Raw genomic sequence first — 288,358 nt, forward strand, 5'->3', positions numbered from 1 at the left:
CTGAACAGTTCATAAATATTTCGGCAAAGTGATTCAAAAGAAACAAAAAATGTTCCAACCTCATGAGCCAGCAAAGACTGTGGATTATCTTGATCAACATCAACTTCATGGATGAATTCGTAAAACATATGATCAGGGAGGATGGTGTACTCAGTCTTTGTCTGGTCTATAATGTTCATGTTGGCGCCATACAACCCCTCGGACGCCACGTGTTTACCGGAAGTTATAGGGATGTACATAAAATAGTTGGCGTGAAATCTGCAAGCAAAGATAAAGTGATATAGGGCCCGTAAGTAGGAGACGACACTTGGCGAGACCTTAGTACTTGTAGTACAAACAACGTACACTTGGCCAGGTGTAGTAAAGTCCTATTTGGAGACCCGTGAAGATCCGGGGTAGAATAGGTCTTCAGCAACCCATGTTTGCCACAAAAGGCGACTATGCTTGTAAGAGGCGACAAACGGGATTGGGTGGTCAGGCTCGCTGACTTGGTTGACACATGTCATTGCGCAGATCGATGCTCATGCTGTTGATTACTGGATTGTCTGGTCCAGACTCGATTATTTACAGACCGCCGCCATATAGCTGGAATATTGCTGAGTGCGGCGTAAAACTGAACTCACTCACTCACTCACTCCTATTTGGAGCCAGAACTGGTTCTTGAATATACACTTGTCACCGGAAATCTGGTACCGGAAATAAGCTGGACCTCGTCTCGCAAATCGCAAGTTGGCGCGCGCAAAGGAAGCCGGGAACCAGCTTAGTATGGGAAGAAGCGCCTCGCGAGACGTATAGGCCCTATAAGAAAAACATTAACGAAACTTACAAATCGCTACAAAGGAGTGATTGAATGAGTGAGTTTAGTTTTAGGCCGCTTTTAGCAATATTCTAGCAATATCACGGCGGGCGAAAGCAGAAATGGGCTTCAAACATTGTACCCATTAAGGGATCGAACCCGGGTCTTCAGCATGACGAGCGAACGCTCCACAGGGCTACCACACATGAGTGGCATTACCAAACAGAGATACTCTACAAATACAGTGGAAACATAACATAGAAGCAGTGATTATATAATTTGTAAGACAGTAAGTATGATTTTCACATTAAAGGTTATGTGCATGCAAAGCTGTTTTAAGCTCTAGTGAAATTTGACCTTGACATTTAAACATTTTGTAATTTCACAACTGGTTGCAATAAAGGTGTTATACCTTGGCCATATCCGGTACACGTAAACAACAAACAAACAAACATATACATACAGGCCAGATATCTCACAGTGTGCGAAGAACGAAGATTGAAGACCCACTCGTGTTATTCCGGGACAAGCCGAATACCGAGTGTACGGAAAGGGGCGAGTGGAGACGAATGATGAGACATACTGCTATCTCACGATTTAAAAAACGTTGCATAACTAATATTCCTCAGAGTTTTAAAAGATAAAAGAAGGCCCTTACATGCAGCCATTTTCTATTTTTCATACGTCAAATGTTGAATTTATTACTTATGGCTCATCCGACCACGGATCATAAAATGCACATATATTAATGTTAAAAGTGGTCTGCATATAATGGTAGTTGTGTTTTACCTGTATCCAGAGAATTAATTGGTTGAGTGAATGTTATTTATAGCCGCAGTTTTATCAGCATTTTATCAGTCAAAATTTGAATTCATAACAAATAATTCATCCGCCCACGGATCGTAAAAAATCTAATATCAAATATGCATACATGAATATTAAAAGTTGTCTGCATATAAAGGTTGTTGTGTTTTCTCTATCCAGAGAATTAACTGGTTGAGTGAATATTGTTTACCGCCGCAGTCAGCAATATTCCAGTTTCAAGTTCATCATTCAGGGTAAGGTGTGTCAAGTGTTCCCAATAGCTAGTCGCAAGAGGTAACACAATCTGGAATCTTAGTGGGATATGGGTTAGCAATTGCTGAAAACAACTTATGCTGGACGTAAGAGAACATTTTGTGAGGTGAGGTGAGGTGAAATTGGGTTTAACGTCGTGCTGGAGAATATTTCGCTCATATGACGACGTGCATGCGTGTGTATGTGCGGCTGCTTGTACTAGCCCAGACGTAAGCTGGTTTTATAGTGCTAGCCCACTGAGATACCATGCCGCAGTGAAGCATGAATACCCCACTCAGACACATTATACTGACTCCGAGCCGACCAGTCCTTGTTGTACCCATGAATGCCGAGTGCCAGGTAGGGACCAACAAGTACCATATTTTAACGTATTTTGGTATGACGCGGACGGGGATCGAACCCGCGACCTTCCGCTCTCCGGGCGGACGCTCTAACCACTACACCACGGAGGCGGTCCAGAACATTTTGTGGATCGGCACGCAAGCATGCATGCATGCACAGAAAATTATCTGTATCACGGCTGGGCTTCGAGCCACAAGCCACAATTGTACTGTGAAACATTTCGAGTCGGGGGTCGTCCCAAAGGTGGTTAGTGTCAGAAAGGAAACACAACTTTATAGATTGCAAGTTTATTGCATAGAGCGACGTTTCGATGTGGATTCTTACACCGTTATCAAGCTAAAAGTGACTACAACCAAATGGTGAGAATCAGCTGTTTGTCAAAACATACCATATATATATTTCTCACCATTTGGTTTGTACCTGTTCACAAGCAGCACCTCTGTCAAACGATGTGGCAGACTTAAAATCTACCAGGGTGGTCGGGAGATAAGGGGAGGTAAGCGGGTAGGAAACTTTTCTCTTCCGGGAAAATTGCTCTTCGTTTCCGCATTGCCACCCTTCCTCGTCTTCCAGCAGGTAAATCATATTTCATTGTCTGTTCATATTAGTCATTCAAATACATGATTATCTGGACAAGCAAAACCGTTTCGGGTGCAGCTTCTTGCTTCAGCATATAACCCGTTATGTCTGTATGACTTTTAAAGGTCAAACATTGTTATCTCAACAAGACCCATACACGTCCGTCAGTTATGCCTCTCATGGATTTCCCTGGTATCTTCCAGAGCCAGTTTGTCTTCTGTTTATACTGAATGTGTTCATGGAGGAGACGAAACGACTTTTGTTATAAAGAGCCGCTTGACCCTTATTTTCGTGTAAACATTGACAAGAGCAGTTGTAAAATCACATGTTTCAGGTAAGGGAGGATTCAATGTTATCATTTTTCATTCGACACCAGTCGCCCCTTTCCGTAACCTTGTTATTCGGCTTGTCCCGGAATAACACGAGTTGGTCACGAATGGGTCATGAATGATCATTACTTGTCCTCGTCACCATTCGCCCCTTTCCGCGTTCTTCGGCTTTTCCCTGAATAACAGGAGTGAGTCACGAATGAGGAAAAAGATCTCAGGTCGAATAAGGTCATCATGACTTAGCCCGCTAATTAGATGTCCTCCCATCTATCTTTTGCAGTAACGAAAACTAGGATGTAATTTTAATGAGAGTGTTAGCTACCAAGAAGTGATGTTAACATGTAACACACATGAAATATGTAAAATCTGTTATTGCCACACACGTTCAAGCCGGCAGATTATCCTGTCGTTTCTGAGCGCCACTCAAACGAGTGTATTGAGAGTATATATGTATTTGTGTTTCTGTATCATCACCTGATGAAGGGGCAGGAAGTAGCCCGGAAACGTCGTGTTGTAAATAAAAAAGAATAAGAAGTTGTAAATCCATACCATACGATGTTGTATAACCTTATTTTAGATTTGGCGGTCAAAATTCTTTCTGGGTATTCCCGAGTGCTGAGTATAATTTAAGGGCTATAACTCCAGATGCTGTTCATGTTGCATTCACTATTATCATATCAACACTAATTGATTCCGATATATCTCCCAATTGTTTCAATCGTAAATTAAAAATGAATTTCTCATACTTTTTTAAAAGAGTTTATCTTGACATTTGTTACATGTTATGGTCTGTCGTAATTCAGCCATACAGCTGATGAAAAAGGAGTATTATATGATCTTATCGGTCAATAGTACTAGGGTCGGCTAAAATGATCAATAATCTGAAATATCCTCAATAGGAAAAACTATTAGGATTATCGATATGAAAATTGTGTTATCGACGCTATTTTGTTAGTAATCCATGCAAAAACATGTCACAAGTCACCAGTGAGACTATTTATTCTTTCGACATTTCTTGCAGTTTTGCTCAAAGTTACGCCAATTTATGGACAATTGATCGATATTTTGTAAAAGATTATCGATCTCCAAGATCTATGTCGATAGCACGCCCTAAATAGTGCAATGGAGTAGTGAAAGGAAAATAATCAGATTCATTTTTTTCTGTGAATAAACATAATTATTTTTAAAACGATGTAGATATCTAAATGAGTTGAAATGTATCATTTGTTTATGAAGCGAATTCCCCGAATAGTGTATTAAGATCAACTCACTCTTTCTCTGATGTAATGCTGACAAAGAATTTACTAAAAACATTTGTTTCACAGATTTGCAACAAGAAGTAGGAAGACAGAAGATGGAGATTCTACAATGCACAGGTAGTAGACGCGACGATAGTCTGATACACAACACACTTACAGGGAGGGTTATATGACGCCATACTTACAGAGAGTATTATATGACGTCATACGTACAGATAGTGTTACGTCACACATACAATGAGTATTATTTGACATCATACTTACACAGAGCCAGATTTGACGGCATACTAGCTTACAGATACTATTATACAACGCCATACACACAAGGAGTATTATTTAACGTCATACTTACAGAGAGCATTATTCCACACCGATAGTATATATAACGCCATACATACAAGGAGTATTATAAGAGTCATACTTACAGAGAGCATTATTCCACACCGATAGTATATATAACGCAATACATACAAGGAGTATTATTAGAGTCATACTTACAGAGAACATACTGTGATATCACACATACAGATAATATTACGTGATGTCATTCTTACTGTGAGTATAACGTTATGTCATCAACATGGCTGTAATTGATTTATTATCATCACTTTGTTATTAATGGTAGAGAATGGATGTTGTTGTCTAATCTGTGAAAATGTGTGAAAGAAAACAAATCGATATTTCACTTGGAGTGGAATAACATTTCGGTACCAATGCGATATAATTTTTTACCATGATGACACAATACTGTACGAGAGACATATCAATGCACCTTCTACCTGCAAATGTTAATGAGATTCTCCTGGATTCTGGAAGAGCGATACTTAGTAAGATCGAAGTGATGACCCTTTGACATGGACTTTGACATTTGACATGCCACTGAAAATACCCGATCTACACTCACTGTATATATTGAAAGCCATTATTAATTCCTTTTCATAAGAAAGGTGACACTTCTGTCCCCAACAACTACAGAGCAATAAGCCTCCTGAGTATCCTAAGCAAAGTCTTCACGTACATCCTGAATCAGCGATTAGTGTGCTTGGCTGATGTGTTGAGTAAAATTTCTGAGTGTCAATCAGGTTTTCGAAAAGGTTATTCAGTGGTTTTGTTCTGAATTCTATTATCGAGCGTTATCTTTCCCGCAAAGGTGGTAAAATCTATGTAGCTTTTGTTGATTTCTCGAAAGCTTTCGATTCTGTTCAAAGACATTTTCTTTGGAAGTTATTATATAAACACGGTCTGAGTCGTAAAATGGGTAAAATGTTAGTGTCTATTTATAATAGTGTAAAATCTTGTGTTCGCACAAATAGTAGTTTATCTCGTGTATTTGATTGCCCAATGGGAGTCAGACAAGGGTGTATTCTCAGCCCCTTTTGTTTCAGTTTTATATAAATGAATTAGGTAATGTAATTGAAAGTGAATGTTGGTTTGGTGTCCAGCTGCATCCAGATGTTACTCATATTTTTCTTCTTTATTTGCGGATGACCTTATTTTGTTTGGGGAACAGCGTGAGAAGTTTAAACTAAATATTCTTAATAGGTACTGTTCAGAATGGAAATTGTCAGTCAACATGCATAAAACTAAAATTGTAGTTTTTAAGAAAGGGGGTGGTTTATCTCGGTTTGAAAAATGGTTTTTATAATGGTAGTGTTGTTGAAGTTGTTTCAGGATATTGTTATCTCGGATTGTATTTTAATAATAGGTTACAGTGGTCGAAAGCGTTTGACAATATTTCTATTCAATCCAGAAAAATGCTGTCATTACTTCTTAGTAGTATACATTGTTTGAAACCACACTCGCCTCATCTGTACTTCAAATTATTCGATACAAAGATAACACCAATTCTCCTCTATGGGGCTGAAATTTGGGGGCTTAATTATATGGAAGAACTGGAAAAAGTTCCTTTATATGCCTGCAAACGTTTTCTAAACGTTAAGTTATCAACGTCCAATAATGGAGTATTAGCCGAGTGTGGTAGATATCCTGTCCAACTATCTGCTGTTTTAAAATGTATCAAATATTGGTTAAATCTTATTAACATGCCTGGATGCCGTTTGCCTCGAAAATGTTACAATATGATGCGTATGTATGATGAGTAAGGCTATGAGAACTGGGTTACCAAGGTTAGAAATATCATATTTAAATTAGGTTTTGGTGATGTTTGGGTATCACACACTTACGGAGATAAAAAAACGTTTTGGTTAAAATGTTTTTTCAACGACTGAAAGATAATTTTCGGCAAGTTTGTCATAGTGATTTATCTGAGAGCCCCAAAATGTTTACGTATTGTAATTTTAAATTAACGATTTCTTGTGAAACATACTTAACTCATATTACTGTATCCAAATATAGATCTTGTTTATCGCGATTTAGGTTAAGTTCCCATAGTTTAGAAATTGAAAGAGGCCGTTACTATAACATTCCCCGGGAACAAAGAACATGCAAAATTTGTAACTTAAACGCAATTGAAAATGAATATCACTTCTTACTTATCTGTCCAGCCTACATTGAATTAAGACGTAAATATCTTTTGTCGCAATTCTATGTTTTCCCCAATATACTAAAATTCAATTCGTTGTTATCATCCAAAAATGAAGACATTTCCTTGAATACTGCTAAATATCTGTTTTATGCATTCGAAAAAAGGAAATCAATTTTGTCATATTAAGATTGTATATATTATACATGCTTTCATTGTTATCATTTTATTTCATGTCTGCACCGATGAGGTGTTTTTTGTACTCATAGGCCCGTGGCCTCATAGTATCAGAAATAAAGATTTGATTTGAAAGCCATTTAAAATGCAATTTGACATTCATACTTTTTTTACTCACACTAATTTCAACATATATAAACCTAACTGGCAGATATGTTTTAAGTGAACATCTGTGAATAATTTTGTCTGAAAATGTCCAGTCAACAACAACATCAGTGACGCAACAAGGACATCACACAAAGGAGGGGTCACTTGCAGTCAATATCGTGTATGTCCACCGTGCGCTGCAAGACATGCTCGCAGTCTTTGGGGCACTGAAAGACACACATTTCTCAGGAACAGCTGTTGGATGGTCTGCAGCCTCTGATGGTGTGTGGTCTGATCATGACACCACCCCCCTCCAAAATGATCATGTTAAAGGACACAGTTTGGCGCAAGTCTTTCTCCTTTACGTCGATAAATCTGTTGACGTCCATCTGCAAAGGAAAAGTTAAACCTGGATTCATCTGAAAAAATGACATCTGGCTATGTCCTGTTGCCAAGATTGGCCCCATTTGCTGCCCATCGCTGTCTGGCAAGTCTGTGGCGATGCAATAAGGTGGGACCACGGTACGGGTGACGACACCGGATGTTGATGGCAGCAAGGCGTCCTTGCACCTTTTGGGCGCTGAAATGACATTGACTTGTCTCAATTGTGCTCCTTGCCTAATCATCAGCTGTTTGGAACCGATTTCGCAAGTCTGAAACTCGGATATTGGGGTTTTGTCGAGCTGTTATCACAGGTGGTGCACCAGGTCGCGAACGATTAGCAACACTTCCGGTAGGTCCGAAAACTTTGTCTGAGTCGACTTACAGTGGATTGATGCACATTAAAGTGCCTGGCAATCATCACATCTGAAGCACCTTGGCTGACCATACCGATAACCTGATTCCTCTCGTCTTGTGTCAAGTGTGGCATTTTCTCAAAGTGATTGAGTTCCACAATCCCTTGTGCTTTTACAGGGCCTGGGTGCAGGTAATGCATGTGCACAACGTGTTTCATGAATGTGGTTGTGTTTACGAGAAATGTCAAAGGTTCAGTTTTAAGTATCCAAGTTCATGTGAGAGGAATGCTCCGGGACTCGAACTCGAAATGGGCCAGAATAACAGTCTTTTATCCCTACATCCTCTGTATCGCAGGAAAAAAATCTTCAATAGAACTTCTGTAAGTTTCAGGACAACAAATACCAATTGCGTTTTTAATGGCTTTCAGCATATATATATGACAGATGGGGTTTGCAAAACTAATGAGTCAGTCCTACCCAACAAGCCACGGGCTTAGCTTAAATAGAAAAATCCCATCGCTCATATACAAACTGTCCAATTGAAAAAAAGTCTCAGATGCTGCATTGTATTTCACGTGGCTAAGGTTTCTATTCTGTTTCATTTCAGATCGACGTTTCCAAAATATGTGTGGTATGTACTGTGTTACTCAAAATATTCAGATCCCAAACTGGCATTCACAAGATATGATCGACCGCCTCCGTGGTGTAGTGGTTAGAGCGTCCGCCCGGAGAATGGAAGGTCGCGGGTTCGATCCCCCGCGTCAGACCAAAAGACTTTAAATTAGGGAATTTGTTGGTTCCTGCCTGGTACTCGGCTGATCGGCTCGGAGTCAGTATAAGTGTCTGAGTGGGGTATTCATGCTAAACTGCGGCATGGTAACTCAGTGAGCTAGCACCATTAAACCAGCTTAAGTCTGGGCTAGTACAAGCAGCCACACATACACACACATGCACGTCGTCATATAAGTGAAATAACCTTAAATACGTACGACGTTAAACCCCATTTCACCTCACCTCACAAGATATGATCAAGTGATGTTTTGCCTGAAAAAATGACATCAGCATATAAACGTTTCTACGCACACTCAAGGAAAGTTCGTTTGCAAACCTTTGAACATTCAATTGAATTGTGTTTGAAAATGTGTTCTTAACTCCAAACACCAAATTAACCGTCATTTCTTTCATGAATGGCCCCACATGTGTACAACGAGTGAAGCCCATTTCTGGTGTCCCCCGCCGTGATATTGCTGGAATATTGCTAAAAGCAGCGTAAAACCAAACTCACTCAGTCAGTCAGTCTTTCAAGAATGGTAAAAACGAATCTACTTTCTTTTTCAGATTCAACGAATGAACTTATGAGTTATGATGACACAGCATTCGTGTCCACCTATTACGAGAGGTCATCTTTAAGACTGTTGACAGACCACGGAAGAATATTCATCAAAGGGAGATCTGGTTCTGGCAAGTCAAGGCTTGGTCTTAGACTTCTGTCGAAACTATCTGAAGACAACAGCAGAGTACCTGTTTTACTGACATCAGCTGAGGAATGGAAACTGATACCCAAAAGAACTGGCCGTGATCGACGCAGGTACATTGTGATGTTAGATAACATATTTGGGTCCAGTAACTTAGTCCCTTCAAGAGTAGGTGAATGGGAAAAAACATTTAATATTATGTGGCCATCAATTGAATCACACCATATCCTTCTTGTCATCACATCGAGACCAGAAATAAGTGTCAAGTGTGAAGATGAACTGAAGAAATATAATTTGATGAAGGACATACCGTTTGTCACGTTGGATGAGGGAGAATATGCACTTCAGCACAGTGAGAAAGGGAAAATGCTGCAGACTATCTGTCCAATCAAGAGTGGCTTCACAACGGAGGATATAGAAGTTATTACTGCATCAAGAGCAGCCCTGGGTTTTCCTCAGTGTTGCAAGTTCTTTGCAAACAGCAAACAAGCACAGGGTAAGGGAGTGAGTTTCTTCCTTCGACCACATGAGTATGTCTTAGAGGAGATAAACAGACTACAAGAAAGTGATGGTTTGGGGTACCTAGTTCTTCTCCTGATCCTAATGCAAAACGGGTGCATAAAACACACACTTCTTAAGAAGAGGACGCCAGAGTTCAGCAACATAGTTGAAACTTTAAAAGATGTGTGTGCAGACATACCTGAGAATCCAAGTCTTGTTGGAATCCGAGAAAAGGCTGATTCACTCTGTGGTGTATACTTAGAGCGCACTCAAGATGGATATGAGTTTCAGCATCAGTCGATATCAGAGTGTGTGTTCGTCACATTGTCAAAGATCGATACCAACCTCTGCATCAAGACATGCCCTGTACAGTTGCTTTTGGAACTTGTTCAAATGAAAGGAAATTATCCTGATGTGACTGAGATGGTCATATTGCTGACTGAAGATTACTATCCCACATTTGCTGATCGAATTACAACATTATTGTTGGACCCAACTCTTTCAAAAGAAATCTTGAACCATGCTGCTTTTCATGATGACGACTTCATTCAGTATTTGATATCCAAATGGAGATCCGAAGATAAAATACAAGTTATCTGGCGGCTTGTATTTGAACCTGGAACACGTTTGTGTTTCATCAGTCAAGGTAACAATGTGCCACTGTTTGGATTTCAGAAGATAGTCCCATGTCTGATTTTTAAGAACATCAAAAGACTTGTGGATAATTTGATTGCTATGAATAGAGACACAGGTACAGACGTCCTTCAGGAGTGTTTGCCTTGTGCTGTTTATGTCGGTAGAAATGAGCTCGTCAAGAACCTACTTGATTATGGAGCGACACCAGATGAACATTGCTTCAGAGCTCTTTGTCCGGCAAGACAAATAGACGCCGATGTCACCGAGACTATTTTCAACGTTGTTGTGGCAGAGCACAGAAGCTTCACATGGGATTCCATATCCAATCTAAGAGATCTGTTCTGGCTATCTGTAATGAATGGAAACGTACACATTGTACACCTACTGGTCAAAAGGTTAAAGGGTTACACAGACAGCTTGAGGATCTTCAGTTATGCCTTAGCAAGTCTTGTCAGGGAGCTTAGTACAGGCCATAGGTGTCCACTGTTTAAACCCTATGACATGAGGCATCTAAGTGAAATAGTCAGAATTCTCTTTGGCACAGGATGCAAGGCAGATTTTGACTATCTCACTTTGCAAGCAGCAACTCATGCTGATGCGACTATTTTGCGACTTGTTCTTGAGCAAGGTGTGAATGTGAAGGATATATATTCAAATAGTGAAGACATGTTCAGCACAGAGGAATATTATCCAACGCCTCTACAACAGGCAGCGGCTTATGGGGGAGGGGATTGTCTGGAAGAAATCCTCAGTTGCACACAAGCTGGACAGGTGAAGCCGGATATTAAACCGGAACGAAGAGTAATTAACAACGATGCGTTCTTACTGCACACTGCAGTTCAGCATGGTAACATTGAGTGTGCGTCACTGCTGCTAAAGAAAGGCATTGAAGTCAATACACAAGATAGAAATGGAAATACACCGCTTCATATTGCTGTCAAACACAACCAGGTGAAAAGTGTTGACCTGCTACTTTCAAAGCATGCACCGGTTGACATGAAAAACAGCAATTGGTGTATACCGTTATTGTGTATGAAACTTACATCCCTTCCAGATCTGAACATTGTTACTAGACTCATAAAAGCAGGAAGCGACATTAATGAGGTTGATGCACAAAACAGGACACTTCTTTATAAAGCAACAGAGTATGGACAATTTGCTCTTGTAAAGTATCTGTGTAACAAGGGAGCCAACGTGAACATTGATACACAGGAGAACATTTCCCATATGGCCATCACAGAGGAACGAAAGTTGTGTAAGAGAGTTATTCTTGCTGCATGTAGAAATGCTGATATTGATGTTGTTAAGTTGCTCTGTGAACATGGGGCTGATGTTGACGTAGCTGACGACAATGCGGAAACAGTAATACACAAGTCTGCAGCATCCCCCATTGATGCTGTTGAGAAACTTCAATATCTTCTGGACACTAAGCAGGTGCCTCTGAGTATAAAAGACCATTTTGAAAGGACTATCTTATTTCCAGCTGTCACGTCAGCTTTACAAACTGGGTATTTGGAGGTTCTGCACTTTCTGTCGTCCAGAAAAATGGACTTCAAACAAATAGATACATTTGGGAACAGTTTACTGTTATATCCCTTTGGCCCAAACCGATTTGACAATGCAATATCTCCATCAGATGACTTTATTAAGCTAATGCTAGACCATGGTATTGATCCAAACATAAAGAACCTGCAGGGCAGTACAGTGCTTCACTACGCTGCAATCAAGGGGGACAAGAACAAACTGACAATACTTCTAGAAGGAGGCGCTGATCCACGTGTTCCAGATGAAAAAGGTCGGACTGTGCTCCACCAAGCTGTAAAGAAACAACAGTTTCACAATGTGAGGCTGTTCTTAGAAAAAGGTGCCAATCCAGATGTTCAGGACAAAAACGGTAAAACAGCCCTCCACTTTGCAGGAAAACTTAAAGATTCTGAGACTGTTAAGCTTCTACTTGAAAAAGGAGCAGATCCTACTGTTGCAGATAAATATGGCAGAGATGCCCTTCATTATGCTGTGAAAAGTCAGGACTGTGTCATTATGAACTTACTCCTGCAAAATAGAGCCAGTCCTTGTGTACAGGATACGTTTGGTGCCACTGTACTTCACATTGCTGCAAAATGTCTTGACAGAGAGAATGTCATGTTGCTGTTGGAACATGGAGCAAATCCACACACTCGGAATCGACGCTGCCAGACTACACTTCACTTTGCTGCCCGTAATGCAAATAATGAAGTTCTCAGATTGTTCCTGGAGAGAGGTGTTGATTCCTCTGTACAGGATGACAGAGGCATGACAGCTCTTCATTGGGCAGTATTGTATTGCAACACTGAGAATGTTGAGCTACTTCTGGAAAGATGTCAAGAATGGGACGTACAAGACGAAGATGGAAAGACCCCTCTTCACCATGCAGCAGAAACAGAATACTCAAATATTGTTAAGCTTCTCTTAGATAAGAACTTCGACCCGTGTGTACAAAACCACAATGGGGAAACAGCCCTTCACTATGCAGCAAGGTATGGATACAATGAGAATGTTCGGTTACTTGTGAACAAAGGTGCTGATGTGTCTCTCAGGGACAAAGAAGGCGTGACGGTTCTTCACTTTGTAGCATATATCAATAAAGACAGCGTGAAGCAACTGCTGGTGCATGGTGCTGATTCCAATGCAAAGAATCATTCAGGGAGAACTCCTCTTCACCTTGCAACAAAGGGAAAGTGCGATAATAGTGTGAAACTGTTTTTGGACAATGGTGCTGATCCTTGTGCGAAGGATGATGGGGGCCAAACGCCACTTCACTTGGCAGCAATTCACAAACTAGAGAGTATTGATTTATTGTTGAAGAAGGGTGCAGATCCGGGTATACAGGACAAAGAAGGCAAAACGGCCCTTCACTATGCAGCAGAGCATGATAATTGGGAGTGTGCTAATCTGCTGTTGGAAAGCGGAGGTGATCCCTGTATACAGGACCAACAAGGCAAAACAGCCCTGCATGCTGCAGTTGAAGCCGAGTATCTCTTTAACGTCTTCAGGTACATTGCCGGATCTTATAAGTATGTATCCGAAAGAACCAAGAAGAAGACGAAGAGTGTTGCTAAGCTCCTCGTTGAGAAAGGATGCAGTCATTCTGTGACGGACAATCAAGGTAAAACTGCACTTCATTATGCAGCTGAGAGCAATAGCGGTGATAGCCTGCAACTCCTCTTGGACGATAATGCTACCCCATTCATTAAAGACAAGCAAGACAAAACACCACTCCACTATGCAGCAGCAAAAGGAACAAGTGACAATGTTAAACGGCTCTTGGAGAAAGGTGCAGACCCATATGTCAAAGATCAACAAGGGAAAACTCCACTTCACTATGCAGCAGAAACAAAACACGGAGACAATATTCAGGTATTACTAGACAGTGGCGTGGATGCAAGTCAGCAGGACAATGAAGGAAGAACTCCGCTGCACTTTGCAGCAACGGGCGACTCCAGCTTGTATGTACGTCTGCTTCTGAACAAAGGCTCTGTGACAACCCTGCGCGACCAACTTGGGAAAACAGCTCTTCACTATGCAGCTGAGGGTTGTTGCAGTGATAATGTCAGACTTCTACTACATAATGGTGCTGATCCCTTTGTAACGGACCAGCAAGGGAAGACAGCCCTTGACTATGCAACTCGTGGTGGGAACACAACTAGCGTTACACTTTTGCAGGGACGTGTTGCTCAGAAGCAGTCAGTGTGATTGTGTACAGAAGATAGTGTTGTTCTTGGTCATTGATTTATCAACACGATAGATATGAAGAACTTTGAGGATTTAAGGAGAAAGAGAATAGTTATGGGGCTTATTAACATTGCCTCTAGTTTGTTTTAACAGTTATTGTCGATTTCAGATAGTCATGAAGCTGGCTCTCCCTGTGTAATGTTTCTACACTGTATATAATCACGACATGAGATTATAAGTTATGGGCTTATGGAATTGGTACCATGTGCAGCTAACTAGTAATATTGATTTGCCATATATTTGGTTCACTATGCATTGTGGCTCAAGTATACATGACTAGTTACTAACAGTTTGTCATGAACTCTTGTGGTTGGTTCACTTTGAGAGTGTGTGTATATTTCAGGGACCACTGGCTCTTTATAAAGATACATCATAGATTACAGATATACATCTACTATGGTTGTTATGAACTGTTCTGATTTGTTTACTATCTATAGTGGCCCCAGTATATATGACTAAATATTGTCAGGTTCTTATAAACTGTTCTGATTTGTTTACTATCTATAGTGGCCCAAGTATATATGACTAAATATTGTCAGGTTGTTATGGACTGTTCTGATTTGTTTACTATCTATAGTGGCCCCAGTATATATGACTAAATATTGTCAGGTTGTTATGGACTGTTCTGATTTGTTTACTATCTATAGTGGCCCAAGTATATATGACTTATTATTGTCAGGTTGTTATAAACTGTTCTGATTTGTTGACTATGAATAGTGGCCCAAGTATATATAACTAAATATTGTCAGGTTGTTATGAATCTGATTTGTTTACAATCTATAGTGGCCCAAGTATATATGACTACATATTGTCAGGTTGTTATGAACTGTTCTGATTTGTTTACTATCTATAGTGGCCCAAGTATATATGACTAAATATTGTCAGGTTGTTATGAACTGTTCTGATTTGTTTACTGTGTGTAGTGGCCCAAGTATATATGACTACATATTGTCAGGTTGTTATGAACTGTTCTGATTTGTTTACTATCTATAGTGGCCCAAGTATATATGACTAATTATTGACCAACTAAAAGCTGTTCGGTCCCTATAATTGTCCAAGGTACCTCACAGATTCACGTTATCCCATTGCAACTCATTGGCAGAAGGGTGAGCATCGAGTGATGGTACTGTTTGAGATAACAATATATGTAGACAACCATATATGTAGATCGTCAATGCAAAATAATACTTAGCCTTGACTACCCCCAGAAATACATTTCATTTTGTGTAAAGAGAAGTGATATTTGTGAAAATTATGTGACAAAATCACTGAAAACATTGATGACACCAGGTGTTCAAAAAATGGTAAGCAAGTCCTACCCAACCGGTAGCACCAACCATTCACGCGAAAGGCTGAAAATTGTCAAATAGATATATTTGGGGATAGTTTACTGTTGTATGCCTTTGGCCAAGACCGATTTGGGAACACAATATCTCCATCAGATGGCTTTATTAAGCTAATGCTAGACCATGATATTGATCCAAACATAAAGAACTAACAGGGCAGTACAGTGCTTCACTATGCTGCAATCAAGGGGACAAGAACAAACTGACAATACTTCTAGAAGGAGGCGCTGATCCATGTGTTCCAGATGAAAAAGGTCGGACTGTGCTCCACCAAGCTGTAAAGAAACAACACTTTCACAATGTGGGGCTGTTCTTAGGAAAAGGTGCCAATCCAGATGATCAGGACAAGAATGGTATGTGAAATTATGTGAAAAGGTCACTGAAAACAGTGATGACACCAGGTGTTCCAAAACATGGTAAGCAAGTTCTAACCTACCGGTAGCACCAACCATTCACAAGAAAGGCTGAAAATTGCAAACGCCTGCATAGGTGGATCCAGAGGATTCACTTTGTCCTGAAAGTTTGTTCAATGACCATTGAAACTCGGGTGAAAATGAAGTGCTGCATCCGCCCCTGCCCTGCTATGCGTCGGTGAAACAAACCAGACAGTGAAGTGGTGGATAAACCGGATAGAATCTTACATAACTTTGAATTCCAACTGCCAGGTAGAGGTACAGAGATTCCGTTTAAAAACAAGTGGGAAATAGACAAATGTGAATCACTGGACTTAATGGGAAAATGTAGGGTTTTGCGGAAGGGATATTGAGAGATAGGATGGGTGTTGGGCGCATTTTATTCCGGTACCAGTAGTATATAACATATACAGTCGTCACATATTTAGTGTGATGCTTGTGTATAAAACTCTTTTCACCACATAATATATTCAGACCTTTGATAATCTCGAAGAACATTGTAGGTTGTTTTGCATATTGTTGTGTATCCCTTGCTTGATGACGGTGTTACCATCTACACTGATACGTCACATCTATTGCAATAAAGATGTTTTTATCCATAAAAATTGTTTCTCTTGAACATTATTGCGTTGTTGTGTGAGGCTTCACAGTGAAGCCTCTGTGAGAGATTAACGAGATTGAGATTAACGAGATTGAGATTAACGAGATTAGGACTCAGGACTGCACGTTAGTTAGTTCAGCTGGAACTTCCTCTTCTCTAAATCAACCACACTGAGGATCAATGAAAATGTCTGCTAGCAAGTAAACAAAGGGGGATAACTCTTCACAAACTAATGAAAAAGGATTAACGGAGTTGTCTCTCTTGAATAAAACCAAGCACTTGATAACTGGTCACGGTTGCTTATACTAGAAATCCAATTAAACATATTCCTAAAATTCTCAATAATTTCTGGTCATACTATAATTTCAGCTGGTAGACTTCACTCTGCGGGACAACAGACAAGCTACAACGTCTTTGTGTTTTATAAACTTTGGGTACTTGAACTGTTCTGTGTAAAGATCGGGGTTTAGCTTCATGTAGATCTTCTTCACTTCCTCTAACGTCCCAGGCCTCACTTGAACGACAACAGCAGGGGCATAGCTTCCACTTGAACGGCAACGTTTGTACCTATCCTGGGTTTCTTGAAGACTCTCGTCGATCTGGAAACAAGAACAATGTCACTGGCTAGGAAATAAAGGTCTTAAAGCTACAGTAACTGACGTTAGAGTTGACAAATAGATCAACAGCGACATATGCGTCAGTGTGGTAGATAACTTAAACCTACAGCGACATAAGTGTCAGTGTGGTAGAAAATTTAAACCTACAGCGACATACGTGTCAGTGTGGTAAAAAATGTAGATCAGCAGTGAAAATAATTGTCGTTTTAGACGAATAAACAAACAGTGTGACAGGTATATAGACGCTTCATGCAAATGTACAGATAGGGGTCGCAGGTGTAAAGACACAACTTGCATATTACAGGCACATGTTTCAGGTGTACAGGCACAGTTTCCAGGTATGTACATACAGCTTCCAGATGTGTCAGCGCAAGTTGCAAGCATATAGACATGGGTATCTAGACGTAGGTAGCATGTGTATAGACACGGGTTGTAGGTGTCTAGACACAAGTTGCAGGTGTATAAACATGGGCTGTATGCGTATATACGCAGGTTCCAGGCGTAAAGACAGGAGATAGGTGTCTAGGCAAACACCTTGGCTCACTCCTAAACACCTTACCTCACCACAGAGCAGCTAGCTGGTAAGAACTCACAACATTGCTGGTTCAGTGAGTGAGTGAGTGAGTGAGTGAGTTGAGTTTTACGCCGCACTCAGCAATATTCCAGCTATATGGTGGCGGTCTGTAAATAATCGGATCTGGACCAGACAATTCAGACATCAACAGCATGAACATCGATCTACGCAACTGGGATACGATGACATGTGTCAACCCAGTTAGCGAGCCTGACCATCCGATCCCGTTAGTCGCCTCTTACGACAACATTGCTGATTGAGGACATGTTACCTTCAAATACAATATTCATGCATAACCATGAGAACATTACGAAACATCCTGTAGATACGTGCATCCCACAAGAATGCAACCTTTACGACGTTTTCCGAACGCTTGGTCATCAGTTGTTCAGACACTAAAAATAGTCGTATGTACAGGAGATATTATTCATCTTTTAGATCTTCTGATGGCCATGTTTTGTCATTGCTCAGAGTTTGCGTATAAATGATTAGTTGAAGACATGTATTATCTTGGATATGTTAAAAACTATATCCTGTATATCCTTAAAATCCTGTAATTGTTTAGAAACAAAGTTAATGTACTCTCTGTAACTTTGTTCACATACCACACGTTTTTCTCGATCAGTCAAAGCTCCATCACCGAGCAGTTCTATGAAGACATACACGTGCGCTGTCGTCGATATTTCACCTGCAAGGGGTATGGATATCAATTACCTGCGACATTGAATCCGTTATGAACACTCTTGCGTCAGTTGCACTCCCTGTCTTAGAAGCAGTCCCTCTTCCTGCCTTCCTCCTCCTGTCTAAACACTCCTGTCACTCCCAAACACATTGTCTCACTACTAAACACGCTTCGCTAGCAAATACAGTGCCTCACCACTAAACACCTTGCCTGACCACCTAACACGCTTCACTCCCAAACACACTGTCTCACTACTAAACACACTTCACTCCCAACACGCGTTGTCTCACTACTAAACACGTTTTACTGGCAAACACATTGTCTCACTACTAAACACACTTCACTCCCAAGCACATTGTCTCACTACTAAACACGCTTCACTCCCAAGCACATTGTCTCACTACTAAACACGCTTCACTAGCAAACGCAGTGTCTCACTACTAAACACCTTGCCTGACCACCTAACACACTTCACTCCCAAACACATTGCCTAACCACTAAACACACTTCACTACCAAACACAGCTTTGAATTTCTATCAAAGAAATGCCTTAATGTTAAAATTTGCCATTTCCAAAAGGGTCCTTAACTCCAGCGAGGTTTAGTAACAATTCATTACCACAATTTGCTTCCCGTTTTACCCTGTGTTTCAACTTACCAGTCAGTTCCTCAACGATGAAGTTGCCGACAGCCATGTAGTTAAACATCGTTCCTGACGTCCACGTTCTGGAAGCTTTCAAAACAGCTTCAGTGAACAGGAACTCTGGGTATTTGTCGTACCCGTCTCCTGTCCTGTAGGATGCAACAGTGAGGTCATTACGGGTTAAACCAAACACCTCGTAATGCACACACACGCGCGCGCGCACGCACACACACGCACACATGCAGAGAGAGAGAGAGACACACACACACACATGCAGAGAAAGAGAGAGACACACACACACACACACACACACACACATCGACAAAAGATTGTCAGAGCTTTGAATTTCTATCAACTCGTACTGATAGATTTGCTGTCAAATAAAATACAATCTGGAGCATCATCAGCCGCAAACAAAGTAATTCGTGATTCATTAATCTGCAATATCTGCACAATTCCACTGAGAAAGCACCTGTTCTGATTGACGAGGTTTAGCTGTTCACAGCAGCATCTGTTCAATGACAAGCATGTGAAGACATAACCACAACATCCACAACATCATCGCCCGTTGTACTCACCGTTGTTGTAGAGCATAGCTTGGCGCCTGACCAGTGAAGCTGGTAACACGGATGATATCTCCTGTCCGATATCTGTACAGACCTGACCAGTTGGTGATGACCATCTCATAACTCTGCCCAATGTCCACCTGGAGGACACAGTTGCGAAGGAATAGTCAGTCTCATAACCATACTATAGTCTGTTTGGCTCAAAATCGGACCGATGAATTGCAGTCTACAACTACAAAACATATAATACTCAATGAAACACTGATCATAATCAAAACATCAGACCAACTCTGTGATTTTTTTGCAGAATTTATGTCTTAAAAATAAAAAACTTATTCAACAAACTATCATTAACATTTGTTACGAGGGAGGACTGAAAAGAGAGGAACAGCCAGGTGTACGCGGAGCACGTGCACAAGTGCCGACAAAGTTATTGAATCATTTACCTGTGCTGTGCTGTCTCCATCCTTTCTCGCGCATCCGGCTGTTCCTCTCTTTGCACCCCTCCCTCGTAAGAAATAGTGAACTGGGGGGAAAATTTAATGATACTTTGTTAAACAGCGCTTTTATTTTTAGGATATAAATTCTACAGAATTTGTCTGATGTTTTGATTATGATTAGTGTTTCATTGAGTATTATATGTTTATTAGTTTTCGAGTTAGATTGCAATTCATCGGTCTGATTTTGAGCCAAACGGACTATAGCCGCTCTAAGATACTTTTTACAGTACCTCATATACAGAAAAACAGAACAGAAACACTGAGCCACGTGTCGAGGAACTCCTCTGCCGTATCGCAAATCCACAAAACTTGCAGATTCGAAACCAGTGACATAGTATACTATATGTGTGCCAAGTCTTTCAAAAGAAACAAAGAAAAATGTATCTACCTCATGAGCCAGCAACGTCTGTGGATTATCTTGATCAACATCTGCTTCATGGATGAATTCGTAAAAGACCTGATCAGGGGAGGATGGTGTACTCCGTCTTCGTCTGGTCTATAATGTTCATGTTGATGCCATACACCCCCCTCGGAAGCCACGTGTGTGCTGGAGGTTATTGGGATGTCCACTATGTACTTCCGTCTCAGAATATTCACCTGAAAGTCAAGATGCTATCAATGTAAAAGACTGAATGATGTTTAAATGCCTGTTCTACTGAGAGAGTAACCTCTTCAGTATATGAGGCCAGGTAATATGCATCGTGTCTTGGTGTAATACTGGTGCTCTATTCCATGTGTCATCAATCATATAGAGGTAATGAAATGTCTTCCTGTTTAATGCCGTCTATATTGTCATAAAAGCTGATTCAGGACAGCCATTGTTCAAATATTTCCAAAGGCCAAAACGTATGTAGCTAAGACATGTGAGACTTGACTGGAACTATTTATAGGACACAAATTTTTATTCTCTATGCTGATCACCCCCATTGACTTGCCAGCGAACCCTTACCACTCTGTCATTTTCATTAATTACTGTGCATGACATTTATAGCCTTAATAAGTAATCGCCTCATGTCTGCCATCACATCAATTAGTCCACGGCAATGTTATTGTTTCTCTACATGTCCATTGTTAACCCTTCGTCTGTCCATTGTTATCTATAACTATATATATGTTCATATCTGTACTGTCACCAGTCCAGTTCTCCTGAGAGGGTACGTATGTCCTCTTTAATTGAAACGTTTTAGCTTTGCTCGCTAGTTTTATTCATATCTGTGATTCTCTAGTATTTTTACTGTCCATCGTCGACAGGTTTTAATCTTCAAAACGTTTTCTCTTTATATTGTAAAAAATTGTTTTCGTCGCGATATGGCTGAGATATTGCCGATGTGACGTTAAATATTAACTCACTCACTCACTGTCACCAGTCCGGTATTCCGACTGTCTGTGTAGGGGCGACCGCGAGCAGGATAATGCCGCCTGTAGGAAACGCCCTAAGGTTGAGCTGGAACTCCGCAGACCTCATTAATGTCTGAGCCGGCAACCCAGTTTATTGATGTCTTGTAAATTTGTTTGTCATGTACTGTATAACCAGCTAAAGAATTGGATCTCAACGTATTCAATGGTCTTCGTCCACGTATTATTCGTCTTAATTCTGAGTTTGTTCCCATGTCGAGAACATGTATGCGTTGACGTTATCGTTCTCTAGTTATATACGTTTTGAAATACAATCTGGACGAGTTATTAAATGTATAGAGATTGAGAAATCTACACATGTGCTTCCGTTAGATAATGTTTCTATTTCTTACAAATTTCCCTTGAAATACAATCTGAACGAGTGAAGTCATAAATATTATAACACGGTTAAACGTGGCACATTATTGAAATTAAACGGTGGTATGCAAATACGTAGTTTGGCTGAAGGTAACGCATGAATACAACCTCCGTAGCTGATTCCAGAGACTGTTTTCTCATCAGCCTGGCAATAGATATTGTGTTCACACGTGACACTTTTGGTAAATTTATATAGTTACAACATTTAAAGCTTGTGAGTTTCTCACCACTGGAATGTAGGCTCCCGATGACGCTGTGTGTAACACTGATAAACATGGCCAGGTTCGTGGTCCAATATTGTGGAAGCCTTCCTTGAAGATACTTCTCAGTTCACCAGCTCTCTCTGCATCAGCAGTCAGATGCTTCTGAAGCTTGAGCCTCACATCGTCCTGCAGACCAGGACACTTGCAGATGTTTCCACGTTCTATATCACAACACATGGCTTCCCACCGTGTCTCGATGACCCTGAAGAAGTTCAAGGCTGTAGGTGCTGTGAGGCAGCTTAGCAAGGTGACGTCTTTACACGTCAGACCGAACAATGCATGGACATACAGGGATGCCTGCTCCTGTCTGATTTCATATGCAACATCAGGTGATGGTCTAAAGGGACAGACGAAGGCCCCAGCTCCACTCGCAGGACCTTGTCTGACCCCAGACGGAGATAGCGTGAGTGTTGGCGCTGTCCTCACATCTAGCCAGAACTTGAGCTTGCCTATGTTGGGTATTTTGAACAATTGTCTCTTTTTGTGGACGCTATGAATGATCATCCTCTGAAAATCGAACGCCAGTTGTTTGGGGAAGAGCTTACTTTTCCCGGAAGAAGTCCCGGAAGTCAAAGTGAAATAGTCACATCAGACTCTCCTTGTATGATACGCTGGATGTACTTATCATAGTTCTCATGTGAGGTGAGACGCTGTTGAGACCGAAATTCTTCGAGACATGTAACAGAATCAAAGGCGTTATCGAGTCCAGAAGCAGTTTCTGAACCCAACTTGAGAATGTTTCGAAGAACGGTTCTTTGTTGATTTATTGCATCTCTGAGGACAGGAAGGTAGCTGGTGTCAAGTATGATCTGATATAAAATTTCTTTATCCATATATATTGCTTCAAAAGCGATGTCCATGTATGATGACGACTTGGGTCCAATCTTATGACGTCCATCAAGACAACACTTAATAGAAGAAGTAAAACTCCAAGTCCGGGACCTGTAACAAATTACCGCTCAAGTGAATATACTCAAAGTGTTGTAAGCATACACTTTTGCTGCCCATATCATACGCATCAATATGAGAATGCTACCTATACAACTGTGCTATCTGGATAGTGTTAATGCTTGGGGTTGACATAAACAAATGCACAACTTCCCTGATAATCTCTTGGCGAAAGAGCAATCAATCGGGGGAAAACGCCAGTGAATACAAGCTGCCTGAAGATATTCACAGTTATCTTGCCTCGCACATAAATGTCGTTTTCTGATTGGCTGAGCGTTCTTCTATTACTTTCAATGTATTACGCTTGCAAGCAAGTAACATTTTCTATGTACCCCACTGGGAATACCGAATTCATTAGGTAGTTTGTAGTAATAATTCTTTATCTCGAATAACATTGAATCACATATGATCAGATACCATATAATAGATCTCTGGTATGATGTACGGAAATTACCGATGTTTTGCGAATGCAAATCGATGGAAGGGAGATAACTCTAATTTTGGTTTTGGTTTTTTGTCTTGTCGTCTGGTACTCCATACTATGATCCGATACCCGTGTTTCAAACAGTTCAAAATTACCATTGAGCTGTTCGGTTGTTCAGGGAACATAAACATCAGTTCAACTCAACTTCAGAAACTTCAAAAATTATAGAACTCAGCAGCTCGCATCGTCTGCCTCAAGTCCAAGAAAGATCATATCACACCTTCACTGATGTCTCTACACTGGTTGCCTGTCAAATTCCAGATTTACTTCAAAATTCTCTGTATCACTTTCAAAACCCTACATGGACAAACACCTGAATACTTCTCCAGTCGTCTGTGTCAGTACATCCCAACCCGACCATTACGATCCCAGAATCACCAGCTACTTGTCATTCCTAAAGTTCGACTCTCATCCTATGGGAAAAGATCATTCCAAAAGGCATAACTAGGTTGCACTTTGTAATATTGTGTTGCACCAGTGCAAGTAACAAAGCACTAAATCGAGCTCTGTCTCTCCCCCAGAGAACGGGGATGCGTTGATCGACGTCTACAACTGGATAGAACGTTAGCTCAGTTCGAAGAATAAATGATTTACATTTGAACGACATCCCAAGGGCTGTGTTCGATTCTCTGGGGTATTCAGTGTCACCACTTCTTCCTCGACTACATCAACGCAGGTGACTAAAACCAAACTCACTCACTCACTCACAACATGGACATGGACATCTTGCACATGAAATATTTTCTTCTTTATTGGACATGTCATATAATCATTGATTAAGCATACACCATGCTTGTTACAAGGTAACCGTGATCTGCTGACGTCAGGAAGGATATAAGATCAACAAGCAGAAAACATAAAGCACACACTTGTAAGACGTTTTAAGACCAATAAATAGACTAGATTCAGCATATACCAGACGTTTTAAGACCAATAAATAGACTAGATTCAGCATATACCAGACGTTTTAGGACCAATAAATAGACTAGATGTAGCATATACCAGACGTTTTAAGACAAATAAATAGACTAGGTTTAGCATATACCAGACGTTTTAAGACAAATAAATAGACTAGATTTAGCATATACCAGATGTTTTAAGACCAATATATAGACTAGATTTAACATATACCAGACGTATTAAGACCAATACATAGACTAGATTCAGCATATACCAGACGTTTTAAGACCAATAAATAGACTAGATTAAGCATATACCTAACGTTTTAAGATCAGCAGGTAGACTAGATTTAGCATCCGTTAGAATTTAGGAGACCAACAGGTACACTACACTCAGCATACACAAGACTCGATATGACATATACTGGTATACTTGATTTGGCATAGAGAAAGTATGTTATGAGATCCGCAGAAAGAGTTGATTTATGATACACAAGGTACCGTATGTCCTCTAATAAGAGCCCGGACGCCAGCCCCGGTGTTTTTTGGAGGTCTTGCGCTTATTGCGTTTACTGGGTGTACCGTAATTAATTGTGAGTGACCTTAGGGACCATTCCTTAATAAATCTATTTTTGGATCAAGGGAGAATACATTTATAAAAAAACATACCCGACGCTTATAAGACACATGGCGCTAATTAGAGGCCTGGCGCTTGTTAGAGGCCTGGCGCTTATTTCTTAAACCGCTGCTTTACCCCCAGCGCTTATTAGGGTCCCAGCGCTTATTAGAGGAAATATTGTATGTTATTGTTCAGCTGATAGACGTCATCAGCTCGTAGACTTCACTCTGCGGGAGAGCAGACAAGCTACAACATCTTTGTGCTTGATAAACTTTGGGTACCTGAACTGTTGGGCGTGAAGGTCGGGGTTTAGCTTCATGTAGATCTTCTTCACTTCCTCGAACGTCCCAGGTCTCACTTGAACGACAACAGCAGGGGCATAGTTTCCATGGCAACGTAACCATTTGTACCCATCCTGGGTTTCTTGAAGACTGACATCGATCTGGAAACAATAACAATGTCACTGTTCATCAAATTGAAGTCTAAAACACACAGTGACTGAAGTAACAGGGTGACAGACAATGTAGATCAGACAGTCACATACAATGTGTGTCTCAGGGTGACAGACAAGGTAGATAAGACAGTCACATACAATGTGTGTCTCAGGGTGACAGACAATGTAGATCAGACTGGCACATACCCCGTATGTCTCAGGGTAATAGACAATGTAGATCAGACAGTCACATACAATGTACGTCTCAGGGTGACAGACAATGTAGATCAGACAGTCACATACTATGTGTGTCTCAGGGTGACGTCACAGAAAATGTAGATCAGACAGTCACATACAATGTGTGTCTCAGGGTGACAGACAGTGTAGATCAGACAGTCACATACAATGTATGTCTCAGGGTGACAGACAATGTAGATCAGACTGTCACATACAATGTATGTCTCAGGGTGACAGACAATGTAGATGAGACAGTCACATACAATGTATGTCTCAGGGTGAAAGACAATGTAGATCAGACTGTCACATACAATGTGTGTCTCAGGGTGAAAGACAATGTAGATCAGACAGTCACATACAATGTGTGTCTCAGGGTGATAGACAATGAAACACACAGAGGCAGTGTGACAGTGTGATCCAACAGTGACGTCAGTGTGACAATGTGACCAACCGTGACGTCAGCGTGACAGTGTGACCAACAGTGACTTCAGTGTGACCCGAAAGTGACGTCAGCGTGACAGTGTGACCCAACAGTGACGTCAGCGTGACAATGTGACCCAACAGTGACGTCAGCGTGACAGTATGACTAACAGTGACGTCAAACGTGTGACCAAACAGTGACGTCAGTGTAACAGTGTGACCAACAGTGACGTCAGCGTGACATTGTGACCAAGAGTGACCTCAGCGTGACAGTGTGACCAACAGTGACGTCAGCGTGACACTGTGACCAACAGTGACCTCAGCGAGACAGTGTGACCAACAGTGATCTCAGCGTGACAGTGTGACCCAACAGTGACGTCAGTGTAACAGTGTGACCCAACAGTGACGTCAGCGTGACAATCTGACCCAACAGTGACAATGGTGTCACTATGATAATGCAGTGACGCGAGTGTCAATGTGAGAAAGTATCCCATCAGTAGCACAAGTGTCAATGGGACAGAGTATCCCATCAGTAGCACAAGTGTCAATGGGACAAACTAACCCATCAGTAGCACAAGTGTCAATGGAACAAAGTAACCCAACAGTAGCACAAGTGTCAATGGGACAGAGTATCCCATCAGTAGCACAAGTGTCAATGGGACAAAGTATCCCATCAGTAGCACAAGTGTCAATGGGACAGAGTATCCTATCAGTAGCACAAGTGTCAATGGGACAAAGTAACCCAACAGTAGCACAAGTGTCAATGGGACAAAGTATCCCATCAGTAGCACAAGTGCCAATGGGACGCAGTAACCAAACAGTAGCACAAGTGTCAATGGGACAATGTAACCCATCAGTAGCACAAGTGTCAATGGGACAAAGTAACCCAACAGTAGCACAAGTGTCAATGGGACAAAGTAACCAAACAGTAGCACAAGTGTCAATGGGACAAAGTAACCCAACAGTAGCACAAGTGTCAATGGGACACAGTAACCCATCAGTAGCACAAGTGCCAATGGGACACAGTAACCCATCAGTAGCACAAGTGTCAATGGGACAAAGTAACCCAACAGTAGCACAAGTGTCAATGGGACAAAGTATCCCAACAGTAGCACAAGTGTCAATGGGACAATGTAACCCAACAGTAGCACAAGTGTCAATGGGACAAAGTAACCCATCAGTAGCACAAGTGTCAATGGGACAAAGTATCCCATCAGAAGCACAAGTGCCAATGGGACACAGTAACCCATCAGTAGCACAAGTGTCAATGGGACAATGTAACCCAACAGTAGCACAAGTGTCAATGGGACACAGTATCCCAACAGTAGCACAAGTGCCAATGGGACACAGTATCCCAACAGTAGCATTAAGTGCCAATGGGACACAGTAACCCATCAGTAGCACAAGCTTGCCAATGGGACACAGTAACCCATCAGTAGCACAAGTGTCAATGGGACAATGTAACCCAACAGTAGCACAAGTGTCAATGGGACACAGTATCCCAACAGTAGCACAAGTGCCAATGGGACACAGTATCCCAACAGTAGCACAAGTGCCAATGGGACACAGTATCCCAACAGTAGCACAAGTGCCAATGGGACACAGTAACCCATCAGTAGCACAAGTGTCAATGGGACAATGTAACCCAACAGTAGCACAAGTGTCAATGGGACACAGTATCCCAACAGTAGCACAAGTGCCAATGGGACACAGTAACCCAACAGTAGCACAAGTGTCAATGGGACAAAGTATCCCATCAGTAGCACAAGTGTCAATGTGACAAAGTATCCCAACAGTGACGCAATTCTGCAGGAACAGGTTGTTGGAGAATAAACACAGGCTATACGTGGGCGGACAATTCGACAGAACAGCCTGCAGTCGTGACTATCTACAAAAATACCATGTATTATTGGTTGAGTCTTTGGAACTGTCACCTCAGTTATACATGGCTAACCATGAGACTGTTAAGATACACCAGATAGATAAACATTCTCAACATTCCTGTTCTTGAATTTGAGTACTTGGTCATTTTATAGCGGACACTGGAAATGTTTTCGAAATGTTCTTCACATTTTGGATAACATCTACATCTTGATAGATTTTGTGCATCACCATTCCGTTGATGGATTAAAATATTTAATCTTTAAAAAAGAAAAAAAATTTTTACAAAAAGTTAATTTAATCTCTGAAACCGAGTCTACATACCCATATGTTTTTCCCGATCGGTCAAAGCTCCATCACCAAGCATTTCCATGAAGACATATAGACGCAGCGCTTGTCGTAGATATTTCGCCTGTAAGTGGTATATAAATTATCAGTTATATGTACGCATTTGAACCCGTTATGGAATTTTGCAGTTGTTGGTTCAGAAGTGTTCCTTCATCTCTCTACCGTCTTGCTACTGATCACTGCCTTACTACTCACCACCAAATATCTGCCTCACTATTAAACACTCCAACTTACCACCAATCTTACTACCTCATACTAAACACCCATCTACCTCTACTAAAGAGCCAGTTCATGGGGCCTCCTTCACTACCCGAAACCAGCTCAATTAAAACACCCGACTCACCACCAAACATCTGCGTCACTATAAAACACCTCCTCAACTACCTAAACACAGAATTCAATACCAAATGTCGGTCTCTCACTCACCAAACGCCCACCTAATTAACAAATACCTGACTCACTACAAACACCTGACCCACTGCAAACACCTGACCCACTATAAACACCTGACCCACTATAAACACCTGACCCACTAAAAACACCTGACCAACTATAAACACCTGACCCACTATAAACACCTGACCCACTAAAAACACCTGACCAACTATAAACACCTGACCCACTATAAACACCTACCTCACTGTAAAGGCACCTGACCCACTATAAACACCTGCCTCCACTATAAACACCTGACCACACTAAACACCTGCCTCCACTATAAACACCTGGGCCCACTAAAACACCTGACCAACTATAAACACCCTGACCCACTATAAACACCTGAGCGCCTGACCACTATAAACACCTGACCCACTATAAACACCACCTCACTATAAACATCTGACCCACTACCAAACAAATTCATCACAACCATATACCTGTCTTGTTTTCCAGCTGCTTTGATCGAAGCTCACGATTTCAATTACCGATTGTTTCCAGAAGTAGAACATTTCTAGATAACCATGCCACCTTGTACCACGTTCTGCTATAACAAATGTACTTGTTCACGTGTGAGAGGGCAATGTCACGATGAGGTCCTCGTTAACCAATTGTTAACCAATTGTTAAAAGAGTCATATAAGCGTTAACATATGCATGTATTGGACTAAAACTGAAATATATAGTATTACCCAAGTCTGAAAAAGCAGATTTTGTAGGTGTTCACAGAGTAATATGTGAAGATTGAATATGTACATGGCAAATATTTGACCAAAGCTCATTTTATTAGGAAAATATTAAAGCCGTCCAAACATATAGGGAATAAATTGACTCATTTTGTTTGTGATATATATATCAAAACCGGATATATATGTATGTATGTTTCCAACATCACAAACAAAATGAATCAATTTATTCCAAACTTGTGCGACACATGTGAAGACATAACAGAGTTCCACAACATCATCGTCCATTATACTCACCTTTGCTGTAGGACATAATTTGGGGCCTGACCAGTGAAGCTGGTAACACGGATGATATCTCCTGTCCGATATCTGTACAGACCTGACCAGTTGGTGATGACCATCTCATAACTCTGCCCAATGACCACCTGGAGGACACAGTTGCGAAGGAATAGTCAGTCTCGATTGCCTGCCGAAACACTTTGTAAAACAGTGATGAAAGTTATAGGAAATGGAGTTCTGAAAATCTTAGTGGACATCACGTTTTCGCTATAAGGATAAGCTTGACGAGAAGCACCCGTCACTCACGAAATGTGCATGAAAATGTCTTTCATTAGATATGGTACCACACTGATACAAACCAAACTCAACAGACAAAAACAAAACACTGTTGACCCCTCTCTTGAAGGTGTGGACTTGCTAATTGTGAAAGATCTGGCAGAGGGAAAATGTTATGGCTGATCCTGTTGTTTGTTAATGAGCTTCAGAAAGTACTGAAAATCTTGAAAAGGAACTTCCAGGTATGTTTCCTTCCAGTGTTGTTACTCGTGCTTAGGCGAGGCTAATTTCCTCTCAGAATGACACCAGTTACTTTCATAGACCATTCTTTCGACCTGTCTAATTTTCAGGCGAGGGTAATAAACATCCTGACAGTTTGTCTGTTGAGAACGGAAAAGGTGTGTAAGTTACAAGGACCCAGAACTCAAAGCTCTTGTCCAGACGGGTACACTCTTTGGAAGAAGCTGGCAACGTTCGAATTTGGTGTCATTTCAAGGATGGCATTTAGATGATACTTTTATTCGGACTTTGAATTTCTACTTCCATCATATTTTGTAGTGCCATTGCAATTCCTTTATAGTGATTTGCAAACTTAGTTTATTTTATTATTATATTTGGATTATCATACTAACGTTTGTATAGCGCGAACATTCAGCCCAGCTGCTCAAAGGCGCTTTGATTTTAGAATACAATTTGTTAATTATATAACATTTCTTTGTTGTTTGTTGGTTCATACTCATTAAAGTTTCTACTGTGAACCACCACGTAACTGCTCTTACAGAACAGTAACGCCTCTAGCATATTTACAATACCTGCAGCACAAAGACTAATGCAACTGCTATACCATAACAAGCACTTACAATACAAACTGCAGCAGATAAGGTAACTTAGTATACAGTGAATCGCTAAAATCGTATTGTGCAACCGAAACCTGGACATGGTAACGTGTTATCACACAAGGTGAATAGATCATGAATATTTAGGCAAAGTGATTCAAAAGAAACAAAAAATGTTCCAACCTCATGAGCCAGCAAAGACTGTGGATTATCTTGATCAACATCAACTTCATGGATGAATTCGTAAAACACCTGATCAGGGAGGATGGTGTACTCTGTCTTTGTCTGATCTATAATGTTCATGTTGATGCCATACAGCCCCTCGGACGCCATGTGTTTGCTGGAGGTTATTGGGATGTCCACTAGGTACTTCCGTCTCAGAATGTTCACCTGAAAGTCAGGATGCTGTGAAATGATAGACACTAACTGATGTTTAGGTCCTGTTGAAACAATTCGCTCGTTAGAAACTGTTAGATTGATCTGGAACGTATATTGTTATATATTATTACTGCACTTCGATAACATTCAACGCCAACAAAAAGACCGGGTAGTTCACTACTACTACTAGTTGGTCTGTGTGCTGTCGCCTCAGAATAGAAACTTGAAATTCACGATGCTCTCACATGTAATTAAATGATGTTTTAATGTCCTTTTGAAAATGAAGATGCTATTTTATCTAGAACATGTATTGTGATATATCGAGAATCTCACCCATGTGTCTACTAATATCAATTATATGAACACGAGTTGATAAAGTTACAATTTTTACTTTTATCAACGAGTGTTAATATAATTGATATCAGTAGACACACGGGTGAGATTCCAATATCATTACTTTCAAATGTACATATCTGAACATGGTACTACCATTCGACTTACAGTGCAGCGATGTCATAGCATTGTGACGTCATCAAGTTCATCCCGTCATAGCATTGTCAGGGCATTGTACAAAATCTGCTGTCAATACGATATCTCCTAGGAAATATCGTATGATCTCGCACAAGCGATATCTCCTGTGGAACACAGTTTGGGATGATAAACTTAGCACTCACCTAAACGTTGCACTTTAATACCACTCAAGCTAACATAAAATGGGCCTGAGGGTTGCACATGAATACAACATGAACGCGGGTGATTCGACCATAGACAGAATGGCAATAGAGACTGTGTTTATACGCGCAACATACGTCAATTCTTTTTAGAAAATATATGTGGCTGCAGCTTTGAATACTTCCAAACTGTGTCCTAGTTTCTCACCGCTGGAATGTAGGCTCCCGATGCCGCTGTGTGTAACACTGACAAACATGGCCAGATTCGTGGTCCAATATTGTGGAAGCCTTCCTTGAAGATACTTCTCAGTTCACCAGCTCTCTCTGCATCAGCAGTCAGATGCTTCTGAAGCTTGAGCCTCACATCGTCCTGCAGACCAGGACACTTGCAGATGTTTCCACGTTCTATATCATCACAAATGGCTTCCCACCGTGTCTCGATGACCCTGAAGAAGTTCAAGGCTGTAGGTGCTGTGAGGCAGCTTAGCAAGGTGACGTCTTTACACGTCAGACCGAACAATGCATGGACATTCAAGGATGCCTGCTCGTGTCTTATTTCATATGCAGCATCAGGTGATGGTCTAAAGGGACAGATGAAGGCCCCAGCTCCACTCGCAGGACCTTGTCTGACCCCAGCCGGAGATAGCGTGAGAGTTGGCGCTGTCCTCACATCTAGCCAGAATTTGAGCTTGCCTATGTTGGGTATTTTAAACAACTGTCTCTTTTTGTGGACGCTATGAATGATCATCCTCTGGAAATCGAACGCCATTTGTCTGGGGTAGAGCTTACTTTTCCCTGAAGAAGTCCCGGAAGTTAGAGTGAAATAGTCAGGTAGTCCTGGAAACATCACATCAGACTCTCCTTGTATGATACGCTGGATGTACTTGTCATAGTTCTCATATGATGTGAGACGCTGTTGAGACCGAAATTCTTCGAGACATGTAACAGAATCAAAGGCGTTATCGAGTCCATAAGCGGTTTCTGAACCCAACTTGAGAATGTTTCGAAGAACGGTTCTTTGTTGATTTATTGCTTCTCTAAGGACAGGAAGGTAGCTGGGTGTCAAGTATGATCTGATATAAAATTTCTTTATCCATATATATATTGATTCAAAAGCGATGTCCATGTATGATGACGACTTGAGTGTAACCTTATGACGTCCATCAAGACAACACTGAATAGAAGAAGTAAAACTCCAAGTCCGGGACCTGTAACAAATTACCGCTCAAGTGAATATACTCAAAGTGTTGTAAGCATACACTTTTGCTGCCCATATCATACGCATCAATATGACAATGCTACCTATTCAACTGTGCTATTTGGATAATAGTGCTAATGCTTGGGGTTGACATAAACAGATGCACAACTTCCCTGATAATCTCTTTGCGAAAAAGCAATCAATCGGGGGAAAACGCCAGTGAATACAAGCTGCCTGAAGATATTCACAGTTATCTTGCCTCGCACATAAATGTCGTTTTCTGATTGGCTGAGTGCTCTTCTATTATTTTCAATGTACCCCGCTTGCAAGCGAGTAACATTTTCTATGTGTACCCACTGGGAATACCAAATTCATTGGGTACTTTGTAGTAGTAATTCTTTATCTCGAATAACATTGAATCACATATGATCAGATAATATGTTATAATAGATCTCTGGTATGAAGTACGGAAATTACCGATGTTTTGCGAATGCAAATCGATGGAAGGAGATAACTCTATTTGTTTATTTCTTTGTCTTGTCGTTTGGTGCTCCATACTATGATCCGATACCCGTGTTTCAAACAGTTCAAAATTACCATGGAGTTGTTCGGTTGTTCAGGGAACATAAACATCAGTTCAACTCAACTTCATAAACTTCAAAAATTACAGAACTCAGCAGCTCCGCATCGTCTGCCTCAAGTCCAAGAAAGATCATATCACACCTTCACTGATGTCTCTACACTGGTTCCTGTCAAATTCCAGATTTACTTCAAAATTCTCTGTATCACTTTCAAAGCTCTACATGGACAAACACCTGAATACTTCTCAGTCGTCTGTGTCAGTACATCCCAACCCGACCATTACGATCCCAGAATCACCAGCTACTTGTCATTCCTAAAGTTCGACTCTCATCCTATGGGAAAAGATCATTCCAAAAAAGGCATAACTAGGTTGCACTTTGTAATATTGTGCTGCACCAGTGCAAGAAACAAAGCACTAGCTCGAGCTCTGCCTCCCCAGAGAACAGGGATGCGATGATCGACGATCTACAACTGGATAGAACGTTAGCTCAGTTCGAACAATAAATGATTTACATTTGAACGACATCCAAAAGGGTGTTCGGTTCTAATGGGTTATTCAGTGTCACCACTTCTTCCTCGACTACATCAACGCAGGTGACTAAAACCAAACTCCTCACTCACTCACTCACAAATTGTGTAAGGTCAAGTGACATGGACATCTTGCACATTAAATATTTTCTTCTTTATTGGACATGTCATATAAGCATTGATTAAGCATACACCATGCTTGTTACAAGGTAACCGTGATCTGCTGACGTCAGGAAGGATATACGATCAACAAGCAGAAAACATAAAGCACACACTTGTAAGACGTTTTAAGACCAATAAATAGACTAGATTCAGCATATACCAGACGTTTTAGGACCAATAAATAGACTAGATTCAGCATAAACCAGACGTTTTAGGACCAATAAATAGACTAAATTTAGCATATACCAGACGTTTTAAGACCAATAAATAGACTAGATTTAGCATATACCAGATGTTTTAGGACCAATAAATAGACTAAATTTAGCATATACCAGACGTTTTAAGACCAATAAATAGACTAAATTTAGCATATATCAGATGCTTTAAGACCAATAAGTAGACTAGGTTTACCATATACCAGATGTTTTAAGACAAATGAATAGACTAGATTCAGCATATACCAGATGTTTTAAGACCAATAAATAGACTAGATTTTTAGCATATACCAGATGTTTTAAGACCAATAAATAGACTAGATGTAGCATATACCAGACGTTTTAAGACCAATAAATAGACTAAATTTAGCATATACCAGATGTTTTAAGACCAATAAATAGACTAGATTTAACATATACCAGACGTCTTAAGACCAATACATAGACTAGATTCAGCATATACCAGACGTTTTAAGACCAATAAATAGACTAGGTTTAGCATATACCTAACGTTTTAAGATCAACAGGTAGACTAGATTTAGCATCCGTCAGAATTTAGGAGATCAACAGGTAGACTACACTCAGCATACACAAGACATGATATGACATATACTGGTATACTTGATTTGGCATACAGAAAGCATGTTATGAGATCCGCAGAAAGAGTTGATTTATGATACACAAGGTACCGTATTTCTTCTAATAAGCGCCCGGACGCCAGCCCCGGTGTTTTTTTTTGAGGTCTTGCGCTTATTGCGTTTACTGGGTGTACCGTAATTAATTGTGAGTGAACTTAGGGACCATTCCTTAATAAATCAATTTTTGGATCAAGGGAGAATACATTTATAAAAAAACGTACCCGACGCTTATAAGAGACCAGGCGCTAATTAGAGGCCTGGCGCTTGTTAGAGGCCTAACGCTTATTTCTGCTTTACCGCTGCTTTACCCCTGGCGCTTATTAGGGTCCCAGCGCTTATTAGAGGAAATGCTGTATGTCATTTATCAGCTGATAGACGTCATCAGCTCGTAGACTTCACTCTGTGGGAGAGCAGACAAGCTACAACGTCCTTGTGCTTGATAAACTTTGGGTACTTGAACTGTTGGGCGTGAAGATCGGGGTTTAGCTTCATGTAAATCTTCTTCACTTCCTCGAACGTCCCAGGTCTCACTTGAACGACAACAGCAGGGGCATAGTTCCCATGGCAACGCAACCATTTGTACCCATCCTGGGTTTCTTGAAGACTCTCATCGATCTGGAAACAAGAACAATGTCACTGGTAATCAAATCGAGGTCTTAAACATACAGTGACTGAAGTAACAGGGTGGTAGACAATGTAGATCAGACAGTCACATACAATGTATGTCTCAGGGTGACAGACAAGGAGACAAACAGCGGTAATGTGACAGTGTGACCCAACAGAGACGTCAGTGTGACAATGTGACCCGACAGTGACGTCAGCGTGACAGTGTGACCCAACAGTGACGTCAGTGTAACAGTGTGACCAACAGTGACGTCAGTGTGACAATGTTACCCAACAGAGACGTCAGTGTGACAATGTGACCCGACAGTGACGTCAGCGTGACAGTGTGACCCAACAGTGACGTCAGTGTAACAGTGTGACCAACTGTGACGTCAGTGTGACAATGTGACCCAACAGAGACGTCAGTGTGACAATGTGACCCGACAGTGACGTCAGCGTGACAGTGTGACCCAACAGTGACGTCAGTGTAACAGTGTGACCAACAGTGACGTCATTGTGACAATGTGACCCAACAGTGACGTCAGTGTGACAGCATGACCAACAGTGACTTCAAACGCGTGACCAAACAGTGACGTCAGTGTAACAGTGTGACCCAACAGTGACGTCAGTGTGACAGTGTGACCAACAGTGACGTCAGTGTAACAGTGTGACCAACAGTGACGTCAGCGTGACAGTGTGACCCAACAGTGACGTCAAAAGGGGACCAAACAGTGACGTCAGTGCAACAGTGTGACCAACAGTGACGTCAGTGTGACAGTGTGACCAACAGTGACGTCAGCGTGACAATGTGACCCAACAGTGACAATGATGTCACTATGACAATGCAGTGACGTGAGTGTCAATGGGACAAAGTATCCCATCAGTAGCACAAGTGTCAATGTGACAAAGTAACCCAACAGTAGCACATACTTAGGATTGTGGACCATGAGTGGCTACATTGATAAAAGTAAACTCCAGTTCTTTGGCTCTTTATGCAACACTAGTTGTCACAATCTCATAAAACACATATTCTGTGCTTCCATGGCTAATACACGCCGAAAATCAACTATTTGTGGAGATCTCCAGTCTGTTTTGTGCAAATACAACCTTAGAAACTACTTACATACTTACTTATACAGTGGTTCATTTCCCCCAAAACAAGTGGAGACGAATTATAAACAAACACGTACAAGAATATGAAGAACACATGTGGCGTAAAAAAGTATCACTTAATGCAGGACTGTCTCGTTACATGCGAGCTCATACATCACTGACATATCACATACTTTTGAAGTTAGCATTTTTATACCCTGAACACAGAGCAGCCTTGCAATTATGTTTGAAACTTTCATCACGAAATAAAATCTCAAAAGAATGTTTGTTTTGTAACAAGCACGCTTATGACTATGCCAACCATGTGATACTACACTGTGAAAAATTAATAGGTCTCCGAAATAACTTTTTCTCATCTCTGATTGATCTACTTGATGTTGAAACCTATGTAAATTTTGAAATGTTGGAAGACGACGAAATGCTGTCAACTCTCCAAGGTGCAGGTACACAGTTCACACGATCCCTAGTGCGGGACACATACCATGCTGTCATTATAAACTTTGCAAACTATGACTATCATTTAAAACAATATCTTGAGTTTGTATTTTAATGGAGGCACAAGTGACGCCATCCCTTTGTGAATGTTTCTGTACATATCAATTGTCAACTATGAATGACATTGTCCTGTATGTAAATACTAATGTGTTGTATGTTTGATTGAATTCATGTATCAATAATCTTCGGATTGATTTCTGGAGGAAATAAAGAATCTCTCTCTCTCTCTCTCTCTCTCTCTCTCTCTCTCTCTCTCTCTCTCTCTCTCTCTCTCTCTCTCTCTCTCTCTCTCTCTCTCTCTCTCTCTCTCTCTCTCTCTCATGTCTAACCATGACACCGTTAAGATACATCAGATAGATCAAAGCAATCGCCAACGACGACATGCCATCTCTATGACGTTCTCAACATTCCTGTTCTTGAATTGGAGTACTTGGTCATTTTATAGCGGACACTGGAAATGTTTTCGAAATGTTCTTCACATTTTTGGATAACATCTACATCATGTTAGATTTTGTGCATCAACATTTCGTTGAAGCCATGGATTAAAATATTTAATCTTTAAAAAAGGAAAAAAAAAGTTTAAAAGAAGTTAATTTAATCTCTGAAACCGAGTCTACATACCATATGTTTTTCCCGATCGGTCAAAGCTCCATCACCAAGCAGTTCTATGAAGACATACACAGGCGCTGTCGTAGATATTTCGCCTGTAAGTGGTATAAATTATCAGTTATACGTACGCATTTGAACCCGTTATGGAAACATTTGAAGTTGTTGGTTCAGAAGTGTTCCCTCATCTCTCCTACCGTCTTACTACTGACCACCGCCTTACTACTCACCACCAAATATCTGCCTCACTATTAAACACTCAACTTACCGCCAATCTACTTCACTACTAAACACCCATCTACCTCTACTAAAGACCCAAATCAAGTGCCTCCTTCACTACCCGAAACCCACCTAATTAAAAACACCCGACTCACCACCGAGCATCTGCGTCACTATCAAACACCCACCTCACTGCTAAACACTACAAGATGTCTGTCTCACTACCAAACGCCCACCTTATTAACAAATACCTGACTCACTACACACACCTGACCCACAACAAACACCTGACTCAATACAAACACACGACCCACTACAAAAAACCTGACTCACTATAAACACCTGCCTCACTATAAACACCTGGCCAACAATAAACACCTGCCTCGCTATAAACACTTGACCCACTATAAACACCCGCCTCACTATAAACACCTGACCCACTTTAACACCCGCCACACTATAAACACCTGACCCACTATAAACACCTGACCCAATATAGACACCCGACCAACTATAAACACCTGACCCACTGTAAACACTTGCCTCACTATAACACCTGACACACTATAAACACCTGCCTCACTATAACACCTGACCCATTATAAACACCTGACCCACTATAAACACCTGCCTCACTGTAAACACCTGACCCATTATAAACACCTGACCCACTATAACACCTGACCCACTATAACACCTGACCCACTATAAACACCTGCCTCACTATAAACACCTGCCTCACTATAAACACCCGCCTCACTATAAACACCTGACCCACTATAAACACTTAACCCACTATAACCACCTGACCCACTATAAACACCTGACCCACTATAAACACCTGCCTCACTACAAACACCTGACCCACTTCCAAACACCTTCATCACAACCATATACCTGTCTTGTTTTCCAACTGCATTGATCGATGCTCACGATTTCAATCATTGATTGTTTCCAGAAGTAGAACGTATCTAGATAACCATGTCATCTTGTGCCACATTCTGCTATAACAAATTTACTTGTTCTCATGTGAGAGGGCAATGTCACGATGAGGTCCTTGTTAACAAATTGTTAACCAATTGTTAACAAATTGTTAAGCAGATTTATATAAGCGTTAACATATGCATGTATTGGACTAAAACCGAAATATATAGTATTACCCAAGTCTGAAAAAGCAGATTTTGTAGGTGTTCACAGAGTAATATGTGAAGATTGAATATGCATATGGCAAATATTTGAGCAACGCTGATTTTATTAGGAAAAACGCAGAATGAAAGCTGTCCAAAGATATGGGGAATAAATTATTTCAGTTTGTTTGTGATGTTGGAAACATCGTCGTTTTGCCCCTTTTAGTCATCTGTGTGGACGTAAATAGGATAGATTAAACAGACCCGAAAGAACAAAAGATATATATATATAAATAAATATATATCAAAACCCGTGCAACCTGCTACTCTATTGTAATCAGAATTTGACTTGGGTTCCCTGTTTATCCTATGTTTCCACTCACCTGTCAGTTCCTCAACGATGAAGTTGCCGACAGCCATGTAGTTGAACATCGTCCCAGACGTCCACGTTCCGGAAGCTTTCGAAACAGCCTCAGTGAACAGGAACTCTGGATACATGCCGTACCCATCTCCTTTCCTGCAGGATGCAACAGTGAGGTCACAGGTGAAATGTAACATCTGACAAGGACAGAAGCAGCATTGCACCCCTTCTTCCCACCACCACACCCATACCAAAACACACACCGACATGAACAAAAAACACCGATGAGGAATTTGATATCACAATTAAATCTGCCAGGACAACGTTATTCGTGATTCGTGAACTAGAAAATGTGGTAATCTGAGCAGTTCCGCTGAGAAAGCAACTGTCCGGTATAACAAGGTTTCACTGTCTACAATCGTCAACAGTTCACAACAACCTCTGATGATTCACATGTGAAGACATAACAGAGTTCCACAACATCATTGTCCATTATACTCACCGTTGTTGTAGAACACAGCTTGGCGCCTGACCAGTGAAGCTGGTAACACGGATGATATCTCCTGTCCGATACCTGTACAGACCTGACCAGTTGGTGATGACCATCTCATAACTCTGCCCAATGTCCACCTGGAGGACACAGTTGCGAAGAAATAGTCAGTCTCGATTGCCTGATGAAACACTTTGTAAAACAGTGATGAAAGTTATAGGAATTGAGTTCTGAAAATCTTAGTGGACATCACGTTTTCGCTATAAGGATAAGCTTGACGAGAAGCACCTGACGCGCCACTCACACAATGTGCATGTCTTTCTTTAGATATGGTACCGCACTTATACACAAACCCAACTCAACAGACAGAAACAAAAGGAATTCATCCTCGATTATGAAATAGCAATATCCCCAGAGCACAACCCTTAAATCATGAGCCTCCAACACGAGGCCCCCACAGACAGTTAGGTCCCCAGGCGAGGCCAACAGCTCTGATGGTCTATACGAACAATAGTGAAGGTTGAAAATTTGTTCCTCAAGTTGGAGCTGTTGACCCCTCTCTTGAAGGTGTAGACTTGCTAATTGTGAAAGATCTGGCAGAGGGAAAATGTTTCATTGATCCTGTTGTTTGTTAATGAGCTTCCAGAAAGTACTGAAAATCTTGAAAAGGAACTTCCAGGTATGTTTCCTTCCAGTGTTGTACTCTCGTGCTTAGGCGAGGCTAATTTCCTCTCAGAATGATACCAGTTACTTTCGACCTGTCTAAATTTTCAAGGGAGGGTAATAAACATTCTCACTCTTTGTCTGTTGAGAAAGGAAAAGGTGTGTAAGTTACAAGGACCCAGAACTCAAAGCTCTTGCCCAGACGGCCGCGGGTACACTCTTTGGAAGAAGCTGACAACGTTCGAATTTGGTGTCATTTCAAGGGTGGCATTTTGATGATACTTTCATTCTGACTTTGAATTTATACTCCCATCATATTTTGTAGTGCCATTGCAATTCCTTTATAGTGATTTGTAAACGTAGTTCATTTCATTATTATATTTGGATTATTAAATTATACTAACATTTGTATAGCGCCAACATCCAGCCCAGCTGCTCAAAGGCGCTTTGATTTTAGAATACAATTTGTTAATTATATAACATTTCTTTGTTGTTTGTTGGTTCATACTCAGTTCTAGGACTGACTGAAACTTAAATTTTCTACTGTGAACCACCACGTAACTGCTCTTACAGAACAGTAACGCCTCAGCGTATTTACAATACTTGCAGCACAAAGACTATTACAACTGCTATTCCATAACAAGCACTTACAATACAACTGCAGCAGATAGGGCAACTTACAGTGAATCGCTAAAATCGCGCTGTGCAACCGAAACCTGGACATGGTAACGTGTTCTCACACAAGCTGAACAGTTCATAAATATTTCGGCAAAGTGATTCAAAAGAAACAAAAAATGTTCCAACCTCATGAGCCAGCAAAGACTGTGGATTATCTTGATCAACATCAACTTCATGGATGAATTCGTAAAACATATGATCAGGGAGGATGGTGTACTCAGTCTTTGTCTGGTCTATAATGTTTATGTTGGCGCCATACAACCCCTCGGACGCCACGTGTTCACCGGAAGTTATAGGGATGTACATAAAAAATGTTGGCGTGAAATCTGCAAACAAAGATAAAGTGATATAGGGCCCGTAAGTAGGAGACGACACTTGGCGAGACCTTAGTACTTGTAGTACAAACAACGTACACTTGGCCAGGTGTAGTAAAGTCCTATTTGGAGACCCGTGAAGATTCGGGGTAGAATAGGTCTTCAGCAACCCATGTTTGCCACAAAAAGCGACTATGCTTGTAAGAGGCGACAAACGGGGATTGGGTGGTCAGGCTCGCTGACTTGGTTGACACATGTCATTGCGCAGATCGATGCTCATGCTGTTGATTACTGGATTGTCTGGTCCAGACTCGATTATTTACAGACCGCCGCCATATAGCTGGAATATTGCTGAGTGCGGCGTAAAACTGAACTCACTCACTCACTCACTCCTATTTGGAGCCAGAACTGGTTCTTGAATATACACTTGTCACCGGAAATCTGGTACCGGAAATAAGCTGGACCTCGTCTCGCAAATCGCAAGTTGGCGCGCGCAAAGGAAGCCGGAACCAGCTTAGTATGGGAAGAAGAAGCTCGCGAGACTTATAGGCCCTATAAGAAAAACATTAACGAAACTTACAAATCGCTACAAAGGAGTGATTGAATGAGTGAGTTTAGTTTTAGGCCGCTTTTAGCAATATTCTAGCAATATCACGGCGGGCGAAAGCAGAAATGGGCTTCAAACATTGTACCCATTAAGGGATCGAACCCTGGTCTTCAGCATGACGAGCGAACGCTCCACAGGGCTACCACACATGAGTGGCATTACCAAACAGAGATACTCTACAAATACAGTGGAAACATAACATAGAAGCAGTGATTATATAATTTGTAAGACAGTAAGTATGATTTTCACATTAAAGGTTATGTGCATGCAAAGCTGTTTTAAGCTCTAGTGAAATTTGACCTTGACATTTAAACATTTTGTAATTTCACAACTGGGTTGCAATAAAGGTGTTATACCTTTGGCCATATCCGGTACACGTAAACAACAAACAAAACAAACATATACATACAGGCCAGATATCTCTACAGTGTGCGAAGAACGAAGATTGAAGACCCACTCGTGTTATTCCGGGACAAGCCGAATACCGAGTGTACGGAAAGGGCGAGTGGAGACGAATGATGAGACATACTGCTATCTCACGATTTAAAAACGTTGCATAACTAATATTCCTTCAGAGTTTTAAAGATAAAAGAAGGCCCTTACATGCAGCCATTTTCTATTTTTCATACGTCAAATGTTGAATTTATTACTTATGGCTCATCCGACCACGGATCATAAAATGCACATATATTAATGTTAAAAGTGGTCTACATATAATGGTAGTTGTGTTTTACCTGTATCCAGAGAATTAATTGGTTGAGTGAATGTTATTTATAGCCGCAGTTTTATCAGCATTTTATCAGTCAAAATTTGAATTCATAATAAATAATTCATCCGCCCACGGATCGTAAAAATCTAAAATCAAATATGCATACATGAATATTAAAAGTTGTCTGCATATAAAGGTTGTTGTGTTTTCTCATCCAGAGAATTAACTGGTTGAGTGAATATTGTTTACCGCCGCAGTCAGCAATATTCCAGTTTCAAGTTCATCATTCAGGGTATAGGTGTCAAGTGTTCTAATAGCTAGTCGCAAGAGGTAACACAATCTGGAATCTTAGTGGGATATTGGTTAGCAATTGCTGAAAACAACTTATGCTGGACGTAAGAGAACATTTTGTGAGGTGAGGTGAGGTGAAATTGGGTTTAACGTCGTGCTGGAGAATATTTCGCTCATATGACGACGTGCATGCGTGTGTATGTGCGGCTGCTTGTACCAGCCCAGACGTAAGCTGGTTTTATAGTGCTAGCCCACTGAGATACCCATGCCGCAGTGAAGCATGAATACCCCACTCAGACACATTATACTGACTCGAGCCGACTCAGTCCTTGTTGTACCCATGAATGCCGAGTGCCAGGTAGGGACCAACAAGTACCATATTTTAACGTATTTTGGTATGACGCGGACGGGGATCGAACTCCGCGACCTTCCGCCTCCGGGCGGACGCTCTAACCACTACACCACGGAGGCGGTCCAGAACATTTTGTGGATCGGCACGCAAGCATGCATGCATGCACAGAAAATTATCTGTATCACGGCTGGGCTTCGAGCCACAAGCCACAATTGTACTGTGAAACATTTCGAGTCGGGGGTCGTCCCAAAGGTGGTTAGTGTCAGAAAGGAAACACAACTTTATAGATTGCAAGTTTATTGCATAGAGCGACGTTTCGATGTGATTCTTACACCGTTATCAAGCTGTGTGACTACTAAACCGTAAAAATGGTGAGAATCAGCTGTTTGTCAAAACATACCATATATATATTTCTCACCATTTGGTTTGTACCTGTTCACAAGCAGCACCTCTGTCAAACGATGTGGCAGACTTAAAAATCTACCAGGGTGGTCGGGAGATAAGGGAGGTAAGCGGGTAGGAAACTTTTCTCTTCCGGGAAAATTGCTCTCGTTTCCGCATTGCCACCCTTCCTCGTCTTCCAGCAGGTAAATCATATTTCATTGTCTGTTCATATTAGTCATTCAAATACATGATTATCTGGACAAGCAAAACCGTTTCTGGGTGCAGCTTCTGTGCGCTTCAGCATATAACCCGTTATGTCTGTATGACTTTTAAAGGTCAAACATTGTTATCTCAACAAGACCCATACACGTCCGTCAGTTATGCCTCTCATGGATTTCCTGGTATCTTCCAGAGCCAGTTTGTCTTCTGTTTATACTGAATGTGTTCATGGAGGAGACGAAACGACTTTTTGTTATAAAGAGCCGCTTTGACCTTTTATTTTCGTGTAAACATTGACAAGAGCAGTTGTAAAATCACATGTTTCAGGTAAGGGAGGATTCAATGTTATCATTTTTCATTCGACACCACCAGTCGCCCCTTTCCGTAACCTTGTTATTCGGCTTGTCCCGGAATAACACGAGTTGGTCACGAATGGGTCATGAATGATCATTACTTGTCCTCGTCACCATTCGCCCCTTTCCGCGTTCTTCGGCTTTTCCTGAATAACAGGAGTGAGTCACGAATGAGGAAAAGATCTCAGGTCGAATAAGGTCATCATGACTTAGCCCGCTAATTAGATGTCCTCCCATCTATCTTTGCAGTAACGAAAAACTAGGATGTAATTTTAATGAGAGTGTTAGCTACCAAGAAGTGATGTTAACATGTAACAACACATGAAATATGTAAAATCTGTTATTGCCACACACGTTCAAGCCGGCAGATTATCCTGTCGTTTCTGAGCGCCACTCAAACTAGTGTATTGAGAGTATATATGTATTTGTGTTTCTGTATCATCACCTGATGAAGGGGCAAGAAGTAGCCCGGAAACGTCGTGTTGTAAATAAAAAAGAATAAGAAGTTGTAAATCCATACCATACGATGTTGTATAACCTTATTTTAGATTTGGCGGTCAAAATTCTTTCTGGGTATTCCCGAGTGCTGAGTATAATTTAAGGGCTATAACTCCAGATGCTGTTCATGTTGCATTCACTATTATCATATCAACACTAATTGATTCCGATATATCTCCCAATTGTTTCAATCGTAAATTAAAAAATGAATTTCTATACTTTTTAAAAGAGAGTTTATCTTTGACATTTGTTACATGTTATGGTTCGTCGTAATTCAGCCATACAGCTGATGAAAAGGAGTATTATATGATCTTATCGGTCAATAGTACTAGGGTCGGCTAAAATGATCAATAATCTGAAATATCCTCAATAGGAAAACTATTAGGATTATCGATATGAAAATTGTGTTATCGACGCTATTTTGTTAGTAATCCATGCAAAAACATGTCACAAGTCACCAGTGAGACTATTTATTCTTTCTGACATTTTTGCAGTTTTGCTCAAAGTTACGCCAATTTATGGACAATTGATCGATATTTTGTAAAAGATTATCGATCTCCAAGATCTATGTCGATAGCACACCCTAAATAGTGCAATGGAGTAGTGAAAGGAAAAATAATCAGATTCATTTTTTTCTGTGAATAAACATAATTATTTTAAAACGATGTAGATATCTAAATGAGTTGAAATGTATCATTTGTTTATGAAGCGAATTTCCGAATAGTGTATTAAGATCAACTCACTCTTTCTCTGATGTAATGCTGACAAAGAATTTACTAAAAACATTTGTTTCACAGATTTGCAACAAGAAGTAGGAAGACAGAAGATGGAGATTCTACAATGCACAGGTAGTAGACGCGACGATAGTCTGATACACAACACACTTACAGGGAGGGTTATATGACGCCATACTTACAGAGAGTATTATTATATGACGTCATACGTACAGATAGTGTTACGTCACACATACAATGAGTATTATTTGACATCATACTTTACACAGAGCCAGATTTGACGGCATACTAGCTTACAGATACTATTATACAACGCCATACACACAAGGAGTATTATTTAACGTCATACTTACAGAGAGCATTATTCCACACCGATAGTATATATAACGCCATACATACAAGGAGTATTATAAGAGTCATACTTACAGAGAGCATTATTCCACACCGATAGTATATATAACGCAATACATACAAGGAGTATTATTAGAGTCATACTTACAGAGAACATACTGTGATATCACACATACAGATAATATTACGTGATGTCATTCTTACTGTGAGTATAACGTTATGTCATCAACATGGCTGTAATTGATTTATTATCATCACTTTGTTATTAATGGTAGAGAATAAATGGAGTTGTCTAATCTGTGAAAATGTGTGAAAGAAAACAAATCGATATTTCACTTGAGTGGAATAACATTTCGGTACCAATGCGATATAAATTTTTTTACCATGATGACACAATACTGTACGAGAGACATATCAATGCACCTTCTACCTGCAAATGTTAATGAGATTCTCCTGGATTCTGGAAGAGCGATACTTAGTAAGATCGAAGTGATGACCCTTTGACATGGACTTTGACATTTGACATGCCACTGAAAATACCCGATCTACACTCACTGTATATATTGAAAGCCATTATTAATTCCTTTTCATAAGAAAGGTGACACTTCTGTCCCCAACAACTACAGAGCAATAAGCCTCCTGAGTATCCTAAGCAAAGTCTTCACGTACATCCTGAATCAGCGATTAGTGTGCTTGGCTGATGTGTTGAGTAAAATTTCTGAGTGTCAATCAGGTTTCGAAAAAGGTTATTCAGTGGTTTTGTTCTGAATTCTATTATCGAGCGTTATCTTTCCCGCAAAGGTGGTAAAAATCTATGTAGCTTTTGTTGATTTCTCGAAAGCTTTCGATTCTGTTCAAAAGACATTTTCTTTGGAAGTTATTATATAAACACGGTCTGAGTCGTAAAATGGGTAAAATGTTAGTGTCTATTTATAATAGTGTAAAATCTTGTGTTCGCACAAATAGTAGTTTATCTCGTGTATTTGATTGCCCAATGGGAGTCAGACAAGGTGTATTCTCAGCCCCTTTTGTTTCAGTTTTATATAAATGAATTAGGTAATGTAATTGAAAGTGAATGTTGGTTTGGTGTCCAGCTGCATCCAGATGTTACTCATATTTTTCTTTCTTTATTTGCGGATGACCTTATTTTGTTTGGGAACAGCGTGAGAAGTTTAAACTAAATATTCTTAATAGGTACATACTGTTCAGAATGGAAATTGTCAGTCAACATGCATAAAACTAAAATTGTAGTTTCTTTAAGAAAGGAGGTGGTTTATCTCGGTTTGAAAAATGGTTTTTATAATGGTAGTGTTGTTGAAGTTGTTTCAGGATATTGTTATCTCGGATTGTATTTTAATAATAGGTTACAGTGGTCGAAAGCGTTTGACAATATTTCTATTCAATCCAGAAAAATGCTGTCATTACTTCTTAGTAGTATACATTGTTTGAAACCACACTCGCCTCATCTGTACTTCAAATTATTCGATACAAAGATACCACCAATTCTCCTCTATGGGGCTGAAATTTGGGGGCTTAATTATATGGAAGAACTGGAAAAAGTTCCTTTATATGCCTGCAAACGTTTTCTAAACGTTAAGTTATCAACGTCCAATAATGGAGTATTAGCCGAGTGTGGTAGATATCCTGTCCAACTATCTGCTGTTTTAAAATGTATCAAATATTGGTTAAATCTTATTAACATGCCTGGATGCCGTTTGCCTCGAAAATGTTACAATATGATGCGTATGTATGATGAGTAAGGCTATGAGAACTGGGTTACCAAGGTTAGAAATATCATATTTAAATTAGGTTTTGGTGATGTTTGGGTATCACACACTTACGGAGATAAAAACGTTTTGGTTAAAATGTTTTTTCAACGACTGAAAGATAATTTTCGGCAAGTTTGTCATAGTGATTTATCTGAGAGCCCCAAAATGTTTACGTATTGTAATTTTAAATTAACGATTTCTTGTGAAACATACTTAACTCATATTACTGTATCCAAATATAGATCTTGTTTATCGCGATTTAGGTTAAGTTCCCATAGTTTAGAAATTGAAAGAGGCCGTTACTATAACATTCCCCGGGAACAAAGAACATGCAAAATTTGTAACTTAAACACAATTGAAAATGAATATCACTTCTTACTTATCTGTCCAGCCTACATTGAATTAAGACGTAAATATCTTTTGTCGCAATTCTATGTTTTCCCCAATATACTAAAATTCAATTCGTTGTTATCATCCAAAAATGAAGACATTTCCTTGAATACTGCTAAATATCTGTTTTATGCATTCGAAAAAAGGAAATCAATTTTGTCATATTAAGATTGTATATATTATACATGCTTTCATTGTTATCATTTTATTTCATGTCTGCACCGATGAGGTGTTTTTGTACTCATAGGCCCGTGGCCTCATAGTATCAGAAATAAAGATTTGATTTGAAAGCCATTTAAAATGCAATTTGACATTCATACTTTTTTTTACTCACACTAATTTCAACATATATAAACCTAACTGGCAGATATGTTTTAAGTGAACATCTGTGAATAATTTTGTCTGAAAATGTCCAGTCAACAACAACATCAGTGACGCAACAAGGACATCACACAAAGGAGGGGTCACTTGCAGTCAATATCGTGTATGTCCACCGTGCGCTGCAAGACATGCTCGCAGTCTTTGGGGCACTGAAAGACACACATTTCTCAGGAACAGCTGTTGGATGGTCTGCAGCCTCTGATGGTGTGTGGTCTGATCATGACACCACCCCCCTCCAAAATGATCATGTTCAAGGACACAGTTTGGCGCAAGTCTTTCTCCTTTACGTCGATAAATCTGTTGACGTCCATCTGCAAAGGAAAAGTTAAACCTGATTCATCTGAAAAATGACATCTGGCTATGTCCTGTTGCCAAGATTGGCCCCATTTGCTGCCCATCGCTGTCTGGCAAGTCTGTGGCGATGCAATAAGGTGGGACCACGGTACGGGTGACGACACCGGATGTTGAAGGCAGCAAGGCGTCCTTGCACCTTTTGGGCGCTGAAATGACATTGACTTGTCTCAATTGTGCTCCTTGCCTAATCATCAGCTGTTTGGAACCGATTTCGCAAGTCTGAAATTCGGATATTGGGGTTTTGTCGAGCTGTTATCACAGGTGGTGCACCAGGTCGCGAACGATTAGCAACACTTCCGGTAGGTCCGAAAACTTTGTCTGAGTCGACTTACAGTGGATTGATGCACATTAAAGTGCCTGGCAATCATCACATCTGAAGCACCTTTGGCTGACCATACCGATAACCTGATTCCTCCTCGTCTTGTGTCAAGTGTGGTATTTTCTCAAAGTGATTGAGTTCCACAATCCCTTGTGCTTTTACAGGCCTGGGTGCAGGTAATGCATGTGCACAACGTGTTTCATGAATGTGGTTGTGCGTTTACAAAGAAATGTCAAAGGTTCAGTTTTAAGTATCCAAGTTCATGTGAGAGGAATGCTCCAGGACTCGAACTCGAAATGGGCCAGAATAACAGTCTTTATCCCTACATCCTCTGTATCGCAGGAGTTGTAAGAAAAAATCTTCAATAGAACTTCTTTTAAAGTTTCAGGACAACAAATACCAATTGCGTTTTTAATGGCTTTCAGCATATATATATGACAGATGGGGTTTGCAAAACTAATGAGTCAGTCCCACCCAACAAGCCACGGGCTTAGCTTTAAATAGAAAAAATCCCATCGCTCATATACAAACTGTCCAATTGAAAAAGTCTCAGATGCTGCATTGTATTTCACGTGGCTAAGGTTCTCTATTCTGTTTCATTTCAGATCGACGTTTCCAAAATATGTGTGGTATGTACTGTGTTACTCAAAATATTCAGATCCCAAACTGGCATTCACAAGATATGATCGACCGCCTCCGTGGTGTAGTAGTGGTTAGAGCGTCCGCCCGAGAATGGAAGGTCGCGGGTTCGATCCCCCGCGTCAGACCAAAAGACGTTAAATTAGGGAATTTGTTGGTTCCTGCCTGGTACTCGGCTGATCGGCTCGGAGTCAGTATAAGTGTCTGAGTGGGGTATTCATGCTAAACTGCGGCATGGTAACTCAGTGAGCTAGCACCATTAAACCAGCTTAAGTCTGGGCTAGTACAAGCAGCCACACATACACACACATGCACGTCGTCATATAAGTGAAATAACCTTAAATACGTACGACGTTAAACCCCATTTCACCTCACCTCACAAGATATGATCAAGTGATGTCATGCCTGAAAAAATGACATCAGCATATAAACGTTTCTACGCACACTCAAGGAAAGTTCGTTTGCAAACCTTTGAACATTCAATTGAATTGTGTTTGAAAATGTGTTCTTAACTCCAAACACCAAATTAACCGTCATTTCTTTCATGAATGGCCCCACATGTGTACAACGAGTGAAGCCCATTTCTGGTGTCCCCCGCCGTGATATTGCTGGAATATTGCTAAAAGCAGCGTAAAACCAAACTCACTCAGTCAGTCAGTCTTTCAAGAATGGTAAAAAACGAATCTACTTTTTTCAGATTCAACGAATGAACTTATGAGTTATGATGACACAGCATTCGTGTCCACCTATTACGAGAGGTCATCTTTAAGACTGCTGACAGACCACGGAAGAATATTCATCAAAGGGAGATCTGGTTCTGGCAAGTCAAGGCTTGGTCTTAGACTTCTGTCGAAACTATCTGAAGACAACAGCAGAGTACCTGTTTTACTTGACATCAGCTGAGGAATGAAACTGATACTCCAAAAGAACTGGCCGTGATCGACGCAGGTACATTGTGATGTTAGATAACATATTTGGGTCCAGTAACTTAGTCCCTTCCAAGAGTAGGTGAATGGGAAAACATTTAATATTATGTGGCTATCAATTGAATCACACCATATCCTTCTTGTCATCACATCGAGACCAGAAATAAGTGTCAAGTGTGAAGCTGAACTGAAGAAAATATAATTTGATGAAGGACATACCGTTTAGTCACGTTGGATGAGGGAGAATATGCACTTCAGCACAGTGAGAAAGGGAAAATGCTGCAGACTATCTGTCCAATCAAGAGTGGCTTCACAACGGAGGATATAGAAGTTATTACTGCATCAAGAGCAGCCCTGGGTTTTCCTCAGTGTTGCAAGTTCTTTGCAAACAGCAAACAAGCACAGGGTAAGGGAGTGAGTTTCTTCCTTCGACCACATGAGTATGTCTTAGAGGAGATAAACAGACTACAAGAAAGTGACGGTTTGGGGTACCTAGTTCTTCTCCTGATCCTAATGCAAAACGGGTGCATAAAACACACACTTCTTAAGAAGAGGACGCCAGAGTTCAGCAGCATAGTTGAAACTTTAAAAGATGTGTGCAGACATACCGAGAATCCAAGTCTTGTTGGAATCCGAGAAAAGGCTGATTCACTCTGTGGTGTATACTTAGAGCCGCACTCAAGATGGATATGAGTTTCAGCATCAGTCGATATCAGAGTGTGTGTTCGTCACATTGTCAAAGATCGATACCAACCTCTGCATCAAGACATGCCCTGTACAGTTGCTTTTTGAACTTGTTCAAAATGAAAGGAAATTATCCTGATGTGACTGAGATGGTCATATTGCTGACTGAAGATTACTATCCCACATTTGCTGATCGAATTACAACATTATTGTTGGACCCAACTCTTCAAAAGAAATCTTGAACCATGCTGCTTTTCATGATGACGACTTCATTCAGTATTTGATATCCAAATGGAGATCCGAAGATAAAATACAAGTTATCTGGCGGCTTGTATTTCAACCTTGAACACGTTTGTGTTTCATCAGTCAAGGTAACAATGTGCCACTGTTTGGATTTCAGAAGATAGTCCCATGTCTGATTTTTAAGAACATCAAAAGACTTGTGGATAATTTGATTGCTATGAATAGAGACACAGGTACAGACGTCCTTCAGAGGTTTGCCTTGTGCTGTTTATGTCGGTAGAAATGAGCTCGTCAAGAACCTACTTGATTATGGAGCGACACCAGATGAACATTGCTTCAGAGCTCTTTTGTCCGGCAAGACAAATAGACGCCGATGTCACCGAGACTATTTTCAACGTTGTTGTGGCAGAGCACAGAAGCTTCACATGGGATTCCATATCCAATCTAAGAGATCTGTTCTTGGCTATCTGTAATGAATGGAAACGTACACATTGTACAACCTACTGGTCAAAAGGTTAAAGGGTTACACAGACAGCTTGAGGATCTTCAGTTATGCCTTTTAGCAAGTCTTGTCAGGGAGCTTTAGTACAGGCCATAGGTGTCCACTGTTTAAACCCTATGACATGAGGCATCTAAGGAAATAGTCAGAATTCTCTTTGGCACAGGATGCAAGGCAGATTTTGACTATCTCACTTTGCAAGCAGCAACTCATGCTGATGCGACTATTTTGCGACTTGTTCTTGAGCAAGGTGTGAATGTGAAGGATATATATTCAAATAGTGAAGACATGTTCAGCACCGAGGAATATTATCCAACGCCTCTACAACAGGCAGCGGCTTATGGGGAGGGATTGTCTGGAAGAAATCCTCAGTTGCACACAAGCTGGACAGGTGAAGCCGATATTAAACCGGAACGAAGAGTAATTAACAACGATGCGTTCTTACTGCACACCGCAGTTCAGCATGGTAACATTGAGTGTGCGTCACTGCTGCTAAAGAAAGGCATTGAAGTCAATACTACACAAGATAGAAATGGAAATACACCGCTTCATATTGCTGTCAAACACAACCAGGTGAAAAGTGTTGACCTGCTACTTTCAAAGCATGCACCGGTTGACATGAAAAACAGCAATTGGTGTATACCGTTATTGTGTATGAAACTTACATCCCTTCCAGATCTGAACATTGTTACTAGACTCATAAAAGCAGGAAGCGACATTAATGAGGTTGATGCACAAAACAGGACACTTCTTTATAAAGCAACAGAGTATGGACAATTTGCTCTTTGTAAAGTATCTGTGTAACAAGGAGCCAACGTGAACATTGATACACAGGAGAACATTTCCCATATGGCCATCACAGAGGAACGAAAGTTGCGTAAGAGAGTTATTCTTGCTGCATGTAGAAATGCTGATATTGATGTTGCCAAGTTGCTCTGTGAACATGGTGCTGATGTTGACGTAGCTGACGACAATGGGGAAACAGTAATATTACAAGTCTGCAGCATCCCCCATTGATGCTGTTGAGAAACTTCAATATCTTCTGGACACTAAGCAGGTGCCTCTGAGCGATAAAAAGACCATTTTGAAAGGACTATCTTATTTCCAGCTGTCACGTCAGCTTTACAAACTGGGTATTTGGAGGTTCTTGCACTTTCTGTCGTCCAGAAAATGGACTTCAAACAAATAGATACATTTGGGGAACAGTTTACTGTTATATCCCTTTGGCCCAAACCGATTTGACAATACAATATCTCCATCAGATGACTTTATTAAGCTTAATGCTAGACCATGGTATTGATCCAAACATAAAGAACCTGCAGGGCAGTACAGTGCTTCACTACGCTGCAATCAAGGGGACAAGAACAAACTGACAATACTTCTAGAAGGAGGCGCTGATCCACGTGTTCCAGATGAAAAAGGTCGGACTGTGCTCCACCAAGCTGTAAAGAAACAACAGTTTCACAATGTGAGGCTGTTCTTAGAAAAAGGTGCCAATCCAGATGTTCAGGGACAAAAAACGGTAAAACAGCCCTCCACTTTGCAGGAAAACTTAAAGATTCTGAGACTGTTAAGCTTCTACTTTGAAAAGGAGCAGATCCTACTGTTGCAGATAAATATGGCAGAGATGCCCTTCATTATGCTGTGAAAAGTCAGGACTGTGTCATTATGAACTTACTCCTGCAAAATAGAGCCAGTCCTTGTGTACAGGATACGTTTGCGCCACTGTAACTCCACATTGCTGCAAAATGTCTTGACAGAGAGAATGTCATGTTGCTGTTGAACATGGAGCAAATCCACACACTCGGAATCGACGCTGCCAGACTACACTTCACTTTGCTGCCCGTAATGCAAATAATGAAGTTCTCAGATTGTTCCTGGAGAGAGGGTGTTGATTCCTCTGTACAGGATGACAGAGGCATGACAGCTCTTCATTGGGCAGTATTGTATTGCAACACTGGAGAATGTTGAGCTACTTCTGGAAAGATGTCAAGAATGGGACGTACAAGACGAAGATGGAAAGACCCCTCTTCACCATGCAGCAGAAACAGAATACTCAAATATTGTTAAGCTTCTTTAGATAAGAACTTCGACCCGTGTGTACAAACCACAATGGGGAAACAGCCCTTCACTATGCAGCAAGGTATGGATACAATGAGAATGTTCGGTTACTTGTGAACAAAGGTGCTGATGTGTCTCAGGGACAAAGAAGGCGTGACGGTTCTTCACTTTGTAGCATATATCAATAAAGACAGCTGCGTGAAGCAACTGCTGGTGCATGGTGCTGATTCCAATGCAAAGAATCATTCAGGGAGAACTCCTCTTCACCTTGCAACAAAGGGAAAGTGCGATAATAGTGTGAAACTGTTTTGACAATGGTGCTGATCCTTGTGCGAAGGATGATGGGGCCAAACGCCACTTCACTTCTGGCAGCAATTCACAAACTAGAGAGTATTGATTTATTGTTGAAGAAGGGTGCAGATCCGGGTATACAGGACAAAGAAGGCAAAACGGCCCTTCACTATGCAGCAGAGCATGATAATTGGGAGTGTGCTAATCTGTTGTTGGAAAGCCGGAGGTGATCCCCTGTATACAGGACCAACAAGGCAAAACAGCCCTGCATGCTGCAGTTGAAGCCGAGTATTCTTTAACGTCTTCAGGTACATTGCCGGATCTTATAAGTATGTATCCGAAAGAACCAAGAAGAAGACGAAGAGTGTTGCTAAGCTCCTCGTTGAGAAAGGATGCAGTCATTCTGTGACGGACAATCAAGGTAAAACTGTACTTCATTATGCAGCTGAGAGCAATAGCGTGATAGCCTGCAACTCCTCTTGGACGATAATGCTACCCCATTCATTAAAGACAAGCAAGACAAAAACACCACTCCACCATGCAGCAGCAAAGGAACAAGTGACAATGTTAAACGGCTTTTGAGAAAGGTGCAGACCCATATGTCAAAGATCAACAAGGGAAAACTCCACTTCACTATGCAGCAGAAACAAAACACGGAGACAATATTCAGGTATTACTAGACAGTGGCGTGGATGCAAGTCAGCAGGACAATGAAGGAAGAACTCCGCTGCACTTTGCAGCAACGGGCGACTCCAGCTTGTATGTACGTCTGCTTCTGAACAAAGGCTCTGTGACAACCCTGCGCGACCAACTTGGGAAAACTGCTCTTCACTATGCAGCTGAGGGTTGTTGCAGTGATAATGTCAGACTTCTACTACATAATGGTGCTGATCCCTTTGTAACGGACCAGCAAGGGAAGACAGCCCTTGACTATGCAACTCGTGGTGGGAACACAACTAGCGTTAGACTTTTGCAGGGACGTGTTGCTCAGAAGCAGTCACTGTGATTGTGTACAGAAGATAGTGTTGTTCTTGGTCATTGATTTATCAACACGATAGATATGAAGAACTTTGAGGGTTTAAGGAGAAAGAGAGATAGTTGTGGGGCTGATTAACATTGCCTCTAGTTTGTTTTATCAGTTATTGTCAATTTCAGATAGTCATGAAGCTGGCTCTCCCTGTGTAATGTTTCTACATTCTATATAATCACGACATGAGATTATGTGTTATGGGCTTATGGAACCATGTGAAGCTAACTAGTACAATTGATCAAATATTGATTTGCCATATATTTGGTTCACTATGCATTGTGGCTCAAGTATACATGACTAGTTACTAACAGTTTGTCATGAACTCTTGTGGTTGGTTCACTTTGAGAGTGTGTGTATATTTCAGGGACCACTGGCTCTTTATAAAGATACATCATAGATTACAGATATACATCTACTATGGTTGTTATGAACTGTTCTGATTTGTTTACTATCTATAGTGGCCCAAGGATATATGACTAAATATTGTCAGGTTGTTATGAACTGTTCTGATTTGTTTACTGTGTATAGTGGCCCAAGGATATATGACTAAATATTGTCAGGTTGTTATGAACTGTTCTGATTTGTTTACTATATATAGTGGCACAAGTATATATGACTAAATATTGTCAGGTTGTTATGAACTGTTCTGATTTGTTTACTGTGTATAGTGGCCCAAGTATATAAGACTAGATATTGTCAGGTTGTTATGAACTGTTCTGATTTGTTTACTATCTATAGTGGCCCAAGTATATATGACTAAATATTGTCAGGTTGTTATGAACTGTTCTGATTTGTTTACTATCTATAGTGGCCCAAGTATATATGACTACATATTGTCAGGTTGTTATGAACTGTTCTGATTTGTTTACTATCTATAGTGGCCCAAGTATATATGACTAAATATTGTCAGGTTGTTATGAACTGTTCTGATTTGTTTACTGTGTATAGTGGCCCAAGTATATATGACTACATATTGTCAGGTTGTTATGAACTGCTCCTGATTTGTTTACTGTGTATAGTGGCCCAAGTATATATGACTTCATATTGTCAGGTTGTTATGAACTGTTCTGATTTGTTTACTATCTATAGTGGCCCAAGTATATATGACTAAATATTGTCAGGTTGTTATGAACTGTTCTGATTTGTTTACTATCTATAGTGGCCCAGGTATATATGACTACATATTGTCAGGTTGTTATGAACTGTTCTGATTTTGTTTTACTATCTATAGTGGCCCTAGTATATATGACTAAATATTGTCAGGTTGTTATGAACTGTTCTGATTTGTTTACTGTGTATAGTGGCCCAAGTATATATGACTACATATTGTCAGGTTGTTATGAACTGTTCTGATTTGTTTACTGTGTATAGTGGCCGAAGTATATATGACTACATATTGTCAGGTTGTTATGAACTGTTCTGATTTGTTTACTGTGTATAGTGGCCCAAGTATATATGACTACATATTGTCAGGTTGTTATGAACTGTTCTGATTAGTTTACTATCTATAGTGGCCCAAGTATATATGACTACATATTGTCAGGTTGTTATGAACTGTTCTGATTTGTTTACTGTGTATAGTGGCCCAAGTATATATGACTACATATTGTCAGGTTGTTATGAACTGTTCTGATTTGTTTACTGTGTATAGTGGCCCAAGTATATATGACTACATATTGTCAGGTTGTTATGAACTGTTCTGATTTGTTTACTGTGTATAGTGGCCCAAGTATATATGACTACATATTGTCAGGTTGTTATGAACTGTTCTGATTTGTTTACTGTGTATAGTGGCCCAAGTATATATGACTACATATTGTCAGGTTGTTATGAACAGTTCTGATTTGTTTACTATCTATAGTGGCCCAAGTATATATGACTACATATTGTCAGGTTGTTATGAACTGTTCTGATTAGTTTACTATCTATAGTGGCCCAAGTATATATGACTAAATATTGTCAGGTTGTTATGAACTGTTCTGATTTGTTTACTATCTATAGTGGCCCAAGGATATATGACTAAATATTGTCAGGTTGTTATGAACTGTTCTGATTTGTTTACTATCTATAGTGGCCCAAGTATATATGACTTATTATTGTCAGGTTGTTATGAACTGTTCTTGATTTGTTTTATCATCTATAGTGGCCCAAGTATATATGACTAAATATTGTCAGGTTGTTATGAACTGTTCTGATTTGTTTACTGTGTATAGTGGCCCAAGTATATATGACTACATATTGTCAGGTTGTTATGAACTGTTCTGATTTGTTTACTGTGTATAGTGGCCCAAGTATATATGACTACATATTGTCAGGTTGTTATGAACTGTTCTGATTTGTTTACTATCTATAGTGGCCCAAGTATATATGACTACATATTGTCAGGTTGTTATGAACTGTTCTGATTTGTTTACTGTGTATAGTGGCCCAAGTATATATGACTACATATTGTCAGGTTGTTATGAACTGTTCTGATTTGTTTACTGTGCATAGTGGCCCAAGTATATATGACTACTATATTGTCAGGTTGTTATGAACCTGTTCTGATTTGTTTACTGTGTATAGTGGCCCAAGTATATATGACTACATATTGTCAGGTTGTAATGAACTGTTCTGATTTGTTTACTGTCTATAGTGGCCCAAGCATATATGACTACATATTGTCAGGTTGTTATGAACAGTTCTGATTTGTTTACTATCTATAGTGGCCCAAGTATATACTGACTACATATTGTCAGGTTGTTATGAACTGTTCTGGATTAGTTTAACTATCTATAGTGGCCCAAGTATATATGACTAAATATTGTCAGGTTGTTATGAACTGTTCTGATTTGTTTACTATCTATAGTGGCCCAAGTATATATGATTCTATTATTGTCAGGTTGTTAATGAACTGTTCTTGATTTGTTTACTATCTATAGTGGCCCAAGTATATATGACTACATATTGTCAGGGTTGTTATGAACTGTTCTGATTTGTTTACCATCTATAGTGGCCCAAGTATATATGACCAAATATTGTCAGGTTGTTATGAACTGTTCTGATTTGTTTACTATGTGTATAGTGGCCCAAGTATATATGACTACATATTGTCAGGTTGTTATGAACTGTTCTGATTTGTTTACTGTGTATAGTGGCCCAAGCATATATGACTTCATATTGTCAGGTTGTTATGAACTGTCAATTTGATTTGTTTACTATCTATAGTGGCCCAAGTATATATGACTTCAAATATTGTCAGGTTGTTATGAACTGTTCTGATTTGTTTACTATCTATAGTGGCCCAAGTATATATGACTAAATATTGTCAGGTTGTTATGAACTGTTCTGATTTGTTTACTATCTATAGTGGCTCAGGTATATATATAGACTACATATTGTCAGGTTGTTGGCGAACTGTTCTGGATTTGTTTACTCATCTATAGTGGCCCCAGTATATATGACTCAAATATTGTCAGGTTTGTTATGAACTGTTCTTGATTTTGTTTACTGTGTATAGTGGCTTCGAAGTATATATGACTACATATTGTCAGGTTGTTATGAACTGTTCTGATTTGTTTACTGTGCATAGTGTGGCCCAAGTATATATGAATACATATTGTCAGGTTGTTATGAACTGTTCTGATTTGTTTACTGTGTATAGTGGCCCAAGCATATATGACTACATATTGTCAGGTTGTTATGAACTGTTTGGATTAGTTTACTATCTATAGTGGCCCAAGTATATATGACTTATTATTGTCAGGTTGTTATGAACTGTTCTGATTTGTTTACTATCTATAGTGGCCGCATATATATGAATAAATATTGTCAGGTTGTTATGAACTGTTCTGATTTGTTTACTGTGTATAGTGGCCCAAGTATATGACTGACTACATATTGTCAGGTTGTTATGAACTGTTCTGATTTGTTTACTGTGTATAGTGGCCCAAGGATATATGACTAAATATTGTCAGGGTTGTTATGAACTGTTCTGATTTGTTTACTATATATAGTGGCACAAGTATATATGACTAAATATTGTCAGGTTGTTATGAACTGTTCTGATTTGTTTACTGTGTATAGTGGGCCAAGCATATAAGACTAGATATTGTCAGGTTGTTATGAACTGTTCTGATTTGTTTACTATCTATAGTGGCCCTGCGCATATATGACTAAATATTGTCAGGTTGTTATGAACTGTTCTGATTTGTTTACTATCTATAGTGGCCCAAGCATATATGATGACTACATATTGTCAGGTTGTTATGAACTGTTCTGATTTGTTTACTATCTATAGTGGCCCAAGTATATATGACTAAATATTGTCAGGTTGTTATGAACTGTTTTGATTTGTTTACTGTGTATAGTGGCCCAAGTATATATGACTACATATTGTCAGGTTGTTATGAACTGTTCTGATTTGTTTACTGTGTATAGTGGCCCAAGTATATATGACTTCATATTGTCAGGTTGTTATGAACTGTTCTGATTTGTTTACTATCTATAGTGGCCCAAGTATATATGACTAAATATTGTCAGGTTGTTATGAACTGTTCTGATTTGTTTACTATCTATAGTGGCCCAAGTATATATGACTAAATATTGTCAGGTTGTTATGAACTGTTCTGATTTGTTTACTATCTATAGTGGCCCAGGTATATATGACTACATGTTGTCAGGTTGTTATGAACTGTTCTGATTTGTTTACTATCTATAGTGGCCCAAGTATATATGACTACATATTGTCAGGTTGTTATGAACTGTTCTGATTTGTTTACTGTGTATAGTGGCCCCAGTATATATGACTACATATTGTCAGGTTGTTATGAACTGTTCTGATTTGTTTACTGTGTATAGTGGCCCAAGTATATATGACTACATATTGTCAGGTTGTTATGAACTGTTCTGATTTGTTTACTGTGTATAGTGGCCCAAGTATATATGACTACATATTGTCAGGTTGTAATGAACTGTTCTGATTTGTTTACTGTCTATAGTGGCCCAAGTATATATGACTACATATTGTCAGGTTGTTATGAACTGTTCTGATTTGTTTACTATCTATAGTGGCCCAAGTATATATGACTACATATTGTCAGGTTGTTATGAACTGTTCTGATTAGTTTACTATCTATAGTGGCCCAAGTATATATGACTAAATATTGTCAGGTTGTTATGAACTGTTCTGATTTGTTTACTATCTATAGTGGCCCAAGTATATATGACTTATTATTGTCAGGTTGTTATGAACTGTTCTGATTTGTTTACTATCTATAGTGGCCCAAGTATATATGAATAAATATTGTCAGGTTGTTATGAACTGTTCTGATTTGTTTACTGTGTATAGTGGCCCAAGTATATATGACTACATATTGTCAGGTTGTTATGAACTGTTCTGATTTGTTTACTGTGTATAGTGGCCCAAGTATATATGACTACATATTGTCAGGTTGTTATGAACTGTTCTGATTTGTTTACTATCTATAGTGGCCCAAGTATATATGACTACATATTGTCAGGTTGTTAAGTGAACTGTTCTTGATTTGTTTACTGTGTATAGTGGCCCAAGTATATATGACTACATATTGTCAGGTTGTTATGAACTGTTCTGATTTGTTTACTGTGTATAGTGGCCCAAGTATATATGACTACATATTGTCAGGTTGTTATGAACTGTTCTGATTTGTTTACTGTGTATAGTGGCCCAAGTATATATGACTACATATTGTCAGGTTGTTATGAACTGTTCTGATTTGTTTACTGTGTATAGTGGCCCAAGTATATATGACTACATATTGTCAGGTTGTTATGAACAGTTCTGAATTGTTTACTATCTATAGTGGCCCAAGTATATATGACTACATATTGTCAGGTTGTTATGAACAGTTCTGATTAGTTTACTATCTATAGTGGCCCCAGTATATATGACTAAATATTGTCAGGTTGTTATGAACTGTTCTGATTTGTTTACTGTGTATAATGGCCCAAGTATATATGACTAAATATTGTCAGGTTGTTATGAACTGTTCTGATTTGTTTACTATCTATAGTGGCCCAGGTATATATGACTACATATTGTCAGGTTGTTATGAACTGTTCTGATTTGTTTACTATCTATAGTGGCCCCAGTATATATGACTAAATATTGTCAGGGTGTTATGAACTGTTCTGATTTGTTTACTGTGTATAGTGGCCCAAGTATATATGACTACATATTGTCAGGTTGTTATGAACTGTTCTGATTTGTTTACTGTGTATAGTGGCCCAAGTATATATGACTACATATTGTCAGGTTGTTATGAACTGTTCTGATTTGTTTACTGTGTATAGTGGCACAAGTATATATGACTACATATTGTCAGGTTGTTATGAACAGTTCTGATTTGTTTACTGTCTATAGTGGCCCAAGTATATATGACTACATATTGTCAGGTTGTTATGAACTGTTCTGATTAGTTTACTATATATAGTGGCCCAAGTATATATGACTAAATATTGTCAGGTTGTTATGAACTGTTCTGATTTGTTTACTATCTATAGTGGCCCAAGTATATATGACTAGATATTGTCAGGTTGTTATGAACTGTTCTGATTTGTTTACTATCTATAGTGGCCCAAGTATATATGACTAATTATTGTCAGGTTGTTATGAACTGTTCTGATTTGTTTACTATCTATAGTGGCCCAAGGATATATGATAAAATATTGTCAGGTTGTTATGAACTGTTCTGATTTGTTTACTATCTATAGTGGCCCCAGTATATATGACTAAATATTGTCAGGTTGTTATGAACTGTTCTGATTAGTTTAGTATCTATAGTGGCCCAAGTATATATGGTTAAATATTGTCAGGTTGTTATGAACTGTTCTGATTTGTTTACTATATATAGTGGCCCAAGTATATATGACTACATATTGTCAGGTTGTTATGAACTGTTCTGATTAGTTTACTATCTATAGTAGCCCAAGTATATATGACTTATTATTGACCAACTAAAAGCTGTTCGGTCCCTGTAATTGTCCACGGTACCTCACAGACTCACGTTATCCCATTGCAACTCATTGGCAGAAGGGTGAGCATCGAGTGATGGTACTGTTTGAGATAACAATATATGTAGACAACAATATATGTAGACAACAATATATGTAGACAACCATATATGTAGATCGTCAATGCAAAGTAATACTTAATCTTGACTAACCTCAGAAATACATTTCGTTTGGTGTAAAGGGAAATGATATTTGTGAAAATTATGTGACAAAGTCACTGAAAACATTGATGACACCAGGTGTTCCAAAAAATGGTTAGCAAGTCTTACCCAACCGAAAGGCTGAACATTGTCAAATAGATATATTTGGGGATAGTTTACTGTTAAATGCCTTTGGCCAAGACCGATTTGGGAACATAATATCTCCATCGGATGGCTTTATTAAGCTAATGCTAGACCATGATATTGATCCAAACATAAAGAACTAACAGGGCAGTACAGTGCTTCACTATGCTGCAATCAAGCGGGACAAGAACAAACTGACAATACTTCTAGAAGGAGGCGCTGATCCACGTGTTCCAGATGAAAAAGGTCGGACTGTGCTCCACCAAGCTGTAAAGAAACAACACTTTGACAATGTGAGGCTGTTCTTAGGAAAAGGTGCCAATCCAGATGATCAGGACAAGATTGATATGTGAAATTATGTGAAAAGGTAACTGAAAACAGTGATGACACCAGGTGTTCCAAAACATGGTAAGCAAGTTCTAACCTACCGGTAGCACCAACCATTCACAAGAATTGCTGAAATTTGCAAACTCCTGCATAGGTGGATCCAGAGGATTCACTTTGTCCTGAAAGTTTGTTCAATGACCATTGAAACTCGGGTGAAAATGAAGTGCTGCATCCGCCCCTGCCATGCCCTGCGTCGGTGAAACAAACCAGACAGTGAAGTTGGATAAACCGGATAGAATCTTACATAACTTTGAATTCCGACTGTCGGGTAGTGGTACAGAGATTCCGTTTAAATAACAAGTGGGAAATAGACAAATGTGAATCACTGGACTTAATGGGAAAATGTAGGGTTTTGCGGAATGGATATTGAGAGAAAGGATGGGTCATGGGCGCATTTTATTCCGGTACCAGTAGTATATAACATGTCCAATGGTCATATATTTAGTGTGATGCTTTTGTATAAAACTCTTTTCACCACATAATATATTCAGACATTTGATAATCTCGAAGAACATTATTGCTTGTTTTGCACAATGTTGTGCATCACTTGCTTGATAACGGTGTTACCATCTACACTGATACGTCACATCTATTGCAATAAAGATGTTTTTATCCATAAAAATTGTTTTTCTTGAACATTATTGCGTTGTTGTGTGAGGCTTCGCGGTGCAGCCTCTGTGAGAGATTAACGAGATTGAGATTAACGAGATTGAGATTAACGAGATTAGGACTCAGGACTGCACGTTAGTTAGTTCAGCTGGAAGACTTCACTCTGCGGGACAACAGACAAGCTACAACGTCTTTGTGTTTTATAAACTTTGGGAACTTGAACTGTTCTGTGTAAAGATCGGGGTTTAGCTTCATGTGTAACAGAGTTGCACGGGCAGAACAAGAACACAAGCACAGCAAAGGAAGGTGATCAGGTTTTATTCAGAGCTGCAGGAAGGCGTGGCAGACAGCAGGGCTCGAGGGGGGTCAGGAACATCAGCAGAGCGTAGAGCACAGGGCGGATGGCTGGCTAGATGCTGCTCCTAGAGGGAGATGTACTCCTTGAGGCGGTCGAGGCGAGTCTCTCCTGACCACTGCACAGTGGGTCCTTATAAGCAGATTTCTGTCCGTCCATCATGCCACCAGTGGACAGGGGGATGTGCCATTGTCCCTTGTTAAGTCTGAGTTACTGCTGTTTTCGAACCGTCTATGCTACCTCCAGTGGACAGGCGAGTCATTACTATGAGATATTACCCTGTTTGTGGCAGGGCGGCATTGTACAGTTGGTCAGCCTGGGGTCACAGTTGTCTGGAGCTCAGCTCGTTAATCCGTGATACCGTCCAGCGTGACCATATGCCAGTTTCATACAGAGCGCGACAGCCAGCAGTGCTGAGAGAGTAAGTTAATTATTTATTTGTTCTTGGGCCGAAAATTCCAGGTTGTTTTATAGCGTTGTTTGTTTGTTATAGTTTTCGGTCCACTGAGAGAATAATATGGTGATATTATTCTATGCACACCCAATAGTGTAACACTCCTCGCCCCACACTTTTAAAATCATTGGGGAACCAATTATTTAGGCGTGAAATGTTCGTCTAGAGGATGTCCCATGCGTTGTGATTTCAGTTCCTGGTTTAATAGTCCAATTTCTGTTCACCCAAAATATACGATATATAGTTCCCATTACCAACATAGTATCATGTATAGTCAGAGCCGTGACCTGGGTTATCGGGCGCTCGTCGTGGAGGCAACACCAGGCGTTAATGCTCATGGAAGTTACTAGTAAAAACACACCAACATAACACACACATACACTGGTATTGTTGTTTTGTTATACAAGGAGCAGGTCGACATATTACCTCCTCTTCCAGGATCCGTTGACAGGGGGAAGGGTCCCGGTTATGATGATGACACAGTTACACACATGCTGAATATTTACACACAAAACTGAGTCCGAGGATTCCAAGACGTGTGAACCGCGCATCACTTGGCTCAGTTGTGATTGGCCTACCACAGCTCGTAGGGCACTGTTACCGATAACAACAGTAACACACAGTGGAGGAATTTACATTTCAAAAGATAGGTCCATTAGACTTTAGGGCGTTATAGGCTACCGCGTCGCCAGGCCTACCTTCACCAGGGCTGCAAAGCACCCAGAGTTTTATAACGTTAGATACATCTTCATACACACATTAGGATGCTAGTAATATGTACACACCAAGAATAAGTCCGAAGGTTTTGGAAAGCATGAGAGTCAAGCAACACTTGGCTTATTTCGGTCGGGCCCCTTCTAGCACGCAGGGTCCTTTTAACATCAGTATCATGTTCATCTCGTAACCTGTGGCTGTCATCTGTTCGTCCCTGGATGGATGTCCTTATTGCTCCCGTGGAGAGGAGTCGAGTCCAGGATAGAGATGACGGATAACCGGCGCCGTTGTAGACCGCCGGGGGTCCCTCTGCTTCTCTCCATCCGGTAGGAGTGGCGCAGACGCTACTCGCCGTCTGAAAGTGTTACTCGCACCTTCCGTGTTGACCGGTACCATCTCCATATCGGATGTAACGTCAGGTTGTGTTCTACCACCTACTAGTTTGGCAAGCCAGGTTCGGAGAAATTTTCATACATTACTATTCCCCCTAGTATTGCTACGATAATCACTATTACTGCCAGAAAATATTCCCAATGTGTTACAGGCCCTGTATCCATCTCGACCATAGTGGTATCTATATCCCGTAACTGTTGTACCAGGTGGTTCATAGGAATGTATTTAACGTCCTTAAGCGGCGCAGGCACTTTAGCGAAAGTCAAATTATTAAAATGTATACGCAAAGGTTCCAGCATTAGTATTTCGGAGATATTAGCGTTATTGATTAAATTCTGAAAATTATCATTTACTGCATGGTACGTTTCACGGTGATAATAGGGTAATAACGTTAGATGATTATTGGAGGCAGAACATGTTTTCATTTAATCTTATTAGGCCTAATGGGGCTTTACAGTGAGGGTTCTAGTTTGTCTTACATCTTCCTTACACACAACTGTAAATACTGAAACATCTGTACTGGCAATAGCCCATTGACCCTTGGCTATATAGGTTGCCTGTGGCAACAAGGCCCGAGGTCGGACGTCTGTATCACTAAATAGTTTTACTTTGGCCGCATTTTGGGCAAACAAGGCAACAACGCACAATTGACTCAAATTGATGGGGTATACCGGACTTTCGATAAAACAATATTTAGACATAGGGTGTGTGCAAGTATTGCTTTCTGATTCTTTAGCAGTAAGTACTGGGTACGTTTAGCGTTTACGGCGATCAATGTTGTTTCTAATCTATACTGGGATAACATATTGTGAACTGAATTTGTTGCCTGCTTATTGATCTCGTTAATAGTGATTGGGACGGGTAGATTGTGAACTCTGTAAATTTCGAAATGTCCATTAATATCCAAAAGGGGTACATTAACAAGGACCAATATTTTGTCGTCGTAAAGAATAGTGCTACATTTTAAATGTTTATAGTAATCCCAAAGGGCTTCGTTAGGCTCGTCTGGAAGTTTGAATCGCGGGGGTAGATGTACTTTAACGTCGTTCAGAATGGTCAATAATGATGTTGGGGTAATAGTACTTGGGGACATGTGTCCTAACGATAACATATTTAGTTGTAATTGGATATGCTCTAGATAACCTGTTAGAAGATGAACAGTGTCCCTTATTTCTTGGATTGCTAATTCAATTTGGGAGATACGTGGCTGTGGCCCATTCTAAATTTATGATACGTATATTTAACATATGCGTTACATTGCTTATCTGTCTGTCCACAGAGCGTAATTTTCCGAGAATTTCATTTATCTTATTCCTGTTTCCAGCTATTTCTACCCGGGAGGTATTTAGAATAGTGAGACTTTCGTCTACTACATGAGATAAGCGTTCTTGGTTATTTGCTAAGTTTTGAACATTTCGTTTTATGCCAGACAAATCGGCTTCTGAAACCGTACCAAATAAAAAACTTAAAGCTCTTCCCACAAAAGGTAACACTGATCGTTTGGGTCTGGTCAGTCGCTGATATTCGTTAAAATTGTTACCTAATGCTGTCAGGGTATTGTTGAGACTAACTGCATCTGCGTCTAATTTAGTAAACAAGTGAATTATTTTTGGTGCCTTGACACCCAAATGTTTCTGAATCAAATCACGTAGAACAAAGGTCACAGTTCCAATGTCATTACGACATTTTTTCATGAAGGCATAGTATGGTTCTAAGTCAATTACCAAAGTAAGTGTCCACTTTGATCGTGTAGTCGTGATATCATTAAGCTTTTGGAAAATCACGTTCTCATACATCATAGTACTGCTGGCTATGCCAAACAATAATAGTAGGAGAACACTCATGTTGTGTTCTGCAATGAAGCATAACAACCATATACTACTTTTATTCACATTTTCTATACAAAAAAAAAATATATATAGATATATTGTCATAATTACATAATTCCCAGTCGTCGCCCTATTCTGATCTAATCCAAGTCCGTAATGTCGCCAGGTCAGTTGAGAGAGATTTAATAGTCCGTGTCCGTGATTACTTCGTCACATAGCCAGTCCCTACTTAATCCTAGCCTAAGGTCAAAACGGGCCCTAAGATTTTGTTCCTGTGTTGCCGACGTTACAGCGGCTGCCAAATTGTTTGGATTTTCTCTCATAATCTTTTTCTTGAGGTAATCATACGCTAACCCGTCAGTAAAAAATCCTACCAGTTGCCTTTCTACTGCCGCCCCATTCCCAGCCTGGCCTAATCCTGCATAAGCTTCCTCAGCTAAATTGAGTAGGCGTTCTGCAAACATTTGCACACTTTCTCCTGACATCTGTCTGATAGATCTAAGTAACATGAAAGCATGCTGAGCATCCGTAATTTCAGCGAATCTTTGAGCTAATTCTGTTTTTAATGCTGCCCAAGTGGCTTGATCATGATCATTCATATACCTTTGTATGAAATCGCTAACGGTCCCTGAACTACTTTGGAAAGCAATTAGTTTGCGTTGGTTATCATTAGCATTAGTCAGAATAGCCCATTTTTCTATTGACCTAACCCATTGACGGAAGGAGGATGGTTCTCCTTGGAAATTTGGTACAGCACTAGCAATGCCCTGAGCTCCTAACGCTGCTGACAAATTTGAAAGTTGCCCCGTGATTTGCCCTGCAATTTCCTGTAAAAATTCTCCTAATTCCGGAGCTGCCATTTCGTAGTGAAGATACAAACAACCTTAGTTACTCACCGATGCTGCACGAACTCCTGGCCTTCAGATCCGGGTCACGGCACCAAATCAAGTGTCTCGTCCCTTCGTGTAACAGAGTTGCACGGGCAGAACAAGAACACAAGCACAGCAAAGGAAGGTGATCAGGTTTTATTCAGAGCTGCAGGAAGGCGTGGCAGACAGCAGGGCTCGAGGGGGGGTCAGGAACATCAGCAGAGCGTAGAGCACAGGGCGGCTGGCTGGCTAGATGCTGCTCCTAGAGGGAGATGTACTCCTTGAGGCGGTCGAGGCGAGTCTCTCCTGACCACTGCACAGTGGGTCCTTATAAGCAGATTTCTGTCCGTCCATCATGCCACCAGTGGACAGGGGGGATGTGCCATTGTCCCTTGTTAAGTCTGAGTTACTGCTGTTTTCGAACCGTCTATGCTACCTCCAGTGGACAGGCGAGTCATTACTATGAGATATTACCCTGTTTGTGGCAGGGCGGCATTGTACAGTTGGTCAGCCTGGGGTCACAGTTGTCTGGAGCTCAGCTCGTTAATCCGTGATACTGTCCAGCGTGACCATATGCCAGTTTCATACACAGAGCGCGACAGCTAGCAGTGCTGAGAGAGGTAAGTTAATTATTTATTTGTTCTTGGCCGAAAATTCCAGGTTGTTTTATAGCGTTGTTTGTTTGTTATAGTTTCTCGGTCCACTGAGAATAATATGGTGATATTATTCTATGCACACCCAATAGTGTAACACATGTAGATCTTCTTCACTTCCTCTAAGGTCCCAGGTCTCACTTGAACGACAACAGCAGGGGCATAGCTTCCACTGGAACGGAACCGTTTGTACCTATTCTGGGTTTCTTGAAGACTCTCGTCGATCTGGAAACAAGAACAATGTCACTGGCTATGAAATAAAGGTCTTAAAGCTACAGTAACTGACGTGAGAGTTGACACTTAGATCAACAGCGACATATGCGTCAGTCTGGTAGATAATTTAAACTTACAGCGACATAACTGTCAGTGTAAAGGTCAAAATAATCATTTTCATTTATTTCACTTATAATGACTCAATTGGTTTAGGAAGTAAACATTTTAGTTATTAATATTTCCACTATGTTACCATTTCATATTGCACTAGTATTTTGCAACATTAATTAGTAGTAATGGATAAAAGGTTTATTTCTATTTCATAGTTTTTTGGAATGCCACATTTCATTTTTTAAGAAGTGCTCATTTTATGTCAACCTTAAGATGAGGGATGATTATTTATTGGGGGCACAATGACCATGTGGTTTGCGCTGCAAGCACATGTGACACAGGCAGGACTCATGAGGGTCTAAAGTAATGGTAAGCCATATGTTATTCACTTATTTTACAATTCATTTGGAAGAATTTAATGCATTTTCTTAACTTGTACCAAACATAATAGATACTTTTTCATAATTTAGGCTTTATAGCTATTTTGGACTTGACTTGTGGAAATCGGCTTTGACTTCAAAATTTATTCACAAGTATTCTTTTGGCCTAAAGTTGGTATAAAAAATGTTTGAAATATTAAGCTTGCTGTTTATTCAATGTAATTAAGATACTGGTTTTGCACATGGTATTGTGAAATATTTCAAGTTTGTTTGTACTACAATTTACATTGTCCAAAATGTTTGTCACTATATCGTAGATGTGTAACTTTAGGGAACATGTTGGCCGTATACTTAATTATATTTTTTCCATTCTGTTACAGTCAATCTAATGTTTTAAACTTAGACTCAAGAATAAGAATAAATGAAGAAACAAGAATTCTAGTTTGTTATCAACATAGCATTGACATTACTAGACATAGGAATTGGATCAAGAAAATATGACAGATTATAAGGACAAAATAGGAAAAAAGACAAGACAAAGAAAGTTAACTAATAAGGGCATGTCATATGCAACTGAAACAAAGGGTAAGCGGATACAAGGTATTTTCCGCCAGCTTGAAAGAGATTTCGACCACATCAACCTACTAATTGCTACTGGAGTTGTGACTAAAAGCCCAATTTAGGATGTTCGTCGGGAATATGCATCTTGGCTTTTCCTCTATAACACCCTGTATGATGTTAGAGAAGAGTATAGACAATTATTGAAAGAGCCTGAATTATCCCAGTTTGAAGAGGAGAGTAGATCTCAAGATAAAATCCTTTCATCCATTAAGACAGCCATTGAGCAGTTTTTCATGAAGCATGGATCAATCCAAAGTCAAAGTGAATAACAGTCAATCTAATGTTTTAAACTTAGACTCAAGAATAAGAATAAAAGAAGAAACAAGAATTCTAGTTTGTTATCAACAGTCAGTGTGGTAAGAAACGTAGATCAGCAGTGAAATTAATTGTCGTTTAAGACGAATAAACACACAGTGTGACAGGTGTATAGACGCATGATGCAAATGTACAGATAGGGGTCGCAGGTGTAAAGACACAACTTGCATATTACAGGCACATGTTTCAGGTGTACAGACACAGCTTCCAGGTGTGTACATACAGCTTCCAGATGTGTCAGCGCATGTTGCAAGCATATAGACACGGGTTGTAGGTGTCTAGACACAAGTTGCAGGTGTATAAACATGGGCTGTATGCGTATATACGCAGGTTCCAGGCGTATAGACAGGAGATAGGTGTCTAGGAAAACACCCTGCCTCACTACTAAACACCTTACCTCACCACAGAGCAGCTAGCTGGTAAGAACTCACAACATTGCTGGTTCAGTCAGTGAGTGACTGAGTGAGTTGAGTTTTACGCCGCACTCAGCAATATTCCATATATATGGTGGCGGTATGTAAATAATCGGATCTGGACCAGACAATTCAGACATCAACAGCATGAACATCTATCTACGCAACTGGGATACGATGACATGTGTCAACCTAGTCAGCGAGACTGACCATCCGTTAGTCGCCTCTTACGACAACATTGCTGGTTGAGGACATGTTACCTTCAAATACAATATTCATGCATAACCACGAGAACATTACGAAACATCGTGTAGATACATGCATCCCACAAGAATGCAACCTTTACGACGTTTTCTGAACGCTTGGTCATCAGACACTAAAAATAGAATGTGCAGGAGATATTATTCATCTTTTAGATCTTCTGATGGCCAAGTTGACCCATAGTATATCCATGTTTTGGCATTACTCAGAGTTTGTGTATAAATGTTTAGTTGAAGACATGTATTATCTTGGATATGTTAAAAACTTTCAAATCCTGTAATTGTTTAGAAACAAAGTTAATGTACTCTCTGGAACTTTGTTCACATACCACACGTTTTTATCGATCAGTCAAAGCTCCATCACCGAGCAGTTCTATGAAGACATACACGTGCGCTGTCGTCGATATTTCACCTGCAAGTGGTATGGATATCAATTACCTGCGACATTGAATCCATTATGAACACTCTTGCGTCAGTTGCACTCCCTGCCTTCCTCCTCCTGTCTAAACACTCCTGTCACCCCCAAACACTTTGTCTCACTACTAAACACGCTTCACTAGCAAACACAGTGCTTCACCACTAAACAACTTGCCTGACCACCTAACACGCTTCACTCCCAAACACATTGTCTCATAACTAAACACACTTCACTCCCAAACACATTGTCTCACTACTAAACACAATTCACTCCCAAACACATTGTCCTACTACTAAACACGTTTCAATGGCAAATACATTGTCTCACTACTAAACACACGTCACTCCCAAACACATTGTCTCACTACTAAACACACTTCACTCCCAAACACATTGTCTCACTACTAAACACACTTCACTCCCAAACACATTGTCTCACTACTAAACACACTTCACTCCCAAACACATTGTCTCACTACTAAACACGCTTCACTCCCAAACACATTGTCTCACTACTAAAACACGTTTCACTGGCAAACACATTGTCTCACTACTAAACACACTTCATTCCCAAATACATTGTCTCACTACTAAACACACTTCACTCCCAAACACACTGTCTCACTACTAAACACGCTTCACTCCCAAACACATTGTCTCACTACTAAACACGTTTCACTGGCAAACACATTGTCTCACTACTAAACACACTTCACTCCCAAACACATTGTCTCACTACTAAACACAATTCACTCCCAAACACATTGTCTCACTACTAAACACACTTCACTCCCAAACTCATTGTCTCACTCTTAAACACGCTTCACTAGCAAACGCAGTGCCTCACTACTAAACACCTTGCCTGACCACCTAACACACTTCACTCCCAAACACATTGTCTCACTACTAAACACGCTTCACTCCCAAACACATTGTCTCACTACTAAACACACTTCACTCCCAAACACATTGTCTCACTACTAAACACACTTCACTCCCAGACTCATTGTCTCACTCTTAAACACGCTTCACTAGCAAACGCACTGCCTCACTACTAAACACACTTCACTCCCAAACACATTGTCTCACTACTAAACACACTTCACTCCCAAACACATTGTCTCACTACTAAACACACTTCACTCCCCAAACTCATTGTCTCACTCTTAAACACGCTTCGCTAGCAAACACAGTGCCTCACCACTAAACACCTTGCCTGACCACCTAACACGCTTCACTCCCAAACACATTGTCTCACTACTAAACACACTTCACTCCCAAACACATTGTCTCACTACTAAACACGCTTCACTCCCAAACACATTGTCTCACTACTAAACACACTTCACTCCCAAACACATTGTCTCACTACTAAACACACTTCACTCCCAAACTCATTGTCTCACTCTTAAACACGCTTCACTAGCAAACGCACTGCCTCACTACTAAACACACTTCACTCCCAAACACATTGTCTCACTACTAAACACACTTCACTCCCAAACACATTGTCTCACTACTAAACACACTTCACTCCCAAACTCATTGTCTCACTCTTAAACACGCTTCGCTAGCAAACACAGTGCCTCACCACTAAACACCTTGCCTGACCACCTAACACGCTTCACTCCCAAACACATTGTCTCACTACTAAACACACTTCACTCCCAAACACATTGTCTCACTACTAAACACGCTTCACTCCCAAACACATTGTCTCACTACTAAACACACTTCACTCCCAAACACATTGTCTCACTACTAAACACACTTCACTCCCAAACTCATTGTCTCACTCTTAAACACGCTTCACTAGCAAACGCAGTGCCTCACTACTAAACACACTTCACTCCCAAACACATTGTCTCACTACTAAACACAATTCACTCCCAAACTCATTGTCTCACTCTTAAACACGCTTCACTAGCAAACGCAGTGCCTCACTACTAAACACCTTGCCTGACCACCTAACACACTTCACTCCCAAACACATTGCCTCAATACTAAATAATCTTCACGACCAAACACAGCTTTGAATTTCTATCAAAGAAATGCCTTAATGTTAAAATTTGCCATTTCCAAAAGGGTGCTTAACTCCAGCAAGGTTTAGTAACAATTCATTACCACAATTTGCTTCCTGTTTTACCCTATGTTTCCACTCACCTGTCAGTTCCTCAACGATGAAGTTGCCGACAGCCATGTAGTTAAACATCGTCCCTGACGTCCACGTTCTGGAAGCTTTCAAAACAGCTTCAGTGAACAGGAACTCTCGGTATTTGTCGTACCCGTCTCCAGTCCTGTAGGATGCAACAGTGAGGCCATTACGGGTTAAACCAAACACCTCGTAATGCACACACACACACACACACACACACGCGCGCGCACGCACACACATGCAGAAAGAGACACACACACACAGACACAGACACACACACACACACACACACATATCGACAAAAGCTTGTCAGAGCTTTGAATTTCTATCAATTCGTACTGATAGAATTGCTGTCAAATATCCGGAACATCATCGGCCGCAAACAAAGTAATTCGTGATTCATTAATCTGCAATATCTGCACAATTCCACTGAGAAAGCACCTGTTCTGATTGACGAGGTTTCGCTGTTCACAGCAGCATCTGTTCAATGACAAGCATGTGAAGACATAACCACAACATCCACAACATTATCGCCCGTTGTACTCACCGTTGCAGTAGGACGTAGCTTGGCGCCTGACCAGTGAATTTGGTAACACGGATGATATCTCCTGTACGATACCTGTACAGACCTGACCAGTTGGTGATGACCATCTCATAACGCTGCCCAATGTCCACCTGGAGGACACAGTTGCGAAGGACTAGTCAGTCTCATAACCATACTAGCCGCTCTAGGATACTTCTTACAGTACCTCATATGCAGAAGAACAGAACAGAAAACTGAGCCATGTGTCGCAGGAACTCCTCTGCCGTATCGTTAATCCACAAAACTTGCAGATTCGAAACCAGTGACATAATATACTCTATGTGTGCCAAGTCTTTCAAAAGAAACAAAGAAAAAAATGTATCTACCTCTTGATCAACGTCATGGATGAATTCGTAAAACACCTGATCAGGGAGGATGGTGTACTCCGTCTTCGTCTGATCTATAATGTTCATGTTGATGCCATACAACCCCTCGGATGCCACGTGTGTGCTGGAGGTTATTGGGATGTCGACTATGTACTTCCGTCTCAGAATATTCACCTGAAAGTCAAGATGCTATCAATGTAAAAGACTGAATGATGTTTAAATGCCTGTTCTACTGAGAGAGTAACCTCTTCAGTATATGAGGCCAGGTAATATGCATCGTGTCTTGGTGTAATACTGGTGCTCTATTCCATGTGTCATTAATCATATAGAGGTTAGGAAATGTATTCCTGTTTGATACCGTCTTTATTGTCATAAAAGCTGATTCAGGACAGTCATTGTTCAAATATTTCCAAAGGCCAAAACGTATGTAGCTAAGACATGTGAGACTTGATTAGAATTATTTATAGGACACTAATCTTTATTCTTAATTCTTATTCACCCCAGCATTGTACATTGACTTGCCAGCGAACCCTTACCACTCTGTCATTTTCATTAATTACTGTGCATGACTTTAATAGCCTTAATTAGTAATCTCCTTATGTCTGCCATCACATCTCCACGGCAATGCTATTGTTTCTCTACATGTCCATTGTTAACACTTCGTCTGTCCATTGTTGTCTATAACTATATATATGTTCATATCTGTACTGTCACCAGTCCAGTCCTCCTCAGAGGGTACGTAAATCCCAAAACGTTCAAAGTAAAATGTAAATTTACCATATTTTAAACGTAGTATCTTTGTTCTTTTACCTGCCGGCTACATTTTCCTACAATCGCCAGCGGCTGAAGGGATGGTGTAAATCCAGCTAGGGTCCATGCAGGTAGCAAAGGTATTGTAAGTCCTCATGGTTCCTAGTATGGTGATCTACCTTCAGTTGTTGGCGATCTATAGCCCGTGTTTTATATTGTATTGTCTTCTTTAATTGCTCTTTAATTGCTTTGCTCGCTAGTTTTATTCATATCTGTGATTCTCTAGTATTTTTACTGTCCATCGTCGACAGGTTTTAATCTTCAAAACGTTTTCTCTTTATATTGTATAAATTGTTTTCGTCACGATATGGCTGAGATATTGCCGATGTGACGTTAAATATTAACTCACTCACTCACTGTCACCAGTCCGGTATTCGGACTGTCTGCGTAGGGACGACCGCGAGCAGGGTCATGCCGCCCGTAGGAAATGCCCTAAGGTTGAGCTGGAACTCCGCAGACCTCATTAATGTCTGAGCCGGCAACCCAGCTCATTGATGTCTTGTAAATTTGTTTGTCATGTTCTGTATTATAACCAGCTAAAGAAGTTGGATCTCAACGTATTCATTGGTCTTCGTCCACGTATTATTCGTCTTAATTCTGAATTTGTTACCATGTCGACAACATGTATGCGTTGACGTTATCGTTCTCTAGTTATATACGTTTTGAAATACAATCTGGACGGGTTATTAAATGTATAGAGATTGCGAAATCTACACATATGCTTCTGTTAGATAATATTTCTATTTCTTACAAATTTCCCTTGAAATACAATCTGAACGAGTGTAGTCATAAATAAACTGAACGCAAAAGAAATGTTACACCTCTGAACATTAGAATATCCTAAAATGTTATATGGATAGAAGACTTTGGTTTGGTATGTTTTAACAACAAATCATGTAACTCTATTGAGTCAAAAGGTCAGATTGAGGAAGTCATTGATAATTAGGATATCGACAGGTTTGTTTAGGTTGGGTCCATTGTCCTATTTTCAATCATGTAAAAATTCAAATCAAAAGTGTAAAAAACAGTTAATAATGGGTCCAAATGATATTGTTTTTATGATGATAATGCATGCACATTCACAAAGAGTGATAAAGTTGGGTTTTGGATATGAAAGAATGGTTGTTTACCGTAAAAAGGGACCCAATGCTGAAATTGGATTTTTGTCTCTTTAAAACTCATTCCAACCACTTGAGGTTTAATTTTTGGATCATCATGACTTTCGACTGTTTTAGGAAGAGTCGGCAAACGAGAAAAGACTAATGTTTCCCTTAGATACTGTAAAATTTTGCCTATTTCTGTCCTTGTATAAGGAAGCATAACGCCAAAACGTACCCATTGTAAATTCACCTTGCATGAAATGAACGTGAAAACTGTTGGAAACGGTTATATAAGGCCCCTAGATTTATCATTTCACACCATACATTCACTACAATGCCGAGATTAACAGCAGAAGAGCGGGAGAGGGCCATTGGAATGCTGCAGACTGGGTCGACTGATCGGGAAGTGGTTGTAACTTGTGGCCTCCCGACTTCTGAGTCTGTCTCTAGTTGTGGCAGTATTCTGGAATCGCTGACGCAGCCTTAGAATGGTGAGGCGTTGACACCCGAATGAAGCCGAATGCATACGGTGGTATGCAAATACGTAGTTTGGCTGAAGGTGACGCATGGATACAACCTCCGTAGCTGATTCCAGAGACTGTTTTCTCAACAGCCTGGCAATAGATATTGTGTTCACACGTGACACTTTTGGTAAATTTATGTAGTTACAATATTTAATGCATGTGAGTTTCTCACCGCTGGAATGTAGGCTCCCGATGCCGCTGTGTGTAACACTGACAAACATGGCCAGATTCTTGGTCCAATATTGTGGAAGCCTTCCTTGAAGATACATCTCAGTTCACCAGCTCTCTCTGCATCAGTAGTCAGATGCTTCTGAAGCTTGAGCCTCACATCGTCCTGCAGACCAGGACACTTGCAGATGTTTCCATGTTCTATATCATCACACATGCCTTCCCACCGTGTCTCGATGACCCTGAAGAAGTTCAAGGCTGTTGGTGCTGTGAGGCAGCTTAGCAAGGTGACGTCTTTACACGTCAGACCAAACAATGCATGGACATACAAGGATGCCTGCTCCTGTCTGATTTCATATGCAGCATCAGGTGATGGTCTAAAGGGACAGATGAAGGCCCCAGCTCCACTCGCAGGACCTTGTCTGACCCCAGCAGGAGATAGCGTGAGAGTTGGCGCTGTCCTCACATCTAGCCAGAATTTGAGCTTGCCTATGTTGGGTATTTTAAACAACTGTCTCTTATTGTGGACGCTATGAATGATCATCCTCTGAAAATCGAACGCCATTTGTCTGGGGTAGAGCTTACTTTTCCCTGAAGACGTACCGGAAGTCAAGGTGAAATAGTCTGGTTGTCCTGGAAACATCACATCAGACTCTCCTTGTATGATACGCTGGATGTACTTATCATAGATCTCATGTGAGGTGAGACGCTGTTGAGACCGAAATTCTTCGAGACATGTAACAGAATCAAAGGCGTTATCGAGTCCATAAGCGGTTCCTGAACCCCACTTGAGAATGTTTCGAAGAACGGTTCTTTGTTGATTTATTGCATCTCTGAGGACAGGAAGGTAGCTGGGTGTCAAGTATGATCTGATATAAAATGTCTTTATCCATATATATTGCTTCAAAAGCAATGTCCATGTGTGATGACGACTTGGGTCCAATCTTATGACGTCCATGAAGACAATACTTAATAGAAGAAGTAAAACTCCAAGCCCGGGACCTGTAACAAATTACCGCTCAAGTGAATATACACAGTTATCTTGCCTCACACATAAATGTCGTTTTCTGATTGGCTGAGCGTTCTTCTATTATTTTCAATGTACCCCGCTTGCAAGCGAGTAACATTTTCTATGTACCCCGCTGGGAATGCCGAATGCATTGGATACTTCGTAGTAGTAATTCATTTATCTCGAATTACATTGAATCACGTATGATGAGATACCATATAATAGATCTCTGGTATGATGTACGGAAATTACCGATGTTTTGCGAATGCAAATCGATGGAAGGGAGATAACTCTAATTTTGGTTTTGGTGTTTTGTCTTGTCGTCTGGTACTCCATACTATAATCCGATACCAGTGCTTCAAACAGTTCAAAATTACCATTAATTGGCTCGGTTGTTCAGGGAACATAAACATCAGTTCAACTCAACTTCAGAAACTTCAAAAATTACAGAACTCAGCAGCTCGCATCGTCTGCCTCAAGTCCAAGAAAGATCATATCACACCTTCACTGATGTCTCTACACTGGTTGCCTGTCAAATTCCAGATTTACTTCAAAATTCTCTGTATCACTTTCAAAGCTCTACATGGACAAACACCTGAATACTTCTCCAGTCGTCTGTGTCAGTACATCCCAACCCGACCATTACGATCCCAGAATCACCAGCTACTTGTCATTCCTAAAGTTCGACTCTCATCCTATGGGAAAAGATCATTCCAACAGGCATAACTAGGTTGCACTTTGTAATATTGTGTTGCACCAGTGCAAGTAACAAAGCACTAAATCGAGCTCTGCCTCTCCCCCAGAGAACGGGGATGCGATGATCGACGTCTACAACTGGATAGAACGTTAGCTCAGTTCGAACAATAAATGATTTACATTTGAACGACATCCCAAGGGGTGTTCGGTTCTGTGGGGTATTCAGTGTCACCACTTCTTCCTCGACTACATCAACGCAGGTGACTAAAACCAAACTCACTCACTCACTCACAAATTGTGTAAGGTCAAGTGACATGGACATCTTGCACATGAAATATTTTCTTCTTTATTGGACATGTCATATAAGCATTGATTAAGCATACACCATGCTTGTTACAAGGTAACCGTGATCTGCTGACGTCAGGAAGGATATAAGATCAACAAGCAGAAAACAAAAAGCACACACTTGTAAGACGTTTTAAGACCAATAAATAGACTAGATTCAGCATATACCAGACGTTTTAGGACCAATAAATAGACTAGATTCAGCATATACCAGACGTTTTAGGACCAATAAATACACTAGATTCAGCATATACCAGACGTTTTAAGACCAATAAATAGACTAGATTTAGCATATACCAGATGTTTGAGGACCAATAAATAGACTAAATTTAGCATATACCAGACGTTTTAAGACCAATAAATAGACTAGGTTTAGCATATACAAGATGTTTTAAGACAAATAAATAGACTAGATTCAGCATATACCAGATGTTTTAAGACCAATAAATAGACTAGATTTTTAGCCTATACCAGATGTTTTAAGACCAATAAATAGACTAGATGTAGCATATACCAGACGTTTTAAGACCAATAAATAGACTAAATTTAGCATATACCAGATGTTTTAAGACCAATAAATAGACTAGATTTAACATATACCAGACGTTTTAAGACCAATACATAGACTAGATTCAGCATATACCAGATGTTTTAAGACCGATAAATAGACTAGGTTTAGCATATACCTAACGTTTTAAGATCAGAAGGTAGACTAGATTTAGCATCCGTCAGAATTTAGGGAACCAACAGGTACACAACACTCAGCATACACAAGACTCGATATGACATATACTGGTATACTTGATTTGGCATAGAGAAAGTATGTTATGAGATCCGCAGAAAGAGTTGATTTATGATACACAAGGTACCGTATTTCCTCTAATAAGCGCCCGGACGCCAGCCCCGGTGTTTTTTGGAGGTCTTGCGCTTATTGCGTTTACTGGGTGTACCGTAATTAATTGTGAGTGAACTAAGGGACCATGCCTTAATAAATCTATTTTTGGATCAAGGGAGGACACATTTATAAAAAAACGTACCTGGCGCTTATAAGAGACATGGGGCTAATTAGAGGCCTAACGCTTATTTCTGCTTTACCGCTGCTTTACCCCCGGCGCTTATTAGGGTCCCGGCGCTTATTAGAGGAAATGCTGTATGTTATTAATCAGCTGATAGACGTCATCAGCTAGTAGACTTCACTCTGCGGGAGAGCAGACAAGCTACAACGTCCTTGTGCTTGATAAACTTTGGGTACTTGAATTGTTGGGCGTGAAGGTCGGGGTCTAGCTTCATGTAGATCTTCTTCACTTCCTCGAACGTCCCAGGTCTCACTTGAACGACAACAGCAGGTGCATAGTTCCCATGGCAACGTAACCATTTGTACCCATCCTTGGTTTCTTGAACACTGGCATCGATCTGGAAACAATAACAATGTCACTGGTAATCAAATTGAGGTCTTAAACATACAGTGACTGAAGTAACAGGGTGGTAGACAATTAGATCAGACAGTCACATACAATGTGTGTCTCAGGGTGACAGACAAGGAGACAAACAGCGGCAGTGTGACAGTGTGACCCAACAGAGACGTCAGTGTGACAATGTGACCCGACAGTGACGTCAGCGTGACAGAGTGACCCAACAGTGACGTCAGTGTAACAGTGTGACCAACAGTGACGTCAGTGTGACAATGTGAACCAACAGTGACGTCAGTGTGACAGCATGACCAACAGTGACGTCAAACGCGTGACCAAACAGTGACGTCAGTGTAACAGTGTGACCAACAGTGACTTCAGCGTGACAGTGTGACCCAACAGTGACGTCAAAAGGGGGACCAAACAGTGACGTCAGTGTAACAGTGTGACCAACAGTGACGTCAGTGTGACAGTGTGACCAACATTGACGTCAGCGTGACAATGTGACCCAACAGTGACAATGATGTCACTATGACAATGCAGTGACGCGAGTGTCAATGGGACAAAGTATCCCATCAGTAGCACAAGTGTCAATGGGACAAAGTATCCCATCAGTAGCACAAGTGTCAATGGGACAAAGTAACCCAACAGTAGCACAAACTTAGGATTGTGGACCATGATTGGCTACATTGATAAAAGTAAACTCCAGTTCTTTGGCTCTTTATGCAACACTAGTAGTGACAATCTCATAAAACACATATTCTGTGCTTCCATGGCTAATACACGCCGAAAATCAACTATTTGTGGAGATCTTCAGTCTGTTTTGTGCAAATACAACCTTAGAAACTACTTACATACTTACTTCTACAGTGGTTCATTTCCCCCCAAACACCAGTGGAGACGAATTATAAACAAACACGTACAAGAATATGAAGAACACATGTGGCGTAACAAAGTATCACTTAATGCAGGACTGTCTCGTTACATGAGAGCTCATACATCACTGACATATCACATTCTTTAGATGTTAGCATTTTTATACCCTAAACACAGAGCAGCCTTGCAATTATGTTTGAAACTTTCATCACGAAATAAAATCTCAAAAGAATGTTTGCTTTGTAACAAGCACGCTTATGACTATGACAACCATGTGATACTACACTGTGAAAAATTAATAGGTCTCCGAAATAACTTTTTCTCATCTCTGATTGATCTACTTGATGTTGAAACCTATGTAAATTTTGAAAGGTTGGAAGACGACGAAATGCTGTCAACTGATACAGTTCACACGATCTCTAGTGCGGGACACATACCATGCTGTCATTATAAACTTTGCAAACTATGTCTATCATTTAAAACAATATCTTGAGTTTGTATTTTAATGGAGGCACAAGTGACGCCATCCCTTTGTGAATGTTTCTGTACATATCAATTGTCAACTATGAATGACATTGTCCTGTATGTAAATACTAATGTGTTGTGTTTGATTGAATTCATGTATCAATAATCTTCGGATTGATTTCTAGAGGAAATAAAGAATCTCTCTCTCTCTCTCTCTCTCATGTCTAACCATGACACCGTTAAGATGCATCAGATAGATAAAAGCAATCGCCAACGACGACATACAATCTCTATGACGTTCTCAACATTCCTGTTCTTGAATTGGAGTACTTGGTCATTTTATAGCGGACACTGGAAATGTTTTCGAAATGTTCTTCACATTTTGGATAACATCTACATCATGTTAGATTTTGTGCATCAACATTTCGTTGAAGCCATGGATTAAAATATTTAATCTTCAAAAAAGAAAAGAAAAAGTTTAAAAGAAGTTAATTTAATCTCTGAAACCGAGTCTACATACCATATGTTTTTCCCGATCGGTCAAAGCTCCATCACCAAGCAGTTCTATGAAGACATACACATGCGCTGTCGTAGATATTTCGCCTGTAAGTGGTATAAATTATCAGTTATACGTACGCATTTCAAGCCGTTATGGAAACATTTGAAGTTGTTGGTTCAGAAGTGTTCCCTCATCTCTCCTACCGTCTTACTACTGATCACCGCCTTACTACTCACCACCAAATATCTGCCTCACTATTAAACACTCAACTTACCACCAATCTACCTCAGTACTAAACACCCATCTACCTCTACTAAAGACCCAAATCAAGTGCCTCCTTCACTACCCGAAACCCACCTAATTAAAAACACCCGACTCACCACCGAGCATCTGCGTCACTATCAAACACCCACCTCACTACTAAACACTACAAGATGTCTGTCTCACTACCAAACGCCCACCTCATTAACAAATACCTGACTCACTACACACACCTGACCCACTACAAACACCTAACTCACTACAAACACCTGACCCACTATAAACACCTGCCTCGCTATAAACACCTGCCTCACTATAAACACCTGCCTCACTATAAACACCTGGCCAACAATAAACACCCGCCTCACTATAAACACCTGCCCCACTATAAACACCTCACCCAATATAGACACCCAACCAACTATAAACACCTGACCCACTGTAAACACTTGCCTCACTATAAACACCTGACCCACTATAAACACCTGCCTCACTATAACACCTGACCCATTATAAACACCTGACCCACTATAACACCTGACCTACTATAACACCTGACCCACTATAACACCTGACCCACCATAAACACCTGACCCACTATAAACACCCGCCTCACTATAAACACCTGACCCACTATAAACACTTGACCCACTATAACCACCTGACCCACTATAAACACCCGCCTCACTATAAACACCTGACCCACTATAAACACCTGACCCACTATAAACACCTGACCCACTATAAACACCTGCCTCACTATAAACACCTGACCCACTATAAACACCCGCCTCACTATAAACACCTGACCCACTATAAACACCTGACCCATTATAAACACCTGACCCACTATAACACCTGACCTACTATAACACCTGACCCACTATAACACCTGACCCACCATAAACACCTGGCCCACTATAACACCTGACTCACTATAAACACCTGACTCACTATAAACACCTGACCCACTATAAACACCTGACTCACTATAACCACCTGACCCACTATAAACACCTGCCTCACTACAAACACCTGACCCACTTCCAAACACCTTCATCACAACCATATACCTGTCTTGTTTTCCACCTGCATTGATCGATGCTCACGATTTCAATCATTGATTGTTTCCAGAAGTAGAACGTATCTAGATAACCATGTCATCTTGTGCCACGTTCTGCTATAACAAATTTACTTGTTCTCATGTGAGAGGGCAATGTCACGATGATGTCCTTGATAACAAATTGTTAACCAATTGTTAACAAATTGTTAACAAATTGTTAAGCAGATTTATATAAGCGTTAACATATGCATGTATTGGACTAAAACCGAAATATATAGTATTACCCAAGTCTGAAAAAGCAGATTTTGTAGGTGTTCACAGAGTAATATGTGAAGATTGAATATGCATATGGCAAATATTTGAGCAACGCTGATTTTATTAGGAAAAACGCAGAATGAAAGCTGTCCAAAGATATGGGGAATAAATTATTTCAGTTTGTTTGTGATGTTGGAAACATCGTCGTTTTGACGATCATCTGTGTGGACGTAAATAGGATAGATTAAACAGACCCGAAAGAACAAAAGATATATATATATATATATATAAATAAATATATATCAAAACCCGTGCAACCTGCTACTCTATTGTAATCAGAATTTGACTTGGGTTCCCTGTTTATCCTATGTTTCCACTCACCTGTCAGTTCCTCAATGATGAAGTTGCCGACAGCCATGTAGTTGAACATCGTCCCAGACGTCCACGTTCCGGAAGCTTTCAAAACAGCCTCAGTGAACAGGAACTCTGGGTACATGCCGTACCCGTCTCCTTTCCTGCAGGATGCAACAGTGAGGTCACAGGTGAAACGTAACATCTGACAAGGACAGAAGCAGCATTGCACCCCTTCTTCCCACCACCCCACCCATACCAAAACACACACTGACATGAACAAAAAACACCGATGAGGAATTTGATATCACAATTAAATCTGCCAGGATAACGTTATTCGTGATTCGTGAACTAGAAAAATGTGGTAATCTGAGCAGTTCCGCTGAGAAAGCAACTGTCCGGTATAACAAGGTTTCACTGTCTACAGTCGTTTAACAGTTCACAACAACCTCTGATGATTCACATGTGAAGACATAAAAGAGTTCCACAACAGCATCGTTCATTATACTCACCGTTGTTGTAAAACATAGTTTGGCGCCTGACCAGTGAAGCTGGTAACACGGATGATATCTCCTGTCCGATACCTGTACAGACCTGACCAGTTGGTGATGACCATCTCATAACTCTGCCCAATGTCCACCTGGAGGACACAGTTGTGAAGGAATAGTCAGTCGCGATTGCCTGCAGAAACACTTTGTGAAATAGTGATGAAAGTTATAGGAATGGAGTTCTGAAAATCTGTATGGACACCACGTTTTCGCTATAAGGATAAGCTTGACGAGAAGCACCCGTCACTCACACAATGTGCATGTGTTTGTTTAGATATGGTACCGCACTTATACAAACCCAACTCAACGGACAAAAACAAAAAGGAATTCATCCTCGATTATGAAATTGCAATGTCCCCAAAGCACAACCCTTAAATCATGAGCCTCCAACACGAGTCCCCACAGACAGTTGTGGCCCCAGACGAGGCCAACAGCTCTGATGGTCTATACTTGACGCCAATAACAGTAGTGAAGGTTGAAAATTTGTTCCTCAAGTTGGAGCTGTTGACCCTCTCGTGAAGGTGTGGACTTGCTAATTGTGACAGATCTGGCAGAGGGAAAATGTTTGGCTGATCCTGTTGTTTGTCAATGAGCTTCAGAAAGTACTGAAAATCTTGAAAAGGAACTTCCAGGTATGTTTCCTTCCAGTGTTGTTACTCGTGCTTAGGCGAGGCTAATTTCCTCTCAGAATAATACCAGTTACTTTCATAGACCATTCTTTCGACCTGTCTAAATTTTCAAGGGAGGGTAATAAACATTCTCACTGTTTGTCTGTTGAGAAAGGAAAAGGTGTGTAAGTTACAAGGACCCAGAACTCAAAGCTCTTGCCCAGACGGCCGCGGGTACACTCTTTGGAAGAAGCTGACAACGTTCGAATTTGGTGTCATTTCAAGGATGGCATTTTGATGATACTTTCATTCTGACTTTGAATTTATACTTCCACCATATTTTGTAGTGCCATTGCAATTTCTTTATAGTGATTTGTAAACTTAGTTCATTTTATTATTATATTTGGATTATTATACTAACATTTGTATAGCGCCAACATCCAGCCCAGCTGCTCAAAGGCGCTTTGATTTTAGAATACAATTTGTTAATTATATAACATTTCTTTGTTGTTTGTGGTAACGTGTTCTCACACAAGGTGAATAGATCATGAATATTTCGGCAAAGTGAATCAAAAGAAAGAAAAAATGTTCCAACCTCATGAGCCAGCAACGACTGTGGATTATAATAATAATAATAAATGTGAACTTATAATGCGCCTTTTCCATGCACAAGGCCCATGCTCAAAGCGCTAACAAAGTGAGTGGATAATAATACATATATACAATAAGGGACTAGTTGCTAGTCATAATGCAGTGAAAACAGGTGAGTCTTGAGAAGTCGTTTGAAGGAATAAAAGTCAACTGCTGATTTAATGGTGATAGGGAGAGAGTTCCAGAGTAGAGGGGCAGAGCAGACAAAGGATTTCCTTCCAAAAGTTTGCAGTTTGAACCGAGGCACAGAGAGTAGGTTCAGATTCTGAGAACGGAGCTGTCTTTCTGGAGTGTACGGGGTAAGGAGTTCCTTCAGGTATTCTGGGCCTATGCCATTGAGGCATTTGTAGACAAAACACAATATTTTAAAGTCAATTTCTTGATTTAACAGGCAGCCAGTGGAGGTTTTTCATGACAGGTGTTATGTGTGAGCGCTTTGAAGTTCTGCTTATGATTCGGGAGGCTGTATTTTGGACATTTTGCAATTTTGATAGCAGCTTCTGAGAAATACCAAATCCTGATCAACATCAACTTCATGGATGAATTCGTAAAACATATGATCAGGGGAGGATGGTGTACTCCGTCTTCATCTGGTCTATAATGTTCATGTTGGCGCCATACAACCCCTCGGACGCCATGTGTTTGCTGGAGGTTATTGGGATGTCCACTAGGTACTTCTGTCTCAGAATGTTCACCTGAAAGTCAAGATGCTGTGAAATGATAGACACTAACTGATGTTTATATCCTGTTGAAACAACTCGCTCGTTAGAAACATTTTGATTGATCTGGAACGTATATTGTTATATATTTATTACTGCACTTTGATAACATTCAACGCCAACAAAAAAATGGGTAGTTGGTCTGAGTATTTCCGCCTCAGAATAGCCACTTGAAAATCAGGATGCCGTCACATATAAGTAAATGATGTTTTAATGTCCTTTTTGAAAAATGCAGATGCTATTTTATCTGGAACATGTCTTGTTATATGTAGTGAATCTCACCTAAGTGTCTACGAATATCAATTATATCAACACAGGTTGATAAAATTACAAATATTTTTAGTTTGTACCAAATGTTACGTTTATACAGCCAGAATTAGCTGTATCGTATGCATCTCAATAACAGATCTACAATTCCAGATGTTTTATAACTTTAATACACTGGGCTGACATGAATCGATGGATAAAGAGGTTTGGCTGCAGTGCCTCTTAGAGAATCAGTCAGTCGGGAAAATCCTGTCGGTATGTTCGATTAGGATAATATTTTAAGCTGACGGGGTTTAACCTTAACTCCAAATATATGAATGTGTGAGTAGTTTTACGCCGACCTCAATAATATTATAGCTAGATGGCGTCTGTGTGTAAATAATCGAGTCTTCTCGGGTATCCAAATAAATAGCTAATACAGGAAACAGGAAGTTCCTGTAAAGTAATGAAATGGTATAGGGTACTGAGACTCGTTGCATTGTTATAATTACAGGATCCTAATTATTCTTGTCAAGACCTTCTCACTGGACGCATAAAACCATGCATCGAATAAAACCATGAGGTGTAGTACTCAGTTGTGGGTAGTTCCGTCCAGCAAGGCAATATATGACAATATTTGTTTGTTGTTGTAAGCTTCGCTCTAAGATATATTCGTGCTGCAGGATGGTGGTGTGCATTTGAACCAGAATTCAGTGATCATCTCACGAGTATTCATCTACTTGTCATATAACGACATAGATTAAGAGATCAACAGATCAACCAAGTCCGCGACATGACAAGCATGGAATGATTCTGGAGAAGTCAAATTTGAACTCACGAATCTATATGCAACGGTATATATGACATAGGTCATACCGCTTCAGATTCAGAACCCATAAGCCAGAGTGCATCAGGTATATAAGTTCACCTTCATTCAGTGGTATAGTGACAATAAGGATGTTCTGGACAAGTGATGTTGTAAAAAGAGCATACATTCTGAGTACATTTGCAATTCCATATTCTGGCATAGGAATTATGACTTATTTCATTTTTCATTGTCATATTTCAGGTCCATACACGGAAACAAACTCTTTCTTTTAGTAGACAGTGATGCTAGATGCTTCATACTATGTTGTCAGCAGTTTTCATACTCAGTACATAGGTAGTGGACTTGGCCTCCAAAAGCCGCCATTTATGTGTTAGAGCGAACACTATAAAATGCGTCTGGTTGCTCAACAGTTAAAATACATAAGGAGAGCCAAAATGAAAGGCAAAATGTTGATATTCAGATGGGCTTACAATACTTGCAACAAACAATCTATTTTTCATAATTGCCGTCACAAAATATCCGTGGTCTAGACAACCAGTTGTCGCGGTGGCTGAGCGGGAAAGGCGTCTGACTTTGAGTGGTGGCGATTAGGTGCCTGGCTCTGAGAGTGTTGGTTCGAATCCCGGATGGGACTCAACCCAACAAAAGTACTAAAATCTGTACTTTACTGAGAAAGTGTAATCCCAAGTTAAACATATGCTACATTTGACCACTTTCAAGATGGCATTGTGTATTCATAAATATCTTAATTTAGAATGGACGTTACTATTTAGTAAAAAAGAATGTTGCAAACACATTTTAAAAATGTAGGATCAATATAGCTAATGGTTCTGACAAATAATTTGCGCGAGCCTTGTCGTTTACATTTGTATTCAATGTTAATTTCTTGAGTCAAACCACAGACAAAATATGTTAAGTAATGTCGGTTTGAAGATGAAAGTGATATCAGCAGATTTTGAGGTGAGGTGAGGTGAGGTGAGGTGAGGTGAGGTGAGGTGAGGTGAGGTGAAATTGGACTTAACGTCGTGCTTGAGAATATTTAGCTCATATGACGACGTGCATGCGTGTGTATGTGTATGTGCGGCTGCTTGTACTAGCCCAGTTGAAGCTGGTTTTATAGTGCTAGCCCACTGAGATACCATGCTGTAGTGAAGCATGAATACCCCACTCAGACACATTATACTGACCCTAGTCGACCAGTTCTTGTTGTACATATTAATGCCCAGCGCCAGGCAGGGACCAACAAGTACCATTTTTTAACCTCTTTGGTATGACGCGGTCGGGGAAACAGATTTTGAGATAAAGATATTTCAATTCAGCCCTATTGGACAGACGGACGAACTCACAAAATACCGACATGAGCTCACCTTGACGTCAGTGTGATCTAATGAACTTATTCAGATTAGGAACATTATGTAAACGTACCTGCAACATAATGGATCCTGGATGAGCACGAATTTACAACCAATATATCCAATAGTTTCTGAAAGCGACGAGCGCAAATGCTGTAGCTTCCATTAATTAACTCCTAGAGGAAAACCCCAGACAGTACATGTTAAATATATGTGATATTGATACGTCCAGCAGATCCGAACAGATTTCAGGTCATCTTCTGGGCACATGAGAGACTCACAAAAACATGGCAACTTTAACTTGACGTGAAGGTGAGCTAATGAACCTGTAATGGTAAGGATGATGATGAAAGTTTACCTGCAACATACTGGATCCTGGACACGGGTGGGACCGTACCCAGCATCAAACTCAGTCCACCCAGGAACAAAGCTACAGTACCAGCACACAAAACCCTTGGTGAAAATGATGGGAACATTTTCAAATGCTCTTGTTGTGGGCCAGCCACAATATGCTGCTTTTTGTTTGAACGAGGACACAGACTGACTCGTCTCTGTTGGTGTTCTATTTTTCGAGTGATATTTGATGCTTTTATGGCGAGTTATATGATGCGTAATTTATGTAAATCTGACAAGCTTGAATAGCTGTCTGAAACTTGGACCGGATTTTATGTCGATTGAACAAAACAGGAAACGCAGTCTGTACATAAAAAATTTGGCGTGAAATCTGGAAACAAAGATAAAGTGATATAAGTAGGAGTCGACACTTGGCGAGACCTTAGCACTTAGTACAAACAACGTACACTTGGCCAGGTGTAGTAAAGTCCTATTTGGAGACCCGTGAAGATCCGGGGTAGAATAGGTCTTCAACAACCCATGCTTGTCACAAATGGCGACTATGCTTGTACGAGGCGACTAACGGGATCGGGTGGTCAGGCTGGCTGACTTGGTTGACACATGTCATCGGTTCCCAATTGCGCAGATCGATGCTCATGCTGTTGATCACTGGATTGTCTGGTCCAGACTCGATTGTTTACAGACCGCTGCCATATAGCTGGTATATTGCTGAGTGCGGCGTCAACCTAAACTCACTCACTCACTCACTCCTATTTGGAGCCAGAACTGGTTCTTGAATATACGCTTGTCACCGGAAATCTGGTACTGGAAATAAGCTGGACCTCGTCTCGCAAATCGCAAGTTGGCGCGCGCAAAGGGAGCCGGGAACCAGCTTAGTATGGGAAGAAGCGCCTCGCGATACTTATAGGCCCTATAAGAAAAACAGCGTGAGGAGCGAACGCTCCACAGGGCTACCACACAGGAGTGGCATTACCAAACAGAGATACTCTACAAATACAGTGGAAACATAACTTAGAAGCAGTGATTATATAATTTGTAAGACAGTAGGTATGATTTTCACATTAAAGGTCATGTGCATGCAAAGCTGTTTTAAGCTCTAGTGATATTTGACCTTGACATTTAAACATTTTGTAATTTCACAACTGGTCGAAATAAAGGGCTGAAGGTGTTCTACCTTGGCAATATCCATGACACGTAAACAACAAACAAACAAACATATACATACAGGCCAGATATCTCACAGTGTACGAAGAACGAAGATTAAAGAACGTCCACAGATGGGAGATACATTCGTGTTATTCCCGGACAAGCGTTTTAAAAAACGTAGACGGATGCATAACTAATATTCCTCACAATTTTAAAAGATAAAAGAAGGCCCTTACATGCAGCCATTTTCTATATTTTATACGTCAAATGTTGAATTTATTACATACAGGTCATCCGACCACGGATCGTTAAAAATCTAATATCAAATATGCATATATGAATATTAAAAGTTGTCTGCATATTTGGTTGTTGTGTTTTCTCTATCCAGAGAATTAAGTGGTTGAGTGGATATTGTTTACCGCCGTAGTCAGTTATATTCCAGTTTCAAGTTCATCATTCAGGGTAGGATGTGTCAAGTGTTCCCAATAGCTAGTCGTAAGGGGTAACACAGTGGGATATCTTAGTGGGATATGGGTTAGCAATTGCTGAAAACAAATTATGCTGGACGTAAGAGAACATTTTGTGGATCGGCACGCAAGCATGCACGCTTGCACAGAAATTTATCTCTATCACAGCTGGGCTTCGAACCACAAGCCACAAATGTACTGTGAAACATTTCTAGTCGGGGATCGTCCCAATTCAAAGTGTTACATTATTTTTAAAAAATCTTTAATCCTCGCAAAGACACGAGGGCCTGTACCTCGAACCGGTTCCTCGCAGACTCAGGTGCGGCCACAGACGCCGAGCCTGACACCAACCTATTGGGTTGGATGGTTTGTTTTGGACCAGGGCCTAGATTTTCGAAGCTTCCTTAGCGCTAATTTAGTCGTAGGTTAATGTTAATGAATGGCACTTACGACTATCTTAGCGCTAAGAGAGCTTCGAAAATCTAGGCCCTGGTCTATATATATATACCGTTCTCCTTGGCTTTTAGATTCCTCTTGTTTAAAACTTCCTGCCATCGTTTGTCTGTAGAAGTAGGTAGGTGGCACAAAATTCCACCCGAAGAAAGAATGTGTAACCTCTGCGACACGTGTGAGGTTTCACGCAAACCATCCCAACATCCTAAGTATCTTAATTGTATATTTGCATCTCTTGTGCCGTGTATCCCGGCCTGAGCGTATGAAACGTTCTGTTCTGTAATGGATCTTCTTTCTATGACGGGACGGTGGGGTAGCCTAATGGTTAAAGCATAGGCTCGTCACGCCGAAGACCCGGGTTCTAATCCCCACATAGGTACAATGTGTGAAGCCCATTTCTGGTGTCCCCCGCCGTGATGTTGCTGGAATATTGCTAAAAGCGGCGTAAAACCAAACTCAGTCAGTTAGTCTTTCTATGACAATGCTTGCCACGCCTGCCTTTAAGACTGTTATAACCGCGAATCTGTATTTCGCTTATATCATAAAAACGGCCGACCGTCAATGACGTCACGGTGATACCTTCGTTAAGTCGTCTGTTTTTTTCAGAGGTGGTTAGTGTCAAAAAGGAAACACAACTTTATAGATTGCAAATTCTTGTTTATTGCATAGAGCGACGATTCTTACACCATTATCAAGGTAAAAGTGACTACAACCAAATGGTGAGAATCTACTGTTTGTCACAACTTACTATGTTTATATATATAAATATATATATATATATATATACTGAGTCAAAAAAGAAACTTCACAAAATGTAATTTGAAAAATAATGATGATACATCTATGTATCCGAAATGGGATCCCTATCTTTCCAGTCTAGAAAAACGTTAGCAAAACCCACTCAAACCCATCCATTCGTCGTGCAATTGATGTTAGTGCCAAATCAGGTTTTGCACGTGCAGTCGATCACGTGATTTTCGCATCGAAGTTTTCTTCATATGCACGTGTTCACATTGGCCTCAGGAATTGAAAAAACACTTTTAAACCACAGTTCTAACGGTACTTGAAATGCAACGATTGTCAAATGTGCAACGTGAACGTGCCGTTGGCATGTTGCCAATATCACGCCGTTTCATCAACGTCAACGTCTGCTGTGGGCCCAACGTCACCTCCGATCGACCCAGAGAGACTGGAATCGAGTCGTCTTTAGCGATGAATCCAGGTTTACCCTCAGAATCGCGGACGGCAGGCATAGAGTCTGGAGACGACGTCGTGAACGGTATGCCCAATGTTGTGTACAGGAAGTCGACACATTCGGGGGCGGAAGTTGCATGTTGTGGGGTACTTTCTGTGGGAACAACCGTTCCCGACTTCTGGTCATCCGTGGAAACCTCACAGCTGCTGCTTACCGCGACCAAGTGCTCACCCCTGAACTCGTTTCTATCATGGTGGCTCATGGCTCAGGTCTACAGTTCCAGCATGATAATGCTCGGCCGCATACCGCGATGTTGACACGAAATTTCCTTCAAAACGCTGGAATCAACGTCATGGACTGGCCATCGAGGTCCCCTGACCTTAATCCAATACAGCACATTTGGGATGCACTTGGGAGAAGGCTTCGTGGTCTTAGGAACCAGCCTCAGAATTTGCAGGAACTAAGCGCTGCCATGCAAGAGCAATGGCGTCGAATCCCCAACCACGTGTTCACAAGCATCAGGCAGTCGATGAGGAGACGGTGTTTGGCAGTGGTGAATGCACGGGGCGGCCATACACGATATTGAACTGAGAAATTTCGCATTTTATTCTTGTGACTTGACATTCTGTATACCCATGTTTTGGAACGGCGGTGTAGCCTAATGGAACTGATTATTGCACTGTCAGTGTATCGAGTACATCACACAGATCTCAGCAATGAAATAATAACAATTTAACCATCTCTTGTTCTTTTATAGTGCCCTGGGAGAGAATGTGAAGTTTCTTTTTTGACTCAGTATATATATATATATATATATACTACTCATCATATGGTTCGTACCTGTTCACACCTGTACCTGTTCTGTCAAAAGATGTGGCGGACTTAAAATCTTTTATACCAGTGTGGTCGGGGGATAAGGGGAGGTAAGCGGGGAGGAAACTTTTCTCTTCCGGGAAAATTTCTCTTCGTTTCCGCATTGTCACCCTTCCTCGTCTTCCAGCAGGTAAATCATATTTCATTGTCTGTTCATATTAGTAATTCATATACATTATTATCTGGTCAAGCAAAACCGTTTCGTGTGCAACTTCTAACTTCAGCTTATAGCCCGTTATATCTGTATGACTTTTAAAGGTCAAACACTGTTATCTCAACAAGACCCTTACACGTCCGTCAGTTATGCCTCTCATGGATTCCCCTGGTATCTTCCAGAGCCAGTTTGTCTTCTGTTTATACTGAATGTGTTCATGGAGGAGACGAAGCGACTTTTGTTATAAAGAGCCGCTTGACCCTTATTTTCGTGTAAACATTGACAACATCGGTTCTAAAATCACAGGTTTCAGGTGGCAATCTGTGTTATCATTACTCATTTGTTACCAGTCGCCCCTTTCCGTAACCTCGTTATTCGGCTTGTCCCGGAATAACACGAGCTGGTCACGAATGGGTCACGAATTATCATTACTTGTTCTCGTCACCAATCGCCCCTTTCCGTATTTTCGGCATTTCCCTGAATGACACGAATTGGTCACGAAAGAGTGATATGAGATCTCAGGCCAAATAAGGTTGTTATGACATAGCCCGCAATGACATATCCCCCGATCTTTGTTTTGCCTTAACAAAAACTAAGATGTAATTTTAATGTGTGTGTTAGCTGTCAAGAAGTGTGATGTTAACATGTAACATACATGAAATATGTAAAATCTGTCATTACCACACCCACAGAACAAAGCATACTTAGCAGATGGGATAGGTAATGATACAATAACAATAGGAGGAAGCTAATGTTGAGGAGGCAGAACAAGGTATACTTAGCAGATGGGGTAGGTAATGATACAATAAAAATGGGAGGAAGCCAATGTTGAGGAGGAAGAACAAGGTATGCATAGCAGAATGGATAGGTAATGATACAATAACATTAGGAGGAAAGTATGTTGAGGAGGCAGAAAAAAGTATACTTAGCAGATGGGGTAGGTAATGATACAATAACAATGGGAGGAAGCCAATGTTGAGGAGGCAGAACAAGGTATGCATAGCAGATGGGGTAGGTAATGATACAATAACAATTGGAGGAAGCCAATGTTGAGGAGGAAGAACAAGGTATGCATAGCAGATGGGGTAGGTAATGATACAATAACAATGTGGAGGAAGCCAATGTTGAGGAGGAAGAACAAGGTATACATAGCAGATGGGGTAGGTAATGATACAATAACAATGGGAGGAAGCCAATGTTGAGGAGGCAGAACAAGGTATACATAGCAGATGGGGTAGGTAATGATACAATAACAATAGGAGGAAGCCAATGTTGAGGAGGCAGAAGAAGGTATACATAGCAGATGGGGTAGGTAATGATACAATAACAATAGGAGGAAGCCAATGTTGAGGAGGCAGAACAAGGTATGAATAGCAGATGGGGTAGGTAATGATACAATAACAATGGGAGGAAGCCAATTTTGAGGAGGAAGAACAAGGTATACATAGCAGATGGGATAGGTAATGATACAATATCAATGTGAGGGAAGCCAATGTTGAGGAGGCAGAACAAGGTATACGTAGCAGATGGGGTAGGTAATGATATAATAAAAATGGGAGGAAGCCAATGTTGAGGAGGCAGAACAAGGTTTACATAACAGATAGGGCAGGTAATGATACAATAACAATGGGAGGAAGCCAATGTTGAGGAAGACAGAACAAAGTATACATAGCAGATGGGGTAGGTAATGATACAATAACAATGGGAGGAAGCCAATATTGAGGAGACAGAACAAGGTATACAAAGCAGATGGGGTAGGTAATGATACAATAACAATGGGATGAAGCCAATGTTGAGGAGTCAGAACAAGGTATACATAGCAAATGGGGTAGGTAATGATACAATACAAATGTGAGGAAGCCAATGTTGAGGAGGCAGAACAAGGTATATACTACAGATGAGGTAGATAATGATACAATAACATTGGGAGGAAACCAATATTGAGGAGGCAGAACAAGTTATACATATCAGATGGGGTAGGTAATGATACAATAACAGTAGGGGGAAGCGAATGTTGAGGAGACGGAAGAAGGTATACATAGCAGATGGGATAGGTATTGATACAATAACAAAGGGAGAAAGTCAATGTTGAGGAGACAGAACAAGTTATACATAGCAGATGGGGTAGGTAATAATACAATAACAATGGGAGGAAGCCAGTGTTAAGGAGGCAGAAAAAGGTATACATTACAGATGAGGTAGGTAATGATACAATAAGAATGGGAGGAAGCCAATATTGAGGAGGCAGAAATGTATACAAAACAGATGGGGTAGTAATGCAAAAAGAATCGGAGGAAGGCAATGTTGAGGAGGCAGAAGAAGGTATACATAGCAGATGGGATAGGTAATGATACAATAACAAAGGGAGAAAGCCAATGTTGAGGAGGCAGACCAAGTTATACATATCAGATGGGGTAGGTAATGATACAATAACAGTAGGGAGAAGCGAATGTTGAGGAAGGAGAACAAGGTATACATAGCAGATGGGGTAGGTAATGATACAATAACAATGGGAGGAAGCTAATTTTGAGGAGGCAGAACAAGGTATACTTAGCAGATGGGGTAGGTAATGATACAATAACAATGTGATGAAGCCAGTGTTGAGGGGTATGAACAAGGTTTACATAGCAGATGGGGTAGGTAATGATGCAATAACAATGAGAGGAAGCCAATGTTGAGGAGGCTGAACAAGGTATACGTAGCAGATGGGGTGGGTAATGATACAATAACAATGGGAGGAGGCCAATGTTGAGGTTTCTGAACAAGGTATGCATATCAAATGGGATAGGCAATGATACAATACAAATGTGAGGAAGCCAATGTTGAGGAGGTAGAAGAAGGTGTACATAGCAGATGGGGTAGGTAATGATACAATAACAATGGGAGGAAGCCAATGTTGAGGAGACAGAACAAGTTATACATAACAGTTGGATTAAGTAATGATATACAATTGGAGGAAGCAATGTTGAGGTTGAGAGACAAGGTATACATAGCAGATGGGGTAGAGTAATGATACAATACAAATGTGAGGAAGCCAATGTTGAGGAGGTAGAAGAAGGTGTACATAGCAGATGGAGTAGGTAATGATACAAAAACAATGAGAGGAAGCAAATGTTGAGGAGGCAGAACAAGGTGCACATAGCAGATGGGGTAGGTAATGATACAATAACAATGAGAGGAAGCCAATGTTGAGGAGGCAGAACAAGGTATACATAGCAGATGGGGTAGGTAATGATACAATAACAATGGGAGGAAGCCAATATTGAGGAGGCAGAACAAGGTATACATAGCAGATGGGGTAGGTAATGATACAATAACAATGGGAGGAAGCCAATGTTGAGGAGACGGAAGAAGGTATACATAGCAGATGGGATAGGTATTGATACAATAACAAAGGGAGAAAGTCAATGTTGAGGAGACAGAACAAGTTATACATAGCAGATGGGGTAGGTAATAATACAATAACAATGGGAGGAAGCCAGTGTTAAGGAGGCAGAACAAGGTTCACATTAGCAGATGGGGTAGGTAATGATACAATAAGAATGGGGAGGAAGCCAATGTTGAGGAGGAGGAAGAAAGAAGGTACAAATAGCAGATGGGGTAGGTAAGATACAATAACAATGGGAGGAAGTCAATGTTGAGGAGGCAGAACAAGGTATACATAGCAGATGGGGTAGGTAATGATACAATAACAATGGGAGGAAGCCAATATTGAGGAGGCAGACCAAGTAATATACATATCAGATGGGGTAGGTAATGATACAATAACAGTGGGGGGAAGCAATAACAATGTTGAGGAAGGAGGAAGAACAAGGTATACATAGCAGATGGGGTAGGTAATGATACAATAACAATGGGAGGAAGCTAATTTTGAGGAGGCAGAACAAGGTATACTTAGCAGATGGGGTAGGTAATGATACAATAACAATGTGATGAAGCCAGTGTTGAGGGGTATGAACAAGGTTTACATAGCAGATGGGGTAGGTAATGATGCAATAACAATGAGAGGAAGCCAATGTTGAGGAGGCTGAACAAGGTATACATAGCAGATGGGGTAGGTAATGATACAATAACAATGGGAGGAGGCCAATGTTGAGGTTTCTGAACAAGGTATGCATATCAAATGGGATAGGCAATGATACAATACAAATGTGAGGAAGCCAATGTTGAGGAGGTAGAAAAAGGTATACATAGCAGATGGGGTAGGTAATGATACAATAACAATGGGAGGAAGCCAATGTTGAGGAGGCAGAACAAGGTATACATAGCAGATGGGGTAGGTAATGATACAATAACAATGGGATGAAGCTAGTGTTGAGGAGTCTGACCATGGTATACATAGCAGATGGGTAGGTAATGATGCAATAACAATAAGAGGAAGGCAATGTTGAGGAGGCGGAACAAGGTATACATAGCAGATGGGGTAGGTAATGATACAATAACAATGAGAGGAAGCCAATGTTGAGGTTTCGGAACAAGGTATACATATCAAATGGGGTAGGTAATGATACAATACAAATGGGAGGAAGCCAATGTTGAGGAGGTAGAAGAAGGTGTACATAGTAGATGGGGTAAGTAATGATACAATAACAATGGGAGGAAGCAAATATTGAGGAGGCAGAACAAGGTGCACATAGCAGATGGGGTAGGTAATGATACAATAACAATGAGAGGAAGCAAATGTTGAGGAGGCAGAACAAGGTGTACATAGCAGATGGGGTAGGTAATGATACAATAACAAGGAGAGGAAGCCCATGTTGAGGTTTCGGAACAAGGTATACATATCAAATGGGGTAGGTAATGATACAATACAAATGGGAGGAAGCCAATGTTGAGGAGGCAGAACAAGGTATACATATCAGATGGGGTAGGTAATGATACAATAACAATGGGATGAAGCTAGTGTTGAGGAGTCTGACCATGGTATACATAGCAGATGGGTAGGTAATGATGCAATAACAATAAGAGGAAGCCAATGTTGAGGAGGCGGAACAAAGTACACATAGCAGATGGGGTAGGTAATGATGCAATAACAAGGAGAGAAAGCCAATGTTGAGGTTTCGGAACAAGGTATACATATCAAATGGGGTAGATAATGATACAATACAAATGGGAGGAAGCCAATGTTGAGGAGGGAAAAGAAGGTATACATGGCAGATGGGGTAGGTAATGATACAATAACAATGGGATGAAGCCAGTGGTGAGGTGTCTGAGCAAGGTATGCATAGCAGATTGGGTAGGTAATGATGCAATAACAATGAGAGGAAGCCAATATTGTGGAGGCGGAGCAAGGTATACATAGGAGATGGGGTAGGTAATGATACAAAAACAATGAAAGGAAGCCAATGTTGGAGTTTCGGAACAAGGTATACATAGCAGATGGGGTAGGTAATGATGCAATAACAATGAGAGGAAGCCAATGTTGAGGAGTCTGAACAAGGTATACATAGAAGATGGGGTAGGTAATGATACAATAACAAGGAGAGGAAGCCAATGTTGAGGTTTCGGAACAAGGTATACATATCAAATGGGGTAGGTAATGATACAATACAAATGGGAGGAAGCCAATGTTGAGGAGGCAGAAGAAGGTGTACATAGCAGATGGGATTAATTGGCAATGATTGCTGGAGTGCTCTGTTCTGAGAATACATAATCAACTGCACTAATTACAACATTGAATGGGACAACGTGGAAACATTATCTAAAACCTCCTGGACTTCACCAGAAGCAGTTGAAATCAAAAGAGACCAAGGAACCCTCATTCCATCCGCCTACATTGAACTGATAAAAACTACAGAACTCCTTCCATTGTCATGTCATTGTCATTTCATTTCGACATTTTTGGCATTTTTGCCCAAAGTTACGTGGTATTTTTCGATGGAGGCGTCTCAGTGCTACACCACGCTAGGGTCTGTAGGCTCGGATACCATGCTGACGAAGTCTCCTGGACACCGTCCTTCGGCTGATACGATGACACAGCGCAGTCGATGCTGATGACGTCACAGTGAGGAATCGGTTGCACAAATGTCTTCAGCTGGGGTCGTGACCCGAAGTCTGCCAACTCCTCGGCCTGTCCTGTGTCCTGCCTCTCTGTCTGTAAAGGGTCATCAGCCTGGTTATTGTAAATCGGCTACAACCGAAGATCCTGGGACGTGATTGTGGGTAGCGTCAAGCTGGCTCATGCCGATTGCCCTTTATCTCTCTTCTTTCGATAATCTCGTCATGGTCGCAAATGTAATCGTAAAATGTAGATGTCCATAAACATTTTCCCGTGCTTTCATACCGAATATTTGTCACGTGTGTCAAGTGTGCACGTGCACGAAACCTTCGTGAATAAGTTCACTTTTCTGGGTTCTTGCTTTGCGGGTGCATCGCTGTTTCATTGAGTCAGTTTTGTTGCGTTCGGCTGAATGTTTCTGACCATAAATACTCAAAATATCAAAGTCCAAACACAAATTATAATTTCAAAAAGTTGGTATCGTTTCTTATGCCCCTGAGTGTATATATCCATACAGATGAAACATTTCCAAAGGGATGGAATAAATTGTCACATTTTAATTTCCCTTAATTTCTCTTCATCATCTGTTTCCTCCTTGGCTTCATCATTTGCATTTTAGCAATCTTCTAAATCCAACATGCATTACTTTTTTGAATGGTATCTAGTCATTTCGACATTTTTGGCATTTTTGGCACGTTGCGTCGTATTTTTCGATAATCGATCTTTTTTTTGTGAACGATTACCGATCTCCATGATTTATAACGATAGCAATACCATAATAGTACAATCGAGTTGTGAAAAGAAAAATTATCAGATTCATTTTTTCAGCGAATAAATATCATTAAACGAGTTGAAATGTATCAATTGTTTATGATGCGAATTCCCTTGAATAGTGTATTAAGATCAACTCAATCTTTCTCTAATGTAAAGCTGCAAAAGAATTTACTAAAATCATTTGTTTCACAGATTTACAACAAGAAGTAGGAAGACAGAAGATGGAGATTCTACAATGCACAGGTAGTAGACGCGGCGACAGTCTGAAACACAGTACATTTGCAGGGAGTGTTACGTGATATCATACTTACAGATAGTATTATATGACGTCATACTTACAAATAGTGTTACGTGACGTAATGCATACAATGGATATTATTTAACGCCATACTTGCTTACGGATATAGAGATTATCACACAAGAAAGTGTGTCATACGACTTGTGAAATTTTGTATTGCTCGAGCTAGAGCGAGAGCACTACATAAATTTGCCCGGGTATATATGGCTAATAAACTATTATATGACGTCATACATGCAAGGATAAATATTTGACGTCATTCTTACAGAGAGTTTTACGTTATGTCATACTTACAGAGAACATAATTTATCTTATTATACACCCATGTAAACTTAGGATAGTAATATAAAGGTGCTATACGTATGACGTAGTCAAACTCCGTATTGCACCCCAGATTCCGTATGGAACCCCTGCCGGTTCTACTCTCTCCAAAGCTCGGCAGTTTCCGGGATTTTCCGTACTTGAACTTTATGAAATGTTTATTGCTTTGCTTGACAGATTCGATTTATACGTCGAAAAGCTTGTTCGTTCCTTCATGCAAGTTTGTATGTATTAAAATATGAATGAATTTCATTAGAATGGTGTCATTATTTTGCCTATGGTAAATTGTGAAAGTGGGACCTGATTTATGACGTCATGCGGAGGAATGTATGATCTAGGTCAGTTGCGTGATCCGCTCACGCGCGGAGTGATAATTGATGTCAAACTAACTTCAATGCGGAAGTATCGAGAGGCGTGAACATATGTATCGCTACGCTATGATTTGTTTTGCAACAGATTAATGCAAGATAAGAGGGTATACAATAAATATAGAACACGTTGTTTCTCTGCTCCCATGACATCTCGTTCAATACAAACATCCAAATGCACTAGTATGACGTTCTATATATTTATTATCCATATGGTGAAACAAAACCCATGTCATATATATCATGTGTGCGCATGTGCACATATCACGTTTGCCTAGCAACCATTGTTTATGTTCGTAGTCTGTGACGTCATTAAACAATTGAACGTGACATCAATGAACAGGGCCGCCACACTTGCTTACTGTGTTTTGCTACACAAATGTACATGAATAAAATGGATAATAAAGAAATTATTGCACTCGAGCTAGTGTGTGATACTTCTTCTACGAAACGAGTGTGAAATTTTGTACTGCCCAAGCGAGAGCTTACGGGTTTAAAATGGCTTAAATAGATATAGAATAAATTCTTATCGCTCATATACAAACTGTCCATTTGAAACAAAGTGTCACACGCAGCACTGTTTTTCACATGGTAACCGTTTCTATTCTGTTTTATTTCAGGTCGACGTTTCCAAAATATGTGTGGTATGTACTGTGTTTCTAAAACTATTCAGATCCCAAAATGGCATTCACAAGATATGATCAAGTAATGTCATGTCTGAAAAAAATGACATAAGCATATAAATATGCCTACGCACACTCAAGTTCTTTTGCAAAACTTTGAACATTGAATTAAATTTTCTATGAACACTTGTTCTGAACACCAAACACAAAATGAAACTTTAACCGTCATTTATTTAAGAATAGTAGAGACGAATCTACTTCTTTTTCAGATTCAACGAATGAACTTATGAGTTATGATGACACAGCATACGTGTCCACCTATTACGAGAGGTCATCTTTAAGACTGTTGACAGACCACGGAAGGATATTCATCAAAGGGAGATCTGGTTCTGGCAAGTCAAGGCTTGGTCTTAGACTTCTGTCGAAACTATCTGAAGACAACAGCAGAGTACCTGTTTTACTGACATCAGCTGAGGAATGGAAACTGATACCCAAAAGAACAGGCCGTGATCGACGCAGGTACATTGTGATGTTAGATAACATATTTGGGTCCAGTAACTTAGTCCCTTCAAGAGTAGGTGAATGGGAAAAAACATTTAATATTATGTGGCCATCAATTGAATCACAGCATATCCTTCTTGTCATCACATCGAGACCAGAAATAAGTGTCAAGTGTGAAGATGAACTGAAGAAATATAATTTGATGAAGGACATGCCGTGTGTCACGTTGGATGAGGGAGAATATGCACTTCAGCACAGTGAGAAAAGGAAAATGCTGCAGACTATCTGTCCAATCAAGAGTGGCTTCACAACGGAGGATATAGAAGTTATTACTGCATCAAGAGCAGCCCTGGGTTTTCCTCAGTGTTGCAAGTTCTTTGCAGACAGCAAACAAGCACAGGGTAAGGGAGTGAGTTTCTTCCTTCGGCCACATGAGTATGTCTTAGAGGAGATAAACAGACTACAAGAAAGTGACGGTTTGGGGTACCTAGTTCTCCTCCTGATCCTAATGTATAACGGGTGTATAAAACACACTCTTCTTAAGAAGAGGACACCACAGTTCAGCAGCATAGTTGAAACTTTAAAAGATGTGTGTGCATACATACCTGAGAATCCAGGTCTTGTTGGAATCCGAGAAAAGGCTGATTCACTCTGTGGTGTATACTTAGAGCGCACTCAAGATGGATATGAGTTTCAGCATCAGTCGATATCAGAGTGTGTGTTCGTCACATTGTCAAAGATCAATACCAACCTCTGCATCAAGACATGCCCTGTACAGTTGCTTTTGGAACTTGTTCAAACGAAAGGAAATTATCCAAATGTGAATGAGATGGTCATATTGCTGACTGAAGATCACTATCCCACATTTGCTGATCGAATTACAACATTATTGTTGGACCCAACTCTTTCAAAAGAAATCTTGTACCATGCTGCTTTTCATGATGACGACTTCATTCAGTGTTTGATATCCAAGTGGAGATCCGAAGATAGAATACAAGTTATCTGGCGGCTTGTATTTGAACCTAGAACACTATCGTGTTTCACCAGGGAAGGTAACAATGTGCCACTGTTTGGACTTCGGAAGATAGTTCCACGTCTGATTTTTAAGAACATCAAAAGACTTGTGGATATTTTGATTGCTATGAATAGATATACAGATACAGGCATCCTCCAGGAGTGTTTACCTTGTGCTGTGTATGTAGGTAGAAATGAGCTTGTCAAGAAATTACTTGATTATGGAGCGACACCAGATGAACAATGCTTCAGAGCTCTTTGTCCAGCAAGACAAATAGACGCCGATGTCACCGAGACTATTTTCAACGTTGTTGTGGCAGAGCACAGAAGCTTCACATGGGATTCCATATCCAATCTAAGAGATCTGTTCTGGCTAGCTGTAATGAATGGAAACGTACACATTGTACACCTACTGGTCAAAAGGTTAAAGGGTGACACAGACAGCTTGAGGATCTTCAGTTATGCCTTAGCAAGTCTTGTCAGGGAACTTAGTACAGGCCATAGGTGTCCCAGGTTTAAACCCTATGATATAAGGCATCTAAGTGAAATAGTCAGAATTCTCTTTGGCACAGGATGCAAGGTAGATTTTGACTATCTCACTTTGCAAGCAGCAACTCATGCTGATGCAACTGTTTTGCGACTTGTTCTTGAGCAAGGTGTGAATGTGAAGGATATATATTCAAATAGTGAAGACATGTTCAGCAAAGAGGAATATTATCCAACGCCTCTACAACAGGCAGCAGCTTATGGGGGAGGGAGTTGTCTGGAAGAAATCCTCAGTTGCACACAAGCTGGACAGGTGAAGCCGGATATTAAACCGGAACGAAGAGTAATTAACAACGATGCGTTCTTATTGCACACTGCAGTTCAACATGGTAACATTGAGTGTGCGTCACTGCTGCTAAAGAAAGGCATTGAAGTCAATACACAGGATAGAAATGGAAATACACCACTTCATATTGCTGTCAAACACAACCAGGTGAAAAGTGTTGACCTGCTACTTTCAAAGCATGCACTGGTTGACATGAAAAACAGCAATGGGTGTATACCGTTATTGTGTATGAAACTTACATCCCTTCCAGAGCTGAACATTGTTACTAGACTCATAAAAGCAGGAAGCGACATTAATGAGGTTGATGCACAAAACAGGACACTTCTTTATAAAGCGACAGAGTATGGACATCTTGCTCTTGTAAAGTATCTGTGTAACAAGGGAGCCAACGTGAACATGGATACACAGCAGAACATTCCCAATATCGCCATCACAGAGGAACGGAAGCTGTGTAAGAGAGTTATTCTTGCTGCATGTAGAAATGCTGATATTGACGTTGTTAAGTTGCTCTGTGAACATGGTGCTGATGTTGACGTAGCTGACGACAATGGGGAAACAGTAATACACAAGTCTGCAGCATCCCCAATTGATGCTGTGGAGAAACTCCAATATCTTCTGGACACTAAGCAGGTGCCTCTGAGCATAAAAGACCATTTTGAAAGGACTGTCGTATTTCCAGCTGTCACGTCAGCTTTACAAACTGGGTATTTGGAGGTTCTGCACTTTCTGTCGTCCAGAAAACTGGACTTCAAACAAATAGATAAATTTGGGGACAGTTTACTGTTATATGCCTTTGGCCAAAACCAATTTGGCAATGCAATATCTCCGTCAGATGGCTTTATTAAGCTAATGCTAGACCATGATATTGATCCAAACATGAAGAACCAACGGGGCCGTACAGTGCTTCACTATGCTGCAATCAAGGGGGACAAGAACAAACTGACAATACTTCTAGAAGGAGGCGCTGATCCATGTGTTCCAGATGAAAAAGGTCGGACTGTGCTCCACCGAGCTGTAAAGAAACAACACTTTCACAATGTAGGGCTATTCTTAGGAAAAGGTGCCAATCCAGATGTTCAGGACAAAAATGGTAAAACAGCCCTTCACTTTGCAGGAAAACTTAAAGATTCTGAGACTGTTAAGCTTCTACTTGAAAAAGGAGCAGACCCTACTGTTCCAGATAACTGTGGCAGAGATGCCCTTCATTATGCTGTGAAAAGTCAGAACTGTGTCATTATGAACTTACTCCTGCAAAATGGAGCCAGTCCTTGTGTAAAGGATACGCATGGTGCCACTGTACTTCACATTGCTGCAAAATGTCTTGACAGAGAGAATGTCATGCAGCTGTTGAAACACAGAGCAAATCCACAGACTCGGGATCGACACTGCCAGACTACACTTCACTTTGCTGCCTGTAATGCAAATAGTGAAGTTCTCGGATTGTTCCTGGAGAGCGGTGTTGATCCCTCTGTACAGGATGACAAAGGCATGACAGCTCTTCATTGGGCATTATTGTATTGCAACACTGAGAATGTTGAGCTACTTCTGGAAAAATGTCAAGAATGGGACGTACAAGACAAAGAAGGAAAGACCCCTCTTCACTATGCAGCAGAAACAAAATACTCAAATATTGTTAAGCTTCTCTTAGATAAGAACTTCGACCCGTGTGTACAAAACCACAATGGTGAAACACCCCTTCACTATGCAGCCAAATATGGACACAATGAGAATGTTCGGTTACTTGTGAACAAAGGTGCTGATGTGTCTCTCAGGGACAAAGAAGGCATGACGGTTCTTCACTATGTAGCATATATCAATAAAGATAGCGTGGAGCAACTGTTGGCTCATGGTGCTGATTCCAATACAAAGAATCATTCAGGGAGAACTCCTCTTCACCTTGCAACAAAGAAAAACCGCGATGATAGTGTGAAACTGTTTTTGGACAACGGTGCTGATCCTTGTGCGAAGGATGATGGGGGCCAAACGCCTCTTCACTTGGCAGCAATTCACGAACTAGAAAGTATTGATTTATTGTTGCAGAAGGGTGCATATCCGGGTATGCGGGACAAAGAAGGCAAAACGGCCCTTCACTATGCAGTAGAGCATAAAAATTGGGAGTGTGCTAATCTGCTGTTGGAAAGCGGAGGTGATCCCTGTATACAGGACCAACAAGGCAAAACAGCCCTGCATGCTGCAGTTGAAGCCGAGTATCTCTTTAACGTCTTCAGGTACAATGCCGGATCTTATCGGTATGTATCCGAAAGAACCAAGAAGAAGACGAAGAGTATTGCTAAGCTCCTCGTTGAGAAAGGATGCAGTCATTCTGTGACGGACAATCAAGGTAAAACTGCACTTCATTATGCAGCTGAGAGCAATAGCGGTGATAGCCTGCAACTTCTCTTGGACGATAATGCTACCCCATTCATTAAAGACAAGCAAGACAAAACACCACTGCACTATGCAGCAGCAAATGGAACAAGTGAGAATGTTAAACGGCTCTTGGAGAAAGGTGCAGACCCATATGCCAAAGATCAACAGGGGAAAACTCCACTTCACTATGCAACAGAAACAAAACACGGAGACAATATTCAGGTATTACTAGACAGTGACGTGGATGCAAGTCAGCAGGACAATGAAGGAAGAACTCCGCTGCACTTTGCAGCAGCGGGTGACTCCAGCTTGTATGTACGTCTACTTCTGAACAAAGGCTCTGTGACAACACTGAGCGACCAACTTGGGAAAACTGCTCTTCACTATGCAGCTGAAGGTTATTGCAGTGAGAATGTCAGACTTCTACTAGATAATAATGCTGATCCCTTTGTAACGGACCAGCAAGGGATGACAGCCCTTGACTATGCAACTCATGGTAGGAACAAAACTAGCGTTACACTTTTGCAGGGACGTGTTGCTCAGAAGCAGTCACTGTGATTGTGTACAGAAGATGGTGTTGTTCTTGGTCATTGATTTATCAACACGATAGATATGAAGAACTCTGAGGATTTAAGGAGAAAGAGAGATAGTTATGGGGCTTATTAACATTGCCTCTAGTTTGTTTTAACAGTTATTGTCGATATCAGATAGTCATGAAGCTGACTCTCTGTGTGTAATGTTTCTACACTGTATATAATCACGACATGAGATTATGTGTTATGGGTTTATGGAATTGGTACCATGTGAAGCTAACTAGTACAATTGATCAAATATTGATTTGTTATGAACAGTGGAAGCTTTGTAAACCGGCACACATCCGGACTGAAGAAATAATCCGCTTTAGACAGAGTACCGGATTGTAGAGATGACACGGTTACCTACGACTAGAACTAAACCAGTTTTATCACTCTCATATACATTGTTGTATAAGGTGTTTTTCTCAATTTCTCTCTCAACTCACTAATTACATGTACAAGTATACCCATATTGAACTAAGATGAAATTATCTTTGTCTACAAACATGTAGTTTTAACGCAGGATTAATTGGTGACAATACATATCCAACCAACTCCTCGACACACGCGGGATTAGACAGCGCTGTATAAACACATATTTGGGCGGCTCATTTCAAGCCGAGATCCGGAATTGACAGCTGCCGAATTGTAGAGCTTTTAAATGATGATAAATGTACTAGCCACGGACGGGACTGAGATGTTGTGCCGGTGTTGACAACTTGCCGGGTTGGACAGCTGCCGGTTTTGACAGCTTCCACTGTATTTGGTTCACTATGTATTGTGTCTTAAGTATACATGACTAGTTTTTGACAGGTTGTCATGAACTCTTGTGGTTGGTTCACTTTGATAGATTGTGTATATTTCAGTTATTGGGACCACTGCCCTTTATACATATGCATCATAGATTACAGATAATCATCTGCGATGGTTGTTATGGACTGTTCTGATTTGTTTACTATCTATAGTGGCCCAAGTATATATGACTAATTGTTGTCAGGTTGTTATGGACTGTTCTGATTTGTTTATTATGTATAGTGCCCCAAGTATATATGACTAAATATTGTCAGGTTGTTATGAACTGTTCTGATTTGTTTACTATCTATAGTGCCCCAAGTATATATGACTAAATATTGTCAGGTTGTTATGAACTGTTCTGATTTGTTTACTATCTATAGTGGCCCAAGTATATATGACTAATTGTTGTCAGGTTGTTATGAACTGTTCTGATTTGTTTACTATCTATAGTGGCCCAAGTATATATGACTAATTGTTGTCAGGTTGTTATGGACTGTTCTGATTTGTTTACTATGTATAGTGCCCCAAGTATATATGACTTATTATTGTCAGGTTGTGTGTGAAGGTAGTAGCTTGACCAACCCAAGGATGGACGGTCCCTGTGATTGTCCACGCTACCTCACAGACTCACGTTATCCCATTGCAACTCATTGGCAGAAGGGTGAGCACCGAGTGATGGTACTGTTTGAGATAACAATATATGTAGCCAACAATATATGTAGTCTTGACTATCCTCAGAAATACATTTCGTTTGATGTAAAGGGAAATGATATTTGTGAAAATTATGTGAAAAGGTCACTGAAAACAGTGATGACACCAGGTGTTCCAAAAAATGGTAATCAAGTCCTACCCAACCGGTAGCACCAACCATTCACACGAAAGGCTTAAAATTATCCAGAACCTCCAGCATACGTTTGTGGATCCAGAGGCGGAGTGCTGCATCCGCCCTGCCATGCTATGCGTCGGTGAAACTAACCAGACAGTGAAGTGGTGGATAAACCGGATAGAATCTTACATAACTTTGAATTCCGACTGCCCGGTAGAGGTACAGAGATTCCGTTTTAAAAATGTGAATCACAGGACTTAATGGGAAAATGTAGGGTTTTCCGGAAGGGATATTGAGAGAAAGGATGGGTCATGGGCGCATTTTATTCCGGTACCAGTAGTATATAACATGTCCAATCATCATATATTTAGTGTGATGCTGTTGTATAAAACTCTTTTCACCACATAATATATTCAGACATTTGTTAATCTCGAAGAACATTGTAGCTTGTTTTGCATAATGTTGTGTATCACTTGCCTGATAACGGTGTTACCATCTACACTGATACGTCACATCTATTGCAATAAAGATGTTTTTATCCATAAAAATTGTTTCTCTTGAACATTATTGCGTTGTTGTGTGAGGCTTCACAGTGAAGCCTCTGTTTCACATGAGATTAAAGAGATTGAGATTAACGAGATTGAGATTAACGAGATTACTGAATCAGGACTGCACGTTAGTTAGTTCAGCTGGAACTTCCTCTTCTCTAAATCATCCATACTGAGGATCAATGAAAATGTCTGCTAGCAAGTAAACAAAGGGGGGATAACTCTTCACAAACTAATGAAAAAGGATTAACGGAGTTGTCTCTCTTGAATGAAACCAAGCACTTGATAGCTGGTCAAGGTTGTTTATACTAGAAATCCAATTAAACATATTCCTAAAATTCTCAATAATTTCTGGTCATACTATAATTTCAGCTGGTAGACTTCACTCTGCGGGACAACAGACAAGCTACAACGTCTTTGTGTTTTATAAACTTTGGGTACTTGAACTGTTCTGTGTAAAGATCGGGGTTTAGCTTCATGTAGATCTTCTTCACTTCCTCTAACGTCCCAGGCCTCACTTGAACGACAACAGCAGGGGCATAGCTTCCACTGGAACGGAAACGTTTGTACCTATCCTGGGTTTCTTGAAGACTCTCGTCGATCTGGAAACAAGAACAATGTCACTGGCTATGAAAATAAAGGTCTTAAAGCTACAGTAACTGACGTGAGAGTTGACAATTAGATCAACAGCGACATATGCGTCAGTGTGGTAGATAATTTAAACCTACAGCGACATAAGTGTCAGTGTGGTAAGAAATATAGATCAGCAGTGAAATTAATTGTCGTTTAAGACGAATAAACACACAGTGTGACAGGTGTATAGACGCATGATGCAAATGTACAGATACGGGTCGCAGGTGTAAAGACACAACTTGCATATTACAGGCACATGTTTCAGGTGTACAGACACAGCTTCCAGGTGTGTACATACAGCTTCCAGATGTGTCAGCGCAGGTTGCCAGCGTATAGACACGGGTTGTAGGTGTCTAGACACAAGTAGCAGGTGTATAAACATGGGCTGTATGCGTATATACGCAGGTTCCAGGCGTAAAGACAGGAGATAGGTGTCTAGGCAAACACCTTGCCTCAAAACTAAACACCTTACCTCACCACAGAGCAGCTAGCTGGTAAGAACTCACAACATTGCTGGTTCAGTCAGTGAGTGACTGAGTGAGTTGAGTTTTACGCCGCACTCAGCAATATTCCAGCTAAATGGTGGCGGTCTATAAATAATCGGATCTGGACCAGACAAATCAGACATCAACAGCATGAACATCGATCTACGCAACTGGGATACGATGACATGTGTCAACCCAGTTAGCGAGCCTGACCATCCGATCCCGTTAGTCGCCTCTTACGACAACATTGCTGATTGAGGACATGTTACCTTCAAATACAATATTCATGCATAACCATGAGAACATTACGAAACATCGTGTAGATACGTGCATCCCACAAGAATGCAACCTTTGCGACTTTTTCCGAACGCTTGGTCATCAGTTGTTCAGACATTAAAAATAGTCGTATGTGCAGGAGATATTATTCATCTTTTAGATCTTCTGATGGCCATGTTTTGGCATTGCTCAGAGTTTGCTTATAAATGATTAGTTGAAGACATGTATTATCTTGGATATGTTAAAAACTATATCCTTAAAATCCTGTAATTGTTTAGAAACAAAGTTAATGTACTCTCTGTAACTTTGTTCACATACCACACTCTTTTCTCGATCAGTCAAAGCTCCATCACCGATCAGTTCTATGAAGACATACACGTGCGCTGTCGTCGATATTTCACCTGCAAGTGGTATGGATATCAATTACCTGCGACATTGAATCCGTTATGAACACTCTTGCGTCAGTTGCACTCCCTGGCTTAGAAGCAGTCCCTCTTCCTGCCTTCCTCCTCCTGTCTAAACACTCCTGTCACTCCCAAATACTTTGTCTCACTACTAAACACGCTTCGCTAGCAAACACAGTGCCTCACCACTAAGCAACTTCCCTGACCACCTAACACGCTTCACTCCCAAACACTCTATCTCACTACTAAACACACTTCACTCCCAAACACAGTGTCTCACTACTAAACACGTTTCACTGGCAAACACATTGTCTCACTACTAAACACACTTCACTCCCAAGCACATTGTCTCACTACTAAACACGCTTCACTCCCAAGCACACTGTCTCACTACTAAACACGCTTCACTAGCAAACGCAGTGTCTCACTACTAAACACCTTGCCTGACCAGCTAACACACTTCACTCCCAAACACATTGCCTAACTACTAAAAACACTTCGCTACCAAACACGGCTTTGAATTTCTATCAAAAAATGCCTTAATGTTAAAATTTGCCATTTCCAAAAGGGTCCTTAGCTCCAGCGAGGTTTAGTAACAATTCATTACCACAATTTGCTTCCCGTTTTACCCTGTGTTTCCACTTACCTGTCAGTTCCTCAACGATGAAGTTGCCGACAGCTATGTAGTTAAACATCGTTCCTGACGTCCACGTTCTGGAAGCTTTCAAAACAGCTTCAGTGAACAGGAACTCTGGGTATTTGTCGTACCCGTCTCCCGTCCTGTAGGATGCAACAGTGAGGTCATTACGGGTTAAACCAAACACCTCGTAATGCACACACACACACACACGGGCGCGCACACACACACGCGCGCACACACACATGCACAGAGAGAGACACACACACAGACGCACACACACACACAAATCGACAAAAGATTGTCAGAGCTTTGAATTTCTATCAATTCGTACTGATAGATTTGCTGTCAAATAAAATACAATCTGGGACATCATCGGTCGCAAACAAAGTAATTCGTGATTCATTAATCTGCAATATCTGCACAATTCCACTGAGAAAGCACCTGTTCTGACTGACGAGGTTTCGCTGTTCACAGCAGCATCTGTTCAATGACAAGCATGTGAAGACATAACCACAACATCCACAACATCATCGCCCGTTGTACTCACCGTTGCAGTGGGACGTAGCTTGGGGTCTGGCCTGTAGCTGGTAACACGGATGATATCTCTGTCCGATACCTGTACAGACCTGACCAGTTTGGTGATGACCATCTCATAACGCTGCCCAATGTCCACCTGGGAGACACAGTTGCGAAGGACTAGTCAGTCCTCATAACCATACTAGCCGCTCTAGGATACTTCTTACAGTACCTCATATACAGAAGAACAGAACAGGCTTACTGAGCCATGTGGCGCGAAGGAACTCCTCTGCCGTATCGTAAATCCACAAAACTTTGCAGATTCGAAACCAGTGACATAATATACTATATGTGTGCCAAGTCTTTCAAAGAAACAAAACAACATGTATCTACCTCATGAGCCAGCAACGTCTGTGGATTATCTTGATCAACGTCTACTTCAGGGATGAATTCGTAAAGCACCACCTGATCAGGGAGGATGGTGTAACCCCGTCTTCGTCTGGTCTTATAATGTTCATGTTGATGCCATACAACCCTCGGATGCCACGTGTGTGCTGGAGGTTATTGGGATGTCCACTATGTACTTCCGTCTCAGAATATTCACCTGAAAGTCAAGATGCTATCAATGTAAAAGACTGAATGATGTTTAAATGCCTGTTCTACTGAGAGAGTAACCTCTTCAGTATATGAGAGGCCAGGTAATATGCATCGTGTCTTGGTGTAATACTGGTGCTCTATTCCATGTGTCATTAATCATATAGAGGTTATGAAATGTATTCCTGTTTGATACCGTCTTTATTGTCATAAAGTTTGATTCAGGACAGTCATTGTTCGAAATATTTCCAAAGGCCAAAACGTATGTAGCTAAGACATGTGAGACTTGATTAGAATTATTTATAGGACACTAATCTTTATTCTTAATTCTTAGTCACCCCAGCATTGTACATTAACTTGCCAGCGAACCCTTACCACTCTGTCATTTTCATTAGTACTGTGCATGACATTTATAGCCTTAATTAGTAATCTCCTTTATGTCTGCCATCACATCAATTAGTCCACGGCAATGCTATTGTTTCTCTACATGTCCATTGTTAACTCTTCGTCTGTCCATTTGTTGTCTATAACTAAATATATGTTCATATCTGTACTGTCACCAGTCCAGTCCTCCCCTGAGAGGGTACGTAAGTCCCAAAACGTTCAAAGTAAAATGTAAATTTACCATATTTTTAAACGTAGTATCTTTGTTCTTTTACCTGCCGGCTACATTTTCCTACAATCGCAAGCGGCTGAAGGGATGGTGTAAAATCCAGCTAGGGTCCCATGCAGGTAGCAAAGTAATGTAAGTCCCCATGGTTCCTGAAGTATGGTGATCTACCTTCAGTTGTTGGCGATCTATAGCCCGTGTTTTATACTGTATTGTCCTCTTCTTTATTGAAATGTTTTAGCTTTGCTCGATAGTTTTATTCACATCTGTGATTCTCTAGTATTTTACTGTCCATCGTCGACAGGTTTTAATCTTCAAAACGTTTTCTCTTTATATTGTATTAATTGTTTTCGTCACGATATGGCTGGAGATATTGCCGTTGTGACGTTAAATATTAACTCCCACTCACTCACTGTCACCAGTCCGGTATTCCGATTTGTCTGTGTATGGACGACCGCGAGCAGGATAATGCCGCCCGTAGGAAATGCCCTAAGGTTGAGCTGGAACTCCCGCAGACCTCATTAATGTCTGAGCCAAGCAAACCAGCTCATTGATGTCTTGTAAATTTGTTTGTCATGTACTGCATAACCAGCTAAAGAAGTTAACGGATCTCAACGTATTCAATGGTCTTCGTCTACGTATTATTCGTCTTAATTCTGAGTTTGTTCCCCATGTCGACAACAACATGTATGCGTTGACGTTATCGTTCTCTAGTTATATACGTTTTGAAATACAATCTGGACGGGTTATTAAATGTATAGAGATTGCGAAATCTACACATGTGCTTCCGTTAGATAGTAAGTTTCTATTTCTTACAAATTTCCTCGAAAACAATCCTGAACATTGAGGGTAGTCATAAATATTATAGCACTCTGTTAAACGTGGCACATTATTGACATTAAACGGTGGTATGCAAATACGTTGTTTGGCTGAAGGTGACGCATGAATACAACCTCCGTAGCTGATTCCAGAGACTGTTTTCTCAACAGCCTGGCAATTAGATATTGTGTTCACACGTGACACTTTTGGTAAATTTATATAGTTACAACATTTAAAGCTTGTGAGTTTCTCACCGCTGGAATGTAGGCTCCCCGATGCCGCTGTGTGTAACACTGATAAACATGGCCAGATTCGTGGTCCAATATTGTGGAAGCCTTCCTGGAAGATACATCTCAGTTCACCAGCTCTCTGCATCAGCAGTCAGATGCTTCTGAAGCTTGAGCCTCACATCGTCCTGCAGACCAGGACACTTGCAGATGTTTCCACGTTCTATATCATCACACATGCTTTCCCACCGTGTCTCGATGACCCTGAAGAAGTTCAAAGGCTGTAGGTGCTGTGAGCAGAGCGCAGCTTTAGCAAGGTGACGTCTTTACACATCAGACCGATACAATGCATGGACATACAAGGATGCCTGCTCCTGTCTTATTTCATGCACGCAGCATCAGGTGTTGATGGTCTAAAGGGACAGACAGAGGCCCCAGCTCCACTCATAGGACCTTGTCTGACCCCAGCCGGAGAATAGCGTGAGAGTTGGCGCTGTCCTCACATCTAGCCAGAATTTGAGCTTGCCTATGTTGGGTATTTTAAACAACTGTCTCTCTTTTGTGGACGCTTTGAATGATCATCCTCTGAAAATCGAACGCCATTTGTCTTAGGGTAGAGCTTACTTTTCCCTGAAGAAGTCCCGGAAGTCAAAGTGAAAATAGTCTCCGTTGTCCTGGAAACACTCCTTGTATGATACGCTGGATGTACTTGTCATAGTTCTCATGTGAGGTGAGACGCTGTTGAGACCGAAATTCTTCGAAGACATGTAACAGAATCAAAGGCGTTATCGAGTCCATAAGCGGTTTCTGAACCCACTTTAAGAATGTTTCGGAGAACGGTTCTTTGTTGATTTATTGCATCTCTAAGGGACAGGAAGGTAGCTGAAGGTGTCAAGTATGATCTGATATAAAATTTCTTTATCCATATATATATATTGCTTCAAAAGCGATGTCCATGTATGATGACGACTTGGGTGCAATCTTAAGACGTCCATCAAGACAACACTGAATAGAAGAAGTAAAACTCCAAGTCCGGGACCTGTAACAAATTACCGCTCCAAGTGAATATACTCAAAGTGTTTGTAAGCATACTTGTGCTTGCCCATATCATACGCATCAATATGACAATGCTACCTATACAACCTGTGCTATTTGGATAATAGTGTTAATGCTTGGGGTTGACATAAACAGGTGCACAATTTCCTGATTATCTCTTTGCAGAAAAAAATAATCAATCGGGGAAAACGCCAGTGAATACAAGCTGCCTGAAGATATTCACAGTTATCTTGCCTCTAGCCATAAATGTCGTTTTCTGATTGGCTGAGCGCTCTTTCTATTACTTTCAATGTATCCCGTTTGCAAGCTGAGTAACATTTTCTATGTACCCACTGGGAATACCGAATTCATTGGGTACTTTGTAGTAGTAATTCTTTATCTCGAATAACATTGAATCACATATGATCAGATACCATATAATAGATCTCTGGGTATGATCTACGGAAATACTGATGTTTTATGAATGCCAAATCGATGGAAGGGGAGATAAGTCTAGTTGTTTATTTCTTTGTTTTATCGTCTAATACTTTGCCACTATGATCCGATACCCGTGTTTCAAACAGTTCAAAATTACCATGGAGTTGTTCGGTTGTTCAGGGAACATAAACATCAGTTCAATCCTTCCAACTTCAGAAACTTCAAAATTACAGAATTCAGCAGCTCGCATCGCAAGTCCAAGAAAGATCATATATCACACCTTCACTGATCTCTTTACACTCCTGTTGCCTGTCAAATTCCCAGATTTTTACCGCTGCAAAATTCTCTGTATCACTTTCAAAGCTCTACATGGACAAACACCTGAATACTTCTCCAGTCGTCTGTGTCAGTACATCCCAACCCGACCATTACGATCCCAGAATCACCAGCTACTTGTCATTCCTAAAGTTCGACTCTCATCCTATGGGGAAAGATCATTCCAACAGGCAATAAACTTAGTTGCACGCTTTGTAATATTGTGTTGCACCAGTGCAAGAAACAAAGCACAAAATCGAGCTTCTGCCTCCCCAGAGAGAACGGATTAGCTGATCGACGCGTCTACAACTGATAGAACGTTAGCTCAGTTCGAAGAATAAATGATTTACATTTGAACGACATCCCAAGGGCTGCTTTTCGGTTCTGTGGGTATTCAGTGTCACCACTTCTTTCCTCGACTACATCAACGCAGGTGACTTCTTAAAACCAAACTCACTATTGCCCCACAAATTGTGTAAAGGTCAGTGACATAGGACATCTTGCACATGAAACATTTTCTTCTTTATTGGACATGTCATATATAAGCATTGATTAAGCATACACCATGCTGATGTTGGCAAGAGTAACCGTGATCTGCTGACGTCAGGAAGGATATAAGATCAACAGAAAACATAAAGCACACACACACTTTGACGCTTTTAAAGACCAATAAATGGGCTAGGATTCGGCATATACCAGACGTTTTGGGACCAATAAAACCAGACTAGATTTCGGCATATACCAGACGTTTTGGGACCAATGATATATAGACTATATGTTGCATATACCAGATGTTTTAAAGACAGAAAATCGTAGACTAGATTCAGCATATAAAGAGATGTTTTAAGACCAATAAATAGATCTAGTTTTGCATAGCATATACCAGATGTTTTAGGACCAATAAATAGAATAGATGTAGCATATACCTGACGTTTTAAGACCAATAAATAGAGTAGAGGTAGCATATACCGGAGATGTTTTAAGACCAATAAATAGACCTTCGTTTAACATATATACCAGACGTTTTAAGACCAATACATAGACTAGATTTTAACATATACCAGACGTTTTAAGACCAATAAATAGACTAGATTTAGCATATACCTAACGTTTACAAAGGTCAGCAGGTAGACTGAATTTAGCATCCGTCATGGAATTTAGAAATTCCAACAGATTTTACACACTACACTGTATACACACTGACGTGACTGAGTTTGGTTTTACGCCGCTTTGTAATATTCCAGCAACTTATCCCACGGCAGGGACGCAAGAAATGGAGCTACATTGTACTTATGTGTAGGGGATTCGAACGAGACCTTTCGAAGCGTGACGAGCCAACGCTATCATTAGGCTACCCACCGCTTAAGTTAGTCAGCATGCACAAGACTCGATGACATACTGGTATACTTGGAACGGCATAGAAAGTATATGTTATGAATCCGCAGAAAGAGTTGATTTATGATACACAAGGTACCGTATTTCTCTAATAAAGGCGCGGACTTAGCCCGGTGGTGGCTTTTGGAGGTCTTGCGCTTATTGCGTTTACTGGGTGTACCACCGTAGTAGGTAGTGAACTTAGGACCATTCCTTAATAAATCTATTATTTTTGGATCAAGGGGAGAGGCATTTATAGCAGTTACCCGACGCTATATAAGGAGACCAGGCGCCAATTGAGGTCTGGCGCTTGTTGAACCTAACGCTTGACATTTCTGCTTACCGCTGGCACTGGCGCTTATTGGTGGCACATTGGAGAAACAGCGTATTTATTAATCGAAGCTGGTAGACGTCATCGGCTAGTAGACTTCAGTCTGTGGAGGCAGAAAAGGCACAACGTCGCTTACTGATAGCCTTGCCCGATATGGCTTTGGGTGCGCTTGAACTGGATCAGGGTTTGGCTTCATGTATGCGTCTTGGCTTCTACACGCTTCCTCGAACTCCGGGTCTCATGACGAACTTTGACAACAGCAGGTGCATGAAAGCGTAACCATTTGTATCCATCCTGGGTTTCTGCTTGAGGCGGCATCGATCTGGGAATAAGAACAATGTCACTGGTCGGCCAAATCGAGGGTGTAACGAAGTGACTACAGAGTAACAGGGTTGGTAACCAAGTGATGTAGATCAGACAGTCACATACAATGTGTCTCCAGGGTGACGGAACAAGGGGGCGAAACAGCGGCGAATTGTGACCAACGGAGACGTGGTGTGACCATGGAAGATGACGGTGACATTCAGCGCGACAGTGTGACCCAACAGTAGTCAGTGTAACGAAGTGTAGTGACCAACAGGTGACGTCAGTGTGACAATGTGATGGCGCAGGGCGTCCAGTGTGACAATGTGACCGACAATTTGACGTCAGCGTGACTTAGTGTGACCAACAGTGACGTCAGTATATTACCCAGTGTGACCAGCGAATTGACGCGTCAATTGAATGATAATGACATAGGCTGACGTCAATTGACAGCAGCACTTATTGTTAACGCAGTGACGTCAAACGCGTAAACCAAACGGTGACGTCAACGAATTAAGCTCGTAGTGTGACCAACAGTGACGTCAGCGTAATGACCAACGAAGTGACGGAAGAGGGACCGACGGTGACGTCGAGACGGCAATGTGACCAACAGTGACGTCAATGGTGTGACAGTGTATTGATGTACCAGTGATGACGTCCAGCGTAATAATGACAACAGTGACAATGATATCGCTATGATAATACAGTATTGTACCAATCCAATGGGACAAAGTATCCATCAATTGCTTACAAGTGTCAATGGGACAAAAGTAATAACAATGCTAGAATGTCAATGGGACAAAATAACCAACAGTAGCACAAACTTACAGGATTGTGGACCATGATTAGCTGATGATAAAAGTAGAAAGCGCGCTCTCATTCGCGGCTCTTTATGCAAAACCAGTTGTAGCGACAATCTCATAAACATATTCATTGTGGCTTCCATGGCAAGCTGTAATACGCCGAAAATCAGCTATTTGTGGAATCTTCAGTCCTGTTTGCTAAATACAACCGCGGAAACTACTTACACATACTTGCCTTGCTTATACGGTGGTTCATTTTAAACACCAGTGGAGACGAATTATAAACAAACGCATTACCATACTTAGGCTGTGGCGTAACAAAGGTATCATGGTAGGACTCTCTCAGTATCATACAAGCTCGTGCATCTGCGACATATCACATTCTTTTTGAAGAGTTGGCATTTTTTATGCCACAGACAAGAGCAGCCGCAAGTATGTTTGAAACTTTCTACGTCACGAAATGATCTCAAAGAATGTTTTAGCGCAAACGCGCTTATGACTGGAAAGCCATGTGACTACACTGTGAAGAATTAATACGTCTCAAATAACTTTTCTCATCTCAGTTGATCCTACTTGATGTTTGAAACCTATGTAAGGAATTTTGGAAATGTTGGAGACTGACGAAATGCTGTCAACTCTCCGAGGTGCAGATACACACCGGGTGCGGGACTACCATGCTGTCATTATAAACTTTGCGATATGTCTCATTTAAAACAATATCTTGGGTTTGTACATTTTAGTGGAGCTGGAAGCGCCATCCCGCTTTGTGAATGTTTCTGTACATCAATTTATTATGAATGACATTGTCCTGTATGTAAATACTAATGTGTTGTATGTTTGGTTGGTTCATGTATCCAATAATCTTCCGGATTGATTTCGTTAAGATAAAGAATCTCTCTCTCTCTCTCTCTCGTAATGTCTAACCGGCTTACCGTTAAGATACATCAGATAGATAAAGAAACCAATTGCCAACGACGATATGCCATCTCTATGACGTTCTCAACATTCCTGTTCTTGAATTGGGTACTTGGTCATTTTATAGCGGACACTAGATGTTTTCGAAGCTATTCTTCACATTTGGTAATAACATCATCATGTTAGATTTTGTGCATCAACATTTTGGTGAAGCCATGGAATATTTAATCTTCAAAAGAAAAGAAATGTTTAAAAGAAGTTAATTTAATCTCTGAAACCAGTCCTACACTTACCATATGTTCGGCTCCATCACCAAGCCAGTTCTATGAGACACATGCGCTGTCGTAGATATTTCGCCGTTGGTACATAAATTATCAGTTATACGTGTACATTTGAACCCGTTATGCAGAGTATTTTGAGAGGTGTTGGTTCAGAAGTCATTCCCTCACATCTCTCCCTACCATGCTACTACTGATCACCACCTTACTACTCACCACTAAATATCTGCCTCACTATTAAACACCACCAATCTACCTCACTACTAAACACCCATCTACCTCTACTAAAGACCAATTCAAAGTGCCTCCTTCACTACGAAACCCACTGAGTAAAAGAAACACCCGACTCACCACCAAGCATCTGCGTCACCCCATCAAACTTACCTCTCACTATCAATCAATCAATCAATCTTTATTATTCATTGACTACAAAGAAGACCCACAGGCCCATGAGTATCTAAGAACATGAGTACACACAATATCATAGAAAGAAATGCTAGTCACATGCAATATGTCATATCATCAAATGTATCACATCATATAACATCGCATTACACATACTTTGTCATATGCATCATATCGCCAGCACACCATATTACATCATATCATATCATACCATGTATCACGCCATATCATATCATATCGCTTCCCACATCATACCATATGTCATTAAAATGAATATGAGTACATACATTCTATGACTTATTGTATGTTTATTTCTTAGGAATAATGCTTGATAGATAGAAAGTTGACAACACGGATAAGAACATTGTCATCAGTGCCTCGATAACAAAGAAAAATTTCACCCTATCGGGATATGCAAGATAATATCTTGGGACATTTATTTTTCTTAACTCATAATATAATGGACAAATTAAGGAGGTATTCATCTTCTACAATTAAGATCACGAAATGTACCAAATTCTATTTTCCCTCTCTATTTTATAGTGTATCTCCCTGTTTCGATTGCCTTAAGTCATGTGAGGGAACACCAGAAACCGAGCAAAGCCTTTCAAGGAATTTCTTGATATTCCCAGAGTGACAGCGGTGTTCTCTGTGTGCATATATGGGGTTAAACACATTCCTCAAAGTATTTGCCCGTACAATGACAGTTGCTCCTACCCATTCTTGTGTATATATCTTTTGAGCCTTTGAGTAACATTATTCACAAAATTTGTATGAGAATTTTGCCTTTGCCAACTCTCCCAAAACCACATTTAATTTAACAGTCTCGAATTGAATATTAGTCACCCAGTTAGTGCGTTGTTGGTACATTGTAATCCATTTATCCTATCAGATGTCTCCCTTATCCATATTTCATCCACCATTCTTCCATGTATTTCTCCATTTGTCCATTATTCCATTAGAATAGGGATTTTATCCATCTTCCATTTATGTGCTCCATTTTATTTCTTCATTTCTATATTTTATGTCTTTTCAGTGTCAAACTCCGTGTGTATAATTTTATTTCGGCAGCTCTCCATTCCAGTTTCGTTGTCCCCGGCTATTCGTTTCTCCATTGATTATCCATTTATATTCTCTCTGCCACTGTGTGTCCATATTCTTCCATTCTTCCATCCTAGACCCTGTCTATTTGTGTTCCTCCATTTCCATCCATTTCCACTGTGTGTGTCTTCATTATTTCCATTATCCACTGTCCTTCCATCTTTTCCATTCCTCATATTTCTTTCTCTCTTTCCATCCATTTCCTTTATTTCCACTATATTTCGTGTCCATTCTCCTTATCCATTTCTTCCTTTATCTATTTATTGTCTTTTATTATTAATCTCTATCTCTGTTCGTTATATTTCTTCCTCATTCTCGTCCATTCCATTCTCATTCATCAATGTCTCCTTCCAGGCTCTTTCCGTCCATTCTTCCTCCTCCACCTATTTATTTCCGTGTCACTACTATCTCTCTGTCTGTGCTCTGGTCCTCCATTGTAGTCCATGGTCCATTCAGTTGGTGTGCCACGTACATTTACTGCCACATCCCTCTATTTTATCGTGCCGTTATTCTTTTCCTTGTTTGGCTCATTCCATTCTTCCATTCTGTCCACCTCCTTGTCTTGTTTTCCAACCGCATTGATCGATGCTCACGATTTCAATCATTGATTGTTCCCAGAAGTAGAACGTATCTAGATAACCATGCCATCTTGTGCCACGTTCTGCTATAACAAATTTACTTGTTCTCATGTGAGAGGGCAATGTCACGATGAGGTCCTTGTTAACAAATTGTTAACCAATTGTTAACAAATTGTTAAGCAGATTTATATAAGTGTTAACATATGAATGTATTGGACTAAAACCGAAATATATAGTATTACCCAAGTCTGAAAAGAAGATTTTGTAGGTGTTCACAGAGTAATATGTGAAGATTGAATATGCATATGGCAAATATTTGACCAACGCTGATTTTATTAGGAAAAACGCCGAATGAAAGCTGTCCAAAGATATGGGGAATAAATTATTTCAGTTTGTTTGTGATGTTGGAAACATCGTCGTTTTGCCCCTTTTAGTCATCTGTGTGGACGTAAATAGGATAGATTAAACAGACCCGAAAGAACAAAAGATATATAAACTCTGTCAAAAAAGAAACGCAACCCCTGTCCTCAGATATTGAATTAATGAAGATTACCATCCAAACAACTGCATTTGTACGCATAAGTGTATTTTATTGCTTATTCCGTCACAACGCATGAAATGACCCTCATGGTGACTTCGCACAAAAAAAACACATGCAAATCATGAAAATGGCAGTTAATGTAGGGGTGTATAAAAGCCCATGTGCTTCCGTATTATATTCATTCATTTGTCGCCGAAAAGCTGTGTTAAAAATGCCACGATTGAGTGCTGCCGACCGAAATATCGCCATTGGTCGTGTTCAAGCCGGAGAAAGTTTTGGAACTGTTGCACGGCACCTAAATGTTCACAAAACAACGATATCCCGACTTTGGAGTCGCTACAACAACTTCAATTTGACCAACGATCGCCCGAGAAGTGGAAGGCCAAGAATCACGACCCCCCTTCAAGATCGGTACATCCGGGTCCATCACCTGCGTAATCGGCATGCCCTACCAACCGTGACTGCCACACAAATACCAGGTTTGAGGAGAGTGTCAGCTCAAACGATTAGGAACCGTCTGAAAGAAGCGGGTTTACGTGCCTGTAGACCAGTTGTTGGACCTGTACTACGCCCCCTACATCGACGCCGACGACTCAGGTGGTGCAACAACGTAAGGATACGGACTTTACAAAACTGGAGGCGAATCTGGTTTTCTGATGAATCACGTTTTCTTTTGCAACGTCACGACGGAAGACAGCGTCTGTATAGGAGACGTCATAAACGTTTAGCGCCCATCTGCGTCCGACAGGTGGACAGATTTGGCGGAGAAAGCGTCATGGTTTGGGGAACCATCTCATACAACCAGAAATCTGACTTGGTGATCGTTCCAGGGAACCTGACAGCCCAACGTTACATCAACCACGTGTTAGAGCTTCACCTTCTCCCGATTATTGACCAACAGACACAGATTTTTCAACGGGACAACGCCCGGCCTCATACTGCACGTGCAACAATGAACTTTCTGCAGAATTCCAACGTCAATGTCTTGCCATGACCCTCTAAATCACCAGACCTCAACCCTATTGAACACCTGTGGGATACTCTGGATCGACGCGTACGTCAACGTCAGCCGCCGCCACAGACGCTGCAACAGCTCGCCGTTGCACTGCAGGAGGAGTGGAGAGCCATTCCCCAGGAAAGAATCCGGCGTCTTATCCGTTCTTGTCCAAGGAGATGCCGTGCAGTGATTGCAGCGCGTGGTGCTCATACGAGATACTGAGACAGACGCCCCCCCTGGTGACAAACTGGTGTCTGTGAGATGACTTTTGAAATGACAATTTTAAACATGCCCATCTGGGTTATTATTCTGCCAAATTTCAGACTTCTGTCTTAAATAATAAAAATGCCGTGTCGTCCTAAAACTTCAGATCAAAATCTCTAAAATACAGGGGTTGCGTTTCTTTTTTTGACAGAGTTTATATAAATATATATCAAAACCCGTGCAACCTGCTACTCTATTGTAGTCAGAATTTGACTTGGGTTCCCTGTTTATCCTATGTTTCCACTCACCTGTCAGTTCCTCAACGATGAAGTTGCCGACAGCCATGTAGTTGAACATCGTCCCAGACGTCCACGTTCTGGAAGCTTTCGAAACAGCCTCAGTGAACAGGAACTCTGGATACATGCCGTACCCGTCTCCTTTCCTGCAGGATGCAACAGTGAGGTCACAGGTGAAACGTAACATCTGACAAGGACAGAAACAGCATTGCACCCCTTCTTCCCACCACCCCACCCATACCAAAACACACACCGACATGTACAAAAACACCGATGAGGGATTTGATATCACAATTAAATCTGCAAGGACAACGTTATTCGTGATTCGTGAACTAAAAAATGTGGTAATCTGAGCAGTTCCCCTGAGAAAGCAACTGTCCGGTATAACAAGGTTTCACTGTCTACAATCGTCAACAGTTCACAACAACCTCTGATGATTCACATGTGAAGACTTAAAAGAGTTCCACAACAGCATCGTTCATTATACTCACCGTTGTTGTAAAACATAGCTTGGCGCCTGACCAGTGAAGCTGGTAACACGGATGATATCTCCTGTCCGATACCTGTACAGACCTGACCAGTTGGTGATGACCATCTCATAACTCTGCCCAATGTCCACCTGGAGGACACAGTTGCGAAGAAATAGTCAGTCTCGATTGCCTGTCGAAACACTTTGTAAAACAGTGATGAAAGTTATAGGAATGGAGTTCTGAAAATCTGTATGGACACCACGTTTTCGCTATAAGGATAAGCTTGACGAGAAGCACCCGTGCGCGTCACTCACACAATGTGCATGTCTTTCTTTAGATATGGTACCGCACTTATACAAACCCAACTCAACAGACAAAAACAAAAAGTAATTCATCCTCGATTATGAAATTGCAATGTCCCCAGAGCACAACCCTTAAATCATGAGCTTCCAACACGAGGCCCCACAGACAGTTGTGGCCCCAGGCGAGGCCAACAGCTCTGATGGTTTATACTTGACGCCAATAACAATAGTGAAGGTTGAAAATTTGTTCCTCAAGTTGGAGCTGTTGACCCTCTCTTGAAGGTGTGGACTTGCTAATTGTGAAAGATCTGGCAGAGGGAAAATGTTTGGCTGATCCTGTTGTTTGTCAATGAGCTTCATCAAGTACTGAAAATCTTGAAAAGGAACTTCCAGGTATGTTTCCTTCCAGTGTTGTACTCGTGCTTAGGCGAGGCTAATTTCCTCTCAGAATGATACCAGTTACTTTCAAAGACCATTCTTTCGACCTGTCTAAATTTTCAAGGGAGGGTAATAAACATTCTGACAGTTTGTCTGTTGAGAAAGGAAAAGGTGTGTAAGTTACAAGGACCCAGAACTCAAAGCTCTTGCCCAGACGGCCGCGGGTACACTCTTTGGAAGAAGCTGACAACGTTCGAATTTGGTGTCATTTCAAGGATGGCATTTTGATGATACTTTCATTCTGACATTGAATTTATACTTCCACCATATTTTGTAGTGCCATTGCAATTCCTTTATAGTGATTTGTGAACTTAGTTCATTTCATTATTATATTTGGATTATTATACTAACATTTGTATAGCGCCAACATCCAGCCCAGCTGCTCAAAGGCGCTTTGATTTTAGAATACAATTTATTAATTATATAACATTTCTTTGTTGTTTGTTGGTTCATACTCATATCTAGGACTGACTGAAACTTAAAGTTTCTACTGTGAACCACCACGTAACTGCTCTTACAGAACAGTAACGCCTCTAGCATATTTACAATACTTGCAGCACAAAGACTAATACAACTGCTATACCATAACAAGCATTTACAATACAAACTGCAGCAGATAAGGTAACTTAGTAAACAGTGAATCGCTAAAATCGCATTGTGCAACTGAAACCTGGACATGGTAACGTGTTCTCACACAAGGTGAATAGATCATGAATATTTCGGCAAAGTGATTTAAAAGAAACAAAAAATGTTCCAACCTCATGAGCCAGCAATGACTGTGGATTATCCTGATCAACATCAACTTCATGGATGAATTCGTAAAACATACGATCAGGGAGGATGGTGTACTCAGTCTTTGTCTGGTCTATAATGTTCGTGTTGGCGCCATACAACCCCTCGGACGCCACGTGTTTGCTGGAGGTTATTGGGATGTCCACTAGGTACTTCCGTCTCAGAATGTTCACCTGAAAGTCAGAAAGCTGTGAAATGATAGACACTAACTGATGTTTATGTCCTGTTGAAACAACTCGCTCGTTAGAAACTTTTTGATTGATCTGGAACGTATATTGTTATATATTTATTACTGCACTTTGATAACATTCAACGCCAACAAAAAAAACGGGTAGTTCACTACTACTACTAGTTGGTCTGTGTACTTTCGCCTCAGAATAGCCACCTGAAATTCACGATGCTGTCACATGTAAGTAAATGATGTTTTAATGTCCTATTGAAAATACAGATGCTATTTTATCTGGAACATGTATTGTGATATGTAGTGAATCTTACCCAAGTGTCTACGAATATCAATTATATCAACACGGGTTGATAAAATTACAAATATTTTTACTTTTATCAACAAGTGTTGATATAATTGATATCATTACACACGAGGATGAGATTCTATTTATCATCAAAAATCACTCTTCATTACTTTTCAATGAAATATATACATCTCTGAACACGGTACTACCATTAGAAATGCAGTGCAGCGATGTCATAGCAATGTGACGTCATCAAGGTCATGACGTGATAGCTCACCTATACGTTGCACTTTAATACCATTCAAGCTGTCATAAAATGGGCCTGGGGGTGGCGCATGAATACAACATGAACAGCGGGTGATTCGACCATAGACAGAATGGCAATAAAGATTGTTTTTATAACTTTATACGCCAGACATACGTCAGTTTTGTTTAGAAAATATATGGGGTTGCAACATCAAATACTTTCAAACTGTGTCTTAGTTTCTCACCGCTGGAATGTAGGCTCCCGATGCTGCTGTGTGTAACACTGACAAACATGGCCAGACTCGTGGTCCAATATTGTGGAAGCCTTCCTTGAAGATACATCTCAGTTCACCAGCTCTCTCTGCATCAGCAGTCAGATGCTTCTGAAGCTTGAGCCTCACATCGTCCTGCAGACCAGGATACTTGCAGATGTTTCCATGTTCTATATCATTACACATGGCTTCCCACCGTGTCTCGATGACCCTGAAGAAGTTCAAGGCTGTAGGTGCTGTGAGGCAGCTTAACAAGGTGACGTCTTTACACATCAGACCGAACAATGCATGGACATACAAAGATGCCTGCTCCTGTCTTATTTCATACGCAACATCAGGTGATGGTCTAAAGCGACAGATGAAGGCCCCAGCTGCACTTAGAGGACCTCACCTGACACCACTTGGTGTTCGCGTGAAAATCGCTGCCGCCCTCACGTCTAGCCAGAATTTGAGTTTGCCAACGTTGGCTACATCCAACAGCTTCCTCTTTGTGTGGACATTGTGAATCATTAGCCTCTGCAAATCTGACACGAGTTGTCTGGGATATGGCCTACTTTTCCCCGAAGAAGTCCCGGAAGTCACAGCAAAGTAGTCAGGTTGTCCTGGAAACATCACATCAGACTCCCCTTGTACGATACGCTGGATGTACTTGTCATAGTTCTCATGGGATGTAAAAAGCTGTTGAGACCGAAATTCTGCCAGACATGTAACAGAATCAAAGGCGTTATCGAGTCCATATGCAGTTCCTGAACCCCTCTTGAGGATGCTTCCAAGGACATTTCTTTGATGATTTATTGCATCTCGAAGGACAGGAAAGTAGCTGGGTGCCACGTATGCTTTGAAATAAAGTTTCTTTATCCATATATATTGCTTCACAAGCGATGTCCATGTATGATGACGACTTGGGCCCAGTCTTATGACGTCCATCAAGAGGAAACTCAAAAGAAGAAGTAAAACTCCAAGTCCAGAACCTGCAATGAATTAGTGGTCAAGTCATGTTACATACGTGTATACAGCCTGAATTAGATGTATCGTATGCATCTCAATAACAAGTCCGCATTTCCAAATGCTTTATACCTTTATACCGGGAAAAACCCGTCAATATGTTCGCTAAGGATAATATTTTAAGCTTTACCTTAACTCCAAATATATGAATGAGTAGTTTTACGCCGACCTCAATAATATTATAGCTAGATGGCGGCGGTGTGTAAATAATCGAGTCTGGACCAGACAATCCAGTGATCAACATCATGAGCATTGTTCCACGCATCTGGGATACGATGGCTTGTGTCAACCAAGTCAGCGAGCATGACCATCCGATCCCGTTAGTCACCTCTTACGACAAGCATGGGTTACTGAAGATCATTTCTAACCCGAATCTTCACGGGTCTCCAAATAAATAGCTAATACAGGAAACATGAAGGTCCTGTAAAGTAATGAAATGGTATAGGGTACTGAAACCGGTTGCATTGTTATAATTACAGGATCCTAATTATTCTTGTCAAGACCTTCTCACTGGACGCATAAAACCATGCATCGAATAAAACCATGAGTGAGTGATTTGGGTTTTACGCCGCTTTTAGCAATATTCCAGCAATATCACTAGAAATAAGCTTCACCCTTTGTACCCATGTGGGGAATAGAACCCGGGCCTTCGGCGTGACGAGCAAACACTTTAACCACTAGGCTACACCACCGCCACGCATAAAACCATGAGGTGTTGTACTTAGCTGTGTCTAGTTCCGTCCAGCAAGGCAATAAATGACAATATTTGTTTGTTGGTTGTAAACTTCGCTCTAAGATATATTTGTGCTGCAGGACGGTGGTCTGTATTTGAACCAGAATTCAGTGATAATCTCACGAGTATTCATCTACTTGTCATATGACGACATAGATCAACAGATCAAGCAAGTCCGCGACATGACAAGCATGGAATGATTCTGGAGAAGTCAAATTTGAACTCAATCATCACGAATCTATATGCAACGGTATATATGACATAGGTCATACCGCTTCAGATTCAGAACCCATAAGCCAGAGTGCATCAGGTATAGAAGTTCACCTTCATTCAGTGCTAAAGTGACAATAAGGATGTTCTGGACAAGTGATGTTGTAAAAAGAGCATACATTCTGAGTAAATTTGCAATTCCATATTCTGGCATAGGAACTGTGACTTATTTCATATTTCATGGTCATATTTCAGGTCCATACACGGAAACAAACTCTTTCTTTTAGTAGACAGTGATGCTAGATGCTTCATAATATGTTGTCAGCAGTTTTCATACTCAGTACATAGGTAGTAGACTTGGCCTCCAAAAGCCACAATTTATGTGTAAGAGTAAACACCATAAAATGCGTCTGGTTGCTCAACAGTTTAAATACATAAGGAGAGACAAAATGAAAGGCGAAATGTTGATACTCAGATGGGCTTACAATACTTGCTACAAACAATCTATTTTTCATAATTGCCGTCACAAAATATCCGTGGTCTAGACAACCAGTTGTCGCGGTGGCTGAGTGGGTTAGGCGGCTGACTTTGTGTGGTGGCGATTAGGTGCCTGGGTCTGAGAGTGTTGGTTCGAATCCCGGATGGGACTCAACCCAACAAAAGTACTAGATTCTGTACTTTACTGTGAAAGTGTAATCCCAAGTTAAACATTTGACCACTTTCTAGATGGCATTGTGTATTCATAAATATCTAAATTTAGAATGAACGTTAGTGTTTTGTAAAGAAGGATGTTGCGAACACACTTTTAATATGTAGCTTCAATATAGCTGATGTTTCTGACCTATAATTTGCGCGAATCCTGTAGTTTACATTTGTATTCAATGTTAATTTCTTGAGTCAAACCACAGACAAAATATGTTAAGTAATGTCGGTTTGAAGATGAAAGTGATCAGCAGATTTTGAGGTGAGGTGAGGTGAGGTGAAAGTGGGTTTAAAGTCGCGCTGGAGAATATTTCGCGTATTATGACGACGTGCATGCGTGTGTATGTGTAGGTGCGGCTGCTTGTACTAGCCCAGACTGAAGCTGGTTTTATAGTGCTAGCCCACTGAGGTACCATGCCGCAATGAAGCATGAATACCCCACTCAGACACATTATACTGACTCCAGTCGACAAGTTCTTGTCGTACCCATTAATGCCGAGCGCCAGGCAGGGACCAACAAGTACATTATTTAAACGTCTTTTGGTATGACGCGGTCGGGGAAACAGATTTTGAGATAAAGATATTTCAATTCAGCCCTATTGGACAGACGGACGAACTCACAAAATCACGACAGGAGCTCACCTTGACGTCGGTGTGATCTAATGAACTTATTCAGATTAGGAACATTATGTAAACGTACCTGCAACATAATGGATCCTGGATGAGCACGAATTTACAACCAATATATCCAATAGTTTCTGAAAGCGACGAGCGCAAATGCTGTAGTTTCCACTAATTAACTCCTAGAGGAAAACCCCAGACAGTGCATGTTAAATATATGTGATGTTGATACTTTCAGCAGATCTGAACAGATTTCAGGTCATCTACTGGGCACATGATAGACTCACAAAAACCATGACAACGTTAATTTGACGTTAAGGTCAGCTAATGAACCTATAATGATTAGGATGATGATGATAACATACCTGCAACATACTGGATCCTGGATACAGGTAGGACCATGCCCAGTATCAAACTCAGTCCACCCAGGAACAAAGCTACAGTACCAGCACACAAAACACTTGGCGAAAACGATGGGAACATTTTGTTGTGAGCCAGCCACAATATGCTGCTTTTTGTTGGACTGACTTGTCTCTGTTGGTGTTCTATTTTTCGAGTGATATTTACGAACATTTGATGCTTTTATGGCGAGTTATATGATGCATAATTTATGTAAATCTGACAAGCTTGAATAGCTGTCTGAAACTTGGACCGGATTTTGTGTCGATGGAACAAAACATGAATTGCAGTCTGTGTATAAAATAGTTGGCGTGAAATCTGCAAACAAAGATAAAGTGATATAGGAGGAAGTAGGAGACGACACTTGGCGAGACCTTAGTACTTAGTAAACAACGTACACTTGGCCTGGTGTAGTAAAGTCCTATTTGGAGACCCGTGAAGATCCGGGGTAGAATAGGTCTTCAGCAACCCATGCTTGCCACAAAAGGCGACTATGCTTGTAAGAGGCGACTAACGGGATCGGGTGGTAAGGCTCGCTGACATTGGTTGACACATGTCATCGGTTTCCAATTGCGCAGATCGATGCTCATGCTGTTGATTACTGGATTGTCTGGTCCAGACTCGATTATTTACAGACCGCTGCCATATAGCTGGAATATTGCTGAGTGCGGCGTAAAACTAAATTCACTCACTCACTCACTCCTATTTAGCGCCAGAACTGGTTCTTGAATATACGCTTGTCACCGGAAATCTGGTACCGGAAATACGCTGGACCCCGTCTCGCAAATCGCAAGTTGGCGCGCGCAAAGGGAGCCGGGAACCAGCTTAGTATGGGAAGAAGCGCCTCGCGAGACTTAAAGCCCCTATAAGAAAAACATTAACGAAACTTACAAATCGCTACAAAGGAGTGATTGAATGAGTGAGTTTAGTTTTAGGCCACTTTTAGCAATATTCCAGCAATATCACGGCGGGCGACACCAGAAATGGGCTTCACACATCGTACCCATGAAGGGATCGAACCCGGGTCTTCAGCGTGACGAGCGAACGCTCCACAGGGCTACCACACAGGAGTGGCATTACCAAACAGAGATACTCTACAAATACATTGGAAACATAACATTGAAGCAGTGATTATATAATTTGTAAGACAGTAGGTATGATTTTCACATTATAGGTCATGTGCATGCAAAGCTGTTTTAAGCTCTAGTGAAATTTGACCTTTACATTTAAACATTTTGTAATTTCACAACTGGTCGAAATAAAGGGCTGAAGGTGTTATACCTTGTCCATATCCAGTACACGTAAACAACAAACAACCAAACATGTACATACAGGCCAGATATCTCACAGTGAACGAAGAACGAAGATTAATGAACGTCGACAGATGGGACATACATTCGTGACCCACTCGTGTTATTTCGGGACACGCCGAATACCGAGTTTACGGAAAGGGGCGAGTGGGGACGAATGATGGGACATACTGCTATCTCACGATTTGAAAAACGTAGACGGTTGCATAACTCATATTCCTCACAATTTTAAAAGATAAAAGAAGGCCCTTACATGCAGCCATTTTCTATATTTTATACGTCAAATTTTGAATTTATTACATACAGTTCATCCGACCACGGATCATAAAATGCACATATATGAATGTTAAAAGTTGTCTGCATATAATGGTAGTTGTGCTTTACCTGTATCCAGAGAATTAATTGGTTGAGTGAATGTTATTTATAGCCGCAGTTTTATCGGCATTATATAAGTCAAAATTTGAATTCATAACAAATAATTCATCCGCCCACGGATCGTAAAAAATCTAATATCAAATATACATATATGAATATATTAAAAGTTGTCTGCATATAATGGTTGTTGTGTTTTCTCTATCCAGAGAATTAACTGGTTGAGTGAATATTGTTTACCGCCGTAGTCAGCAATATTCCAGTTTCAAGTTCATCATTCAGGGTAAGGTGTGTCAAGTGTTCCCAATAGCTAGTCGCAAGAGGTAACACAGTCTGGAATCTTAGTGGGATATATGGGTTAGCAATTGCTGAAAACAAATTATGCTTGTGCACAGAAATTTATCTCTATCACGGCTGGGCTTCGAACCACAAGCCACAATTGTACTGTGAAACTTTTCAAGTCGGGGGTCGTCCAAAAGTTTTACATTATTTTTAAAAATCCTTAATCCTCGCAAAGACACGAGGGCCTGTTCCGGTTCCTCGCGGACTCAGGTGCTGCCACAGACGCCGAGCCTGACAACCACCTATTTGGTTGGATGGTTTGTTTTAGACCAGATCTATATATAGATATATATTTTATATATATATATCCCTTTCTCCTTGGCTCTTAAATTCCTCTTGTTTAAAACTTCCTGCCACCGTTTACCTGTAGAAGTAAAATACCTTTATAACGAACTCCAAGGGACCATAAGTTCGTTATATCCGTAGTTCGCTATTCACTTTTTTCATATGATAATATAAGGTTTATTTGGGACTTTTAAAACAGTTCGCTATAGCCGTCAGTTCGTTATATCCGTGTTCGTTATAAAAGTATTGTAGGTAGGTGGCACAAAATTCCACCTGAAGAAAGAACGTGTAACCTCTGCGACACGTGTGATGTTTCATGAAAACCATCCCGACATCCTATGTATCTTAACTGCATATTTGCACCTCTTATGAGCGTGTTAAAAGTTCTGTTCTGTAATGGATCTTTTTTCTATGACAATTCTTGCCAAACCTGATTTTAAGGCTGTATTAACCGCAAATCTGTATTTCACAACTTACTGCAGCTTATATCATTAAAACGGCCGACCGCCAATTACGTCACGGTGATACCTTCGTTAAGTCGTCTGTTTTATTCAGAGGTGGCACGCACGCACGCGCACGCACACACACTCCTCTGGGTCCGCCTATGATACTATGTGTATATACTTCTCATCATTTGGTTTGTACCTGTTCACAAGCAGCACCTCTGTCAAAACATGTGGCAGACTTAAAATCTACCAGGGTGGTCGGGAGATAAGGGGAGGTAAGCGGGTAGGAAACTTTTCTATTCCGGGCAAATTGCTCTTCTTTTCCGCATTGCCACCCTTCCTCGTCTTCCAGCAGGTAAATCATATTTCATTGTCTGTTCATATTAGTCATTCAAATACATTATTATCTGGGCAAGCAAAACCGTTTCGGGTGCAGCTTCTTGCTTCAGCATATAGCCCGTTATGTCTGTATTACAGTGCATATATTTCTTCATACATTTTTATATTTTTCACAAATTATTCATAACAAAGAAAATTCGTATATGTGCAAGTCGCAGTGCATAGTGTGTCTTGTTTATAGCCCCGCATGTCAAGCGCAGTAGTAGGCAATTAGCAAACGCATCCACGCCAACCTTAAACTAATTAATCAAAGATGAAGCTAGCGAGCTGTGTCGGCTCCGGCCTTTCTTCTCGGGTACATCCCTTGGTCCAGCACAGATAAGTAGTCCCATCACAGCAGGAGCATGTCTACCACCAACTAAGTCGTAATCGAAAATCAACTTTTGTTGAACAAGATCGAGATTACCATCGTGCCATCCTCTTTGTCCTGTCGTAAATGCCATGGTCAAGCGCTGACAGATATTTTGTTAAGCAGCTGGCGCAAGCTGACCGTGGCTACACCATAAAGAAATCAAACCTTGTTAGGTAATCATCTTCTTACCACCTACCTCGTGTAGTAAACCTTGTCAGCATAGGGTAGATAACGCATATGGAAACTTCAACTTTATAGAAACTTGATAATGACAAACGAGTAGAGCTGTGGGGTATAAAATCCTGGGTTCTTCCATCTCAGGGACACTTACTTGAATAAACCCTTTAGCACACATAGCGCTAAAGGTCGTCCTAACGGACACAAAAAGAAAAGCTGTCTTATCTGTATGACTTTTAAAGGTCAAACAATGTTATCTCAACACGACCCATACACGTCCGTCAGTAATGCCTCTCATGGATTTCCCTGGTGTGTTCCAGAGCTAGTTTGTCTTCTGTTTATCCCGAATGTGTTCATGGAGGAGACGAAACGACTTTTGTTATAAAGAGCCGCTTGACCCTTATTGTCGTGTAAACATACTGACAAGAGCGGTTGTAAAATCACAGGTTTCAGGTAAGGGAGGATTCAGTGTTATCATTTTTCATTCGACACCAGTCGCCCCTTTCTGTAACCTCGCTATTCGGCTTGTCCCGGATTAACACGAGTTGGTCACGAATGGGTCATGAATGATCATTACTTGTCCTCGTCACCATTCGCCCCTTTCCGCGTTCTTCGGCTTTTCCCTGAATAACAGGAGTGAGTCACGAATGAGGAAAAAGATCTCAGGTCGAATAAGGTCATCATGACTTAGCCCGCTAATTAGATGTCCTCCCATCTATCTTTTGCAGTAACGAAAACTAGGATGTAATTTTAATGAGAGTGTTAGCTACCAAGAAGTGATGTTAACATGTAACACACATGAAATATGTAAAATCTGTTATTGCCACACACGTTCAAGCCGGCAGATTATCCTGTCGTTTCTGAGCGCCACTCAAACGAGTGTATTGAGAGTATATATGTATTTGTGTTTCTGTATCATCACCTGATGAAGGGGCAAGAAGTAGCCCGGAAACGTCGTGTTGTAAATAAAAAAGAATAAGAAGTTGTAAATCCATACCATACGATGTTGTATAACCTTATTTTAGATTTGGCGGTCAAAATTCTTTCTGGGTATTCCCGAGTGCTGAGTATAATTTAAGGGCTATAACTCCAGATGCTGTTCATGCTGCATTCACTATTATCATATCAACACTAATTGATTCCGATATATCTCCCAATTGTTTCAATCGTAAATTAAAAATGAATTTCTCATACTTTTTTAAAAGAGTTTATCTTGACATTTGTTACATGTTATGGTCTGTCGTAATTCAGCCATACAGCTGATGAAAAAGGAGTATTATATGATCTTATCGGTCAATAGTACTAGGGTCGGCTAAAATGATCAATAATCTGAAATATCCTCAATAGGAAAAACTATTATTAGGATTATCGATATGAAAATTGTGTTATCGACGCTATTTTGTTAGTAATCCATGCAAAAACATGTCACAAGTCACCAGTGAGACTATTTATTCTTTCGACATTTCTTGCAGTTTTGCTCAAAGTTACGCCAATTTATGGACAATTGATCGATATTTTGTAAAAGATTATCGATCTCCAAGATCTATGTCGATAGCACGCCCTAAATAGTGCAATGGAGTAGTGAAAGGAAAATAATCAGATTCATTTTTTTCTGTGAATAAACATAATTATTTTTAAAACGATGTAGATATCTAAATGAGTTGAAATGTATCATTTGTTTATGAAGCGAATTCCCCGAATAGTGTATTAAGATCAACTCACTCTTTCTCTGATGTAATGCTGACAAAGAATTTACTAAAAACATTTGTTTCACAGATTTGCAACAAGAAGTAGGAAGACATCAGATGGAGATTCTACAATGCACAGGTAGTAGACGCGACGATAGTCTGATACACAACACACTTACAGGGAGGGTTATATGACGCCATACTTACAGAGAGTATTATATGACGTCATACGTACAGATAGTGTTACGTCACACATACAATGAGTATTATTTGACATCATACTTACACAGAGCCAGATTTGACGGCATACTAGCTTACAGATACTATTATACAACGCCATACACACAAGGAGTATTATTTAACGTCATACTTACAGAGAGCATTATTCCACACCGATAGTATATATAACGCCATACATACAAGGAGTATTATAAGAGTCATACTTACAGAGAGCATTATTCCACACCGATAGTATATATAACGCAATACATACAAGGAGTATTATTAGAGTCATACTTACAGAGAACATACTGTGATATCACACATACAGATAATATTACGTGATGTCATTCTTACTGTGAGTATAACGTTATGTCATCAACATGGCTGTAATTGATTTATTATCATCACTTTGTTATTAATGGTAGAGAATAAATGGAGTTGTCTAATCTGTGAAAATATGTGAAAGAACACAAATCGATATTTCACTTGAGTGGAATAACATTTCGGTACCAATGCGATATAATTTTTTTTACCATGATGACACAATACTGTACGAGAGACATATCAATGCACCTTCTACCTGCAAATGTTAATGAGATTCTCCTGGATTCTGGAAGAGCGATACTTAGTAAGATCGAAGTGATGACCCTTTGACATGGACTTTGACATTTGACATGCCACTGAAAATACCCGATCTACACTCACTGTATATATTGAAAGCCATTATTAATTCCTTTTCATAAGAAAGGTGACACTTCTGTCCCCAACAACTACAGAGCAATAAGCCTCCTGAGTATCCTAAGCAAAGTCTTCACGTACATCCTGAATCAGCGATTAGTGTGCTTGGCTGATGTGTTGAGTAAAATTTCTGAGTGTCAATCAGGTTTTCGAAAAGGTTATTCAGTGGTTTTGTTCTGAATTCTATTATCGAGCGTTATCTTTCCCGCAAAGGTGGTAAAATCTATGTAGCTTTTGTTGATTTCTCGAAAGCTTTCGATTCTGTTCAAAGACATTTTCTTTGGAAGTTATTATATAAACACGGTCTGAGTCGTAAAATGGATAAAATGTTAGTGTCTATTTATAATAGTGTAAAATCTTGTGTTCGCACAAATAGTAGTTTATCTCGTGTATTTGATTGCCCAATGGGAGTCAGACAAGGGTGTATTCTCAGCCCCTTTTTGTTTCAGTTTTATATAAATGAATTAGGTAATGTAATTGAAAGTGAATGTTGGTTTGGTGTCCAGCTGCATCCAGATGTTACTCATATTTTTCTTCTTTTATTTGCGGATGACCTTATTTTGTTTGGGAACAGCGTGAGAAGTTTAAACTAAATATTCTTAATAGGTACTGTTCAGAATGGAAATTGTCAGTCAACATGCATAAAACTAAAATTGTAGTTTTTAAGAAAGGGGGTGGTTTATCTCGGTTTGAAAAATGGTTTTTATAATGGTAGTGTTGTTGAAGTTGTTTCAGGATATTGTTATCTCGGATTGTATTTTAATAATAGGTTACAGTGGTCGAAAGCGTTTGACAATATTTCTATTCAATCCAGAAAAATGCTGTCATTACTTCTTAGTAGTATACATTGTTTGAAACCACACTCGCCTCATCTGTACTTCAAATTATTCGATACAAAGATAACACCAATTCTCCTCTATGGGGCTGAAATTTGGGGGCTTAATTATATGGAAGAACTGGAAAAAGTTCATTTATATGCCTGCAAACGTTTTCTAAACGTTAAGTTATCAACGTCCAATAATGGAGTATTAGCCGAGTGTGGTAGATATCCTGTCCAACTATCTGCTGTTTTAAAATGTATCAAATATTGGTTAAATCTTATTAACATGCCTGGATGCCGTTTGCCTCGAAAATGTTACAATATGATGCGTATGTATGATGAGTAAGGCTATGAGAACTGGGTTACCAAGGTTAGAAATATCATATTTAAATTAGGTTTTGGTGATGTTTGGGTATCACACACTTACGGAGATAAAAACGTTTTGGTTAAAATGTTTTTTCAACGACTGAAAGATAATTTTCGGCAAGTTTGTCATAGTGATTTAACTGAGAGCCCCAAAATGTTTACGTATTGTAATTTTAAATTAACGATTTCTTGTGAAACATACTTAACTCATATTACTGTATCCAAATATAGATCTTGTTTATCGCGATTTAGGTTAAGTTCCCATAGTTTAGAAATTGAAAGAGGCCGTTACTATAACATTCCCCGGGAACAAAGAACATGCAAAATTTGTAACTTAAACGCAATTGAAAATGAATATCACTTCTTACTTATCTGTCCAGCCTACATTGAATTAAGACGTAAATATCTTTTGTCGCAATTCTATGTTTTCCCCAATATACTAAAATTCAATTCGTTGTTATCATCCAAAAATGAAGACATTTCCTTGAATACTGCTAAATATCTGTTTTATGCATTCGAAAAAAGGAAATCAATTTTGTCATATTAAGATTGTATATATTATACATGCTTTCATTGTTATCATTTTATTTCATGTCTGCACCGATGAGGTGTTTTTGTACTCATAGGCCCGTGGCCTCATAGTATCAGAAATAAAGATTTGATTTGAAAGCCATTTAAAATGCAATTTGACATTCATACTTTTTTTACTCACACTAATTTCAACATATATAAACCTAACTGGCAGATATGTTTTAAGTGAACATCTGTGAATAATTTTGTCTGAAAATGTCCAGTCAACAACAACATCAGTGACGCAACAAGGACATCACACAAAGGAGGGGTCACTTGCAGTCAATATCGTGTATGTCCACCGTGCGCTGCAAGACATGCTCGCAGTCTTTGGGGCACTGAAAGACACACATTTCTCAGGAACAGCTGTTGGATGGTCTGCAGCCTCTGATGGTGTGTGGTCTGATCATGACACCACCCCCCCCCTCCAAAATGATCATGTTCAAGGACACAGTTTGGCGCAAGTCTTTCTCCTTTACGTCGATAAATCTGTTGACGTCCATCTGCAAAGGAAAAGTTAAACCTGGATTCATCTGAAAAAATGACATCTGGCTATGTCCTGTTGCCAAGATTGGCCCCATTTGCTGCCCATCGCTGTCTGGCAAGTCTGTGGCGATGCAATAAGGTGGGACCACGGTACGGGTGACGACACCGGATGTTGAAGGCAGCAAGGCGTCCTTGCACCTTTTGGGCGCTGAAATGACATTGACTTGTCTCAATTGTCCTCCTTGCCTAATCATCAGCTGTTTGGAACCGATTTCGCAAGTGTGAAACTCGGATATTGGGGTTTTGTCGAGCTGTTATCACAGGTGGTGCACCAGGTCGCGAACGATAAGCAACACTTCCGGTAGGTCCGAAAACTTTGTCTGAGTCGACTTACAGTGGATTGATGCACATTAAAGTGCCTGGCAATCATCACATCTGAAGCACCTTGGCTGACCATACCGATAACCTGATTCCTCTCGTCTTGTGTCAAGTGTGGCATTTTCTCAAAGTGATTGAGTTCCACAATCCCTTGTGCTTTTACAGGGCCTGGGTGCAGGTAATGCATGTGCACAACGTGTTTCATGAATGTGGTTGTGTTTACGAGAAATGTCAAAGGTTCAGTTTTAAGTATCCAAGTTCATGTGAGAGGAATGCTCCGGGACTCGAACTCGAAATGGGCCAGAATAACAGTCTTTTATCCCTACATCCTCTGTATCGCAGGAAAAAATCTTCAATAGAACTTTTGTAAGTTTCAGGACAACAAATACCAATTGCGTTTTTAATGGCTTTCAGTATATATATATGACAGATGGGGTTTGCAAAACTAATGAGTCAGTCCTACCCAACAAGCCACGGGCTTAGCTTAAATCGAAAAATCCCATCGCTCATATACAAACTGTCCAATTGAAAAAAGTCTCAGATGCTGCATTGTATTTCACGTGGCTAAGGTTTCTATTCTGTTTCATTTCAGATCGACGTTTCCAAAATATATGTGGTATGTACTGTGTTACTCAAAATATTCAGATCCCAAACTGGCATTCACAAGATATGATCGACCGTCTCCGTGGTGTAGTGGTTAGAGCGTCCGCTCGGAGAATGGAAGGTCGCGGGTTCGATCCCCTGCGTCAGACCAAAAGACGTTAAATTAGGGAATTTGTTGGTTCCTGCCTGGTACTCGGCTGATCGGCTCGGAGTCAGTATAAGTGTCTGAGTGGGGTATTCATGCTAAACTGCGGCATGGTAACTCAGTGAGCTAGCACCATTAAACCAGCTTAAGTCTGGGCTAGTACAAGCAGCCACACATACACACACATGCACGTCGTCATATAAGTGAAATAACCTTAAATAAGTACGACGTTAAACCCCATTTCACCTCACCTCACAAGATATGATCAAGTGATGTCATGCCTGAAAAAATGACATCAGCATATAAACGTTTCTACGCACACTCAAGGAAAGTTCGTTTGCAAACCTTTGAACATTCAATTGAATTGTGTTTGAAAATGTGTTCTTAACTCCAAACACCAAATTAACCGTCATTTCTTTCATGAATGGCCCCACATGGGTACAACGAGTGAAGCCCATTTCTGGTGTCCCCCGCCGTGATATTGCTGGAATATTGCTAAAAGCAGCGTAAAACCAAACTCACTCAGTCAGTCAGTCTTTCAAGAATGGTAAAAACGAATCTACTTCTTTTTCAGATTCAACGAATGAACTTATGAGTTATGATGACACAGCATTCGTGTCCACCTATTACGAGAGGTCATCTTTAAGACTGTTGACAGACCACGGAAGAATATTCATCAAAGGGAGATCTGGTTCTGGCAAGTCAAGGCTTGGTCTTAGACTTCTGTCGAAACTATCTGAAGACAACAGCAGAGTACCTGTTTTACTGACATCAGCTGAGGAATGGAAACTGATACCCAAAAGAACTGGCCGTGATCGACGCAGGTACATTGTGATGTTAGATAACATATTTGGGTCCAGTTACTTAGTCCCTTCAAGAGTAGGTGAATGGGAAAAAACATTTAATATTATGTGGCCATCAATTGAATCACACCATATCCTTCTTGTCATCACATCGAGACCAGAAATAAGTGTCAAGTGTGAAGCTGAACTGAAGAAATATAATTTGATGAAGGACATACCGTTTGTCACGTTGGATGAGGGAGAATATGCACTTCAGCACAGTGAGAAAGGGAAAATGCTGCAGACTATCTGTCCAATCAAGAGTGGCTTCACAACGGAGGATATAGAAGTTATTACTGCATCAAGAGCAGCCCTGGGTTTTCCTCAGTGTTGCAAGTTCTTTGCAAACAGCAAACAAGCACAGGGTAAGGAGTGAGTTTCTTCCTTCGACCACATGAGTATGTCTTAGAGGAGATAAACAGACTACAAGAAAGTGACGGTTTGGGGTACCTAGTTCTTCTCCTGATCCTAATGCAAAACGGGTGCATAAAACACACACTTCTTAAGAAGAGGACGCCAGAGTTCAGCAACATAGTTGAAACTTTAAAAGATGTGTGTGCAGACATACCTGAGAATCCAAGTCTTGTTGGAATCCGAGAAAAGGCTGATTCACTCTGTGGTGTATACTTAGAGCGCACTCAAGATGGATATGAGTTTCAGCATCAGTCGATATCAGAGTGTGTGTTCGTCACATTGTCAAAGATCGATACCAACCTCTGCATCAAGACATGCCCTGTACAGTTGCTTTTGGAACTTGTTCAAATGAAAGGAAATTATCCTGATGTGACTGAGATGGTCATATTGCTGACTGAAGATTACTATCCCACATTTGCTGATCGAATTACAACATTATTGTTGGACCCAACTCTTTCAAAAGAAATCTTGAACCATGCTGCTTTTCATGATGACGACTTCATTCAGTATTTGATATCCAAATGGAGATCCGAAGATAAAATACAAGTTATCTGGCGGCTTTTATTTGAACCTGGAACACGTTTGTGTTTCATCAGTCAAGGTAACAATGTGCCACTGTTTGGATTTCAGAAGATAGTCCCATGTCTGATTTTTAAGAACATCAAAAGACTTGTGGATATTTTGATTGCTATGAATAGAGACACAGGTACAGACGTCCTTCAGGAGTGTTTGCCTGTTGCTGTTTATGTCGGTAGAAATGAGCTCGTCAAGAACCTACTTGATTATGGAGCGACACCAGATGAACATTGCTTCAGAGCTCTTTGTCCGGCAAGACAAATAGACGTCGATGTCACCGAGACTATTTTCAACGTTGTTGTGACAGAGCACAGAAGCTTCACATGGGATTCCATATCCAATCTAAGAGATCTGTTCTGGCTATCTGTAATGAATGGAAACGTACACATTGTACACCTACTGGTCAAAAGGTTAAAGGGTTACACAGACAGCTTGAGGATCTTCAGTTATGCCTTAGCAAGTCTTGTCAGGGAGCTTAGTACAGGCCATAGGTGTCCACTGTTTAAACCCTATGACATGAGGCATCTAAGTGAAATAGTCAGAATTCTCTTTGGCACAGGATGCAAGGTAGATTTTGACTATCTCACTTTGCAAGCAGCAACTCATGCTGATGCGACTATTTTGCGACTTGTTCTTGAGCAAGGTGTGCATGTGAAGGATATATATTCAAATAGTGAAGACATGTTCAGCACCGAGGAATATTATCCAACGCCTCTACAACAGGCAGCAGCTTATGGAGGAGGGGATTGTCTGGAAGAAATCCTCAGTTGCACACAAGCTGGACAGGTGAAGCCGGATATTAAACCGGAACAAAGAGTAATTAACAACGATGCGTTCTTATTGCACACTGCAGTTCAACATGGTAACATTGAGTGTGCGTCACTGCTTCTAAAGAAAGGCATTGAAGTCAATACACAGGATAGAAATGGAAATACACCGCTTCATATTGCTGTCAAACACAACCAGGTGAAAAGTGTTGACCTGCTACTTTCAAAGCATGCACCGGTTGACATGAAAAACAGCAATGGGTGTATACCGTTATTGTGTATGAAACTTACATCCCTTCCAGATCTGAACATTGTTACTAGACTCATAAAAGCAGGAAGCGACATTAATGAGGTTGATGCACAAAACAGGACACTTCTTTATAAAGCAACAGAGTATGGACATCTTTCTCTTGTAAAGTATCTGTGTAACAAGGGAGCCAACGTGAACATTGATACACAGGAGAACATTTCCCATATGGCCATCACAGAGGAACGAAAGTTGTGTAAGAGAGTTATTCTTGCTGCATGTAGAAATGCTGATATTGATGTTGTTAAGTTGCTCTGTGAACATGGTGCTGATGTTGACGTAGCTGACGACAATGGAGAAACAGTAATACACAAGTCTGCAGCATCCCCCATTGATACTGTTGAGAAACTTCAATATCTTCTGGACACTAAGCAGGTGCCTCTGAGTATAAAAGACCATTTTGAAAGGACTGTCTTATTTCCAGCTGTCACGTCAGCTTTACAAACTGGGTATTTGGAGGTTCTGCACTTTCTGTCGTCCAGAAAAATAGACTTCAAACAAATAGATAAATTTGGGGACAGTTTACTGTTATATCCCTTTGGCCCAAACCGATTTGACAATGCAATATCTCCCTCAGATGGCTTTATTAAGCTAATGCTAGACCATGGTATTGATCCAAACATAAAGAACCTGCAGGGCAGTACAGTGCTTCACTACGCTGCAATCAAGGGGGACAAGAACAAACTGACAATACTTCTAGAAGGAGGCGCTGATCCACGTGTTCCAGATGAAAAAGGTCGGACTGTGCTCCACCAAGCTGTAAAGAAACAACAGTTTCACAATGTGAGGCTGTTCTTAGAAAAAGGTGCCAATCCAGATGTTCAGGACAAAAACGGTAAAACAGCCCTCCACTTTGCAGGAAAACTTAAAGATTCTGAGACTGTTAAGCTTCTACTTGAAAAAGGAGCAGATCCTACTGTTGCAGATAAATATGGCAGAGATGCCCTTCATTATGCTGTGAAAAGTCAGGACTGTGTCATTATGAACTTACTCCTGCAAAATAGAGCCAGTCCTTGTGTACAGGATACGTTTGGTGCCACTGTACTTCACATTGCTGCAAAATGTCTTGACAGAGAGAATGTCATGCTTCTGTTGGAACATGGAGCAAATCCACACACTCGGGATCGACGCTGCCAGACTACACTTCACTTTGCTGCCCGTAATGCAAATAATGAAGTTCTCAGATTGTTCCTGGAGAGAGGTGTTGATTCCTCTGTACAGGATGACAGAGGCATGACAGCTCTTCATTGGGCAGTATTGTATTGCAACACTGAGAATGTTGAGCTACTTCTGGAAAGATGTCAAGAATGGGACGTACAAGACGAAGATGGAAAGACCCCTCTTCACCATGCAGCAGAAACAGAATACTCAAATATTGTTAAGCTTCTCTTAGATAAGAACTTCGACCCGTGTGTACAAAACCACAATGGTGAAACAGCCCTTCACTATGCAGCAAGGTATGGATACAATGAGAATGTTCGGTTACTTGTGAACAAAGGTGCTGATGTGTCTCTCAGGGACAAAGAAGGCATGACGGTCCTTCACTACGTAGAAGCTATCAATAAAGACAGCGTGAAGCAACTGCTCGTGCATGGTGCTGATTTCAATGCAAAGAATCATTCAGGGAGAACTCCTCTTCACCTTGCAACAATGGGAAAGTGCGATAATAGTGTGAAACTGTTTTTGGACAATGGTGCTGATCCTTGTGCAAAGGATGATGGGGGCCAAACGCCACTTCACTTGGCAGCAATTCACAAACTAGAGAGTATTGATTTATTGTTGGAGAAGGGTGCAGATCCGGGTATGCAGGACAAAGAAGGCAAAACGGCTCTTCACTATGCAGCAGAGCATGATAATTGGGAGTGTGCTAATCTGCTGTTGGAAAGCGGAGGTGATCCCTGTATACAGGACCAACAAGGCAAAACAGCCCTGCATGCTGCAGTTGAAGCCGAGTATCTCTTTAACGTCTTCAGGTACATTGCCGGATCTTATAAGTATGTATCCGAAAGAACCAAGAAGAAGACGAAGAGTGTTGCTAAGCTCCTCGTTGAGAAAGGATGCAGTCATTCTGTGACGGACAATCAAGGTAAAACTGCACTTCATTATGCAGCTGAGAGCAATAGCGGTGATAGCCTGCAACTTCTCTTGGACGACAATGCTACCCCATTCATTAAAGACAAGCAAGACAAAACACCCCTCCACTATGCAGCAGCAAAAGGAACAAGTGACAATGTTAAACGGCTCTTGGAGAAAGGTGCAGACCCATATGTCAAAGATCAACAAGGGAAAACTCCACTTCACTATGCAGCAGAAACAAAACACGGAGACAATATTCAGGTATTACTAGACAGTGGCGTGGATGCAAGTCAGCAGGACAATGAAGGAAGAACTCCGCTGCACTTTGCAGCAACGGGTGACTCCAGCTTGTATGTACGTCTGCTTCTGAACAAAGGCTTTGTGACAACCCTGCGCGACCAACTTGGGAAAACTGCTCTTCACTATGCAGCTGAGGGTTGTTGCAGTGATAATGTCAGACTTCTACTACATAATGGTGCTGATCCCTTTGTAACGGACCAGCAAGGGATGACAGCCCTTGACTATGCAACTCGTGGTGGGAACACAACTAGCGTTACACTTTTGCAGGGACGTGTTGCTCAGAAGCAGTCACTGTGATTGTGTACAGAAGATAGTGTTGTTCTTGGTCATTGATTTATCAACACGATAGGTATGATGAACTTTGAGGATTTAAGGAGAAAGAGAATAGTTATGGGGCTGATTAACATTGCCTCTAGTTTGTTTTAACAGTTATTGTCGATTTCAGATAGTCATGAAGCTGGCTCTCCCTGTGTAATGTTTCTACACTGTATATAATCACGACATGAGATTATGTGTTATGGGCTTATGGAATTGGTACCATGTGAAGCTAACTAGTACAATTGATCAAATATTGATTTGCCATATATTTGGTTCACTATGCATTGTGGCTCAAGTATACATGACTAGTTACTAACAGTTTGTCATGAACTCTTGTGGTTGGTTCACTTTGAGGAGTGTGTGTGTATATTTCAGGGACCACTGGCTCTTTATAAAGATACATCATAGATTACAGATATACATCTACTATGGTTGTTATGAACTGTTCTGATTTGTTTACAGTCTATAGTGGCCCAAGTATATATGACTAAATATTGTCAGGTTGTTATGAACTGTTCTGATTTGTTTACTATATATAGTGGCCCAAGTATATATGACTAAATATTGTCAGGTTGTTATGAACTGTTCTGATTTGTTTACTATGTATAGCGCCCCAAGTATATATGACTAAATTATTGTTAATTTGTTGTCATGAACTGTTCTGATTTGTTTACTATATATAGTGGCCCCAAGTATATATGACTAAATATTGTCAAGTTGTTTTGAACTGTTCTGATTTGTTTACTGTCTATAGTGGCCCAAGTATATATGACTTATTATTGTCAGGTTGTGTGTGAAGGTAGTAGCTTAGCTTGACCAACCAATTGCTGGACGGTCCCTGTGATGGTCCACACTACCTCACAGACTCACGTTATCCCATTGCAACTCATTGGCAGAAGGGTGAGCATCGAGTGATGGTAACTTGTTTGAGATAACCATATATGTAGATCCTCAGAAATACAACAATATATGTAGACAACAACAATATATGTAGACAACAATATATGTAGACAACAATATATGTAGATCGTCAATGCAAAATAATACTTAGTTTTGACTATCCCTCAGAAATACATTTCGTTTGGTGTAAAGGGAAATGATATTTGTGAAAATTATGTGATGACACCGGGTGTTCCAAAAAATGGTAAGCAAGTTCTAACCTACCGGTAGCACCAACCATTCACAAGAAAGGCTTAAAATTGCAAACTCCTGCATAGGCGGATCCAGAGGATTCACTTTTCTTCAACGTTTGTTCAATGACCATTGAAACTCGGGCGAAAATGAAGTGCTGCATCCGCCTCTGCCCTGCTATGCGTCGGTGAAACAAACCAGACAGTGAAGTGGCGGATAAACCGGATAGAATCTTACATAACTTTGAATTCCGACTGCCAGGTAGAGGTACAGAGATTCCGTTTAAAAACAAGTGGGAAATAGACAAATGTGAATCACTGGACTTAATGGGGAAAATGTAGGGTTTTGCGGAAGGGATATTGAGAGATAGGATGGGTGTTGGGCGCATTTTATTCCGGTACCAGTAGTATATAACATATACAGTCGTCACATATTTAGTGTGATGCTTGTGTATAAAACTCTTTTCACCACATAATATATTCAGACCTTTGATAATCTCGAAGAACATTGTAGGTTGTTTTGCACAATGTTGTGTATCCCTTTGCTTGATGACGGTGTTACCATCTACACTGATACGTCACATCTATTGCAATAAAGATGTTTTATCCATAAAAATTGTTTCTCTTGAACATTATTGCGTTGTTGTGTGAGGCTTCACAGTGAAGCCTCTGTGAGATTAACGAGATTGAGATTAACGAGATTGAGATTAACGAGATTAGGACTCAGGACTGCACGTTAGTTAGTTCAGCTGGAACTTCCTCTTCTCTAAATCAACCACACTGAGGATCAATGAAAATGTCTGCTAGCAAGTAAACAAAGGGGGATAACTCTTCACAAACTAATGAAAAAGGATTAACGGAGTTGTCTCTCTTGAATAAAACCAAGCACTTGATAACTGGTCACGGTTGCTTATACTAGAAATCCAATTAAACATATTCCTAAAATTCTCACTAATTTCTGGTCATACTATAATTTCAGCTGGTAGACTTCACTCTGCGGGACAACAGACAAGCTACAACGTCTTTGTGTTTTATAAACTTTGGGTACTTGAACTGTTCTGTGTAAAGATCGGGGTTTAGCTTCATGTAGATCTTCTTCACTTCCTCTAACGTCCCAGGCCTCACTTGAACGACAACAGCAGGGGCATAGCTTCCACTGGAACGGAAACGTTTGTACCTATCCTGGGTTTCTTGAAGACTCTCGTCGATCTGGAAACAAGAACAATGTCACTGGCTAGGAAATAAAGGTCTTAAAGCTACAGTAACTGACGTTAGAGTTGACAAATAGATCAACAGCGACATATGCGTCAGTGTGGTAGATAATTTAAACCTACAGCGACATAAGTGTCAGTGTGGTAGAAAATTTAAACCTACAGCGACATACGTGTCAGTGTGGTAAAAAATGTAGATCAGCAGTGAAAATAATTGTCGTTTTAGACGAATAAACACACAGTGTGACAGGTGTATAGACGCTTGATGCAAATGTACAGATAGGGGTCGCAGGTGTAAAGACACAACTTGCATATTACAGGCACATGTTTCAGGTGTACAGACACAGCTTCCAGGTATGTACATACAGCTTCCAGATGTGTCAGCGCAAGTTGCAAGCATATAGACATGGGTATCTAGACGCAGGTAGCATGTGTATAGACACGGGTTGTAGGTGTCTAGACACAAGTTGCAGGTGTATAAACATGGGATGTATGCGTATGTACGCAGGTTCCAGGCGTAAAGACAGGAGATAGGTGTCTAGGCAAACACCTTGGCTCACTCCTAAACACCTTACCTCACCACAGAGCAGCTAGCTGGTAAGAACTCACAACATTGCTCGTTCAGTGAGTGAGTGAGTGAGTGAGTTGAGTTTTACGCCGCACTCAGCAATATTCCAGCTATATGGTGGCGGTCTGTAAATAATCGGATCTGGACCAGACAATTCAGACATCAGCAGCATGAACATCGATCTACGCAGTTGGGAACCGATGACATGTATCAACCCAGTTAGCGAGTCTGACCATCCGATCCCGTTAGTCGCCTCTTACGACAACATTGGTGGTTGAGCACATGTGACCTTCAAATACAATATTCATGCATAACCACGAGAACATTACGAAACATCGTGTAGATACGTGCATCCCACAAAATGCAACCTTTACGACGTTTTCCGAACGCTTGGTCATCAGTTGTTCACACACTAAAATAGTCGTATGTACAGGAGATATTATTCATCTTTTAGATCTTCTGATGGCCATGTTTTGGCATTGCTCAGAGTTTGCGTATAAATGATTAGTTGAAGACATGTATTATCTTGGATATGTTAAAAACTATATCCTGTATATCCTTAAAATCCTGTAATTGTTTAGAAACAAAGTTAATGTACTCTCTGTAACTTTGTTCACATACCACACTCTTTTCTCGATCAGTCAAAGCTCCATCACCGAGCAGTTCTATGAAGACATACACGTGCGCTGTCGTCGATATTTCACCTGCAAGTGGTATGGATATCAATTACCTGCGACATTGAATCCGTTATGAACACTCTTGCGTCAGTTGCACTCCCTGTCTTAGAAAGAGTCCCTCTTCCTGCCTTCCTCCTCCTGTCTAAACACTCCTGTCACTCCCAAACACTTTGTCTCACTACTAAACACGCTTCACTCCCAAACACACTGTCTCACTACTAAACACGTTTCACTGGCAAACACCTTGCCTGACCACCTAACACGCTTCACTCCCAAACATACTGTCTCACTACTAAACACGTTTCACTGGCAAACACATTGTCTCACTACTAAACACACTTCACTCCCAAGCACATTGTCTCACTACTAAACACACTTCACTCCCAAGCACATTGTCTCACTACTAAACACACTTCACTCCCAAGCACATTGTCTCACTACTAAACACGTTTCACTGGCAAACACATTGTCTCACTACTAAACACACTTCACTCCCAAGCACATTGTCTCACTACTAAACACACTTCACTCCCAAGCACATTGTCTCACTACTAAACACGCTTCACTAGCAAACGCAGTGTCTCACTACTAAACACCTTGCCTGACCACCTAACACACTTCACTCCCAAACACATTGCCTAACCACTAAACACACTTCACTACCAAACACAGCTTTGAATTTCTATCAAAGAAATGCCTTAATGTTAAAATTTGCCATTTCCAAAAGGGTCCTTAACTCCAGCGAGGTTTAGTAACAATTCATTACCACAATTTGCTTCCCGTTTTACCCTGTGTTTCCACTTACCTGTCAGTTCCTCAACGATGAAGTTGCCGACAGCCATGTAGTTAAACATCGTTCCTGACGTCCACGTTCTGGAAGCTTTCAAAACAGCTTCAGTGAACAGGAACTCTGGGTATTTGTCGTACCCGTCTCCTGTCCTGTAGGATGCAACAGTGAGGTCATTACGGGTTAAACCAAACACCTCGCACACACACACACACGGGCGCGCGCACACACACACACACATGCAGAGAGAGAGACGCACACAGAGACACACACACACACACACACACACATCGACAAAAGATTGTCAGAGCTTTGAATTTCTATCAATTCGTACTGATAGATTTGCTGTCAAATAAAATACAATCTGGAACATCATCGGCCGCAAACAAAGTAATTCGTGATTCATTAATCTGCAATATCTGCACAATTCCACTGAGAAAGCACCTGTTCTGACTGACGAGGTTTCGCTGTTCACAGCAGCATCTGTTCAATGACAAGCATGTGAAGACATAACCACAACATCCACAACATCATCGCCCGTTGTACTCACCGTTGCAGTAGGACGTAGCTTGGGGTCTGGCCTGTGAAGCTGGTAACACGGATGATATCTCCTGTACGATACCTGTACAGACCTGACCAGTTGGTGATGACCATCTCATAACGCTGCCCAATGTCCACCTGGAGGAAACAGTTGCGAAGGACTAGTCAGTCTCATAACCATACTAGCCGCTCTAGGATACTTCTTACAGTACCTCATATGCAGAAGAACAGAACAGAAACACTGAGCCATGTGTCGCAGGAACTCCTCTGCCGTATCGTAAATCCACAAAACTTGCAGATTCGAAACCAGTGACATAATATAATATATGTGTGCCAAGTCTTTCAAAAGAAACAAAAACAAAATGTATCTACCTCATGAGCCAGCAACGTCTGTGGATTATCTTGATCAACGTCTACTTCAGGGATGAATTCGTAAAGCACCTGATCAGGGAGGATGGTGTACTCCGTCTTCATCTGGTCTATAATGTTCATGTTGATGCCATACACCCCCTCGGATGCCACGTGTGTGCTGGAGGTTATTGGGATGTCCACTATGTACTTCCGTCTCAGAATATTCACCTGAAAGTCAAGATGCTATCAATGTAAAAGACTGAATGATGTTTAAATGCCTGTTCTACTGAGAGAGTAACCTCTTCAGTATATGAGGCCAGGTAATATGCATCGTGTCTTGGTGTAATACTGGTGCTCTATTCCATGTGTCATTAATCATATAGAGGTTATGAAATGTATTCCTGTTTGATACCGTCTTTATTGTCATAAAAGCTGATTCAGGACAGTCATTGTTCAAATATTTCCAAAGACCAAAACGTATGTAGCTAAGACATGTGAGACTTGATTAGAATTATTTATAGGACACTAATCTTTATTCTTAATTCTTATTCACCCCAGCATTGTACATTGACTTGCCAGCGAACCCTTACCACTCTGTCATTTTCATTAATTACTGTGCATGACATTTATATCCTTAATTAGTAATCTCCTTATGTCTGCCATCACATCAATTAGTCCAAGGCAATGCTATTGTTTCTCTACATGTCCATTGTTAGCTCTTCGTCTGTCCATTGTTGTCTATTACTGTATATATGTTTATATCTGCACTGTCACCAGTCCAGTCCTCCTCAGAGGGTACGTAAGTCCCAAAACGTTCAAAGTAAAATGTAAATTTACCATATTTTAAACGTAGTATCTTTGTTCTTTTAACTGCCGGCTACATTTTCCTACAATCGCCAGCGGCTGAAGGGATGGTGTAAATCCAGCTAGGGTCCATGCAGGTAGCAAAAGTAATGTAAGTCCTCATGGTTCCTAGTATGGGGATCTAGCTTCAGTTGTTGGCGATCTATAGCCTGTGTTTTATACTGTATTGTCCTCTTTGATTGAAATGTTTTAGCTTTGCTCGCTAGTTTTATTCATATCTGTGATTCTCTAGTATTTTAGGTTTTAATCTTCAAAACGTTTTCTCTTTATATTGTATAAATTGTTTTCGTCACGATATGGCTGAGATATTGCCGATGTGACGTTAAATATTAACTCACTCACTCACTGTCACCAGTCCGGTATTCCGACTGTCTGTGTAGGGACGACCGCGAGCAGGATAATGCCGCCCGTAGGAAACGCCCTAAGGTTGAGCTGGAACTCCGCAGACCTCATTAATGTCTGAGCCGGCAACCTAGCTCATAGATGTCTTGTAAATGTGTTTGTCATGTTCTGTATAACCAGCTAAAGAAGTTGGATCTCAACGTATTCATTGGTCTTCGTCCACGTATTATTCGTCTTAATTCTGAATTTGTTCCCTGTCGACAACATGTATGCGTTGACGTTATCGTTCTCTAGTTATATACGTTTTGAAATACAATCTGGACGAGTTATTAGATGTATAGAGATTGCGAATTCTAGACATGTGCTTCCGTTAGATAGTGTTTCTATTTCTTACAAATTTCCTCGAAATACAATCTGAACGAGTGTAGTCATAAATATTTTAACTCGGTTAAACGTGGCACATTATTGAAATTAAAGGGTGGTATGCAAATACGTAGCATGAATACAACCTCCGTAGCTGATTCCAGAGACTGTTTTCTCAACAGCCTGGCAATAGATATTGTGTTCACACGTGACACTTTTGGTAAATTTATATAGTTACAACATTTAAAGCTTGTGAGTTTCTCACCGCTGGAATGTAGGCTCCCGATGCCGCTGTGTGTAACACTGATAAACATGGCCAGATTCGTGGTCCAATATTGTGGCAGCCTTCCTTGAAGATACATCTCAGTTCACCAGCTCTCTCTGCATCAGCAGTCAGATGCTTCTGAAGCTTGAGTCTCACATCGTCCTGCAGACCAGGACACTTGCAGATATTTCCACGTTCTATATCATCACACATGGCTTCCCACCGTGTCTCGATGACCCTGAAGAAGTTCAAGGCTGTAGGTGCTGTGAGGCAGCTTAGCAAGGTGACGTCTTTACACGTCAGACCGAACAATGCATGGACATACAAGGATGCCTGTTCCTGTCTTATTTCATATGCAGCATCAGGCGATGGTCTAAAGGGACAGACGAAGGCCCCAGCTCCACTCGCAGGACCTTGTCTGACCCCAGCCGGAGATAGCGTGAGAGTTGGCGCTGTCCTCACATCTAGCCAGAATTTGAGCTTGCCTATGTTGGGTATTTTAAACAACTGTCTCTTTTTGTGGACGCTATGAATGATCATCCTCTGAAAATCGAACGCCATTTGTCTGGGGTAGAGCTTACTTTTCCCTGAAGAAGTCCCGGAAGTTAAAGTGAAATAGTCTGGTTGTCCTGGAAACATGACATCAGACTCTCCTTGTATGATACGCTGGATGTACTTGTCATAGTTCTCATGTGAGGTGAGACGCTGTTGAGACCGAAATTCTTCGAGACATGTAACAGAATCAAAGGCGTTATCGAGTCCATATGCGGTTCCTGAACCCCACTTGAGAATGTTTCGAAGAACGGTTCTTTGTTGATTTATTACATCTCTAAGGGCAGGAAGGTAGCTGGGTGTCAAGTATGATCTGATATAAAATTTCTTTATCCATATATATTGCTTCAAAAGCGATGTCCATGTATGATGACGACTTGGGTCCAATCTTATGACGTCCATGAAGACAACACTTAATAGAAGAAGTAAAACTCCAAGTCCGGGACCTGTAACAAATTACCGCTCAAGTGAATATACTCAAAGTGTTGTAAGCATACACTTTTGCTGCCCATATCATACTTATCAATATGACAATGCTACCTATACAACTGTGCTATTTGGATAATAGTGTTAATGCTTGGGGTTGACATAAACAGATGCACAACTTCCCTGATTATCTCTTTGCGAAAAAGCAATCAATCGGGGGGAAAACGCCAGTGAATACAAGCTGCCTGAAGATATACACAGTTATCTTGCCTCACACATAAATGTCGTTTTCTGATTGGCTGAGCGTTCTTCTATTATTTTCAATGTACCCCGCTTGCAAGCGAGTAACATTTTCTATGTACCCCGCTGGGAATACCGAATCCATTGGATACTTCGTAGTAGTAATTCTTTATCTCGAATAACATTGAATCACATATGATCAGATACCATATAATAGATCTCTGGTATGATGTACGGAAATTACCGATGTTTTGCGAATGCAAATTGATGGAAGGGAGATAACTCTAATTTTTAAATATTTTTTTGTCTTGTCGTCTGCTACTCCATACTATGATCCGATACCCGTGCTTCAAACAGTTCAAAATTATCATTGAGTTGTTCGGTTGTTCAGGGAACATACACAAACATCGAGGGTACATCAGCCCATGTCCCCCTCGAGACCAGTGAACAACTTATATAGTAGTAATCAGTCATTCAGTTCCTGTCAGCCAAGGTGGCAATGTTTACTGTTGTATTATTTGGCAATGCTTGTAGACATGTATATCTGGGTGTTGTAGTTGATGGTCTCCGTATTTAGAGTGGGAGACAATACTGGTGTTAAAATTTCTGGTTCCAGTGTAGTCTGACCAAGAGAGTTAGGAAAAGCTCAGGAAGCTTTTGTTTATATACACAAAGAACTTAGTTAAGCATATGACATATCTCACGATTGAATGAGCCCCAAGCTTAACCCTGTGGACCATATCTGGAACGTGATTGTGCAACAAAGGGATCCTCCTGTATAGAACCTGGCCCAATTGGAAGTTGCTTTACATGAGGCTGACAGGCGTATAAGGAGGAGAGTGCTGCTGTCATATAGTCACATGGAGGTTACAGTCGGTATTGACCTTGAATCGTGTACATTCACCAATAAACTCAACATTAAATATCCAAGGGCCATACTTGTACAGACATGATTTTGTATGAAAATCAGTTGGTTTTTTCAAGTGAGCAATTATCATTATAAAGTCAAAGGATCATACGGGTCAGAAAAACTCCATCTTGGTTACCACCAGAAGTTTTATGTACGTGTTGAAAACCTATCGTTGCAAATATAGAGGGGGTGCTTAATTAAGTTCTTTGTGTATATATAAAGTATTGTGTTCTTGTCTCACGTATCTCACATTACAAGAAGATCAGCAGTTGTGTGATCACTTTTCATCCTGGATACTCAGCCCAGGCCGATATTGGAAGCTTGTCCGCTTTGGCAGCGAGGTGCTTGTTACTTAATGTCTTATGCTATAATCACTTCTTTATGTAAAATTGCCTTTAATTTGAACTTGTATCCCCTATTTTGCACTGACATTGTAATTCTTTTGCAATGATTTGTATAACGACAATGTTAATTTTGGAATATTTTTGTTAATTATATCATGTTTCTTTGTTATTTCTTTAATTTTTTACGGACTGATTTCCTTTTGACTTATGGTGTCAAATAACAGTTCATAAAGCATTTTCGGTACCTATTTTAGAACAGAACTATGTTGTTGCATGTGCTGACATATGAATAATGACTTCAAAGTCATATTCCACAGTCTCATGATGAAGATAGTTTTCCAAATTCCTTGGCTTCCTCTGTTATAATCTCGTCACGCAAAGCAGGGAACCAAACAAATCCAAACAACTTTTGGGGAATATTTTGGGAAAGGTTTTCAACGTAATCCTTTATAATACAATTTCACTTTGGGCAAGTATACTGGCCACATAAAGAAACTGTGCACACAGAAAATATAAATATAGGCACACAGCGTATTTATACATAAATACATTTGTGAACATAGCAAGTATTGGAGACAATCAAACGCTTATGCACGTGCCAGGCGACGTGACGTCATTGACGGTGGCCTAAGGCCTTGCAATGTGTTACTGCACGTGCAGCCCGTACCGTACAGATGCACACAACATGTGAAACTCTGAAATTGCTGTCACTGTCGAAAGCTTGATCTTTGGTCATTCAAACGTTCACAAATTCACATGAGAAGTCACATCCACATCATGCCAAGATTAGCATCTGCTCAACGTCATGAAGTCATTGGAATGGTTCGAGCAGGCATGAACCAACAACAGGTGGCAGCACATTTCCAATGCCATCGTAACACGATATCTGCATGGGTCAGGCGTTATCGAAACAGTAATGACGTCGCCGACCACCCACGTTCTGGGCGTTCCCGACGTAACGACGCCAAGACAGGACAGATGGATTCGGGTGACTCATCTCAGATACAGGTTCCAGACAGCAGTGACCACGTTCCAGATCATTCCCAAGTCATCCAATGCTCATTTGTTAGCCTCTATGCGTCTTCGATGCACTGCTGTGCTCCCGGTGGTCATACCCGTTATTGACTTTGTGACTTCGTCGTGTGACCCCGTACTCGGTTTGAACTTCTGACGTCATCGTTACGGATATTGTTCATGTTCTTTTGACATTTTCTTGTGGTCAGATACTTCAACTTATAACGTGTCTACATCATTTCGTCTTTGCTGTGTTGTATTCTAATTATGAAGGCATTTTCTGTGTGCACAGTTTCTTTATGCAACAAATTACCCAGTCTGGTTTCCGAAAGAATTTGTCAACTATTGACCACATCTTTACATTATACGTTGGTTAAAAAACGGCTATCATTGCAAAACAACCCATAAATTATATGTAACATTTGTAGATTTAAAAAAACGCATGGATTCTGTTGATCTTTTTTAATTGTGGCAATGTATCACAAAAGTTGGCCTGAGGGGTAAAATGCAGTCCATCTTGAAGTCTTTGTAGGCAAATGCTAAATCATGTATTCGTTGTGGATATGATGTAACACAATATCTTGATTGTCCGAATGGGCTGCGTCAGGGATATATGCTTAGTCCTATACTGTTTTCCGTTTTCATCAAAGAATTGTATTTTGAAATTCTTAATTGTAGCAAACATGGTATTTCTACAAACGTTTGGAAAGTTAAGTGACTTAGTTGTCAGATACAAACTGGGTTTGTCAGAATTAATGATCAATGAATCTAGAAAAATAGGAGATGATTAAAATAAAATGATTTGTATGTTATATGAAAGTGGTATAGCGGATTCAAACCACTTTGTCTTTACATGTCGCACTCTTAATAACCTGATAATTTTGTATATACCCAAAAATACTTAAGTACACCTCCAGAAATTCCATTAACTTATTTTATGACCTCAAATGATATTTTACACCTGCCACTCTACTTAAAACATGCAACAATCATAAGAAAAACGTAAAGCAAAATATTGTATATCCAAACTGAGGCAATACTTAGATTAAAATTTGTTTACTTTGTATGTGGACGGAAGCCTAAAACACAATAAACCTCTTCTTCTGAAAACATTTCATTCACGGCAGTAAAAGTTTTACACTGATTCTGTTTGTTGAGTTTTTGCGTGTGTCACAATAACCTTTCCCAGTGGGCATATTTTGTTAATTTAAAACCAGTATATCCAGTAATTTCTGAAAAGGGACTCTTTTCACTATCCTTCAAAGTTAACTTGCTACTGGGCACAATGACGGGCTCGAAGGTCAGCTATTAAAATTCATAAGAATATGATAATTAAAAACATTTACCTGCACCACTGTGGACTCTGGACACAGGTTGGACCGTGCCCAGCATCAAACTCAGTCCACCCAGGGACAAAGCTACAGTACCAGCACACAAAACACTTGGCGAAAACGATGGGAACATTTTCAAATCCTGTTGTGGGGAGCCAGTCACTTCTATGTGTCTTGAGAGACAACTAAGATGCAGTCCGTTGATTTACGAGTGACATGTACAAAATGTAATTGTTTTATGATACGTTACGTGGAGTATAATATATACATCCGTGCATAAAATAAGCACCACTCTGTATTTTTACCAATTAATTTTGTCTGAAAGGAAATTCTTAACTCTTTCCGAAAAATAACCTTTATAATTTGATAGAGCAAGCATTTAACATTTCAAAAACGAAAACATCATTGGAGTTACCATGTACTTTAATTAGGATAATTGCCTGTATTTAAAACAGGTTTTTTTCTGTCCTAAAACAAAATACCTTATTTTGAAAAGTGAAAGTGATAATTGATTGTAATGTGGCCTATAAATTCGTTATTTATTGTGAATGAATGAAAGTTTGTAAACTAAAATTTAGGAAAAGTTACAGTCAAACTAAAAAAAGGAAAATTTTAAAATGCAGTAAAAGTTGCTTTACAAACAAAACAGATAGATTTTAATTAGTAATTATCAGCATCTGGCAAGGAGAAGTGTTTATTCATTACAATAAACTCAAAATCATAACAGATTTATTCCAAAATCTTATTAATGTGGCCTTTTTCAGTTTTTGTCAATTAACAATCTGAATTGTTTGAAAAAGGTATGAATCTTTGACAGTCGGGTTCTTCTTGATTATGCATCATGAAAGCTTACTTGATGTGTAAATGTCATCTTGGTTTATAACAGAATTATTATTTTTGGTCAAAACTTAATTTAATTGTGCAGTTTCAGCAGGATACTTTGGATAAAAATTCAGTCCCATCACAAAATAGGGCGGTGCTTAATTAATGCACGGGTATACATATATATATATATATAGAGAGAGAGAGAGAGAGAGAGAGAGAGAGAGAGAGAGAGAGAGAGAGAGAGAGAGAGAGAGAGAGAGAGAGAGAGAGAGAGAGAGCTGAGGCATTCTCGAGTGAAATTATGATAAAAACACTCCCTTCAGGATACAATTAATTTGGATGAAATAACTCCCCCGGAAAAAGTGCAAACTATACAATATTTCTATTTCCAAATAATATAATTGCCTTAAAGGGGTGCTCAAAATCAACATTCTTTAGAAACATCTGAAATATAACTCACCTAAAAATTTATATTTACATAAATATCTGGTTCTGTATAGTGATATTCATTATGAAGGTAACACCGCAGTTTTCCTATAGGGTAAACAAAGGTAATTATGCATGCACAAGAAGTAAGTCGTACATATTTGAATGGAGGTATGTTAGATTTATCTTGAAAAATCTTCCGTGTTACTATACATAATGGCATATATGGCTATATGGCTGCAATATTGCCGAAGCAATAAAAGATTAAATCAATCAATCACTCAATCAATCATTTCGTCCTTGTGCTAGTCTGTACGCCATGGTTGTTTGTCCTAAGAGGCGACTAACGGGATCGGGTGGCCCGGCTCGCTGACACATGTCATCGTATCCCGATGGCGTAGGTCGATGCTCATAGTGTTGATCACTTGATGGTTTGGTTCCCACTCGATTATTTACAGACCTCCGCCACATAACTGGAATATTGTTGAGTGCGGCGTTAAACAACAAACAAACAAATCTATGCTGGCAAAAGGGTGTTGGGAACCAGGCTAGCTATTCTCGAAACGTTCGTAACGCTACGAACTTCTTAAGGCCATTCTTAACACATTGGCTACGATAAAAGTTAAGAATTCTTAGGGCTACGAACGTTTCGAGAATAAGGGCCCTGTTCTAACCCCCAAATCCAGGAATAGATTAACCTCCTATGAGAGGCTAGCTATTTTCGAAACGTTCGTAACGCTACGAACTTCTTAACACATTGGCTACGATAAAAGTTAAGAATTCTTAGGGCTACGAACGTTTCGAGAATAAGGGCCCTGTTCTAACCCCCAAATCCAGGAATAGATTAACCTCCTATGTCAATTCTTACCGCGCAAACCTTAAAGACTGCAGTAATTGCAAGTCTGTGTTTTAACAACTGACAGCTGCACATTATATTAAAAGACCTTCCGACAATGACGTCACGGTAATGCGACCGTCAAATGGACTGACAGCTGCACATTATATTAAAAGACCTGCCGACAATGACGTCACGGTGATGCAGCCGTCAAATGGACTGACAGCTGCACATTATATTAAAAGACCTGCCGACAATGACGTCACGGTGAGGCAGCCGTCAAATGGACTGACAGCTGCACATTATATTAAAAGACCTGCCGACAATGACGTCACGGTGATGCAGCCGTCAAATGGACTGACAGCTGCACATTATATTAAAAGACCTGCCGACAATGATATCGCAGTGATGCAGCTGTCGACTGTTTTAATTAGAAGTGGTTAACGTGGTGTGATTCTTCTCTTCGAATAATGGAGAATTTACAAATTTATGGTAAAATATTTTATCAAACGTCTGATATTGAAATTTCATGAAGTCCATATTCAACAAACAGTGTGATTAAATATATATACAGAGCCATATGTACAAATACATATAGTACACAGCTTGACGTCGTCATCTTTAACACCAACCCGGGGTCCACACTCCCCCAAAGTGGCTGGGATTCCCCTTAGGATCTTCAGGGGGGAAGTTGGCAGGGACCATTTGTTTTTTGTACTCCAACATCCGGGCACGTAACGTATCCACGACATCCGGCATTTGATTGGCCAGGTTTTCCTTCTCGAGAGGATCAGCTGGAAGGAGAGCGCAAAGATAGAATTAAGTGATCATTATCATCATCAATCGTCGGCGTCGTCGTAATCACTATCAACAATCGTCAATCATCATCATCATCATCATCATCATCATCATCATCATCATCATCATTTCAACGGTTGAGTTTTTCGCTTATAGATGTTGGTGGCTTTAGGAGAGCCTGATGACAGAACCGTAAAAGCCGAAGACCAGGGTTCGATTCTGTAGATGGGTACAACGGGGGAAGCCCATTTGGTGTGCTCCCACCGTGATGGTAAAAGGGGCGTTACACCATACGCATTCAATAACTCGTATATATATGTATGTGCATATATACAGGGAATGCACGAGGCGATTAGTGTTTCAGAACACTGTCCGACTGTTTCACAAACTTGCGGTAGTGTAGCCTAGAGGTTAATGCGTTCTCTCGCCACGTTGAAGGCCCGGGTTCGATTCCCCGTGGGCACAATGCCCATTTCTGATCTATCTGAGGCATCGCAAGTCGCTGTTGTTAGGATTGCGTCCCTTAGCCTTGATCTACGGTGCGTGTTAAGGAATGCCTATTCCGACCTCTGCATGAATACATACTCCCGTAGTAAAGGTCTACGACATAGAGTCTTTCCGCTGACAGGCGTCATAATGTCATAGTACTGGAATATGGTTCGAAATTATTAATCTCAATCACAAATTCGTTATCATAATGCGATGACGGAGGACTTTGCTCATAATATCAATCGCTTATTTAACGCACGCGCACACACTCATGCTCAAACACACAGGACACACCAGGGGCGGATAAATGTTCTTGAGAAAGTGTGTGTGTGTGTGTGCAAACTATTGAGAAAAGGGGAGGGGTGCAGACTTCATTTTTACCCGAGTTTCAAAGGGCATTTAACAAACTTTCAGGACAAAAAGGGGAGGGGGTGCGTACCCTGCACCCCTTTCTGAATCCGCCTATGCTGTCACATACATACCCACACACATAAAGAGAGAGACACACACAGAGACGCACGCACGCACCCACGCGCAAACACACATACAGATAGGCCGATACAGACACGCGCGTAGAGGAAGATTGTCTGACTTGAAAACGAGTATGCTAGATGAGCATTTCAACAAAGAAACATATTCAGCATACATCATGTCTGACAACCGTTGCAATTTACCTGTCAAGTTGAAAAGCCACACCAGTTCGTGCCTAGCATCAAATATGAAGTCTTCAAGCGGCGTGTCCACAGTGTCATTCATTGGGAGATACCAGTTGTCGTACAACCCCGGGTACCCATCCACCAGCTTCATGTCTCCCACCCTGAAACATTGGAGGGTGGTCAAGGTTTGTGTTTTGTGTTTATTGTTTAACGCCCACCTCAGCAATATTCCAGCAATATAGCGGCGGTCTGTAAATAAGATCCTTGTTCGTTTTTCCACCCGTGCTCTCGTCAGATTGTATAGTGTACCTCACAAACAACAAAAAGTAACGGACACTTTTCAAGCATAGAATTGTCAGTTTGTTGTTTAAAGCCGTAATCGGCAATATTCCAGCAATATAGCGGCGGTCTGTAAGTACTCGAGTCTTGACTAGAGTGAGTGAGTGAGTTTAGTTTTACGCTGTACTAAGCAATATTCCAGCTATGGCGGCGATATGTATATAATCGAATCTGGACCAGAAATCCAGTGATCAACATCATGAGCATCGGTCTACGCAGTTGGGATACGTTGACATGTGTCAACCAAGTCAGCGAGCCTGACCATCCGATCCCGTTTTTCGTCTCTTACGACAAACACGGGTTACTGAAGACCGATTCTAACCGGATCTTCACGTGTGGTTGTTTACGGACAAGGTCATAGAATTACACCTGATCAACTGTACCGAGCAAGGCAGCCCATTTGTCTGACGAGGCGTAATTTGTTGTTCAGAGTTGCGTCCCTTGGACACTCCAGGAACTCATGATCTTGGGTTCCAGTGAATGAGAGAACGTAATTATTTTGCCGCTTTTAGCAATATAACAACGATGTCACACATTGTACCCATTGAGGGAAGGGAACCCTGATCTCCGGTGTGATAAGCAAACGCGTCAACCACTAGGGTTATACACCGCGTCGTGGTTCGAATCCCAATTCGTCCAAAGTAGGTTTCTAGGTTTCTAGGCGCTGTAACAATGCTTGAGGATTCCACCAGAGTGGTAAAAGTCACATATGCTATACTCGGGTTTCTCCTCCAGCACAAAGCAGACCCGTCCTGGTGTGACAGGAATACTTTAATTTAAAAACACCCACTCGTTCACTCATTTAAAGGGGCGGTGAGGTAGCCTAGTGGTTAAAGTGTTGGTTCCTCACACCGAAGACCCGGGTTCGATTCCCAACATGGGTACAATGTGTGAAGCCCATTTCTGTGTCCCCTGCCGTGACATTACTGAGATATTGCTAAAAGCGGTGTAAAACTAAACTCCATACTCACTCACTCCTGTCAGTAAGACATCATTTGGGGTTTGACTTACTTAGCTTATAAGCACAAAGACATGTAAAGTTAAAAGTTAAATCATTAAAATACATCCTCAGTCAACACGTTGACGCTGCACAATGAAAGTATTATCAGAGGGTGACAGCTAGACCTGGCCTCCTTCTTGACGCGGCTGACATTTGTCACTGCTGTCAACACAAACGAATCCCAGCTTTATTTCAGATCAGATAAACATAAACGTCAGTCAAGTTGAAGTCAATTTATTCATGTCCATTCAAATGAACCTATAGCATATTCATTGCATGTCTTGTCCATTCAAATGCAACATGCTACATTGTCAACCAGTGACCTACTTCTGTCAATCAAAATTATCGTGTATATAATTGTAAGTGAGTACGTGTGTTCAGCCTATGAAGATCCGGGTTAGAATTGGTCTTCAGCAACCCATGTTTGTCGTAAGAGACGACTAACGGGGTCGGGTGGTCAGGCTCGCTGGCTTGGTTGACACATGTCATCGGTTCCCAATTGCGCAGGTCGATGCTCAAGCTGTTGATCACTGGATTGTCATCGTATTCAAATGGCGTAGATCGATGTTCATGCTATTGACAGACCACCGCCATATATATGGAATATTGCTGAGTGCGGCGTAAAACAGGTCCGAGTGATTGAGACTCACAGGACAACACAGTAAGTAACCCACACTAAAGTTTCCATCTAGAATCGAGAATTCTCTGAATATTTCTAAGAGTGTCATTCGACCTTTTTCTCAAACATTGTTGATCAAGTTACAATATATAATGACCCGGATGTGGCTCAAGGGCGAGATTGGCCCCACCTACCTGATGGCAGCACGTCCCGTGACGGGGTAGAAGAAGTCGTCCAGGTTGTAGATGAACTCGGTCCTCTTTGACGGAAGCCCCATACGTATAGAGTCCCACTGACTTACACCATCTATAGACGGGTCTGTAACAACAGTAAATGGTACAGTATTTTCTATCGGTGACTTACTCCATCTATAGGCGCGTCTGTAACAACAGTAAATGGTACAGTAGCTTCTATCGGTGACTTACTCCATCTATAGACGCGTCTGTAACAACAGTAAATGGTACAGTAGCTTCTATCGGTGACTTACTCCATCTATAAACGCGTCTGTAACAACAGTAAATGGTACAGTAGCTTCTATCGGTGACTTACTCCATCTATAGGCGCGTCTGTAACAACAGTTAATGGTACAGTAGCTTCTATCGGTGACTTACTCCATCTATAGCCGCGTCTGTAACAACAGTAAATGGTACAGTATTTTCTATCGGTGACTTACTCCATCTATAGTCGCGTCTGTAACAACAGTAAATGGTACAGTAGCTTCTATCGGTGACTTACTCCATCTATAGTAAATGGTACAGTATTTTCTATCGGTGACTTACTCCATCTATAGTCGCGTCTGTAACAACAGTAAATGGTACAGTAGCTGCTATCAATGGGGATATTTCACATAGTGAATCTCAACCTAGGGTGTTTTAATTTAAATTATATCAGTGATATCAAGCTCACACTGGGGTCAGATTCTATTTAAAAATCAAAATAATTCTTCCTATTGTTTTATACAGTGAATGGTAAAAACCGGAGTAAACAATAAAGAAGGTCCGGGTCAGAATGATCTCCAGTAACCCATGCTTGTCGTAAGAGGCGACTAACGGGATCGGGTGGTCAGGCTCGCTGACTTGGTTGACACATGTCATCGGTTCCCAATTGCGTAGATCGATGCTCATACTGTTGATCACTGGATTGTCTGATTCAGACCCGATTATTTACAGACCCGAGCCATATAGCTGGAATATTGCTGAGTGCGGCATAAAACTAAACTCACTCACTCTAAGTATCTTCAACGTAAACGCTGTTTGTAACACTAATACGCTTCCGTACATTATCGATGGGGTGGCATGGAAGTCTGTGTGATCGAACCCCGACGGCATGGACAGTTGCTCATATCATCAGTCACTGGATTGTCTGGTCCACAGACACATGACGAGAATATTGCTGAGACAGGCGCCTAAGATTAAATGATACCAGTAGTGATTAATGCAATAAAGCGATCGGGCTGTTCCCGGCATGTGAGTGAATCCAGTTTTACGCCGCTGTTACCAATATTCCTGCAATATCACAGCGGGGGGACACCAGAAATGGGCTTCACACATTATACCCATGTGGGGAATCAAACCCGGTCTTCCATGTGAAGAGCAAACCACGGCTACTTCACTTGCCCACCCTGACAGAGATCGTCAAACAAACATGCATATATTTCATTAGTTATTCGCTGAGCAATTAAAAGTAATAACAAGTATATTCTTTTTCTGGACTGTGAAAGACAATAGCCTCGATCAGTTAGAAATCACACAAGGTCGGTGGGGTAGCCTCGTGCTTAAACTGACTGACTGAGTTTGGTTTTACGCCGCTTTTAGCAATATTCCAGCAACATCACGGCGGGACCCTCGTGCTTAAAGCGTTCGCTCGTCAGGCCGAAAACCCGGTTCAAGTTTCCACATGGGTACAATGTTTAAAGCCCTTTTCTGGTGTTCCACGTCGTGATATTGCAGGGATATTGATAAAAGCGGCGTAAAACCAAACTCAAACATTCGGTAAAATTCGCTCAAATCTGAAAATAAAATAATCAGATTCATTTAGCCTATACTACTCAAAATAGTTAGAGAACACCCAATTTCTTCACTTATTTTGAGCAGTACAGGAGCAGGTTATATAACATGATACAAACATCCCACACAGACCTGGTTTTCCTCCTGCTGCGGCCAGGATTGTCGGAACATAGTCGACTGCGTGGAAGAACCTGTAACAATCCTTACACACATCACTTGGCATCATCCTCGATAATCCAGGGTATAATACTGTAATACATGGTCAGTTCGTTATAAAAATAATGGAGGGTGAAATTATTGTAATATAGTCTTCAAAAAAAGTAGGGGAACTTCATTTTTTAATTTACGATTGAAAAAATTGGGATATATATCGGAGTCAATCAATGTTGAAATGATAATATTCGTCGTCCAAACCGATTCGCTCATATTTATTCTATATTATTATTATATATATTATATATATCATTGTATATAATAGTTATACTTTTATTTAGTTTCTGATTGAAGAGATGGTAATAGTAACTTTCCAAACGAAGCTTTGGTTGCGAATGGGTGAGTGATGTACATGTTAATAAAATTAAGATATAACACCATTGATGATAGAAGATGAGTAGCCTATATCCATGAACTAAGAGCTGCCGACAAGTTACGCATTTACGTAAAATACGCAAAACCATGGAATCCTAGAAGGGACATTGTCGCTATGTCGCATTGTCGCGTTTTGAATAATAAACTCATGCCAATAATGGTTGTCACCCCCTTCAATTTTATTAATTGGAGAGGGGATGTGGGTGAGGTGTGTGGGGGTTGGGGTGGGGAGGGGGGTGACAACCATTATTGGCATGAGTTTATTATTCAAAACGCGACAATGCGACATAGCGACAATGCGACAAATGGCCGAAATGTCGCGTTGTCGTATTGTCGCGCTTTGGTTAATTTTGCCCTTTTGCTTGTTTTTGAGAGGGCGACAACGCGACAATGTCCCTTCAAGGATTCCATACAAAACTAATCACCATTACCTGAAATATCTCATAATCTGTACAGTACAAATTCAAGCGAGAACATTCACAAAGACAGAGCCTCGTCGGAGTAGCCTTGTTGTTAAAGCGTTTGCTCGTTAAACCTAAGACCCAGTTCAGATTCCTCACATGCTACAATGTGCTGGAATATTGATAAAGCGGCCTAAAACCAGAGTATACTCACTCACCCACATGCCAAAACAAGTTACAAAACACTGCGCGTAACTTACCAAGAGTGGCCTTTTCAGTTTATGCATCTTTGTTTGGTTACAGGTCTTAGTGTCCAGTTGCATCTCGTGTTTTATAACTAGACATAAATCACAGAGTATGTGACAGTCACACACATCTTCACGGGGTTGACCTATATAAATCCGAAACAACTCAGAAACGTGAGTTGGGGTTTTCAGCCTTATTTGATTTAGGATCACAGTGTAAAAGTTCGAGGAGATGCATGTCAGGCGCTGACAACTTTAGTGAGAGAGTGAGTGAGTTTAGTTTTACGCCGCTTTGAGCAATATTCCAGCAATATCACATCGGGGGACAGCAGCTATGGACTTCACACATTGTACCCATGTGGGGGAATCGAACCCCGGGTCTGACAATTTTAGACTTACCACGAATGATATTATTCAGTATCATTAGATATTCGAGGATCGAATCACCGGATCCTTGCACGATTAAGGGACGTAAGCACATGACATCAGGGATGTAGTCTTACCCGTCATACGTGTAGCCGGTGCGTTTTATCCCGGCCCCATGGGCAACGACGTGACCCGCGTGCCCCCCTCCCATACCGTGTGTTTGCCGCCACGGAGAGGCCAGTTGTTGCCATAGGCAACCAGTTCCCCGCCGTTCTGTAACGATCATAGGAAAAGCATCATAGGAAATATGTTAATCATAATTTCCCATTTTTCTCTTTTTTGACAGAAACTATTTTTTGTTTGTTTATTTGTTGTTTGTCTTTGTTCTTTGAAGCCGCAATATTTCAGCTGTATGGTGGCGGTCTTTACATAATCGAGTCTGGACCAGACAATCCAGTGACCAGCATCATGAGCGTCAATCTGCGCTGTTGGTATACCATGACATGTGTCACCCACGTCAGCGAGTTTGACCACCCGTTGGTCGTCTTTTTACGACAAGCATGGGTTGCTGGAGATCCAACCCGGATCTTCACGCGTAATCGAACAATGCTTATCTAATAATTAAAATATCTTTTATTTGACAAATTGAAAACACAATTATTAAAATTGAAACCGATAAAAAGACGTACAGCAAAATAATCGTGAATGTATATATCTGAATAAGGAAAATATACTTACATCAGCAGTAAAAAAGATGAGTGTGTCATTAAATATTCTCTGTTCAATCAAAGCCCGTACGACACTACCGATAGCGTCGTCAAGGGCTGACACCATGCCTGGAAACACAGCATAATGGTAAATATCGACATAATTATTAAAATGCAGTGAATACAGAATGCAAAGGGAGGTAACTGAGGTGACACCCAAAGCTGCCATTTTGAATTTAAGAAGTATGTTTTGAGACCCCCCTCTTTCTCCCCCGATTTTTTTTCTCCTGAGGAGCATTTCCTCCTAACCTTTGCACTTCATGGTATAGGTGCCAGGTGTGACTGTAAACAAAAAACAAACAGAAGTTAAATTTGGGTATTTTACGTCGCTTTGATCAGTGTTTTGGTAACATCCCGTTTCATCAGGGTGACGTTGGAGTTGATGCATACTTTATTGTTGTAGCATGTAGCCGACATGCCAGCATTTAAAGTAACGTACATAACCTTGACCTCTTTGTTGCAAAGGGACACAACTCTGGGCAGCTAGACGTATATAGGGGTATCCTCACCACCCGAGAAGATCCGGGTTAGAACTGATCTTCAGTAACCCATGCTTGTAACAGGCGATTAACGGGATTGGGTGGTCAGGCACGCTGACTGACTGAGTTTGGTTTTACGCCGCTTTTAGCAATATTCCAGCAACATCACGGCGGGGGACACCAGAAATGGGCTTCACTTATTGTACCCATGTGGGGATTCGAACCTGGGTCTTCGGCGTGACGAGCCAACGCTTTAACCACTAGACTACCCCACCGCCCCACCCAGGCACGCTGACTTGAATGACACATGTCATATACATGTATCCCAATGCGTAGATCGAAGCTCATGATGTTCATCACTGGATTGTCTGGTCCAGATTCGATTATTTACAAACGCCGCCATCTAGCTGGAATATTGCTGAGTGCGGCGTTAAACAACCAACCTTACCACAAAATTTCCGACGACCGGTGTTGACAACGTTTGGATACATATCCTCATACTTTTGTGGCACCTGAAAAAAAAAACACACAATGAACAGCATATCAACCTGTAATACATGTGAAAGCGTTGTCAGAAAGGAGTGGGAGAATAATGTTTTCAGATGAGATCAATATCAGTTTCACCGAGGCGTGTTAATAATAGCCTGGGCCAGACAAAGCAGTGGTTGATATCAGGCCAGCAGATTCATGAAATTCATTCACCACCCGGTAGCCCAACCACCCCAATGTCGACCAGGACAAATGGGTCCCTGCAGTAAGAGTATGTAGGGGCAGTAGTAGCAAGTAGTGACAGCAGTAGTAGTAGTAGTAGTAGTAGCAGTAGTAGTAGTAGCAGTGGTGGTAGTAGTGGTAGTAGTAGCAGTAGTAGAAGTAGTAGTAGTAGCAGCAGTGGTAGTAGCAGTGCAAACAGTAGGTAGTAGTAGTAGTGGCAGCAGTACACGGTAGCAGTGGTAGAGAAAGTGAACAGTAGTGCCAAGTAGTGGTAAAGTGTAGTGGTAGCAAGTAGCAGTAGTAAAAGTGGCAGAGCAGGTAGAAATAGTGAAGTGGTAGTAGTAGTAGCAGTAGCAGTAAATTGCAGTGGTAGTAGCAGTAGTGGTAGTAGCAGTGAGTAGTAGCAGTGGTGGTGCAGCGTAGCGGTGGTAGCAGTGGCAGTAGCAGTAGAAGTAGTAAAGTGGCAGTGGTAGTGGTAGTGGTAGTAGTAGTAGTAGCAGTAGAAGCAGTGGGTAGTGGTAGTGAGTAGGTAGCAGTAGTGGTAGCGGCAGTGGTAGTGGTAGTGGTAGAAGTAGTAGTAGTAGTAGCAGTGGTGGTAGTGGTAGCAGTGGTAGTGGTAGCAGTAGTAGTAGTAGTAGTAGTAGTGATTAGTAGGAGTAGTAGTAGTAGTAGTGGTAGGCTTGAGTGAGTATAGTTTCACGCCGCAACATTCCAGCAATGTCACGGAGAGGACACCAGAAATTAGCTTCACTCACTGCATCCATGGGGGGAACATTTTTGGCGTGAGGAGCGAACGCTTTAAATACGGGGCTATCCCACTGCCCCAGTCATCGTTATCGTCGTCGTCGTAGTAGTAGTAGTAGTAGTAGTAGTAGTAGTAGTAGTAGTAGTAGCAGCAGGAGAATAATGGTGTTGTTTGTTGCTGACTAAAAGAGGAGTGGCCGTCGTACAAAGCAGTCTCGGTCCTAAGTCCCATACCTTAACATAAACCTAGGACTGTCCTAACGCTAAGCTTGTTTTTCAGAAATGGGCTTCACGTATAGTACCCAAGGAGGGAACAGAACCCAGGTCTTCGGAGTGACGAGCGAACACTTTAAACACTCGGCTACCCCTACACCCCTGAAATCATACAGACACATTTAACCGGTGATGCTTATTACATATTCCATTTGTGCTGATCTGTGCCCTTGATTTGAAACACTGGATTGTCTGGTCCAGATCAGTATACTTACATTCCAGATAGCTGGATTATCTTATCGAGTGCGGCGTAAAAGAACAAAGAAACCAACCTCTATCGGGGCGTGGACCGACTGGAAGGGCAGGTATATAAAGAATGGTTTGGACTTGTCGGGACTGTTAATGACTTCTACTGCCTCCTGTGCGAACCGAAACTGAAACACAAACAGACAATAATACTACATCATACCGATGCATACAAAATCATACTGAAGAATACAAAATCATACTGCGTTATATCACATCATACTACATTATACTGCGGCATACAAAATCATACTGCAGCTTACAACATCAAACTGCGTTATATCACATCATACTACATCATACTGTAGCATACAAAATCATACTGCAGCTTACAACATCATACTGCGTTATATCATATCATACTACATCATACTGTAGCATACAACATAACAATGAATTATACTCTATCATACTGCGGTACACACAATAATATCACATCCCACCAAATCATACTGCCTTATATCACATCCCACCAAACATAACGGACGGACGGACGGACGCCGCTGAATACATAGTCCCCTCTCCTCTGCTATGCGATAGGGACAATCATACTGCATTATATTAAGTACCTAGTATGAAATTTATCTGCTTCCTGCATGATTTAAGGTGGACTAGTTCCACACCCATCCCATCTCCGCTGTACTGGCATTCCACCCATCCACTTAACCCTACACAACTCTAGTTCAGAGGGTACACGTGAGTCTACTATATCACAGTGTTAACGTGAATGAACTCTCCACGACGTATGGAGTAATTTCCCCGCTAAGTTGCTACATCTATCGCCAGTGTTGGTCACGGGTAATCCAAGCATCCACCTGTAATGGGGTCAAGGACAACATCTTTTAATTAATAACGGATTTCGATGGCTTCTGGTATCCAACTCGAAGCCGTTCAACGGGCGATCACATAGTCTAAGAGGGATTATTACCTTCGATAAACGAAGCTGCCTGGGAGACGCTTAGAAGGTTATTAGTCACAGGACCTATCCCACTGGGTACCCATTTTCTGCTGGGTGAACAGAGGCACTTTTGAACAAACCCACTTGCTCTAAGGGGTGAGACTTCACATGTATCACATGTAGTAGTATATAGAATGGGGATTCTGTGACAGGGCAACTAAGAGCCGCTTTTATATGCCAATTCCGCTTCCAGCCCCAAGTATAAATTCAACAATTTCGAGCAGAGACATCATCTCGATGTACAGCCCATGCACCTCAACGATTTCTGAGCAGACACATCATTCGATGCACAGCCCATGCACTCAACGATTTCGAGCAGAGATATCATTCAAAGTACAGCCCATGCACCTCAACAATTTTCGAGTAGAGATTATCATTCGATGCACAGCCCATGTACTCCTCAACGATTTCGAGCAGAGACATCATTCGATGTACAGCCCATGCACCTCAATGATTTCGAGAGGCATCATTCGATGTACACCCCTAACATGCACCTCAACGATTTCTGGAGAGAGGCATCATTCGATGTACAGCCCATGCACCTCAACGATTTCGAGAGGCATCATTCGATGTACAGCCCAGACCTGCACCTCAACGATTTCGAGAGACATCATTCGATGTACAGCCCAGACATACACCTTAGAAACTCCTCCAGGGGTGGATTCCGTTACAGGCCAACTAAGAGCGTCATTATATGCCACCTTGGTCACCAGTGGTGGGCCTCTGAAACCCCACTCAGTGGTTTATGAGCCGCGTGCCCGTGACGCGTAAGTCGCGGACGTCGCCGGCAGCAATCCACCGCTTGCGTCCATAGGCTTACAGTGACGCCTTGTTGAGGGTGATGCCGTGATGTTGTGTTTGTCGCTTCAACGCATTCATTCGGTGTTTGAACGCCTTATTCTTGAACAGAGCTTGTTTGAAGAGGGCATGCTTGATGTGTTGTTTCCCCACGCATTCTTGACCCCTTTGCCTTCGATCTCACCCTTGTCAGCTTCAAGATGGAGTACATCTTAGGCCCTTGCCGACGTGATCAGCGATGGGTGTGCCCACGATTCGTCCTTAATCTTGCCGAGGACCTTTTTGTTGATCGTGCTGTAGGGGCATGGTCCTTGGGGTAATCGCTGGTGTCGTACAGGTGTATGTGTTTTGCCATGTCCTCGCATTACGTCCTCGGTGCGATATCCAGCAACAGGAACTGCGGTCGGTGTACAGCAGCCCGCATCGCATCACGATTGCTCCTTGAACCGGGTTGTAGTAGAAATCATACATGAGATGTTTGACAGGTCGAGAATGCTCATCCCCACGTAGACAGGTCGGTTGAGCTTGATGTGACTTTGTTCGTGCAGCAGCCGCCAAGTCGTTATCGAATAGCTTGCTTCGGGTTGTTCTCACCCAACAACCCGCCGATAGTCGGACATCCAGTCTCGCAGACCATCAACCATTCGGGGCCAGCGGGTAGCTGTTGTGGGTAGCGCAGTAATGCTTCGATACTCCAGGATCCACTTCAAGGATGTAACCCTTCCCAAACCGCGCGCTGATGCTCGTGGATATTGATCTCATCGTCCAACCACTCAAACCCACCCGTAGGCAGAGACTGACTCTATAGCCCAAGCCGTTACAGGTTGTTGGCGTCGAGATAGAGGAGATGATTGGTGGGCTTGCTAGAGTCGTAGCCTTCCACGCACTTTATTGTTGGCTCCTTGCGTACCGTTTTTTGGCAGCCATGGAGATCCCACCTAACGGCTTTCTCGATGAACAGGTGCATGTCGAATCCTCGGTGAGCAATTCCAGCTTAACTCCGCTCCTTCTTCAAGAGCGATCCCACCATAGACCGGGCTGGTGTAGTACCATGCAGGGTCGAGTTGATACTCGTTTCAAACACGTCCTCCTAAACGTCTCGAACACATCATCTAGCAAGAGCACGTCCGTTCTCAAGTAGTGGTGGTCGGTAGTCACCTAGGATTCTTACATCCCCAGTTTTCTCCCACACATTCTGCGCATGGTCGTAATCGTCCTGGGAGATATGGGATTCGGTCAGGTTGCTGTAAAATCGGCCGATGGGAGGTAACGGGTCTCGTCGAACTTAGACAAATCATCCATGTACCGTATTGGTACACACTCTTCCTCATCAGCAGGGCCGAGTCTCGACGTCTGTGTATCGACCAGTGATGGGAAGGTGTCACTGGCTTTGACCAAACTATCGGAGCGACTCGACAGGAGGAACTGAGCGCTCGTCAATGAATCTCAGACCGCTGAGCGAGAATGAGGTGTATTTTTCCATGTTGTTGGGGATGCACTTTGATATCACCACCGACCTTCGAGATGGCCTGCATGATCAGGTGCGGGCATCAAAAAATTCTCTCAGATTGTGGAAGACCACGGGATGTTGATTGTTTTAGGGTTGAATCTAAGCTGGAGGTTGCATCGCGTTATGTGGCAGCACCTCGGTACCTGGTCGGTGCTGTGGCAGTGATCTCTCACAACATCCCCTGCTCAGCGGTCCCTGGCATAACGGCAATTCTCAGCACGCTTTTGTGAGCGACTTGGTCCTTCGCGCCATGCATGGGAGTGGCGGTGTACAGCTTTTTCCTAATGATTTTCTCTTGCTGTTGCAAACACATGAGGAATCGTTCGCCGCCGCTTTAGGACCTCAGTAGATGACTGGAGCGTTCGCTTGTCCATCGCATCGGACGACCACGCATCCCGAACCCGCAGGCTTGGTGTTCTTGGGTCTTGCACGAAACTTTGCTCAGTGTTGGGCACGCCGTGGTCGACCCATTTGATGAGGGCTTTGAAGTCTGTGTAAAATCAGGTAAGGCACTGGCATCTGATGTTTGTGGTTGGTGAATTTCAAGATGTTGTCGCCTTCCTTAGCCATGTTAATTCGGATCGCCGTCTCTCCTACACCTAGGCAATCCCTCTGGTGCGTTTTGCAGCAGGTCGGCTCGCGTAGAAGCCGCAGACATCGCTGCAGAAGTGTTTTCTTTCTCTGTGCATCGCATTGATCGCGTGCAACAGCCGGCTCAGATTTTTATTGCGTGTAGTGATACTGACCGCCTTTTTCACCCACAGGGCTTATCCTATGCACGATGGTTTTGTCGCCCTCGTGAGGCGTAACACGCTGACGGCCACCTTGTTTTGCTTTTCGAATTGTTTCAGTAGGAGATGGGTGTTAAAGTTCTACACCCGTGAAGTCGAACCCAGATTCTTCGACCAATGGATAGCTGGATAGCTGCCCGGATTACCCATTGGTGCATGTAGTTAGCAGCTATGACCGCCACCACCGCACAGTAATCATTAACAATGTCGCCTTTGGGTTTTGGGGTTAACGAGGGCCTTTTGGCCTTGAAATGCTTAGGCACCGGTATGTGCGATCCACCTCTGAGTGGCATGTAGTTCGCTATGTCGAGATAAACGGTGTTGATTTTGTCTACCACCCATCCAGAGCCCATATGTCGGTATATCTCTCCAACGACTCTTGTATTTTCTGCAACGACGCGTCGATGGAGGATTCAATCAATTCTGGTTGGGTTAGGGCTTCCTGTTTGCCTCTGAAATAAGGTACAACAGACTCAGTACTGCCGTCCGTATTCTGTTTTGGAGCTCCATTTTCATCGCGTTAGTGGTACTTGATGCTTTCAAGTCGCCTTAGTTCTTCGCCGGAGTTTACTGGCGATGGGGATTTGACTGTATCGGTATCGATATTGGAATCAACCCGCCATTTTCCAGCCCCGAGATACTTTACTCCACGGCGTGCTCCGTCTGCACAAATCTCAACTCGACTGGCCTGGTGTCTTCCAGCAAGGTGATCAGCTCCGGCTCTTCTCATGCGGGAATAATCCCGTTGTTCTTTAGCCTCGGAGTTTGAGGTCCTCGCACAGTAGGGGGTTTGGTATATTTCATATCGAGCAAGGTGAGCAGTTGGAGTTTCCTCATGCGGGAATAACCCCTCAGTCCACGACTTTTGGCGAGAGCTTTGAGTTCGCTGACGGTAGTCATGGTGTATACCTTATGCGGAGCCAAATGTCTAATAGGGTGTTTTCAATGTGCCGATAAACCTGTCAGCCTTCAAAAAATGAAGCGCCCCTTAAACTTTCATCCTGAGCAGCCGGTAACGTTCGTTGAGGTAGTCTTTCTTCTTGTCGTAAATAAGTTGGTTTCGAACTACGTCCCTTCCGTGGTCTTTGCACAACCCATAATGTCCTTTGACCCCTATGCCGCATACTTTGCATACGTAATTGACATGACCCTTTCTCGCACAGTTGGCATGCGAGTGGCAATATTCAGCCATACAGCGTTTACCGCAGGTTGCGGGCTTGCCGAGCAATACCCATTTGCAATAATGAGTTCCCACGGGCCACATGTTGTATACCTTATGCGAAGTCAAATGTCTAAATGAATGTTACAACATGTGGAAGGGGTCCCGGGGCTTGGGTGTTTCTGCCTTCTTGTCGGCCGGTGGGTGGAATGGGGAAACTGGTTTGCTGTGCTTCCAGGTCTTGTGGAGGACCTTCCAGAGAACAACAGCGGCTAGCGAAATGTAGGCCCATCTTTGGGCCGATTCCACCATCTGCCCTACCTTCTGTATGTCGAAATGGGTCTCTTCTTGTTCCTCTTCTATTTCCTCCAGGAGTTTGGAATCGCCCTCGTTGTCGTCGTCGATGTCCAGCTCTAGACAAGACGCCAACCAACATATTTTGTCGCTTGCCCTGCACGAGTCTCGATGTTCCCCAGGCGGTTGTAGAAGTCCTGGATGTTTGGTAACATACTATCGGGTATTGCTACTTTCGATCTATCCCAAGTCACCTTTTGTGGCAATGGTTCGTCGACCGGCAACGATACTTCTTCGGCTGGCGGTATGGTTTCGATCGGATCTCGCCATATGTCGTGAGTCTTGTGGATCCAATAACCGGGGCTTTTGACCTCGCTTGCTGGGAGCACCCCACGAAGGGAGCCGTGATTTCTTGGATCTTGTCTGAAGACAAATCTCTTCTTGGTGGCATTGTTGTTTTTCCTGGGCATATATATACCCATACTTCCTACTTGTCAATCCTATGGGAATCCCAATCCTCTCCCAGGAATCCCAATCCTCCCCATAAACTTCTAACAATGCTTAGCAAATACTTAGCAATGCTTAGCAATGGTTAGCAAATGCTTAGCAATGCTTAAAATGCTTAGCAAATGCTTAGAAATGCTTAGCAAATGCTTGGCAAATGCTTAGCAATGCCACATGGACACCAAACGGTGGATCAGCCCGCCGACGGGCGTCGCGAAATTTACGCAAATGCTTAACACATGCTAATAAACCACTGGGCGGGAGTTTCTGAGGCCCACCAGGTGGCTGTACATTGAGTGACGAAATCGTTAATTTTACTTGGCATATAATGGCGCTCTTAGTTGGCCTGTAACAGAACTACAAACCCCTGGCGGGAGTTTCTAAGGTGCATGTCGGGGTGTACATCGAATGATGTCTCTGCTTGAAATCGTTGAGGTGCATGTCGGGGTGTACATCAAATGATGTCTCTGCTCGAAATCATTGAGGTGCATGGGTCTGGGCTGTACATCGAATGATGTCTCTGCTCGAAATCGTTGAGGTACATGTCGGGGTCTGGGATGTACATCGAATGATGTCTCTACTCGAAATCATTGAGGTGCGAAATGTGGGGGTGTACATCGAATGATGTCTCTGCTCGAAATCGTTGAGGTGCATGGGCTGTGCATCGAATGATGTCTCTGCTCGAAATCGTTGAGGTGCATGTTGGGGTCTGGGATGTACATCGAATGATGTCTCTGCTCGAAATCGTTAATTTATACTTGGGGCTGGAATCGAATTAGCATATAAAGGCGCTCTTAGTTGCCCTGTCGCAGAATCCCCATTCTATATACTACTCTATGTGCTTCAGTAATATTCCAGCTATATGTCGGCGGTTTGTAAATAATCCAGTCTGACCAGATAATCCACTGATCAACAGCATAAGCATTGATCTGCACAATTGGGAACCGATGACATGTGTCAACCAAGTCAGTGTGCCTCACCACCCGATCCCGTTAATCACCTTTACAACAAGCATGGGTTACTGAAGGTTCATTCTACCCTCGGACTTTCACGGGTTTCGAGTGGAACGTATAATACACAGTGGTTATGGGGCGGTGGGGTAGCCTAGTGGTTAATGCGTTGGCTCGTCTCGCGTGAAGGACCTGCTGGGTTCGAATCCCCACATGGGTACATTGTGTGAAGCCTATTTCTGTTTTCCCTGCCGTGGTGTTGCTGGAATATTGCTAAATGAAGCGCGAAACCAAACTCAGTCACAGTGGTTATAGCGATATACCAGTCGGATCGTCAAATCGGGCTTGCTAGTGTTCTGAAATTACAGTGTCAACCTGTGTAATGTACAATATGCCTTGCCAGTAAGTGAGTGAGTTTAGTTTTTACGCCGCTTTTAACAATAATACAGCAATATCACAGCGGGGAACACCAGAAATGGGCTTCACACATTGTACCCATGTGGGGAATCGAACCCGGTCTTCGCCGCGGATTTGAAGTGAACGCTTTAACCATCAGGCTACCTCACCGCCCTGCCAGTAGGTGAGATGATGTCATGTGTTGGTGGGGTGAAGTGAGGTGGGGTGGGTTGGGTGGGATGAGGTGGGATGGGGGGGTGGGGTGGGTGGGGTGAGGTGAGGTGAGGTGAGGTGAGGTGAGGTGAGGTGAGGTGAGGTGTTTATCGTTGGAATCAAGTTTACTTCACCTTGATACCGACGCGCATGAGTATCGTTATGGCTGCTGGCACTGGTTCCAACTTACCGCAGTTTTCTAGCACCATGTACAGACATGGAAATGTTTCATGCTCAAATCCCACGGTCAGACCGCCACCTACCAGCTTTGTGTGTGTAGTAGTCCTCAGCACCTTGGTAGTAGCCGAAGTAGGTGTCGAATCCCCGGAACGTCGGCGTGCAGTTCCAGTTGCAGAATCCGAGGTGCCACCTTCGTGGAATCAAAGACATCAATGACGGATATGCACACTTATGTAAGCCTTGTCGAAACGATGCAGTTACTAGTTAATAAAGTGTCACTAGAACCATTAATTTTCAAGGCTTACAATGTTCAATATTCAAAATGACAAAAATGTGACGTAATTAACGATAAGTATATGATCGCTAACACAATTAAAGTCCCACAGAAGAGAATAATAAACAATAATTCATTGAATGCAAACTATCTAGGTCCCGATCAATGAGACGTGGTTGACACATGTCTTTGTATCCCAACTGCGTAGATCGATGCTCATGTTGATCACTGGATTGTCTGGTCCAGACTCGATTATTTACAGACCGACGCCATATCGTTGGAATATTGCTGTGTGCAGCGTTAAGCAACAACCAATCAAACCGATCAGGGGCTGTTGGGTAGCCTAGTGGTTAAAGCGTTCGCTCGTCACGCCGAAGACCCGGGTTCGATTCCCCACATGGGTACAATGTGTGAAGCCCATTCTGGTGTTCCCAGCCGTGATATTGCTAGAATATTTCTAAAAGCGGCGTAAAACTAAACTCACTCACTGTTGAAGTATAGCGTATCTATAGTCGTAGCGCCACGAACGATTTTAGAAGACAATCCTATTTAATATACTAATTCGAAGCTGGATCAAAAACATTCGTTTCCAAGACAGCATGTCAGGACGCTTGACATGCAGAGATTCATTGCCGGATTTTGTGAAAACTTCCAATCGTGACTTACTTCCCAATGGCGTGGGTCGTGTATCCAAGGTTCTTGAGGTACTGGGGCAGGAAGGTGAAGTTGAGGGGGACACACACTGGCTGAGAGCCCTCAATCACGTAGTGCTAAAATAAATATATACATGTGTTTTTATTATTAAAAAGAACCTATTTTGAGAAGAAATGGAGTAGTATAGGGAATGGTGGAACGGGACCGCAAAGCAAAAATAATGATAAAATAAGAAGGAAAAGACCAAAAAGAGGAGGTGCACTCTGCATTTCTTATGTTTGCATTGTTGTTGTTTTTTCTTCGTGGTCCCAGTAGTCCATGCAACCCCAAGACAGGTATAAGGAAAAAAATGGAGTCCAGCGCAGAAAAACAACAACAGTATGTCGATGGGGTTTTACCACTCTCGTGTTGTTTCTCCACCGGCGAAGGTGCACTCGAATTAATATACTTATTAGAAGCTGGATCAAAACATTTGGATTATTTACAGACCGCCGCCATATAGCTGGAATATTGCTGAGTGCGGCGTACAACTACACTCACACACTCCTTTAGTTTATCAGCACCTACCTGACAAAAGGTTACCTGTAATCAGTGGTTCTCACCTGTGTTCCAGCCTTGAAAGGGTAGATTCCTGTCATAAAAGCGGTTCTCGAGCTGCATGGAAAAAGACGATTAGGACTAAGGATCTGAATCTACACCTCAGTACTTCTGGTAGCATACTTTATGTCATCCTCGATAATCTCCAGGGTATACGTTACGATCACTTCCACTATACCCTGGATGCATCCATGGCTTGGGGCGATGATTTTATTACCTCCCTTGGCTGGCTTTTTATCCAATTAGGTGCCTACACTTTCGCTTCTTAAATTATCTAACCGTTTAAACTTGGCAACACAATTGATGCAGAGGTACTCTGAAAGAAGTAGAAGGAGTTCTTTCATATATTTTTGAAAGTTTCAGATCTGTGAATTTGTCTTTATTATTTCCCCAAAATCTGAGTGGCACTGCGAACAAACCATCGCGACTACGACCGCTATCTTTGTTGACACTGGCAAGCTCGGTTGTAACGGCGGCTTAGCTGATTGGCTACTGTGAGAATGCGGAGTCAGCCAAGGGAGGTAATAAAATCATCGCCCCAAGCCGTGGATGCATCCAGGGTATAGTGGAGAGTGATCGTAACGTATACCCTGGAGATTATCGAGGATGACTTTTATGTTCATCCCTCCGCCGATATCTTGGCCTACGGGCGGTGGGGTGGTCTAGTCGTTAAAACGTTTGCTCGTCACGTCGAAGACCCGGGCTGCATTCCTTACATGGGTACAATGTGTGAAGCCTATTTTAGTGTCCCCTGCCGTATTGCTAAAAGCGGCGTAAAACCACACTCACTCACGTATCTCGGGCCACAAGGCACTTCAACGATGATGACAATTTGAGATTTTACGTGTGCTTTCGTATTTTGCACATGGGAAAGTTTAGTAATGCTAAATGTTAAAGCAATGTGTAGAGCAGTAAATGAGATGACAATGGCACCAATTGAAAACATTAATTGTCACACGAGTGACTGACTGAGTGAGCGTGACTAGCGAACACTTTAACCACTAGGCTATCCCCACCGACGAACATTGTCACACGAGCAGACTGTCATACAGTTTACCTCATGTTTTCTCGCACTATACATTTCCCTCAGGACCGTCTCTTCTCTCAGTTCTGATCTCATGTGTGGAGATGACTATAGTGCATGGCTCAAAAAAGCGGACTGATGAATTGCAATCTCCTCGAAAACTAATAAACAGAAATACTCATCGAAACACTGATCACAATCAATTCAAATCAGACCAACTCTGTGAGGTTTTGCAGAATTTATGTCCTAAATATAAAGTTGTTAAACAAACTATCATTAAAATATCGACACAATTCACTATTTATTACGAGGGACGAGTGCAGAGAAAGGGACAGCCAGGTGTGCGAGAAAGGATGGAGACGGCACAGCACAGGTTAATGAATCAATAACTTTGTCGGCACTTGTGCACGTGCTTCTCTAACACCTGGCTGTCCCTTTCTCTGCACTCCTCCCTCGTAACAAATGGTGAACTGTGTCAAAATTTTAATGATAGTTTGTTAAACAACTTTTTTAATTTTAGAACATAAATTCTGCAAACAAATCACAGAGTTGGTCTGATGTTTTGATTATGATCAGCGTTTCATTGAGTATTATATGTTTATTAGTTTTCGCGTTAGATTGCAATTCATCGGTCCGCTTTTGAGCCAAACGGACTATAGATTTGTTTGTTTATGATTATTCAGGCTAGTTATACTTTCATAAATGGCTTTATTCTACAAGACTAGAGATACATACATTAGGTTTGTATGTGCTTATGCGTGCGTGTGTGTGGTGTGTTTTGTGTATGCGTGCGTTCGTTCGTGCGTGCGTGTGCGCGCGCGTGTGTGTGTGTGTGCGTGCGTGCGTGCGTACGTGTGTGTGTCCTGAGCGATCATGGGTCCGTGCTGTCGCTGAAACTAGAACTTTGTTTAAATCGTTAGCTTAGGAACAACTCCGTGTGTGTCGTTTTGAAACTGTGCCATTTGCAATATTCACACAATATATGCAGGTGTATATGTAATCCACACAGACCAACTAGGGGTTGATTTTATGAACACATCATCACACAAAAATCATTGACCTGAGTATTCAACTCCATGTAGTAACCCCGTACAACAACCGCGCTTACAAGACACCGCAACCGTGAAGATCCCAGTTAGAAACTGATCTTCAGCAACCCATTCCTACAGTAAAAGGCGCCTGACGGGATCGGGTGGTCAGGCTCGCTGACCTGGTTGACACACGTCATCGTATCCCTATTGCGTAGATAGATGCTCATGCTGTTGATCACTGGTTTGTCTGGTCCAGACTCGATTATTTACAGGCCGCCGTGTTATTGCTGAGTACGGCGTTAAACAAGAAAAGCAGGCAATAATAGATATATAATGCAAAAATACTCACGGACTACACACAGGTTGAACGTACGAGTGGTTGAAGATAACGCCGGTGGTGGCCAGGGTGTCGATGATGGGGGTCCTCATGCTGGGGTTGCGGAAGCCCACGTCGTTCCAGCCTACAGGGACACATATAGGACGAGTTGTACAGTTTATCAAGGTTCTATTTTATGATGTAATGTTCTGTGTTTCAGACTTTAGATGCAACCCGTGAAGATCCGTGTTAGAATTAGTCTCCTGTAACCCATGCTTGTCATAAGAGGTGACTAACGGGATCGGGTGGTCAGGCTCGCTGCCTTGGTTCACACATGCCATTGTATCCTAGTTGCGTAGATCGATGCTCATGTTGTTGATCACTGGGTTGTCTGTTCCAGATTCGATTACTAGTATTTACATACCGCCACAATAATAATTGTAATTTTCTAATGTTTTAGGGGTGCAGTTATTCCTTATAACACAAATCATTTAATATTTAATTAAATATATAATATTTAATAACTGGTCATTGTGAAATCTAAGTCTGATACGATAATGTTTAACTGTAAAACCGTAATCCAATTTGATCATATCATCCTAATAAAAAACAAACAAAACATAATCAAACTTGAAAACGCTATACTGCAAAAGTTTAGGTCTACCAATGCCTTCAAGGAAAGATAGCTACAGGGCAACATAGGTACAAACATTTGTTGTGACAGCGATACACAAGTGGTTAATGAGTGAGTGAGTTTAGTTTTACACTGTACTCAGCAATATTCCAGCTATATGGCGGCGGTCTGTAAATAATCGAGTCTGGACCAGACAATCCAGTGATCAACAGCATGAGCATCGATCTACGCAATTGTGAAACGATGACATGTGTCAACCAAGTCAGCGAGCCTGACCACCCGATCCCGATCCCGTTAGTCGCCTCTTACGACAAGCACGGGTTACTGAAGATCAATTCTAACCCAGATCTTCACGGGTCGATATATACAAGTGGAGCTTTTAATTGGAGCGTGCACTAATGCCGATTAGGGGAGTAAAAAGAAAAGAGCTAAGAGCAATAGTCCAGTTATGTTTTGAGCAAGTTAACATGCATTTACGTTTTAGCAAAACGTTTTCTCAATCTCACACGAGACGGAGATTGAAGAGTAGAATAATATATTGAGAGAGATTATTCACTGCTGGACACTTAATCAAGTTAGCTTGAAAACCCATATCAAAAATGACTTTGTGAAAGATGTGTGAAAATTATGTTTCATTTCATATAACCATCATGTAAGGAATGTGTTTGTATGAATATATAACCATGCCTGACTGACTGAGTTTGGTTTTACACCACTTTGTAGCAATATTCCAGCAACATCACGGAGGGGGACACCAGAAATGGGCTTCACTCATTGTACCCATGTGGGGATTCGAACCCGTGTCTTCGGCGTGACGAGCCAACGCTTTAACCACTAGGCTACCCCACCGCCCCATATAATAATGAATTAAATGAATGTTTATTCTCAATATAGGAAAAATGATCAATGTTTATAATTAAATATGAATGCACAATGAAATGGCACATACCACTTTAATGAAAGGTTGAAGGCAATAAATTTAAAACAAAAACTGTGCGAGAAGTTGTTTATTTAACATTGTAGCCATTTTCCCTTGTAGGCATTAGCAGATTCCACCATGCAAAAACCATGATTTACCTGTTTATGTGTATATCGCTATATTGTGAAACACCTCTCGTCGCAGTATCGCTGAACTAATCGAGAACAGCTGTTCTTTTACTGCCCTGACATTCCCTCGACCCTTCTCAACGAAGCGTGCCGTTATCGCTCTCCTCAGACAAAAGGAGATGGACAGTTACAGCTTACCTGATTTTATCTAAGATCATAACTGATAAAGTGACGAATTGAAAGATTATCACAAGGGAGACATTTAGATTTAGCATGAAGCATCTGTGATATTAATAGTTCTCAAATATACCTTTCATTAGCGTTTACAAACATCACGCATCGGTCGACAGACACAATTATTAAAATATCCAATCTGGCCGCCTACGTTAATTTCTACTGGCCCGGAACGAGGATAGGTAAATATATTCACGTGACAACTGGACCGCCCCTTCAGCTGTTGAGGTAGCTGTTTGATGGCAGGCGCGCGTATATTATAAGTTTATGGACACCGTTGTAGAAAGTTTACTTACCCAAGTCATCAGCCACTATGAGAATGATATTTGGTTGATTTGCGCTTGTACTGTCCCCGACAAACATACACAGGAAGACAAAACCAAGCGAGGCTGCGGACGCCATCGCTGCTCCAGTGTTGTGGACTATTTGTTTATCGACCTGTCCGATTTTGTATATCTCGATGAGGGCCAAGCGGCGTGTGATAACAGCCCTGAATGATGCACTACATATTTCTGTTAGAAAAGCGTGACTAATATACTGAGATTCGCTCCAGCGAGGCAGTTTAATATTGAGTTTTGTTTGGTGTGTAGAATTTCTGTATTGTTTGTTGCACTGAACTAACAGATGTGAGTGAGTTTAGTTTTAAGCCACTTTTAGCAATATTCCAGCAATATCAGAAATGGGCTTCATACATTGTACCCATGTGGGGAATCGAACCCGGGTGTGTGGCGTGACGAACGAACGCTTTAACCATGGGGCTATCCCACCGCCCAAGTCGTAGTAGTGGTAGTAGTAGTTGTAATCGTAGTCTTAGTAGTAGCAGCAGCAGCAGTGGTGGTGGTGTTGTTTGTGGCCGTCGTACAAAGCAGTCTCGGTCTTAATATACCTTAACATACACCTAGAACTGTCCTAACGCTAAGCTTGTGTTTCTCTACAGCTGCTCCAAGATACAATCAGGATGTGACGGTTAAATCAAAATGGACCCTCACCCAGATAGAATGCTCGAAAGGACACCGTCGCACTGTAGTTAATGTGGACACTTTTTGCTTCTTTTTGTCAGGGTGACGCCACAATGTCCATTCTAGGATTCCATACCTACACCTTGACTGGCGTGTGACCTATAGTTTGGGATGAAATGCATGTGGACCCGGTTTTTTGTAAATATCTCTTCATCCAATGACCCAATCGATCTCAAACTGTGCAAGTGGATGTTTTGTCAGACAACTTAATCACATTGTAAATCACCGATTTTATGCATTTGAATTAAAGAATCTGTCTATGTAACTGTCAACAAAATCAACAGCAGAACGCAGAATGCTTGCAGAGGGAGGGAGCCAATGACCTGTAACAGCGGCAGTGTTGGGTCCACATGCATTTCATGCCAAACTATAGTGGGGGGTTGCTGCACACACAGTAGGAAGCCGTGAAGATCCGGTTAGAAGATCCGGCTTGGCAGTGGGGAAAATAATGTGGTTCGTGTACTGTGAGATATACTATATGTCATTGTGCAGGTTGTCTCCTACTGACCCTGAAACAAATATATTCAAGAAAGCCAAAGCAAGTCTTGATTATAAGGGAAGTCTCAGGGCTCCTTTTCATTATGTTTTATTTTCATTATAAACTGGTTTTTTTTCTGAAAAGTATGTTCATTTCAGAGACTAGTTGTTAGTCTAAAGTACTGTCGGAAATGCTAGAAAAATGCTTTTTGACGCATATTTAAAATTCAGAGGTATTACAGTTACTTAAATAACAAATATCACTTCAAGAAACATCTACCTAATGTAGGCGGAGGGAATAAATTTTGAGACATGCCCTAAAATGTGTTTTTACTGACGAAAGTACCAAAAACTTAGAAAAATAAGCGGTAGTAGGACGTTATTTGATACAAACTTTAACTGCCTGTGTTACGTCATCAGCATGCACGGTATCGACAGGTGAAATTGACACCTGAGCACACGCTCGGGCGAGGGGGCATCTCAATAGATGTTTTCTTCAAAATGTTGAATATGTGTACGTATAGTATACGTGTTGGTTATGCAAGGGATCATGTGATATCCACATTTCGCACACCAACAATACCATATATATGTGTGTGTGCGTGTGTGTGTTTGTTTTGAAATAAACATACGAATTACTGTACATTGGAAAGAATCCTATCACTTGTGTTATCTTATCGATTGATTGTAGAAATGTGCAACGTTTTAATAAATGTTTTGCATGTCAACAGTATATTTCATTGCAAAAATATGGACGTAATTTGGTCAGTTTAATCTAGTTGTGAACATTGGCCAAAGATTTAACTAAGTCACTGGTGTAGCTTTTTTAGACTATATATATTCTTCTCCTAAAGTTTGTAGACCGCCCGTCTAAGTACTCCCTTGTCAAAGTTGTCAAGGATCGTTTTACGTCCCGGTTTTGCTCTTGAGACGGTCCCTGTCTATCTGATTTGTTTACAATATTGTAAACGTGTTGGTAAGACACACCAACAGCTCGACAAGTTCTGTAATAAACCCTTTCTAAACTAATGAAAGGTTTACCTCTGTCTTTTTCACGCACAAAAAACTAAAAAAACCGTTGCAACAATTGACTGCAAATAGTTGGCCATAGTGAACGCTGTGATAAAGATGTGCATGCATGACGGGAAACTTATTTATCAAGACTTTACATTTATATTAATATTTCTTTAATAAAGAAACGATAATAAATTAAAGTAACAGAAATATTCAACATTTATTTGTTTAAAAAAACGCTAATTCATATTTTTACACCGCCTGTATTATTAGCATTAATGTAAAGACTATTTCAGATTTCTGTTGTTGAACTCTGAAAAAATCTTGAGTTGTTGTTTTGGTACCAATTTCTCTCCTGTAAACTTCCCTTTAAATGCATGGGAATGTTAAATCGATTGAAATAAAAATTAGGTACACTATAGGCGAGTTGATATATTGACAACATAGTACATTTATCAGCTTTATAAAGATATTAAGGCTGAAAAGCATTTTTCTAGCATTTCCGACAGTACTTTAGTAGTCTCTCATGTAAACAGATAATATTGCTGAGTGCAGGGTTAAACAACGATCTAACGACCAACAGAAAACAAACAAAATTCATTCAGGTCTATGCTGTGATTTTACCAGAGCTTCATCCACTTCTATGCAATGACACTGAATATCTGTTGAACAAGCATTGTCACTAAGGTGACATAATCCCCGCATAAATTATCAAATCAAACTTATAAAGTAATGAAAGTTAAAGATGAAGTTAAATGTCAACAAAAACATGACCAGTCAACCTCTCTTGATATCTTGATGTTTAGTTGTTCAAAACACACACATATTTTCAAGACTGACTTTGACCTTGACATGAATGTCATAGTGTATGAAATATGTAAAACTAGTACTAAGAAATTACTTATTGAACAACATTCAAGGGAGGTCTTGAAAGTCTATGAAGAAAATCCAGTGAACTGTTCTTAAAATATCTTGCTGACAATTCAGGTTAACATTCTGAAATCTTCATAGTGTCCTCATGACCCTAAAAATTATGTGAAGATCACCAAAATTGACTGGGCCCTGGGCCTTCCCTAGATGAAGCCTGGTGTCAAATATGAAGAAAATCCAGTTGAATGGTTCTTGAGGGTATCTTGCTGACTCATCATAACAAGCAATTTAACAGGTTAATATGCTGAAATCTTCAAAGTGTCTCTGTGACCTTGAAAATTAAGTGAAGGTCACCAAAATCGACTGGGCCCTGCGCCTTCACTGGATAAAGCTTGGTGTTAAATATGATGAAAAATCAGTGAACGGTTTTGGAGATAGATTAACATGCAGGTCAAACGTGAAAGTCACCTTGTGACCTTGAAATGAAGGTCAAGGTCACCAAACCTGACTTGGACCTTTCTTATAGTGTGATGAACCTAGGTACCAAATATGACAAGAATCTAGTGAACGGTTCTTAAGATATTCCAATTACCAATATATATCACTGGAGCCTTATACTATATCCCGGCTTTAAGCTAAACGATGTGGCGGGATAATAAATGATCTTGGTGGAAAAAAGACAATGGCTGGAACCAAACTATGGCCGGATCTACCACACACCTCACCAACATACCTTTCCTGTATTTCATGATGACCATCTTATGGTCAATAACACATAAGTTCCCCTAGGAGTAAAAGTAAAATATGACAAGAAACTATAGAAATTCATTTTTAATTAAACACAAATCTGTCTGCTTAGAATTCAAAGGATGAAAGGAGGTATGATGCTTAGTGTTGACAGAGACAAAAAGGATATACTTTTACACAATTAAAGTTGGGAACTAAACCATTTTAGTTTATCAGTCGAACCTGCCACTTTTGACATTCTTTTCAGCAGATCATAAAAGCTAATTGAAGTACCTGTCTTTATTAATAAAGCTTATGAGACTTAAAAATTTTACATGACATAGGCAACAGACAAGTGGCTGAGGTCACAGCGTAATAAATATACTCAGACCTTCCCTCTAGAATTATTGACAACAAACCAAACATAAATAAACAAAAATAAAGATATTATTATCATTCAATCGAGTAATTTATTTTTCTTGACATTGTTTGGAAACAAATCAGTCTTATTGGCCTCAGGCTTTTTTTGTAAGCAAGAAAGTTAATGGTGTGGAAAGAAGCATGTTGAGAGGCAACAACACGTCCTCGACACAGATGAGGCACTCCATCTTCAAGAAGACAGCACACAAAACATTGTAAAAAAGTTCACTTTTTTCCATTGAAGTTCTCTGGCAGAGGTGCATACAGCCCCACAATGAAGCACATGAAACAACTCCCCATTCCTGGTCGTCCAGTAGTTCTTTCACTGGCACGAACATCTCAAAATTGTTCCGGAGAATGCATCCAGAATCACTTGGAAAAATCTTATAGAATTAATGTGTACGAGTTTATGATTAATTTAGTATAAAACATACAATAAATAACAGTCCTTTGTTAAGGATAGCAAATAACAGATTAGGTTTTTATTGGATTGTTGTATAACGCCACACTCAGCAATATTCCAGCTATATGACGGCAGTCTGTAAATAGTTGAGCCTGGACCAGACAATCTTGTGATCAACAGCATGAGCATCAATCTACGCAACTGGGATACGACGACAGGTATCAACCAAGTCAGTGAGCCTGACTACCAGATCCTGTTAGACACCTCTTACAAAAACCATGGGTTGCTGAAGACCAATTCTAACCCGGATCTTCCAGGGTATAACAGATCAGGCATTGACTGCTGAGTTAGTACGCCGGATGAAAACAGCATCAAAGGAAAACACCTAAAATTATAAAGGGTACCTAATTTCAATACTTTGGCCATTTGCCAAATCGGTTGCCGAGTTAGGGATGATACTGCCTGAATCCATTTGCCAAATTTAGGGATGATAGGAAATATAGATTAAATCAGTCCCAACCATCCAATTACTACCTGGCAAATATCTGTGCCACTTTAAACATCACTGCATTCAAATGAAATACTGCAATTTTGTTTAAATAAATTATGAAATAATACAGTAGTGAGTATGATTTATGGTGATTTTAGCAATATTCTAGCAATATCACGGCAAGGACATTGGAAATGGGCTTCACACATTGTACCCATGTAGGGAATCGAACCCAGGAATTTAGCATGACAAGCAAATGCTTTAACCACCAGGCTACCTGTACACCCCTGAAATCATACAGAAACATTAAACAGTGCAATAATGATACTGTGTTATTTGCACAAAAATTTAAAGAATTTCGAGTTCTACCAGGAACGTTGAACAAAACAGACACAATCCAAATGTATTTCTGGAACAATGTAAGATGGCTCCATGCCAGGGCTCTGCTGCTGTGTAGTGGTGGAATATGTCAACACTGATTCACAAACACATGTCAATGTTATGAGTTTTTGGCAACAAGTACGCCGCCAGACTTTGTTTCCTTGTCCTGTGTTTCTGGCGTGTCTTTAGACTCCTCGCCCCGGATCTTCAGGCCATGCTGTTCCCTGTATTTGTTGATATCAGTGCCTTTTGTCTCCAGCTGTTTTGTTAAAGTGCCTACCAAGTTGTTCATCTGCAACAGAAATATTGGTAGTCATCTTTTTTTTTCTTCTAACAGGCACAATGATTGTTTTATATGCAAAATGCAATCAAAACCAAAAAAACAAAACAACGGAAAATGAATCAATCTAGTGAGAGTGAAATTATTTGTTGTCTAACACTGCACTCAGCAATTTTCCTCAGTAAAGAATCGTAACCACGGTTTCCGTTTTCAAACTCCACCAAGGCATTCATGTCCCGGAAACACATCTCAGATTTGGTTTCCTATCTATAATCATGGTAATGGTTTATGAGAAAATCTGTCCCCATTGGGGATACCATGCACTATAGTGCGTTTGGCTCAAAAGCGGACCGATGAATTGCAATCTAACTTTCGAAAACTAATAAACATTTAATACTCAATGAAAAGCTGATCATAATCAAAACATCAGACCAACTCTGTGATTTGTTTGCAGAATTTATGTCCTAAAAATAAAAAGTTGTTTAACAAACTATCATTAAAATATTGACACAGTTCAATTTTGTTACTGAGGAAAAGAGTACAGAGAAAGGGACAGCCAGGTGTTAGAAAGATGGAGAGCGCGTGCAGCACAGGTTACCGAATCAAAGTTGTTGATTCTTAAACCTGCTTCTCTAACACCTGGCTGGCCCTTTCTCTGCACTCCTCCCTCATAACAAATAGTGAACTGTGTCAATATTTTAATGATAGTTTACTAACAACTAAGCTCTTTATTTTATAATCGAGATAGTCTGGCGTTTTGATTATGATCAGTGTTTCATTGAGTATTTTCTGTATGTTAGTTTTGAGTTAGAATTCATATTCATCGCTTTTGAGTTAAACTGACTATAAATCAAGAAATGCAGGACAAGGGCTATAACTCAGAACGATTTGTTCAGATTTCTGTTTTTTAAACTCAATCAAGGTATTCATGTCGTGAAAACACATGACAAATTTGGTTTCCCTATCTATAATGGTTTCTGAGAAAATCTGTCCCAATCATCGGACAGACAGGCTGAAAACAATACCCCCTCCCACTTCTTGGTGGGGGATAATAATATTAATATCTTCTTTGATAACTTCAAATACTGAGTATTGGTAATACTGACCTGCTCCTTGTTATTGACGAGTGCAGGTAGGACATCCTTTACGGTTCTCTCAACCAGAACTCCACCAACCATACGGAAACACTTCCTGTCAGAATCTACCTCTTTCAGGGTCTCTATTACCAGTCTGAAAATAAGATGTTAAAAAACATCGTCAGTCATGAACACTAGGGGTGGCTATTGCAGAGAATTATCATATTGCGATATATTGCAATTAAAAGCATATATTGTGAAATGTATTGCAAGAAGGTTTTTTTAACGAAAAACTACTTATAATCGAGTTAATGCTTGATTTATAATGCAACAACAAAACAAAATCACTATGGAGGACCCTCACACTGCCTACAAGGTCCCCTAAAACTAATGACTGGGGGTCCCCATGTTTGTGAGTCGAGGTAAAACCCTGTTGATGCTGTTTGTATTAAATGTTATTAGTATCTTCTTATTAAAAAAGGAAGGGTCATAAGGATATTATGTTACTGGTAGCATTGCTATCACTAATGATGGATATCACTCACTTGTATTGATAACTGGAAATCAGTAATCTATCAATAACCGTTCATAATCATAAACCCACCACAAAAATAATGTTGGCAGTAACTGGACTGACTGACTGAGTTTGGTTTTACGCCGCTTTAAGCAATATTCCAGCAACATCACGGTGGGGGACACCAGAAATGGGCTTCACAGATTGCACCCATGTGGGGAATCGAACCCGGGTCTTCGGAGTGACAAGCCAGCGCTTTAACCACTAGGCTACCCCACCGCCCCGGGCAGCAACTGGACACTACTGTATCATTGTGCCAAAGAAACAGGCACTGATTTATACTACGATCAAGACACTACCTGTTAAGATACGCATGTGAGTATGTCGTCTACACTGCATTCTAATGAGTCAGAAAACTGCACCAGTTGTTAATGTCTTGATTTAACAAACACAACAATAAGAAACATACTTTCTAAAGGTTAATTTGATATTTCATTTGTATGAATACTGATCAGTCTCCCAAGCTGACTGAATATCGCTGACGCAAGCAAGATCGATCAAATGACCAGGTATTCAATCAATCGCTCCAGCACCAGTTATTACTATTTTGGGTCTCATTTAGCGGTACCCAGGGCTACAGATAAGGGACGTACAGGCGTAATGTACGCCTCAAAATCAATTAAGTACGACATAATATAAGATTTCAAGCGTATCGTGTACGCACATAAATACCTTCGTACGTCTAGCATTTAATTTCCGTGCATATCGTGCAAATTGAAATCTATTTCGGATAAATACTTGTTGTTAAGTTTCTTTTGCGAAACACGATTTGACACATAAGGAAACCCCGACAGTAGGAATCCCTTGCGTTGCCATGCAACGATATGCATCACTATTTTTCGATTAGCTAAAAAGTACACTGTTCCTATTTATATCCAGTCGGACCTGAAATTTCGGGCATCACACAGTCGCTCAGTTATTTCTCACGCGTCTTCAAATACAAACACATGGTTGGAAACAGTGATCAATGAATCGTCCAGACAAACCACATCAACTCGCTCACACAAAAACATGTCAGTACTCCTTCAAAATTCTCAGTACACCTCCACTTGCAATATGATGTGTAAGTACACTCGCACCCCCAAAAGTTGATGCTAGATGCAAATGAATGAACCTGCAGATCAACAAGTCCCAGGTTACAATATAATACAATTTTGGTTTTAGTCAACATGGTCAAGGAAGCTGAAAATAATGCAAAGATCTGAGATGGAAAATAATATTTATTCAAACTAGTCCACAAAAATGAACTGCTACCGAGCTGACAATCTATTTAATGGCGAGAGTACTTGTCCACACAATCCATTCTGAATTTAACGTATCTCAGACAAGCAAACTTTAACTGCCATCCTTGCAAACCAGCAACATTGATATGCACTGATGTAGTTGACTTAAAAGATATTGGACACTTATGGTTAGACACTCTCACTAGTCAGTGAATCCCCGACCGCGTCATACCAAAAGACGTTAAAATATGGTACTTGTTGGTCCCTGACTGGCGTTCGGCATTAATGGGTACAACAAGGACTGGTCAGCTCGGAGTCAGTCAAATGTGTCTGAGTGGGGTATCCATGCTTCACTGCGGCATGGTATCTCAGTGGGCTAGCACTATAAAACAAGCTTTAGTCTGGGCTAGTACAAGCAGCCGCATATACACATACACACGCATACACGTCGTCATATGAGCGAAATATTCTCAAGCACGACGTTAAACCCAATTTCACCTTACCTCACCTCACTTCAAAGATATTGGACACTTATGGTTAGACACTCTCACTAGTCGGTGAATCTGAGATAAGTTAGAATCTGGAATGACCTGTGTAATTCCACAATCAAGACATTTTCATAACCACCCATAAAAAAGCTTCTGACCAAATGGACTAATTGTGTGAATGTGTCTATCCCTACAATAAGTCTACCCATTCGAGTCTGTGACTGAGTGAGTATGGTTTTACGCTGCTTTTGCAATATTCCAGCAATACTACGACAGGGGATGGGCTTCACCATGTTCACACACTGTCTACCCATGTGGGGAAACGAACACGGGTCTTCAGCGTGACGAATGAACGCTTTAACCTCTAGGCTACCCCACCGCCCCTTCCCCTTTCACAAGAGACATTACCATCAGAAAATCAATTCAGTATTATATGAAAACTGTCAACTTCCTGCAACAAAGTCAGTGTACGGTGGTATCTGTCTTTTTGTGTTTAATGTTAATAGTAATTTGCAACATTCTCATCAAACTAATCCTGAAAACAGAAATGATTAAAGGTTAATTTGATTACAGCTACCGGCAGTTGTTACTTGTAGCATGCAGGTGCGTTTTAGGAGGTGTTTAGACGAAGGCACGTGTGTACGTAACATGTGTATACTTTCGCTGAAGAAAAATAAATCCATACTCATGTTCCTTCATATCCATCTCTATTTCAGATATCTTTGTTGCTAGTATCCTCTGTTGCTGTCGGAGTTCTTGAAAACCAGCAATAATTTGTTCTTGCGATTTTCCCTTCGCTGCTTTCTGTGCATAAGTCGACGCCATTTTCAAGCAGCCTCGTTGCCATATGGCGACAATACTTTCCTAACGCCTTCACGTGGGAAAGCATCCGTTGCTAAGGTACTCTGTCGGTGAATCGACAGACAACACACACGGACACTCTTCTATAGTCAATTCGCGGCATGTTTTTGTTTATAGCACAAACATTGTTTAAATAATTCTTCAGCCATATCGTTTTCGGAGTCAGTTTAAAAGATAGCATCAGCATTCCACAAAAAGGGTCATTATAATCAGGGAGACTATATAAGGGGGTGTTGTTGAGTATCCCTGTTATAATCTTACTAAACGCCAAATCTAACGAGATCAAACTAGACTAGTTTTCATATTGTCACATTACTTAGGAATTTCTGTATTTTCTTTTCTTTTCTTTCTAAAAGGTCGAGATTACACTCAACCAAGGCTGGTTTCCTTGATTCCATATATGGAAATCTCAGAGGAGGAAAGTTTATTATGAAATTGCATCATACATTTACAATTATTTCAAAAAGTAATTGTTAGACTAAATTATGCTTTGCACACTTTCCCCATAACGCCCCATTCCCTCTATATAAGTATGAAATGTATTTTTGTACTTTATAAATGGAGCCAGAACGATCCTTTGTGTCAGACTAAGGCGACCTGGGCATCTGTGTTGACGGGTGATTAAGGGATCTTGAAAGACAATGAAATAGCAAAACACGTCATATTTTTAACAATCTAAAAAATATAACACGTGTTATATTTGGGATTACACTTTCTTAGTAAAGTACAGATCCTTGTACTTTTGTTGGTCGAACCCACACCCTCAGAGTTAGGCACCTAATCGCCAACACACAAAGTCAGACGCCTAGACCGCTCAGCCACAGCAACTTCCACAAAAATGGAAGTCGGAGAAGTGGTGGTCTAGACTGCGGACTTAGTGTACCCCTCTGATAAGTGTAAATTGGCACGGCACGCACGACCGAAAGCTATGATTACACAATGTCATTTGAAAGTGGTCAAATGTAACATATGTTATATTTGGGATTACATTTTCTTAGTAAAGGAGAGATTCGAGTAATTTTTGTTGGGTTGAGTCCCATCCGGGATTCAAACCCGCACCCTCAGAGTCAGGCGCCTATAGACCGTTTGGCTCAAAATCTGTGAATTTTTTGCAGAATTTATATCCTAAAAAAAAAGAAGTTGTTTAACAAAGTATCATTAAAATTTTCCCTCAGTTCACTATTTCTTACGAGGGAGGGGTGCAAAGAGAGGAACAGCCAGGTGCGCGAGAAAGGATGGAGACAGTACAGCACAGGTAAATGATTCAATAACTTTGTCGGCACTTGTGCACGTGCTCCGCGTACACCTGTCTGTTCCTCTCTTTGCAGTCCTCCCTCGTAACAAATTGTGAACTGTGTCAAAATGTTAATGATAGTTTGTTAAACAACTTTTTTATTTTTAGGACATAAATTTTGCAAAAAAATCACAGAGTTGGTCTGATGTTTTGATTATGATCAGTGTTTCATTGAGTATTTTATGTTTAGTAGTTTTCGAGTTAGACTGCAATTCATCGGTCCGCTTTTGAGCCAAACAGACCATAATCGCCAGCACACTAATGAATATTAAAAAATGCTGTGTCGAAATTTACGTTTGTCGATCAATTTGAGCATATGAACATTTACACAGCACGTTTGTTTCTTGTTTAACGTGACCCGTGAAGGTCAGGGTTAGAATGAACCTTCAGTAACCCATGCTTGTCGTACGAGGCGACTGACGGGATCGGGTGGTCAGGCTCGCTGACTTGGTTGACACATGTCATCGTATCCCAATTGCGCAGGTCGATGCTCAAGCTGTTGATCACTGGATTGTCTGGTCCAGACTTGAATATTTACAGACCGCCGCCATATAGCTGGAATATTGCTGATTGCGGCGTGAAACTAAACCCAATCACTCTTGTTTAACGGTGCACTCAGAATAGTTCCAGCCAGATTGCGGCGGTCTGTAAACAATAGTCTGGACCAGACAATCCAGTGATCAACATCATGACCATCCGATGCCGTTCGTCGCCTCTTGCCACAAGCATGGGTTATTGAAGATCAATTCTAACCCGAATGTTCACGGGTTACATCTGAAGTTTGAAACAGTCTTTTTTCCATAAAATAGAACCTTAAGAAACTGTACAACTCCCTTTTGGTCAGGTTAAACACAAATTTGGCCTGTTTTCAGAAATGTCTAGGTTCAGTGCTGTTTCTATTGGCCAACGGATCACATAGTACGTAATACTTCTTGTAATGAGAGTATGTGATCATCCGTCAGCTGACATGAAAATAGAATGTTTTGTGGAAAGTAAGCTCTCTTCGGCTAAACCGGAAGTTGTGGATCATCAATGGCGGTGGACTTGAAAACAAATTGCAATCAGTGAAAATGCCTTTACTGTAATAAGGTTATGGGGACACATCAGCCAACGGCAGCATGACGTCGTTTGACGTAGAGAACGGAATACACTGTTTTATTAAATAGGGGCAATGGGAATGGAAAAACTAACGCACAGATCAACGAAATTCGGGTGAGAATATTTCCTTCGTGCGAATGACAGGTCTGTGCATGCTTCGCCAGTAATAATGTGTGATGACAAAATAAGCTTTAATCTTCATATCGGTCTCAGCAGCCAGGCTTCTTACAACCTGAATAGAAAGAAGAGTAGTATTAAAGAGTGCAACACCAAAAAGTGCGCAGTCTTTGTAAATGACAAAAATAACGTTTGCAAACAACCTTAGTGGTTGGGACTCCCAATGGGAGTCCTTCAGCACATATAATGATGTATGACAGATCTATATGGACATGGTGAATGACGAGTACTTTTCTGTTTACAAGAATGTATTTCCAGGTACCCACAGTACACCTATTACACTTGGTAGTTAATTCTAATCACACTCTGCTCACATTTAGCATGTTTAGGATGGATGTCATACTTAGCATTTATTAAATTCAGTCATCATTATATCATATGCATTACCAAATTTATGCAAAATGACAGCTTACACATTCAGTAAGACAAGCATATATTCATTCAATAGGTTCAGTACACACTCAAATATGTGCAGAGTTTGCTCAAGTTGTGTAAAGTCTTTCAATTTGACAAATGAAATTATCTGTGAAAGATGCATGGTGCATGTTTCAAATCATGTTGGATGGCATCTGTTAGCAACCTTAGCACAAGGCTGTTTTCGCAATGTATGTACAGTATTTACTTTTAGCTCTGAAACCTTGTTCCATTTATATCACTGGGATGCAGGGCTCCAGATAACTTTTGGGGGTGTGAGTGTACTTACACATCATATTGCAAGTGGAGGTGTACTGAGCATTTTGAAGGAGTACTGACATGTTTTTGTGTGAGCGAGTTGATGTGGTTTGTCTGGACGATTCATCGATCACTATTTCCAACCATGTATTTGTATTTGAAGACGCGTGAGTAATAACTGAGCGACTGTGTGATGCGCAAAATGTCAGGTCCGACTGGATATAAATAGGAACAGTGTGTTTTTTTAGCTAATCGAAAAATAAATTAAATGCTAGACGTACGAAGGTATTTATGTGCGTACACGATACGCTTGAAATCTTATATTATGTCGTACTTAATTGATTTTAAGGCGTATGCACCTGTACGCCCCTTATCTGTAGCCCTGGGGATGTATAAAGTTTTGAGGAGCCTATCAATACATGCATGTCTAATACTATTGCATATGTCAGAAAGAAACAAAATGTTATAAATGAATTACCCAGTCACATACCTACCTACCTACCTACCTACATACCTACCTACCTACATACATATATATACACAGTATTTTCGTTTTTATTTTCTTATTTTGAGTGATGTCGCAAGTTGGTAAAACTTTATCTAAACTTATTTGTCATTTGCTTTTACAGAGATCCGTTTGGTCGGGACCCCTCACCCAAAGCGTTTTACCATCCAAGTAAACAGAAAAAGTTAGGAAAGAAACAGAAAGAGGTTTGCACAAAGTGACATACTTACGATCATCTCAAAATAAATTTAATTATTTTGACAGTGATTTATCTTCACTGAGCAGGGGCCAATATTCAGCTCTGATGTTTCCCTATTGAATATTTCCCATTTCATGCTGTTATCATGATTATCGTTATTACTAATGTTATGTTATGGTTCTGCAGAGATGCCAACCTCTACGATTTTATCCTGGTCGCTACAAAATTTAGCCTGAAACTATGCCAATACGATTGCACTAGAAATTCTACGAAATTTGAAGAAACTTCATTAACATTCGGATATATAGACAAAAACATATATTTTCGTCGATTAGATACATTTTTGCCAAAAAGAGACGACAAGAAGAAATGGCCAATGTATTATCTGTCCCCCATTTTATGTTAGGATGGTAACAAGTATCAGATTCATGGTTCCAACAGTAACAGTGATCATGGAATTGTACAGATTACCCTGAGCCCAGCTCGCGATGACAGCAAGGCTAGACGACACAGCCCATCAGAGGAGATGTTCCTCAAAGGCACCAATATCTTCTCATCTGTCAAGACCCCTCCTGAGAGGAGTGACCACTCATCCCAGTTTGATGAATCCTGGCCGAGCAGTGACCGTCCCTTCAGTAGCAGGTAGTAATCAGGAAGCCGGGCAACACTGCTATGGCACCACGGCGCCACATCTTTCCTGAACTACACCCGTGAAGATCAGTGTTAGGATTGGTCTTTAGCAACCCATGCCTGTTGTAAAAAGGCGACTAACGGGATCGGGTGATCAGGCTCGCTGACTTGGTTCACACATGTCATTGTATCCCAATTGTATAGATTGATGCTCATGTTGTTGATCACTGGATTGTCTGGTGCAGACACTATTATTTACAAAACTGTTGCCATATAGCTGGGATATTGGTGAGTGTGGCATTAAACAACCAACCAACTGAATTTAAGCATTTAGAACGTGCACTGGTGCAACCTAAAACTGCAGAATGCACCCCCATATTGATATAAACTTGGATCCAGCACATGTTTATATTTTGTTGTTCCGAGAAGAACAAGGATTCACATTGGTGGTATTGTTACATTTTGCAGTTTCAGGTTGCACAAGTGCAAATTCTCTATGTTTAAATTGAGCCCTGTTGGTTGCATTCAACAGTGTCTGTGTGATGGTCGAGTTGCCTGTCCACAAACAAATGTCACGAGCCCCTCCTGAATTTTGCTTGCCTTTGACTAGTGGCCTTAGCTTCAGTTGATTTTATATCAAGTGATTCATTATTTCTTAAAATGACAAATTTAAATTTCGACAATTATTGTCAACATATTTGTAGAACTTTCTTTGACTGTTTTATCATGTTTCTCGTAGTCCCGAGTCTGGGGGCCATCGTACCATGCTGGACTCCCTCTCACAGCTCAAGTCAGCGCTAGACAGAACAGACAGACAGTCTGGAAAGTCTGCCGAGGAAAGGAATCAGACAAGGGAGACAACTGCAGAGAGAGGATCTGTACTACAGAAGTGAGGACTTGTTATTTGGATATGTAGGGCTGCCTAGTATTTAAAGTGTTCACTCGTCATGCTAAAGACCTTGGTTTCATTCTCCACATGTTTACAATATGTGAAGCCCATTTCTGGTGTCCCTGGTCGTGATATTGCTGGAATATTGCTAAAATCGGCGTAAACCCCAATTTAGGTTGCTATTTTTGGTATTAATATTACCACCCTCAGTAACCATTCTGTTGTATGTACTAATACCAATGATTAGCTCTTATAAAAAGGGCAGTGGGGTAGCCTAGTGGTCAAAGCGTTCGCTCTTCATGCCGAAGACCCGGGTTTGATTCCCCACATGGGTACAATGTGTGAAGCCCATTTCTGGTGTCCCCCGCCGTGATATTGCTGGAATATTGCTAAAAGCGGCATAAAACTAAACTCACTCTAATAAAAAAGACTTTCCTTAGTTCAAACTAATTGACTGACTATGTATATAATATATATTTTGTTCAGTTACATTGATCGGTTCCGATATGGAGTTCCGATGAGCCGGGCTGAGCGGTCGCAGAAAGTCTCCAGCAAGCCGGATTTCTGGTGGCTTGCTCACAGCCCGCCCACCCCCAGCGACACCTCCACCCCCAAGGACGACCTTCACCCAAGGAGCAGGCAGTTTACGGATCAGGGGAGAGAAAGGATGGTCCAACACTGACAAAACTAATGTAAGGAGACCATAGTATCGTGTTTATCAGTCCCTGCAAATTCAGTGGCCCCAGATAACAAAATTCTCCATTCCACAATTTCTTCAGCTTGTGATATTTTGCGAGATAGTAAATATCTGCCACAAATGGACAATGCTGCCAAGTTATCTGTGAAAATGGAATTCCGGAATACCAGAATAATACAGTCACCAATTCTCAGAGAGAATGCCCAATTACCTATTTCTTCTGTCGTTTTGATTTGTACTTGATTAGCAGACGAATAAACACGAATAAAAGTCAAATACGCATCCAGTACTACCAAGTAAACATGGTATAATTCGTTGAAATCAACTGGAAATCACTATTTTGTTTGTAACAATCAAAACGTGTCACAATTTATTCATTCTTGGCGTCGCCAAAGATGTAGTGTTTAAACAAATGGATACAATTAGTCATCCCTCGCCAGAACGCAGGTCTTTGGGTCCATGGATGACCCCCCGCGTTATTAGACACCGCGTTATAGTAATGATTACATAACTCGGAACAAAGCCAAGTAAAATCGTATTTTCCATGGACATAACAAAACAGCTATTTCTTGTATTGTACCCAGTCAAAACTATATCGTATTGTTGGAGGTGAAAAAAACCAAAAAACTTTGTAAATGAAAATAGATGTATGTACATGAAACTTGCAATCAAACATCACAAGACATGATAATTCAATTGTTGTTCCTGTGATGCTACCTGTTATTCAATTAAGCCGGAAATAGCAATCAGCTGGGCACAGATCGGTGTTTTGGTCGAATGTACCGGTGATTCAGTTAAAAACGATCCGAAAATATAACATCAAAGAATTTTGATTCCATTATCAGAATAATTTATATGTCAAGCAGTTATTCTAACAGAGATCTTATATATCGTATAAGTATAATGCATGTTTTCTACGAACATATTTAACATAGTAATTAGCATTGCTAAGCACTTTGGGTTACCTGGCTGGATACATTTTACGTAGGAGACAGTTTGACAAGTCACCGCTGACTTCCCGCGGTACGTGACACTTTGATTGTAAAAACAAAATGTTGGCAGTTAATTGTCAAATATGACTTCAATGAGTCAATAACGCGGGGCTTGGGGTCAATGGATGACAGGGTTTTGATTGCAAGTGATTGCTGAGAAAAATGTGAAATTGGTGCTATCGAGGTAGGCGTGAAAAACGGACCCTCACGAATGTGGTAAGCGGGCGTTGTATGGAATGAGGTAATGCCATTTCACTCACGGGTTCTCCGTTGTTATTGTAAACAGTTTTAATGAATGAAAATGGGATTGAATTTAATCAATAAAATGTGTTTTCTGACATCATACATTCTCGGATGGCGGTGTTTATCCGCGCAATTACGTGGTGTGTTGCATCATAGCAAACATTGTAAGTACTCGGCTGATGACATGTCTTTAAGACTTATGATAAAGTTATTACGATGTTTCGCTGTTCATCTATTATTATTAAAAAAAAAAACTGCATGTTTTAAGCATCTGAAAAAACATGGATATGTACGATAAACACTGTTAATTGCAATCCGCACTGAATTTCACTAGTTTACAACGTGATTAACCAGAGCTCAACAGCGGATTTGTTGATGTGCTATTTTCGATGACGTGTATGTGTGATCACCGGGCAACTTTTTTATGGGAGCCATGGATTACCCCGCGGTTTAACCGAATCCGCGGTATCACGAAGAGCGTTATTGCGAGGGATGACTGTAGTATGTTACCATCATAGGCATTTAAAATCACTTCCCATAGGTTGTACGGACATGAATGTAAAAGGTATGAAAAAATGAAGGGATTATCATAATAAACAAATCAAATGTGACACTACGAAATATGTCGCCACAATAGCGGTAATCTACGTTACTGAACGTAAAGTGCAGTGTAAAATGCATATATATTGACAAACATTTGTTTTGAAAGCTCGCAAGTTTTTACTGGATATATTATAAGTAGAAAGAGTGTCATCTTGGAACACATCGTACCATATAAAACCATCTCTAACCCGTCTATAAAAATAGTTGTGTTAAGCATGAAACTTACGTTACCATTACTGTACGGAAACATGACTGACTGACTGACTGACTGAATTTAGTTTTACGCCGCTTTTAGCAATATTCCAGCAACATCACGGAGGGGAACACCAGAAATGGGCTTCACACATTGTACATATGTGGGGATTCAAACCCGGGTCTTCGGCGTGACGAGCCAACGCTTTAACCACTAGGCTACCCCACTGCCCTTTTTATAAGAGCTACCCCACCTCCCCACTGAAACATGAATAACAGCTACCTATAAAAGTGATTGGAATGAATGCTTTGTGTTTTCATAGTGTAATAAAACCGAAAAGGGAGTGCAAAAAGCTCCCAGTCAAGATCATGGTAGTTTGCAAACGGTGAAAGTAATCTACGTTATGAAATCTACGTTACCACCTGATATGGAATCTTACAAAATATTACTGGAAATAGAAGGTTTTGCTTCGTAGCATAGTCAAAGAACCCAGGCAAATAATTTGATAACCTACAATAGTTGCCACTGGTTGCTGTCACATGATCGCAGCACTTCAGTGACATTTCACGAAATTCAAATTTGGAAGGGAAACTTCATCTTTATTTGGGAAATTCCCTGTGAAACAGGTAGAATTGCTTGTTAATTTACTTCATTATAGGGATATAGTTTCACAATATTTCAAAACAATTGTTCTACTGTTGAGAATTTCTTCGCTAGAAGCATTTGGAAATGATCACTTTATTTGGGTGTCATTAGCCATCATTTCAAAAGATTGACAAAAGTTGTATTTCGTGAAGCTTGTATCAATTCTGTTAATATCACATAAAATTTTTAGACATATTGATATTGACCCTAAATGTATGATATTTTGATCTCTTTAAAAAAATGCAACATATGCTTCACCTCAATTTTGTACTCGCTCCTCAAAGTATGGTAACGAAGATTGCAATGAATGAAGTAATGCCTATCACATGTTCTGGGAGCTGTTATGAATATTATATTTATTGCTAATCAAGTAGCAATAATGACTTTTATATATGGTAAGTTGTTGTAAAATCAGTCTATATGAGGAAGATTATTACGTCCAATGAATTAGTTTGTAGGGTAACGTAGATTACAGTTTGGTAACGTAGATTACAAATATATCATTGTTGAATTCTGACAGAATGGGCAAGACTCATGCCGATCGTGCGGGATTACGGACAAGGGAATAGGGAGAAAGAAAGATTGAATGTTATTCATGTGAACAAGTGATTTTGGTGCGAATCTGTAATCTATGTTACAAAGGCATTCATTCACAACCTGATCAATAATATTACCTTTTATAAATGCTGTTGTATTGTCAGTAAAGTTCTTGATATTACCTCTCAGAAGTCGATTCTTTTCGTCGACTTCTTTTGCGTAAAGAACTGCATTTAACAGTATAACATAAAGTTATGTTTTCAAGAGCATGGACTCAATCAAGTTTATTGTTATAATGCTAACAAACTCCACTGAGTGGAGAGGATGTTACATGTAATGTTGTTTCCTTAACGAAACACAAGTTTGGGATTAACGACTGAACTTTGCGAATGATATCTCCCTTCAATGTGTTATGCAGCCATCATAGAGAACAGTCACGTAGATTACAACGATCGTGTAGGGTGGTATTGTATGAGATGTGATGGAAATTTTACAAGCTCCCCTTGAGTGCTACAATTTCTGATTTTCGTTCGTGACACTTTCTTCAATAAAACAGCAACAACACGTGACAGAAATACTGTCTTTATTTTTTTACGATTTGTGTCTTTCAAACTAGGCATTGTCGGAGAATTGGTGAGTGCAGGGTTGAGTCAAGGGGAGGTAACTGGGCTATACTAGATGGAGTTATCTCCCTGCAAACCAGTGTTTATCTTTTCTTAATAAAGGAAAACATTGGAGTAATTCATATTAATTTGCCTAAACAGAAAGTAAATGTTTATTATTGATCACTTTGATCACATTTTGATATTCGTTTTTGGAAAGTCGTAGCCACATGTAAAGGGATGATGGCACAAATTAGTTCCATTTACCTGATTGCACAATTTGGCATTTTGTGTTCTGCCATATGATGTTAATGATATGTGTAGGACTCAGATCTGTGGTGGGTCTCTAATCTATGGCGGGTTTCCTAATCCGTGACAGGTTTGATAGTTTGATTGTTACATGACATCATCCCGTCATTACGTCATTACGCGATGATGTCATAATCGCTAACCGTTCCCGATGTTATTCGACACTAGCTGTTCGTGGCAATAGTAATCTTAGGAAAATCTCCAAAGCTAAGAATATGGAAACCATAGAAAATGATAGTTTTGTAACTGCGGAGCCACCTACAGAGAAGAAGTAACCCGTATCAAAAGATCCCAATGCAGAAACATTTTGGGAAGATATGGAAAAAATATGTGAGATTACAAAACTGAAAACGCTGAATCCGAAATGGGGAAGTGTAAAGATTTCCAAGATTAGCATGGCCTAAATTTTCAAGCTCCCCTTAGTTCTATGATTAGTCGTGAAAAAATATTAGCAATAACGAAAGACGATCTTAGCGTTAACAGAGCTTCGAAAATCTATGCCCAGGGGTGTCAGTAAGTTAGAAACACATAAATGAAATGCCATAAACCCCTATTCTACAGAGCTGAAATGTTCTAATGATGATGTGTAGGAAATCCGCCACAGATTAGGGTAGGTATGGCAACTAGTCACGGATTTGAAAATCTGGCATGGATTTGGAAATCCGCCACGGATTTGAGGCTTGTCATGGATCCTAGTCCTACATATATGCAATGATAAGTGTACTTTAACAAAAAATAACTTGGCCAGACATCTAAAATTAACATCTGAACAGATTTAAGGTTTATGAAGTAAACCTGGGGATATTAAAATTGAACCGAATATATTAAATCTTAGAGTGTCCGTGAACACCCAGGTTAGAATTGGTCTTCAGCAACCCATTCTTGTCATAAGACAGGTCTAATCGGAACAGGTGTTCAGGCTGGCTGACTTATTTACCGACCACCACCTTAAAGCTGGAACATTGCTGAGTATGCCAGGGAGTGTGTTGTTTAAGAACTAAAAAAACCCAAAACATCAAATATCAGAAATTGTTTCTTAATACGTCTTTCTGTTATAAGTTGAATTTATGCTGACTGAGGAATACATGTACATTCATGAAATGGGAAAATACTATAGACTACAAAACTGCGTCCACTTACTGCTACTCTATATGAGTGGGCGGTTGGGTAGCCTAGTGGTTAAAGCGTTGGCTCGTCACACCGAAGACCCGGTTTCGAATCCCCACATGGGTACAATGTGTGAAGCCTATTTCTGGTGTCCCCCGCTGTGATGTTGCTGGAATATTGCTAAAAGCGGCGTAAAACCAAACTCAGTCAGTCAGTTGTATATGAGTGGAGTTTTCGAGGAATGTTTTTGCAAAGATGTTTGCTTGTTTGGGATATGAACATGATTTGATCTGTTATGTAAGCTCTAAAGAGTAAACATGTCATTTTAGCCAAGCAGTAGAGATAAGACTGGGAGGGTGATGACCTTGCATGGGTTGTCGGAGCCTGCATTGGATGACGTCACACGGAAGCTTCAGGAACGTGCAGCCAGGCTGCTGGAAGAGAGGTCAGTACATTAGGTGGAAGCTGTGATCCATCTGACGGATGGTCTGTGTGAAGTTTGTCAGCATCTCGTTCACAGCCTCAAGATGTCTTGGTATGGCATGATGCTGTTAAATATTAATTCAGTTATTGGCTTGTCTTCAAGATTGCAGTAGGGAGTCTAGGTGAGAATAGGCCAAGGTGCTGATGGTGTATGTTAAGGCACTTAAAGCATATGTTGAGGTATTAAAGTATATGATGACCAGTGTTATGACAACTTGTGTTCTGATGACCTGTGTCCTGTGTTCTGATGACCTGTGTTGTTTGTTATGATGGCTTTTGTTATGACAACCTCTTTTCTGTCGTGTCTGGTGACCTGTGTTCTGTTATGACAACCTGTGTTATGATGTCCTGTGTCCTGTGTTATGATGACCTGTGTCCTGTGTTAAAATGACCTGTGTTATGATGTCTTGTTATGACAACCTGTGTCATTATGACCTCTGTTTTGTGTGATGACAATCCGTGTTATGATGTCCTGTGTTAAGATGACCTGTGTTATGATGTCCTGTGTTGTGACAATCTGTGTTATGGTGACCTGTGTTCATCGTTATGATGTCCTGTGTTAAGATGACCCATGTTATGATGTCCTGTGTTGTGACAACCTGTGTCCTGTGGTATGACAACCTGTGTCCTGTGGTATGACAACCTGTGTTCTTTGTTATGATGACCTGTGTTATGATGACCTGTCGCCTGTGTTATGATGATCTATCTTCTGCATTATAATGACCTGTGTCATGTGTTATGATGACGTATGTTATGACAACCTGTGTCGTGTGGTATGACAACCTGTGTTATGATGTCCTGTGTCCTGTGTTATGATGACCTGTGTCCTGTGTTATGGTGTTCTTTGTTATAATGACCTATGTTCTGTGTTGTGATAACCTGTGCTGTCTTGCAGTGGGAGTAGCCTCCATTCCTCAGAGCCGGCAGTCAGCACAGATGGCCTGGGAACAACAAGCGGCACTGCAGGCAGCAGCTTTGACGAGGCACCATACCGACCGTTGTTCACAAGATTACATGGTGAGGGAGACTGTCTGCTCTACATCTCTTGTGGTGTAACAGATCTTAATAAGTGCACATGGCATTCAGTAATTATTGTTGAATTGTTCTGTAGAGTTATTGTTGCTAAACCTGTAGGTGGATTCCCAGATCCCAGAGCTTCTCTCCTATCTTTTGTGTGTTTAAGCCCATGTGAAATTGAGTCCATGGGCCTGAAATAAGATGTTTAATGCTATTTTTAGGAGAGATGTCTCTTGGTAAAATCGTAGCAGTAGTTACAATGTTCATAGTGCAATCGGTATGCCATGTGTACACTTCAGTTTCAAGGTCAGCTAAATACACCACTTACCTGCACGAGACTCCCACATAGTTTCTATCGAACTAATATTTTGGATCGAGCATATCTAAGAACTCTCTGAGTGTGATAAAGGTTCTGACTTTTGGAAACCGTGAAGATCTGAGTTAGAATTGGTCTTCGGAACATATGCTTGTCGTAAGAGGCAACTAATGGGATCGGGTGGTCAGGCTCGCTGACTTAGTTGACACATGTCATTGGTTCCCAATTGTGTAGATCACTGGATTGTCTGGTGTGGTCCTGACTCATTTATTTACTGACTGCTGCCATATGTGTTAACATATGTGTTAACGAAACTAGCAAAATTCTGATTCAGTCTCAAGTAACAAGTAGACTCGATTACTGTAACTCTCTAGTGTTTGGATCTGGCGTAATCTCTCACTTACAGAGAGTTCAGAACAAGGCTGCTCGTGTTGTCACCCGCACCAGAAAGGGATTGTCACATTACGCCAATTCTCAGAGATTTACACTGGTTGCTCATTAGACATCGGGTCAGTTTCAAGTTGCTCGTCTTGACGTACAATGCTCTCTATGTTGAATCATCGCCTACTTATTAAAAGGACCTGCTATCGGTCTACCACCCATCTAGAACCTTACATTCTGCCCAGAAGGAGAAACTGGTTGTTCCATCAACATCAACAAAGGCTGGAGATCGTTCCTTCTCAGTTGCAGCTCCCGCCCTGTGGAACGCGGTCCCCCTTGACATCAGGAACAGTGACTCTCTCCCAACTTTTAAGAGAAAACTCAAAACTAGTGATTGAACTGTAACGTGTGAAGCACCATTGAGCAGCTGCATATAGCTGGAAATAGGGGCTATACAAAGCGATTATTAGGTCTTCAGACGAAAGTCTGGAAGACCTACTGTTATTATCCGAATATTATTCTTCTTCTTCTTCTTCTTCTTCTTATTATTTGTACAATTTTTGTGACAGCTCTCCTGACCTAACCGCTGGGCCGATTTTCATGAAACTTTCAGAGGTGATAGCCTGTATGCTGAAATTGATACATAGTCGAAAAAATCCAGACTTCCGGCTTCCGGTAAGGGCAGAGAACCCAAAATGTCAAAATATTTCAAACTTTTTCAACGTCTATATCTCCAATACTATTAGAGATAAATGGACCAAATTTTCACTCAATGTAGGCATCAACCTTCCCCATGGATCCAACCATAGCCGAAGTTTCGCGGCAGAATAGATTTTCCGCAATTTTGAAAAAGCTGAAATTTTTGCCGATTTCCTCGTTTTGACGGTGCCTGTCTTTAAAAATCTTCTTCTCCAGAACGGCATATAGTACAATCGCGTTCGATATATCATTTTAAAGCCCACACTCTGGACTACTTAGGTTGTTCAATGCATATCGATATCTTGAATAGTTTAAGAGTTATCGCCCTTGGAAGTCAGTGATTTTTTTAAGACGCATTTTTATAGGGTTAAGAAAGAGGTCACAACTCTGCGGAAAATCAATGAATTCCATCTTCCATTGTATCAAACTGTAGGTAATTGGATGGGAAACATTTTTGCTTCACATCATGGTTATGAAAAAATCAATAATAACGTCACCATTACGACGCAAACACAGCCTTCGCGATTTCGCAAATTCCTGCACCTTTTTGATGGTGCCTCTGTTTAACAATCCTCTGCTCCTGAACGGCAAATAGTACAATAGTGTTCTATATATCGTTTTAAAGCCCACACTCTGGACTACTTAGGTTGTTCAATGCATATCGATATCTTGAATAGTGTCGGAGTTATTGCCCTTGGAAGTTGGTCAATTTTTGGCCAGACGCATTTTTATAGGGTTCACAGCTCTGCGAAAACACAATGGATTTTCTTTTTGAAGGTACCAAACTGTAGACAATAAAATGTGGAACAATTTTGCTTCACATTATCATTATGTAAAGTCAATAGTTACGCCTACAATTACGCCACAAACAGTGAGGGACATTAGGATTTTAGAGATTTTTCCAGTTGTGAGATAGCTGGAGGAAGTGTTGTAAAATCTAGCACCACTGCCCGTGTCCTGGTTTTCCAGTGCCCACAGAAATAGTTCCTCTTTAACAGGCCGTGAACTCTGTTGTTCATAAGTCTTCATTCAAAAGAATTAGTGTTCTGGAATTGCCAGGATGTGATCTCTCCAGCAGTCTGCAACATGTACCAGTTATCTCTCTTATAGTATATGTTTCTTCTGCAGTTTGTGAATTTTCCGTTTATTAATCAGCAGCATTGAATCAATGCCAAATTAATCTCAGGTTGGAACCCGGCCTTTAACCGCACCACAGTAATTTTTTAAAGGTTGGGTTGAGTTGAGTTGGGCTTTACGTAAGCTTTATTCCAGCCAGCCATATAGTGATAAGAACAAGTCTGCATTAGTGCACATGGTAAAGTACAGAGTCAAAATGAGTTTTATTTAAAAAACATCTATTCATTACGTTGTCATTTAAAAAAACAGAAAAGTCATAGCACTAAATTTAAAAGCAGGCAGTTTGTTAGTCACATCACACAGTTGCAATTTATAATACAGATAAACTTCCCTCAGGTTGTTCACTATCAGATGGCTACCACGCGGAGAACATATATCTCCTATAAAGAGACTACCACTGCAAAGCGTGGTCCGATGCAGATATGGGAGAGCGATGTCAATTTCAACGGCAGATGTAATTGACAATGACAAGGAGCTGTCAAATCTGAGTTGGAACGGCATCCAATGCCCAAAGACATAGCGTTACATCGGCATTATCCTTCACAAGTGCAGTATTTGCACATACGTGTATCGCCAGATAGCTAGGATCAACGGCGTTTCCAGAACACTAATCGTTTGGACCGTGAGAGGGCCCAAGGACAAGCGGAGCTACAGACAGTTAAAGTAAGAACTATACCTTCTGTGGGAACTACTTAAAAGGTACATGACCCCGCGACCCCGGCTGCATTTCACCGATCCGCTCTCGTGTCAAAAACGTGTTCTGCCTGGGTTTTGAACGCTTTCTAGCCCTTAAATACTCTTCAAACACCTGTAACTCCGACAGTTAAAATTGACGGTCCAGCTGGCGTCCCAAAGAAACGGTACAAGTAAAGGTAGCCACGGGGGAGGAAGTCTGAAGACCGTCAGTATTGCCCTGGAGGCAATCCTAGTTATTATTATTATTATTATTATTATTATTATATAACCTGGAATATTGCTGATTGCAGCATTAAACAATAAGCAGAAACTCATACGTCATGTTTCACTCAGCGTTATTTATTCAGTTGTGTATTATTCCCTGTTGTCAGATCCAATAAGTCAACCTGATGTCCGTTCTGCTCCCGTCAAGCTGCAGCGACCTTCAAGACCAGAGGAAGATATTCTCTACCAGTGGAGACTAAGACGGAAAATGGAGACAGCTCAGCAAGGTCATCCTTTGTTAGAGGTCAAGGTCACAGGGTCAAACAAGGTCAGCATATATTTCACATTTGCTGTAACTCGCAAATGCTTACGTATGAAACAAAGAATATGCTCAGAGAAGGCTAAACTAGGAAGAGTTTATTCATCATTTTACAAGACATCTGGCATTGTTTCAGGACATTGACAGTAAGCTTGATGCCTTCCGTCGACGTCTGACCGGTGTTGTTGATCCAGGTCCAACAACAGCCATACCTACAGGCACCCTGAGGGAGCCCACCCCGATAGAGACCGACCCCCAAGAGATCACCCCTAGAGTGACCAGCCACAGCCATGCTTCCTCCTCTGTCCACTTCACTCCTGCACCTTCAACAGACAAGGTGAACTTCTCTTGGACAAATTCCATTTTGCAATCACGTTTTGATAACTCCCAAACTGAACTGAAAACACTCCTTTTTAGTAAATTCATGTATGTACTTGATCTACAACGGGAAAGTCCTATTGATATACAACTTCTATATTATAATGTAGGTGATGTAAGCTACAGCGAAATGTCACTTGCATTATAATAATGAATATATCCATAGATATGTTGTTCTTCATGCCAACTGACCCGTGAAGATCCGGGGTAGAATAGGTCTTCAGCAACCCATTCTTGTCATAAAAGGCGACTATGCTTGTCGTAAAAGGCGACTAATGGGATTGGGTGGTCAGGTTCGCTGACTTGGTTGACACATGTCATCGATGATCATGTTGTTGATCACTGGATTGTCTGGTCCAGACTCGATTATTTACAGACCGCCGCCATATAGCTGGAATATTGCTGAGTGCGGCGTAAAACTAAACTCACTCACTCACTCATGCCAACTTCTAAATGCCACCCAATGAAGTTATACTTGATCTAGTGATCAAGGAATAGCGAATGGAGTTCATGAAGGGATTAGAATCAACAAATACGTGCAGCACTCATGAGCTGTGAGAGAAGCTGTTCCAGACCTGTGAAACATTTACATGTACAGAGGACTGAGACTCCCTTGCAGATATTACATCTGTGACTGTTCATTTGAATTAGGGGGAAACTGAATTACATAGAAATCAAATTACATCAAAATCAAATTCCATTGTACAGCAGCATTAACAGTCTAGTCAGGGCCTGGAAAAGCAGTGGTGATATCATGATCTCTAGGTACCAAAAGAAATGTTCGGGCATCAAATTTTAACAATTACCTTCAAATCAGAACTCTATCTTGTTTTTGTGCGAGTCACAATGCATCAGTATTTGGATCAAGGGATTAATGAGATTTTTTCCTGTAATGTGGGGATTCCTTTGATGGATTTCCGGGGTTTTGGTTTCATTTTGAACGTTTTTGAGATCGATGTATATCTGCAATTAGAGACCCCCAAGACCTCTGTCTGTTCGATATCTAACATTCAACATTTGGGTTAATTGTCAGTATATTGTTCATGTTAACTGTGGCATGGTTTACAGTGGTCTAACACTATACACACTCTCACCTCACCTCACCTCACCTCACCTCACCTCACCTCACCTCACCTCACCTCACCTCACCTCACCACACCTCACCTCACCACCTCTCACCTCACCTCACCTCTAATCACCTCACCTCTAATCACCTCACCTCTAATCACCTCACCTCTAATCACTTCACCTCTAATCACCTCACCTCTAATTGTCTAGGGCCTAGATTTTCGAAGCTCTCTTAGCAGCTAACATGGGCTAGTCAGCAGCCAAGCAGCCAACTTAATGTTAATATATGGAACTTACAACTATCTTAGCTAAGAGACCTTGATAGAATGTAAAAATCTATGGCTCTGTATCTTCAGAAGGGACTGATTTTCTATTTCAACAGGTGGATGCACAAGTTCAGACCAGAAAATCGTTAGAAGCCCTCCAGCCTAAAAACTCACCGGTACACACACCTCCACGAAAACCATCTTCCAGCAAGCCTGAGATTGCAAGCCCTACCTTACATCGTCACAAACATTCCGAGGGGAAAACAGATCCTCATCTTCATCTAATGTGCGATCTCCTGCCTTGCCCTCATGCAGATAAATATTCCAGAAAATACCCTGAGCTTTACAAACAATCCAGTGAGATTTCAGAATCTGAAGAAATGTCATCAGATCAGACCAATGTTCAATATAAACAGTTCTTACAAGCCGAGAAGCCGCATAGTGAAGAAAAACGATCTAGACACAAACATGATTCAGGCAGAACAAAACCCAAAGATGATGAAGAGCTGGATGAAGATGATGAGGCAGGATCTGCTGATGAAGAACAGGTGAAGATTGAGGTTTCGGATGTGTTAGACTTATCTGACAGTGACAAACCAAGTTCAGGGACACAGCGTAAAGGGAGACAACTTAGGTTGAGTGATAATGACAAGGGAGGTAATTACAGTGTTGAGGGAAGAAGACATTTACAGCAAAAGCAACATAAGCACAGAGAACTGGAGAAGAGGGATGGGCATGAGAGAAGAGGGGAGAGAAGCACAAGAGAAGGGCCATCTGGGTATGTTCATGATTCTACAGATTCCAGAAGGACGGCCGAGGTGAAGAGAGTCGTGTCTGGTATGGTTAAAGGTGGTCTTCCCCGACCATCCCACTCTAGCAGCCCTGCTAGAAAACCACAGTCAGTGTCCTCAGCTATTGGCCAGGTAAGGCTTGCTTCAATAAAACTGAGAATGTTGCATCCTTCCCTTGTCAGACGATGTTGAGTGGTCTGTTCTTCGTCTCAGTCTTGGTCTATTGACTCACCAACTTCTTGAATGTCAATTAAACAAGTGGTTTATAATGTGAAGCAGACAACCTCTCTGTGGAAATAGGATGGTCATTTCCTGTCAGATTAGGAGGTGGGGTAATCTAGTGGTTAAAGTGTTCGCTTGTCAAGACAAACACCTGGGCCTAGATTTTCGAAGCTCACTTAGCCCTAGGGTTGCCGTAAGTTTATGTTAATGTATGGCACTTACAACTATCGTAGTGCTACGAGAGCTTTGAAAATCTAGGCCCTGGTCACGATTCCCACATGGATACAATTAGTGAAGCCTATTTCTGGTGTCCCCAACCAAGACATTGCTAGAATATTGCTAAAACTGGTGTAAAACCATACTCAGTTACTGTTGGATAGACATCATTTGAGTTATGAGGTTTGTTTGGTAAGATCATAGCCAGATTGCAAAAAACTGAAACTTTTGTGGACATTATATGATGTCACAGATGTGTATCCAGGAAGACTCGAGTCAGTGGAGACCCGTGAAGATCCGGGGTAGAATAGGTCTTCAGCAACCCAAGCTTGCCACAAAAGGCGACTATGCTCGTCGTAAGAGGAAACTAACGAGATCGGGAGTCAGGCTCGCTGACTTGGTTGACACATGTCATCAGTCCCCAATTGCGCAAATCTATGCTCATGCTGTTTATCACTGGATTGTCTGGTCCAGATTTGATTATTTACAGACCGCCGCCATATAGCTGGAATATTGCTGAGTTCGGCGTAAAACTAAACTCACTCACTCACTCACCCGAGTCAGTGGAGAAAATTGTTCTTCCTTGACAAGATAGTGAGATGAGTAGGAACTTGACAAACTTAAGCATTAAGGAACAGTTTCTGGGGTATGGTGACACAATCAATGTATTCAAAGCGACTGACCACACAATCCTACCACCTGTTGCAGCAATCATCATAGACTTGATAATTTGAATGAAGATCATTGTAGTATGGCTGAGTGTAGCAGAGCTCCAGATAAGATTTAGCTCATGTGGGTACTGTACCCTCTGTATTTTTTTGAGTGGGTATTATGAATGTTGAGTGGGTATTTCATTTTCTTTTACCCACTGCTTTCAAATATGTGCGTATTTCAGTCATTTTACTCACCTAAGTATTATGTCATTGAGTAAGTTTACAAAGCAGGTATGTTCTGCCTTATGTCATACCTAATCAAAACCAACTTAAATATAATGGAAATGATTTCATAAAAAATCACTCATCCTATACTGACAGTACAACACTAGTCCTATACTAACAGTACAACTTGATAGCAATCGATGTCTTTTTCATTACGCAAGCGATTTTTATAAATATATTCCAAATGCATTTGTTTTAAACTTTTTGCGTATCTAACATTTTGAATGCGAATTGGTACGTAACAATTATTTTTCAATGCGTAATTGGAAATTTTCTATGCGTATTTTACCCGGATACGCAGCTTATCTGGGCCTCTGGTGTAGAGCAATACCCACTGGTAAAACTGGACTTTTTCCTATAAAATCAAGGACTAGTTGATGTAATAATAAGACGTATAGTTTTCTATATCTGCTTGCAGACTGTGTCGGAGCATCTGTTCGAGGGTTCATCCAGCTGTGTGCTGTCCAGTGTAGACTCCTGGGCCTCTGTCCCTGACCAGTTACAGACGCCGTCCATGTCCCCTGCCCAACACAGGCCACAAACCCCACCAACATCCTCTGACCCACCCAGGTCCGAAGTTCCTCCCATGGCTGACCTGCCTGATTTGGAAGCTCCGACCAAACAAACAACACAAGGTGAAGGTCAGACAGGGGTCAAGGAACCAGTTCCAGCCAGTCAAGATGACACAAGTAAGATTCAGAGATGCCCATTTATGCAATGTGTCAGACTTTAGGATGCACAACCTGGGCCAAATTTCAAAGTTTTTCAAATAATTTCTCTCCAAAAATATGAAAGGGGCTGCTTATATCTGTGCCCAAACCAGAGTATGTCACTGTTAATCAAATGATTGCATTACAATATCCTCTGATATGTTGGGGGGTTCTCTGGAAATGAAATACCTACCTATGGCTGCTATATGATAAACAATGTCCTTGCAAAATTAAATCGCTGGCACTTGTTCCAGAAAGAAATCTTTGTGCTTACACCATGAAGAAAGTCCATTTTTCAGTACTTTCTCAAATCTGGCTGTCGTAGCCCCAAATCACTTTGTAGAATCTGGTCCAGAGAAGGTATCATAGGTAACAGATATGTGTCTGTGAACAAATATCACCACAACATATTTTAAAAGCTAGCTATAAAGATTAGGGATTTATTACCATTACTCTGTCTGTTATTGACACAATCACATGTTATATATTGACTGGTGTGAAGTCTATTTATAGCATTGAATATGTCCAATCAAGGCATTACTCTTATGTTCTATAATGCCAAATTTTATGGATAACAACTCTCTTTGGATAACAATTACTTCTTCCTCTGGGCGGTGTGGTAGCCTAATGGTTAAAGCGTTGGCTCGTCACGACGAAGACCCGGGTTCGAATCCCCACATGGGTACAATGTGTGAAGCCTTTTTCTGGTGTCCCCCACCATGATGTTGCTGGAATATTGCTAAAAGCGGCGTAAAACCAAACTCAGTCAGTCAGTCAGTCAGTCAGTCTTCTTCCTCTTATGTTGCTGTGGTCGAAAGAGAAACTAAGCATTCATGAACTGAGTTACAGAATCTCATTCTATTGTGCTGTAGCTTAAACAATCATGTCAAATATATTATGAAGAGGTCTTGAGGCATTCTGTTTCAAGAAAGAGTGTTCCAATTAATGTATTTTGGGTTTTTTTTCAGATGAAGAGTATGAGTCCGATGGGGACTTCCCAGATGACCATCTACTGCAGATGCTTCGACAGCAGAGAGCAGAGTACGAGATCAAACTCAGGTAGCGTTAATTCATAAACTCAGGTATCCTCAGAGCTCAAACACAGGTAGCCTCTTTTCTCAAACTAAACTATCCTTACTGCTCGGGGCGATGGGGTAGTCTAGTGGTTAAAGCGTTGGCTCGGCCACACTAAGACCCGGTTCGAATCCCCACATGGGTACAATGTGTGAAGCCACTTAATTTGATTTTCTTTTTATTTAAAGCCGAAATTCATCGGCATCGCTTTCACTGCAAACAGACTATACCACTATATGGGAACCTGTGATCATGTGTGTTGACTGATGTGACAATATGTGTTGTGTACACTGGCAGACTAAACACTAGAGATGTAAAGCTCATCAAAATGTGACCAGCTAAGCAGATTGCTAGTCGTCCATCTGCCTTTAAAAGTAGGCAGGATACATAAGCAGGGGAAATGTGACAGACATCGGGAAGAGCATGGACAAATTAGCAGCAGGAAAGTGAGTGAGTGAGTGAGTTTAGTTTTACGCCGCACTCAGCAATATTCCAGCTATATGGCGGCGGTCTGTAAATAATCGAGTCTGGACCAGACAATCCAGTGATCAACAGCATGAGCATCGATCTGCGCAATTGGGAACCGATGACATGTGTCAACCCAGTCAGCGAGCCTGACCACCCAATCCCGATAGTCGCCTTTTATGACAAGCATAGTCGCCATTTATGACATGAATGGGTTGCTGAAGACCTATTCTACCCCGGATCTTCACGGGTCAGCAGCAGGAAAGCCAGGTACAAGGATGTGTCTGCCGGTATGCCACTACGACGTGTTGTTTGAAGAGTGCCAGAGGTGTACTAGGCAGTCTCTGGCCAAAAATATATCCACCTGGCGATGTGGAATTTCACAGAAAGTGAAATCAACATATTTTTATGAAAGCAAAAACTTATGTTTGAATGATGAAAGTTTCCTTTTGTTTCAGACAAATTGATGACCTCCTTCAGCAATCTTCTTTTGCCCAGAGGTGAAACAAGAGATGAGTCTCAGTATTCCGTCCATGTAGGCTCCGGCCAGTCTCAGCAACAGGTCAAGGCAGCAGTTTTCCAGTATAATTGGCTGGACTTTTATGTAGACTCTGTGAATAACATTATCTTGCCTTTATCACTCTGGTAGTCCTGTTTTGATAGGGGCTGTGGAGTAGTCTAGTGAGTAAAGCATTTGGTTTGTAAATAAACGAAGACCTGGGTTCAATTTCCCACATGAGTACAATGTGTGGAGCCCATATCTGGTCTCCCCCTGACGTGATATTTGCTGGAATGTTGCTAAAAGCGGCGTAAAACTATACTCACCCACCTACCTGTTTTGATATATTCTTGGGGGCGGTGGGGTAGCCTAATGGTTAAAGCGTCTGCTCACCATGCTGAAGACCCGGGTTCGATTCCCCACATGGGTGCAATGTGCGAACCCCATTTCTGGTGTCCCCTGCCGTGATATTGCTGGAATATTGCTAAAAGCGGCGAAAAACCATACTCACTCACTCACTCACTGATATATTCTTGACAGCAGGATGTGGTGCAATTCCAGCTACATCAAGGCAAACACTGAAGAAAAATGGTAAAATATGTGGTAGGGACACTGGACCAGGATGACAAGGTTATATAGAGGCGCGGTGGGCGAGCTGGCTAAGGCGCCAGGCTAGTGATCCAGCGAGGTTGAGGTGTCGGGATCGAGCCCACCTGTGACCCGGTGTAAAAACCTTGGAGTCAACTCTGTGTGCAGACACTCTCAGTGTTGTCACAACCCCTAGTGTACAGTACACAACCCTGTGCACTTAAAAGAACCCACGAATCCGTTGGTATATGACCAGATGGTGGCCACATGAATACGTGCAAACACCTAATTGCGGGTACAGCAATGTGCAGTGAACATGGACAAAGTACCGTGACTATGTGTCCCAGTTCACTCAGCTGTGAATGGGTACCTCGTTAGGATGAGAAAGCCACAATAACTCGGTGCGCCTAGTGGCTGCAAGAGTTGTATACTCCCCAGGAAGTTGAGATTGATAATGTGATGTGCTGTTGAAATTGACATCCAATGATCGAGGGAAAAATACTAGCGCCTTGAGCATCCACTTGTGCGTGAATATGTGCGCTATATAAATATCCTATAATAATATTAATATAGAGGACTCGGTTACTTCTTCCTACCTGGCACTCAGGGGATTAAACTATTGCTGTTTGCCTTGGAGTTAGTATACTGTGTCTGAGTGCCACTGTGGGTAAGGGAGTGCCACTTGCCAAGGGAGGTAATAAAATCATCGCCCCAAGCCGTGGATGCATCCAGGGTACAGTGGAGAGTTATCGTAACGTATGCCCTGGAGATTATCGAGGATGGCTGGAAAGTAATTCGGGAAGGTTTGTTGCATAGTATAAGATAAATGGGACTGAATATCGCCCTACTACGAGTTTCGTAGTGCTTGTCAGATACCATTGGCAATTGTACATGCACAGATGACGTAAACACAGTACACTGACTTCCACCTGACCAATGCTTGTTTTAAATGCTTCAGGGAAAATGGTTCATCCCCTCTCAGTTCTCGTTCTAACAATGTTTACGTCTGGTTTTGAGGTGCTGACAGCTTTATTTGTTTCCTGAGATAGTTTGGATTTTCATACCCTACTTTCAGATACTTCTGATTAAGCGGCTATTTGAGTAAGTGAGTTGGGTTTTATGCCGCTTTTAGCAATATTCCAGCAATATCACGGCGGGGGACACCAGAAATGGGTTTGACGAGCTGTACCCTTGTGGGGAATCGAACCCAGGTCTTCGGCGTGACGAGCGAACGTTTTAACCACTAGTCTTCCCCACCGCCATTTAAGAGGTTAAAATGAGCAATGGTGGCCGACTATATTAATCTTGTGATCAGTGAGTGAGTGCGTTTAGTTTTACGGCGCACTCAGCAATATTCCAGCTACATGCCGGCTGTTTGTAAATAATCGAGTCTGGACCAGACAATCCAGTGATCAACAGCATGAGCATCGATCTGTGCAATTGGGATATGATGACATGTGTCAACCCAGTCAGCGAGTCTGACCACCCGATCCCGTTTTTCGCCTCTTCCGACAAGCATGGGTTACTGAAGATCAATTCTAGCCCGGATCTTCACGGGAAGAAGTGTATGAGACACCTCAAAGACAGATACAGCATTCAGTGAGAAGACGTCTTCAGTCTGGCGTCCTGGTTGGTGATGCCAACACACGATACTGACGTCATCACCTGTTTCGGTATCCTTATTTTTCCAATTGAGAGCTATCCGAATTGCCCACCCGTGCAACTGTCATGAGACAGACAGGCCTAGGTGTGGTCGACCACGGGTGACAACGCCCAGTGATGACAATTCATCTGAGAAGTCGTTTTGTGACCGCGACAGCAACTACAGTAAGAAAACATGGTATTCGAACACGTCGACAGTAGATAGATAGTAATCCTTATTTAAAGTTTTATGTTGGGACAATACAATATCAGTCTCATGGCCACTAAATTTCAGCCAATTTCTCACCATGAGGCTTCACAGGTTTAAAGTAACAGAGGTTTTTTGTAGGATGTAATCTTCGTGACCACCATAAGATAAAAATTGTACCTCCAGTGTCACCAAAAGGGTTTTAAAATGAACGAACCTATTCAGTATAGTGCGTTTGGCTCAAAAGCGGACCGATGAATTGCAATCTTACTCGAAAACTAATAAACATATAACACTCAACGCTGATCATAATCAAAACATCAGACCAACTCTGTGATTTGTGTGCAGAATTTATGTCCTAAAATTAAAAAAGTTGTTGAACAAACTATCATTAAAATATTGACACAGTTCACTATTTTGCACGAGGGAGGAGTGCAAAGAAAGGGACAGCCAGATGTGCGAGAAAGGATGGAGATGGCACAGCACAGGTTAATGAATCATTAACTTGGTGGGCACTTGTGCACGTGCTTCTCTAACACCTGGTTGTCCCTTTCTCTGCACTCCTCCCTCATAACAAATAGTGAACTGATAGATCGACAAATCAGAAGACTATCAGCGCCACCTCAGCAACTGGAACAATGTGTCCTACAGGAATGGCAACGGATCACGTCTTACGTCATCAATGTGTTTTGGCATGTATTGAAGCCACTGGTGGTCACACTCACTATTGATTCGACATTTGATGATATTTTGCAGAATAAAATCCCACCTTGTTGATTTGTGTACAAGTTCAGACTATGATACCACGTGTCTTTCAGTGTCAGCCAAACTGTACGTCCGACTTTGTATGAAATGAAACTGTGTACTTTTCCTGTAGAATTGAATACTCTATTGAAATTAAACAGATGTTCATTTATAAATGTTTTTCTTTTCTTTCCAAGTTCAAGCACACTGTATACTTTCTTTTGAGCGCTAGTTTATTTGACAGCTATTCATAAATACTGATAATATTTAGTAGTAAGATTAACTCTGCCGTTAGTATCGATTTTTGTCCTGGAATTTTCTGTTGCTAATTAAGCCCACGAATCACTTTGTTATGTCGGCTTCATTGGAAAATAACATTATCTAAATACCGTTTGTCCTGATATTTCACTGCTACCATCACTTTCATTCCGAGATAAAAATGAAAATCGATAAAAGTATCAAGGTCTAAAATCCCGTTCCCGTTTGCTTTCAGTTCATTTAAAAACTTTCACATTCCAGAACGTCTCAGACAGATATCATTCCCGGTCGACGCTACTGGAACTGAAGATGATAAAAATGTCCAAAAAATGTACATAAACTTCAGTCTAGCTGGAACAGAAGACAGATTAATTGGCGTTCGTTCGTGGCTTGGCAAGTTTAAGATGAACATCATGAAGGCGTGGATGGTGATTCTCTCAGTCGCTGAAGCTCTATGTGATAGTTTCAACATCGCTGATAACTTTAAACGGCTGGACATGGCAGGCGTACGCCAAACATCAGCGAGAAGCTTGCCTGTAGATAGTGTAACGGCCTGTTGTGTCTTCTGTTCAAGATTTCACTGGTGTTGGGCTTTAACCTACCATGGTAATACATGTCACATGTACGCAGGTGCAATTAGCCCTGGAACCAGTTTGTGCCTCAGCTCTGAACACTTCAGGAAAATGAAAGGTAAGACTTGTCTTGTGTATAGTCTTTAAGCCTTTGTAGTGTGGGATTAAGTGAGACTTGTGTTGTGTATGGCCATTGAGCCTTTGTAGTGTGGGATTAAGTATGACTTGTCATCTGTATGGCCATTCAGGCTTTGTAGTGTGGGATTAGTGAGGCTTGTCTTCTATATGTTCTTTAAGCCTTTGTAGTGTGGGATTAAGTGTGACTTGTCTTGTGTATGGTCTTAAAGCCTTTGTAGTGTGAGATTAAGGGAGACTTGTCTTGTGTATGGTCTTAAAGCCTTTGTAGTGTGAGATTAAGGGAGACTTGTCTTGTGTATGGTCTTAAAGCCTTTGTAGTGTGAGATTAAGGGAGACTTGTCTTGTGTATGGTCTTTAAGCCTTTGTAGTGTGAGATTAAGGGAGACTTGACTTGTGTATGGTCTTTAAGCCTTTGTAGTGTGAGATTAAGGGAGACTTGACTTGTGTATGGCCATTTAGCCTTTGTAGTATAAAAATTAAGAGTGTGGGTGAATAAGATCTAACAGCCTTGAACAGCAGTTGTTTGTTTGTTGTTTGATGCTGTCATTTCAAAATGACAAGCTCAATGTTGACGCATTATTCGCTTTTGTGTGTGGCATTTTGGATCAGTTAGAACGTTTTACTGTAATATCTTCCTCAGAATGCGAATGCTCTAGCGTCCATCGTTTCTATTTCTTTACTTCTAAACTCACAATTGAGTGAACCTATAAACCTCAAATATGATGCGAACCCTATAACCCTGTGAGAAGTAAGTAATGCCAGAGTTAGGCAAATAGGCCGTTGCTTGGACCGCGGGTATATTTTGACCATTTTGACTAGTTACGCCCCTCAATAGCGGGTAATAATGATAATAATAATTGAGTTATAGAGCGTCTATTTCCAAACGATATTGCTCAATGGCGCTATAAAGCGAGACGATTGTAGACAATGTCTATGGAAAAGAAAGTTTGTAAAGATGAGTTTTGAGGGGAGTTTTGAAAGCGTCAGCAGATTCTATTTCTTTTAGGGCGAGTGGTAGAATGTTCCAGAGATAGGGGGCTGCAGCAGAGAAAGCTCTTGATCCCATGGCTGTTTTGACGTGAGCCCGTATAAGCAGTAGGGAGGTTGACAAGCGGAGCAATCGGCTTGGAACATGGAGATGAACGAGGCTTTTAAGATATTGAGAAAACTTGTTTTCATAGATGCAGCTGTGTGTACGAAGAAGTTTGAATTCTGCTTGATACAGGAAGCCAGTGAAGAATTTGGAGGATAGGTGTTACAGTTTGGTAGCGTGGTGCACGAACAACAACAAGGGCGGCTGAATTGTGAATCCGCTGGAGTTTTACAGTGTTTTATATGTAAGATAAGATGATATAAGTTGTGGCCATATCACGAGGTTAATGTACCCTCTGTGTTGCAGTGTATGAACTGCCTTCGTGTTTTGTGTTAGTCACCTGTAAAATCCTTCGAAATTTATGTCTTGTTCATTTTCTGCGAGGTATTCTTTTAAAATTGTGCTGAGGGACCATTCGCAAAGCGTCATTCATCGTATACGTAATACAAAAGCGGACCACACTTCTCTAAAAATAAATAGCCATTTCGATCAACAGTACAAATTGTCAGCCCTCAGGGAAGCTACCATATAATATATTCCAAAAAATTACGTTACAACATTGACTTGGAAAGTTTGAATGAATTAATGCAACGTTGCATTAAATCAACTCAACTCTCGCGCCCTCTACCGACCGAACGTTATTTCAAGCGAACCCCTTAGAGTTAAGTCCCTTGGAGCGCTGTTTACGAATAACCTTTAAACGTTTGGTGATTGACACCAGTTCATCAAACATCGACAACACCGCGTGCTACAGTTTCGATGTACGGCTGTACATTCCATATATGGCAATTGTTCTCTGTTTGGAAGGTGTTTGCCTCGTAGTTTCAGCAAGTCGATAATAAGTCTTTTACTGCATCAATAGAAAGCTAACGTAGGTCTATGAGAAACTTCAGGTTTATAGAATAACGCTCGAGCTGACGTGTTTGTCTTATACAGGTCACATAGGAGCTGACTGTGCTGGAGACGGCGACTGTGGTGTCATGAAGTCAGTGTGTTACTACGGCACGTGTCGCTGCGTGCCCGGCTACAGCTTCAACCCCGGTGACGACACCTGCCTCCGACGTACGTTTCCTCCTCATGTCACAGAAGAATCTGTCTCTACAGATTTGAACGAAAATCCCAATAAGTATACTCACCATTCCCAGGATTAAGTTTTAAGACTAATGTTGTTTTCAGTGGGAAATACACAAAAATCAACAATAATGATTATTGTCACCTTCGCTCATCCCTCATCTCATCCCATCGCCTCCATCCGTCACACACATTCCATCTCTACCATCCGTCACACACATTCCATCTCTACCATCCGTCACACACATTCCATCTCTACCATCCGTCACACACATTCCATCTCTACCATCCGTCACACACATTCCATCTCTACCATCCGTCACACACATTCCATCTCTACCATCCGTCACACACATTCCATCTCTACCATCCGTCACACACATTCCATCTCTACCATCCGTCACACACATTCCATCTCTACCATCCGTCACACACATTCCATCTCCACCATCCGTCGCACACATTCCATCTCTACCATCCGTCACACACATTCCATCTCTACCATCCGTCACACACATTCCATCTCTACCATCCGTCACACTAATCCCATCCCCTTCAAATTTCACCCTCATTCCATCTCCTCCATCTTTCACCCTCACCCCATCTCCTCCATTTTTCACCCTCATCCCGTCTCCTCCATCTTCCGCCCTGATCCCGAATTCTTCCATCTTCCGCCCTCATCCCGTCTCCTCCATCTTTCACCCCCATCCCATCTCCTCCATGTTTTACCCTCATCCGACTCTCATCTCATTTCCTCCATTTTTCACCTTCACCCCATCTCCAGCATTTTTCACCCTCACGCCATCTCCTCCTTCCGCCACACTCTCACATTTCCTCAGTCTTTCAAATTCAACTCCAGGACGGTCGGGTAGTCTAGTGGTTAAAGCGTTGGCTCGTCACGCCGAAGACCCGGGTTCGAATCCCCACATGGGTACAATATGTGAAGCCCATTTCTGGTGTCCCCCTCCGTGACGTTGCTGGAATATTGCTAAAAGCGGCGTAAAACCAAAACCCAGTCAGTCAGCCAGTCAAATTCAACTCAAATTTTGTATTCTTTTCGTATCGTTCTTACTTAGTAAGAACAACCGTTTTGTAGGGCGGAAGGATCCGTTACTCGTGTCGCTCGTATAGAAGTTTTTTAAAACTGGACTTATTTTATTTCAGATTGCGCGAGGTACGGGAACAGCATGTCGTCCTACCCAGGACTTGGGATAACTGAACACAATTTAAGAGCCAAGAAAAACACGGCCATGCAAGAATGTGTGAAGGAGTGTGTGTTTGAGAAGAATTTCTTGTGCGTGAGTGCAGATACGTATAGTAATGATGAATCATGTAACTTGCAAGGCGTCGGCTACCTTGAGGTACACAAACGCAGTCGTGAAACGGGGCAAACTAACTGGACATATCTACACCGAGACTGCGCCATGTAGGAACATCTTGCCTGTTCTGACAGACAGGTGTAGGAACTTCTTGCCTGTTCTGACAGACAGGTGTAGGAACATCTTGCCTGTTCTGACAGACAGTTGTAGGAACATCTTGCCTGTTCTGACAGACAGTTGTTGGAACATCTTGCCTGTTCTGACAGACAGGTGTAGGAACTTCTTGCCTGTTCTGACAGACAGGTGTAGGAACATCTTGCCCGTTCTGACAGACAGGTGTAGGAACGTCTTGCCTGTTCTGACAGACAGGTGTAGGAACATATTGCTCATGTATTGATGTGACACAGGTATGTAGGAACATCTTGCTCATGTGTTGATGTGACACAGATATGTAGGAACATCTTGCTCATGTGTTGATGTGACACAGATATGTAGGAACATATTGCTCATGTGACATAATGTGACACAGATATGTGGTAACATTGTATAATTTTCATTAGCTTATGAGCCAATTTACATTCCTAAAACAATCCTCCATTGCACAGTGGTGTCAGACAAGTCACAAGAAAGTTAATAGTTTCAGCCATGACCGCGTCATACTAGAAGACAGAAAAAATGAAACCTGGCTCGGCATTAAAGGGAAGACATGTGCGTGTCTGCTCCAAGCCAATATTAAACTTGCGAATCTATTTATAGAGCGTATATATCATGGTATCTAAGGGGATTATCATTTTTAAAACGGCCTATATCCGGAAAACTATTAGCATCCAGACATTTACACATACGCACACATGCACGGACGTCACTGTGTAAGAGAAGTACACTCGAACACGACATTCAACACCAGTTTACATCAACTCAACGCCCTTTCTTCCGATATAAAACGCATAACAAGGAAAGGAATGAACAATTAATTTATTCAATCACAAAATTCATCTGAACCACGTGTAACATCTATAAAGATTTTTTTTCAGACGTTGTTTTATTTTCAAAATCTTCAGTAAGATGACAGCATTTGGAGTGCAATGATGTCTCATCTTTGCCATTTTCCGTGAAACAAATAAATTAAATATGCACTGACATAGATGAACAACAATGGCGGTGACGTCATCATTGAAGGACCCGGATGAGCACATAGCAACAATCCAACAGTCCTGTTTTAAAGGGAGACAAGTGTGTATAATACAGTTGTGGACGGGAATAGAGTGCTGTGTGCTACAGGAGAACCACCGAGGAAAAGAAACGCTGAGGAAGATCGTATCCCATCATTCCATTGATGCAGTTTTTCGCTAACATTTACAGCATTATAATTTTATGTACAAACTTGTCACTTGATCTATTGAGCATTGGGATAATAACGGCGCATTTACAAAGGAATAGCTTGCTATATATTTCTAAAAATTAAGTTCAACATAATTTGTCGAAAAGCAAAACGTAGCCTAACCACTCTGTAGTTTCGTTCGATGGCGTTGTTAGTTATTCCGTATAGAATTCATTCTCTGTCGTAATGCAGTTAACCTTTCAAAGTCCTCAGAGCAAGGGAGATTACTTAGTAATGTCACGGCGTCCGCCATAGGACATTCCCTGCTGGTTAGCTCCCTTTGTTGAACCGTACTGCAGGTTAATTGTAGCCTTGGAAGCCTGGGACATGTCATCAACAGCAATATCAGCCACGTGCCTCTGTCCGCCCATGGACATTCCTGACTGGGAAGCTCCTTTGTTGCTTCCTGCTTGAAGACCAATCATGGTTTGTCCTTCCTTTGACATGCCATCAGCTCTAATGTCAGCAATATGACGAACTGAACCCATGGCCATACCAGATTGTGAAGCACCTTTGTTGCTACCAGCTTGAAGGCCGATCATGGTCTGGCCTTCTCGTGACATGTCATCAGCTCTGATGTCAGCAATGTGACGAACAGCACCCATGGCCATACCAGATTGTGAAGCACCTTTGTTGCTACCAGCTTGAAGGCCGATCATGGTCTGGCCTTCTCGGGACATGTCATCAGCTCTGATGTCAGCAATGTGACGAACGGAACCCATGGACATACCAGCTTGTGAAGCATGTTTGTTGCTACCAGCTTGAAGGCCGATCATGGTCTGGCCTTCCTTTGACATGTCATCAGCTCTGATGTCAGCAATGTGACGAACAGCACCCATGGACATACCAGACTGAGAGGCGCACTTGTTGGTGCCTGCCTGAAGACCGATCATGCCCTGGCTACTCTTGTCCATGTCGTCCACCTTGATGTCAGCAATGTGACGACCAGCACCCATGGACATGCCAGACTGGGAGGCGCACTTGTTTGTGCCAGCCTGAAGACCGATGATGGCCTGTCCTGCCTTCAGCTGTTCTTCAGTGAAGTGGTACTCGATTTTCTCAGATGGCTTGGGTCCACAAGCAGGTCCGTTGTATTGACATCTCTGAGCCTGAAACAGCAACATGAGAATGTTGAAAAACATCGTACATTTATAATGATGCATGAGTTGGACTTACCACTTCACATCATTTCAATTAAATCACTACACAGCAACTTATGATGTGCTTGATTGTTCATCACATCCAGCAATGTTTCAGCTGCATGACAGAAGTCATAAGTAAAAAATCTGGCCACAATCAGACGCGTGCATCAGTCCATGCAACTGGACATGAAAATGACATCAACCATGTCAGCGAGCCTGACAACCGATCCTGTTGTAGCCTCCTTTGACAAACATGGGTTGCTGAAGATCTAGCCCGAATCTTCATGAGGAGCAAGCAATGAAGGCAGGAAAAACACACACACACAAACATTAGTAATTACATATAGTGACATTAGGTATTTCAGATAGTAGTAACCATTGATCCCATGACCTGCAAGAAGACATTACTCTTTGGTGGACAATCCGATATCTGTTTGGGGAAGATTGGCCCAAACATTGCAGTGCCAAATCCAATTGCTCGGTGGCATCTATTGTAGCTCACCTCGGTGCCAACTTGAAGAACTGTTGAGATAACCATGGCCATGTTGCGACCTTCATACAAGTCGTTTGTCTGGAAGAGACTGTTCGATGGAACTCCGAATGCCTCTGCCCCCTTCAGGAAGACCTCAATGTTCTCCATCTGAAAGGGAAGCACAAATGTCAGGACAAGAGTTCAACGTTCGAGTCTTCGAGGGTAGCCATTATGTGGTCATTTAGTAAACGTTTTGAACTGCATTTGCCCGTTGTATCACGGTGTGCTGGTCTAATGTGGGAAGAAGAACCGAAATGATTCAGGTATGAAGCATTTGGCACTTTGGTGGAACTCGCTTGCAAGGGCATGATGCTAGAAGAGCAGGACACCTAAGGACAGGAGCCAACGAGTGATTGATTGTTCGATCATTAGTCACTGGAAACCCGCAGGTATACTAAGCCTACAGTGAGATCCGGCGCCTTATACGTGGGCCGTGCCAAGAAAGATCTACTACCATTAGGACGGAGAGTTACTGCTTGGTGCTGCTACTGAAAGCTCGTTATCACTCTAATCAGTTTATTACCGCCTTGGTATGGTAAATTCAGAACGTGCGTTTGGACCTCATTTGGGACACCTTTGAGAGATTTGTCGCATCTTTCAGCTATGCAAAACGGAAATATGAGAGTACGCTTGTATTGCTATGGAAGGTTTAGGGTATGCAATCAAAGTACAGGTACTAATGACGGTATGTCTCCAAGTTTCAAGGTGCAGGGAGCTACCTATGATTTCAACCCAGAGAACAGCATGGATTGAGTTTTCTGATACAGATGGACCTGTCATTCTACAAAGCAAAAGAGTATCGAATTGAGTTTTCTGATACACATGAGCATGTCATTTTACAAAGCAGAATAGTATCGAATTGGGTTTTCTGATACAGATGGACCTGTCATTCTATAAGGAAAAAAGTATCGAATTGAGATTTCTAATACAGATTTGCCTGTGATTCTAGAAAGCAAAAAAGTATTGAATTGAATTTTCTAATACAGGTGGACCTGTCATTCTAGAAAGCAAAAAGTATCGAATTGAGTTTTCTAATGCAGATGGATCATGCTAGAAAGCAAAAGAGCATCGAATTAAGTTTTCTGATACAGATGGACCTGTCATGTTAGAAAGCAAAAACGTATCGAATTGAGTTTTCTAATACAGATGGACCTGTCATTCTACAAATCAAAACAGAATCGAATTGAGTTTTCTGATACGGATGGACCTGTCATTATACACAGCATATGAAGCAATACACAACTGCTCATTCTTTACAAATGTCTTTTATTATGACTGGTTTTTTTTATACCGCCATGGTCCCGAGCAAAATGTTGACTAAAACATCAGAAGTGATAGATCATAGGGTTTGTTGTCAATTTTGCATAAATCATAGGGTTTGTTGTCGATTTTGCATAAATCAGACTAATAAGTTATCAAATGATTCAAGGACGTTTGGTTTCAGTGCCGTTTTGAACAGTGCAGCTATATCATGAACACGAGCTTATAATGGGAACAACGTGAGAAGTGATAAACCTAGGAGAAAAGGCGTTAAGTTGACAAATCAATGAACATTATTAGGCAGAATCTTGGATTCAAACCTTCGGTTATACGTTCCTGGCTCGCAAAAGGAAAGCAACTCTACACCGAGAACAAATGATAACTCATTTAAAAGGTAACACTTTACGATATGTCATTCATATACATATAGCCTAGAATATTTTTTCTCTTGTCGTTAGGGTGCACACAAAGTGCAAGAAATTGACATGAAATCCTTAAATCCAAAAAATGTCACTGAGATACCAAAAATATGAAAATAAGAGAGTACATTGCTAACAAACTGTGCTATTGCTTTTGGAGAATAATAGTACAGAAACATTTATGATAAACACCACTGGGTCGACTTTTGATGTGTCGAACAACATTTATGATGAAGACCACTGGGTCGACTATTGATGTGTCGAGCATCATTATGATAAACACCACTGGGTCGACTATTGATGTGTCGAGCATCATATTGATAAACACCACTGGGTCGACTATTGATGTGTCGAACATCATTTATGATAAATACCACTGGGTCGACTATTGATATGTCGAACATCATTTATGATAAACACCACTGGGTCGACTATTGATATGTCGAACATCATTTATGATAAACACCACTGGGTCGACTATTGATGTGCCGAACATCATTTATGATAAATACCACTGGGTCGACTATTGATGTGTCGAACAACATTATAATAACCATCACTGGGTCGACTATTGATGTGTCGAACATCATTTATGATAAACGCCACTGGGTCGACTATTGATGTGTCGAACACCATACATGATAAACACCACTGGAACGATTATTGATGTGTCGAACACACTGCTGTAACGAAGCAAATACTTTGTCCCTGCTTTTTCCTACTTCAGTTATCATTTTGCGATTGTGTCGGACGTCGGAAAACTTGATATTGTCAATGTACAGAAACGCATTTGACATTCCACTCGTATAGTATCGCAATGCGTAAAACAACATGCAGTCATACCATCATGCTGTAATTCTCATGGCCAACTAACAAACAGTATATATTTTTGACTGGAAGGAATTTTGAAAAATCTGTCCCCAAGGCAGGTTTGCTATACGCTTTCCGTCAACAAGTTTGCTTGCTACCATTATTTGCCAAACGACATCTAGCAGTTGCCAGTATGGTATGTTAAGAACGTCCGAAAAATCATCGTTTATCACAGCAAATGTCATTAAGCACACTGAACAGCTTTAAGGGTGAATCAGCGTTTTCACGTCAGTTAAATTCTCAACGTTATATTTCATGGAAACAATTTAGAAGAAAATATTTAAAATGATAATTTCCTTTTCAAGAACGTAAAAGAACTGACAATAAAAATTCAATCGTACCCATGACATGTGAGCAAAAGGATCCATGAGCGTGTATGATATTCCAAAACTGGATAATGGCATCCACAAACTTTAAGTACAGAAAACCTGGAATACATTTTTCGAAATGGTGGCGACTTGGTCGGTTTACAAACTTCAGACAGCATAAACACAATCTTTCATATTTTCAACCAAGTTGAGACAGCATCATGCCTTAATGACTTGAACAATCACAGCATTTACCAATAAGGCGTCAATGTATCAGTCCGCATGTTTCTGTTATTAGAGTTACCTGCCCTTACTTAGAGGGCGCTCATCATTTGATCGGCTGCAAACTTGTTGGATAGTGAGTACCAGTTTCTGCTCCACAATGGATAATTACAATGTTGTGGCAGGAAAGGCAAGTGGAAGTTTTCAAAACATTATTATCAAAGTGTTTTTGTTTATGATATCCGAGCTGTGACATGAAACGAAACCATCTACAAACGGTTGCTTCAAGTATAGATGTATACTTCTGGTTCAAATTCCCACAATGTAAAATCAATTGGCATGTGTGAGAGAGCAGTACTGGCAAGAAATTCGTATCGAAAAGAAATATTAAAATATATAAATAAACGCATTATGGTGATCTGAGTCACGTCACGAGTGTAAAAGGTCACGCATAATGGCCGAAGATGAGATAGCTAAAACTGTATAAATGATAATATTTTTGCATTAAATTGGGGAACATGTTTCTGATGACTTTATCTTTATCCCAGTTAGTTATTTCAATTTTCTAGTGTCCTCTAAAGACAAATATATATATACAGTTGACAGAAAATTCAATATTTTTACTTAGCTTCAAGAATAATTACTGAAAGTTTGTGATTATTTTCTGATAAGTGATAGTATATAAAAAATATAAACTGACTTGAGCTTAGTCAGCAATCGAAGAATATATCTCCCCGTTTTTGTTTTTTATTTAATACATTTTAATTCGAAACTTCTCAACAATAAAAAACAAATCTCCATAATACACAACCGATAGTAGGTATCTTATCTCATCTTTGAAAAAAATACATTTACCTCTATTGACACAAATGTACAACATCGAAAACACTGGAAATAATTTTCTTGCAAATTCGTTTCTTATCCCTGTCTTCAATAGAAATTACTGGGTGAATTTGGTTTTAAGCCGCTTTCGGTAACATTCAGCATTCTCATGGGCACATCAGTTTACTCGTGTGAGGAACAGACCCCAGTATTACGGCGAATGCTTCACTATTGGGCTACCTCACCACCCAGATTCCAGAACCAAGTGATATTGGAAAGAAGCTAAATTAGTAAGAATTGCCTTTGGCTAAACACTGTTGGCTAAACATTGTAGGTTCAGGGGTATAGGACTGAGCGAAATTGGCTGGGTAGTCGGTTTAGATATGACCCCCTCCACCGACCATCGTTCAGTCTACCCCCATCCCCAAACCAAGAAAAGGAAGAAGCTAAAGTGGATCATAAAGTGATTCATGAAACACATAATGAATTACACCCCTCACTGGCCCTCAGGCTGAAATGAGTACATCGTGAAATCCTACAGAATATAGCTTTAGTTTATTTATATGTCATTTCAGAACCGTGGAGGACATTGTTCCAAACACTGAATGAAGCTGTTTCTAGACAGAACAATTGTGTTATAATTGTGTCAATAACATATTTAAAATTTTTTTCGATGTTGTTATGTTTGATTGTCAAAACTTGCAAGAGTTCTATATATGAACTGGGTAATTTGGATGTAAATAATTCACTAATGTTTGTTGTTTCAAGCCGCACTTGAATATATGGCGACGGTCTATAAATAAATCGAATATGGACCAGACAATCCAGTGATCCACGGCATGAGTATCGACCAAGTCAGCAAACCTGACCACCTGCCGTTAGTCGCCTCTTACGACAAGCATGGGTTGCTGAAGATCAAATCATAAACCCGGATCTTCACGGGTCGAATTCACATGTCGACTTAGCATAATTGTTAAATTTTTCTGAGCTTATGATGGATATGTAAATAAAAAGTCATTTATCAGCTCATTGTGTTGGTCTGTGACTTACTGACTAGACTCACGGGTCGCAAGTCACCTGTCTATATACGTTTGAGGTAAAGTCGCTTTGAACAGTATTTCAGTTTTGTTGCGACGGCGCATCACCTTGTTGAGTGATGACCCCCCACCCCATCCCCTAAGTGATGGAAGTCATAGTCGGTTTTTTTTCATTTTGCTAAAACTCATGATAGGTGCTTTCAATCAATTTAATATTTAGATTTCTTCTTTGATTTAGGGGCGGTGGGATATAACCTAGTGGTTAAAGACCCGGCTTCCATTCTCAACATGGGTAAATGTGTAAAGCCCATTCAGGTGTCCCGGGTCGTGATATTGCTGGAATATTGTTAATAGTGGCGTAAAACAATACTCACTCACTAACTCTTTGATTCGAATTTGCGACACTCCTGAGTCTCATCACTATACCATCATATTCATAATCATAATCATAATTATATCATACGGTAATCTTAACAACCATTGTACATTGACATATTCTACATGTGAAACAGGTCGAGATTCTGACTTAATAGAGGCTCCGAGAAACCTACGCCATTTGTTAGTTGCTCATTATATTAATCTCTGTATTGTCTGATCAAGGCTCGATCATTTACAGGCCATGGCCATATAGCTGACTTATTGCAGACTGATGCGCTAAAACAACAAACAATTATAACCTACTGGCAGGTTTGCCATTGTGTAGTGTTAAAGTTATTCCGGGTTCTGCTACTGTACAAACTTCCCTCACCGGCCACCAATTGAATTGAAATTAGATACTGATAACAACCTCACGTTTATTGCATGGAGTTGTATGCCTCATTATTGACTCACGAAGTATTGCCTGTCAAACAATTTATTTTACTCTGATTACACAATGGAAGGGCCCAATGTTACATTAAAGAAACTACATAACAACGGTTCACCTGAAATTTGTCATTGAAAAGATAGTAAGTTGATTTCAAACCTTTACGTTAAGTGTGGGCGAACATATTCAGTGAACTGCTTTGTAAGAGTCAATGGAAACATCCAAGTCCTCGTGGCAATTTATACCGCTGCTTATGTCCAAATATTTAAAAACCGGTTGACCTAAAATATGTCATTGAAAACAGAGGATGTTAACTTCTAACATTTACATTAGGTGTAGGAGAATATATTGAGTAAAGGACGTTGAAAGAGTCAGTAGAAACACCTAGTGTCCTCTAAGGATCTTATACCGCTGCATATGCGTAACTCCTTTCTGCATCTATAGGCTTTCCTTGCCAAAGAGAGTGTGTGTAGCGCAAACACTTACTGAGTGAACCCGTGTTCTTCTTACTGAGCGCGGAGAGTCTGCAAACCTTGAAAAGTTTAGTCCCAAGCCCCAAGTCATTACTAGTAGACATTTTGTCAAAAACCTTGTACTGATTCTCGAATTTGAAATATCCCTACGTAATAGTCGTACTTTCTATCTTAATGTTTCAAATATACCTTGTATATTTGAACCCGTGACTTCATGTGTCAGTATTTCAAACTGCCTATCGATAAGCTTTCTGGTTGATGCGGACGTAAAATCATTCGTTTCAATTTAAGGTGATTATCGTGATTTGAAACCTCAGATTAATCAGCCCAATGGATGGGTATTCAACTTGTCAGTGGGACATGATCCACTATGACTACAAACGGCCACAGCTAACTGAGTTTGAATATGGAACGATCGTACGATTCATTTATTATTATCATTATTATTATACAACCTGGGTTAAAATTATCCAAGAAGTAAAGGGGTGCCTGTCCTCAACAATATTGGACGTGTGAGATTATAGATTCGAACCTAGAATTCACATGTCAGACACGATGAGAAATTAAGTATAGAAATGGGTGTATTTACATACTGCACTTTTGGAAACGGCTCATTTCTCTATTGAGGGAAATGCAGCATTTAAACTCCGAAATAGCAAAGCTAGCTTCAAATATATCAAACAAAGCAGAGACCAGATCTTACACTTATACATTAAGAGATATTCTAACAAATGGATCATCATCATCATCATCATCATCATCATCATCATCATCATCATCATCACCATCATCAGCATCGCAATCAGCATCAATGCAGATTAAATGTTTATAAGGAATAATGATACAATTACTGACGATTTAACATGTGCATATTTCGCATTAATATAGTTGTTTACTGTTAAATATCAGGATGTTGTTGGGTTTTGGTTTGTTTGCCGCACTCAGCGATATTCCAGCTATATGGCGGCGGTCTGTAGATAATCCAGTCTGGACCAGACAATCCAGTGATCAACAGTATGGGCATGATGCATCTATCTATCAGGTCAGAGTGAGTGAGTGTGAGTTTAGTTTTACGCCGCACGCAGCAATATCCCAGCTATATGGTGGCGGTCTGTAAATAATCGAGTCTGGACCAGACAATCCAGTGATCAACAGCATGAGCATCGATCTACGCAATTGGGAACCGATGACATGTGTCAACCAAGTCAGCGAAACTGCCCACCCGATCCCGTTAGTCGCCTCTTACGACAAGCATAGTCGCCTCTTACGACAAGCATAGTCGCCTTTTATGGCAAGCACATGGCTTGCTGAAGACCTATTCTACCCCGGATCTTCGCGCGTCCTATCAGGTCACAGAGTAGGACCAGAGTAGGACCGCCCGATCTCTTTAGTCGTCTCTTACGACAAGCATGGGTTGCTGAACACCAATTCTAACCCGAGTCTTGTTCATGTTGTTGGAATATTAGACCGTTGGTCATGAATTGTGAATTTGACGTAACCGTTTAGTGTGCACTGATGTTAGTGAAGCTAAATATGCCCATGTTGTTAGGATCTATGTGTGTAATGAGTGATGATATTGTGCATGTATTAAGTGCATTGCAAAAAAAGGGAAACAGTTCGTTAATGGCTGTGTTTCTATACATAATACCTGTAATACATTTAAGTATAACGGGAGAGATGGGTTAGCCTTGTGGTTCAAGCCTTTGCTCGTCACGCCGAAGACCCGGGTTCGATTCCCCACATGGGTACAATATGTGAAGCCCATTTCTGGTGTCCCCTGCTGTGATATTGCTGGAATATTGCTAAAAGCGGCGTAAAACTAAACTCACTCAACCATTCTAAGGATAACATGTAATTTATTTACTCATTATTGAGTTCACGAAATCACAGGGCTTTCTGAACCAAAGTGTAAATACGAAAATGTATCATGAGTGAAAAAGGAGTGCGAGGTGTTTGAGCAATATCACAACACGGAAACTGGGTTCAAACATTGTATCCAGGTGGAAAATTGAACCCAGGCATTCGCGTGACGAGCGAACCCATTAACCACTAGACTGCCCCACCGACACTGTGAGATACCAAGATATCAGCTTATTCACAGGCTGTCAAGGACGCAGCTGTATATAACACTCAACTTTTGATAGGGACATTGAAACATTGTAGATTCATTCGTGACCAATTCCGGGACAAGCCGAATAGCGAGGTTACGGAAAGGGGCGAGTGGTGACGAATGATTGTAGATTATTACAAACGTTCCAGCAGCAGTTTTAATCGTATGTTTAATGATCTGGCAGCAGTTTAACAAAACACTGTGTAAACTGATTACCAGTATTTATTTGATAAACGTTTAATTATATATCACTTATTCATATTAAAAACAGCGATCTATTAACAGTATTTTCAATGACCATTTGATATCAGTATGCTGAAATGATTCGGTTCCGTGGCAATATTTAATTTTATGTGTTTAAAAACTTCTGGTGTCACTTTCACACACTTTGAATATCATTATTAAACATGGATGCTGTGAGTAGTTTCTTAAATTACTTTCTTGAGGCGATGTACAATCACAACCTTGCTGGTACATACATGTATGTCTGCAGAATCCGGACTAAACGACTGCGGTACATGTATACCCAATAACTATATTAAAATGTTTTCAGTTATATTCTGTGGTCTCCATAATATCTAATATGTCGTAATCTATTTCCACCGATTGTGGTACATTAATGCATACCCAATAACAACATTGAAATGTTTTCAGTTATATGCTGTGGTCTCCTGACCTATATAACCTGTTGCAATGATCCATTTCCACATGGTACACGCATTTATACCAAATAAATTAATAAAATAAGATAGTTTCATTAATATTCTGCAGTTCTGCACAAAATCTACCCAGTTATAGTGAGTGTGTGAGTGAATGAGTTTTGTTTTACGCCGCTTTTAGCAATATTCCAGCAATATCACGGCGGGGGACACCAGAAATGGGCTTCACACATTGTACCCATGCGGGGAATCGAACCCGGGTCCTCAGCGCGACGAGCGGCACTTTAACCACTAGGCTACCCAACCGATCCTGCCAAGTTAGAATTAAGTTCCACCTTTGCGCTATCTGTAAGATCAACACACTGTCGTTGATCAAATCTTACAATCAGATCTGATTTCATTCAATATATATTCAACTAAACATAATTATCCACAGGGGAATTTCAGTCAGGGAAAACTACACACGTATTTAGCTAGGTGACCTTTCGGTGTTACCAGTCCCGGATATGGGCTAATAAGCAGGAACACATGGCCCTAATCGAGGGAGTTATATAGGTATCCACTCTGGAGAGGTGCTGAGGCTTGCATTTACGGAAATAGGGTCTATGATTGGATAGGGTCTATAGTCACTTCAAAGGGAAAAGGTGTTTCACGGAAAGAACCTAACCTTCGACGTCATAATCCTGAAGCAGCTAATGATAGCACCTGAAAAGTATATATGACATCAGCAGGTTCATAAAATAACCCCAGAACTGCCTATGTATGTCATTGAATTAATTGAATTCAATGTCGCGATGGAGTTGTTTTCTATACATGTCGTGCTGTCTTGTTTTGTTGGTTTGTGTTTTAACGCCGCGCTCAGCAATATTTCTATGTGAAGGTAGTCTGTATTAAATCATGTCTGACCAGTGTTTGGCATCGATCTACACCATCGAATACGGTGACATTGCACCCGTGATGATCCGAGTTAGAACTGGTCTCCTGCAACCCACGATTGTCGTAAGAGGCGACTAACGGGATCGGTTGTCGTAAGAGGCGACTAACGGGATCGGGTGCTCGATGGCTTGGTTGACACGTCATCGTATCCCAATTTCGTCGATGCTCATGATGATAATCACTGGAATGTCTGGTCCAGACTCGATAATTTACAGACCGCCGTCAAATAGCTGGAATATTTCCAAGTGCGGCGTTACACAAACTAACAAACAAAACTACCAAATATGATATTGTGAAAGATTAAAAGTAGCATGTACCTTCGAAGGTACACCACACGTTTCAACACCCCTTGACTTCAAGGGACAAAGACTTCTTGTAAATAATGATAAGGTGGACTAAGTTTGTTAAAGGGATTTCTACCACTGCAACCAGTACTTACCATACGACTAGCCTCTCGAAGATGTATTTCTGTTCTTTTAAATTTCTATAATCTATTTCGCAGTATTTCAGCAAAAAAGCATAAACGGAAAATGCATATGAAGCCAAACAAGAACCATATATACATATATAGTCGATGTACTCCATTTTCTGAATGCACAAGATTCCAAAACGAATCCTTCAAAATAATCCATTCATCCCAGAACAAAGGAGCACAACCGCTGTAGGATATCATAGCATGACGTCGAGAAGAACATCCGGGCATGCTCGTGTCCTCAACAGCCGTAGTATCCATGGTAACGAAGGAAACAACATGGTGGCATTCAAATGCTTGAACGAAACGCAACAATACAGGCATTCAAAGTACAATCCAGTATTATTCGAAGTAGAATACAGTTGTAAATGGTGGCATTCGTGAGGAGAGTAAGAGAAAGAAAAACATATATGTTGTTTCATATCAGAAACACCAAAATTGGTCAAATTGTGCTTGGTTTTTATTTTGGAGAATAATGCAAACAGCAATTATTTGGATCAAATCATAGAGAAACAGTGTTGCCACCAAGCGCTTCTTTTTATTTCTGGTGTTAAATGTGTTTTTTTTCTGAAGATATTTTTCCATGAAATGTGTGTTAATTTACCGTATATATACAAAAACATGAACGTAAGCACATGGATGGGTTTACGACAATTGGGTAGGGATAACATACTATGTAATAAGATAGACTGTCACATAACGTTGTTAACTTCAGTCAAGATACAAGTGTAGTGCTTAACGCAAACACGTGCATGTTTGACTGTGCTTGACGTTAAACGTTAATCCGAAATGTCAATAAACGGGTTAGAATGCACCAGTTAAAACCGATAGATTCGATGCATGATCATACAATGCACGCCTGTATTGTTCAATAATTGGCCAGGTCAGCCATAAAAGTCAACTGACTTCATGCACTTCAAGACAACAAGGTAGCTCAAGAATTTCTCGTTTCACTTCATTTCGAAACGAGATTTATCTATGACAAGAGGTTGAGCAATGAAATGAGAATATGCTGAAATATGTGCTCGCGCAGTAAACAAACAGAACGAAAGAAGAATGCAAAATAACAGTACATGCAATGCAAAAGAATAAGGATAATTGTCAGTCAGAATTAAAGTTAGATTGTTAACATAACTTGTCTTCAGGAAGGGATGTTTGAATGATAAGTTGTGAATGTGTCTGGAATACTGCACTTTTGAACAAACCAATTTTCCTTGAAATTTACTGTTTGTAATGGATTAAATGACCCAAGGTTTTGTATATTTTGGCCTACTCCGTCATACCACAAGCCTCCTGCCGGCCTACGACAATCCAGGGCCTAGATTTTCGAATCTCTCTTAGCGCTAAGATAGTCGTAAGTGCTATGCATTAACATTAACTTACGACTGTCTTAGCGCTAAGAGAGCTTCGAAAATCAATGCCCAGGAGACACTTTCACAAAACTATCTTAGCTCTAGGACAGTCTTAAGTCTGTGTTAGAGTATGGGACTTACGATCAGCGTGGCCCTAAGATCGCTTGGCCAGGTCAAGACGATGTAATTAGTGTCATGAAGTTACCACTTTCACTTTCACTGGCTCTCTCTGGTCAATAAACGCCTTCCCAATAAATCACCAGACAAAAAGAAAACAAAAACTGATTGGTTTCCGTATTTGTTTTTTTAGTTGTTTGTTTAATCTGATAAACAAGGAAAAACTAACGATAGGTGAATTTCTGTCGATGTGAAAACAAACTTCCTAATGAAAAAAAACTTGAATAGTTCATCGGTCAATAAATGATTCTCTGTATACCTCAGCGACGCCAATCTCCTCCACTGTATGTCTGAGTGATACTAAACTACCTCACTCACTCTAGGTTTGTTTGATGCTCTCCAACGGAAACAAGAGAGTATAACTATAAATAGGTCGCCTACCGAAGGCTCGGTTAAACCATATGTTTTTTACTGTCTGTATTTCGTTTTAATTCGAAAGTCACATTCGGCTGATGACAATAAATGTTTATTCAAGACTATACAATCTCAAGACACATTTTAGCTTATTGTAAACTTCTCATGTTGCTTTGAAGTTCTGCAATAAAGTCCGTTTTAATGTTGTTATAAAGTCCGTTTTAGTGTCGCTGCGAAGTCCGTTTTAGTGTTGCTACGAAGTCCATTTTAGTGTTGCTACGAAGTCCGTTTTAGTGTTGCTATGAAGTCCGTTTTAGTGTTGCTATGAAGTCAATTTTGGTGTTGTTATATTAAAAACGTCCGAAACGTGAATGTGTAGAATTTATAGTTTTTAAAAGCTTCAATAAGTTTCTAAATTATGCAAATCCTACTGGCCATGATCATACCTTGTACTTTCTTGTTTTTTAGACCTAAAAGTACTTGCTGTTCAGATCTGAATGTATTGAGTCATTCCGTTTACCCTCTGGACTTTCCCTCACCTCTAATGGTGTAGATACAGCCAATACCCATACACCGAGATGATGCTTAACATCATGCAGTTACAACATGGAACGACAACCAGCATGCGAAGAACTTGAAATGAAGAACAACAGGCACGGGCAAAACAAGATAGATGAGTGTTGACGCAGAACATGCAGAACAGTTTCAGAACATGAGTGGTAAAGTTGAGGAGGTTCTACTACATCTGTGCATTTGATTAACACAGATTTGTGAACGTTAACACAAACTAAAACGATTTTTTAATGTCTCAGTACATTGCATTTGATCAATGCCTAATTGTAGATGTTTGTAAGACAAAGAATACATTAGTTCTACGCTACGCATGTCTGTTTATCACATATGCGCTGAAAACGAGCGATCACAGCTGCAAAGTCATTAAATCAGCGCAAGTTGAGTCCATCTATAAGACATACTATTTGAAATAGTCTTGAAAGTGTCATACATATGTTCCTACTACATACTTTGCTCAAACAATTGTCAAAGAAAATCCCATACAAGGTGTACACACTCGAACAAGCCATATAGAAATATGTGCGATGGTATCAGAGGAAGGTGTATATTTTGTTGACATTCGCCATAAACGGGCGATGAAGAACGGAGTTAAACGATAAGTATTTGGCCGCTAGCTTTAGTATGCAGTTTGTAACACCTGTATAAGAACCCATGGTACAACATATAACCAAGACTCATACTCAAATCTCAGACACTTTAAACGTCAAATATTCCAGGCCAAACGCAAAACTCAAATGTGAAAGGTTAAATAATAAACCTCAAATATAAAAGCCCAAACCTTAAACATCAGATATAACAGCCATATCCTGAAACCTCAAATATAATAGCCCAAGCCATAAACGTCCAATATGACAGGTCAAATTGTGAACGTCAAATATAACAGGCTAAACTTTAACTTCAACAACCCAAGCCTCAAACGTAAACTATAACAGCCCGAACTATAAGCGTCGAATAAAACAGGTCCAATGTCAACCTCAACTGTATCAGACCAAACATAACACATCAAACATAACAGCCAACATCTTAAACGTCCACGATAACAACCCAAAATATTATCTATCTGTGCAAGCTATAAACATTCAACATATCAGTCCAAATTTCAATTCAAATATAAAGGCACAGAGCTCAAACATTCCTGGAAGACGTACCAAGAAAACTCCAGTTATAACAATTTTTATATGTTTCCAAAACGCTTAATTCAAGGCACAACAAATAGTCCCCAGTAGACAATAGGCTGCCCCATCTGGTAACCGAACAATCGAATATAAAACCACCATATGATAACCAAATAATTTCTTTAGATTTGCATGAGTAAACCTCGCAACTATTTGCGGTTTATTTTGGTTTTAGTCGAAGATGGACCATTGATGGCCATTACATTGTTGACCATTACATAGATGACCATTACATTGCTGACCATTACATTGTTGACCATTATGACCACTACATTGTTGACCACTACATTGTTGACCATTACATTGTTGACCATTACATTGTTGACCATTACATAGATGACCATTACATTGTTGACCATTACATTGATGACCATTACATTGTTGACCATTACATTGATGACCATTACATTGTTGACCATTACATTGTTGACCATTACATTGTTGACCAATACATGACCATTACATTGTTGACCATTACATTGTTGACATGTACATTGTTGACTATTACATTCATGACCATTTGATTATTGACCACTACATTGGTGACCATGACCATTACATTACATTTGTTTGCCAACGCACAGCTCTACCACGGATTGCTAGATTGTGTACACCAGAGTACGAAACAAAGTCAACGAGAACCTTGGACTACCCACCTGCTTAAAAGGCGTCTGAGACTCATTGAACTTCAGCTTGAGGGTCTTGATTCTTGGTGGACGCATATCATCTGGTGTAAGTTGAACCACTTTCTGCAGCAATCTGTAACATATGGTGGATTGTATTAAAGCAAAAATCATTGGAGGAACATTTCAGAATGCATGAAGAAATGATGTCCTCACTTTCAGTCTGATGTTTATAAATCAATTATAAACTTTAGCCAAAATAGTGAGGCATCTTTAACTTAGGGCATTTAACTTAAACCTGTGCAAAAATTCCAAAGTTGTAATGTCCGTAGGAAAACGCGGTTCTTTGGTCTGAGTTGGACCAAGTCCGCTTTGGACCAATTATTTTGGGTTTTCACTGGGACCAAGGATCATAATCAGGACGAATCCGGATCCTGGTTATAATGTCCATTATGCTGCACGCGCTTAGAGCATGCCAATGCGGCTTGAAGTGGCCTTATTATTATCATCATCATTATTATTATCTGGGGTCAGACGGGGTTTGGTGAGACGCTTGTGGTGACCTACTTGACAAGCAACACCCCGCTCCTCAGTGTTTTCTCAACCTGCATGGCACCAGCTCCAATTTCCTCTCCAATGAGGGCTTTGAACCAGTTCCTCACTTCCAGTTCCGCACCACTGTCATACTTGGCAGCCACCTGAACGACAAAGGCACCACATTGATGAAATGTGACAAAAATCCCTTTCTATAATCATAATAATCATATATGCATAGTGCTAAAAATATGCATGAATTTACTGTTTATGAATCATCTTCAAAAAGAGATGATTGAAAAGGTGTACTCATCCTTCCCCCAAAGTGGAACCCACCACAAACACACGAAAAAGCAAGTCAAAATTGAGTTAAACAAATTCGGGACCACTCTACAATATAACATGGTACTGCCATAATACACATTGTATACGGAATTCAACCCTGTCTGTGTTCATTTATTTGAACAGTGTTATTAATATATTTTACAAATATTTCTTACCAATATAACCACACATCAAACCCACTACCATGACTGTTTATCAAAACGTGCTAATTTTTAGCCAACTGAAATGATAAAAACCTAAAAAACACACCTCAAAACCAACAAATACCCAGGTATAAAAATATTTAGGAGGGATAAAATTTATGGCTGCCAGACCAGATGCTCTGCGCACGTGTGATGTCAGCTTGCATGTACCGGCGCGTGCCTATATTTCACGCCAGGCGTGCGTGTTAAGTTACAATGGGCGTCACGTTGCGACCTGAGCGGTTCTGGAGGAGCTATAATGAACGATGCATACTCTTAAAAAAATAGGGGAACTTCATTTCAAATTTCCGATTGAAGATATACAACGTTAACATTGGACATATATATATCGGAGTAAGTCAATGTTGATATGATAATAATGAATGTTTTGAAAGTGCACTTCCTTATGACCATAGTTGTTTGTACAAAAAACGCTCTTAAAGGATGATGGGTGTATGACGTGAAATTTGCATGTGTACGATTTTCATTTTCAAACACAAAAAACCTGGCTAGAAACACACTAAAACATCTGTGTGATGCATGGTGATTTTCAAAATTAATGGTCTACAGTGATTTATCGACCTTCTGCGTCGTGCACGTGTATCCCATGCGTTTAGGGGTGGTGATAAAGAGAAATTGTGGTGCGTTCATAAGATGTATGTCTGTCTTTGAAATGTTTGTTAACGCTTCTACTTCCTATCCAAATTGAACGTTTAGGCTCCCATACTTTGTTTCAGGAGTTTTTGTTTTTATCAATATTTAACAATATATAATGTTATATTATTTACATTTTATCATTAAAATTCAGCATTGTTGTCTTTATTTGTCTTTTCAACTAAGGTTGTATTTCAGTGAAATTTACACACAACACAAAAACAACAACAACAAAAAACTGTTCGTACTTTTATATGACGAAATGGGTACTTAACGAAAGAAATCTCAGTTATTTTTGGACAGGTTAACAAGTGACATAATGCCATTAAAAAAATGAATTGGCACATGTTTTTTTTTTTGTTGTTTAACGCCGCAAATGTTGCATTTCACATTTACATATGTAGTTATCAGGTAAGTCAACAGTTTACACTGACATATACAGTTTTAAGGCAAGTAACCGTTTGACAGGGCATATTCACATACTTCACAAATTGTTATGGAGTTAATGTATTTCACGTTTTAACGTTTTATCACCAGAAAGCAAATTTATCTTCTTTCACCAGCCCAAAACAACGCTATCTATACCAACTTCCTTATCTGACCCCTGACATCGCTATGCAGGGGTCTTAGTCACGTGACTCTTAAAGACCATCTGCGCGGTTCCTGGAATTCCACGATTTCGATAATACGAGGTCACGTGACGAGTCACTCCAGAGGAACGGTAGCAAAGGGGAGCTCGGGTTCCATATAGCGAGAGTGACATCCAGGCATGAGAAATGGTACACATGTGCCAGTGTAATTCAAGTTGCAAGCCATGTCTTGCTCGTATAGATAAGATACAAACGGTATTCAGTCGTATGGAAGCCCTAACAAAGAAACACTGTAAAGTAATATGCCGGGATTTACCGATTTAACAAAAAAATATTAATAGCTCGTCAGGCATTTATTTAAAATATGCGTGTAATTATAACTGTGTAAGATACTGGAAAATATGTTGTATAAGTATAAATATTCTGTCGACATGTAAACAGATGCTAAATTTATTGAGAAGATTGCACAACGATGGAACGTTAATATGAAATATGTATGTAGACAATGAAACGCGTATGAAGAAAACACTTACAAAGTCAAAACAGCTATCAATAACTATGTTTGATATAAAAATAAAAACATGTCATAATTATACACATTTTATATGGACTAGCTGAAACTAGGACGTGTTTACATTTTGGCTACCTATAATGATCATCTGGGATCTATTTCAACTGCACTTTCAGAAGTGGATACGGTTTTACCCCAACAATATACTCCAATACACTAGTTACAAATTAAGTTACGTAAAACTGAGTACTTTTACCCAAAGGTCTATATGTAAAACCAATTTGAAACAGACAGTTCAAGTTGAAAATTGAGTTCGAGAGGGTGTACGGCAAGGAAACGATTTCGACCTTGAGTTTCTATGCTAATACTGAATTCCTCTTTCTCTCAACATGAAGATTTCTATCTTATGTTTAATTTGTTAATATGTTTAAAATGCTATATTTCTATTTGATGTTTAACATGTTAATATGTTTAAAATGTTTTTTCTACAGACATACATCATTTAGAGCTCTTCGTGATGATTTTCAGTTCCGATTTCGACTGCGTAGTTAGCGGCTTATATGTATACAGGCATCTTATTTTTAGTTTGCTGTTGTGTAGGATCCAGCCCGCATACTGGTACTAGTGTAGGAATCGACACCTTTGCTACTGCAGATATACAAGCTATTAATAGCCAGAAGGTTGCGCCGCTACTTACAAGGTGTCCATGAAAAAGATAAGATATTTTGTGGTATTGTTTGAGAACAGAAAATCATAGTGAAGTGATAACAATACGATACACGTTACTCAATATAATATACGTTATTTGCTATTAAATATATTATTTCATAAATTCAAATTATGTGACTATTGTGTTTAAACACTTACGCTCATGTGTGTATATTACCTTTGACTTGCATTTCAAGTGGATATACTCTAGCATCATTCGAAATTACGTGTCAGAACATCATTTTCTTCGAATGCATTTCGTGATAAAATAGCATCATACTTCGATAATATGAAGCAGTTACATTTAATCATTATACACTTACAAGGCTAACATAACAGAATAGAATATAAACCTATATCAAAGATGATCAACAGGAGGGAATATTATTTCCTGAAATCTGAGAATGTCAAACGCCGGTAGCATTGGAGGCGAAAAATGGCCGTATGGGCCCATTTTCCTGTTGCATTTAAACAACCGAGATAGTATTCCTAAAACGTAGATTCAATTAAAACTTACCTTTGCATGGTGGGCCCTCTGATCTCCCATAGGTTTTGCTTGGTTGGCCATGGTGGTCTTTTAAAACAAGAGGTCTATCCTAGAGACAGCTAAACCTTCGAATGTACACAGGAGTCTAGCTTTGCACACGGTCTTCAAGCAAGGCTACTGCGGCCGTCTGAACCTGTTGGATAGTGGGAAAGGAAGGGATGAGCAACACAAGCGCATCTCCGTGCTGCTGAAATGCTCTCTACTGTCGAGGTATTGGATTACGACCGCCACATGCCTTCGCCATATATGTCTACTGCGGCGAGCATGTGATGTACGTTCTCCAGTGAAATTTCAAGATGGCGGATGAGCAAAATTGGGCGAATAATGACGACTGCCGCATTGGATCGGGGTTGAATAGCATCGCAGTAGCATGTATGAATTAATATGATCAGTTTGATACTTTATCGTTGATACGATGCGTTGTATCATGATTACTTTAATAATTTTATCACCTGCAAATGCAAAGTTAATGAATTGACACGCTATGCTGAGTGAATATAATTTCGATTGATTGTTCTGCCAGGGTTCTTATCAGATATAGAATGCTTTTATGCATATTTGAATAACATGAACAACACGCGTTGGGAGAAGTCTCCTGAAAAAAGCAGTAAGTCGGTTTTCTTGAGTTCTACACAAGAAAAATGTCGCAGCGACACTGACCTCCGGTTGAAACATTACAGGTTTAACTTGCAGGCTTGTTGCATATTGAGGAACCCACACCTATATTGCTGCATCTGTCACCTACATGTACTTGCATATATATGACTCGAAGGTGTACATTCAGAGAGACAAAGCAACTATATATTTGAAATACAAATGTATGTATGTGTACGTATGTCTCCCTTCCTCTGTCTCTCTTTCTCTCTCCCTCTCTCTCCAAAAGTCCATAATGAGATACTCATATAATGATAATAAGAACAATAACCACAATGTGGATGATCATGATGATGATGAAGATAATAAATAATGACGCATTTAGAGAAAGTTACACAATCAAGACTAATTCCTGATTTCACATTTGCAAAGTATAATATCCCATTTTATTGTAATGCTTTTAACAGTGTCGAACTGAGAATGATATCCCATAACAATTTACTTCTCATAACAGTGTTGAACTAAGAATGATATTTCATTCTAATTGTTGAACCGTGTTGAACTAAAGAATTATATCTCATTATTATTTACTTCTCATTACAATGAATATTTCATTACAATTTACACGTGAAGATCCAGTAATCTATGCTTGTGGAAGAAGATTGGAATGGTGATCGTACACGTGAACGTGAAGAGTAGTTGTTGCTACTGATATTTGTGAAGATGGAGGAACATCCATCTCCAGAGGATCAAATAAGTTCTGGAGGTCTACTGATGTTTCAGTTGTATTGGGGATCTTCGCCTTAAGTTTCTTATTTTTCATTTTCTTTTGTGGGTTGGACCCGTGAAGGTCCGGGTTAGAATGAATCTTCCGTAACCCATGCTTGTCGTACGAGGCGACTAACGGGATGGGGTGGTCATGCTCGCTGACTTGGTTGACACATGTCATCGGTTCCAAATTGCGTAGATCGATGCTCATGCTGTTGATCACTGGATTGTCTGGTCCAGACTCTAATATTTACAGACCGCCGCCATATAGCTGGAATATTGCTGAGTGCGGCGTAAACTAAACTCACTCACTCACTCATTACAATTGTTTAACCAGTGTTTAACCAAAGAATGATATCTCATTACAATTTACATCTCATGTGTTGAACCAAATAATATGTCATTACATGTTAGTACAGAATGACATTATTTCTCAAATAAAGAAAATCAAAATCTTCATAATTTGCAATTTCTCATTTCTTTCGATGCCATAAACACTTGCAGACAAGTATAGAGTATGAACAATACATAGTTGACCAATTAATATCCCTCGTAACGTCTTTAAATGAAGCTTGTTGATGGCTTACCTGCACTTGGCAAGAGATACTCCAGTAAGTGATTTACCGTTTCACTGATTTACTGGTTTCAAGTCTGTCCAGAAACTGTCGGTTCCTAGTTTTATAACACCTAACATCCCCCCATACTCCTTCTCTTTGTCCGATACACGAAGCGGGGGAACCCCTGACTCATAGCCGGGCCAAAAATAACTTCTTGAAGTTGGTCATTGAGTCTGTTCTGTATAAGGAAGGCGTAAACATGTCTTCATTCTTGAGGGTATCTATCATGTCGTGTCTGCAGCCTAGCTCGTTTCGAAACATAAATGTAGATTAACATAGATATTGTCTATATGATCAATGCCAGACCTCTTCATAGTCATTGTCATGATTCCAGTGATGATGTCATTGTAAGAATTCCATACTAAAGGATGGACATAAAGTGTGTGTTCTGTCTGGCTCGAAGATGTGTATGTATGTACAATAAGCGTGTACTTCATCTGCAATGCATTCACATTCCTCCAGGTTATTTAGGTGTATCATGGACATAAAAACATTACAATTAAAATGTTGTTTATGTCACTTTTGATAAAACGGAAATAATAATTTATTTTTTTCTTTTGAAATCATTTTGTAAAATGCTGTATTATATACTGTGTGTCATTTTCAGTGATCCACTCACATAGAAGAAGAAGAGTTCTATATATAGAGTTTTTTTAAAGGCCGTTGAATCACTTCTGTTGGACAGTGAAGAAACGCGTTCTCTAACGGTCAAGATTTAATTCAAATAATTGACGTAGATGTGATCACGGTCTGAGTTGATATCTCCACTATCATTATTTCAGTACATGTTCCTCTGACAACTGTCAAGGTTCATCTTCAATTCCATGAAGTGAGAGTCGAATTTATGAGCTGGGTCTTCCATTCAAAAATCCATTTACAGAGTGTTTAAGCAGATGTGAATTGCTTTGCATGTCACTGAACCGCTTGTGTTCGTAATTAGAAACTGGATGTTTCCCGTTTTGAGACTCTAAACTTCTGCACGGATTGGTTGGGTTGAATTTCCACAATGAATACTTCTAAATATACCAGCGTGAAGCTAAATTTACTCACGAGGATTTTCTTGAACACTTCATTGTGAATGACTCATGTGTTCATACTTGTAGTTGTACCCTTCCTGCACTCGGCTTTATCTTAAGCGGAAGAGTACACATACCAAAGATTGTTCAACCTATATCCGTTCCAGCTTTCAGACAAGAAGGATTGGGAATATATCTTCATGCGCTTATACGGAGGAAAAGGATCAAATGGAACAGGTTTTACATTAAGTGCAATTTAGGGATTACATGTGTTTACATTTTTTAACTTAAAAATGCTTGACACTTTATTGCATTTACTGCAATAAGTGTAAAGGTATGCATTTACCTTTCAGTTTTCGTTGACAAAGCTCATATATTGCACTTATTACAACTGTATGTATTTTGCTGGACATTCAGTACTGACGTTTTGTAACATCACGAATGTGTAAGCAGGTATGTTGTAAACGGGATGGTACGCGTGGTAACTCTGTGAACACCTCAAGACGGAGGTTCCTATTCGTCAGTGTGTGCCTCGTTGCAATGTTTCTGCTTGCCATCTGGATTTAACGACACTTCTGTTACCATAGGCATCACTCAAAGAATGCACGAGGAATTGTTCGTGTGACACGGAGTTCTGGAAACAGTGTTCTTGATATGAAGTCATTGATTATTCGCTCACTTACAAGACAAGTTAACAGTCCATCCTTCCAACCTACATACCTAACTACCCACCCACATACATATATACATACATGCATAATTAATTATTTAGTGTTTAGACTGAATTGTAAGAAACCGAACACTTTCTGTGCTCCGTTGATGATTTGTTTAGACTTGACCCTCCTTTGACCGGATACTGACAATCTGGAACTTTTTACTGATGGAAATTAAGGTAAGGTTTGATTCAGAATGCTGTTTATTCCGATAACTGTTGCAGAATATCAGAATATTTAGTAGTACGTGGTGCAATTTTCAAAGAAGGCTTAAGAGTTTAGAGTTCAAGTAGATATTATATTATACAGAGAATGCATAAGGGAACAGGTGCTTGTAGTAGTGAGTACAATGAACTACGTTTGTACATGTTTATAACGAACTGTCCGTTATCACCGTTGGTTAATGTAATTTTGATGGTGCAAATTCAACTCAGTATCTTCCGGGGCGGTGGGGTAGCCTAGTGGTTAAAGCGTTAGCTCGTCACGCCGAAGGCCCGGGTTCGATTCCTCACATGGGTACAATGTGTGAAGCCCATTTCTGGTGTCTTTCTGTCGTGATATTGCTGAGTTATTGCTAAAAGCGGCGTAAAACCATACTCAGTCAGTCAGTCAGTGTCTTCCACTATTTGCAGTGTCTCAGTGCTATTACGTTGAAAGATACTTATTTTATATCAAGGTCAAGTCAAAGCGCTTTATTGTATTGTACAATAGAGAGTTTTACCTGTAGACAAAATCATAAATGTTGTACACAGGGATATACACGCTGTTTAAAATACTTCATTCTTATGTTGGCTAATAAGGTATTAGTATATTAGACCCGTTCCTTGTTTAATCTAAGGACAGTCTAGACTTGCTTCCCGTAGGGCTTTACTATTACAGAAATAGGAAAGGGCTAGGCGAAGTTATTTCTCCCGCTCTATTTTGTTGTTTGAGTAACTGACCTCTAATTTTTAAGGCCATGTCAGGCAACACAGAACTTTTAACTAAAGAATTAGCCTTGTTGCAATGCTGTACTAAATGTAGTCTGTTTCTCGGTCCTAGAACGCATTATATAGACTTCCATCCAGCCCTTCCAGTTAAAGTGTGGAATAATATTCCATTAGCTATTAGAAATTGCGACTCTGCTGTTCGTTTAAATCTTACATCCACGTGAAGGAAAAATGCGGCCTATATATTATTTCATTTGAAATAAGGAAGTTCAATGTTATGCACACTAGATTAAGATTTATGGCGAGGACACTTAATTATGATTTATTTAGAATAAATTTAAAAAATATGACGCATCGTGTCAGTGTGGCCATAGATGTAAGAAAGTTTTTCATAAATTCCTTGAATGTCCATTGCATACTATGCAAAGACATAAACTGTTACAATCTTTAGAAGATATTGTCAAAAATAGAACACTGATTGGTATTAATCTTATCTTACATGGCAATGCAGGTCTCCCAGTGACTTTTAGCAATATTCCAGCAACATCACGGCGGGGTACACCAGAAATGGGCTTCACACAATGTAGCCAAGTGGGGATTCGAACCCGGGCTTTCGGCGTGACGAGCCAACGCTTTAACCACTAGACTACCCCACCACCCCTGCAGGTCTCTCAATCACTGAAAACCAGAATGTTTTCAAGTATGTACATATCTATATCTCTCAAACAAAACGTTTTCTCAGTTAACATCTGTTGTACATATCCTAACCTGTGTCTGTCACTTGTGTACATTGTTGTAAGATGAATTGTGTAATTATCTGGAGGGGGCTTTTTTCTAAGTTAGATAACTTGTGCCCAATCCTCTTCTTGAATGAATAAAATATGTTTAAAACAAAACAAGCCCTTTCTGCAATGCTAAAGATCTAAATTCACCAAGTCTAGATTTCCCCAGGTTCTGAATCTCCCATCTCACTGGGTCTCCTTTTCCTTTTATAAGGAAGTATTTGTTTCTAACTAAATTATAGAGACTTAAACGCCAGTGTACTGGCAAACGAACGATCAGGATTAGAGCGTTTATGCCTCTACAATGAGAAGAAAGAACGGGTGGGGTGGGAGGTATTCAGACAACAGAATAAGAAAGATTAGAGATCTCGAATTATACCGTTATTCAGGAAGGAAGAAAAGATAATGTTGTTTGAGAATCTACAAAGTATCCATCAGTGATGCAGAAGGGAGAGCGAGCTGCAACCAAGTGGTTCCCCCCTCATCCATATCCAGAATACACGCAGCATATCCTATAAACATCGCCCCTACAAATGTCAGTTGCGTACTGCACTGGCATACGTGGCAGATAGCTCGCTGGTGAGGTAATACCTACACAGCTACTACATACCGATCGCACACTCATCACACCCAAATAGCTTTCATCACGTTTCTAAACCTCCTACGCAACCTCATACCGGGTTCGGGGCAGTGGGTAGCCTAGTGGTGAAAGCGTTCGCTCGTCAAGCCGAAGACCCGGGTTTGATTCCCCACATGGGTACAATGTGTGAAGCCCATTTCTGGTGTCCCCCGCCGTGATATTGCTGGAATATTGCTAAAAGCGGCGTAAAACCAAACTCACTCACTCATAAAGGGTAATTTTATGCACGATTGTTGAATGTTAATGATATAAGAAATAATAAGAAAAGAAAATATTCCTGTTCATATTTATTTACAAACTTTCATTTTTTTAAATTGTGTTTTGGTGTGCGTTTTGCTCCTTAATGTCTGTAAGTAAACCAAATTGTATACAAGAACATGGAAATAATCCAGACAGGGAACATTGTATTGTATGCATCAACCTTTCCGATATGCCCGTGGTGACACTATAGGTATGTTAGCATATGCTCATCACTCTTGAGAGTTCTTTTCGATCTTGTGTGTATAGAGTGGGTGTTAGTTAGACGGCATTCGGTGGGTGGGAATTAAAGTTTATCAAATGTCAAAGTGTAAGATGTAATAACTGTGTAATCCCCCCCCCCCCTGCATTCCTTAAGGCACACTTTTGAATGCATGTCATAAATTTGACTTTCGTGAATTAAATACAAACAAAACAATAGACAAAAAGTTCGAAAGTCAATCACGAGGTAATCGTTTCTCTATTTCGAAAGCCCATAGTGTTAGACGTTAACCGTTTTGAGAAATCACCGAAATAATGCTTACAAACCGACATATACAGTCATGTCGAGGATTCTGCCCAATAAAGTACTTTGCCACCCCTGACCCCCTTGTGGGAGTAAGTCAGATTAAACATTATTATTGTACTTCAGTTGTAAAACGACGGGTCAACTCTCTCTCTCTCTCTCTCTCTCTCTCTCTCTCTCTCTCTCTCTCTCTCTCTCTCTCTCTCTCTCTCTCTCTCTCTCTCTCTCTCTCTCTCTCTCTCTCTCCTCTCTCTCTCTCTCTCTCTCTCCACACACGCACACATTCTCTAGTGGGCCAAATATGCATAAACAAAAGGACAAAACCATTTGCATTAGTCAAACAGAAATCGTTGTTAAAGTCCATTCCACGATTCCGACTAAATTATAAGCATATGTTTATAAATCATCAAATAGTGATGATACAAGGGCCCGGTGCCCTGCCCAACCAGAGCCACCCGTAATGAACACACGCAAAGGCAAGTCAAATATTCACCTTAAAAAACAAACACATATGGTAAAATCAAAATACGGAACTACACTGGAAACCATTTTTGTCACTAATGGAACAAACTACTAGTAATGGAATAACCTATTTTACATAAATAGTTCCAGAACTTTTACTAATTAAGGCCGTGAAAGAAGTAACCCTGTGCAAATCATTATTTGAACAAGAGCCGTATACCGTTCTTTGTTGATAGAGCATGCTCGAGTCTACCTCAGTTGTTGTAAAATAAAGTAAAGGATGAAGCGACTAGAATATTGCTCGACATAAAATGAAAGTTTCTGTGTAAACTGGAAGTAGTCCTTATTATACAGTCTTGTGGATTGTCTTTGTAAACTGTATTCTATAGAATAGACAAGTGAGTTAAACGATTGACCAAGGCTGTACTTCGGTGTATAAATGATGCGCCTTCGCATGTACTTTTTTTGCTTGTTTCTCCATTTTCTTTCCCATATTCATATTTCACACAGCTGGTTGTAAATATTTGGCGCATTGCAGCCTAAGATTCTATTGGCGCATCGCTCTTTGTGCTCTAGACGATCAACTACAATTTACATGTTGTACATTTCTGTCTGAAACATACATACCATCTGTCAGTTATCTCAGCGTGATCACGTTTCAAAACAAGATCACGTGACCCAGTCGCTCAGAGCGTGGCCACCTGACGCTATACCTGGAGACCCGTATCAAATTTCAACTTCATGCAACGGGTTCTCTCTTGAGTCGAGAGTGGATTACGAAACAACGTAAACTGACCTCTGTTGAGGGTGAAACTCGATACAGTTCTGAGATGGAATAAATTAAATTTAACAAACGGTTCGTCTTAGGACGTATCGATTTCTACAGAGCAGATATGGCTTATGTTTGAACTGTATAAAGTATTACTTTGAGATTATTAACTTATTGAAATATTTAGAGAGAGTATTTGATCAAAAATCCACATGTGCCTCTGAATTTGTTTATTCTATGGAATGAAATAATTGCAGGCAAATGATATTGTCACAGGGTATTGTAATGCAGACATAGGTAGCTATAAGATGCATGATCAATACCCGTGTCAGATTATTGAACTGCCGGGAAAAGAAAAGATAAACCCATGATGGCGAAACACCCGGTAGTGAGGTTTGTTCATTGTTCAACGCCGCACTCAGCAATATTCCAGCTATATTGCGGCGGTCTGTAAATAATCGAGTCTGTACCAGACAATCCAGTGATCAACAACATAAGCATCTATACGCAACTGGGAACCGATGTGTCAACCAAGTTAGAGAGCCTGACCACCCGATCCCGTCAGCATGGGTTGCTGAAGATCAATTCCAACCCGGATCTTCTAGGGTCCCGACAGGGGCGTAGCTACCATTATATAAAAAAGTCCGGGCTTACACATGATTTTTGGTAAAGATCACCATGAAAGTTGGGCAAGCCCTCAATACTACCTAAATATAAAGCTGTGTAACCTCTCGGGCTTACACGAAAAAATTGGCTTGCTACGCCTGCCTGATGGTGAGGTATCTGAATCTGGTATGATAAATTTGTTTCCGACGTTAAGTTTACCGCGAACATATTCAGTCTAGTAATGTTTTGAAAACGTTTGTAATTTTTTGATCAAATACAATTATCAGTTGCCCGTCCAGTATGCATACAATGTGAAAAGGGCACCGGCAGTGACCAGATATCAAATTCTTTGAGTTTCAAGATTGCATAGATCGATGCCTACGATGCTAATTATAGGATTGTCCGGCCCAGGTTAATGTTTTATAGACGGCGGCATATAGCTGGAATATTGCCGAAATGGGCGTTAACAAAAAACAAACCAACAATCAAAGACACAAACAATCAAAGACACAAACAATCAAACAATACCAACCAAACAAACAATATGATTCCATGATCATATCACAGTTCATTACATCTTGAAGGTTGTTCGTTACATCTGAAGGACACCGTGAGAGCGAAATCAACACGTTAATTACAAATCGTTTTCCCTTCCTTTCAGACAACGGGTTACAAAGTCTTTTGTCGTTTGATCGACTTAACAACTGCACGCTGGTTCAGTGACGAGACTAGGTACATGCCAAATCTCTGCATTTGCCTCCAGTTTTTCATGGTATACCTCAGTGTAGAGGCTATTGCGCGTTTACCGACATTCCCATATCGAAATAGCGAGTCTACTTTCAGGAATCTTGTTAGAAACTACGTCTTAGAGATGCGATTGCTGTATATGGTACATTGAGAAAAGTTTGTACGGTCATTTAACCGGTTCACTTCACCGTTACCATGGTTACTTATTAATGAACCTTTCAGAAAGCCGGAATTGCATTCCGGTACTCATTTTAAAACAGGAGGGGTTTGAGAGATAAACGTTATATCATGACTGTTCGTTTTTAACTTGGAAGTCGAAAACTTTAATTGCGAGACAAATGGTTCCATGGGTCAAAATTATCGATCATCAAATCTTATCTTTCTGGAATTTACACGATGTACATTTCTGTCTGAAACGGACATGCCATCTGTCAAAACAAGATCACGTGACGTAGTCGCTCAGATCGTGGCCACCTGGCACTATACCTGCAGACCCGTATCAGATTTCATCTTTATGCAACGGGTTCTGTCTTGGGTCGAGAGTGGATTACAAAACAGCGTAATATGACCCCTGCGAACGTTTTAACCCTCGATACACTGTTAAGATGGAAATCTAATTTTGTATTCAGTTTTATCTTAGGAGGTATAAGCGGTGGTGGTGGTGGAATTGGGTTTAACGTCGTGCTTGAGAATATTCGCTCATATGACGACGTGCATGCGTGTGTATGTGTATGTGCGGCTGCTTGTACTAGCCCAGACTGAAGTTGGTTTTATAGTACTAGCCCACTGAGATACCATGCCGCAGTGAAGCATGAATACCCCACTCAGACACATTATACTGACTCCGAGCCGACCAGTCCTTGTTGTACCCATTAATGCCGAGCGCCAGGCAGGGACCAACAAGTACCATATTTTAACGTCTTTTGGTATGACGCAGTCGGGGATCGAACCCGCGACCTTCCGCACTCCGGACGAACGCTCTAACCACTACACCAGGAGGTATAAGCTTTCATTAGACAATATCACGCGGGTGGATCTCAATAGTTAAGGGAAAAGAAGCGTTGTGACTTGTAATATTATGCAAAAGAATACCCAGTCTTGAATATCCTTAGAACAAAATGCCTAAAAATGAAAGTTTACTTTTTTGCCGGACGACGGCATGGTAATAAACCAGACAATCAAGTGATCGATGAACCGGAACATCCAGTTAGATAATTTGGAATTATGACTGCTGTGTGAAAGTTCAGAGATTCTGATGCTTTTGATGAAAAACTTTAACTCATTTGAGAAATTGAATCGTTTTACGACATATTTGGTTTGTTGCGTGATGTACATACAACAGACTTACAGACTGAGTTTTGGTTTTACGCCGCTTTTAGCAATATTCCAGCAGGGGACACCAGAAATGGGCTTCACACATTGTACCCATGTTGGGATTCGAACCCGTGTCTTCGGCGTGACGAGCCAACGCTTTAACCATTAGGCTACCCCACCGCCGCGATGTACATACAAACCCATCATGGACCCTTCTATAGTCTGTCTTACAGAGCCTGAAACAAACATATCCAAGAAAGCCTATAGTCTGTCTCACAGTCCCTGAACCATATTATTTCCCCCAATGATTAGCCCTCTCTGCAGTGCTAAAGCCCTAAATGAAGCAAGTCTAGATTTCCTCAGGTTCAGGATCTGAATCTCTGGTCTCCCTGGGGCTCCTTTTCAATTTAAATGGGCTTGTTTGTTACTATCAAAATTATATGTATTCAGGGACTAAAGGTTAGTCTAGAAAACCCACGCAAGTCTAGATTACAACAGTTTGAAGAAAGACACTAGGTTCATTTTCTTTATATCTTGTTATCATAATTGATGAACCGTTTTTATTCTGTAAAATATGCTGATTTCAGAGACTGGATGTTAGTCTGAACTAGCATTGCGCGAGTAGGTGAGTGGGTGTCAGTGGCCTGGTGCCGGGATGAGTGAGTGAGTGAGTGATACGCCGACTGAAAGCTTGAGCAATGAAAAACGTTAGGTAATACATAACAAAACTAGACAGAAAACATGTAATTAAAATATTATTCAAATCAACGTAATTTCATCTATTGTTCAATCAACTTCCACATTAAACTTACTGATATAAAAAGAAATATGTATAAGCTATAAAATACTAAAGATGAGAGAGAGAGAGAGAGAGAGAGAGAGAGAGAGAGAGAGAGAGAGAGAGAGAGAGAGAGAGAGAGAGAGAGAGAGAGAGAAATAGTTCAAGGTATGATCTATATAAGTCCTCTAAGAGCCTTATCCAACCAGAAATATATTTATCTGTATTGACATCAAGAAATATCAGACGCACATTTGTTCAGCTCCGACTAGGTTTATTAGATTTAAGTATTAATAAAGGTAGAAGATTGTCTATAGACAGAAATATGAGAATTTGTCCATTATGCACTTCATCTATTGAAGATGAAATTCATTTTATATTTGTATGTCCATATTATGATGATCTTAGAAGAAAATATATTTCAAGTAATTATCTATCAAAATATCCAACAATAGCCTTTGTCTCGATTCTCACTTCCAGAAATGAAACTGTTATCCGTAACCTTTCTCTATTTGTAAAACATGCTGTTGTCTTGAGAAATGATAGGTTATCTGAGCAATAACCATTATAATTGCCATTGTATTATGTACTGTAGTTATGTATATGTATGTAACTCCTTGTATATGGGCCGGAGGCCTTGAATACAATAAACTTGACTTGACTTGAGAGAAGAGAGAGAGAGAGAAGACAGAGAGAAAAGAGAGAGACAGAGAGAGAGAGAGAGAGAGAGAGAGAGAGAGAGAGAGAGAGAGAGAGAGAGAGAGAGAGAGAGAGAGAGAGAGAGAGAGAGAGTTGTCCGCCCGGTATAGGGTTTCAACAGAATGGCTAACATCGAAAGCTTGCTTTCCTCTGGACTAAGTTTAGCCAATTTATATTGAAAAGGAGTCAGAGATTCAGAACAGACTTGATTTGGGGCTTTAATACAGTATTAATGTTTAATCTGAGACAGATCCTCCTGCACGAAGTTGACCCGTCGTGTTACAACTGAAATACAATTATAATGTTTAATCTCACATACTCCCACAAGAGAGAGAGCGGGTGCAGTTCCATCTTTCCTTGTTTTGTTATCAAGTTATACCCATAACGGTACATGACTTTCACAATGAGCTGTATAATCACTAGCAAGCGTATACCAATGATGCATATTTCACGCCTGCGGGTAAACGCTTTTCGCCCCAGCTGTGAGCCAGAGGCCCGTTATGTAAGTCCGCCCATACATACTGACACACAGGGTGAGTCGTCCAGAAACACCGCGATAACTTTCGTCAGATGGTCATGCACGTGGTCAGTCTGACTGTGAGGCAAGGGTCAGTTGGGCAGTTGGGAATGTAATTACCAAATAATGGCACAACCATTGATGCAAACAGCCGATAGACCACTGACGCCTTCGATGATACAGAAGATGGCGTCAGTGATTATCGTTTAATTGATGCGTTTCAACGAAGGCCTGGGTTGGTACACGGCAGTTATAATTAGTGGTATCGACTTCAGAAACAGGAACTCAGATCCATAGTCTGTCATACAGACCGGGAAACAAATACATCAGTAGATTACCACAGTTTAAAAATGAAGAAAGTCTCTGGGCTCCTTTTTACTATATTCTATGAACATAACTTAGGTACTGTTTTTCATTAAAATATGGTCCTCCTGAGAGGGTTCGTAAGTCCCAAAACTTTCAAGGTCAACTTAGCTCTACTAAACTTTTAATCATAGTAGGCTGAAGGGATGGTGTATATCCAACTAGGGTCTATGCGGGTAGCAAAATCAGTGAAAGTCCCCATGGTCCCTAGTATGGTGATCTACCTTCAGTTGCTAGCGATACTCAGCCCGTGTTTTATGTTGATATAAAATGTTAGAGATAGATGCCAGTTTTAATTCTTGTTTCTGTGATATTCTAGTCGCTTTTACTGTCCTTCGTCGACAGGTTTTTAAAAACTATTAACTGCATTTATCATGAATTTGTAACTATTTTTAGTCACGATATGGCTGAAATACTGCAGATGTGACTATAAACTTTAACTCACTCACTCACAAATGAAATTATGTTGATTTCAGAGAGTAGATGTTATTCTGCTATAACCGCTGTATGTCGTAGATCTCCTATATAGAAGCTGTGTTGTTCCACATTAGGCCAAACTTACTCTGTTTCTGACAAATGGCCATATACGTGAATGCAAACAAAACAATGAGAGACTCAGATTATATCTGAAACGAAAATAGAATTCTCATCAATACTAAACCGTTAATAGATTCGAATACATACAGACCAATGTGAGGGACAGAACGCATTGAGGCTTTTGAGACAAATAGTTTTGAAAATGTAGAATGAGTGCGTGAATGAGTTTAGTTTTACGCCGCACTCAACAATATTCCAGCTATATGGCGGCGCTCTGTAAATAATCGAGTCTGGACCAGACAATCCAGTGATCAACAGCATGAGCATCGATCTGCGCAATTGGGAACCGATGACATGTGTCAACCAAGTCAGCGAGCCTGACCACCCGATCCCGTTAGTCGCGTCTTACGACAAGCATGGGTTACTGAAGGGACATTCTAACCCGGACCTTCACGGGTCTCTGAAAATGTAGAAAGTGTCTGGTGGCTTAGTCATATTTTATAAACACAATTACAGTACTTTCTTTCTGTGAAATATGTCCGCTTCAGAGACTAGATGTGAGTCTAATGTGTACTACCCCCACGCGCGAATCTAAAGGAAGGTCAAGGTCAAGTCAGCCGAAATTGCCAGGAGGCAAACTCTTGAAAACACTTAAAGCAACAACAGAGCTACTTTGGTGTTCTTCAAGTTGATGGCCAGGCTCAATCACATAAAGTCTGGCTGACAACCAAGGTATCTCGGATCTATTTCTGGTTTTAATTCGTGAAACGTTTGCAACCTACCGCGTTAAACGTCGTTTGCACGTTTGCCGTATATATGGTCCGACTTCGGTTTTAAATTGCCCGTATCTGACTGAATGTTGGTGTGTGAAGACTACTTCAGATAAAGAATATAGCTAGTATAGTACGTTAAATATGTTATCATTGATCATGCTCTCAAGTACTGGTTTGCTTGAACCAGATTCGAACATTTACATCACCCCCTTTCTCTTGGATGTTGTTTTGGTACAAGAGCGGTACTCGGATAGCTATCATTCCACACATACAGGGAAATGTCTTTAGTTTGAAGACAGGAAAATATACCACTTGGAATTACGTGTTGGTCGAAACAATAGAGGGAATATATGGATGTCAACGTCTTATATATACTTGACCTCCCAAGAGAACCTGTTTTCTACAACAACGCCCTGTATCTATCTTAATCAGTACAATGATTATTCCATTGTAGCCTCCCCCCCAAAACCCCCAAAACAACAACAACAACAACAAAAGAAAAGAATAATAAAAAAAAAATCAAACATACCATGGTCAGCTATGACGCCATCGGTCTCATGGGTACCGGCCAAAAGCCCCCCAGGACAAAAACCCCTTGGCACAAAAGCCCCTCGCTAATTTGAGCACCCCTGTCAAAAGCCCCTCGATTCATGTATTTCATAAATGAATGAACATTTCTCATGGCTCTTATATATTTTTAACAATATTTTAAGTAGGGAAAAGTATTTTATATTTTATAAAGTATGATGAACTTTTCTCTTTGCTCTTATATATTTTAAACAGTATTGAAAGCATTTTATGTAAAGGAAATGGAGATAATGGGATAATTCTTACTCAGAAAGTCTGCAACCTATAAAGTCATTGGTAGTTTGCAAAACAAACGTTTCTCACAGCCAAACTCAGGCCATCTGTTGTTTTGATGACTTTGTTTCCTCCATAGGCCACGACATTAAGGGGCGTTGATTTGTTTATTTATTAATTAGGATGCAATACAATTTTTCATGTCATTAATCATTTCTTGTTGATTTGTTACAATTTATTTGATGATATTTATTTCTTATTCACTAAAATTATTTGCTAATTACATTTTAATTTATATATCATTTAGAATCATTATGTTATGAGTGAGTGAGTGAGTTTAGTTTTACGCCGCACTCACCAATAGTCTAGCTATATGGCGGCGGTCTGTAAATTTTATATTATGAAGCAATAAAGTTTTTCATGTCATTGATCATTTCTTGTCTTTAATCTTATTTTCCCCATTAATACATAAAGTGAGGGGCTTTTGGTTATTTTTCGAGGGGCTTTTTTACCAAGGGGCTTTTGTCCTGAGGGGCTTTTGACCTAGACTCGGTCTCATCACCATCATCCCTTTACATGCAGCCCAGCTGGACATCTGTCGCAACAAGCTCCAAAACCAGATATGACGCCGCCAGAACGATCTAGTCAAGGATCTCGGTATCAGGATCTCAGTACCAGAGGTGAGGTGAGGTGAAATTGGGTTTAACGTCGTGCTTGAGAATATTGCACTCATATGACGACGTGCATGCGTGTGTATGTGTATGTGCGGCTGCTTGTACTAGCCCAGACTTAAGCTGGTTTTATAGTGCTAGCCCACTGAGATACCATGCCGCAGTGAAGCATGAATACCCTACTCAGACACATTATACTGACTCCGAGCCGACCAGTCCTTGTTGTACCCATTAATGCCGAGCGCCAGGCAGGGACCAACAAGTACCATATTTTAACGTCTTTTGGTATGACGCGGCCGGGGATCGAACCCGCGACCTTCCGCTCTCCGAGCGGACGCTCTAACCACTACACCACGGAGGCGGTTGCTCAGTACCAGAGATTTGTTCACCGTGGCGACCGAAATCAATCAACACTTTCTCTCCCTAGATGTGGCCCTCCACACTACCGACGATGAATTAAGGACATCAGTGTACCACAAGCACACAGAGACCTGTATATCCACTTTATTTCCTTCCACGATCCCCATACCGACCATCATCTCCACCCAATTCCATTTAGCATCCTGATGCTTGCCGGAGTTGAACCGTCACAATTAAACCTTCACTTCTCCAATCAGTTACCCTAATAAATAATAATAATGTGTCCATTTTATATAGCGCCAAACTCCACACTAGGTATGCTCATAGCGCTAACAATCAAGGCACAGCACATTATTACCCCAGATAACCCAAGCTGCCTGTTAGGCGCTAGAAGGTTATAGTCATATGACTTTTTCCACCGGGTACCCATTTTCCTGCTTGGTGAACAGAGACAATTTTGAACAAACTCACTTGCCTAAGCTAGACCACATGTGTCACATGTGCTTCGTTGTGGGTCAGGACTCAAGTCCTAGAAACTCTCAGGAGTCAAGCTGCCAAACACGGTCACCCATCCAAGGACTCTCCGAGCTCGACGCTGCTTAACTTCACCGATTTGTGACCTGAGCTTTGAGCACAGGACCCTACACCCATAGTCCGAGAAATAATCAAAACCATACCATCGTGAAGAAATGTACCTGCCGACCAGCAACACCTGGCACCAATGGAAGCGACAAGAGGCCATTGACATCAGGAGATACCAACCAGCCATGAACCTTGCCAAGGAACCTATTTGCCTTAATTAGTCCCGCAGTGTTCCATTTGTCCGTTGTTGTCACACTTCAGCGCCAATTACCCCACCCGTCTCATTAGTCTATTGCTTATAACCAATTACAACTGTATTAGTTCTTAACTTCCAATTGTCCACGCTAATCACCAAACATCGCTACTGAACCGTCGACCCCCTCTACCTATCTTAACTTATTACTTTTGTTCTTGCATGTATTCCATGTTCTCTCGTGCAAGCAGCCTGTGAAGATCCGGGTTAGAATTGTTCTTCAGCAACCAGTAATCGTCTTGAGAAGCGACGAACGGGATCGGGTGGTCAGGCTCGCTGTTTCGGTTGACACATATCACCGTAGCCCAGTTGCTTAGATCCATGCTCATGCTGCTGATCACTGGAATGTTTGGTCCAGAGTCAATTATTTACAGAGGACAAGAACAATCAACCCAGAAACAAAACAACAACAACAAAACAACACAAAACAACAACAAAGCAACAACATCAAAACAACAAACAACAACAACAAAACAACAACAACAACAAAACAACAACAAAACAACAACAGCAAAACAATAACAAAACAACAACAAAACAACAACAAAACAACACAAAACAACAACAAAACAACAAAGGAATAATTCATTCGGATGATGGCAGAGCAAGCTTATATTGAGTTGTCTTCATCATTATAATGAAGCTGACATCCAACTATACACTAAATGAAGTTCAAGACTTGATATGATAATCAGACAAGAGAGTTGATGAGATTTCTGCCAGGACCATAAGGTCACTTCGTCTTAAACGATGTTTCGAAAACAAAGCACTTCGACGTAAAATCTGTCACTGTATTGGAAAGCTGAATCGATTCGTAAAAGGTATCGAAACTGACAAACATTTTATCTGACAAAAATTATCCACGTTTCCAAATGTTAATGGGATGAAAACAGTCTCCCAGACACAGCAAACAATATCACTAAATAACAGCCGTATCAAACTGATCTTCGGGGAGGAACCATTTCTTATCTGTTTCGTCGTTTCTACGGTCAAATAAACAAATACATAGCTTTCCTTCAGTTACTGTTTTTTCTCACACAGACAAGGAAGTAACGATTTTGAAGAAGTGTTGTATTCACTGGATGATCGTACCTCTTCTTTAAGTGGAGACATGTTGTCAGGATTACTTCCGGAGTGTGGTCGGCTACTAATTAACGCTGATTAAGCTATCAGCAATTGTATGGCTCATACTAACATCTGTCCGACCATACTGCTCTGGGAATTGAAGAAATATGCAGTAAATATAGCTAGTTGGGACACGATGATTTAATTACCGCAAAACACGGAAACACATGCTCTGTTTTATCATGCGATGAATACAGAGAGATTATGTATGGCTAGACTTACGCTAAGTCTCTTAATAGATATATTTAGGAGATAAACATCATGTGTTGGCCAATTTCCGGGTGTTATTGAGTATTTGAAGCACGGGAATATTGAAATATTCCCGTGCTTCAAATACTCAATAACACCGAAATATTCCCGTGCTTCAAATACTCAATAACACCCGGAAATTGGCCTACACATGATGTTTATCGACATTGCAAACACAAAAGTAAACCAAAAGGTCCACACACGTTTTTGTGTCTGCACTCATTGACATCGAGTACGGGTACCGCAGTGAAATGTCATCAGACGGCCGTTTCGGCTGTCTCCCATGGTAGCATCTGGAACTGCTCATTTGTGACGTCATTCGGACTTTACGTCACAATATGATTTTAATGACGTCATCACAGCTGACGACGTAACAATACAATGGTGTGAGCGATGTTTGTATGTATTAATACGCAGCGAATTTCCGGGAATCGAATACCATTTGATCACATTTTTCAACCAATCAGATTAAAGAACACAGTGACTTTTGGTTTACAATTTTGATTGAAACAAATACTTCTTGGACTGTATATCAACGAGTGAATGTGTGAGTGAGTTTAGTGTTACGCCTCTCTTAGCAATATTCCAGCAATATCACGGAGGGGGACACCAGAAATTGGCTTGTACCCATGTGGTGAATCGAACCCGAGTCTTTGGTGTAACGAGCGAACACTTTAACCACTAGGCTACCCACCGCCCATGTATGACAACGAAATGTCATAACTGTATCATAAGATGTAAAGAGAGCGTTAGTTTGGATTACGCTTTAGTCAGGAATTAGTTGGGATGCAAGTCATTCTGGATTTGCGTGAGTCAGGAATCACAGTACTAAATCACGTTGATCTGAACCACGTTTGTTCGGATCCACGTTAGTCAGGAAGCACATAGTCCGGATCCACTTTCATCAGGAATTACGTTTGTTCGGATCCACGTCACTCTGGAACCACATAGTCCGGATCCACTTTCATCAGGAATTACGTTTGTTCGGATCCACGTCACTCTGGAACCAAATAGTCCGGATCCACTTTCATCAGTAATTACGTTTGTTCGGATCCACGTCACTCTGGAACCACATAGTCCGGATCCACTTTCATCAGGAATTACGTTTGTTCGGATCCACGTCACACTGGAACAACGTTAGTCAGGTTTTGTGTGAGGCAGGAACCAGAGTACGTCAGTTCGGATTCATGCTTATCAGGAGCCAAATGTGTGAGGAAACACGTTAGTTCCGACCCAAGATAGTCAGGTAACCCACCCGCACGTCGGATCCAAGTTAGTCAGAACCACGTCAATATGAATGTATAGTATGTACTCGTTTAATTGAACAGAACAGACAGGTATATCTAAATTGAACATGTATGACATTTGTTGAGTGAATGAGTGAGTTTAGTTTTACGCCGCACTCAGCAATTTTGTAACTATATGGGGCTGTCTGTAAATAATCGAATTTGGATCAGTCAATCCAGTGATCAACAGCATGAGCATCGATCTTCGGAATTGGGATACGATGACTTGTGTTAATCAAGTCTTCGAGCCTGACCACCCGATCCCGTTAGTCGCCTGGGTTACTGAAGAACAATTCTAACCCGCATCTTCACGGGTCTGCGAAATTTGTGGACTCACGACTGTGACTCATTTAGAAATAACGTTATCGAAAGCGGCGTAAAAACATATCTAGTCACTCAGATGTAAAATAATAATAACAACAGAATGTCAGCTGATTGTTTTCTGAAATCAGCTTGTTTGTTATAATCCTTCCAGAACATGGATCTACTAACGGTAATGAGTATTTTGATCACCAAACCTTAACAGAGACCAAGTCTTTTCCCAGTCGTGCTCATACAGGGAAGAGGAAATGGTTCTATTGCTGGAATGCGAGACCGGATAATATAATAAGACAGTTGTCTAGTCTGAACACGTGATCGTCCCTGGAGCGTCATAAGAGCACGCACGTTCAACAAGTTGGCTTGCAATGTTGGTCTGGATTCTTGTGGTTTTTGTTAAACTCCTGGCACCGCATCAAGGAATCGGCTCCATGAGCCATGTCGGAAGCAGAGACTGTTGTGGAGATACAAATATTGTTGTAATGCGACACTGGTGCCAAATATGCAACACGTGCACGGGGGAGGGGTTCGGCAGGGGTGGTAGCTCCAGCATATGGTGTTGTGAGGTAGAAACCTTGTACGTGGGACTGTGTGTACTGGGGAGGGTAGACTAATGCTTAGTCTCTGAATATGTATAATTTTGATAGTAACAAACAAGCCCATTTAAATTGAAAAGGAGCCCCAGGGAGACCAGAGATTCAGGAAATCTAGACTGGCTTTATTTAGGGCTTTAGCACCGCAGAGAGGGCTTGGCAGTAGGGAAAATAATGTGGTTCAGGGACTGTGAGACAGACTAGGGGGAAGGGTACGGCAGGGGTGATAGCTTCAGCATATGGTGTTGTGAGGTAGTATCTAGCAACGTGTGTCTGTGTGGAGGATTGTAGAGGTGGGATGAAGATGCAGATGGGATACAGAATATGATCGACATGGTGTGGATGAGTCACGGTTTATATGTCTCTCTCCATCCTCTTCTTCATACACAAACGCAGCAATAACACATCGAACAAGTTGCATACCATGTGTGATAGACTTGCAAGGGTCTCTACAATATTATCTAAAATCCTAATTCCTTAGTCTACACACAACAAGGACACGCTTGTTGTTTAACGTCGCACGTTTTCGACTATGTGACGGCTGTCTGTGAATCTGATGTGATCTGGACCACACAATCCAGTGATTGACATTATGAACATAGATTTACGCGATCTGGATGCGATGACGATGCATAAACCAAGTCAGCGAGCCTGACAACCCGATCCCGTTGGTCGCCTCTTACGACAAGCATGGGTAGCTGTAGATAAGTTCTAACCCGGATCTTCACGAGTAAGGAGCACATTGTTCCTTTGGACAACAGGCGTCCCTGGAGGTTTAGACTAAGGCTTAGTCTCTGAATGTATATAATTTTGATAGTAACAAACAAGCCCATTTATATTGAAAAGGACCCCTAGGGAGACCAGAGATTCAGAACCTGAGGAAATCTAGACTTGCTTTATTTAGGGCTTTAGCACCGCAGAGAGGGCTTGGCAGTTGGGAAATTAATGTGGTTCAGGGACTGTGAGACAGCCTACTGGAGGTTGTACTGTCGACTTATCTGGACTAAGCATTCATTCAGTACGGCTCTGTGGCAAGGCTACATGTGTGCATATCCGCAGAAGTGTAGTCAGTAGTTATCAGCATATGTGATTTTTTTCACACAACAATAATATCAAATACACAGGATCATAAGATTCCACACGTTGTCGTAAACAAGGCCACATGATGTACGTAAGTAGGTCATGTACGACGCAGAAACGTAGACACCGAATAACATCAGAAGGCCAGCACAGTTATATTCTCGTAAATCTCGTGCAGCGGTGCAGAGCATACATATATACATTGGCTAAGATTTGATTAGCACTGCTTCTAATGAAAGAGTACAAGGCCAGCGTATACTTATAAATTTAGCGATTCTAGTCAATAAGGTCATATATACGAACAGTTGATTAAGACTGACTGACTGAGTTTGGTTTTACGCCGCTTTTAGCAATATTCCAGCAACATCACGGCGGGGGACACCAGATATGGGCTGCACACATTGTGCCCATGTAGGGATTCGAACCCGGGCCTTCGGCGTGACGAGCCAACGCTTTAACCATTAGGCTACCCCACCGCCCCAGTTGATTAAGAACTTATAAATTTCTATAGATTAAAACTTAGGAAGACAGTCTTAGGAAGATAGTCTGTTTTAACCTTTGTAAAGATGGACATTGAAGTATGCTTTTCATCTCCAATGCTAGTACAAAACTGTATTGCACTAAGTACAAGTTCTTTGTTATTTTTTAGATATTTGCGAACCACCTTTTTTATTGACATTCTAAATTTTACAACCCATTTTGCTAAATTATATGGTAAGTTACAAATATTCATCAATACGGGGTTGTATTTTAACATTGCATTTTAACATAGCAAAGCAACTGTTCAAAAATAAGCGCCTTATGTTTACAATGGGTGATACCCCCTCTGCTCATTAACGGAGTTTCCGTAAAAGGCGGAAATACGAGTACGTTTTAAGTGCTTTTATTGCTATTTTACAAACTTTTGTTCAATTTTAATCACGGAAGGCGACTTTTAGAATATCCCTACAATATGCCAAAAGTTTTGTTTTCGTTCGGTTCTCCTTTTAAATAAAATACCAATGGAGAATCTAAATTTACGGTATTTCCGTTGAAACTTTAAGCGCCGGGTCTCCAATAAGCGCCGGCCCTCATGAGAGTTAAGCGCTCTGAGAGTTTACTGAATTGATAAACGCCCAGGAACCTATGGAAATACGGTGATATAAATGTTTACCCTTTGGTAATTCCCTTGCAGTTTCACTCCATTTCTGATAAAATCTACAGTACCACGTGACCTAATTACGTCACAGTGGGCCTGATTATCTCCCTGCTCACGTGCGGCGGATTTGATAAAACGTGTATTTTTTTTAAAAAAGCATTATTTTATTAAACATTGTATAACCTCTTGTTGTATAGAAGTGCCTGGTGCTCAAGTCATTCATAATTAGGAAATCCCATTTCACTTCAAATTGAATATTTCTGTAGATATCCAACTCAAGGAAAAATATCTTATCTGATGCTACTTCTTACTAGAGAATGTCTATGCATGTATTAGTATATTAGTGTGCTGTTTGATCAGGCATTTGGGGGCGGTGGGGTAGCCTAGTGGTTAAAGCGTCCGCTCGTCACGACGAGGGCTCAGGTCCGATTCCCCCACACGGGTACAATGTGTGAGAGGCCCATTTCTGGTGTCCTCCGTCGTGATATTGCTGGAATATTGCTAAAAGCGGCGTAAAACCACACTCACTAACTCATGCATGTTTTTGATGGGATATTATACATCAACTCCATATGTATGCTCTCTCTGTCACTATTCAAAATAATGAAAATTATATTTGTTTCTTCGTTCAATACTAGTGATCGAGCGAGTAGTTTCACAACGTTTCTGGCGATAGAACGTGTTAAATGCATTTTGAAACAACGAGTTGTAAGAGTGAGTGAGTTTGGTTTTACGCCGCTTTTAGTAACATTCCAGCAATATCACGGCTGGGGACACCAGAAATGGGCTTAACACATTGTACCCATGTTGTAAGATAAATGGTATACGAAAGGCACGCTTGAATTAATCATTTTCTTACACGTCCTAAAATGGCGCCTTTTTGGCATTCAGTCGAAGAACATTTTGTGCATTTTGTTGAAGCCTTAGAGCATTAATACGTAACACAACGATCAGTGGTGACGTCATCATCTTCCTGCACATTACTCATGACGAGTATAACCAGTCTGCCTGTCTGTGAATAAGGGTAGTGAAATCGACGGAAATGGGAGTAACGTATTAATGATTTACAATCAGGAACATATTCTCAGAATATTACCTTAGGTCTTCACCACGGAGAAATCTATTTCACACAGGGGCGGTGGGGTAGTCTGGGTTAGGTCGTCACGCCGAAGACCCGGGTTCGAATCACCACATGGGTACAATGAGTGAAGCCCATTTCTGGTGTCCCCGCCGTGATGTTGCTGGAATATTGCTAAAAGCGGCGTAAAACCAAACTCAGTCATTCTATTTCACACATGGTTACCGTATGGTTGTTACTAGTTATCTCAAATGGGTGTCTGAACTGCTGGGCTCAAATCAGTCAGGGGGCGCGGTGGGCGCGGTGGGCGAGCTGGCTAAAGCGCCAGGCTAGTGATCCAGCGAGGTTGAGGTGTCGGGATCGAGCCCACCTGTGACCGGGTGTAAAAACCTTGGAGTCAACTTTGTGTGCAGACTCTTTCAGTGTTGTCACAACCCCTAGTGTACAGTACACAACCCTGTGCACTTAAAAGAACCCACGAATCCGTTGGTATATGACAAGATGGTGGCCACATGAATACGTGCAAACACCTAGTTGCGGGTACAGCAACGTGCAGTAAACTTGGACAAAGTACTGTGACTATGTGTCCCAGTCCACCCAGCTGTGAATGGGTACCTCGTTAGGATGGAAAAGCCGCAATAACTCGGTGCGCCTTGTGGCTGCAAGAGTTGTATATTCCCAGGATTGACAATACGATGTGCCGTTGAGATTGACATCCAATGATCGAAGGGGAAAAAATACCAGCGCCTTGAGCATGCACTAGTTACCTGGATATGGGCGCTATATAAATATCATATAATAACAACAAAATAATAATAAAATCTGAAGTATTCTCACGCAAGTATAGAAAATGTGGCAAGTCTACGATTTCCTCTAATGAAGAAAGTCTCAGGTCTCCTTTTCATTATATTATATTTTTACTATGAACTTTTTTTCAGTAAAATAACCTAGGAGTCTGCCAGGAAGGTAATTAAGAACGATACGATTCAGTTGCTTGAGCTTAAAACCGGACCTGCACCTCTTCTGGCGCCGCCATCCAGCGATTTGAGCAGCACCCGCGCGACCAATATACGGTGAATAAGTAGTGTTATGTTATCCGACCTGGGTCCAGATTCACAAAGCGTTCGTAACGTTACGACCTGTCGTAATTCCATAGTTTATCACAGGTTCACGCATGACGGAGCGCTGCGCACGTTTTGTGCATCGGGACCCTGTATTCTATCTTTTTGCTAACTACACCAAACCAAATGTAAATACGTTGTTTCACTGTCCCAACTAACCTGTACCAAGGGCAGATAACTACAAAATATTTTCATTTTAAGCCACTACAAATAGCTGCAAAAAGCTAACCTGCCCTTCCATACTTGTTTTATATTGAAATTTATTCCAAAACGTCCTAAGTTTGAAGCGCTGCAGTTTGGTTAAAGCCGCATTTTGCAATATCGCATCAATACCAAACTGGGAATGCATGTAAATACAATGTCCATGTGCATTATGTACATGTTGTTTGTTTACTTCTTTACTCTTCGGACTACACATAACACAGCAGAAATTGCTTTTGAGACGCTAGAAATAGTTACATTCGTGATTGGACATACATCGCCAAATGTTACTACCGGGTACCCATTTACTGCAGGGCGAACGGGGACATGCTTCGACTAAAGGAACTTGCCTAAGGAGAAATGACATGCTGAATGCGAGGCAGGGCAAGAATGATTATCACATGGATATCCCATTATCAGACATAGTATACCGATAGTGCACCCGTCCTTTATGTCTTTAACGCTGAATGCCTGACATGGCAACAATAAGTACCACATGGATACATCTTTCAGAGTGAGTGAGTGAGTTTTGTTTACGCCGCACTCAGCAATATTCCAGCTATATGACGGCGGTCTGTAAATAATCGAGCCTGGACCAGGCAATCCAGTGATCAACAGTATGAGCATCGATCTGCGCAATTGGGAACCGATGACATGTGTCAACCAAGTCAGCGAGCCTGACGACCGGATCCCGTTCGTCGCCTCTTACGACAGGCATGGGTTACTGAAGATCAACATTCTAACCCGGACCTTCACGGGTCACATCATTCAGATATAGTATTCTGACTCGAAACGTCGACAAAGGGAACTTGCCTAAGGAGACATCACATGGACATGTGCTTCAGGATCACAGAACTCTCTGGAGTCAGGATGAAGGGTCATCCATCCAACTATTAATCACTACCCTGATTAAACACTGTCCTTCGTCTCCCAGGCCGTGGAGAATGAATATAGAAACAAGTCCGTCTCAAGTCTGGAAGTCTTTAAATAAAGCAGTGCTCAGAACTCTATTTATATTTTTGCAGACATATATTTTTAAGTATTAGAACTTTATTTTGGTACTTAATGTTACTCAGCTGTGTGGTAGACACAAAACCACATGTCCAATTCTTTTGAAGGAGTCAGTTCCATTGAAAGAGTACAACTACAATGGAGAGCACTCAGAGCTCTCAACCGGAATTCCTCCGCGAAAAGAACGCGTTGAAAACGAGAATCCTAAAGTTAGCGGCAGATTTGGTTTTAGTTATTCAATTTTCGAAGTCGTTGCTTACAAAGTACTGAATAACGAAACTTTGGGAAGATGGAATGAAGGAAAACTTTTTTGATTTTCATGGATAATTTTAGGTTCAAAGGAGATATTGTGTTTTCTGTTTGTTTTTGTTTTGTTAGCAAGAGCTTTCTGTCTTTTGGGTTATATTTTTCTCGATAAATTAATATCATGAACTCAGAATACACCGGTAGCTGAAAGGTCACATGATAAACCGATGTATAACTGAATGGAGAACTGTCTTGGAATTAACCCCTTTATAACTCACTTGATAACAGTCTTTGGGTTAACCCTTTATAACTCACTAGATAACAGTCTTGTGGTTAACCCCTTTATAACTCACTAGATAATAGTCTTGGGGTTAAGTCTTGGGGTTAACCCTTTATACCTCACTAGATAACAGTCTTGGGGTTAACCTCTTTATACCTCACTATTTAACAGTCTTGGGCGAACCCTTTATAACTCACTAGATAACAGTCTTGGGGTTAACCCCTTTATACTCACTAGATAACAGTCTTGGGGTTAACCCCTTTATAACTCACTATATAACAGTCTTGGGCGAACCCTTTATAACTCACTATATAACAGTCTTGGGGTTAACCCTTGCATACCTCACTAGATAACAGTCTTGGGGTTAACCCTTTATAACTCACTAGATAACAGTCCTGGAATTAACCCCTTTATAACTCACTAGATAACGGTCTTGGAATTAACCCTTTATAACTCACTAGATAACAGTCTTGGAATTAACCCCTTTATAACTCACTAGATAACTGTCTTGGAATTAACCCCTTTATACCTCACTAGATAACTGTCTTGGAATTAACTCCTAACCCTTTATAACTTAGATAACAGTCTTCAAGGGTTAATCCCTTTATAAACTAGATATCAGCCTTGGAATTAACCCTTTACTAGATAACAGTCTTGGGGTTAACCCTTTATACCTCACTAGATAACAGTCTTGGGGTTAACCCTTTTATACCTCACTAGATAACTGTCTTCGGGTTAACCCCTTATTACTAACAGTCACCCTTTATTGATAAATCTCTTGGGGTTTACCCCCCACCAAAAAAAAACTAATTTGATAACTGTCTTGGCTGGTTTCGTTGCCCTAATGTTAAAATCATAACTTACTCCTTTTTCCAGTCTGAATAACCTTAACCATATTTTTTTTCATGATAATTACAATGATTATGGATGATATGGCTTGGCACATCGATCTGTGTACACAACTGGCCATGTGTCAAAATAAACCAGACGAGGCTGGGGCCGACCTGAAAGTTTGTGTCCTTTGCTCACATCTCTTTGGGGGAGAAGGAACAGCTGGATGATTCATTCCGTGAAGATCCGGTTAATTGGCCTTCAGTTCACTAACGGGAGCGGGTGGTCAGGCTCGCTGACTTGGTTGACACATGTCATCGTATCCCAATTGCGTAGGTCGATGTTCATGCTGTTGATCACTGGATTGTCTGGCTCAGACTGGATTGCTTGCAGTCCATAGCTGGAAACCTGAGCTTGTCGTTTAACAGACAAATCTGCCCATTTGAAGAACTTAAAAGTCTTGAAGGCCTTTATCTATTTGGGATAAGATCGCATAATCGCTTGTAGTCGCATCTAAACGCCCTTCCACACTGTAACACATGGTGGCTTTCATCCCATATCGCCTGCAACAGCACCGTTGGCGTTAACTTCTTAACCCCCATAAAATACCTCATACCTCGGTCATGCTCTGCGTTCACGTCTGGTATATGAAATCATCCCCATATTGCAGCACCGAAGTCGATAGTTACCCTCACCATGGAATCGTTGAGCGTTGTAAACCCCCTTTATTACATTCCTCCTCGCAATTTGCTGTTGGATGTAAGAAGTCTTCGGGTCTACAAGCAGCGTTTGCTATAACATTTCCTATCCAATTGTAGTCCAGATGTTCCCGTTTACAGTAGGCCCAGAAATTTATAGTGTTCCACCTCTTGGACTGACTGACTCCTGCTATACAATTTGCGAACTGGCATACATTTATTATTACAGGCACAATCGACTTAGTCGATCAAGCTCATTTTGACTTTCAGCTGCAAAATAACATAATCGCACTGACACACATGTCGTCAATATGTAGAACCGTCGCCACGTCTTTTAATGTAGATATTAAATCTGCAATCTACTGATTAAACAGAAAAGGATCCCTGTTAGCATCCGTGTCGTAATCCATTCTTTACGTTGAACCCATTAATCCAGACACACGACTGACACGTCCATTAAAAGTACTTTCTTAAATCTCAGTATCCCCCAGCCTGCCCCGAAAAATACCTCTGTTGATGCAGTCATAAACTTTCTTAAAACGGTACCCTTAAAACATTATGAACAACGAATGCAACAATGCCCTCTCTCACCATCCACTTTTCTGGACGTGGCAGTCGATATATGGGTTTACCCCCCGTTTGCCAGCAGCCAGCAGGGGATTACCCCGGATATGCGGGCACACATTGATAAGCGACATGCTGTGCTGTTCCTGTAGGTGGTAATTGACTAATACATGGCTGTGGCTGTTCCTGTAGGTGGTAATTAGGCTACCCATGGGACATGGCTGTGGCTGTTCCTGTAGGTGGTAATTAGACTACCCATGGGACATGGCTGTGGCTGTTCCTGTAGGTGGTAATTAGACTACCCATGGGACATGGCTGTGGCTGTTCCTGTAGGTGGTAATTAGACTACCCATGGGACATGGCTGTGGCTGTTCCTGTAGGTGGTAATTAGACTACCCATGGGACATGGCTGTGGCTGTTCCTGTAGGTGGTAATTAGACTACCCATGGGACATGGCTGTGGCTGTTCCTGTAGGTGGTAATTAGGACTACCCATGGGACATGGCTGTGGCTGTTCCTGTAGGGTGGTCCTGTAGGTGGTGATTAGACTACCCATAGACTACTACCCATGGGACATGGCTGTGGCTGTTCCTGTAGGTGGTAATTAGACTACCCATGGGACATGGCTGTGGCTGTTCCTGTAGGTGGTAATTAGGACTACCCATGGGACATGGCTGTGGCTGTTCCTGTAGGTGGTAATTAGACTACCCATGGGACATGGCTGTGGCTGTTCCTGTAGGTGGTATTAGACTACCCATGGGACATGGCTGTGGCTGTTCCTGTAGGTGGTAATTAGACTACCCATGGGACATGGCTGTGGCTGTTCCTGTAGGTGGGACTACCCATGGGTTCCTGTGGGTGGCATGGGACATGGCTGTGGCCTTCCTGTAGGTGGTAATTAGACTACCCATGGGACATGGCTGTGGCTGTTCCTGTAGGTGGTAATTAGACTACCCATGGGACATGGCTGTGGCTGTTCCTGTAGGTGGTAATTAGGCTACCCATGGGACATGGCTGTGGCTGTTCCTGTAGGTGGTAATTAGACTACCCATGGGACATGGCTGTGGCTATTCCTGTAGGTGGTAATTAGACTACCCATGGGACATGGCTGTGGCTGTTCCTGTAGGTGGTAATTAGGCTACCCATGGGACATGGCTGTGGCTGTTCCTGTAGGTGGTAATTAGGCTACCCATGGGACATGGCTGTGGCTGTTCCATTAGGCTGTGGCTGTTCCTGTAGGTGGTAATTAGGCTACCCATGGGACATGGCTGTGGCTGTTCCTGTAGGGGGTAATTAGGCTACCCATGGGACATGGGTGTGGCTGTTCCTTTTGGTGGTGATGAAGTTGTTGGCGGTCTTGGTTTTTTCAGGACATCCTGTCTTACCTTACAACACTTCCAGTGCACAGTCCCTCGTCTTCCGGTTTTCACCCGGAACTTGTGCAGATCATATACTAATGCTCACTGCAACAAACAGTTCTGTTCATCAGACAAAATCTCATTACTTTCACATGCCCGGTTAGTCTGTTGTTTACTATCCCACAATAATGCTTATCAGAAGAAACTGTTGACGTTAATACCTCTGCGTATAGGAGCGGGTCGTGTCGGTCCGCCTTTGCCGACTTTCTTATTGGGTTAAAAACTTCTCTTGTCCATCGCAGGCACCTTTCGTGCATGTAGCTGCATGTATATATGTGTTATAGTGACTAATGCAGGACAACCATCGTCCAAATATCCCCCACAAAAAACTATCAGGCCTTAAGAAAACTTTCCCACTGTGCAGAAAAACGCAGAAAATCCCACATTAATCGTGGAAATAGCAACATAAACATAATACCTCGCTACCTACTTCTTTGGTAGGCCTGACAATGTAGCCAAGAAATGTGAGAATAAATTGTAATTATTTAATCTGCAGTTTTGATCCTTGTCGCTGCCGCAGTGTACATTGTCTTGTCAGCCACCCTGTACCACTCTTACTGGGGCGGTGGGGTAGCCTAGTGGTTAAAGCGTTCGCTCGTCACGCCGAAGACCCGGGTTCGATTCCCCACATGGGCACAATGTGTGAGGCCCATTTCTGGTGTCCCCCGCCGTGATATTGCTGGAATATTGCTAAAAGCAGCGTAAAAATAAACTCAGTCAGTCAGTCAGTCATTAATTACTGTATGTGACCTTTATAGCTTTATTGGCCATCCCCCTTGGTCGTGTCTGCCATCACATCAACTGGTCAAAGAAGTGCTATTGTTTCTCTATCTGTCCATTGTTGAATCGTCGCCTGTCCACTGTTGTCAAAAACTATATAATTATATGCTCACATCTATATCGTCAGAGTCCGGTATTCCGACTGTCTGCACAGGGACGACCGTGAGCAAGATAATGCCGCTCGTAGGAAACGCCCTGGGGTTGAACAGGTACTCCGCTCACCTCATTTATGTATACTTGTTTATATCATGTCTTGTGGAACCAACTAAAGAAGTTTGAACTCACCCTATCACTTCCTCTTCGTCAACGCACACTTCCTTTTAAGTATGACTACACAGACCACACATCTACGCGTTGACGTAAGCATGAATACCCTACCCAGACACAGTATACTGACTCCGAGCCGACCAGTCCTTGTTGTACCCATTAATGCCGAGCGCCAGGCAGGGACCAACAAGTACCATATTGAAACGTCTTTTGGTATGACGCGGCCGGGGATCGAACCCGCGACCTTCCGCTCTCCGGGCGGACGCTCTAACCACTACACAACGTAGGCGATTGAAACAAACATGAGGTGGTGAGGTGAGGTGAAATTGGGCTTAACGTCGTGCTTGAGAATATTTCGCTCATATGACGACGTGCATGCGTGTGTTTTTGGTATGTGCGGCTGCTTGTACTAGCCCAGACTGAAGCTGGTTTTATAGTGCTAGCCCACTGAGATACCATGCCGCAGTGAAGCATGAATACCCCACTCAGACACATTATACTGACTCCGAGCCGACCAGTCTTTGTTGTACCCACTAATGCCGAGCGCCAGGCAGGGACCAACAAGTACCAAATTTTAACGTCTTTTCACTGCGGTCGGGGAGAAGATATATGTTAGAGAAAGAACGGTAGGATAGAGACAGAGGAAGAAGAAATCATAAGTGGAGACTTACAGCGTTCGAATTCTATGTCCACGTTACCATGACAACGAAAAGCATTTTATTTTGTGCCGCTTATAATCAGTCCCAGTCCAACCTACATATAATTTGGGTTCATTCTTGAATCACTAAGCTACGCTAGGTAATCTCACACTCCGTAATCTACTCCGTTATATAATTGAAATACTGTTCAAAGCGGTGGTAAACCTGATCTATCTGCTCATCCTCTCCACGCTAAACATCCCCACTAACTTCTTTCATGTGTTTACGAAGAAGTAATTGAATCTATGCAACAGACACGAGTTCTCGAGCCTCCCCTAACCACACGTGGCTTCACGTAATCAGCGAGAGATCAACGAAATTACCAAGCCATTCCCCTCCTCTCACGCACGGCGCTTCACTGCCAGGAGCTCTTGAGTTATAGATGCCACATTGGAATGCGAGCTCCCCGCACGCCATGTCGCCTGATGACGTAATAGAGTTAGATTGCAACCAGATTACGGGGGATTGGAGGTGGGGTGACCGAGGCCTCAATGAAAGTTGTATTTTTCAAATCTGAACTTACGTTTACTCTTTGAAAATGTAAAACTTCGAGAGAAACAAATAGCTAAATTTAAATTGAAAAGGAGCCCAGTGAGCTCAGAGAATCAGAACATGGGGAGATCAAGATTTGCTTCACTCAGGAAGTTTGCGCTGGTGAAAGGTTCGGCGGAATGGAAAATGATGTTGTTTATTTGTTGTTTAACACCGCACTCAGCAATATTCCATTTTTATGTAAATAATCGAGTCTGGACCAGACAGTAAAGCAATCAACATCATAAACATCGATCTACGCAGTTGGATACGATGACCTTTGTCAACTAACACCACCCGATCCCGTTAGTCGCGTCTTACAACAAACATGGGTAGCTGAAGTCCAATTCTAACCCGGATCTTCACGGGTCGGACAATAATGTACGTGGTTCATGGACTGAAAGACAGACTAACTTCAATGTAACTTCGCAAAGCGGTGTCAGCACTTGTATTATAACATACAATCTGTACTTTAATGATGATAACAGTGTTTGAGGAGGTTAAAACTTCTTTGTTTCAGTTTGTCTTTATTACATCAATTGATCACTATAATAAATGGAATAGGCCTATATACAGCCTCAGAAGAATTCCAGCTAACAAACCTGATCTTGTCCTTTTTGATAAAGCCAATGAATTTATTTATATCGTTGAATTTTCTGTCCCTTTTGACACCAATGTGATTGGCAAGATTAAGGAAAAGCATGATATCTTTTCTCAGTATATCTCGTGAAAAGCATGATAAATATGCGGACCTCGCCTTTGAAATGTCTCGCTTGCATCCCAAGTACACTGTCGTCAGGCTCCCCATTGTTCTCGGTGCCCTTGGTTTGGTACCTCCTGATCTCTTGGCACAGATCAGGAGAGTGCCCGGGTTTTCCACCGGGAGCACAGCCCTTCTGATACTCTGGGTAATGCAGAAGGCTGCAGTGTTGGGGAGCCTCCATATTCTCCGGAAAGTTCTTGGTGGGTTCGACTAGGCAGCGTTTCCTGGGAGAAGTCCCATTCGCTGTCTGGGCTGCGTGTAGAGGGAGCAAGGGCCCTGAGCTGATGATGAGCCTTACCAGCCTGACTGTGCCAGGATCACCCGAACCCTCTCTGCTGCATACAATTTTTAATCTGTAAAACATAATAATAGTTTATTTTGGTGTTATGTGTACAGGTGGATAAAATACATATACATTCATTTTTAACACACCGGGCCATAACGGGCCGAAAAGACACCTAAGCTTAAAATTACAGACATTACCAAACATTGCATCACTGCAGAGATCGTCTCGTCCAGACTCGATTATTTTCAGACCGCTGCAATATTGCTGGAATATTGCTGGGTGCGGCGTTAGACAACAAATCAAGCGTGTGAGTGAGTGAGTGAGTTTAATCCACTCTCAGCAATATTTCAGCTATATGGCGGCGGTCTGTAAATAATCGAGTCTGGACCAGGCAATCCAGTGATCAACAGCATGAGTATCGATCTGCGCAATTAGGAACCGATGACATGTGTCAACCAAGCCAGCGACAGTCGATAGAGGCGACTAACGGGATCGGGCGGTCAGGCTCGCTGGCTTGGATAACACATGTCATCGGTTCCCAATTGCCCAGATCGATGCTTATTCTGTGCGGCGAAAAACTAAACTCACTCACTCACTCACTTTCCTCTCACATCAAACCGACATGTGGTGGCATGACTGAACAATTGTTTAACAAAACCAGTGTCAAAGCAAACACTCATTTACTCTTTCTTGCTGATAGAGCAACGTTCGTGCCATATCAACCGATCCATTCAGTCATACCCAAACACATAGACCTGCCTTCACCGCTGCCTGACTCTCATTAGGACAGCCAACCTCCCCAAGCATGTCTGATGTTGACTTAATACGCCCACACTCTACCACTGGAAACCTTTCCTCCACATCCTTTGATGGGCACCACATCTGCTTGTCTGTGATGGTTAAGAGGTTAGCGCTAGACGCTGTAGTCAATGGCAACATTGTTTACCATGATACGTTGCAGAACGTCATCCGAGGGGGTAATGTCGTTAATGGAATGTTCAATTGGTTTTTACTCACCATACCGACAGATCGAGATTTGTACTGTACGGCCGACTTCGTCATATCGAGGATAAACCGCTCAACCAAACAAGATGTCACAAGCTTTTACGTTTTGAATGGTGCTTATGACTAAGGGACCCGTGAAGATCCGGGTTAGAATTGGTCTTCAGTAACTCATGCTTGTCGTGGAAGGCGACTAACGGGATCGGGTGGTCAGGCTCGCTGACTTGGTTGACACATGTCATAGTATCCCAATTGCGTTAATAGATGCTCATGCTGTCTGATCGCTGGACTGCTCCAGACTCGATTATTTAAATGCCGCCGCCATATAGGTGGAATATTGCTGAGTGCGGCGTAAAACAAGAAACGAAATATATCGAGGATGACACTGGTAAAGAGACGCTGGCTGTATGTGTATCATCTTAGTGAACACAGTGAACGGGTGAGTTGAGTCGACACACAGAACAGTGGCAGATGTAGACTCACGCTTACTCTCTTAACGTTCATGACAACAGATAATTCCTTATAAATTGAAAAAGAAAACCTTGTGAGACGGGAGATTCAGAACCTGAGGAAAATCTAGACTTGCTTCATTTAAGGGCTGGGCGGAAGGGACAATAATGCGGTTTATGGGTTGAGGGACTGACTATATATGGCAGTTCCAGGACTGTGCTCGTTTCACTAAACTGTCAAAGATCTAAGTTACTTCGGCCTTTTTCCCTCAATAACCTGACGCGCCGTTATATAACTGGAATATTCTTAAGGCAGCTCACACACAATGATTTAGGATTCGAACACTTGAGCAGTGTATCCTTGCACATCAAACGTTGGAATGAGGACTTAAATGGTATTTTGGAAGACCATGAAAACATGACAGGTTCTTATGAATAACAATGAATACAAGTGCCTTGAATAATCATTGTAACAAATATCTTCAAGAAGCTGTCATGTGCAATCTCAGTATATTTTTATGATGCCATAATGATTTTTATTTTCAAAATTGTGACGTCATTTTTCAGTAATATCATTGTTTCATTTTACGTCTGACTGAATGAAGATCGTTCGGGAAATGTTGAAAATATCCCTTTGCCTGTGTCATCTATGAGAAAGGGGTGAGCCAGGGAGATGGTGTGACAAGGTGTTCTTTGACTGAATCCAATGTCTTCCCAGGCAACGTGGTATAAATTATATACTGTACTGTTCACTATGATCATTATCTACCTGCAGAAGGGGCAAGAACTAGGCCAGAAACGTGGTGAAAAATAAATCAAGAAATTGTTATCCCTAAGATTTGTCTTGTATTCAACAAATTACCACGTATTCTTGGTGCACGACAATACACCGCCTAAGCGGGCTATAAAGCTTTGCGAGGGAGAATAAATCATTTTTAACCCGCCCCATGGAAACAAAGCCTGCAGTCAGTGAACTATGAACCAGTGGTTCGGATCAAGTAGTCAGTATCATGTTTATAAAATATATGATTGAATTTCAGTTTGTTTTAATGTTATATTTACATAACGAGAAATTTAAACATCCGGCTCGGAGGATAAAACCTAACGAGGGACGCGTAAAAGCCCGTATACCCCGAATCATAATGCCACATTTTACATTTTTTTGTCTGTTACAGAAGAATTAGGGAGCTGCATCGCCAATCAGGTGTGGACAACTGGGATGACATTCTGGATGCATACGTGAGTCCATGTGCACTGGATTACGTCTGACCTCACTGCCCTTGGGTTGTTGACACCAACTTACATCACGTGACCATAGTCGATGGAGTGGCCAGAGGTGGTCACCAACCTTAAGACAGACAGGCAGACAGATGGTTCATTTCGAAGTCTAACCTCATACATTGTACATTTAAAAACATCGTAAAAAGGAAAAACAACAACAACATAACACACACCCCCACCCCCACTAAAAAAAAAACGGTATATGAAATGAGCCATCCCTTATGGGATTATGAGAGACAATTTACAAATATAAAATTATACGAAATACTATTTTTATTTTACAAATATTAAACTAATAATAACGGTGAACGCGTCGTTCCTTTAAAATATCAGAGCAGGTCTTGGCTGTTAATTAACATTAAATAGGACTAGACATTAAAAACGATAGCTTTTCCTCATCTGTAAAATTACCATTTAAAACTATGCACTTATTAAACAGACATTTTGTAAAAGACTGATATAAAGTCCTAAGTCTGTCGAACACATGGGGAACGAACTGCAGATTGTCGTCTCGCCTTGTCCTCCCGGCAACACCACATGAACTGAGCAATTCCAGGGAGTGGAGCAATCTCACCTCGCCAACTATCAAAATATAGGCCTACCCTGAAGCCTAAGACGACGTAGACTAACAGATAGTCTCTGAAAAGAACATATTTTACAGTAAAAACAGTTCCTAAATCATAATAATAAAATATAAGAAAAAGAAGCTTTAGCCCAGATCGAGACTTTCTTCATTTTCAGAAACTGTAGAAATCTAGACTTGCCATAAAATCTAGACTTGCATGGGTTTTCTTGGATATATATGTTTCAGGGTCTGTATGAAAGACTAAAGACGACGGTGTCAGGCTGCGGTAGCATCACGATGACCACGTGCTCAACTGAGGCTTGATTTGTTCTGGACCATGAAATTGTTTTCGTGATTGTTTTACGATTCGGTTTTTGTCAGAATGGTACTCTCATTTTGACGGGTGATCTGATTTTTGGTCTCTTGAGGTTTGTTGGATATGTGTGGATGATATATTTTGTTAATTACACTTGTCTTCACGCAAATTTGATCTTTAGATATTTTAACAGATGCACACATTTTGACGTATTAACTTTCAAAGTGGTGGTCCACAGCTCAGACCATATGGGTATATGACAAACTCTGAGTAGTATATATACATGTATATAACTTCTCATATTTTTACTGATGATCTATTCTGTAGTCAAACAAACAATCTCATTTCTTTTCTGTCTCACAGTCCCTGAACCACATTATTTTCCCTACTGCCCAGCCCTACCTACAATGCTAAAGCCCTAAATGAAGCAAGATTAGATTTCCCCAGGTTTAATCGCCCAACTGACTGGGGCTCCTTTTCTATTTAAATGGGTTTATTTGTAACTATCAACATTACATATATTCAGGTACTAAGTTTAAGTCTACGCTCATCGATGCTCATGCTGTTGATCACTGGATTGTCTGGTCCACACTCGATTATTTACAGACCGCCGCCATATAGCTGGAATATTGCTGAGTGCGGTGTAAAACTAAACTCACTCACTCACTCACTCTACGCTCAACCCTATCTGCAATGCTAAACCCGTAAATAAATCCAGTCTACATTTCCTCAGGGTCTGAATGTCCCCAGAGTCTGCTGGGGCTCCTATTCAGTTTGAAACGAATTATTTGTTTCTTTCAAAATTATATATATATTCAGAGGCTAAGCATTAGTCTACCTCATCCCGACCAAGATGTCGACACGACCTTCAATAAAACTTCAGAATAACACAGTCCAGCTTTCAACAACCGTACGCACTTACAGCTATATCATTACCGAGGTTTGAGGAAGTAGCGCAATCTTTTCTCAGCTGTCAATCAAAGCTTCTAAGACGTAATGAACATCCCAGGTGATGCAGCTCGCCCAAGCCACATTCGGCGCGAGACATGACCCTTCATCTCGAGGTCATATTTCCCTTGATATACGCCGCCTGTGACCGCCGAAGCCAATTTTCTGGACTCGTGCCAAACCGGCAGAGAAATCGGATCTGAGTATCTTCATTTGAGAGTGACACTTTTCCCTTGTGGGGTTGCCTGTTACAAACATATATGTCTTTGGCTGTGCGTTAGACTGGGTCTGTTGTTTCCGCTGCAGCGGGAAAGGTCAAGGTTAAGTCAGCAACAAGTGGTTTCTGTTCGTTGCTAATGTTTCTTCATATTATTTATATTAGGCATCTGCGCGATTTAGCCAGACTATTGTTTTTACAACCCGGGACAAATACTGTTAAATGTTTACCGTTATCTGTGGGGAGGGGACTGAAGGGTGGGTGACTTAGGGCCGTGGATGCCAAGTTGCCAACTCCCTCTCTAGGCATCCCGTCTCTCTCTAGGCATCCCGCATCCTCTCTGGGCATCTCGCCTCTCTCTGGGCATCCCGCCTCTCTCTGGGCATCCCTGCCTCTCTCTGGGCATCCCGCTCTCTGGACACCCCGCCTCTCAGGCATCTCGCCTCTCTCTGGGCATCTCGCCTCTCCGCCTCTCTCTGGGCATCTTGCTCTCCTCTCTCTGGGCATCCCTCTCCTCTCTCTGGGCATCTCGCCTCTCTCTGGGCATCCTCGCCCTCTCTAGGCCTCTCTCTAGGCATCTCTCTCTAGGCATCTCGCCTCTCTCTAGGCATCTCACCCCTCTCTCTCTGGGCATCTCGCCTCTCTCTAGGCATCTCGCATCTCTCTCTCTGGACACCCCTCCTCACCTCTGGACATCTCCTCGCCCTCTCTCTGGGCATCTCGCCTCTCTCTGGGCACCCTGCCTCTCTCTCCAACCTGCCTCTGCTCTCTCTCTAGGCATCT

The 288,358-nt window shown here is 40.9% G+C and overlaps 12 protein-coding genes, 1 long non-coding RNA gene and 1 pseudogene across 13 annotated transcripts; 9 read left to right on the top strand and 5 right to left on the bottom strand.

Annotated features, from left to right (window-relative positions):
• Positions 1 to 2,717: 2,717 nt before the first annotated feature.
• On the top strand, positions 2,718 to 10,787 carry LOC124264214. Its single transcript, XM_046698953.1, has 5 exons — positions 2,718 to 2,791; positions 4,449 to 4,499; positions 8,533 to 8,556; positions 9,264 to 9,896; positions 10,702 to 10,787. Exons 2-5 carry the CDS (start codon positions 4,478 to 4,480, stop codon positions 10,785 to 10,787), a joined length of 765 nt encoding a protein of 254 aa, XP_046554909.1. The 5' UTR covers positions 2,718 to 2,791; positions 4,449 to 4,477.
• Positions 10,788 to 11,558: 771 nt separating this feature from the next.
• LOC124264215 (serine/threonine-protein phosphatase 6 regulatory ankyrin repeat subunit B-like) lies at positions 11,559 to 14,269 on the top strand. Its single transcript, XM_046698954.1, has one exon. It carries the CDS (start codon positions 11,765 to 11,767, stop codon positions 14,267 to 14,269), a length of 2,505 nt encoding a protein of 834 aa, XP_046554910.1. The 5' UTR covers positions 11,559 to 11,764.
• Positions 14,270 to 17,033: 2,764 nt separating this feature from the next.
• LOC124264217 (GH3 domain-containing protein-like) lies at positions 17,034 to 22,789 on the bottom strand. The gene is made up of 5 exons (XM_046698955.1): positions 22,250 to 22,789; positions 19,762 to 19,889; positions 19,199 to 19,332; positions 18,465 to 18,547; positions 17,034 to 17,267 (listed from the first exon to the last, which is right to left on the bottom strand). Exons 1-5 carry the CDS (start codon positions 22,787 to 22,789, stop codon positions 17,034 to 17,036), a joined length of 1,119 nt encoding a protein of 372 aa, XP_046554911.1.
• Positions 22,790 to 26,836: 4,047 nt separating this feature from the next.
• LOC124264218 (sialidase-like) lies at positions 26,837 to 27,715 on the top strand. The gene has a single exon (XM_046698956.1). It carries the CDS (start codon positions 26,837 to 26,839, stop codon positions 27,713 to 27,715), a length of 879 nt encoding a protein of 292 aa, XP_046554912.1.
• Positions 27,716 to 44,627: 16,912 nt separating this feature from the next.
• On the top strand, positions 44,628 to 107,202 carry LOC124264219 (serine/threonine-protein phosphatase 6 regulatory ankyrin repeat subunit A-like). The gene is made up of 5 exons (XM_046698957.1): positions 44,628 to 44,655; positions 46,320 to 46,370; positions 103,372 to 103,395; positions 103,644 to 106,940; positions 107,198 to 107,202. Exons 2-5 carry the CDS (start codon positions 46,349 to 46,351, stop codon positions 107,200 to 107,202), a joined length of 3,348 nt encoding a protein of 1,115 aa, XP_046554913.1. The 5' UTR covers positions 44,628 to 44,655; positions 46,320 to 46,348.
• Positions 107,203 to 107,208: 6 nt separating this feature from the next.
• LOC124264220 (serine/threonine-protein phosphatase 6 regulatory ankyrin repeat subunit A-like) lies at positions 107,209 to 108,649 on the top strand. Its single transcript, XM_046698959.1, has one exon. The coding sequence runs from the start codon at positions 107,210 to 107,212 to the stop codon at positions 108,647 to 108,649; it is 1,440 nt and encodes a 479-aa protein (XP_046554915.1). The 5' UTR covers position 107,209.
• Positions 108,650 to 138,099: 29,450 nt separating this feature from the next.
• LOC124264225 lies at positions 138,100 to 143,165 on the top strand. Its single transcript, XR_006895078.1, has 3 exons — positions 138,100 to 138,123; positions 142,157 to 142,180; positions 142,887 to 143,165. It is a non-coding gene; the product is annotated as an uncharacterized LOC124264225 (long non-coding RNA).
• Positions 143,166 to 144,142: 977 nt separating this feature from the next.
• LOC124264221 (serine/threonine-protein phosphatase 6 regulatory ankyrin repeat subunit B-like) lies at positions 144,143 to 147,891 on the top strand. Its single transcript, XM_046698960.1, has one exon. It carries the CDS (start codon positions 144,259 to 144,261, stop codon positions 147,889 to 147,891), a length of 3,633 nt encoding a protein of 1,210 aa, XP_046554916.1. The 5' UTR covers positions 144,143 to 144,258.
• A 2,126-nt stretch (positions 147,892 to 150,017) lies between these two features.
• LOC124264222 (probable indole-3-acetic acid-amido synthetase GH3.9) lies at positions 150,018 to 155,571 on the bottom strand. The gene is made up of 6 exons (XM_046698961.1): positions 155,011 to 155,571; positions 153,198 to 153,404; positions 152,836 to 152,963; positions 152,304 to 152,437; positions 151,443 to 151,525; positions 150,018 to 150,251 (listed from the first exon to the last, which is right to left on the bottom strand). Exons 1-6 carry the CDS (start codon positions 155,569 to 155,571, stop codon positions 150,018 to 150,020), a joined length of 1,347 nt encoding a protein of 448 aa, XP_046554917.1.
• Positions 155,572 to 162,399: 6,828 nt separating this feature from the next.
• LOC124264223 lies at positions 162,400 to 186,637 on the bottom strand (annotated as a pseudogene).
• A 4,123-nt stretch (positions 186,638 to 190,760) lies between these two features.
• On the bottom strand, positions 190,761 to 196,503 carry LOC124264211 (prefoldin subunit 2-like). Its single transcript, XM_046698950.1, has 3 exons — positions 196,331 to 196,503; positions 193,391 to 193,514; positions 190,761 to 192,296 (listed from the first exon to the last, which is right to left on the bottom strand). The coding sequence occupies exons 1-3, from the start codon at positions 196,468 to 196,470 to the stop codon at positions 192,123 to 192,125; spliced, it is 438 nt and encodes a 145-aa protein (XP_046554906.1). The 5' UTR covers positions 196,471 to 196,503; the 3' UTR covers positions 190,761 to 192,122.
• A 2,315-nt stretch (positions 196,504 to 198,818) lies between these two features.
• On the top strand, positions 198,819 to 219,908 carry LOC124264224. Its single transcript, XM_046698963.1, has 13 exons — positions 198,819 to 199,012; positions 200,377 to 200,458; positions 200,918 to 201,093; positions 201,821 to 201,970; positions 202,457 to 202,643; positions 208,228 to 208,343; positions 209,277 to 209,398; positions 212,999 to 213,159; positions 213,287 to 213,487; positions 214,979 to 215,785; positions 217,448 to 217,718; positions 218,708 to 218,798; positions 219,737 to 219,908. The coding sequence occupies exons 1-13, from the start codon at positions 198,972 to 198,974 to the stop codon at positions 219,780 to 219,782; spliced, it is 2,451 nt and encodes an 816-aa protein (XP_046554919.1). The 5' UTR covers positions 198,819 to 198,971; the 3' UTR covers positions 219,783 to 219,908.
• A 6,084-nt stretch (positions 219,909 to 225,992) lies between these two features.
• Positions 225,993 to 227,778, top strand: LOC124264210. Its single transcript, XM_046698949.1, has 2 exons — positions 225,993 to 226,081; positions 227,255 to 227,778. Exons 1-2 carry the CDS (start codon positions 226,000 to 226,002, stop codon positions 227,518 to 227,520), a joined length of 348 nt encoding a protein of 115 aa, XP_046554905.1. The 5' UTR covers positions 225,993 to 225,999; the 3' UTR covers positions 227,521 to 227,778.
• A 591-nt stretch (positions 227,779 to 228,369) lies between these two features.
• LOC124264209 (calponin-2-like) lies at positions 228,370 to 249,359 on the bottom strand. The gene is made up of 5 exons (XM_046698948.1): positions 249,153 to 249,359; positions 245,679 to 245,809; positions 245,145 to 245,247; positions 230,435 to 230,572; positions 228,370 to 229,899 (listed from the first exon to the last, which is right to left on the bottom strand). The coding sequence occupies exons 1-5, from the start codon at positions 249,201 to 249,203 to the stop codon at positions 229,015 to 229,017; spliced, it is 1,308 nt and encodes a 435-aa protein (XP_046554904.1). The 5' UTR covers positions 249,204 to 249,359; the 3' UTR covers positions 228,370 to 229,014.
• Between the last annotated feature and the right edge of the window lie 38,999 nt (positions 249,360 to 288,358).

The sequence above is a fragment of the Haliotis rubra genome, unplaced genomic scaffold (assembly GCF_003918875.1).
Source record: "Haliotis rubra isolate DU_JTF1 unplaced genomic scaffold, ASM391887v1 Scf914, whole genome shotgun sequence".
Classification (NCBI taxonomy): Eukaryota; Metazoa; Mollusca; class Gastropoda; order Lepetellida; family Haliotidae; genus Haliotis; species Haliotis rubra.

Bases quoted from the DNA above. Each gene is read 5' to 3' on its own strand.
- LOC124264214 (XM_046698953.1), top strand. From the start codon at position 4,478: ATGGAGATTCTACAATGCACAG. The intron at 4,500-8,532 runs GTAGTAGACGCG...GTTTCATTTCAG, and splicing joins GGAGATTCTACAATGCACAG to ATCGACGTTTCCAAAATATG. The intron at 9,897-10,701 runs GTAAGGGAGTGA...TTATGTCGGTAG, and splicing joins AAACAGCAAACAAGCACAGG to AAATGAGCTCGTCAAGAACC.
- LOC124264215 (XM_046698954.1), top strand. From the start codon at position 11,765: ATGGCCATCACAGAGGAACGAAAGTTGTGTAAGAGAGTTATTCTTGCT.
- LOC124264217 (XM_046698955.1), bottom strand. From the start codon at position 22,789: ATGATCATTCATAGCGTCCACAAAAAGAGACAATTGTTCAAAATACCC. The intron at 19,890-22,249 runs GTGAGAAACTCA...TGTGTCCTCCAG, and splicing joins CGGGAGCCTACATTCCAGTG to GTGGACATTGGGCAGAGTTA. The intron at 18,548-19,198 runs GTAAGTTGAAAC...TACCCCTTGCAG, and splicing joins CATCGTTGAGGAACTGACTG to GTGAAATATCGACGACAGCG.
- LOC124264218 (XM_046698956.1), top strand. From the start codon at position 26,837: ATGGGACAGAGTATCCCATCAGTAGCACAAGTGTCAATGGGACAAACT.
- LOC124264219 (XM_046698957.1), top strand. From the start codon at position 46,349: ATGGAGATTCTACAATGCACAG. The intron at 46,371-103,371 runs GTAGTAGACGCG...GTTTTATTTCAG, and splicing joins GGAGATTCTACAATGCACAG to GTCGACGTTTCCAAAATATG. The intron at 103,396-103,643 runs GTATGTACTGTG...CTTCTTTTTCAG, and splicing joins ACGTTTCCAAAATATGTGTG to ATTCAACGAATGAACTTATG.
- LOC124264220 (XM_046698959.1), top strand. From the start codon at position 107,210: ATGACAGCTCTTCATTGGGCATTATTGTATTGCAACACTGAGAATGTT.
- LOC124264221 (XM_046698960.1), top strand. From the start codon at position 144,259: ATGAATAGAGACACAGGTACAGACGTCCTTCAGGAGTGTTTGCCTGTT.
- LOC124264222 (XM_046698961.1), bottom strand. From the start codon at position 155,571: ATGGCGTTCGATTTTCAGAGGATGATCATTCATAGCGTCCACAAAAAG. The intron at 153,405-155,010 runs GTGAGAAACTCA...CTTGACTTTCAG, and splicing joins CGGGAGCCTACATTCCAGCG to GTGAATATTCTGAGACGGAA. The intron at 150,252-151,442 runs GTATGTGAACAA...TCTTGTTTCCAG, and splicing joins CTGATCGAGAAAAGAGTGTG to ATCGACGAGAGTCTTCAAGA.
- LOC124264211 (XM_046698950.1), bottom strand. From the start codon at position 196,470: ATGGCGTCGACTTATGCACAGAAAGCAGCGAAGGGAAAATCGCAAGAA. The intron at 193,515-196,330 runs GTATGGATTTAT...TCTTATTTTCAG, and splicing joins ATGGATATGAAGGAACATGA to ACTGGTAATAGAGACCCTGA. The intron at 192,297-193,390 runs GTCAGTATTACC...TTTCTGTTGCAG, and splicing joins TCGTCAATAACAAGGAGCAG to ATGAACAACTTGGTAGGCAC.
- LOC124264224 (XM_046698963.1), top strand. From the start codon at position 198,972: ATGGGAATGGAAAAACTAACGCACAGATCAACGAAATTCGG. The intron at 199,013-200,376 runs GTGAGAATATTT...TTGCTTTTACAG, and splicing joins CACAGATCAACGAAATTCGG to AGATCCGTTTGGTCGGGACC. The intron at 218,799-219,736 runs GTAGCGTTAATT...CTTTTGTTTCAG, and splicing joins GAGTACGAGATCAAACTCAG to ACAAATTGATGACCTCCTTC.
- LOC124264210 (XM_046698949.1), top strand. From the start codon at position 226,000: ATGAAGTCAGTGTGTTACTACGGCACGTGTCGCTGCGTGCCCGGCTAC. The intron at 226,082-227,254 runs GTACGTTTCCTC...ATTTTATTTCAG, and splicing joins TGACGACACCTGCCTCCGAC to ATTGCGCGAGGTACGGGAAC.
- LOC124264209 (XM_046698948.1), bottom strand. From the start codon at position 249,203: ATGGCCAACCAAGCAAAACCTATGGGAGATCAGAGGGCCCACCATGCA. The intron at 245,248-245,678 runs GTAGGTCACCAC...CATATGTTACAG, and splicing joins AGCGGGGTGTTGCTTGTCAA to ATTGCTGCAGAAAGTGGTTC. The intron at 229,900-230,434 runs GTGAGCTACAAT...TTGCTGTTTCAG, and splicing joins TTCTTCAAGTTGGCACCGAG to GCTCAGAGATGTCAATACAA.